The sequence below is a fragment of the Arachis hypogaea genome, chromosome 11 (assembly GCF_003086295.3).
Source record: "Arachis hypogaea cultivar Tifrunner chromosome 11, arahy.Tifrunner.gnm2.J5K5, whole genome shotgun sequence".
Lineage (NCBI taxonomy): Eukaryota > Viridiplantae > Streptophyta > Magnoliopsida > Fabales > Fabaceae > Arachis > Arachis hypogaea.
In genome coordinates, this window is record NC_092046.1 from 145,675,061 (window position 1) to 145,958,595 (window position 283,535).

At 35.3% G+C, this 283,535-nt stretch overlaps 32 protein-coding genes and 1 pseudogene across 52 annotated transcripts; 14 read left to right on the top strand and 19 right to left on the bottom strand.

Moving 5' to 3' along the window:
• Positions 1–9,876: 9,876 nt before the first annotated feature.
• LOC112723321 (probable sucrose-phosphate synthase) lies at positions 9,877–15,623 on the bottom strand. Its single transcript, XM_025774648.3, has 13 exons — positions 15,248–15,623; positions 15,078–15,167; positions 14,751–14,995; positions 14,490–14,553; positions 13,672–14,370; positions 13,063–13,179; positions 12,779–12,910; positions 12,502–12,678; positions 12,085–12,138; positions 11,940–12,002; positions 10,910–11,854; positions 10,661–10,788; positions 9,877–10,379 (listed from the first exon to the last, which is right to left on the bottom strand). Exons 1-13 carry the CDS (start codon positions 15,425–15,427, stop codon positions 10,100–10,102), a joined length of 3,174 nt encoding a protein of 1,057 aa, XP_025630433.1. The 5' UTR covers positions 15,428–15,623; the 3' UTR covers positions 9,877–10,099.
• A 20,977-nt stretch (positions 15,624–36,600) lies between these two features.
• On the top strand, positions 36,601–40,494 carry LOC112723324 (calmodulin-binding receptor-like cytoplasmic kinase 3). 6 transcript variants are annotated; one of them, XM_072207734.1, is made up of 8 exons: positions 36,756–37,648; positions 37,781–37,986; positions 38,085–38,297; positions 38,500–38,771; positions 38,934–39,099; positions 39,181–39,270; positions 39,705–40,003; positions 40,167–40,494. In XM_072207734.1, the coding sequence occupies exons 2-8, from the start codon at positions 37,971–37,973 to the stop codon at positions 40,374–40,376; spliced, it is 1,266 nt and encodes a 421-aa protein (XP_072063835.1). In that variant the 5' UTR covers positions 36,756–37,648; positions 37,781–37,970; the 3' UTR covers positions 40,377–40,494. The 6 variants fall into 6 exon arrangements, with proteins under 6 accessions (XP_025630435.1, XP_072063835.1, XP_072063837.1 ...); XM_072207736.1 differs by having other exon boundaries at positions 36,756–37,309; XM_072207735.1 differs by having other exon boundaries at positions 36,764–37,309; positions 37,789–37,986.
• An 8-nt stretch (positions 40,495–40,502) lies between these two features.
• On the bottom strand, positions 40,503–44,932 carry LOC112723323 (putative chloride channel-like protein CLC-g). Its single transcript, XM_025774649.3, has 7 exons — positions 44,708–44,932; positions 44,418–44,618; positions 44,060–44,237; positions 43,600–43,862; positions 42,858–43,127; positions 41,626–42,754; positions 40,503–41,343 (listed from the first exon to the last, which is right to left on the bottom strand). Exons 1-7 carry the CDS (start codon positions 44,857–44,859, stop codon positions 41,200–41,202), a joined length of 2,337 nt encoding a protein of 778 aa, XP_025630434.1. The 5' UTR covers positions 44,860–44,932; the 3' UTR covers positions 40,503–41,199.
• Positions 44,933–51,960: 7,028 nt separating this feature from the next.
• On the top strand, positions 51,961–56,636 carry LOC112723325 (synaptotagmin-5). Its single transcript, XM_072207738.1, has 12 exons — positions 51,961–52,321; positions 52,435–52,480; positions 52,622–52,742; positions 52,927–53,048; positions 53,359–53,460; positions 53,924–53,998; positions 54,104–54,183; positions 54,297–54,447; positions 54,560–54,790; positions 55,362–55,658; positions 55,948–56,061; positions 56,303–56,636. The coding sequence occupies exons 1-12, from the start codon at positions 52,107–52,109 to the stop codon at positions 56,447–56,449; spliced, it is 1,701 nt and encodes a 566-aa protein (XP_072063839.1). The 5' UTR covers positions 51,961–52,106; the 3' UTR covers positions 56,450–56,636.
• A 5,632-nt stretch (positions 56,637–62,268) lies between these two features.
• Positions 62,269–63,292, bottom strand: LOC140176436 (uncharacterized). Its single transcript, XM_072207739.1, has 2 exons — positions 62,902–63,292; positions 62,269–62,833 (listed from the first exon to the last, which is right to left on the bottom strand). Exons 1-2 carry the CDS (start codon positions 63,211–63,213, stop codon positions 62,738–62,740), a joined length of 408 nt encoding a protein of 135 aa, XP_072063840.1. The 5' UTR covers positions 63,214–63,292; the 3' UTR covers positions 62,269–62,737.
• A 2,407-nt stretch (positions 63,293–65,699) lies between these two features.
• LOC112723326 (bifunctional purple acid phosphatase 26) lies at positions 65,700–70,467 on the bottom strand. Its single transcript, XM_025774653.2, has 10 exons — positions 70,171–70,467; positions 69,459–69,682; positions 69,184–69,384; positions 68,876–68,987; positions 68,541–68,767; positions 67,774–67,912; positions 66,990–67,210; positions 66,646–66,767; positions 66,312–66,473; positions 65,700–66,197 (listed from the first exon to the last, which is right to left on the bottom strand). Exons 2-10 carry the CDS (start codon positions 69,621–69,623, stop codon positions 66,119–66,121), a joined length of 1,428 nt encoding a protein of 475 aa, XP_025630438.1. The 5' UTR covers positions 69,624–69,682; positions 70,171–70,467; the 3' UTR covers positions 65,700–66,118.
• Positions 70,468–82,387: 11,920 nt separating this feature from the next.
• On the top strand, positions 82,388–84,269 carry LOC112723327 (uncharacterized). The gene has a single exon (XM_025774654.3). The coding sequence runs from the start codon at positions 82,791–82,793 to the stop codon at positions 83,982–83,984; it is 1,194 nt and encodes a 397-aa protein (XP_025630439.1). The 5' UTR covers positions 82,388–82,790; the 3' UTR covers positions 83,985–84,269.
• Positions 84,270–86,186: 1,917 nt separating this feature from the next.
• LOC112723328 (translocase of chloroplast 90, chloroplastic) lies at positions 86,187–91,044 on the bottom strand. Of its 4 annotated transcripts, none has more exons than XR_003163065.3 (4): positions 90,533–91,044; positions 89,831–89,961; positions 87,028–89,468; positions 86,187–86,570 (listed from the first exon to the last, which is right to left on the bottom strand). XR_003163065.3 is itself a non-coding variant. In XM_025774655.3 (3 exons), exons 2-3 carry the CDS (start codon positions 89,955–89,957, stop codon positions 87,214–87,216), a joined length of 2,382 nt encoding a protein of 793 aa, XP_025630440.1. In that variant the 5' UTR covers positions 89,958–89,961; positions 90,533–91,044; the 3' UTR covers positions 86,763–87,213. The 4 variants fall into 4 exon arrangements, 2 of the variants coding, with proteins under 2 accessions (XP_025630440.1, XP_072063841.1); XR_003163066.3 differs by having other exon boundaries at positions 90,635–91,010; XM_025774655.3 differs by lacking the exon at positions 86,187–86,570 and having other exon boundaries at positions 86,763–89,468.
• Positions 91,045–95,094: 4,050 nt separating this feature from the next.
• On the bottom strand, positions 95,095–99,675 carry LOC112723329 (ubiquitin C-terminal hydrolase 22). The gene is made up of 3 exons (XM_025774656.3): positions 98,454–99,675; positions 98,100–98,224; positions 95,095–96,180 (listed from the first exon to the last, which is right to left on the bottom strand). The coding sequence occupies exons 1-3, from the start codon at positions 99,347–99,349 to the stop codon at positions 95,408–95,410; spliced, it is 1,794 nt and encodes a 597-aa protein (XP_025630441.1). The 5' UTR covers positions 99,350–99,675; the 3' UTR covers positions 95,095–95,407.
• Positions 99,676–106,333: 6,658 nt separating this feature from the next.
• LOC112723332 (uncharacterized) lies at positions 106,334–108,414 on the bottom strand. Its single transcript, XM_025774658.3, has 3 exons — positions 108,058–108,414; positions 106,939–106,997; positions 106,334–106,837 (listed from the first exon to the last, which is right to left on the bottom strand). Exons 1-3 carry the CDS (start codon positions 108,130–108,132, stop codon positions 106,495–106,497), a joined length of 477 nt encoding a protein of 158 aa, XP_025630443.1. The 5' UTR covers positions 108,133–108,414; the 3' UTR covers positions 106,334–106,494.
• Positions 108,415–108,823: 409 nt separating this feature from the next.
• LOC112723330 (uncharacterized) lies at positions 108,824–111,507 on the bottom strand. Of its 2 annotated transcripts, XR_011867973.1 has the most exons (4): positions 111,300–111,507; positions 110,232–110,987; positions 109,758–110,135; positions 108,824–109,659 (listed from the first exon to the last, which is right to left on the bottom strand). XR_011867973.1 is itself a non-coding variant. In XM_025774657.3 (3 exons), exons 1-3 carry the CDS (start codon positions 110,306–110,308, stop codon positions 109,323–109,325), a joined length of 792 nt encoding a protein of 263 aa, XP_025630442.1. In that variant the 5' UTR covers positions 110,309–110,780; the 3' UTR covers positions 108,824–109,322. The 2 variants fall into 2 exon arrangements, 1 of the variants encoding a protein (XP_025630442.1); XM_025774657.3 differs by lacking the exon at positions 111,300–111,507 and having other exon boundaries at positions 110,232–110,780.
• A 438-nt stretch (positions 111,508–111,945) lies between these two features.
• LOC112723334 (actin-related protein 2/3 complex subunit 3) lies at positions 111,946–114,891 on the bottom strand. Its single transcript, XM_025774660.3, has 4 exons — positions 114,687–114,891; positions 114,479–114,587; positions 114,100–114,369; positions 111,946–112,418 (listed from the first exon to the last, which is right to left on the bottom strand). The coding sequence occupies exons 1-4, from the start codon at positions 114,687–114,689 to the stop codon at positions 112,276–112,278; spliced, it is 525 nt and encodes a 174-aa protein (XP_025630445.1). The 5' UTR covers positions 114,690–114,891; the 3' UTR covers positions 111,946–112,275.
• A 2,218-nt stretch (positions 114,892–117,109) lies between these two features.
• On the bottom strand, positions 117,110–120,423 carry LOC112723333 (monogalactosyldiacylglycerol synthase 2, chloroplastic). The gene is made up of 8 exons (XM_025774659.3): positions 119,763–120,423; positions 119,076–119,248; positions 118,712–118,873; positions 118,459–118,600; positions 118,139–118,363; positions 117,960–118,022; positions 117,797–117,871; positions 117,110–117,699 (listed from the first exon to the last, which is right to left on the bottom strand). Exons 1-8 carry the CDS (start codon positions 120,018–120,020, stop codon positions 117,442–117,444), a joined length of 1,356 nt encoding a protein of 451 aa, XP_025630444.1. The 5' UTR covers positions 120,021–120,423; the 3' UTR covers positions 117,110–117,441.
• A 7,020-nt stretch (positions 120,424–127,443) lies between these two features.
• Positions 127,444–130,414, bottom strand: LOC112723335 (uncharacterized). Of its 2 annotated transcripts, XM_025774665.3 has the most exons (5): positions 130,114–130,414; positions 128,826–128,869; positions 128,642–128,685; positions 128,244–128,544; positions 127,444–128,115 (listed from the first exon to the last, which is right to left on the bottom strand). In XM_025774665.3, exons 3-5 carry the CDS (start codon positions 128,645–128,647, stop codon positions 127,817–127,819), a joined length of 606 nt encoding a protein of 201 aa, XP_025630450.1. In that variant the 5' UTR covers positions 128,648–128,685; positions 128,826–128,869; positions 130,114–130,414; the 3' UTR covers positions 127,444–127,816. The 2 variants fall into 2 exon arrangements, with proteins under 2 accessions (XP_025630450.1, XP_025630448.1); XM_025774663.3 differs by lacking the exon at positions 128,642–128,685.
• Positions 130,415–144,177: 13,763 nt separating this feature from the next.
• LOC140176279 (uncharacterized) lies at positions 144,178–146,612 on the top strand. The gene is made up of 4 exons (XM_072206223.1): positions 144,178–144,338; positions 144,381–144,574; positions 144,744–145,544; positions 146,248–146,612. The coding sequence occupies exons 1-4, from the start codon at positions 144,178–144,180 to the stop codon at positions 146,610–146,612; spliced, it is 1,521 nt and encodes a 506-aa protein (XP_072062324.1).
• A 412-nt stretch (positions 146,613–147,024) lies between these two features.
• On the top strand, positions 147,025–147,670 carry LOC140176280 (uncharacterized). Its single transcript, XM_072206224.1, has 2 exons — positions 147,025–147,130; positions 147,285–147,670. Exons 1-2 carry the CDS (start codon positions 147,025–147,027, stop codon positions 147,668–147,670), a joined length of 492 nt encoding a protein of 163 aa, XP_072062325.1.
• Positions 147,671–178,669: 30,999 nt separating this feature from the next.
• Positions 178,670–183,180, top strand: LOC112723337 (pyrophosphate-energized vacuolar membrane proton pump). The gene is made up of 8 exons (XM_025774667.3): positions 178,670–179,213; positions 180,223–180,797; positions 180,891–181,270; positions 181,356–181,442; positions 181,531–181,861; positions 181,952–182,362; positions 182,527–182,586; positions 182,686–183,180. The coding sequence occupies exons 1-8, from the start codon at positions 178,964–178,966 to the stop codon at positions 182,887–182,889; spliced, it is 2,298 nt and encodes a 765-aa protein (XP_025630452.1). The 5' UTR covers positions 178,670–178,963; the 3' UTR covers positions 182,890–183,180.
• A 2,605-nt stretch (positions 183,181–185,785) lies between these two features.
• On the top strand, positions 185,786–188,165 carry LOC112723338 (arogenate dehydrogenase 1, chloroplastic-like). 3 transcript variants are annotated; one of them, XM_072207956.1, is made up of 2 exons: positions 185,786–186,938; positions 187,193–188,165. In XM_072207956.1, exons 1-2 carry the CDS (start codon positions 186,544–186,546, stop codon positions 188,016–188,018), a joined length of 1,221 nt encoding a protein of 406 aa, XP_072064057.1. In that variant the 5' UTR covers positions 185,786–186,543; the 3' UTR covers positions 188,019–188,165. The 3 variants fall into 3 exon arrangements, with proteins under 3 accessions (XP_072064057.1, XP_072064055.1, XP_072064056.1); XM_072207954.1 differs by having other exon boundaries at positions 186,544–186,938; positions 187,145–188,165; XM_072207955.1 differs by having other exon boundaries at positions 186,544–186,938; positions 187,172–188,165.
• LOC140173006 (arogenate dehydrogenase 2, chloroplastic-like) lies at positions 185,821–187,150 on the top strand. Its single transcript, XM_072207957.1, has one exon. The coding sequence runs from the start codon at positions 185,821–185,823 to the stop codon at positions 186,469–186,471; it is 651 nt and encodes a 216-aa protein (XP_072064058.1). The 3' UTR covers positions 186,472–187,150.
• A 1,717-nt stretch (positions 188,166–189,882) lies between the features above and the next one.
• On the bottom strand, positions 189,883–191,536 carry LOC112723339 (protein LATERAL BRANCHING OXIDOREDUCTASE 1-like; annotated as a pseudogene).
• Positions 191,537–209,095: 17,559 nt separating this feature from the next.
• Positions 209,096–215,023, top strand: LOC112723340 (probable anion transporter 6, chloroplastic). 2 transcript variants are annotated; one of them, XR_003163068.3, is made up of 15 exons: positions 209,096–209,646; positions 209,847–209,992; positions 210,299–210,398; positions 210,747–210,799; positions 211,228–211,302; positions 211,383–211,463; positions 211,581–211,642; positions 211,758–211,828; positions 212,238–212,353; positions 212,786–212,822; positions 213,313–213,408; positions 213,928–213,996; positions 214,105–214,157; positions 214,501–214,587; positions 214,679–215,023. XR_003163068.3 is itself a non-coding variant. In XM_025774668.3 (15 exons), exons 1-15 carry the CDS (start codon positions 209,278–209,280, stop codon positions 214,778–214,780), a joined length of 1,590 nt encoding a protein of 529 aa, XP_025630453.1. In that variant the 5' UTR covers positions 209,096–209,277; the 3' UTR covers positions 214,781–215,023. The 2 variants fall into 2 exon arrangements, 1 of the variants encoding a protein (XP_025630453.1); XM_025774668.3 differs by having other exon boundaries at positions 213,855–213,996.
• A 236-nt stretch (positions 215,024–215,259) lies between these two features.
• Positions 215,260–219,170, bottom strand: LOC112723342 (heparanase-like protein 3). Its single transcript, XM_025774670.3, has 10 exons — positions 218,786–219,170; positions 218,320–218,660; positions 217,973–218,009; positions 217,664–217,847; positions 217,407–217,552; positions 216,965–217,195; positions 216,677–216,866; positions 216,439–216,564; positions 215,873–215,972; positions 215,260–215,781 (listed from the first exon to the last, which is right to left on the bottom strand). Exons 2-10 carry the CDS (start codon positions 218,572–218,574, stop codon positions 215,479–215,481), a joined length of 1,572 nt encoding a protein of 523 aa, XP_025630455.1. The 5' UTR covers positions 218,575–218,660; positions 218,786–219,170; the 3' UTR covers positions 215,260–215,478.
• Positions 219,171–223,627: 4,457 nt separating this feature from the next.
• Positions 223,628–225,062, bottom strand: LOC112723344 (uncharacterized). The gene is made up of 3 exons (XM_025774674.2): positions 224,724–225,062; positions 224,241–224,293; positions 223,628–224,146 (listed from the first exon to the last, which is right to left on the bottom strand). Exons 1-3 carry the CDS (start codon positions 224,862–224,864, stop codon positions 223,804–223,806), a joined length of 537 nt encoding a protein of 178 aa, XP_025630459.1. The 5' UTR covers positions 224,865–225,062; the 3' UTR covers positions 223,628–223,803.
• On the top strand, positions 225,052–226,501 carry LOC112723343 (triphosphate tunnel metalloenzyme 3). 2 transcript variants are annotated; one of them, XM_025774672.3, is made up of 2 exons: positions 225,052–226,005; positions 226,200–226,501. In XM_025774672.3, coding segments are annotated over exons 1-2 (606 nt in total). In that variant the 5' UTR covers positions 225,052–225,400; the 3' UTR covers positions 226,201–226,501. The 2 variants fall into 2 exon arrangements, with proteins under 2 accessions (XP_025630457.1, XP_025630458.1); XM_025774673.3 differs by lacking the exon at positions 226,200–226,501 and having other exon boundaries at positions 225,401–226,006.
• Positions 226,502–227,410: 909 nt separating this feature from the next.
• On the bottom strand, positions 227,411–229,566 carry LOC112723345 (uncharacterized). The gene is made up of 3 exons (XM_025774675.2): positions 229,188–229,566; positions 228,086–228,135; positions 227,411–228,002 (listed from the first exon to the last, which is right to left on the bottom strand). Exons 1-3 carry the CDS (start codon positions 229,314–229,316, stop codon positions 227,648–227,650), a joined length of 534 nt encoding a protein of 177 aa, XP_025630460.1. The 5' UTR covers positions 229,317–229,566; the 3' UTR covers positions 227,411–227,647.
• A 4,661-nt stretch (positions 229,567–234,227) lies between these two features.
• On the top strand, positions 234,228–240,137 carry LOC112723346 (protein S-acyltransferase 24). 4 transcript variants are annotated; one of them, XM_072207742.1, is made up of 14 exons: positions 234,289–234,921; positions 235,067–235,166; positions 235,241–235,381; positions 236,149–236,261; positions 236,863–236,942; positions 237,040–237,203; positions 237,472–237,610; positions 237,711–237,810; positions 238,070–238,127; positions 238,335–238,412; positions 238,535–238,633; positions 239,132–239,210; positions 239,306–239,454; positions 239,577–240,137. In XM_072207742.1, the coding sequence occupies exons 3-14, from the start codon at positions 235,367–235,369 to the stop codon at positions 240,030–240,032; spliced, it is 1,530 nt and encodes a 509-aa protein (XP_072063843.1). In that variant the 5' UTR covers positions 234,289–234,921; positions 235,067–235,166; positions 235,241–235,366; the 3' UTR covers positions 240,033–240,137. The 4 variants fall into 4 exon arrangements, with proteins under 4 accessions (XP_025630461.1, XP_025630463.1, XP_072063843.1 ...); XM_072207741.1 differs by having other exon boundaries at positions 234,340–234,907; XM_025774676.3 differs by lacking the exon at positions 235,067–235,166 and having other exon boundaries at positions 234,228–234,907.
• Positions 240,138–247,493: 7,356 nt separating this feature from the next.
• LOC112723347 (uncharacterized) lies at positions 247,494–254,291 on the top strand. 2 transcript variants are annotated; one of them, XM_025774679.3, is made up of 16 exons: positions 247,494–247,885; positions 248,461–248,752; positions 248,850–248,978; positions 249,079–249,286; positions 249,365–249,511; positions 250,093–250,167; positions 250,529–250,600; positions 250,883–250,954; positions 251,207–251,278; positions 251,402–251,473; positions 251,691–251,762; positions 251,840–251,911; positions 252,406–252,549; positions 252,924–252,995; positions 253,558–253,704; positions 253,786–254,291. In XM_025774679.3, the coding sequence occupies exons 2-16, from the start codon at positions 248,555–248,557 to the stop codon at positions 253,968–253,970; spliced, it is 1,737 nt and encodes a 578-aa protein (XP_025630464.1). In that variant the 5' UTR covers positions 247,494–247,885; positions 248,461–248,554; the 3' UTR covers positions 253,971–254,291. The 2 variants fall into 2 exon arrangements, with proteins under 2 accessions (XP_025630464.1, XP_025630466.1); XM_025774681.3 differs by lacking the exon at positions 250,529–250,600.
• Positions 254,292–254,588: 297 nt separating this feature from the next.
• LOC112723348 (protein PHOX1) lies at positions 254,589–258,633 on the bottom strand. 3 transcript variants are annotated; one of them, XR_003812447.2, is made up of 4 exons: positions 258,195–258,545; positions 255,756–257,894; positions 255,412–255,652; positions 254,589–254,943 (listed from the first exon to the last, which is right to left on the bottom strand). XR_003812447.2 is itself a non-coding variant. In XM_029290348.2 (2 exons), exons 1-2 carry the CDS (start codon positions 257,803–257,805, stop codon positions 255,504–255,506), a joined length of 2,199 nt encoding a protein of 732 aa, XP_029146181.1. In that variant the 5' UTR covers positions 257,806–258,633; the 3' UTR covers positions 255,124–255,503. The 3 variants fall into 3 exon arrangements, 1 of the variants encoding a protein (XP_029146181.1); XR_003812446.2 differs by having other exon boundaries at positions 255,756–258,633; XM_029290348.2 differs by lacking the exon at positions 254,589–254,943 and having other exon boundaries at positions 255,124–255,652; positions 255,756–258,633.
• Positions 258,634–261,080: 2,447 nt separating this feature from the next.
• Positions 261,081–264,715, bottom strand: LOC112723349 (uncharacterized). The gene is made up of 11 exons (XM_025774685.3): positions 263,945–264,715; positions 263,436–263,558; positions 263,247–263,343; positions 263,125–263,160; positions 262,777–262,964; positions 262,590–262,692; positions 262,313–262,494; positions 262,133–262,210; positions 261,959–262,061; positions 261,786–261,879; positions 261,081–261,697 (listed from the first exon to the last, which is right to left on the bottom strand). Exons 1-11 carry the CDS (start codon positions 264,247–264,249, stop codon positions 261,330–261,332), a joined length of 1,677 nt encoding a protein of 558 aa, XP_025630470.1. The 5' UTR covers positions 264,250–264,715; the 3' UTR covers positions 261,081–261,329.
• A 1,776-nt stretch (positions 264,716–266,491) lies between these two features.
• Positions 266,492–267,793, top strand: LOC112723351 (protein ALP1-like). Its single transcript, XM_025774687.2, has one exon. It carries the CDS (start codon positions 266,492–266,494, stop codon positions 267,791–267,793), a length of 1,302 nt encoding a protein of 433 aa, XP_025630472.1.
• A 373-nt stretch (positions 267,794–268,166) lies between these two features.
• On the bottom strand, positions 268,167–270,628 carry LOC112723350 (calcium uptake protein, mitochondrial). The gene is made up of 7 exons (XM_025774686.3): positions 270,142–270,628; positions 269,984–270,051; positions 269,678–269,901; positions 269,478–269,561; positions 269,128–269,335; positions 268,704–269,000; positions 268,167–268,615 (listed from the first exon to the last, which is right to left on the bottom strand). Exons 1-7 carry the CDS (start codon positions 270,425–270,427, stop codon positions 268,409–268,411), a joined length of 1,374 nt encoding a protein of 457 aa, XP_025630471.1. The 5' UTR covers positions 270,428–270,628; the 3' UTR covers positions 268,167–268,408.
• Positions 270,629–271,780: 1,152 nt separating this feature from the next.
• LOC112723353 (uncharacterized) lies at positions 271,781–272,849 on the top strand. The gene has a single exon (XM_025774689.3). The coding sequence runs from the start codon at positions 271,781–271,783 to the stop codon at positions 272,642–272,644; it is 864 nt and encodes a 287-aa protein (XP_025630474.1). The 3' UTR covers positions 272,645–272,849.
• A 104-nt stretch (positions 272,850–272,953) lies between these two features.
• On the bottom strand, positions 272,954–275,758 carry LOC112723352 (protein NUCLEAR FUSION DEFECTIVE 4). The gene is made up of 3 exons (XM_025774688.3): positions 274,872–275,758; positions 273,799–274,688; positions 272,954–273,712 (listed from the first exon to the last, which is right to left on the bottom strand). The coding sequence occupies exons 1-3, from the start codon at positions 275,193–275,195 to the stop codon at positions 273,223–273,225; spliced, it is 1,704 nt and encodes a 567-aa protein (XP_025630473.1). The 5' UTR covers positions 275,196–275,758; the 3' UTR covers positions 272,954–273,222.
• Between the last annotated feature and the right edge of the window lie 7,777 nt (positions 275,759–283,535).

A 283,535-nucleotide genomic window follows, 5' to 3' on the forward strand; every position in this document is an offset into this window, starting at 1 on the left:
ACCTCTTAACTATGCTTGCTCTCCCCATCTTTGCGGCCCCAAAATTTGCAGTGGAAGTCGGCAACGTGCTTTACTACACTGTGAAGGTGAAGTGTGCAATGTTCCAGTCACCATCCAGGGTCACACTCTCTCTATCTCAGCTTTTGTGCTGCCAATTGCTTCAAAGGAGTTGGTTTTGGGTGACAGTTGGTTGGAGACACTAGATACTTACTTGGTCAACTACAAAGATAAATTCATCACATTCTTGGCTGGGGATCGGTTAGTCACCCTACAAGGCGAGAAGTGGCAAGGTCCAACCCAGGCTCACTTTGGCCAATTCCGGTGTCTCCTCTCTGTGTCTGCTATTGGCCTATTGCTGAATTATACACTCTTCAAGCCCAGCCGCCCGAGACCCATGTTCCTTCTCCATTGGATTTTCCCTCCACCATGCCGCCTGAATTGGCCTCACTTCTAACCGACTTCGCTGCAGTGTTTCAGATCCCTCACGGCCTCCCGCCACCACGTATCCATGACCATAGTATCACCCTATTTCCCAACTCCTCCCCGGTCAAACTGCGCCCATACCGGTATCCACATAGCCAGAAAGCCGAGATTGAGCGTATTGTGGCTGAGTTGGTGTCAGAAGGCGTGGTGCAGCCCAGCACTAGCTCTTTTTCGTCCCCAGTCTTGTTAGTTAAGAAGAAAGATGGGACATGGCATTTTTGTATGGACTATTGAGCTCTCAACGCTGTGACCGTAAAAGACTCATTTCCCATGCCAACCGTCGACGAGTTATTGGACGAGCTCTTTGGAGCGCAATTCTTCTCCAAATTGGACCTCCGATCGGGCTATCACCAAATCAGGGTCCGCGAAGATGATCGTCATAAGACAACCTTCCGGACACACCAGGGATTATACGAATGGCTGGTAATTCCATTCGGGTTATCTAATGCACCGGCGACCTTCCAAAGCCTCATGAATTCCATTTTTGCGACGGTCTTAAGGAAGTTTGTGCTAGTCTTCTTTGATGATATACTCGTCTATTGTTCTGATTGGGATTCTCATTTGCAACACTTGAAGCATGTTTTGTCCATTCTTCAGGAGAACACCCTCTTTGCTAAGTTGTCAAAGTGTTCCTTTGGGCAGCAGAGCATTGATTACTTGGGACATGTAGTTTCCAGAAATGGGGTCCAGGTGGATGGTTCAAAGGTCACAGCTATCAGGGAATGGCCTGTGCCAACCTCGGTGAAGCAACTTCGTGCATTCTTGGGCCTTGCTAGTTACTATAGAAAGTTCATCCGCCAATTTGCAACCTTGGCTGTGCCACTCACAGACTTACTAAAGAAGGACGCCTTCACTTGGTCTGCGGCCACCACCGATGCCTTCATCAACCTTAAATATGCACTTACAACAGCGTCGGTGCTGGCACTACCGAATTTCTCGAAACCCTTTGTGTTGGAAACTGATGCTTCGGGGACCGGAATTGGTGCTATCCTCAGCCAAGACAACCACCCTATTGCATATTTCTCCCGAAAACTCCTTACTTCCAACCAAAACTGGTCAGCTTACGCTCAGGAGATGCATGCCATCATTTCGGCTGTGGCCAAGTTCCGCCACTACCTTCTCGGCAATAGGTTTATTATTTGAACAGATCATAAAAGCTTGCGGGAGCTGCAACAACAGACCATTCAAACTCTAGAGCAACAACGGTGGATGTCAAAGCTGTTGGTCTATAATTTTTCAATAGAATATAAGAAAGTGTCCGAGAATCAGGGTGCAGATGGCTTATCTCGTGCCTTTATGTCTTTGACTACTATGGAGAGTGAGTTGATGGCTCAAATCCGACAGGGCCTCAAGGATTTTGACCCCAAATCAGAATTATCTGAGTCAGCGGCATCCTCAGACCGGCTGCGCAACAGGCAAGGGCTCTAGTATTGGGACAACCACATTATCATCCCAGCCAATTCTCCATTGGTGAAACACATTATGCGGCATTTCCACGATTCACCGTTAGGTGGACATGCGGGTATTCAGAAAACCTTAGCTAGAATCGCAAGTCAATTCTTTTGGAAACACATGGCAACTTCTATCAAGGAATACATCTCATCTTGTGTCATTTTCCAACAGGCAAAGTACTCCATCCGCCCAACCCCAGGCCTCTTAGTGCCTCTCCCCATTCCTTCCCATGTGTGGCAAGATATCTCCATGGACTTTATTACCGGTCTTCTCCCTTCTCATGGCTTTGTGACAATCATGGTGGTGGTCGATCGTCTCTCTAAATTTACTCATTTCGTTCCCCTTCCATCAGACTTCTCAGCTTCTAAGGTCGCTGATGCTTTCATCAAGCACATCATTAGCATCCATGGGGTTCCCCAGTCCATCGTCTCCGACCGAGACAAGGTATTTACTTGAAAATTCTGGGAACACTTGTGCAATGCACAGGGCATCAAGTTGGCTCGAAGCTCTGCCTGGCATCCCCAAACTGATGGCCAGACCGAGGTCCTCAATAGATGTCTCGAGATGTATCTACGCTGCTATACTCAGCAGAACCCGAAGGCTTGGTGCAATTTACTGCCTTGGGCGGCATTTAGTTATAATACCGCAATCCACTCAGCTACAGGTATATCTCCATACAAGGCCCTAATCGAGAGAGATCCCCCTCATCTTATTCGTTACAATGTTGAGGCCACGGACCCACCAGCGGTACAAGAACTCCTCCAGCAGCGTGACCACGTGCTGACAGTCCTTCGGAGTCATTTACAACGAGCACAAGCTCGCATGAAATTGAATGCTGATAAGAAGCACAGCGAATTGGAGTTTCAAGTCAGTGATTTGGTTTATATGAAGCTCCAACTGTATCGACAACAATCGGTGGCGTTGCGCAGGAATCAAAAACTTAGCATGCGCTATTTTGTCCCATTTCCAATAATCGCAAAAATCGGAAAAGTTGCAGCTCTCGCCAACTGCTAAAATCCACCCAATCTTCCATGTGTCATTACTTAAGAAGTGTACCGGCAGAACCCCAGAATCCAGCATCGCTTCACCGTTGTTGCTGGATGGCCAGGGCCTCGAATTGCAGCCTCAACTAGTCTTAGGACATCGTATGGTCAAGAAAGATAACCGCTGGTATGAAGAGGTATTGATCAAGTGGCAAGCTTTGCCTGTGGAGGATGCCACTTGGGAAGTTTATGAAGATATGAAGCAGATGCATCCCAACTTCGACCTTGAGGGCAAGGTCAATTTGAACGGGGGACTGTTGATAGAAAGAAAGAGAAATGGGGCAGCTGGCATAACAACTCAACTAGCAAAATGGAAGCAATGAACGCCCCTGGAATGACAACAAATATATAGGAAGAAAGGCACCAAAGAAATGGCATGGAAGTTGTAAGCTCTGACCCTCTCTCCTTCTGAAATTGCTCTTCTCTTGCTAATTCTTACTCCTAGCCATTTTGACTAATTCTCCCTTCTTCTCTACTGCAGGAAGCTCTCCCTTCCTCAACTCTACTTCTCAATTCTGTTATCTGTCATGTGAATTGGTTCACTTCTCTAGTTGTTGAACCTTTATACTACCTTCATACTTTCTTTATTCAAATTAATTGCTGAATTGCCTGCATAGTTATATCAGTTCGGATTTAAATATTTAACCCTTAAGTGTCGATATTTTTAATTTGGTAAAAAATATCCTATTAATTTTAATTTTTTTTTACACAACAAAGATTTATTTATAAAATTTAAAGCTGACCCAACTGAAAATTTTTAAACTATAAAAATTTAATTACAAATTTAATAAAATTATAGGAATCATCAAAAATAATTTAACCTAAATACTTCTATTTGTCTTTGATATGTTTAAAAATTCTTAGTTACTATTATTTATTATTTTGTATTTATATATTATTTTAATTTTTAATGTATTTTAATTTTTTAACATATATTTTATATGAATATCTAATTTAATTATTGATTTTTTGTGTGTATATAAGGTGGTTATTTTTTTTAAGTTTTGCTTTTAGAATATAAAAGTGAAATATTTTTATAGATAAAGTAAGTTTTAAAGCATTTATTATAATTAAAATTTTATCATCTTAAGATTTGTTGTTTTACTTTTTTATATTTAGAATTTAAGAAGAAAAATGTAAAAACGGAAGATAAAAATAAATACAAACTAAAAATTTTTTATTTATCTTTTTAATTTTAAAATGAGAAAGTTGGTAAAGTGAGGAGTTAATTACTCTTAAACTAAAATAATAAAATATACATGTTCGGTAGGTCGGGTACAAGACGGTTCGGGTTGGTATCCTGGTTGAAGAGGGGGAGGTCTCGCCTGGTCGTACGTTACCGGGTTGGGGTAGGCGATGTCCCAAGCACTTCGCATGAGGAGGGGGGTGTCACCTGCAAAGACACTCCGACGCTCTAGTTAATGAGGTGTGCAGGCGAAAAAGGGTTAAGTGGTATGTGACGTACCTTGGAGGAAAGGTAGGACCTTCCCCATATATACCGTGTCAGAGGTGGGCCCATCGAGGACAGGCCCACCTTCCTCGAAACTTCCTTCTCACAGCTGTAGCATAGCTGTCAGGGACGCGTGTCCAGATCGGCGACTGAGCGCCTTGCTCCTGACTGTTCGGGTCGGGCCGACCCGCTAGTGGTTTGGGCCAGGCCGTAACAATACATTTTATAGAAATTATAAAATTAATGATGATTAATTCCTCACTTACAACTTTACTAACTTATTCACTTTAGAGGATCTTAAATTCTTTACTTTTTGTATTTTTTTTCTCATTCTTTTGTATCCTTAACAACTAACAAGTGTTTATACTTTTAAAAATGTTATTTGCACACCAAAATCAACCACTATATATTTATATATTTTTATACGTATATAAATATAATACAAATTAACTGCCCAACATCTCCTTCATGCTCTAAACAAAACAGCACAAAACACACCCAACCCATCCCATTCACTGCGTGACCAGTTCTTCTTGTAAACCTACCAAATTAAAAACTTTGTCAAAGGATTGCAAAGGATCCTCTTGCATTATTCGTGATCTTGTTACATGGAATCATTCATCCAAACCCATAAACAACCTCATCACTTTTTCTTTCTCCATCTTCTCCTTGCCGCAACCATGTTTGTTCTCATCAAGTGTTTTCAATTCGATTCAAAGCACACCGAATTTGATTAAATATTCCGTCACAATTCATGTTTCTTGTTTCAAGGTGTAGATTTTTCTGTATATTGATCACGAAAAAATAAAGTTCTCTCAAATCTCTCCACGCGTTAATTGCATTAGGCAAGGTTTTATTATCGGTATCCATGCACAATTTCAACATCTTTCTCAGATTCATTGAATCATTTTGTGTGGCAATTAGCTTATAGCAACAAAAATCATATTATACAAGGTAAGTAAAAATTTAAAACACAGCACTACAAAAAAAAATCTAACACTTAGATGTAATGCATGTAACTAGATTAATGATTTTCGTCTATTTAAAAGGAAGTTTGTTTAAATCTATAGCCTCCCGTATTGAAATAAACAGATTATTGAGATATACTCATTGAATATTGAAGAGTGAATATATGTCCTAAATCTTAGCCTATAAAATGTGTCACTTTTTGTTTTCTTTTAGTTTTTGTGTTGAAAAGTGAATGTGTCCTGAGTCTTAATCGTCATTTATTTTAACTATAATCCAACTTAATAAAACTTAAGAATTCAAATCAAAGTTTAAACTCATGCTTTAATTATATTATATTCAAATACGTTTTAGATCATATTACAAAATTTGATTATAATTAAACGTGTTCAAAGTAATAACCAAACTTAAGAATCGTCCAAATCAAAGTTCAAACTCATGCTATAATTAGAGTATAATCAAACACACTCCAAAATTATATTACGAAATCCAGTTATAATCAAATGCGCCCAAGATAATAATCAAACTTAACATTCAAACTAAAGTTCAAATTCATGCTATAATCAGAATATAATCAAATACGCACTAAATCATAATATAAAATCTGGTTATAATCAAACACGCTTATGGTAATAATCAAACTTAATCATCGAAATCAAAATTTAATACTAAAATCAGATTATAATCAAACATGCTCTAAATTATAGTACAAAATATTGTTACATTGAAATTGCCGCAGAAAAAATTAAATACCATAAGGGAATGAACTAACAATTCAAATAATTGATACATCACAAGAGTAGCTACAAGCCTACAAGTCTCTACAAATTCTTCGATAAACATAGGATAATTGGAGACAGGGCAACATGTGTTACACACATGATCAATTTTATATAATTCTCTTTCCTAGGTACAGGAGAATATAATATGGTAAAAGAATCGAGTATAAATAATGACGAAAACTCCCAATAAACACCTAAACTCTCTCTAATGATGTGATGTTGAACTTCTCATAATATACAACGTTTTAGATAAGATATTTTCTTGTGTGTATTTACGTTTGGAAGTTTCTGTTGTTACTGCTTTGAGTCAATGTTTTTGTAGAAGTCATTTGTAGTAGAAAAAATATCCTTTTTTTTTTCTTCTAAGCCTTGATCAACTCTCCACCACAAACTGAAGACGAGCAAAACAGAAGCAGTGGCGGCCTTAACCTCACTCATAATCAAACAAATCAAACACCCTTTAAATTATAATACAAAATCCAGTTATAATGAAACAAGTTCATAGTAATAATCAAATTTAATAATAGAAATTAAAATTCAATGCTATAACTAAACTATATTCAAATATAGTCTAAATTATAGAGTAAAATCTTGTTATGAAAAAAACTTCAGCATGACAAATCCAAAAAAGTAACTCTCAAATCAAATGAACATGTTCACAATCATTAGTTGATGATGCTTTCACAATTTATCAAGTAAAAGGACTTTAAAATTGAGACAATATCACATTGACATTTTACTAAACAGATTGTGATAAAAACAATGAACCAAGTAGAATATTACAATAATCAAATTCAAGAATCCAAATAAAAAATCAAACTTATGAAATAATCAAATTATAAAAACATAAAGAGAAAAAAGTAAAATATGCTAAAAACACATTGATCAGTTAGTTTGCAATAAGGAAAGTTTTTAACCAGCTGCTACAACATTAGCTTAAGGACTTGTATCAGTAGCTAATGCATCTTTGAATTAATGTTTGATTTTTTGAAAAACCATTCTCATTCTTGCCACTTGTATCATTAGAACTCAAATGATTGTTTTAATGCCCTTTAACATTATCCCTTTTGTTTGTACTATTTGAGCATTTTTGAGTTTTTTTTCTGATTCAAAATAGCTGAAACCCTGAACTAAGTTACAAATTAGAGAGGGAGAATCTGTGGTTTGCAGCGGCGGTGAGCAGCGAGTCAACAATAGAGACAGAGAGCACCGCGTCTGAGAGAGAGGAAGAAAAATCGCAATCGCGCCTGAGAGAGAGCAAAGGAGAATCGTGCCGCCGAAAAGAGAGCGAAGGAGAATCATTCCGCCGGATAAAGAGGGAAGGAGAATCACGCTTGAAAGCAAAAATGTGGAAGGAGAATCGCGCTTGAGAGTGATCCAGTGCATGTAAAGAGTGAGAGTGTGCTTTGTTTTTAATCTTAAAAATTTCTGTACTTATGCGTACTGCACACGGATCGGATTGGATCGGATATAGCCTAAAATTCTATCCGATCCGCACTGCACTCATCGGATCGGATACGATATCCGCATTTTTTTAGGTCAGATTCGATCCGATCCGTATACTTGCGGATCCAATCGGATTAGATATCGGGTATATCCGCATAATTAAAAAAAAAACTATTTTAAAATTCTATTTGGCTATTTTTACAAAAAAATATCCATAAAATTCGTTTTTCACCTGTTTAAGCCTATTTACTCCTAAAATATTATCAATAAAAATTTTCTTGAATAACAAAAAAAAATAATAACACAAGATTTAAGTTTAATTATTTTAAGTTAAAGTACAACATAAAAAATTAAAAATAAGATATCATAAAATTCATAAAACAACACACTAAAATTCATCACATTAGGGTTTACTTTCTTAAGCTATGCTATTTATATGAGATGTGCGGATATGCGGATCAGATCCGCGGATATCACTTCTAAATCCGCAATCCGATCCTACTATAGTGTGGATAAGATAATATCCGCAAAATTCGAGTCAGATGCGGATATTATCCGATCCATGTGCAGCCCTACTTATGCGTGTGTTTAAATACTGTGGTTAAAATGAGTGGTTAAAATGGGTGTGCATGTGACACAACTCGAATACTTTATAGTAAAATCTATTTTCATTTATGGAAATATAAGTATATAACCGTGAAAGAGAGATGAAATTAAAAAGAAAAAGTAATTGTTCACGGCCCAAGGGGCAAATTTTGTAGTAAGTATACACTCGTTTTTGTCATCGAGTGATTGTTTTCTTGGTGTGCGATAACTGTTGGGCTATTGGCTAATGGACGATACTAATCAGGACTAAAAAGTATAGCAAAAATATTTAAAAGAAAAAACAAATACAAATGTGATAGATAACCCTTAACCAAAAAAAAAAAAAATGTGATAGATAACTACAGACCAGAAAAGTATAATTTGTAGTAAGCCCTAAACACTGTTGAATTATTAAAGACCCAAAATAAAAATATCACACAGTGATATTATCATCATCATCATCATCATCTGCATTTGGAAAAGTCAAATCTCAAATTAAATATGCTTAAAACCACTAGCTACTTGCCTTAAACAATTTTTTAATCCATAAAAATATTATTGATTTTGGTTTTAACCTGCACAGATTAAAAGAAAAAGTGGTTTAGGTCCAAATATTTTCAAAAGTATTCGGTTTAAATTCAACTCATCTTTAAATCCGGATTCGAACCTTGGTATGTTGTGTGGGTGTTGTAATACATGGGATTAAAACAAAAAAACACTTCTAAGTAAGGAATGTTGCGTTCTTTAAATAAATTTTAATTATTTATTTATTATATTTAATTTATTATTTTTATTTTAATTAATTAATTATTTTTTACATCCATCTTATAAGTCTATTATTATTTTTAAATTTAAATATAAAATAGAAACTAATTTCAAATTGACTCGCATTCATAACGTAAAACAAAATAAATAACACTATATAAAATATTTATTTACTATCACACCACATGAAAATTTATTTAAGCATAATTATTTTACCGCAGTTGTATTTATTGGTAGTTGCTAGTTGGAATAGAAGTCAGCCCCACAAGTGAGGATGATGATCTGATTCTGAGCCCATGATTCATGTAGGGGATTCATGGGTGTCCTACAGGTGAGGCTCTGTACGGTGTACTATGGGACGTGTTTTGACCCTTTCATGGTGCATCAGCATCAGTCATCTTACTGGTCCTCCGAGGACATCAAAGGAAATGTCATGGATCACTCATTACGTTGGGATTTGTAAACCAAGAATACCAGAACAAGACAAAATGGATAATGTAAAAAAAAGAAATTGGCATCAGGGCAAGTGCATCAGGGCAAGTGCCGTGCTCCACGACAAACTATCCGGTATCTTTGCGGTTTATAAAGCTATGGCAGTAGCACAATCATCATCGCTCACCTGAATCTCAAGTCCTTATCCATTGTATACTCTTGGTTTTGGATCATTCTCTATCCTCGGTTCTTCATTTTCACTCTCCTGTTCTTCGCTTATAACTGATAAATATAAACGGGAAAATAAATACGATGATTTTGCAGTTATTTTTTACAGAAGAAAATCTCAACCATTAAATCAAATATATCAGTGATAAAATGTTAAAGGAAACAAGTATGATGAGATTAACTATTGTTAGCTTCCAATCATAGTGTAAACACGACAAAAAGCCTGAATAAAAGTAGGCATATATAAATTGCAATGCGAACAACCCTTTATTAAAAATGTGATGTGATGTGGTGTGTAGGTACAAAACCAACAAGCAGCATAAGTGGAACAAGAGGAAATATGCTTCATGGGGGCATTGTTGTTTGATGAAGAGAATGAGTATGGTAGTTACATATAAGGGAGTATCAAGAAAACTTTATGAACATTGTGGATCAGGAAAGGCATAACCAGGCGCAGATGAAACTATTCATGCTGCGAGATATCCTGCTTTCTCTAACAAAGCCTGGATATCAGCGCTGCTACTTCCGGTGGCGGCCTCAACGATGTTGGGGCTGTCCAGTGGCATGACATCTGAAAGAGGATAGTTTCTATTGTTGTGAACTTGACTCATTGCACTACTGCCCACCCCTTTCAATATCACACTTTTGTGTACGCCGCCAACCAGTCCTTCGTAATCGGTGTCACCGCATTCTCCAACAAATACCACCATCTTTGACAGTTCGAAACCCCATCGAACATAAAGGTATCTAAAGGAGAATCACATAAAGTTATCAGCTGTCACAAATTAAACTTTTTTAAGAAATGATATTGTCAAGACTCAGGTCATAAAAAAACTAACATACGAAACGACTTTAAAATAGTTCCCAGATACGCATGAGCACAAACAATTCTTCCGCCCTGGCATATTTGCAAAGATATTGAACAATTTCATCCAAGAATGCCAGAAGGAAATGCAGAGAAGACCAATGTATACAGCAACACCAACTATTGGCGAAATGGAACCTTTGGAAGGATAATTAAACAATACCTAAGGGCTTGGGAACGAGATGCTAATACTGGTATAACATTCAGTCTTGTCCCATTTTGGCAATATATAGGATGACAACGGAGGGCTTGGATTCTCAACAACTTACGAAGCTCCTTCACTGGGGGAGCCTGCAAAAACAAAATAGGATAAGACAATATACTCAAATTAAAGTGAATATATAAAAGACAAAACTGAACAAGATGCCTTTCATACAAAATCATCAACCAGAACAATTGAATAAACAATTACCTTCCCTGGCTTTTGCACTTTGAAAGCATAACAGTAGTCAGTAGAAAGCTGTTCCGATGGACTAACAATTTGTTCATCATTCTCCCCCTTCTTTTCAGTTATTGAAGCTGCCCAACGCACTAAAGTCTTCCTCAACCCTTCTCCTCCCCATCGGTATTCAATATGAGAGTGGTAGTACAAGTCACCCACAAATGGGCGGTCCTCAGGATTGAGTGATGGATAGTAGAGATCACTGCCACTGTTACAAATATAAGCATCAAAATCACTGGGGCTCAAGCCACCCGATACCAGAAATGATTGTATCTCTGACATGGTTGAGGATGTTGACAGTATGAACCCAACAGAGCCTTCAGCTTTCTCCTTTTTGGCAGCCTCAAATATTGTTTTAGTGGTTTCAAGAAGATCTGAAGCATTATCACAATCCACAGCAATGACAAAGAGATGCTTCCTTCTCCTCAATGGTGGAAATTTACCAGCATTTGTATTTTGATCTGATCTTTCTGTAGCCCCACCCTTGCGTACGTCCTTAGATATACCCTTTGACCATGACAAAACAGCATTCTCCAACCTTGTATTTCTATCAGCAGCATTTCCATCAGGATCTAAAGAACTATCATTTCCACTACCACCACTCTTCTCTCCATCCAATGAAAACTTCAGATTTAGAGATAAATCCTGTATATCTCTCAGGGAATCACCAGGTGACTCGGATTCCGAACTTTCTCCTCCATCCTCACTTCGCAGCCACTGTGGATGTCTTGGTTTGCAAGTGGCTATTTTAGACAAGTAGTTCTTGCAATGCTCTGGCCACGAAAATAAATGAATATTCTTCAATCCATTGTGTCTACATTTTGCCCAAAGTTGCTTGTTGCTGACAAGCTTCAAAAGAGCATCTGCAATAGACTGCTGATCATGAGGATCTACAAGCAAACCATTGTCAAGTACCTGTATAACATTAAGAATCAGTCATGGAAGTTTCCAAGGGAAGCATCTCAAATCAAAACACATAACCACCAATCAGAGGGCATACCCGATGAATATCAACAGGACCTCCATTTTTAGTTGCAACAATTGGCAAACCATAAGCAGCTGCCTGCTCAACAAATATGTAAATTGATTTGTATGTGTGAAAATAAATTAAACAAAGATAAATTATTTAAGATTCAGAATATCACCTCAATTAAGGTAAGACCAAATGGCTCGATGAAAGCTGGATTAATGAAAACACCCTGCATAAATATTGGATCTGAATGAAATGTAAATGACAAGATAGTTTGCAGGGAATGAGAATAAAGTCATGTAGGTTTATTCAAACCAGTGTAACTCAGGCAAGACTATTATTTCACGATAGGTATTTACAAGAGGATATAATCACACTAGACTATCAAATCATCAGAAATATATACAAGTGGATACACTCACATAAGACACTGTGCAGTATACTAAAAACTAGGGAAGCTAAAAAGGGGAGGGAGTTATATATGTAAGCATGCAAAAGATATTACAAGACTGTTATTTAATTTTCTTCTAATCCTCTTTAAAGCTTGTCACACATAATTGTTATATTGTTTACTGGACCCAGATATATTTACCTTTGTCTTTGCTGCTAGACGATATATGTCAGGAACTTCATATTGTTTGTGGTGTTTAGGATATGCAACTTGCCCATATAGATCATACTTGTCAATCAACTTTAGAACTGAAAGAAGAACAGATGCATTTGTGCTTGACATTTCATCAATTCCCTCTCGGTTACCCATAATTAATGTCTGAAAATACCAAAGGAGTGGCAGACAACTGGTCAGACAATCGATACAAGACAGCTTAGTCAAAAAGCAAAGAACAAAATGATAGTCAAGAGTTTCATACAAGATTAGCAAGCTCGCGAAGAGGGCGACATTCTCCAAATGCTTTCACCAAAGTTGTGATGTTCTTTTTAGGATCTGGTCTAGCCAGGGCAAGTATCATTGGTTTGCGAGGGTTGGTAAAGAAACGCATTATCTGGTAATAAAAAATGTTACAGATTTATTAATTACATTGGATTTAAAATTAGAACTGGTTAGACAAGTCACATCTAATAAATAAAACAGAAGTACAGAAATGGCTGATTATACCAGGAACACTAAAAGAAATGCAGAAAGCATATTTCGAACCTCAGACCAAATAGGTGGATCTTGGGGAGCAGGATGGTCCAAATTCCCTTCTAGTTCACCATCTAAATCACCATCTTGGGGAGCAATATGATGGAACTCCATACCAGGTGGAATAATCTGCAAGATGCAAGGAGATTATAACATTCAACTTTACATGATATAGCATTAGCGAAAAAATAATACTTAAAGAATCATGCATTGGAACAGGATGCCTACTGCTATCAAGAAGTACTAGCAAACTACAGGTTATGTCTAGTCTTTCGCACTCAATGCATTCACAAGAAAGTAATATACTCCGCATGTCCAAAGTCGTCTTCATATACACCAAATAAACTAATAAAGCTATTCATAAGAATGTCTTCCTTTCATCAATTCATTATGTTTTATTTTGGGGTTTTTGTTTTGGGGGGGGGGGTTGGAAACATTACTTGTTTGACTTTAAAAAAAGGGTAAAAAATGAATTTACAATATACATAAAAGGTATATAAACTTGAAAATATAACTCTAGCCACGAGAAATCTATAACTCAAAATCAAGACAGCCTGATTTAGACTACAAAAAAGTTCATCTAGTTGTTGCTGGAAAGTTTAACTGTGATCTAGTACTTACCGCCATGCGAGGCATGAATCTTCCATAACAGCTCACATTACGCCGGATCCTTGCTCGTAGTTTACGCTCCAGTACCGGATCAAAACCATCATACAAGCGCCATTGCTCTTCTATTTCCTGCCTGGTGCTTGTTATGACTATTTCAGAAGAATCAAGGGATAATTCTTCAGCTTCTATCCTACGCATAATCTTGTAAGTTGAGTTTATTTCATCCCTTGATAGTCGGCCTTGTTTTAAAAGCTGTTCCAACTTATCTCGACCGAGCGAGTGGCCGGTAAAAAGCATTGGAACATTTAAAGCACCAGATAGAAGAGCAGTAGAGTCACCAGCATCTGCATAATGCCCATGGATAGCAACCGGCCAGACAGCATGGCCACTACCAATTTGCTCCCCAAGAGATTTGGACATCTGTATAATGTGGTTAAGTGCTCCATCAACAAATTCCGGAATGTAAGGCCAGAGATTTTCTTTTGGAATGTATTTATCTCTTGGACCAAAGGGAATACGGATGATATAAGAACCACTGCTCTCTCCCATCTCATCTTCTAAATCATTGTTGTTTCTTGGAGACAACATTTCCGTTGGCTCCCCATAACTGCTATCCACATCGGGTGCGGACACTTGTCTAGTCAGTAAATCAACCCGGTAAACTCCTGGCATCGATCCCAAGGTCCTCGCTAGTTCCACGACATATTTAACCTGCTCAGCAGAGATAGACCAAAACAAAGAAGGTAGAATTCAAGTTTCGCGCATCAAATTTAGAGAGTGCAGAACAATACAAGTAGCAATCAAAACAGAGCAGATTCTAAAAGTATTACTTGACCACCGGTATCAGAATCACGTCCCAACTCCATATTCTCTCCTCGAATCAACCCGTGAATGCTGCATTGCATTTGTACTGGTTGTTAAAATCAAATGATAACCACAGAATGTTTCAGTTCTTTATTCGTTTAAATCCATCCACCCTGAATCTCTGAATCAAATGAGTTACACCACGCTATTTGATTTGACGGAGGTATCTTATTCAATACAAACTCAAGAAGAAACTCGTAAAAAGAAAGCATAGAAGCGAGGACAACCTTATGAGTACAATGTAGAGCTTCTTTCCCTTCTGAGAGTTGGCCCAGGCCTCCATGGCATCGGCGGAGCTGATCCTAGGCAACCTAGCCTTGTTGGATTCGCCGCCGTGAGTGGAGATGTCGCTGACCGGATCTCCCTTCTCGCCTTCAGACAAGTCCTCAGACATATCAGCAGTGGCTTCCCTGCGGCCTCTCTCGCGCTCGAGGCGGCGCTTGTTGACTCTCTGCGCAGTCTCACTCTCCAGCTGAACCGAATCAAAGCAGTCAATCAAAGAGAATAACAGAATTGAGTATAATTGAAGAGAATAGAATAGAAGCGAATCGAACCTGCTTCTTCTGGCGAGCGAGGTTCCAAATCCTCCAGCACATGTTCTCCAATCTGGTGTTGCGCTCCTGAGGGCTCCTGGTAGAAGAAGCCTAGAAGCGAAGATAGAAACACAATGAATTGAATTGAATGGAATGGAATAATGGATCGATGATAGGAGAGAATAGCATACCCGAACCCAGGAGCGGTAGAGATCGGTCTCGTCGAAGCCGATAACCTCCTCAACGAAGTAGCGAGTTGGACTAAACCTGCCTCTCTCACGGAGGAGGAGGGAGGACTTGGCATCTTCGAGACCGGGGCCAACGTCCAGTATGGCCTCTAGGTAACTGTTTAACCAATCATTCCCCGCCATCTCTTTTTCTCGCTGCTGCTACTCCTACTTGATGATGAAGCAGAAGCAGAAGCAGATGCTGTATTATTGAAGAAGACGAAGAAGAAGGAGCGAATATTCGAGGAGAGAAGTGTGGAGATGGAAGAGAGAGAGAGGAACACTGAACTGTGATTGCGGGCGTTGAGCTCTTTAAGCGGTTAAAGTTATTTTTCTTTTTTCCTTTATTTTATTTTATTCTTTTTATTCGGATTTCGATTTCGGTCCGCACAAGTCCATGTGATTGAGACTCGGAGGGTGCTCGGACGTGGGACCATCCTCTCCCACTTCTTGCTACATCACTTGTGCTACAACTTACAAGCCGTTATTAATTTTAGCTAATTCTACTCAGTGTCTAATTTTTGTCTACTTTATTTTTTGTGATAAATTTTAAATATTTAATAATAATTTATTTTTATATTTTAAAATTAAATATTAATTTTTAATTCTTCTGGATAAATTAGACAAACACTTTTAAATATTATAACAATTATCTTAATTTTATTATGAATATTTTTTGAGAAATATTCTTTATTTTTTATCACTTTTAGTCATTAATTTAATTATTTTAATTTAATAATATATTTTAATTCATATTTTTAAATATTAATAACTAATTAATAATAAAAAATAATAAATTTTAATGATTTTTTAATATTTTTTATATTTTTACATAATTAAAAATAAAATAAAAAATAGTCCAGGAGAATTAATTTATTTTTTACTTTGAACTAAAAATTTGTTGTTATTCTATATACTTAACTAAAAAATTTAGATTAATAAACATATTAATACTTACTCATATACTGGTATATATAATTACGATAGAAGGTATGAATTGAAGTCAATGTTACAGGATAGTAGATTGATAATTTTTTTTTATTTAAATTATAATTTATATAAATTATGTGCATACTATTTAAACTAACTTATGAGTTTTACTATTAGACTCAATTATTCATGCATTGAATTTAATTTTTATGAGTCAAGTTTGGCTTATCTCAACTCATGTTAGTCTGCTACCCTTATATATACAAAAAGTTTTTTTTTATTAAATATTACATTAGATTACATTAATTATTAGATTAAATATTTTTTATTCTTAAAATGTGTATTTAAATTTATTGGTTCTTTTTTTAAAATCAAAATAAGGAATTTTTTTCTCCAGAGTATTAGAAAAGGAATGTGAGTCATAAAGATTAATAAGTAATAACCATATTGTGAGATTAACTATAGGTTACGTTGATCCTATTTTAGTTTGTCCAATACTATTTTTCATCTCTAGTTAGCAAAGACTAATGTAAACTATTTTGTTTATTTTAGGTATAATTATAGGCTGATAATACCTGGTTTTGAAAGACTAAAAATTGTAGTTTAAATAAATTTTGTATTCACATTTTTATGAATATGTGATATTTCTAAGTCAAAAGAATAAATTAATTAACATATAAATTATTATATATCCATCAATGCATCAGCTACTATATAAATTATTATTTTAATAATCTAAGAAAATTTAGAAAGATGATCTAAGTTATTCATTGAATGAACGAAATTATTAGTTTTGTAATTACAAAAGATAATATAAACTATCTTTTTTTATCAAAAAAAGATAAAAAAACACTTGGGTATTTTAATCACTAAGACTATCTTTCATATGTACAAATTAATTCATTTCATTCATAAGATTCGTTGGTGTTCTAAATTTTATATGTAAAAACACTTGGAAGTTGGAACTGATAACATGTTGCAATTAGGACTGGCAATTTATATTCTACCTACGAATACCCAATTCGATCCAATCTGTTCGGGTAGAGTAGGTTACCCGACCTGCTAAAATTAGATACATAGTGAAAAAAATGAAAGTTGAACCCACAATCTCCCTTATGTAACGACTTATAATAAATGAACAACCATTAAACTAATTAGTTAATTTAATAGTTTGGAGCATTAGTTTTTTATTTTTTATATTATTAATATGTATAAAATTTGAAATGATTGAATTTTATATTTACTTAAAAAAACTTGATATTTATGTGAGTAGGGTATAATAGAGTAAGGTTTAAAACTTTAGTGTGCGGGTAGAGTTAGGGTTAAGACATTCTCAACTCGCGAGTAGAGTAGAGTAGAGTTTTAATAAAAATTTTAACTTGCGGGTAGAATTAGGGTAGAGTCCAAACTCTACCCTACTTTACCCATTACCAGCCCTAGTTGCAATAGCAGGTGAGAAATTATGTTATGGAAGGTCCATCATTGAAAGAATCGCATGGATGTGCAAGAGAAATCTGAGTTCTGGAATTAATTTCTGGCTTTCACAAGGGTTTAATTTTCTTTTATTAGACTTCAGAGTTCAGACACGGTGGAATTCTTAGCTTGTGCACTAAGAATGATCGAAGATGTCTTGAATCAGCTGCTTGCATGCATGCATGATTTGGTTTTGAAATGATTTCTAAATTTGTAGAATGAACCATATTTAAAACAATAATTATTTTTCGATACCAAGAAGAAAAGTTTCATAAGGTATGGAATAAAATTATTGTTTCGACTTTCGTGTGAATATGTGAAACAAACTTAAGGAGCGACAAAAAACGAAGTAATTGTTTTGACAAAAGCCTAATATTCATACCTACCTGTGTGTTTTGAGTGCCAAAGGATCGAACAGATGGCGAAAAATAAAATAAAATTCGAATATTTATTTCCACCGGTCACTTTCAATAGTTAAGGAATCACAAGCAACGCATTCATGCACATGAAGTATGGTATGCCATGATTATCTCCAAAAATCATTTTCTGTATGCCTACGTCTTTTATAATAAGAAAAAGTATATGGACTAACTCTTAACTAGTGAAAAATTGAACAACTTAATTAATTATAATTATTTTAACAATAATGCTAAAAAATAAGAGGGGTTCAACTAAAAATCTGCCAACTCCTGTTGGACTGGGATTCCGAAACTCACTTCACTTCAGCAACATCTAAAATTCATCCAAATAAATTAAATTAACCCTAACTAAACTCTCTCCTCTTTTTTCATCGTTTCACCGCAGCAAAACTCCAAAACCATCAACGGCAACACTACACTACCAGATTCATCGCGTGACGTTCTCCTCCACCGTCAACGGAAGCAGCGCCTCCGTCCACCGCGTGCGGGCACCAGCCGACTACCATAGCTAGGTCCAGGATGCCGCAAAGCTTTCATCCCGTCAACGTGCTAACTGGCGCGTTAATCGCAGTTTCGCCCAGCTCCGCCGCAACGACGTCGTGCTACCCAAGTGCGAGGAACAAGGGAGTTCTCCTTCTCACCAAGAGTGTGCCGCTGCTGCTGCATGTTGTTGTTGGCAGCGCCATTGAAGCCTCCCTGCTCTCATTCGACGAATATAATAAGGCGTCCCCTGCTCCAGCTTCGAAATCTCGCTTGACAAAACTAATTGGTTAGTGTTTAATAATTGGTGTTGATTGATGTAGGGTTTGAGTACAATGGATGATACTTGTTGGATGTTGCCTTTGATTTGGGTATAATTAAGGAATTGTTAGATGTTGCTTCTGATTTCGTTGCTATAACTGTTTGTTGTGAATTTTGGTATTTTTGTATCAACTAGAAAGTTGCATTGGAAGCCTACTCAAGCAGTTTTGACATCCAGTTTTCACCTTCCAATGCGTAGTTTTGTGGTTTATCTTGTGCTTAATTTAGGGGATTTTATCAACTTATCTCACATTTATTTAATGAAATAGCATGCTTTTGTAATTCTCCCTAATTTTGTACTTAAGAGTGAAAACATGCTTTTTAGGCCTTAAAATAGCTAAATTTAATTCACTTTAATTCCATTCGATATCTTGATATGTTTGTTAAGTGATTTCAGATTCATAAGACAAGTATTGGATGGAAGAAGTGAAGAGAAAAGCATGTAAAGTAGAGAATTCATGAGGAAATGAGGATTTGCTGAGTTGAAGGCCACGCGCACGCGTCATCTACACGTACGTGTGAGGAGGAGATCTGCCAGCGACGTGCACGCATCAGCCACGCGCACACATGAGGAGTAATTTTGCAATGCGACGCGCACGCGTCGACCACGCGCATGCGTGACGTTAGGCACGTGACCTCATTAAAGGCAATACGTTGGGGGCGATTTCTGAGCCAACCAGGCCCAAATCCAACTCATTTCTGAGGCTATTTCATGCATAATTCAAGATTGGACAAAGGGAGAGCAATTAGATAGTGTAGGATCATGCTTTAGGTAGTTTCTAGAGAGAGAAGCTCCCTCTTCTCTCTAAAATTAGGGTAGAATTAGGTTAGATCTCCTTTAGATTTAGGTTTAATTCTTGTTTTCATTTAATTTTCCTTGCAATTTATTGTTCCTACCACTTTGTTCTCTTAAGTTTTCTTGTTAATTTTCCTTTTATGTCATTTTTATGTTCATGCACTATTGTTGGATTTGGATTCTCTTTAATGTAATTTTGATGTTTTTATGTTATTGATGTTTAGTTATTGATGATTTCTTGCATTGGGTAGTAGTAGACTTTATTATTATTGCAATTTTACTATGCTTTCCTTTTATGTCTTCCAAGTGTTTGACAAAATGTTTGGTTGGATGTTAGAGTAGCTTTTTTAGCATTCTTGGCTTGGAAAGAGAAATTAGGCAATCTTTAGTAATTGATACCCAACTCATATTGGTGATCTAGAGTTGTTAGTTAATATTATTTTCATTGACTCTAATCTCTTGCTAATTCAATTAGTGAGTTTATTAGGACTTTTGGATTGAGATTAACTAGTCTTATTTGACTTTCTCTCAAGTGAAGATAACATTATACCTTTTTCCTATGTTGGAGATGACTAAATAGGATTAGCTCTTGTTAATCATTGTATGATAATTGATGACTAGGATAGAAAGCCTATATTCTCAATCATTGCTGTGAATATCTCTCTTTAGTAATTGCTTTCTTTAATTGCTTGCTTTACTTTTGTTGCCTTTTTAATCTTTTGTTTTATCAACCCAACCCCCTTGAACCTCATAACCAATAATTGAGCACTCAATTGTGATTTTTAGGGAGAATGACCCGGGACTAATACTCTCGGTTATTTTTATTAGGTTGGACTTGTGACAACCAAAAATTAAACTCTGATGAAGGATTGTTTGTTAGTTGGGAACTATACTATCAACGGAATTATTTTGTGAAATTCCTAACCGACGATAATCTCAACATCAAGTTTTTGGCACCGTTGCCGGGGAATTGCAATGTGTGCTTGTTATTGGTTATTGTACATATGTTAATATTGTGAATAGCTTGATTTTGGTTTGTTTGCTAGTTTTTGTTAGTTGTAGCATCTTGTTTTCTTGTTACTTGTTAGTTTTTGTCTTTATTTGCTCTTGCTACTATGAATTCTCACCACTTTGGCTATGAGTTTGGTTCTAACTATGTTGTAGGGAATGGAAATTATAATGAGAACATGCATCAAGGATGGAACAATCAAAGGTGAGAGGAGACTCAAGCATATGATCAATCTTCATGGCGACAACCTCCACCAATGTACTATGAGCAAGAGTCATTCCAAGATGCATATCAATCCAATAGATATGGTGGACTGCCTTATGATTGTCAACAACCACCACCATATGCCTATGAACCACCTCCTCAACATAGTTTTGAACCACTAAACTCACAAGCCCCCTACCACCAAACACCTCTATATGACCCTAATCCTTATCCACCATACCAACCATCTTATGAGCCATATGAACCATACATGGAACCACAACAATTCCAACACAATTACTCCTAAGAACCACCTCAATATACACCATCTCCATACCCTTACCAAGATGAACTACCTTCCAATTATGAACCCTTTCTCCCAAACAATGAACCCTCTCTTCCACCACCTTCTCCAATGGATGAAGCTCTCCAAACCTTCTTGCAAGAACAACGAAGAGATATTAGCTCTTATATCCAAAGGCAAGAAGAGAAGCAAAAGGAGCTAAAGAAGCTAGAAGTCATGGTTGCTACCATGGCGGAAGTCATTAACCACATGACATCCCACCTAAGCTCATGCATCCCAAGTACTCCTATTGACGAATTTGGATGATCAACCAAGGAGCATAGTGAGGGAGTGAACCTGAAGTTTCAAGGTGAAGAAGAGGAGTTGAAGCAAGAATTACAACAAGGGGAGGGAGTAGAGACAATTGAGCCGGAAGGAGTGGTTGAAGGTTTAGGAGATGTTGAAAGTCCATGGGAATGTAGAATTATAGAGCCCTCTTTCAAGAAGCTTGATATTGATGTTGAGGAGGGTGTACAACCTCCAAAACATATATCATGGTTGAAGACTTTGAAGATGTTGATCAGGATTCAATCACTGATGAGTTTCTATCTACAATTGAATCCTCTCCCATTGGACATAAAATTGAGATCATAGAAGAATGTGCACAACCTCCCATACCCTTGGTAAGCAATGAAAAAGAGATTGAATTGGAAGAAAGCTACCAAGAGGAAGAGGTTGAAATTGAAGAAGCTTGTAAAGAGGTGGAAGTTGTCGAGGAAGAACACAAGGGAGTAGAGCTTGGAAGGACATTGGAGACACCTCTCCCCAAGCCATCACCATTTATCCTTTCATTCAAGTGGGTAAATCTTTTATCTCTCTCTCTCTCTCTCTTTAAGCATTTTATAGGATTTTTTTAAATAAATAAAATAAATATTTTAATTACCGATACATGTAATTTGGTAAGTATTTTTTGATTTGCATCAAATTACTTATCTCGTTTACGATATAAACGAGATAAGTATGGTTGTATTTCGTTTATAGCTTAGTGTAAACGAAATAAGGCACAAACACGTGAAACGTATTACGTTTGCACACATGTTACATGTGAAATAGCGGGTTAGATGTATCTCGTTTACAGTGTAAACGAGATACGGCCATACTTATCCCGTTTACACATGCTAAGTTAAAAAGTTTACACATTAAACGAGATTTGGTACAACAAAAATCAACCATCTATAAAAGGATCAGTAAACCGTTGGTATTTCTCACCAAACTCTCAGTCTTTCTTCTCTTCCGTTTTTCTTCCAAAAACTTAGCCAAAATGTATAGTAGGAGTGGTTTTTTGTTGTGATAATGTATCCTAACTGTCAGATGAGAAACAGTGAGAATAAAATTATATTTGAATGTGAGAGTCATGCGCTGCTGCAAACTCAAAGAGCAAATTTATTGGCCGAGTTAAAGAGTATGATAATGACGCTTGGGGAGAGAAAAGAGGTCGATAGAGTTGGGTATAGGATGCTAGCACCGACGAAGAATAGTGTATTTCGATTTCGTCTGTTTTGCCTCGATGGTAATCGTCTGTTTTGCCTCGATGGTAATGAACATATGTGCCTAATATTTTTAACGTGCACAGGAAAATATTAACTAATAAAAAATTAACTAATATTAACTAACATATATTTCTTTTATGTATTTAAAAAAAATAACTAATAAAAACATTTACTTACCTAATTAAATCAAATTAATTTATTATTTAATTTTTACTATAAATAAATTATACACATAACAAATATTAATAAATAGTTAACTAACCTATTCTGTGTTATCTAAATATCTGCAAATCTATTTATGTGTTAAAACATTAATTCTATAAAAGTACCATAAATAAAAACACATACGTTTATTAATTTGAACGATAAAAAAACACTAACCTTAAAGTCGAGAGAGAGAAATGAGGGTTTAGTACGTGCACGGTGGAGCCTAGGGCGTTGTGAACAAGTTTTATTTATAGACGCTCCCTATTACTTATCTCGTTTATACTGTAAACGAGATAAAAATCATGTCATACACGTATGTAAATGTGATACGTTGACATGTGTTTATGCTTTATCTTGTTTACAGTGTAAACGATATACGTCTATATTTATCTCATTTATACTATAAACGAGATAAATAATATGATGTAAATTAGTAAATACTCACTAAATTACGTATATCAGTAATTAAAATATTTATTTTATTTATTTAAAAAAATTCGCATTTTATATGTTATTAATGTTAACAATATAATGACAATAATACACTGAAAACTCATTTTTTATAGACATTATTGTCAGACCAAATTAAAATAACTTAAATTTAAAAAGGTTAACTAAATTACCAATCAAATTTAGGAAACCAAATTAAATCTTTGATAATGATATGATTGATGCAAGGAAGAAAGTGACGAATTCCGAGGATCAGTAGCTGTTTCCTTTCATTCATAAACCGAGTACGGATATGACACGTGTACGGTTAGTATTCTGCTAATCTGAAGGTCCAATTGTAACCGGACGAAGTGGATGTCATAATGTGATCAGTTCATATTATACCAATCTTGATTGAAATTATTGCTTATATAAAAAGCTAATTATCTTTTTATCCATTCTTTTAATAAAAATATTATTTATATATTAAAATTAATCATATATATCTATACGTAAATATATATTGATTTAATTTATTTTTAATATATATTTTATATTTTAATATATATTTGCATTAGTACTTATTTGAATGGTTAATTTTAATATATATATACCTAATACAATTAATTTTTTATAAATATTTTAAAAATATTTTTTAAAATAAAAAAGTATATATTATATGGTTCTTGAATATTTTATACATTAAGTATATTTAAATCTTTATATATATATATATATATATATATATATTAACTAAGCTTTTTTTAAATTACTAAATAAAATATTAATTAAGTTAAACATTTTTCAAAACCTTGATATTGCATGTATATTTTCACTTTATTGATCAATTTTAGTCGCGTGGCTTTCCTATTTTCTTTTACATTTAATTATTATGGATTGATAATTAAAAAATATTACATTATATAATTGAGTGACGATTAGAATTTAAACTAAAAAATAAAGAGAATGAAATTTTTTAAAATAATATATATGTTTGTAAAAAAGAAAATAAAGGGAAAATAAAACAGCATATAAAAGATGAACTAATAAGGAAATAGTGGGTACATGCACTAGCGTAGAATATATTGGAGTTTTTTTTACCATTATTTTAATCATATTTCAGGATAAAATTTTAGATTGGACATCAGATCAAAGAGTATTTAATTGGAAAAAATTATAAAGCCCAAAATCGGTAGGTATATATATATATACCCGAATATTTATGAGAATATTTTTAACGGATTATATTATCATTCTCGCTGATATTTTATATTTGTGACTCGCATACGATTGTTGAACTATAGTATTTGGTTTTGTTTCCCCTTTTTTAATTAACGGGGGCATATTTGTTAGGCATATACCTAACTTCACATCGAAATGTATTATTGATGAATCACATAACATATCACCATTATTTGGTATAAGTGATAATGTTGGGAAAATATTAATACACGTGATTTAACATAACTTTAAAAACTTCCTAGTTAAGATTGAAAATGACAATAAGAAACCTATAAAATAGTAGGTGATATTGATAAAGTGAAAATTTACGTTTAGTTAATGAAATAATATGTCAAATTATTTAACAATTTTTAACTATTAATAATTTTATGAAAAAGAAAACGAAATGAAGAAATTTATAAACGAGTGTGAGTGTAAATCATCGTTAAATTATAGTTTGATTTAGTACAATTTTTTAAAGAGATATTTTATATTTTTCACAACCTTCTTATTTTGTATTATTTGATAAATAAAAAAAATTATTTGCTTGTGCTTAAAACGTTTAAAAGATAGATGTGTTTTTAAAAATATTTAAAATAAAATTTTTAAAAATAATTTATATTTATCAAAATTAAAAAATTTAATATAATCTTATATATTAATTAATTTTTAAATTTAGCTTTTATATTTATGTTTATTATATTACTTTTAAATTTTAAAAATTATTTTATTAAACATATATACTTGTTAGTTATTACTACTTATGTTGATTGAAAATTATTTTCAATTTAATTTACTAAATATAAATATTATAATTTTTAAGAAATTATCTTTTAAAAATTAAACTTTATAAATTATTTTTAAATTTTACTAAACCAAATATAAATATATTTGATTGGTATGAATTTGGCGTTTTTTTAACCCAATATATACGTAGCCATGCACAAAACCTGTGATAAGCGATAATATTGGAAAAAAACCCAGAGAGCAGTGGATAATATGAAACTGCATGTGATCTTTTTGTTTTATTTATTTAATTTTACTACTTATATTTGTGTTTCATACTATCATTATCCATTTCCCTTGGCTCTTGATAACTGATGGGATCTGATCTATTATTTATTTATACATCAATACATGGATATAAAATAATCTCGTGCAGTGTTTTATTAAAACTATCTCCTATTGGTCTACTATAAAATTATATTCGTAATTTTTGGTGTCTAAAGTTATAATTTACTGAATTAATCACCAATTTAATATTTGTGATTTACGTTAATCTTTGGACTTATTTTTATCACAAAATCATTAATGTGTATGTTGGAATAAACTAACAACTAGTTGGCTATCCCGTTAAAATTTTTAATGTTTATCTAAAGTGGCAATTGAAATTTTGTTGCACGAATTTACTTCTTATAAAGTGTTTAAAATCCTAATTCTAATTTTATTTAAGGATTTTAAAAAAATTTTAAAGATTAAATTTAGGTAAAAAATTTTAATTGTCACGTCAAATAATTATTGGGGAATCTAATGTGTTAATCATTGATCTATCTCAATATGTCGTAAATAGTTCTATGACATAAACAAAATTAAATCTCTAACAAAAATATTAGAATTAATAAATTATTTCCTTAAACATTAAACAAAATGGAATATTCAATTAAATATTAGCCATATTTATTTTGTTTAACGGAATAAGTATATTTATTTTATTTAATAGAATATTCTGATAATTGCAATATTTTTGTTACGATGGATATTTAATTACAAAATCTGATATGATATAGGGATCCAACTAAAAATAAAATAAAATATAAATACTGAATTAAAAATTCAATGAATTTATAAAGATCGACAAAATAATTAAACTAATTTTGAAAGATTATAAACATAGAAATTGTCAAGGTAATATAATTTTTGTCTTCAAATTTTTTAAAAATGTTAAAAATATTACTAATATTTAATTTATTTTAATTTTAACTTTAATATTTTAAATATATTTCATATATACTCTTAGTCATGACATATCATGACGTGAGAATTGTTCATTGTACTAATTTCTTACAATAAACTCTAAGTCATAATTTTTTACTTTGGACTCACATAGATTTTATGCCTTCGTAAGACATGCAACTCTGAAGTCTTTCTATAATCTATACCTACTAAAAAATTGATAAGAATAGGACTTCTAAATCAATTTCAATCGAATTTGGTAACTTCCTAGAAAAGATTAGAGACTATGAAATGCTTTAAAAGAGAACTTGGATGAGCTGCCGACTTTCCAATCCGTTTGATCTATTAGTCGATAAAAAATATTGTGATATTGGTCTCCTTAGACTATAGATAAGGCTGTTTTTCTTTTTCAGTCTACTTTGACTGTCCATACTAAGAACCTTTCTCTGTTCAAGAGTCTTTCAACTCGGAATGAAGCTTCTTCCTTTGATGTCGATCACTTGAAGGAGAGGTCAATAACTACGATATGAATAGTGACTTCTCCACCGGAAAGGTAGCCTCAAGCCCTTTTCCAGGGTTGATGGAAGATATGAGTTTTGGATTGGAGTTGGGGAAGTCCACTATTAGGTTAGGCGGTAGGTCGAGTAGGTCTCATTAGTAATTAGTAAGTAGGGGCTTCAAGATTGATCTTTTGTCGGGGCTTGAAGGGATATCAGATTCTCCTTCACCTTCGCTTCTGAATTCGATATAATGAGCTCTTCCAATTAATTCAGTTAACGAAAATTCGTTTTAATCTTTACTAATTATCCAATAATATGCTTTTCTTTTTCTTTTAGGACGAGTAACACTGGCATCAATCATACTTGGGTTCAACCTAACCTACTTGTTTTACCAATATAAATACTTAAATAATTTTTTTTTTTACTTTCATTTCAAGGTTCTTTTCCAATATTGGCATTAGTACTTACTTATTTTTTTTTGCCAATTACATTAATTACAAGAGTAAGAAAAATTTAGGATTGGATCTTTCAATGACAACCTTATGGCTAAGAGAAGTGAAGGTAACTCAAGTGGTACCCTACACCCTTCCCCCTTTTACCCTCTCACTCCCTAAGGAATGAAAGGTCACAGCTAACTTGGTCCAAACCACTTGAATAGGAATGAGATCTTTAATTACACCATATAATAGAATAGTACATGCTTCTCTTCCTCGAACTAATGCGGACACAACGCAGAACTCATATAAATGGACCAAAAATGAACCATGAATAGATGCACGCGAATATCCATATGATATCTTGAAAATGAATTTGAACACTATTTAGAGCTCTTTGAGAGAGAGAGAGAGAGAGAGAGAGAGAGAGAGAGAGAGAGAGAGAGAGAGAGAGAGAGAGAGAGAGAGTGTATGCTTATGGACCCTGAACATCGAGGCAAAGTCAGCTGAGTGAATATGAGAGATGATATGAAAGGTAGGTAGGGTGTGGAGTCTCGTAGAAAGACAAGAGCCTGAAAAGCGTAGATAAAGTTCTTCTTGCTTTCAAAACCACGTTTCACAATTCATTAGGAAGACTCCCAAGGTCCATAAAAGAAACGCATTATAAGACCAATTATCATCCTTAGAATATAATTATGACCTAAACGTGTGTATAGTGCTGCACGACTGGTAAGATAAAGGAGAGCCTTCCAAGTGTGCACCAGACTAGTAAATAGATTTACAACTAGCTAATAGCTAAGCTATCCACAGAATTACCTTACCATACAGTAAATGATTTACGAAAGAAATGTGCTATTCTTCTATCATCTTTCTCAAAAAGCCAACAAAGAGATCCCTTACATGGGAGGATATAGCGCAACACCTTGTTTTGGAAAGTCCAAATAAAGAAGCTGGTGTAGGTGCGACAAGAGCAGACTTCCAAGCTTTTTGAATTACACAATCCAACAAAAAGCAACTTCTATCTTCCGGTTTTACAAGCTCTCGAGAAGCATCCCCGCTAATGGGGCAATAGTTACTCTTGGACAAATTCGCCAGAACACAAGGGCTATACAATATTTTTTTTGCATCTGTCGTCATTGCAAATGGAGGTAGGAAGGGGCCCAAAACCAGACAAAAAAATGAAAAGAAAAAACGTTGATCCCATTAACTTCATCAATGAGGACTATTATCAGGAATATGGAATAAGACTAATCCCACCTTCTTCCTATTATTCCTTAAAAGCCACGTAGTGCTAATTCAATCTCTAGTATGTAATGCTTATCCTAATATCAATAGAAAATGGATTTTAATGCTCTAGTTTCAGGTATCTAACTCTAACTTCTTTCTATACGAAAATAGAAAGACAAAAGAGGGTTTCCTACGAAGGAATGAAGAAAGAATCTCAACAAGAGGAATAAGTACAGCTAGCAATATTCATTCCCCTCCCTTATGGTCAAGCGAGATCTATTCGAATTAGTTTCACTATGTTCAACTGATAACCTTTGCAATGCTGGAAGCTCGGCAAAGGGAGGCATAGGAGCGGGAAGATCTACTTATGAAAAGGAAAACCCTATATTGATTCTAAAAAAAAAAAAAAAAAAAACTGGTTGAATGGACCCTTTCCTTATGCCAGCGGGGGAGCCCACGAGATTTACTCATAAGACAAGCGACTACCAGAAGACAAAAGAGAGAGAGCTAACTCTCTGTCATTGATGTCCACTCACATGGACAATCGTACGCCATTACGACACTCCGATTGTGTGAGGGTACCAAAAACCTGGCCTTTCCATCTTTTTTATTATCTATATTGGGAATGATTCTATGGACTTTCAATGGGACCATGCCTTGGATTGGAATCCCTCGGGGTTCTTTCCTTTTCCTTGTTAGTTGATCTCTTCCATTTACTATCGCTCTTTTGCTTGATGAAAGACCTCCTAGGCCGTGTATCTTGTTAAAAAAAAGGGGACTTTCATCCACTTTTGAAATTAGATTTTTTGCAAAAATTTTCCGCTTAGGAAAATCCATTGCTGCTCAGTAGTGGCTTAAGGCTCAATGATAGATCATCCGCGCTAGGGCTAGCATCGCATTCCATCTTTTTCTACTAGAATTTCTCATCTTAAATCTTATTGCTTTGAGATCTTTCTCAAAAAGAGAAAGTGTTTCTTGTTGCTTTTGATTTTACATAAATCACTGAAAAGGAATCCTCGTCTTGTACCATTTTGACTGTAATAAGATTCAGTTTGCTAATGAATCTCTCGATTGGTTTGAGAGAAGCCTCATATGGCCTCTATTATTCCGGTAGTAATAGAGATACTCTCAGGCGCAGGTAAAAGGAGAATCTTTGCTATTTTGCTATATGTAATTATGTAAAGCAAAGATTATTGTGCCCAATTCATGTGAATGGGCTATCGAGATTTTTATCTCATATTCCTATGGATGGAACCAAGAGTCGCCTAAGAGGTTTTGCATACTAAGGATACTTCAATATGCGACTGATAGGTGGCCATTATTGATCATCTATACCGTATTTGAACTATTCTTTGGTCCAACATACGTGTCTAGTATAGTTAGGATTCGTTTTGAAACTCATTTTGTTTCAACTCACAGTTACACTCATTCCTCCTTTGGTATCAATACCTTTCTAGTTGATTATCCTATTACAACTAGAAAGTACTAGAAAATATGAGATATCATTCTTTGCTGGACAGCCTCTCGGCTACTATGACTCCTGGTCATTTTTACACCATTTTCAGGTATGGCTGGCAGCAAAAAATGCGCAGCTAAACATAAATACCCTGTTGGTGATGATGTTCTCATCACCAATAGTAAGGTTGCCTCCAAATACACAAAGTTTCTTAGTAAATTAGGTGTATCATTATCTTATAATCAATCTATCATTTTAGATAATGGTACAATCGAGTTTGCTAAGAAGTTTTGGGTCAAGAAAATGCAGGTCGATTTATCTTCTATATCTCTAAGATCCTTATTTTGTTCTAGGAGTACGATTGGCTTGTGCTAAATAGGTGTTCACTGTTAATGTACTTAAGCGCCTAGGAGGTGTAGGCTATCATGTTAGATCTCGTCTTATGTCTACTCAGAGTAAGTGCTGGGAAAGGCTTTACGCGGCCTAATAGTAGGGAATGGCAGTTACCTTTAGATTGGAAGAGGTCTCCCTCTCAATCCTTATCTAAAGAATAAGATCATTGCATGTCTCCGAAAGGAATTCAAGCCTAAGGAGTTACGGTTGCCTCCAGAGCAATTGCTTTTTGAAGGTGAACTTGAATTCAATGAGCGTACTGTGATCTACCGTTGGGTTAAACAGTGGCTTAAATGGGTTTATTAGTATCATTCTCTTGTATGAAAAGAATTTGTCTCTATCAATGATTTCACTATTAAGATGTTCATATTTGGAAAGTGTATGATATGGCTGCAAGTTGGTCGATATCAACCAATATGAGGATGAGTTCAACGAAATGAGTTTCATTATGTTATACTCATTGGAAACGAATTTCTGCCTTAGAATAAGAACTCTTTCAAGTATGTGTTGTTAGATTCAACCATTGAATTTAAATATGGAGTCATTGACTCTTCTTCTCTAATAAGGTAAGCTTCAATACGTTCTGGGTAACTATCCTAAACTGGTTCATCAACGGGATTTTTCACTCACTCCCGACTTTATTAGTTAGGCTGTGACTGGATCTTATTCAGATACATACATCTAGTCTGAGATGTATCAAAAGAAGATAAAGAAGAGCTAGTGAATCTAATGCTACCCACTAAAACTAAAAGCTAGTCGAAGAGTACTGCCCTTACTAAACTCTCTTTACCCTTAGGTCGGGGAAAACCCGAGTCATTTACGTATGCTAGTTTCCAGGAAAAATCGGGTCTAATATAGAATTACTGCCCTATATTGAAAACAACTTGATAAAGAACATGATAACGAACCTAATCGAAGTCGGAGAGATCCCCCTATCTGATTAGCCAAACGTACATAAAAAATAACTGCCAAATTCAAAAGTGACAACCCAGCTTTTGGTACCGATATCCCTTACTAGGTATTATAGGCGAAAGTAGCTAAAAGATATCTATTTTATCAAGAGCACCATACTTGCATACACAAAAATAACAGAAAGTTTCATATTATTTCGTCCCATTCATTGTGGTTCCTTGGCCCAGCTAGCCATTTCCTTGCTCAAACTGTACACATTAAAAAATGGGGCTAAAAAAGTCCAATCTTTGATGTATGGCTGTTAAAATTCTTTTATAGCCTTTCTCTCTTTGTGAGAAAAAATCGGTCATAAGAACCTCGGAATTAAGGTTGATCAATAATTACTTTTGGTGAAGTTTATGAACCGCTTTTGGAAATAAATTATCTTTTCTTATAGACTTTCTGACCCATTTTCCTTTATTCCGTCTTCTTCCTCTTATGCGTAAGGGATTCTAAGTCAATTTTATCGAGTATCCTCTCTCAGCCAAGGGAAGGCTTATTGTCTTTCTTAGGCGTTCGATGTTCAAGTTTATACTTGACTAAAGAAATAATTTTTTTTCTTATTTACACTTTTACTATGTCATGCGAAAACGAGAAAGGATGCTTTTCTCAGGACGAGCAATGTGTAACTAAAAACTAGACTAAGAACTCTAAGCCGCGTATCTCTGAACTAAATTGTAGAAGGAAAGAAACTTTTGCAATAAGAGACGTTGCTTTCGTAGATTTGTTGAATTCCAAGGGACTTGTAATTGAATAAATTAGAAGGCTTTACCAACTTGGGAGAAGATTCTAGTAGAAGATTGTGCCTATTTATAGGTGCAGAAGTTGCTGATGAAATTTCTCCTTAAGCCTATTAGACTAGACCTATAAGCATCCTTGGGAAGAGCTGATATATAGTTCTGTTGGTCTCCTTAGGCCTTTAAAAGTATCCAGTACGGCCAAGGTATTCAACCTACACTCGTTCTATCAACTAAACGTACTTTTGACTCTTACTTGGTCTAACATAAAAGCAAAAGCACTAATTCCTCACAACAAACTCTAAGGCATAATTTCTTGTTTCGGACTCAAACGAATTTTCTGCCTTTGTAAGACATGTAAACTCTAGAGTCTGTCTATACCTACTAGAAAGTTGACAAGGATAGGACCTCTAAGTCAATCTCAATCGAACTCGATAACTTCCTAAAAAAGATCAGAGACTATGAATTGTTTTAATAGAGGACTTAGATGAGCTACTAACTTTCGAATCCATTTGATCTATTAATCGATAAGAAATGTTGTGACATTGGCCTCCTTAGACTATGAATAAGGCTGCTTTTTTTTTCAGTGTATTTTGACTGTCCATACTAAGAACTCTTCTCTGTATGAAACTACCTACTAGAAGACGGTCAAAATATCTCGATTGTCAATTTGTCACATCGAATTTGAATTATAATATCATTTATATTAATGATGTTAATTTTTAAGGATATAATTAAAAAATATTTTAATGTTAATAATAAAATTAAAATAAATTAAATATTATGATTATTTTTAAGAATTTAATATTTATATACTGACAGTTTAAAGAATTTTATACGATGATTTAATTAAATTTATATATTTACATGACTTGTTAACTAATATGTTTGGAAATAATGTAATAATATATAATTAATTAATTATGTAAAATTTTGTTACATTAGCACATGAAAATTAAATTTGATTTTTAAAACTGTTTAAAATTTTCAAAACAAAAATATACTTCATCGAATTTTCTTTATTTTTTTTCTTTGGGCAGGAGAATATGAGTTTTTGGCAAAGACGGAGAATACGTTTAAACTTTGGGTTGGATTTTGCAACAAAAATAATGAGGCACAGCCCAGCGTACTTAGCTTATTAACCAGTCTAGTCGGCCCATAAACGTTTAAATTGTGTGGCTAAATTAAAGTTTGGACCTTCACATTCTCTATCATATTAAAATTAAGCTCAATGGCCAAAAAAAAAAAAAAGAAGCTCGTTATCACTCCCAGTCTCCCAAAATAAATAGTCCCCCCCCCTTCTTCCAAGTGCAGCAAATAAAAGAAATGATTATAATTAGAATTAAGAAAAAGAAATGATTTCTTTAATAATTGAGAGAATGAGAGCCAAGAGGAGTTTCGATTTCATATGATTAGTAAAAAAACATAAACTCATGTTTCATTTCCACGACCAAAAAAAAAGGACTCATGTTTCAATTTTGATTGAACATGTATTTTTAAGGGCAAAACGCGCATATAAGCCCGTGGCAAACCAAAATTTCACAATTCAGTCAAAAACAAAAACGATACATGAATTAACTAGAAGTACATTTTTATATAGTTCGAATTAGTACAATTCGAATTACACATTTAAACGCACATAAGTACTAATTCGAATCAAGGTGATTTGAATTACACATACACTATCCACACTAATTCGAATTGGGTAGCTTCGAACTACTCAAGTTTTAGTGCCCATAGTAATTCGAAACAGGGTGTTTCGAATTACTCATGTTTTGCCTATAAAAGGAGTTCGAACCAACCTCATTCGAACCACCATTCCAACACCTTACCCCACCAAATCCTAGAGAAAACGACCCAAAACGACTCCAACAAAGGCTTGAGCATAATATTTAGCCGATGGGGGATAATCTGGACAGACTTTATCGTTTGGATGGAGTAGCCTATATAGCTGGTGTCATCAACGAAGAGGTTAGTATGAACTTGTTCTTTTAAAAGTAGGATCGAGTAACTTATTTTTTTTAATATATTTTATGTTAGTGGTTTTGATAGTGAATGATGTTGGTGACATTGTTTGTGAATGATTTTAGGGTTTTTATTAGTGATTTTGATGGTGAATGATGTTAGTGGTTTTGTTAGGGATTTTGTTAGTGGTTTTGGGGGATGAATGATGTTAGTGGTTTTGTTATTGGTTTTGTTATTGGCTTTGTTAGTGAATGATGTTAGTGGTTTTGTATGTGGTTTGGTAAGTGGTTTTGTTAGTGGTGATGTTATCGGTTTTGTTAGTGGTTTTGTTGGTGGTGTCGTTAGTGGTTTACTTAGTGGTTTTGCTAGTGAGATTTTCTAGTGGTTTTGTTAGTGATATTGATAGTGGTTTTGTCTGTGGTTTTGTTGTTGGTTTTGTTGGTGGTTTTGTTGGTGGTTTTATTAGTGGTTTTGTTAGTGAATGATCTATTGTTAGTGAATGATTAAAGTTGTTTTTAATTTTCTGGTACATTATATTTGCAGCCCCAACGATGTATTTCGAGCATGCGATGGCAGCAGGGTATGCGTCTGGACGAGAGGTACGTTCCATACTTGCAGATGGCCGGCTTATACCATCTTGCGAGGCTGAACGAGAGATGGTTCAGACTGGATGAGTCCCTGGTCAGTGCTTTCGTTGAGCGCTGGCGTCCAGAGATGCACACATTTTATATGCCATTCGGGGAGTGCACTATTACACTGCAGGACGTGGCGTACCAGTTAGGACTGCCGATCGATGGACGTTATGTTAGTGGTTGCCTGACAGATTTCCAGACGTACATCCAGGGTGGCCGCTCAGCTTGGGTGTGGTTCCAGAAGTTGCTTGGTGTGTTACCTCCTGCGAACCAAATACAGAAGTTTGCAGTGAACTGCAGCTGGTTCCAGGAGACCTTCGGAGAGCTCCCTGAGGGAGCCGATGAGGCCACAGTTAGGAGGTATGCCCGGGCCTATATCATGATGCTGTTAGGGACTCAGCTATTTGCCGATAAGTCCGGCAACCGCATTCACATTAGGTGGCTCTCATACGTAGCTAGGCTTGAGGACATGGGTGGCTACAGCTGGGGATCAGCTGCTCTCTCGTGGTTATACCAGTGCATGTGCCGAGTGGCGAACAGATATGTTGTGAAGTTAGTCGGACCGTTACAGCTACTTCAGTCATGGATCTTCTGGCGCTTTCCTGGATTTAGACCTGCTGGATATGATACGTTCAGCAGGCCCTTGGCCTCGAGGTACTGTTATTTTTTTTTTTGTTGTTGTCGTCTACTATTATTTTATTCTATCTACGTTTAGAATGTTATATTAGTAGGTGTTATTTTCATTTCGTGATACCACGGGCGTGAGTTGTATGTGGTCAGGTCACAATCCTTCAACGAGCGAGAAGGGACCTCGAGTGCAGATGTGGAGGCTCAGGATAGACCTCTTAGCTGGGGATGTAAGTATATGAACCACTCCTTCATATTATATAATCTTTCACATTAGCAAGTGTTGTTGGCCTAACGCTGATGCACCATGTATTCGCAGTTTATATGGATGCAGGATGCCGTACAGTTCTCCTGACGTTCTTCAGGTTGTGCATCCGAAGATATTGGAGCCTAGGCATACGACGTTATGGAGGTGTGTCACGGCGCTGATATATTTTGCCGTCATAGAGTGGCACCAGATCAGGTGCTACTGCAGTTTGGTGGAGTACAGCCCCGACCCTAGCCCGCCCTTGACATCGATTTCTTGATGTCGGAGGATGGCAGAGGTGGTGATCGTTGGTTTCCGTACAGCTTGCAGTTTTGGCACTTTTATTGGGAGAGCCGGGCGAATTATGTTTTCCGATTTGATGTTGTGCCAAATCCAAATCCGTCACATGATTTTCTGAATTGATGGGGTCAGCATGGTAAGAGATTTAATTTATTTTTAATATATATTTATATTTTAATATGTATTTTATACTGAAAACTGACTTTAATAACTAATTTTGATAAGTTAATAATTAATATTTAAACTAAATTGAGCATAATTTTATCCCTTTTTTGTTTCTCTTACAACAACAATAATTTCATCAGCTCCATACCGAGGCTACTTAACTGAATAATCATATGATTGAGACATCTGTTTTTCATTTTTCTGTGTATATTTGCCTTTCTAGCAATTATATTCACATTTGACATTTCCAAGTTTCTATGGTAACCCTTTTCACACTTTTAAAAGATTAAATAAAGAAAAGAACATTTTCACTTTGGAATACAGAATGTCAAGCATGCCCTCCAGATAGTTTCCGGGTAATTCCACAACATTTCCACTCTTTTGTCTGCAGACTTCCAAAGTTCAATTGGTCAACCACGCCATCAAAATCAAAACGCAGCACAACACAACACAACACAATAATACCGTAATCATAATTATATTAGAATGAATAAAATAAACAGTTAAATAAATATATTAATAATATTAAATTAATATAGGACTATAAGATTGAAGAGTATATCATACTAGAGACGGCAATGAGTTATATACGTCAGAGTCCACCATTGCTTTCTTCTTTTTTTCTCTTTCTAAACTCTCTCTGTGCATCTCTCTATGCAGACTTTGCTGAATAGTAAATTCTAAAATTATTTGATTCTTCTTATCTGTTATATATATTAAACAAAAACACAATCTTCTGAATTATTTTCAAGTGTGAAACCGGATTTATGAAATTTTCCTCCATAGCCGCCTCTTATTGTGTGTGTTTGTTTCTTTTCCCTTCTTGCTATGCTTTAATCTCTAACCCCCTTTCTTCCTCATTTCCCAAATCCCAAAATCCCAGCTTTCCTTGGTTTTCAGCTCAAAGTTCTGTCCTTTTGTCCTATTATGCTGTCCACGTGTTTCGCCTATGCAAGGAATTGAGTAATCGGAGTTGTTCTAAGTTCTAACAACACTTGATAGCTTTCCATGGTCTTGGATTCCATGCCAGCTGGCTCCTTGTGATTTCTTTTTGTCGGATTCTTCGAACTGGGTGTTTGAGGTTGTTGAAGAATTTCAAGCACCCGTGATAAAAAAGGCAACTTCTCTTTTGCTTTGATCTCTCTTGCCTTTTTTTTTTCCTGCACAAATTCATCTTGGCCTTCTCATTTCATGATAGCCCAATTCAATTTTTCCAGTGAATTGGGCTAATAGATTTATCGATTGTTGCTAGGATAGTTCAGAGAAAGGGGGAGAGAAAGGGGAAAAGCTTCTCCTTTTGTTCAGTGTTTTTGAACTGTGACACCAAGAGTCATTTGGGGTTTGGTGAAGTTCCAGGTACTATTTAGGGTAAATTGTGATATGATGCTTTGATCAGGTTTCTTTTGGTTTTGTTTGGCAGAAGTTGTATACACCAGCTTCGTGCTAGCTTCTCTAGGTGTGTGTTACAGGGAAATGCTTTCATTCTATAGTAATACTGAGAACTGCAATTGGACTGCACTGTTTAGTTGAGAATGGCCATCTTTGCATTATTATTGATGCTGTTACTCCAATTGTCAATAATTTCTAGCTCAGCAGTTATCTTGAGATCAAATGATTGTGGCACTGATTGGGTAGCTCATTCATATTCTAGTGATGGTGAAGAACTGTTTTACATAAATGGGAATGTAGTTAACAAAGTTGCTTTCTGTGAGGCCCTCCAATTGTACATTGCAAATGGTTGCGATTTGAAGGACTACTTTGGAAGTAACAACTGCGTGATGGATGGCTCATTTGGTATGGATCACCGAGATGTTAGTTTATGCACAGGCTAAATTTCCAGAATTGGAAACAGCTTCTCTTTTAACCGTTGTATTACAATCTATTGTTTGCAGTTAACTTACCTTCGATGGCAGGAAGGAAACTACTTCAGAAGGATTCGAGCAGTAAATCCGAATCGCAAGGGGTTTCCAAAGATGTGTCTCCCAAAGTTGGGCTTTTCGCGGGTGGAGCATTGTTGGTATGTTGTGCTGTTCTTTGTCCATGTATTTATGGGAAGAAACGAAAAGCAACTGCTCATGCTGTTTTGACCAAGGACCCGAATTCAAGTGAGTTGATTTTAGCACTGTTGTTTATCTTGTTTTTGGACTTTCCTTTGATAACCTCTGTGGCAGGCATTTTAATGTAATAATATTATGAATTCTGGATAGGATCTTTTGCTGTATCATTTTAAATGTTCAGCTTACATTATCATATGAAATTGTGCTTCCCATCATACTTAAATGAGGAATAACGAAAATTTTGCTGTAGTATTGGACTCAGCTTCCTCCTTCGAAGCAAATTCTGTCCCGGAAAAGGTCCAAGTCCCAGCCAGTCCACTTCGAGTGCCACCTAGTCCTTCAAGATTCTCAGCGTCTCCAAAACTCAAAAGAATTGAATCATTGCATCTCAACCTCAATCAGATTGCAAGAGCTACCCGTAACTTCTCAGAAACATTGCAGATAGGAGAAGGAGGTTTTGGAACTGTCTACAAGGCTCAGTTAGAAGATGGCCACGTCGTGGCTGTAAAACGTGCAAAAAGGGTAAGAAGTTGATTGTCATATGTAGATTGAAATTCTGTATCCTACTTTTAATGCTAAAGTTCTGGATTCTGTTTCTAAGGGGATTAAGTATAAGTTGATTTTCAATCTCTTAAAAGGGTAGAAGTACTTATTTTCTCTTGCTGAAATGACTTAATTGTTTAGGAACATTTTGAGAGCTTGAGAACTGAATTCAGCAGTGAAGTTGAACTTCTGGCTAAAATTGATCATCGGAACCTAGTGAAGCTACTAGGTTATATTGAAAAAGGACATGAACGCCTTCTTATTACAGAGTATGTGCCGAATGGTACTCTTCGAGAACACTTAGATGGTAAGAGCCTGTTCTATTCTTTACAAATGGTTGTCTTCAAATAGAAAATGATTTGGAATCTCACGTTCATTTAACTCACAGGTCAGCGTGGAAAAATCCTAGACTTCAATCAGCGCCTGGAAATTGCTATTGATGTTGCTCATGGCTTGACCTATTTGCATCTGTATGCAGGTCAGTAATCTCTCCATTTTGCAACTCTCTCCCGTTCAGTCTTTTTCCATTCTCTCTTTTTATAAGCCTTATTCATTAATATTGTACACTACAGTTTAGATGATCAGAGTGTAAATAAGACTCCAAGAATCTAAAGTTAAAAGAACTTTAAATATGGTTAGTGTGTTATTTTTCATGGAAGCACACTCTATTCACATGGCATAATGCTCAAGTCATGATCATTGATACCTTTTCAACATATGCTTACTTTTTCCCGTTTTGGGACCGACTCTCTCTTTACATTGATAATGTCCAGTTATTCATGATTGATAACGTTTTTTTGGCGGGGACCAAATAAAGATAGATACTTGTTCCCTTGCACAATTGGCATCTTTGTGCAATAGTCTACTCTTTATAGATCTGCCAATTGATTCCTAGCCGTTGTCTTGGAACAGAGAAGCCAATTATCCATCGAGATGTGAAATCATCCAACATTCTTCTGACAGAAAGCATGCGAGCTAAAGTTGCTGATTTTGGATTTGCAAGGATTGGCCCTATGAACTCCGATCAAACACACATTTCTACCAAAGTGAAGGGAACAGTTGGTTATTTGGATCCTGAGTATATGAAAACATACCAACTCACTACCAAGAGTGATGTTTACTCATTTGGAATTTTGCTTTTAGAAATTTTAACAGGTCGTCGTCCTGTGGAGTTGAAGAAAACTGTTGAAGAGAGGGTTACACTCAGATGGGTAAGCTCATAATATATTCTTATTTAGGTGAATTGTGTGTTTTTTCATTAGTGTTAATTGTCCATTTATAGTTGCTTAGTACTATAATCCAAAGCTTTGTTGTCTTTCCTCGTTTCATTTTCAAGCATTTAAACTAATACAGCTTGGATTTTTTTTTTTGCAGGCTTTCAGGAAGTTCAATGAAGGAAGGGTGGTGGAGCTGGTGGATCCGTTAATGGAAGAAGCTGTAAACTCTGATGTTCTGATGAAGATGTTTGATTTGGCATTTCAGTGTGCAGCACCCGTCCGGACAGATAGACCTGACATGAAAGCAGTGGGAGAGCAATTGTGGTCAATTAGGGCAGATTACTTTAAGAATTCAAGAAGTAATTAGTGAAAACTTCTTGATGGGATTGTGAGTTCTCTTGTTTTTGGTTCTTTTTTTCTTCTCTTGTATCCTGTCTAAACATGTTTTCTTTCAGGCATTGTGAATTGAAGTTTATTTCTTTCTATTTGGGTCTTGTTCTCTTTTTTTTTTTTTTTTTTATTTCTCTAACAATAATACTGTATAAACTCGTTCTCAAAGTGGGTAAAGTGGAAGGTGAAGCAAGTAGCAAAAAACATGAAAAACTGTTACAAAACTACCTAAAGTAGAGTGAGGAGCTTCCACTTGTTTCCAATGTAATTTTTTCACTGTATAGTTGATAATGAAATTTGAAACAAAAGATTATGTTAATGAATTTATTCTGTGATTCCTGTGGACCACAACTATCCCTATAAACAAATAAAAAAGATGGCTACAAATCTGAGTAGGTATTAGATGATTATACACCACACTTCATATTTTTTTAATATGAAGAGACCAATTATTATGACATTTGAAGTATGAAGCTATAAAATATAAAAAGAAAACCTACTTCAAATTATAGCCCTACTTTTCATGGAATAGCATGACATTGCCAAAGAACAAAATTTCATGTGAACATTCCGGGGCAATCATGTTTCTTATTTGGTCTATCCACTGTACATATGCGAATCAATAATTGAAGAAAAAGTGACTTATGGGCATAGCATGGCTAGATTTTCGTAAGAACCAAATGTGATTCTCCCCATTAGCACCTTCATGAAGCTGGGTACTGTGTACTCATGAATATGTAAGCCTTGTCCAACACGAGAATATCTACCATTGTTGCAAGTTCAAGCTTTGGTAGCATTACTCAGAAGCCAGAGAAGAGATTTCCCAGACAAGGGAACCGGAACCTTAGTCTTTTCCACCTGCTACTTACCAGCAAAGGATGCACCCCCAATATATGTTCCGGCATGAAGTCGTGTCGCGTTAGTATACCCACTACAGGTGATCTCTGCAGCCAGCATGCACAAAATTTAGATAGAGAACAATAATGGTGAATTCCTGGTGTGATGATCTAAAAGAAGCTTGTGAATTGAAAGGTAGATAACACAAGACATGTGACAAACCAGTTCCACTCCACCAACCTATTACCTAATATAATTGCATTGTTATAGGGGAAATAAAACAAGGACACACTACATTTTCCAAATTAGTTTAGCACTCAGCTTTTACCAACCACAAAAGCATTTAACTTTTTCCATAAGAAATTGCAGCAAGGAGAGAAAATACTTACACCAGTGATCTTGGGTATCACTAGCAGGTGCCTTAAACCTACTTCTCGAAAAAGTGTAAGGGCCTTTCCCAGTGACATTGTCTCCACAACAGTATATGGTGATGTATTTGTAAATGGATGTAAATCTATGAACATTTCCATCTCTTCCTCTGTTAGTTGTATATCTTCTATCTTTTCACCTTTGTTTGAACCCTTCTTTGCAAAATCATCTGATGTAAACTTCTTGAAGCCATCATCCCCTATCGCCCTTGGTGTGGATGAAAAAACTTTATTCTTTAACAAAGTAACAAGATGGTCACGGAGGATTAAACCTGATAAAACTGGTGCTTCAGAAAGTGGAGGCTCATCGATAACAGGAAACCCATTGTGCCTTGTAGTTTTGAGAATGAACACTATATTGCGGACTTTCTCAATGCCGTTAAACATCTGAAGTGGCCCCGTGACAACGTCACCTACCGTTAGCTGCCTCATATACGGTTCAGCATGAGTTTCTAAATAAGGGAAACCTTTGGCTTTCATAATAAGGTCATATATATTTGCATTGAAAGCATCAGCTACAGTCTTCGATACCAAAAGCACCATCATGATCAATGGTAGCAATAACAAATTATTTGTCAATTCCAGCATAATTACACATAGCGAAACTGTTGTCCTCATCGATCCACCGAGAAAAGAAGCAGCACCAAGAACAGCATAAAGGCCGTGGTGAAGATTGGTCCTTTTACCTACCAACATGCCAACAAAGCGACCATAAGATGCACCAGTAACAATAACTGGCACAAAGAGACCAGCTGGAGCAACAACACCATAGCTAAAGATACTTAAGAAAAAGCATGTGATGAAAAAGATGAACATTGATGAATACTGAAACTCTTCATTAGTGTCCCTGCTAAATAGATTCCTAATAGCATCATCGTTTGTGTTAAAAATGAGGCTGGCAAGATCATTGTAGTGATCGGGTGGGCATTGGAATTTCTTGAAGTTGCCGGATCGGCCTATTGTTGGACAAGGCTCTGCTGCATCAAGAGGACAAGGTTGGCAAGATGCAAACCATGGCAATCCAAAAAGAAGAAAGGAGGTAAAAATGGAGATTACACAGGCAAGCACAATTTTGCATATGGTGCCTTTCCTGCAATATTAAATGATGACGAAAATTAGCTTGGAATAATACATTATACAATATTATAAAATGTCTAATTTTGTTGTAAACAATTAAGTATAGTTATGCTTACTCATTGATAAAATTGTATACACGAAGAACTTTGCTAAGCATAAAGTTATATAAGCTTCCAAGAATCCCTCCTATAACGCCAAGAATAAACACAAGAGGAACTTCCGCCAAATGATATGAAATACTTGCTGAATAAACATCAAACATTATCAGTCCCCCTTTACCAAATAACCCACATTTACCACTTAAACATACATCAATCATAGCACGAAGCACAATTGCAACTATTGCTGTTGTGAAGAAAGCTCTCCAGAGAAGTGCACTTCTCCACCTATAGAACAGAAATTAATGCTTAATTAGCTTCTTTGTGAGATACCGAGGGGAACAAAATTGACTTGTGGATTTTGAAGTTAACAAGATAAATCAATGACAATGTATTGAGCAGAATTGGAAGAAAACCAATTTGTACAAATAAAAACACAAAAGTGCAATTATGTGACTGCGATTCCAGTTTGAAGGTTGAAGAAGTTTCTCAATCAACCCTTTTTATGTAAACATTTATAAGCAGAATTCAAAGTGTCTGGATTAATGTGTATGATATCCATTGTAAGTAGGAACCATTGACTACAGAGAAATTGCACATCAAACAAAACCAACAACAAATCCTTTTCGAACTCGCCGATGAGAGAAAAAAATTGATTCGAATCCTTTAGCAAAGTAAGTAAAGTTAACAGAATTTACTAGAGTCAATAAAAATTATAATGACATATATGCATAGCAGTACAGGAGTTGGGAAAACACACCAAGATGTCATCTCTTCAAGAGCAAACAACACCCCACCAACTGGGGCACGAAAGGCAGCAGCAATTCCAGCAGCTGATCCACACATTACCAAATCTCGTCGATCTCGGTCATTCTTAAAAAAGCGTAACCACTTCCACGTTAAACCATATCTCTTCGACCCGCCCTGCCCCAACAACGATGCCACACATGCACCTGTATGGACCAAGGGCCCTGCTTTCCCAATAAGAAGAGATGATGACACTGCTGTAATGCTTCCAATAATCTGTACATAAAACCAAACAGCACAGTAAATCTCTACTTCAGTGCAAACAACAATCCTTGCTAGACTGAACAGATTGAAGAAATCCAGAGTACTAATTAGGAAACAACAATTTCAGTAAATACATTATGAAGCTGAAATCATGGAAATTTCAATCCGAATTAGAGCTCCATGAATGTGAGAGCCTGGTATTTGTGTACCTTAACAAACAGAGTCCGTACAGTAAAAATTCCAGGTGCATCCACCCCATTTAGGTAAGCCTTCACCTCCGGTATACCGGAACCAGTAGCTGCCGGTGCTATCAAAGCCGTGATTACAGCAGAAAAGATAGTGAGACCCAAATTCGAAGCGAAAAATACTGCAAATGCCAACAGAAACCTGTAAGAAATTAATACATAGACTTTATCAGCAACTTCACATTCTAAAAACAATTCAATTCATTACTGCACACCAAAAAGCACAAATTCGGAAAACAGAAACACAGTTTCACAACACTGTTTCCAATCCATCAAAACTAGAAAAGAGAGGCAAGGATGAAAAATTGAAAAGTAAAAGTACCTCCTTTCCAACATCATATTGGATGTGATAACAAACTTGATGCCAGCGAGATTCTCAACAGCGAGATTGTTGCAGAATGCGATGAGGCTAACGATCAAACCAATGAGGAAGCACAAGAGCCACTTCATGAATATGTATTGGAATATCTGAGAGGCCCCTCTGCTCCTCCAATCCTGCTTGAAGAACTCGTTCTCTATGATCCTGCACAAACCAATGGGATAAGATTGGGAAATGGATAACGGAAAAGTTTCCAACTTTGGAAGAAAGAAGGAAGAAGAAAAAGGACTGACTCGTAGTCAAGGCTCTCAATTGGGGAGACATTGGAGCCTACGATGGCAACCTGAGAAGTAGAGTTGACTAAGGATCTTTGGGAAGAAAGCAAAGGTTGGTGAAGAGACTCAGGGTCACCATTAACCGTGTCTTTCCTCAACGCCAACGGCATGGCTTCCACGACCGCCGTGCTGCTGCCGCTGCTGGTGGTGGGTGCGTTTGGTGCTCTCTCTTGTCAAGTTTTTTGGTTGCCTGTTGAGTAGTGAAGTGAAATTATATACTACTTTTTCAGCTGGAAAATATCAGTTTTTTTTATTATTATTTTAAAAATATCATTTAATTGAGTTTGAAAATTTTAAATATTTTTTATCCAACACGCTTAAAATTTTATTACATTTAATAAAGTGATAATACATAGTTAAATTATTTATATAAAATTATTTTATACTGATTAATATATAAAAATTAAAATAATTTTTTATTGTCGTGAATGTTTAGTATTCTAATTTGTGACCTGAAATATATCAATTAAGAATATAATTATGTTATATATATATTAAAATTAATTATTAATATAAAATATATATTAAAAATAAATTAAATAATATATAATATAATTAATTTTAATGTATAAATAATATTTTTTTTACTCAGCATGATGAAGGAAAAGTATGAGTCAAGCTTTAAAGTGATCCGTGAAATTACACCCGAGTCTTAAAGTGGTCCTGAAGTTAATAGTTATCCAATTTTATCATTGAACTTGGACTCCGGAACTCATACTAGTCCTTAAAACACTTTCCGATCATCAGAACATTGAAACGACGTTGTTTTGTATTATATATATATATATATATATATAAAACAACTCGAGCCTCCACCTCCTCTTCCCTTTTCCCAACGCCTATTCCTTTTTCTCTCATCTCTGGCATCCTTCTCTAGCCACCACCAATGCCCGTCTCAACTTTCTCTCCCTTTTTACCAAAATCTGCATCTTTCACCTCTTAGAATCACTTTCCACTTCTTGGGCTTCTCGCTTTCTACATCAAACACGCAAAGAAAAAGATAAAGAAAAAATAATAAGTCTTTTGGACTTGTACCATGTTTTCGCTAGAAGGAGAAAGAACAAGAGCTATCCTCTGTTCTGCTGTTTCTCTGTGTCAATGAGAGATTGGTGAGCTGGAGGGAAAAGTTGGGGGTCGTGTTCTGTGAGTGATGATGAGGTCGAAGGGAAGGAGCGAGCCAGCGGCGCAAGGTGGTGGCAGCGGTGGCTGGTCTTGCGCAAAGGGGAGGAGAAAAATAAGGAGAAGAAGAATATGAGGAGGAGGGAAGAATAAGGGGTTGTGGGGTGGTTTCTGGAGTTGCTAGTGGCTGGCAGCTTGGGAAGGAACGATAGAGGGAGACGTCGCGGCGGTCTGGGTTCGACAGCGGCACTAGGGTGGTGGCAACCGGCAGCGAGCTTGTGGAGAAAAAGGACTGGCTTCGGTGGTCCTATGGGTTGCACCGGTAGTCCGCAACAGAGAAGTCAAGGAACAAAGAATAATGGAGAAAGAAGAAAAGAAGGAAGGGGAAGAGGGAGGGTCGGAGGGGGAGGTCAGTTTTTTTTTTTTTTAAATACAAAATGACATCGTTTTAGTGTTCTGATGAACGGAAAGTGTCTTAAGGACTAATATGAATCTCGAAGTACAAATTTAAAGATAAAATTAGGTAAGTATTAAATTTAGGGACCACTTTAAGGTTCGAATATAATTTTAGAGACCACTTTGAGACTTAACTCGAAAAAATATAAAAGTAGAGATAGATAGAAGGAAAAAAGTGACTAAATCCCCATTTTGATCCCCGAGATTCATGGGATTACCCATTTTGGTCCTCAAAATTCAAAATTATCTATACTGGTCCTCCAGATTTAAGTTTGGACACCAATGTAGTCCCTCGACTTTTTTCGGCGATGACTAGGTAAATGGAATGCTGAGATGACACCTTTCCTACCACACTGATGATGAGTAAACGGCGTCATTTATCCTTGGCGCTCAAACAAGTTAGAAAAGTCGTCTAAGTAGACAACTCTTTTAAACAAGTCAGACTTTTGAGGCTCCACAGTGTTGTCTACTTGAATGACGTTTCTAACTTGTTTAGGGGCTAAGGATAAACGGCGTCGTTTACTCATCATCCAGTGTGGCAGAGAATGTGCTATGTCAGTACTCCATTTGTCTAGTTATCGTCGAAAAGAATCGAGAGACTACATTGGTATCCAGACTTAAATCTGGAGAACCATATAGATAATTTTAAATTTTAAAAACCAAAATAGATAATTACGTGAATTTCAGAAACTAAAATAAAAATTTAGTCGAAAAAAAAGGGTAAAAAACTACTACTATTTATACTCATTGGTATTATTATTAGGTTCCCCTGTTAGTATTATTATGTTATATATAGAATACTTAAAAGACATTTATAGTTAAAAGATATGTAATAAGATCAGTTTAAATAGCACATTTATAATTACTTTTATCTAATTAAATTATAACTAAATCAGTTAAGGATAAAAAAGTATATTTAAATATTTCATAAAATGATACATGTACTTTTTTTTTTAATGGCTAGAATATATACTGTCGAACATATTCGCCAACCTTTTGCTTATTTCAAAATACTTTAATTTATAATATTTTTATTATATTATATTTTTTGGCATATGGGATTGGGAAGAAAGAATAAAGTGGGCGTGACTCACTTTTTAATTGCATACTTGTATATTTCGTTTGCGAAATTGTCACCTTAGTACACATGAATTTAAAATTACAAGTGTGGACCTAATGTCTAAGGGCATCGTACATATTTATTATTTGCAAATAAAAAAATGTTTCATACTTTTGAGTGACAATAATGTGTTAGTGACTTAGTGGGACTTAGTCGATTGCGATAGAAGCAGTTCTCTCTAGCGAAAGACTTCATTTTTATATTTTTTTATTGTGAATTTCTAGGAGAATATCATTTTGATGTCAAGTTATTGGCAACTCCATGCTTAATCAAATAATCAAACTATCTGACACTTATTTGATTAATAAAATATTATATACATAAGATAAAATTAAAATTTTTAATATTTATTTAAATAGATCATAGATGAATAAATTGACTACATGACAAATTTAGGTTGAATTAATTCTGTATACTTTATTTTGATTCTTTTAAGATACTACATTGCTTATCACATTCGTCATCTATGAGTCGCTGAATTAATCCATCTGTCCAGATGAGTCACTAAATTGATCCATCAATCAAAGGTTGAAAATTATGTTTTGGTTTTTAACGATAAACTCAATAGAAGGAAGTGCTTTCTACTTTTAGCTATTAGCTTTTCGCATTTATTCTTGTGCGCGTGTACCAATTACATATTTACATTGCTACCACTGCTTCTTAATTACTATTATTTTATATAATAAATGTTTTTTAATTTTTTAGGTAATCTAGAAAGGTTATTATATTAAGAACTTGCTACTTATTATGTCAAATGTGAGCGGATTTTATAAATTGAAGTAGGAAAAAATGATATAGATCCATGTGGCAATGTATATAATAAATTTTATTTTAATATACTGATAATATAAAATATTTTATATAATTATATATCTATTTTTTTAAATAATTATTCATACGGTGAATAAAAATAATAATTTTCTTAATGATATAATATTATTGTAATAAAAATTAAATTTTATATTATACCTATTCAATTCGTATAGTCTAAATGGTTCATAACGTTTTATATCTATTCATTTATTAACGAGAATATTGAGATTTCGATTTTCAATTCATTTTGTTGGATCTTCACCAGAGAAACATGCGGTGAAAGAAGACACGCAAATAAAACAAGGGACGAAATGTTAAGGTAATTACTCGTTTATTCCTTTTTAAATTATACTACTTATATACTAAAATTAACAACTCAAATAAATTATTAATATAAAATATATATTAAAATATAAATACACATTAAAAATAAATTAAATTATATATATATTTATATATAAATACATTATTTTTTTTATTTTTTATTTTTTTTTACCAAAGATAGGAGACTCGAACCCGCAACCTCTTAATTGAGTATTGAGAGTCTATGCCATTTGAGCTATTACTCATTGGCATATATAAATACATTATTAATTGATTTTAATATACAAATAACATTTTTAATTTCATTTTGGGTCTAGCACATATATCCTGCAAAGGCAGAATTGTACTTTTAAAGAGGAAGAAAAATAATTATTTTTCATTGTTTGGTTGTGAAGAGAAATTAAAAAGGAAAGAAAAGGGAGGAAAAACTTATTTTCTCTCACCACTTTCAATATTATCCTTTCACTTTTTTCAACATATTTTATAATACAAGAATAAAATTGTCTTTTTATAACATTTTTTTTCTTCTTATTTTTTTATATTCAAACACATTTAAAGAAAATAAAAATTCACTCAATTTTTTTTATTTCTTTTCTATTTCTTTTCTTTCTATTTCTTTCCTTCCAACCAGACATAGCCTAAAGGAAATTCTTTTTTAAACTTTAAATATTATTTTATTTTAAACAAAAAAAATTTACTAGAGTTTGAAAAAAAAATATTACGTATAAATAAAATAAGTAATTATAATTAAATGAAGTAAACATTTAACATAATCTACTCTACAAGTGTCTCGGTTTTAATTAGCAATGAGCAATGAGCGAAGCTTCCTTATGCAATGGCGGCAATGCCAATGAGTATGTGTTTGGTACATTCACGAAATTGTTTCACACATGCATACGCAATAATAATTGCATTTGATTAGATAACTAACCTTCCGTTCAAAGGAAGACCATTAGACAAGCACCTAGGTGTAACCAACCAGAATTGACTCAAGTGGGGTATGTTTGAGGTTTCTGTGTCTCGTTTATATTATTGGAAGAATTTTAAGTATACCGAAAATACTAGTATTTTAGTTGTTTTAACCGTTGATTTGAATTATAAAAAATATATAAAATATATATTAATTAAAATTAACAGTTAAAACAATTGACTAGTGTTTTCAGTACACTCGAAGTTTTTCCTTATTATTATTCAAGTCAAGTTGCTTCTATCATGAAGATAAATAATGTAAATGATACATCTACTGATTGTTCCTACTGCATCGTAGTGATTCATTTCACATTCCAATATCATCATAATAATCACAACTTCCCCGAGAAGGGAATAATGTATGTAAATAGTGATCATATTATTGGGAACAGGAGCGTATATGTATATAACGTTCAACATGTATATCAATTATGATAAATTAAAGTTACTTGTTACTAGCTACTACCTTACAAATTTGATTTTTGATTTTATAGCTAGGACATGGGCATGGTAATGAGTGGTGTGGAACTGGAAACGCATTATATCATTTTTCAGTGATATCTGATAATACTGTGCTAGTGTGCTGCAACTTTTTATTTCATTGTTAGGGTGGGTATATTATTGAAGCCATTTATGAACTGACAAGGAACAATAATAACATGTATGTAACATTATTATCATTTGCTTCCTTAATTCTTTTTTTTCATATATATATATATATATATGTTATTTTTTTTTTCCTGAAAATGTCAAGAGAGAGTTGTTTTTAAAGACTTTAAACCTGCATGAATAAATTTTGTAATAAAATGTCAAGGACTAATTTTTTAGGGATGAATTCGAATCTCTGATATTTTTTTTTACTAATGAATTAATCAGATAAATTTTATTCGGGGGGGGGGGGGTCAAAGGGTTGATGTAGTGATATCTGTTATTGGGCTTGGACTATGAGGAGCCCAGTTATGTTGTGATATCTAAACCAATGAAAACCTTGTATAATGCGCTACACTTTTCATTTAGCAAATCAAGCTCAAGCCCATATAGCCCATAGTTAAAAGCCTCTTTACAAATTTCAATAATAAAAATGCCTCTCCGCACACTTGACCAAAAATATAAAATCACATCACACAGATAAAAAAACAAACATTCATCTTGTAGTATATTTTTTGGAAAAAACCCAAAACAGCCTGATAATTACCTCGAAAGACAACGAAGTCCTTGACAAAAATAATACTCAATTCGGAGCCCTTGACAATTATTTCGAAAGGTCAATAAAATTCCTGTACAAAAAAAAGTCAATATTATTTTCTTTGGCATAAAAGCTAATTAATCCAAAAAAAAAAGATCAGAAACCAAATTAAGTATTTTTTTTTTAGGGTCTCATTATCCTTTCGAAATAATTACGAGAAGTCGGGTGGTTATTCACTCTATATTTTTTGTACAGGAAGCTTATCCTTGTGATCTTGTGCTCCCAAATTACGCTTTCAAGAATAGTTCATTTTATTTAGTTTCGTATCTCCAAATGGCAATTGGCGATTGGTGCACTAAAGAGCTGGAAACCTGCTCAACAAGAAAATGTCCTTTTCACCAAACAGAAGAGTCCATTTGTCACAATTTTAGGATTTGTCATCAGGCCAATATAGTCTAGGTCAAGTACTAATCATTTCTTAAGTAATTTTTGTTCTTGTCTACATAGTATTTGTTAATTTGTATATAAGTGGGGACCTAAATTTAAACTACATGTGCCTTAAAACTTAAGACTGGACTTAGCCCGTGCTATAAAAAATATCAATTATAGATTTCTAGCCAATATTGTCATGTAGCAATCTTTTAACGCTTCCTATAAAATGCAAGGGACCAAGGGTGACCTAGTCATGCGTATCCACATATAACCATTCACGTTATCCTAAAAAATGGAGAAATTTCTTTAAAACCATATAAAATATAAAAAGATCTCAACAACATGACATGAGTAGACGGATCCCTATTCCCATTATCTTCAGCCGAAAATGGATTGACTTGAATTTATCGAATAATGAGTAATTAATTAATTAATTAATTAATTATGTTTACTAATTAAAAAAAATAAATGCTGACATGGCGATATTCCATTGGTGGGACGGCTTAAACCTTAATAAACGGAAGAAATTCAATTTAACGCAACCAAAGAGTGCGTGTGTGCGTGACTCTCTGACTTCCAATGAAAAAAGAAAAAGAACGTAGACCGAAGTCAGAGTTTTTAGTTAGTTGCAGTAATAACTAATGAGGTGGTTTCGCTGTCTGGCTCTACCTCGATTAAACCGTAATAAACTTCTAAGTTGTAAAATTAAGCTCCCGCTTAACAATAATCACTATCACTAATCAGTAATCACCGCTTCCGTACAAGTACTACTCCACTAGTTACTGTAGTAACAATTATTGTGATTCATTTCATTCTTATCACAGAGAGAGAGAGAGAGAGAGAGAAGGAGCATCGTTATCACACGTTTTTCCTCCCCGGGATCACAAACAAGCACCGAATCGGTGTGACTGTAGAAGGAAGCAAAGAAAAAGAAAAGGATGGGTTTCGTGTTTGGGTTGGTGGTGGGGGTAGTGGTGGGGCTCGCCGTCATCGTCGGATTCGTCCGCTCAGAGAATGCTCGCTCCAAGCAGCGATCTCAGCTCGCCGCCACCATCGCTGCCTTCGCCAGGATGTCCGTTGAAGATTCCAGAAAGCTCCTCCCGCCTCAGTTCTACCCTTCTTGGGTCGTCTTCTCCAACCGCCAGAAGTTATGCTCTCTCTTCTTGTTCGTATTCTTTGCATCTGGCAACTAATTAACTCATTCGTTAGACTCTCACACTGTTCATTTTCTTTTCTTGTTTTTGTGTTTGTGTTTCTTCAGTTAACGTGGCTCAACTCGCATCTTACTAAGATCTGGCCCTATGTTAATGAAGTAACTTCAACTTTACTCTCATTATGACTTCTGATTAATGAACATATCTTGGATTTTGGTTCATTAATTCGCCTAATTCATAACTGTTTTGTTTTGTTTTGGTTTCTTTCTATAATTTATTAACTGTTTTGGTACTGTTAGGCTGCTTCTGAGCTCATAAAGATGTCGGTGGAACCGATTCTAGAACAATACAGACCCATTATATTGGCTTCTCTCAAGTTTTCCAAGTTTACTCTTGGCACTGTTGCACCACAGTTTACAGGTTTGGAATTTTCTTAATTCAGTCTTTCATTTGCTTCAATTGAAATTTAGAATGGTTATTTGTTTTCTAGAATGTGGACTTCGTGTTTTGTTTGTTTTATGCAATCGTGTTATTCATCTTAGTTTCAAATGTTTCTTACTGGAGCTTCTGCTAATGGATGTCATGAAATTTCGCTGTTCTTTAGGGGTTTCTATAATTGAAGATGGAGGGGATGGTGTTACAATGGAGTTGGAAATGCAGTGGGATGGCAATCCAAGCATTATACTTGATATTAAAACTTTGCTTGGTGTTGCACTGCCAGTGCAGGTGAATGTCTTCACTTTTACTTATGGCGGTGTATCTGATTAGATCTCTTCAAATTAACCGGTTGCCTACTTATTTATTTTGACGTCCACTTCTCCAGTCCTTATATTCAGTTTCCCTGCTAATTTTGCCAATGTATAGAAATGTTTATGATTGAGGCTTTCTAAATTCAAACATCATTCGTTTACACAAGTCACGATATTAAGTTGATGTATTCATTTAATCATTTCCATCCAAAAATGAAAGAAGGATTGATGAACTCCTTGAACGGTTATAGTTGATTTTGTATTCTTGCTCCTCTCTCTCGTTTCAGGTAAAAAATATAGGATTTACAGGTGTTTTCAGATTGATTTTTAAGCCACTAGTTGATGAATTTCCTGGTTTTGGAGCCATTAGCTATTCTTTAAGACACAAGGTACGATATTTTTTTCTTGAATTTAGGCACTTTCCACGTGTTTCAGTGCATCTGCATTAGTATTAGGCTTCCAATGGTGGTATCCAATGGGGACAAATGCAATCTTGAGGTTCATTTTCAGTCAAGTTAAACTGAGGTTATATGTTTTTGCAAGATCATCCAAGTAATATATAAAAAAATTGCATTTAGGTGTTTATTAAATTTCTTACATATTAGACAAGGCTAGGCACAACAGTAAGAGTGTTAATTCTGACTTGATCTGAGGTACTTGCCATGGGAACTGTCTCTTTGCTCATAGCTCGTATATTTAGTGTTCTCAAATACACCCACACTGACCGCATGCAGTGCCTTCATCCCAACATTCTCAGTTTGTCCACTTGCCAAGCCATATTTCTACAAAGACCTGAAAAGCTCAAGAACCTATGTGTAATATATTTAATTTTTCAGAACTTTTAACTTTCAGAAAAACTTGGATTTTACGTTGAAAGTCGTTGGCGGTGACATATCAGCAATCCCTGGATTATACGATGCAATTGAGGTTTTAACTGCTACCACCATTTCCAATTCCTGCCTCTAAGATGAATTGGTTACGTGCCTAAAATCAAGGTATTTTATAATAATTAGGTCTACTATATTGTTTCAGGGGGCAATTCGGGATGCTGTTGAAGATTCTATTACATGGCCTGTGAGAAAAGTTGTAACTATCTTGCCAGGAGACTACAGGTATTCAAGTTATAGGAGTACTTTAACTACAAATCAGAAGATACTGTGGTATGATATTGGTTTGCTATATTCCAGATTTGCCATTTTGGTCCTCATTGTATTTTATGGTTCAGTGATCTGGAGTTGAAGCCTGTCGGGATATTAGAGGTAAAGCTTGTGCAAGCAAGGGAATTGACAAACAAGGATATCATTGGGAAATCAGATCCATATGCTGTCTTATACATACGGCCTTTACGTGACAGAATGAAGACTAGCAAGACAATTGTAAGTTAGATTCATCCATCCCTTTTCTGTCTCTATTATATACCATTCTTTTGCAAGCATTTAATTTATTAAATTGTGGAAGAAATAACACTCTTTTTCTTCTTCCCTGCAGAACAATGATTTGAATCCTATTTGGAACGAGCACTTTGACTTTATTGTTGAAGATCAGTCCACTCAGCACTTAGTGGTTAAAATCTTTGATTCTGAAGGTTTACAATCATCTGAATTGATTGGGTGTGCTCATGTCAAGCTTAGTGAACTTGAGCCTGGTAAAGTTAACGATAAGTGGTTGAAGCTGGTTAAGGATTTGGAGATCCAAAGAGATAACAAGAACAGAGGGCAGGTGAGAATTCCTATTTTGTTGGAAAATCTACCATCAGATGACTTTCTAAGAGCCTTAGATGATAAATAAAGTCTATTTGAGCCATCATCAACCTATCCTTCTGGGATTGTTAGTTTGTCAACTGTCTTATCTTCCTATATATTATGAGAAAAACTTAGCTTGTTGGCTCCATGTATTGGGTATATATAACAGTTATTCGAAAAATAACTTGGTTGCTTCATGTAGAAATGGGATTATGCACTTTGCAACTGAAGTCCCTTTTTTTTTTTTTTTTTTTTTTTTTTTTTTTTTTTTTGAGTGACCCTCTTTCATTCACACTGAGCACTTGTCCATTTTAAACCACAAAGATGTAATATCATTTTTGAAGTGTAGATGCTTTTGCTTTCCATAGTTCAAAAACTGAATGGTACTAATCAATAATGTTTGAAATTATATTCATTTTCTTTGTTTGAAAGCATTTGTTTATATATAAAAAAAAAAAAAAAAAACTGTTGTTAAAAACATATTTTCCACTGTTTGTCTGACATAAAAAGATTTTGTTTTTCTCTTAATTTTTGTTCTATATGCTCAGGTACATTTGGAGCTTTTGTACATTCCTTTTGGCATGGAGAATAGCTTTACCAACCCATTTGCTCCCAAGTACTCAATGACATCCTTGGAAAAGGTTCTCAAAAGTTCAACAAATGGAATAGAGTCTAATGGAAATGAAAATGAATTTACACAGAAGAGAAAGGAGGTTATTATTAGAGGAGTCCTTTCTGTTACAGTGATATCTGCTGAAGATTTGCCTGCAACCGATCTCCTGGGGAAATCTGATCCTTTTGTTGTTCTTAGTTTGAAGAAAGCAGAAACTAAAAATAAAACCAGGGTATGGTCTTCTCATTTTGATGGACCAAGTACAAAAAGTAACTTGCACTTCAGGATCATTTCGAGAATCATAGAAATGGGTCTGAAACAAATATAGTTATAGTTAACGAACTCTATTATACTTACTTTTATATCTTTTTCCTTTACTCTTGGGGTGGATTATGGGGGAATTGTGGATGATATCTAGAATGGTGCATTTCATGTTTTCCGCTGCTTTATATTATTGCAGCTTAGTTAATTATCAATACATTATAAACTTACCTGACCCAGGAAGCTTGTTAAATTCACAGGTTGTCAATGACTGCTTGAATCCTGTTTGGAATCAAACATTTGACTTCGTCGTTGAGGATGGATTACATGATATGCTAATGGTGGAAGTGTATGACCATGACACATTCGGAAAGGTAAAATATTTGCACCGTTTGTTCAATTATTTACCAAGATTGCCCCATTTTTAATGTCTCAATGAGTTTAAAGTCAATTGGCTCTAAAGTTTATATACCAATTATGTGTGGACTGACAATGTTGTATCAAGAGCATTAACAGCTGAATGGAGGTTATAAATCTATGGATGTGTCTTCTGTCCACACAAAAAAAAGATGTCAATTTATCATTTTCTGATGGTTGCGCCCTTAATTGATGCAGGATTATATGGGAAGATGCATATTGACGCTTACTAGGGTCATATTGGAGGGGGAATACAAAGAACGTTTTGAGCTTGAAGGTGCAAAATCTGGTTATTTGAATTTGCATCTAAAGTGGATGCCCCAACCAATTTACCGTGATTCTTGAGTTTCTGACACAATATGTAAGTTCATAGAGAGTACAGTTGTGCATAACGTAGACCATATTGTCACCAACATACTTCTGCTATTGTATTGTGTATTTTGAATCTTTCTACTGGTTACAATAAGCAATGTACATACTCATCAAACATGGTAAAGATATAAACATTTTTGTACCACATTATCCCTTGAAATCTTCTTGCCCTGTTAATTGCTTTGATCATTAGCTCTAACCTCTAAGCCACCGCCTCTTGTCATGCTTATATTTTATCGACCTGCTGTTTTCTGTCCAACGTCATATACACATCCAAAACAATTGTGAAACCTAAAATCGATTTCTATTTATAAAATGAATTTTTGGCACCTGTCAATATACTTTGATATCAATATAGTTAAAGGAAATAAATCTTTAAAAGGCCACGATCTCATTTAAAATTGCTATTCTATCCAGCCACCAACAAAACTGTGGTATCAGATTTGATCATTGACAATAACTAAAATTGAGAAAAACAAACATTTATATATAGGTATGACTTTTTTTTCTTTTTTGAAAGCAGGAGCTCAACACAGTAAAGTGGAGCATATAGAACTAGACAAAGATCAAAAGTCTACTTAAAAATAAAATAACGCAATACACGTAAAAGTTCCCATGTCATTTTCGGCATAGTCATCAACAATCAAAGGGATCAACACCTTTTCACTTATTAACGCTCGTTACGGTCATGTTGATCACTTCTTCAACACTTCTGTTCTAGTTCTGGAAAATCTTCTTATTCTTTTCCATCCATATGTATAACTCTTGCTGAGTACTGAAATAATAATAATAATAATAATAATAATAATAATAATAATAATAATAATAATAATAATTGTACTGTATCCCTAGTACATCGAATGAATCGAGTTATACCTCGGCACGTTAAACTACATTCAAAAATTAAAACGACTTTATCCTAACAAACCATTCCCCATGATCTCGCCCCAAAGTCAGTCACGAAGATCTCGACTCAAGCCGATGACTCATTCAGTACCAACCAGTCTATAAATCAGGAACAAGGCGGACGACGGGCACCAAATCATCCAACACACCAAACTTACTGATTATATACTTAAAGTGATCTTTTACCGACTTGAGCGTCGGAGTCCTTTTTGCAGGTACCACGCTTGGGTCCGAGTTCACGAGGATACTCCAGATCTAGATCGAGCTGTCAGGCGCTCCGGGTTAACACCAGACCGACATATAGCTCGGAAAGAGTATTTTTTCCAGAACATTTGGCGCCCACCATGGGGCTACACCTCGCCATTAGTTTTGATCTAACATTACTATATTCGACTTGTATCTTCTTTTCTTTTTAGAAGCCGAAGCATGACGGATCATTCAGTGACTCCTCAGACCAACCCAATCAATGCCGAACTCTTAGCTGTTAATGCTGCTCTACAGGCGAAAAACTAACGAATGTCCGAACTGTTAGCAGCGATGCAGAACAATGGCGAAGAAAAGAACGACAAGAAGGCCAATGCCGACCTCCATGAAGAACGCTAGTCATAATCAAACGCGAAGACAAGAGAAACACCTCTCAAAACAGAAAGACAACGGACTGTCCCTTTTTCTGAAGAAATAATAAATTTTAAAATGCCAAAAAATTTTATACTTCCAATGATTTTAACACCATACAAGGGAATCGGAGACCCTAAAGTTCATGTCACAAAATTCGAATCTATGATGTTTATCAATAGTGACTCCGATCCCATCTTGTGCCGATCTTTTCCAACTTTTTTAGATGGAGTTGTTTTATTATGGTTTTCTAACTTACCTGCCGGTTCGATATCCAGCTTCGACTAATTTGCCAAATTATTCATAAACCACTTCGCGGCGTCCAAAATCTATGTGCGAGATTTAGACTATCTCAGACAATCAAGCAAGGACAACATGAGAGTTTGAAGGACTACTGACGCGCTTCACAATAGCAGCCATGGAAATCCTAGACCTCAATCCAGAGGTACAGCTACACGCAACAAAGAGTGGCCTCCGACCTGAAAAATTTCAGGAAGCAATAGCAGTCGCAAAGCCAAAGACATTGGAAGAATTTAGGGACAAAGCGACTGGGCAAATCGAAATTGAAGAATTATGTGAAGTTTGGAGAAACGAAAGACCATTATCTTGGAAGGAAGAGGAAAAGCCTCCCAAATTTCAAAGCAAGGATCTCCTAAAGCCCAAGCACTGGTCGACTTCATCTCGGACTTTACAAATACAGAAGAAACGGTCAAGACATGGCAACTATATGTAGATGGTGCATCGAATGAAAGCGGATGTGGAGCAGCGATCCTACTAAAAGACGACACTGGCGTACAAGCCGAACAGTCAATCAAATTCCTTTTTCAAGGCACCAATAACCAAGCCAAATATGAGGTACTTCTAGCAAGCCTCAGGTTAGCAGAGAAAATAAAAGTAAAAAATATATACGTATACTGTGATTCTCTCCTCGTAGTACAACAGGTAACTGGCTATTTTCAGGTACGAGATCCACTCTTAGAAAAATATTTAACTTCGGCAAAAAACATGATACAGAATTTTCAAAATTTTGAAATATCACATGTACCCAGATAACAAAACTGTAGGGTCGATATTTTATCCAAATTAGCTACATATAAGGTAACTGATTCATCAGACAATTATATCATCTCAGACTAATAGAACCAAGTCTAGATGTCAAATCTATTCTAAGTGTGTCACAGGAAGAATATTGGCGAAGCCCATTTATTCGCTATTTGAGAACTGAAGAAATACCAGAAACAGAAAATCTGAGGTCATTTAGACACTAAGCGAGCCATTACACCATAACAAGGTATCTCCAAACCATTACTAAAATGCCTCAGCCAAGCAGATGCAGAAAATGCCATTGCCGAAGTCCACGATGGCATCTGTGGACACCACACTGGAGGTAAAAGTTTAGCCATAAAAATCCTATGGGCAGGATACTACTAGCAGACGTTACGAGAAGACTGCAGAAATAAGGTACAAAGGTGTGATGCATGCCAGAAATGCACACCACTCATTCATAGCCCACCCGAACTTACACACTTCAGATGTCAGTTGGCCTTTTCACAAATGGGGAATGGACATACTCGGACTGTTCCCGGTATCGCCAGGATAGGTAAAATTCATATTAGTAGCTATTCATTACTTTACAAAATGGATAGAAGTACAGCCACTTGCGAAAATAACGTCGGACAAGGTACAAAACTTTATTTGGAAATCCATTATATGTAGATTGGTTTACCTAGAGCAATTATTTACGATAATGGCAAGCAATTCACAGATAAGAAAATTGCTTCATTTTTAACCGATCTGCATATCAAATATCATTTTTCCTTCGTCAAGCACCCGCAAAGTAACGGACTCGCAGAGGCAGCTAACAAAGTTATTTTGCAGGCCTTAAAGAAAAAACTAACAGATGCTAAAGGACGCTGGGCCGAACTCATACCAGAAATATTGTGGAGTTATAACACAACACCACAATCCACAACAAAAGAAAGCCCATTCCAATTAGTATACGGCACAGACTGCATAATTCCCATAGAAGTCAGTTAGGGGTTGGTGCAGAATTTATAACCCACAAAATAACCGGTAAGTGTACCAGGTCGTACCAAGTAATACCTCAGGTGAGTGAGGGTCGATCCCACGGGGATTGATGGACTAAGCAACAATGATTGCGTGAATTACTTAGTTAGGCAAACAGAAAAGAGTGTTTGGGTTTCAATTGCATTAAACAGTAAATTCAGAGAATTAATAAAGCAAGCAGTAAATTGGTGTGAAGAATATATGAGTAAAACAGTTAAGGTTTTAGAGATGTTTATTTTCTGGATTAACTTTTCTTACCAACTATTTTAATCATGCAAGATTCAATTCATGGCAAACTATATGTTACTAAACCCTAATTTCTTAGACCTTTTTAATCTCCTCTAACCTTCATCAACCGCCAATTCCTTGGTCACTTGATTCCGATTAGAGGGTTAAGTTCAAAACTAGTTTATGTGCCACAAAAACCCTAATTATCCAAATATAAAAGGATCATATGTCACGTATCCCGTTAAGTCTAGATAATTAGTGATTTAGGAGAATTTGTTTTCAAGCTGTTGTTCAGGTAAATTGCTTTTTCAAGGTTTACAAGAACTCAATTTGAATAAAGGTCATACTTCCGTTTCACCCAGATTTATAAGACAAAGAACGAAAACAAATTCTTGAAATTAAAATCAATACATGAATTAAAATAGAAAAGTAATAGTATCAATTCATACAATAGACAGAGCTCCTAACCTTAACAGTAGATGCTTAGTTGCTCATGGCTCAAAGAGAAAACTAGGATTCTGAAAAACTATAAAATGCGGAATCAGGTAAGAGAGACGAAAAGAGTCTGAAGGGCTGAATCTTTTCCCTTTTATATCTAATCCTAATTAATGTAAAATATATTTTCTAAACTAAATAACATCTTTTCCTATTTTAAAATAAAATAAAGTTTAATAAGAAATTAATAAAATCTTCGCGCTAGCTCCTTGGACGAATGGGGACCACCAAATTCACTAAGGGTGGCGCCAAACTTGAGTTGAGCCAAGTTTGGCGCCATCATACCGTGTAGAATCTTGCAATTACGGTGCTTATGAAGTTAAATTTGGAAAATTCCATGTTTGACTTCACTTCAACGCCACACACTCTTTCTGATTCTTTAGCATTGGTGCCAAACTCCAAATTTCTCAAGTTTGGCTTCAATTCCACGTCATGCATTCCTGGAGGTAGGTGAGTGTGGGGCCAAACTTGGAGAATCCCAAGTTTGGCGCCACCAAGGCAGTGATTCCAGAAAAAAATATAGACTATTATATATCGTTGGAAAGCTCTAGAAGTTAGCTTTCCAATGCCGTTAGAACTGTGTCAATTGGACTTCTGTAGCTCAAGTTATGTTCATTGGAGTGCAATGAGGTCAGGATTAACAACATCATCCACTTTCTTCCTTTTCTTCTACACGAACGCTGTCAAATCTGTCCAAATATTACCTGAAATTAATCAAATTGCACACAACTCAAAGTAGCATCATAGTGGCTCAAAAATACTTAAATCTTGATTAAACTTAGTAAATTCGAATGCAAATTCACTAGGAAAAGATAGGAAAGATGCTCACGCATCAGGGGTAAACTCGAACCGAATACTTTGACAAAAGCACCAACATGGAAGCCAGATCAGCCGAGCTTGATACAATAAGCGAAGATCGATGCCTAACCGAGCTCAAACAAAGATCCATGCAATTAGCTATGCAAAGGCAGTATAACAAGAAAGTACGATCGAGAACTCTAAAACAAGGAGGCTTGGTGTTAAGGCAAATAGAAGAAGTTCGGAAACCACCAGGGCAAGGAAAATTAGCTGCGAATCGGGAGGGCCCCTTCCGATTATCCAAAGTCATTGGAAAAGGAGCTTATTGTCTCGAAATGCTAGATGGAACAGCCCTCCCCAACACTTGGAACATTTCGTCTCTGAAGATCTATTATAGCTAACTTCTCTTTGTAAACAAAGTGGGGGTGGACAGGTACTCTTTTTCCTGATCACGAGGTTTTTTCCCTAAGGAGGGTTTTACTCGGACAGGTTTTAACGAGGCCGACCACCCCACACCTTTCAAAAACTGAGAGGTCTTTGTCACATATAAATAAATCTAATCCTCTTTCTCTCTCTGATTATTATAACAAACTATACTTTGTCAGTCATTAATATCGAACCAACAAAACAAAAGTTGGAAACAACATTCATATGTATGCAACACACATCCAAAATATTCATAAAGTCAAAACCGACATCATACGTCGGACAAAGTATTCCAAAGTAAAACCGATTCAAATATCGGTACCCAAACTACAATACCAAACAAAGATAGTCATATGTTTCAAATTACAAATATCAACAATTTTTTCAAGAAGGGGGAGGAACATTCTCAGCATGGCCCTCGCCCATCTCATCTTCCACAAGCTGTCTATCAATCACGGTCTTCGTCACATCAAGTCTTCCGACATCAAACTCGGGAGAAAACAGAAGGACCTGACTAACAGCACGGTCAAACCCTACAGCAAACATTTCAAGCCCCTCTTCCTCCAGTTCATGAATTCGAGATGTCATATCACCCTTGGTCTTGTCATTTTCCTTAATCTCGGCTTGGAAGAGACAAATCTGATCCTGAAGCTTTACAATTTCCTCCTCCCCACTTTTCATCTTTGTAGTTACGTTAATAATGACGTCGTCCCTCTCCTTCACAGATCACTCTAAGCTAACCACTTTGTCCACGACAACCTGCTGCTCCGCTCCCAACAACTTGGTCGCACAACCAACACATAACAAGCGCGAAGCCACAATCTACATAACAGCTAATCAATGACGAGTACATATCAAACACAAATTTATAAAGCAAAAAATTCACTAACCTGGATGAATTTTTCCATTCCTTCTACACCAGTTCGCCAAGTCAGCCGCATATCCCCAGAATAATGGGAAACTCGGTCAGCAAGCTCACCAATAGGAAATTGGTAGCTCCAAAGGGACTGGGGATTCACTCCCTCAATAAACCTGTGAAGTCTTTTCTGCCTCTCGAATACCAATTTATCACCAACTACGACATCCATACCTTCTTTGGATATGACTTCCAAAGACTTATCCGACTCATCTCTCTTCCTCTTTAAAGATACAGAACGTTGAGCAGCAGAATGAGCAGCGTCTCCACCAGTTTCCTTCACCATTCCAGAACCACTACCAACTTTTTCCTTTTTCCGACTCAAAAAGGATTGGAGCCGAGAAGTGTTCAGGTGAGACACTCGTCCACCTACAAGAAACAACAACAATACGTCAACAATCAGAAATCATTAAAAATAAAAACACAGGTTCAGAATTACCTATATATGCTTTCAACCCTTCTTTATCATTTTCCTTCTCAAAACGTAACAAATCAGGAATAGACAAGTATTCACCAGCAGCAAAATTTTCTATTAGAAAATCTAAAAAGAGGTCTTCTTCCTCGCTCCTCTCAGTAGTCTCAAGAATCTGCATTGGCTCCGAGCACCAATACAGAGGATAATTCTCTATCAGTTCACTATCTAAATAAAAAGGGTACTCGGTCTCTAAAGATTGAACCTTTACAAACAAGGATTTAAAGTTTCTAAAGGAAGACTTATACAAAAGAAAAATGGAGCGTCCGGAAAAACTACAGAGAAAAACCCAAAGGCCCTTCCGCACTCCCTTTGATTGAAATAAAGAAAAGAAAACATTTAGAGAAGAGGAAAACTCCAGAAAATCCATCAAACATTCATACGCACGCAAAAATGTCCAGGAATTAGGGTGTAATTGCGAGGGAGCACAATTAAGTTGAGTCAAGACTTTGCATTCAAAATAAAAAAAAGGGGAATTGCACATGCAACTCAGTAAAGCAAGGAGTATACATGTAGAAATACTCCCAATTAGAGGTGTTCGCGGTGCGGTTTGGATCGATTTTGAGTGAAAAACGCATCCGACCTGAACACTAATTTTACTTGCGTTGCGGTTTGGATTGGATGTTTTTTTTTTTTTTTTTAAATATGATCCGATCCGCTCCAATTTCAAGCGGTTTGGATTGGATTGGATTTTCGGTTTTGTAAATTAAAAAAATTAAATACATATAACAAGTCTCAACATCAAATTTTAAATAATCAACAATGATATAACAAGTCTCAATAATATCTCAAAAAGCTAACAATAACATAATAATAAAAATAAAATTATAAGTTAGTTAAAATAAATAAATAAATAACATTTTGAACATAAAATATTTATTAAATAATAATAATACATGAATAATATAAAAATGTATAACGAATTGAACATGTTATAAGTATAATTGTAAATATAATAATAAAATAATAATATTATAGTACATTGTCCGGTTTGGATTGGATTAGATCGGTTATGAAAAATAGATCTGAAATCCGATCCGATCCAGCGGTTTGCAAAAAATAGAATCCAATCAAATCCAAATTAGTGCGGTTTTAATCGATTTTCGGTTTGAATTGGATTGGATGAACGGTTTAATTTGGATCGTTTTAGATTTGAACACTCCTACTCTTGATCCCCCTCCTTTCGCAGACTCTCTCCTCACTAGCACAGGAGAGAAGTTCAACGCAAATCCCTGACCCTTCCCTAGCAAGCTTCAGAGCTTCCAGCTCACGAAGCAACTCGGCATCACAGTACGATGACGCGCGAATCTTCACATCAACATGAACCGAATGGTAGAGATTTTTCTTGTTCACTTCAACTACTGTGACTTTGTCTTTTTCCTTTTCTCTAACCATTTCTTTTCGAAAAAAACTGAGACAAAGAAAGTGACAAGAAGGGGAGAAAACAAACCTTTTGAAAACATATCCTTTTCCCCACTCAAGCAAAAACGATCTGACTCGTGCATTGTATTTCTTCCCAATGAGAAAACGGCAATAAAATTTAATTGCAATCCACTAATTTAGAGGAAAGTTAAAAACTAAAACTGTCTACATACCCAATACAAACAGTCCGTATCCCAATTGGTCAAACAATTTATTACAGCCCAGTTAACAAGGTAAACCATTATTAAATCCCATTTTTTCTTTTTAAAACCGTTACATATCTAATAAAATTATGAACAAAAATAAAACCCAAGCTTGAAAAGTCAGCAACGAGCGTTGAGTTTGAGGGCTACAATACTTACTATTAAGCACCGAGGTATAACTGTACAGAGTAAACTCAACTTGTTAAACTACATTTTTCAAGTCAAGCTTGGGGCTATGTACTATATCCCTAGTACATCGGATGAACCGAGTTATATCTCGGCACGTTAAACTACATTTAAAAATTAAAACGACCCTATCCTAACAAACCACTCTCTATGATCTCGCCCCAAAATTGGTCACGAAAATCTTGGCTCAAGCTGATGGCTCATTCAGTACCAACCAATCTATAAATCAGGAATAAGGTTGACGACGAGCACTAGATCATCCAGCACACCAAACTTACTGATTATACATTCATTTTCTTAAGTGATCCTTCACTGACTTGAGCATCGGAGTCCTTTTTGCAGGTACCACGCTTGAGTCCGAATTCACGAGGATACTCCAAATCTAGATCGAGCTGTTAGGCGCTCCGGGTTAACACCAGACCAACATATAGTTTAGAAAGAGTATCCTTTCCATAATAATAATAATAATAATAATAATAATAATAATAATAATAATAAAAGCAGTTGAATTGAATTTTATATGCACGTCCCCGTTACATTACACTTGAAGTAAGGTATAATTACCTTGACGCAAAACGTTGATTATTTTCCCTCCCTCAGTCCTCATCTCCAAAAGTCCAAATAGTAACACTAATTAAAAATTTAAAACAAGTATGGACTCGTGACTGGTGACTTGATCATCCTTCTACTTAGTACACAGAATAGTAATTTGGTTTAGGCTTTTTCCTCTTCAGCTGCAATCTTGTGATCTCACAATCATTAGCGTGATAAGCAGACGCTTATTACATTTCTAAAGACCTGTATTTCACTCATCCCAAAACTATTGAGCAGAATATACTAGCGAGCGAGCGTTTTTGACTTTATTCTTCTTCACTACCCCCAACACATGCATTCTTCGAGCTACTCTCTTAGATGGTGGTAATTGTATCTGCATCAAATAGCCTCACTAGAAGATGCTTGTTCAGCTTTCTTCGCCTATGACTTCCCCTGTAAATACAACAAATGGGAATTATCATATGGCTTTCACATAAATGTAACATAATAAGCCTCATAACAAGAAGATGCATCATTCATTTACAGATTAGTGAAAAATGAACCTACCAATACTGGTTATGCAACACGAATGAGTCAGTTTTGACTTTCTTGCCATCATCATTGCGATTCCAGTGGTAGACAGCATGGGTCCTATTCATTATTTCCAAAGTGGAGTGTCCATAGCTGGCTTCTCGAAACGCAGAGTATTGAGGCTGTGGTTCCGTAAACCTTGGCCAATAAAAGGTTTGAAAATTGAAAATTACATTACATCATTGATAAACGATTACAAAGGACACGAACCTTGAAGAGATTAACTAGAAATGAAAGCAAATATTAAGTGATCTTTTTTTGAACAAGATTAGCTGCCTATACTGGACAAAGTCAAAGCATTTTAACTCACCTTGAAGCAAGACCTTCTTGATTTCCTCCATCTCCAACTGTTATGTAAATAGGTGCTGATTTGTCCGGTACGGGATACCGGTGACCGCTGGTGATGTTGTAGTCAACATTGGAGTAACGATACTGAAAATGCGGGCGAAAAAAAAAAATTGACTATTGAGTATATGGTAAGATATCACAAGGGTACAACACTTAAGTATAATTTATTTTTTTTCCGAAAATATCAATATTCTCTATGCTAGACTGCTAGTATCTCCAAAATCATGTATTCACATGCTATCTATCGTTTGGGTAGTGCAAGGACAAAAACCATATCAGGAAAAGAAAAAAGGGTAGAAACCATACTGATCTTTCATAAGCATGAACATGACCAGCAAAGATCACATCAACTTTATGATCGATGAACCAGCTCTCGAAAGCTGCTCGCATGCTTTCACCCTCCATGTAATGCGCTTCATTACTGTTGTAGAGTGGCACATGCATTAGAACAATGAGCCAAGGTGTCTTCTCCCTATCAACTCGATTGAGCTCATCTTTGAGCCAAGTCCACTGAGGTGTGTACTTCACTGTCATGACATATCAATATTGTTAGGAATATGTGTATATATATATATATATATATATATAGAGTACACTCTACAATAACATTTTGAAAAAGAACAGCAAGTACAGCAAAAGATCGCAGTTCTTTTGCAACTAGTACAGATGGGCTCTTACTATATGATACTTTTAAGGCTGAAAAAACATAAAAAAGTGGGTCACCAACATTGTTAAAGATAAACTAACAACTAATCAGGTCACTTTCTTTTTAAGTTATCAAGAGGACTTTTTTTTCGTAAATTTAGAATGAAGATAGAAGCATTTGCTCCTTATTGCTCTACATCATGCATAGTTTCACCTAACACATGCTTTTTATGGTTATGAACACTATAAAACCCAAGTTGCGAAACTATGTAGTAGAATATAACAGATAACCAGCTTTTTTTTTTTTTTGTCAAGAGTGAGAGATTAGGGATTTCGTGACATCATAGATACATAGCATTTTTCATAACAGTGTGGTTCAAGATCATAGACAGATAATCAACATGTACAGAAAATCAATAAATAGATAAAAGAGGAGATTTGTTACCAAAAGGTGAGTAGCTGGATATCACAATAATATGAGCAGATGCACGCCGGATTGCATACCAGAGGGGGCTGCTGCTTTTGGAGGCCAAATAAGGAGTAGGAAATCGGTTAAGAAAATTCCTGAAAGGAACAACTTCTCCCTGCACATGCATATGTATTGAGGAATATTAGGCCAGGTCTATAACATCCAATGCAAAGATTTTGAAATTTTGAAACATTTGCATCAAGAGAAAATGGAAGTTTTATGATTTAGAACATTTGAAACATTTGCAACAAACCTCATGAAATTTACTTTATCAACACAAAACTATTGGGTCTGAGCAACAAAACAGTCAATGGCTTTTTCTGTATAAAATAAGTATTAATCATATTAAATTTGCTACAAAACCACAGAAAATAGCAAGGGTGGCACGAAACAAAAAAGACATCTAGCTCAAACCATAGTTTGCATTTAGTAAATATGCATGCATCAATATCAGTTCAGCTTTGCGATGTAAGAGAACATCACTGGAAAATAAAATATGATTCTATGGGTAAAAATCCCACATCAGTCAAGAAAATGATCACACAGTTCCCCTGTTCCAGACATGGTAGTTTAGTTGTAGGATAGAGTGCACTTTTTCACATACCCTCCAATAGATAAAAAAGAAAAGGGCCACAGTTAGAGTTTACTATTCTATAGGTGCATAAAGTAATCACTTCATTTTACTCTACCAGTGCAGAAAAGAATAACCAATACTCATCCCAGACTCAGGTTAGTACTCTTACCATATAGGGCATGTAATCTATTTCATGATTTCCAGCAGACCAAATCCATGGTTGATATGCTGTACTTTTTTCAACAAACCGGCCCCATGTATCCCACCGCTGACCAACATCATTGTACTGATACCTATCAGCATAAGAAAGATCCCCAACAAACAGCACAGTCTCGGCTCCGCTCTCAATGTAGTGATCAAGTGTGGAAAGCGAATTAAATGTCTGGCCCAAATCACCTGCAATGTGCATACGATAATTTATTTATGAATGAATCTAAAATCCAGGATGTAAAAACCATGTTGTAGTTGAACAAAAATGGGAAAAAAAAAAAAAAGACAACTTACCAATGATTCCAAATTTGTAGGGAGCATCTGGCCCAACTTTGGGAGGTGTTTTGAACCAAAAATCTCGAGAAGAATCACCACTTCCTATTCTGTAATAGTATTTAGTGTCATACTGAAAAGGGGAGATCAATGAAAATTAAATGAACAAAAGCTACAATGTGAGATGATAATTATACAAAGATAGTGTAATCTTATGAAAGTTAAAACACATGACAAGAGCTGGATTTTCGTCCTCAAATTTTAATTTTGACACTGCAATGGAATGCCGCTGATGATAGTTCTACTTTCTAATTTGATCAAAATATTACCTCAAGATCTTCAATAAGGCACTGATGAATGAAACCAGACTTGTATTGATAGAAAGTGTAGTTTGTAAATGAGCCATCTGCAGAATCATGAAGTTTATTCTCTGATGTTCCATATTGCACTTTGCAGGATCCTGGTTCATCAGTTGTCACCCAGGAGATGATCACTGCTTTTCCATCATAGTCACCTTGGGTGATATGTACCTAAACAGATTTAATTAAGGCAGCGAGTCATTAGCTTATAACATTATCATCATTAATATTATTTCAAAACTTACTTGTTGAGGTGCATTGTAACCCTTTGGAACTGCAAATGCTTCATGGTCGAGGGGGATGTCCTTGGATGGATACTCTGAGCGAACGAAAGAGCTTGTGATCCTGGCACTCCCATCTTTGACAGAGCTGAGGAACACAAAGGAAGCTAGGAAAAAATGAAGCAACATCGTTGTAGCTGGTGAAGCAACCCTTGCCTTTAGTCCTTTACCAGCCTCGAGAGCTTAAACTACATACATTCAAAAATCAAATGAAATTCATTTTTAACTGTACAGTAATACAGTGTTAAGAGTTTGTTAAGTTCATGTTGAATTAGGTCTGGGAATGACTTGCTTTATCGAAATATAAACCTTTTCTACAGAATTCTCTCGAGACTGTAATTAGTTAGATTTGATTAGCATTTCCTTGAATCCACTAAAGAGAAGGTAGCATTTTTTTCCAACTGAGATGCAGAAAGCAATTCCTAAATCCCTAACTAATAATAATACGAATATGAGGGAGGCAAGAGAGTTAGCATTTTTTAGAAACAAAGGCGGGTGAGGTTGAATAAACATTCCATGTCGAAAACAGAGATAATCGCAATCATTGAAGAAAGAATAATTAAAAGGAATGGGAGGTATTAATGAGGATTATGACTTCATTGAAGATGCTATTCCGATCCTATAATTGCATAGCAGTGATTAGGAAAAACGCGGAGAGGGAGGGCGAGGTGGTTACCTTTGGATCAAAGAAGCATTTGCAGAGAAGATGTAGAAGAATGAAGAAGTAGAAGGAGTGTATTGAAAGGGAAGAGGAAGAATTGAGAAGCCTTCAAGCCCTCTGGTTTTGGGCTTTAGGTCGGTGTAAGGTATTGGGAACCGGAATGAGACACGACTGCACGAGCAAGTGGTTAACGTGAAACGGAGGATAGCACACGCGCCTCTTTCTCATTCGTCCAAACTTTCCGGCTTACTCTGTCACATTCCCTCTCTTAAATCTTAATCTTCTTCATCATTGCTGACGCACACTTCAAATACACAAAATACAAACATTTTAATTAATAAAATACTGACATGTAAATGACATGGTGAATTTTTAGATGAGAAATATTAGGCATCAGTAATTTTTATAATTTGTAGTCATTAAATAATCATGAATGATAGTTTTAATGGTGTGAAATTGGTTTGGGATTTCATTCAATGACTCATTTTTTTTTGCTGGTTACATACTGACCAGAATTTAACAAAATTGCTGGTCACCTAGACTTTCCCTTAATAAATAGTCATATATATTTGATTAAACGAGTTAATTGAATTTGCAATTAAACTTTGAATTCGTGTTTAAATTTAAAATTGTCTTAAATTTATTTTGAATTTAATAATTATTATTTTTGAGGTATTGTTTTGTGATAAATTGATGATGTAGTTAGACAGAAATCAGATTAAATTTGTAAATATTATTTTTTTTATCTGATCTCTAAATATAATTAAAACGATATTGTTTTAAATATGGAGAGAAATTTAATATGTTGGTATTATTGTGTCTTTGTTTTTCACAAAATTTCTTCTTTTTTTTCTCTTAATCCTTGCAGCTACTTAGCAATTGTTAGTGCTGTCACTGCAGGAGCAATTTTTCAACGTAAATTGGCTTAAATAGATATTACAATTTTCTCACATTCGAAGTTCTCATGCCCTGTCTTTCTTCTTTTTTTTCGCCTTCGATCTCCACTCCATTTATTGCCACCTAATCACTCCTAAAATCAACCCCTCTCTTTTCAACGAGAGCATTTAATCTTGCCATTAGACATACTTCCATCCCTGCTACCCCAAATTCTCTCCCATCGGCCGTTGATGCTGTGTTGTCAGGGGTGAATGCGGATCGGATCGGATATGATCAAAATCTATATCCGATCCGCACTAAAATTATCGGATCAGATCCAATATCTGCGATTTTTAAGTTTAGATCTGATCCAATCCGATCCACACATTTGCAGATCAGATCTCGAATATATCCGCAAAATATATAAATATTTTAAAAAGCTTATTTTTATTTAAAATACTATTTTTTTACTGTTTTAAACATGTTTACTCTTAAAATATTATTAAATATATTTTTCTTAAATAATAAAAATAAAATCATACAACATATATGATAATTGTTAGTTGAAATAAAATATAAAAAAATATTTACTTATTTATTTATTTATTTGTTCAAATTCACGGATATGCGGATCGGATTGATATTCGCAATTTCTAGATCAGATTCAGATAAATACCGCAAATATGCGGATCAGATTCGATCCATGAACACCCCGCTGGCCTCCTCTCCGCTGCTAAGCTACCTTTTCTCTCCCTTTCCATGACTGTTGGTTGTCTACCTTCCTTTCCTTCATATACAACATATGGGTTAGAGTGGATTTGGAATTTCCAGTGGCGACGAGAGTTATTTCAATGGAAGCTGGAACTAGTAAACTAGTTTCATGCGGTTCTGCAATCCGTGAAACTGACAACTGAGAGAGAGGACATGGTGGTCTGGAAATTTGATAAAAAGGTGTTTATTCTACTAACTCTTTTGTGCAGATATTGTAGGTAGAGGTACTTTCGGCAAATATTACAAGCTATAGCTTCACTAGTATTATTTGGAGAGGATTCGTCCGACCAAGGGTTGAGTTGTTTACTTGGTTTGCACTGGTTGGTACGGTGAATACAAGGGAAAGACGGTGTAGATTAGGTGTTATTGGCCAGAATGATAACATGTATGTTTTATGTTATAATTCTGTTGAAAACTACATTTCACTTGTTCATTGGTTGTGAGCTCACTTAACAAGGGTGGTGTGCTTGGTTGTTCGCTCTTGGAAGGATATGAACTATTCCAAGTACGCTCAAGCATCACTATGAAAGTTAAACGGATATATCAGCGAGAAAGATGGAACGGAAGTGGTGGTTGGTTGGCTTTCTTGCGGTCATCTGGACTAAAAAGAAATGATAGAATCTTCAAAAATCAAGGTTTAAGTGTGGTGGATATTATTAACAAATCCTTTACAAGTTACGATGAGTGGATTAGTGGTGAATCATGTGGTTGTTGATGACAATGCCAAAAATGGCTAGGGGTTGTTATTTTTAAGGTCATGATTTTTGTTTCTTTTCTTTTGCTCTATTTTATTGTGTTGAGTTTTTTTTACTTTAAAAAAAATTCTAATTAAACATATGAAATTATTTAATGATTTATAATGCTATTTTTATAAAAAGATGTCATCATAGAGTATTTATTTTTTAATTATTGTAATTGAATTATTATTTTTTGTCAATAAAGTTACAGTTTTATTTTTTATTTTTGGGTATTCATCAATGTTGCATTTTTTCAAGATAAAAAACTGATGGTTGATAAAATCAACTTTATATAAACATATATGAGAGTTTTTATTTTTCTGTAAACACAAGATTTGATACACGTATCTCTTCTATAGAACTTGAAAAAAGAAAAAACGGCAAAAAATAATAAAAAGTTAATATAATTGTTACGGTGGGTAACCAGAGATTAGTGGGTCGGATGACGTTGGTTGGCTCAAACGCGTGAGGGAGGTGGCTATCGAGTGCACCTGAAACTCGGTGTTCCTCCGTCCGACTTGTGCGTGTGGAAGAATGGGGGGTGGTACCTGCAATGACACTCCAATGCCTAAGTTAGCAAGAGTGTGAGCAAGTTGAGAATGTATTGGGACTTAGTGATACCTGAGGGATGTCAGGGTATTTATAGTGGTGAACCAATAACCACCGCTGAAGTAGTGCCACCTTTTTAGGTGGATAACCGTTCCCATATCTTAGGGAGGTTAAGATATGGCTCTATGAAGTGGTTAGAGAGTTTCTAGGGGCAGTTACTCATTCGAATGAGTGTTATCTGCCAGCTAACCCTCGTATCCGACTTCTTTGGAGCAGGTCGTGTTCAGTACCGACTTCTGGGGATGAAGGCTGGTACTGGGGGAGGGCCAACCCCTTTGGGTTGGGCTTCTTTGCTTGGATCCTGGGCCCTATTTATTGGGCCAGGGTATGAACAGTGCCCCTACTCGAGCCCAATTTATTTTTAAGAGTTGGGTTCGAGTATTCAACTCGGGGTCATAGCCGATTTGTGAGAGGACCGACGTGATGGTTTGAAAACCGACGTGATTTTTCGTGACCTTTTGGTTCTGACAGTTACGTCCAATCAAGCGTCGTGTCCGTTAGGGGTGTGCGTAGGGATTTAATAGCCTTGGTAACGGTGCATCTTCATTAATGATTGCCCCGATTTTACCGTTATGCCCCTAACGTTCTTATAAATATTTTCCCTCTCTTTCGTTGTTTCGTTTCTGCGATCTTTCAAATTTTCCTTGCATTCGTTCGTGCTGCGTTCTTGCGTCTTCGAAGGCTTTTTGCTTCCAACCCTTATTTCCGGATAAAGGTTAGTTCTTTAATATGCCTTTGTAGATAAATTTGATTTGTAGACTTTAGTTTCGCATCCTCCTCCCTTTAGAGACCGTGTTGGTGATTTTTCTTTTCCCCTTGTAGGTTTGTTACCCCTTTTTTATAAAAAGAAATGGCTTCTGTAGATGCTCTCTCTCACTGGGTTGATGTCACGGTCTTAGGGGAGGAGCCCTCAGTCGATTCTGAGTTCATTACCAACCTTCGCACTCATCACAGAATTTGTACTTCTGAGGATGACGAACCAAAATACGAATTGGTAGTCCCGGGTCCTGAAGACCGGGTTTGTTTTGGAAGAGTCGATGAGGCGGCCCCTCATTTTTTCTTTATGTATGAGTGCATGATCACCCGTTTGGGTGTTTTTCTTCCTTTTTCGAATTTTGAGATATCTGTTTTGCGTCACTGTCGAGTCGCTCCCACCCAGCTTCACCCCAACTCTTGGGGTTTTTTGAAAATTTATCAATTTGTCAGCCAGGCTTTAGAGTTCCCGACTTCTTTAAAGATTTTTTTCCATCTTTTCCATATGACAAAACCCTTCAGTGGGCTAAACAATAAACAACAGTGGGTGTCGTTCCGAGCCATACAAGGTCGGAGACTTTTTACCCTTTTTGACGAGTCCTTTCATGACTTCAAGAACTACTTTTTCAAAGTGCAAGCTGTAGAGGGTCACCACCCCTTTTTCCTGGATGATAATTCTTCTCCCCGATTTCCTTTATATTGGCTGGAGGCCTCCCCTTGCGAGAAATATGGTCTGGATGACTTAAATGAGGTAGAAGCAGCCATTGTGGGGTTCCTCCGAGAAGCGTGGGGGAGGGCCCCATACTTGGATACTAAAAAATTTCTCCAGGGGTCGCCGACCTTTGTCCAGTCACAATTAGGTAGCTTTTTGTGTTTCTTGCTTATTTCCGACTTGCAATTTCTTTTACCGACTTTGTCTGATTTTAGCTACCAATTTGTCTTTGCAGAGATGGCAAAGAAAAACGCTCAAGAGTCTTACCAGAGGGTTCAGGAAGCCAAGGCAAAGTCTCGAGCCAGGTCTGGAGGTGTTAGGACGGTTGTCTCTCCCCCTCCTCCTCCTCGGAACGTTGGGACTCCTTCTCAACCTATTGTAATTTCTTCCTCTGCTTCTTCTCTGCCACCCCCTCCCATCCGACCTACTCCCGAACCAGAGCCAAAGAAGCGCAAGACCTTAGAGTCTGGTGCTTCTGGTGAGGCGGACGCTCTTGCGTTCGTCCTAAAGAACATCTATCCTCATGCTCGTATGAGTATGGATGATGTTTCTGTTCGGCACTACCTCACTACTGTGGTTGAGGAGAGTCTCAAGACGGCAGGGGTTTGTGGCAAACTCTTGGATATATTTGAGAAGACTCCCATCAGCTCTTTAGGGACGACCTCGAGGGTCGAGGAGCTGGAGGGTAGGCTTCGTATATATCAGGAGCATGAGAAGGAGTTGGAGGGGAAAGTCGCCAAACTGGAGGGGGAGAGGAACAGCCTCCGAGAGAAGGGGCAGAAGTTGCAAGCCCAATGCAACATGGAGGTGGAGTTGAGGAAGGCAGCGCAAGCCAGCTACAATAGTTTATTTGCTGATCTTGTGTCTGTAAAGAACGACTTACTGAACGCTCGGAAGGCCTACACCGAGTTGGAGGACTCTATTGCGGATGGTGCTGATGAGGCCTGGAGGATTTTCAAGGAACAGGTCGGAGTTATTGCTCCTGACTTGGACCTTTCTCCTTTGGACCCTGATAAGGTTGTTATTGATGGTGCCATCGTGGATCCTCCTGCCCCCATAGTGGAATCTGAGTCTGATTTAAAGACTCGGGGGCAGAGGATCGTAGAGTCCCCTCCTCGCTCTAAGGACGCTCCGAGTTCTTCTACCGTTCCTCCGACTTCCTCTTCAACTCCTGCTCCTGGCGTTCCCCCTGACTCTGCTGGTGGTGATCTTCTAAAAAAGTGATTTTGGCTATTGGGGCCCGGCCTGTGGGCCCCTTTTTAAACTCTTTATATTTATTTGTTGGTGTTTTGAACAATTTTTGGCCTTTTAAGGTCGTAAACAAAACAGTAATGCCCTTTTTTAATAGGGGTTTAATTTAGCGTTAAATAAATGCCCTTTTTGGATAAGGGCTTTGAGTTACCTTATGCGCGCATGCTTTTCGTGGTTCCTTTGACTCTTTGATCTTTTCTGGAGAAAACCTTTTCTTTGGGACTTGCCTGCTTTTCTGAATTTCCTTGATTCTCAAGGCAGCCTTTTTCTTAGTTTTTCCTTATCTCTTTTTGTTATTCCTAGTACTCAATTTTGTTTTATTGAGTTTTTCGTGACTTAGGCTACTTTTGCGATTCATTTTAATTTTACTCGGTTTCGCATTCCGCCCTGTGAGTCGGACTGATCCCGAGTTTATCATGATCGACTTCTATAGCCTCTTTACACCGACTTGTACCTCGTCGTTTTATCCTGACGACCATCTAGGTCGGTTCATGGGATTTTTACGTTTTGTCGAGCTTAAATCGGCGCGTTTCGTAGAAAGAAAATAAAAAGGGAATTTTGAAAGAGATATTTAAAATGAAAGAGTTCTTTATTAATTGAGGAGGTACCTTATTGCTACTAAGGGCTTTTGCTAATTTGTTTCCCTTAGCCCCTACTGTGATGCCTCGTTAAAAACCCTTCTTCAGAAAAAACCCTTTGATTCTGGGAAAAAATCATGAAGCTGGGAAAAGAGTACATCAGGGAGTAGAGTTTGCTTTTAACTGTAGTACCTTTTCATATTACAAGCATGCCATGACCTCGGTAACTCGGTGCCGCCTAAGTCGGTCACCTTATAATAGCCTTTTCCTAAGACCTCCTTGATTTTGTATGGTCCTTTCCAATTGGCAGCGAGCTTTCCCTCCCCAGATTTGTTGACCCCAATGTCGTTTCTGATTAAGACTAAGTCATCTGGGGTGAAACTCCTTCGAATGACTTTTTTGTTGTACCTTGTAGTCATCCTTTGTTTCAATGCTGCTTCTCTTATCTGAGCTTCTTCTCGGACTTCAGGGAGCAAGTCGAGCTCTTCTTTATGTCCCTGTATATTCCTGATCTCGTCGTGGAAAATCACTCTTGGGCTTTGCTTATTGACCTCTATTGGGATCATGGCCTCTACGCCATAGACTAGTCGGAAGGGTGTTTCTCCAGTGGCGGATTGGGGAGTTGTTCTGTAAGCCCATAGTACTTGTTGGAGTTCTTCAGCCCAAGCCCCTTTCGCGTCTTGTAACCTTTTCTTCAGCCCTGCCAGAATGACTTTGTTGGCTGCTTCGGCTTGCCCATTGGCTTGTGGGTGTTCCACCGAGGTGAACTGGTGTTTAATTTTCATACTGGCTACCAGGCTTCTAAAGGTGGAGTCGGTGAACTGGGTTCCGTTATCTGTGGTAATGGAATAAGGTATCCCATACCTTGTGATTATATTTTTGTAGAGGAACCTCCGACTTCTCTGTGCAGTGATGGTGGCCAGTGGTTCTGCTTCTATCCACTTTGTGAAGTAATCTATTCCCACTATTAGGTATTTAACTTGTCCTGGCGCCTGGGGAAAAGGGCCTAACAAATCCATTCCCCATTTTGCAAAGGGCCATGGAGAAGTGATACTAATGAGCTCTTCTGGGGGAGCCACGTGGAAATTTGCATGCATTTGGCATGGCTGGCACTTTTTCACAAATTCTGTGGCATCTTTCTGTAAGGTTGGCCAGTAAAATCCAGCTCGGATCACTTTCCTGGCCAATGACCTGGCTCCGAGGTGGTTCCCGCAGATTCCGCTATGTACCTCCTCCAACACCTCGGTGGTTTTTAAGGTCGGTATACACTTTAACAATGGTGTTGATATCCCCCTTCTGTAGAGAACATTTTTCACCAAAGTATAGTGTTGTGCTTCCCTTCGGATTTTCTGGGCTTCTTTTTCCTCCTTAGGGAGGATGTCGAATTTTAGGTATTCGACTAAGGGGTTCATCCATCCGAGGTTTAATCCGACCACTTCAAAGACTTCTAGTGTGTCTTCTGTTTTTACCACTGAAGGTTCCTGGAGAGTCTCTTGAATCAAGCTTCTGTTATTTCCTCCTGGCTTGGTACTTGCTAGCTTGGATAGGGCGTCTGCTCTGCTGTTTAGATCCCGAGTTATGTGTTTCACCTCGGTTTCTGCAAAGCACCCCAGGAGCTCCGAGGCTTTCTCCAAGTACCTTTTCATAGTTGGGTCTTTTGCCTGGTATTCCCCACTTATTTGGGAGGTCACCACCTGGGAGTCGCTGTATACCATCACTTTCGTGGCACCGACTTCTTCAGCCAGCTTCAATCCTGCGATCAAGGCTTCGTATTCTGCCTGATTATTTGAAGCTGGGAATTCGAACTTGAGGGAAACTTCTATCTGGGTTCCCCTTTCATCTACCAATATTATGCCTGCGCCGCTTCCTGTTTTGTTGGAGGACCCATCCACGTAGAGTTCCCAGGTAGTCGGTTTGTCCTCTTGATCACCTGCATATTCAGCAATGAAGTCGGCGAGGCACTGGGCTTTAATCGCCGTCCGAGTTTCATACTTTAAGTCGAACTCGGAGAGCTCTATTGCCCATTGTACCATTCTTCCTGCAATATCCGTCTTTTGGAGGATTTGCTTCATGGGTTGGTTCGTGCGGACTCTTATTGTGTGAGCCTGAAAGTAAGGCCGTAGCCTTCGAGAGGCTATTACTAAGGAGTAGGCAAACTTTTCTAATTTGTGATACCTTAGCTCAGGGCCCTGTAGAACTTTACTGATGAAGTAGATTGGGTGTTGTCTGACCTCATCTTCTCTTATCAAGGCTGCTGAGACAGCCCTGTCTGCCACAGAGAGGTATAGGATGAGGTCTTTTCCGGCTATAGGTCGGGTCAAGATAGGAGGTTGGCTCAAAAACTTTTTGAACTCCTGGAACGCCTCCTCGCATTCGGGGGTCCACTCAAACTGGTGCCCCTTTTTTAGTAGGGAGAACAGTGGAAGGGATCTTAATGTTGATCCTGCCAAAAATCTGGAGAGAGCTGCTAGTCGGCCATTCAGCTGTTGGACTTCTCTCAAACAAGTCGGACTTTTCATCTCTAGGATAGCTCTACACTTGTCGGGATTGGCTTCGATCCCTCTTTGTGTTAGCATGAATCCTAGAAATTTTCCTGCCTCCACTGCGAAGGCGCACTTTGCAGGATTTAGTCTCATCCCGTGCGACCTTAGGGTGTCAAAGACTTGTGAGAGGTCGGATAGGAGGTCAACTTCCTCCTTGGTTTTTACCAACATATCGTCGACATATGCTTCCATTAAGCTCCCTAAGTGGGGGGCAAACACCTTATTCATCAGCCTCTGATATGTGGCCCCTGCATTTTTCAGTCCAAATGGCATGACCACGTAGCAATAGTTGGCTCTGGGCGTGATGAATGATGTTTTTTCCTGGTCTGGTTCATACATCGGGATTTGGTTATACCCTGAGTAGGCGTCCATGAATGACAGGTATTGATACCCCGAGCTAGAGTCCACTAGGGCGTCAATGCTTGGTAGTGGATAAGGGTCCTTGGGACATGCCTTATTTAAGTCGGTGTAGTCGACGCACATTCTCCATTTACCATTTTGTTTTTTGACTAGTACTACATTGGCTAGCCATGTTGGGTATTTGACTTCCCTGATGAAGCCGGCTTCTAGGAGCGCCTGCACTTGCTCTTCTACTACTAGGGCTCGCTCTGGGCCGAGCTTGCGTCTTCTTTGTTGTACAGGTCGGGCCCCTGAGTAGACCGAGAGCTTGTGAGACATGAGCTCGGGATCTATCCCAGGCATGTCGGAGGCCTTCCAGGCGAAGAGATCGGAGTTATCTCTTAGGAGCTTAGTCAACCCTTGTCTTAGGGTTTCCCCTAGGTTGGCTCCTATGTGAGTGTTTTTTCCTTCCTCTTCGCCGACCTGAATCTCCTCAGTTTTTCCCCCGGGCTGTGGTCGCAGCTCTTCTTTAACCCTTGCTCCCCCGAGTTCTATTGTGTGGACTTCTCTGCCTTTTCCTCTCAGGTTTAGGCTTTCATTGTAGCACTTCCTTGCCAGCTTCTGATCTCCCCTCACCGTTGCTATCCCCGACGAGGTCGGGAACTTCATGCAGAGGTGGGGCGTCGATACCACCGCTCCGAGTCGATTAAGGGTAGCTCTGCCTATTAAAGCATTATAAGCCGACCCCACGTCGATGACTATGAAGTCTATACTCAGAGTCTTTGATTTTTCCCCCTTTCCAAAGGTGGTGTGGAGGGGTAAAAATCCTAGTGGCTTTATCAGCGTGTCACCTAATCCGTACAAGGTGTCGGGGTAGGCTCTTAACTCTCTCTCATCTAAACCTAGTTTGTCGAAAGCGGGCTTAAAGAGGATGTCTGCTGAGCTTCCTTGGTCTACTAGTGTTCTGTGTAGATGGGCATTTGCCAGGATCATGGTAATTACCACTGGGTCATCGTGCCCAGGGATTACTCCTCGCCCGTCTTCCTTTGTGAATGAAATGGTCGGAAGATCGGAGGACCCCTCTTCGACCTGGTAGACTCTCTTGAGATGTCTTTTTCGAGAGGATTTTGTGAGTCCCCCTCCCGCAAATCCTCCTGAGATCATATGGATATGTCTCTCCGGAGTTTGTGGTGGTGGGTCTCTTCTATCCGTATCTTCTCGCTTTCTTTTCCCATGACCGTCCGACCTTTCTATGAGATATCTGTCAAGCCGACCTTCTCTGGCCAACTTTTCTATCACATTTTTAAGGTCGTAACAGTCGTTTGTGGAGTGCCCATATATCTTATGGTACTCACAGTAATCACCGCGGCTCCCCCCTTTTTTATTTTTAATAGGTCTGGGGGGAGGCAGTCTTTCAGTATTGCAGATTTCTCTGTATACATCCACTACAGGAACTTTCAATGGAGTATAAGAGTGATATTTTCTTGGCCTATCAAGGCCGAGCTCTTCCTTCTTCTTCGCTTCCCTCTCCCTTTCTTTCGTTGAGGGAGGGTGCCCGAGTCGCAAACTCGGGTCTCTTAGCCTAGCGTTTTCTTCCATATTGATGTACTTTTCAACTCTTTCCTGTACATCATTTAAAGAAGCGGGGTGTCTTTTTGATATGGACTGTGAGAAGGAACCTTCTCTAAGACCATTGACTAGCCCCATGATGACCGCTTCGGTGGGCAGGTCTTGAATCTCCAAACATGCTTTGTTGAATCTTTCCATATAGGTCCGTAAGGACTCCCCGACCTCCTGTTTTATTCCCAGGAGGCTTGGTGCATGTTTTACTTTGTCCTTCTGGATGGAGAACCTCATCAAGAATTTTCTTGAGAGGTCTTCAAAACTGGTAATTGACCTCGGAGGGAGACTGTCGAACCACTTCATCGCTGCTTTTGATAAGGTTGTCGGGAAAGCTTTGCATCGCGTAGCGTCAGAAGCGTCGGTCAGATACATCCGACTTTTGAAGTTGCTCAGATGATGCTTTGGATCGGTAGTTCCATCGTAGAGGTCCATATCGGGGCTTCTAAAGTTTCTCGGAACTTTTGCCCTCATTATGTCCTCGCTAAACGGATCTTTCTCTCCTAAGGGAGAATCTTCTCTATCGCCGTGGGAATTCCGACCTTTGAGGGAGGATTCTAACTTTAAGAGTTTTCTTTCTAACTCTTTTCGTCGCTCCATCTCCTCTTTTAGGTTCTTTTCAGCTTCCCTTTGTCGTTCCCGCTCCTGTTCTAGCTGCTTGAGGCGGCTATGGATTAATCCCATAAGCTCACTAGCGAGAGGGGGTCCTTCTTTTTCTGACTCGCGCCCCTCCGAGGAGTTTACCTTCGGATTTTTTATTCCGGAAGTGCCTTCCTTATTTTGATCATTAGCTTCCTGGTGGAGGTTCTGATCTGCTTCGTTGTTTCCAGTGTTCAAATTCTCTTGATCAGAATCTGTCTCCACATGGCCTTCTTCAGGGGATCTTTCCGCCATCACTGGTTAATCTCTCGGGTCCCCGGCAACGGCGCCAATGTTACGGTGGGTAACCAGAGATTAGTGGGCCGGATGACGTTGGTTGGCCCAAACGCGTGAGGGAGGTGGCTATCGAGTGCACCTGAAACTCGGTGTTCCTCCGTCCGACTTGTGCGTGTGGAAGAATGGGGGGTGGTACCTGCAATGACACTCCAATGCCTAAGTTAGCAAGAGTGTGAGCAAGTTGAGAATGTATTGGGACTTAGTGATACCTGAGGGATGTCAGGGTATTTATAGTGGTGAACCAATAACCACCGCTGAAGTAGTGCCACCTTTTTAGGTGGATAACCGTTCCCATATCTTAGGGAGGTTAAGATATGGCTCTATGAAGTGGTTAGAGAGTTTCTAGGGGCAGTTACTCATTCGAATGAGTGTTATCTGCCAGCTAACCCTCGTATCCGACTTCTTTGGAGCAGGTCGTGTTCAGTACCAACTTCTAGGGATGAAGGCTGGTACTGGGGGAGGGCCAACCCCTTTGGGTTGGATTTCTTTGCTTGGATCCTGGGCCCTATTTATTGGGTCAGGGTATGAACAATAATAATAATAATTTTATTAGTGAATGGCCCTTAGCCTATCAAATCTGAAAAATAATGTAATAATATGAAACTAGGAATGCAATAAGCGGTGAGGGATGATTACATGGCAATCAATTTACATGCAAAAGAAGCTCATTGATTTGAAGAGCAGCATATTCCATGTGGCAGTGGCACCTTTAAAGCCTTGTTCCACACTCAGCATTCCTCACACTTATTAAAAAAAAAAAAAAAACAAAGGAAAGAAAGAAAATTTAGTGAGACAAAAAGGTCCTTTCCCATTTCCGATTCCAAGCTGCAAATAGAATCCAAACAGCATCACGAAACTCGAAACAGTTTTCTTTTCTCTCTCTCTCTCTCCGTGTCTCTGAAAATACACCATGGAAGACACAGATAAGAACAGCACCCCGCAAGTTCTAGAAGTCCTGCAAGCACTGAAACAAGCATCACAAGAGCTTCAACACAAGCACGATAACACATCACTCGCCATTAAAGCACTCCTGGAGCTCCACACTGAGTCCGATACAATACTCTCCAACGACCCAAACCTCTCTGCTCTCTCCCACCATCTTTCCCGCCTCAAGCACCTCGTCGACCACATTAACTCCACCACTTCCCGCCACCGCCCTCACTCCCTCCGTTCCTTCCTCTCCCGACGACTCTCCACTCACTCCATCTCCAAGCTCGCCAACTCCATCGAGTCCGAAATCCAAGCATGGATCGACCGCGAGAGCATCCACTCCCTCTCCCGCCACCTAAATGACCATCTTGCCCCCGACCACTTAATCGCTCTCTTGACTCAGTTCCGTCAACGACTCTCCCAGGGTTTCAACCGCGACCTGCAGGACCTAGTTCTCAAGAATAAGATCTTCTCTTCACTCGAATCGGTTCTCTTCGACGCTAAGTGCTCCCTCAATGTTCGCGAGAACGCGGGGCTGGCTGTGGCGGCGCTGATTCGATTCAACAAGGACGTCTTCGTCGGCCAGGTTCTAATGGGCCCTACCATTCGAGCTCTGGTGGGTATGGGCTCGCTGCGTTCGATTGAGGCTCTCTGTTCTCTGATCAGGTCAATCAAGTCGCCGTTTGTGGACGAGATTGAATCGAACGGTGAGATTCCCAACATCATTGGGCTTTTGGATTGCGAGGAGTTGGAAATGAGGGTTTTGGGGATGGAATGCGTGCTTGAGATTGGGTACTTCGGGAGGAAGGAAGCGGTGGAGGCCATGCTCAAGGAGGGTTTGGTGGAGAAGCTTGTGGAGCTGCAAAGGTCGGAGCTTGGCGGGGATTTGATCGATTTAGATCACGAGAAGAAGAAAGAGGAAGAAGATGAGAATGATTGTGATGAAGATGGACAAGTTAGAGAAGGGAAGAGGCAGAAGAGGTTCTTGGAGGGACACCCTTTTGCGAGCTGCGTAGCGAGGTTTGCAGTTATGCTGGAGGTTGGAGAAGGATTGAGACAGAGAGAGAAGAGGGCATTCAAGCAGGAAATTCTCGTTAGGGTTAGGGAGGCTTCTGTTTCTGATGCAGAAGCTGCCACCATTGTTGCTGAGGTTTTGTGGGGCACTTCGCTTTAAGACTTCGTTTGGATAAACACAACCTGTTTAGAAATATTTTTCTATTTTCCTATCTCTGCATTTCACTTAAACTAGCTGCCAAACATGGCCTAAAGAGACAGGAAGAAAAGAAAAGTTCTTATTTTTGTCTATTTTCTGTACAAATTAGATGTGCCAGGAAATGTAGGAATTAGGTAATTGGATTGTTCAATTGTTAGTGTAGTTAATAATTTTGTGTTGAATTACATTTTGTATATCTTGCAATTTGGGTGAAGAATAATTCATGTCATTGAGATTGAAGACCAAGCACTTTCTTTGTTCTTGTTTGTTACTTAATGTGGTTTAAGGATTTTGGTAAAGGGGAATCAGCATAATGGGAAGAACCGGAGAAGGATTCGGATGCATAATATGGTGGGGACAAGTAAGGTGAGGTGATGGCTGCTGAGGGATCAAGATTCTGTATTAGGATCGTTTTATGGTATATGCCATTTTAGTGGTAGGGATGCCTTGGAAACAAATAAACAAACATAAGGTATACGTAGGAGAAATAATAATAATAATAAAAAAGAAAGAGAGACAATAGTTTGGGATTTGTTTTTGTTTTGTGGGCTACTTCCAATGAATGTGTTGACGATTCATAAAAAATGCAATGACATGTTTCTTATTTGGAAAAGTATATGGAACCAAAATGTGACCGGTCAAAAAGTAAACAAAACCGTTTAATTAAAATTACTCTTTGAATAATATGTTTGAAAACCGCTCCTGAGATCACGGAGCACAAACAAAAATCCGATTTTTCATGAAACTCAAACACATTTTAGCTGATTTTTGGCTGATATATTTTTGGTTCCCTAGTTGTTCTCGTGAAGTGAATGGGAATTATTATTCGTTTATGCGAGTCAAAGTTACATCCACAAACATGTTTCTATCACGTTGTGCACATTTCTTCGTTAATTGCTGATGCATATGGGCATATGGCAGACACGGTTACACAGGGAGGGTGATTTCTTCAACCTTGATCCTACAACTACCATATAAAAGCAATAAATTATAAATGTGTTGTGCACATTTGAATGGCTTATATTTATAAGCAAGCGATCGTTGCGGTAAATTATAATATCACATGGACTCGTGTTTAAAACGAAGACTTATTCCATTTATTAAGCAAGACTGACCGAATTATACAGCGTTACAGTATCATATTGTAAACTATGTTCATAAATAAACTAATTATTATGAGCTTATTAGTTTCACCTGTACGTTCATATCCCTCTACTTTTTAATTATTGTACAATTCTTGAATCATTATTCCATTGGTGGAACATATGTTGTCTTTCTTCGTTGATGGTTGACTCTTTTGTTGGTCGTATAATTTGGTCATGCTCATAATATTTTGTTTGTCCTGAAATTGCTAATTGGAGCTAATACTTTATAGCTTATATTTTCAATTTTGCAATTAGCAGAAACAATTAGTCAAAGGTTCAAAGGAGCGTGAAGGAATTGGCATCTTCATGGAAACATCAAGAGAATTGCAAATTTCAACGTCAATTACCACAAAGCACGTTTCTCGGACCACTGCTTTATGACACTGTAGAAACAAGTTTAATGACCATCAACCAAGTTGCCCCATTCACCATCCTTACTCTTTTAATCCTTATCCCTCCCTCTATCCTTCATCCCATATTTTCCACTCTTCTTAGATCCATTGAAAGAAATTACAACATTGCAGTCAAACAAATAATCATTTCTCATGAAAACAAGAATATCCATACACACAAATTGTTATAGATTTATATATAGGGAATTGCTCCAGAAATTAGAGAGTAAAATATTTTTTGTGGTATAAAATGACATGGTAGATTTATTATACATATTTTTAAAGCATAAATGATAAAATTATTATATCTGTAATCAACTTAATTTATAGTTGAAGTTTTGACAAAAGGTAAATTTTGCAATATAAATATATCAAATTCTATATTTTTAAAAGAATAAAAATGATATGCTAAATTAATTATTTAAAATTCAATTTAAAAATAATACTCCATAATTTCATAAAATACATAAAGATAATTATTTTATGTATTTGATATATACACAATTAAATTTATTTACTCTCAGAAGAGTTCCATAGAAATTGACTTTTATAGATGCAAATTTAGAAGAGCATGAAGGCTCGCGCCGCACGGCACATGGTCTTTGCATAATGGAATTCGTCATCCATGAAGTAAACCCGCACGTCAATAATCAATAATAATAATAATAACGAGTAAAGTAGACAAAATGTCAAAATCACGATCCTTAGATTTTAAAGCTCACAAGGCCAATCGGTTGAATACAAATTTCTCCTACCTTCAATTTCGTTGTATATGGAGGGAATCACGTGAGAAACTCGTCTTACAAAGAACCCTCTATAAAGATGGACGACTATATATCACGAAAACCCTCTGCACTGTGTCGTAGTATCCTCTGCGATTCTATTGCGTAAAACGATCCAAGTAGTTAAGGAGAACTAGTACAGGTAACAAAAGATGACAACACATTCTGAAAGGACCTGAATTTGAATCTTTTCTATGACTGCTTGTGGAGGTTTTTTTGGTAGGTAATCTGAAAAAAGAAAAAACAATCCAAGCATAGGAAGTAAATATCATTGAAGCCCAAGACGATAAAATAGTTGACTTTATATAATGATATTGATAAACTTTCAAAATCGTAATTTTAGATAGTTAACCCGATCTAACAATTTAGTTCAAGACGACCAGTGATGTTCTTATCATCATTCAATTAGGCAACAGAAAATAAATTTAAAACCTTAAAAGGTTTTCCATATTTCAATAAACAATAGCTCCCAATGAGCAACAGAGAAAAATCATATGCTGACTTATTTGAACAAATTACAGTTTTTTGGGTGGGAAAGAGGGGGGGGGGGGTTCTTTTTCCTCTACTTTACTGTACAATTATCGTTCATTGTACCAGAATGAATATCAAGAAGTCCTGAAGCTCTAGAACTTATTATTGAGCACCAATCTACAGAAATAAATAGGTTCAAAGATGCCAGCCTTACCTATAAGAGACTTCCAAAAACAGGCAATATGCACCTCAAGTATCAACAAAAAGAAAACTCCAGCTAAACTCTTCAAAAACATCCCATTCTAACCAACTGTCTTCTATGTGATATTTGGCATGTGGACAGCTTCAACACCTCTACTTCCATGAACACAAGAAGAGGGTACCAATAAACAAACAGAAACTAGTCTCTCACATCCTTCCCCGTGTAGTTAGCTCCCCTTTTACGTGATAGGGCCTTCAGAACTGAGAAAACAGCAACCAAAGCAATTTGTAAATTCTCAGAGCTACTTGTCTTAATGCATATTTTCCCCATTCCACGACTACTTAAATTAGCACTAACAGTTGCTCTCGTGCTTCTACTCAGCCTCAAGTCAGCTTGTAAACTTCCACTTAATACAGTCTCTTTGTTGAAGGAAAGGACAGTTGCCGTTAGACTTAAATTGTCATTTCTTACAGGATAATCTCCCCCTCGTATGGCAGCTTCAAAACTCCCACCATACGCCACCTGGCGAGAACCCTCCATTAAGCCTGCACTCATGACAAATTTTAATATATTCCCAACTAACAAAGTATCCTGAAGCTTTGCACCCACATAATACTTCTTTGCAAAGGACATCAAAGAAACACCACAGTCAGTAATATTGTGCTTTACGATTCTCAATTTTGTGTTGCTACGAACCGTACATATCAGATCTTTGCCTGCCGACTGAACATCAAGACTCGCAGAATAAGTAGGACCCATGGGATCAACATAAGCAGCAGAACACTCGGACTGAATACCAAAGTCCTGCTTATCCTTATTCATCTGTCCCACAATCATGGCATAAACATTCTTCTTTATTTCTGTGGTTGTCTCCAAGTTTATACCATCAAACCCCACATCATGATCCCATCCTTGTGGATCAAGAACAGGTCTCACAAGCCACTGGTCATCAGCAACAAAGCAACGATACCTATGTGTAGGGCAATCTGAGTCAAAACTTGGAGGAACAGCCATGTCTGGTAACAGAACAGGCTCTGGAGGAGCTTGCTGATCATCAGAATTATCACTATTCAAAAGTTGTTGCTCATTCAGGAGTAACTTCTCTTTACGCCTACGGTAGTCTTCTTTCAACTGTTTCTTTAAGTAAAGAGTCTCCCGGTAATCCATCTCATCCAGATAATCTTTTTTCTGGGACTTGGATAACTTTTCAAACTGTGATTTTGTCAATATTCGAATTGATGGAAGTGTATCATACTCATCTTCTTCTTCCATGTCTGAGAGTAATATTTCCTCAACTTCATCATCAATTCCACTTGGATTGGATACAGGACGTTGGTGCAAAAGAGTTGAAAGGAGATGGGGTAGTGAAGGAACTCGGGCACTACTTGCAGGTCCCAGTTCTACACTGTTCTGAAACTTAAGGATGGAATTGACATCACCCAAAACTTTGGTACAAATGCAAAATAACAAGAGCTGAGATCTCCAAACCAGTCCATTAGGTAGAACTCTTTCCCCCACAATATTTTTGGGGCAATGAGGATGGTTTTCAACCAAAAGTACTGGGTTTTCTAGCCTTGAATCGCACACTGCCTGATGTATATAGTGCTGCATTAAATTGGTACATTGAGAAGTATATGACTCGTAATTAACAGCATACCCATTCGGTCCTTCAGGAATAGGTGAGGAAGAATGAGTCATGACTATGATGGTGTTAAACCAGATTTCTGTACCAAATACTTCAGTCATAAGCTTCAAAAGCGGCAAGTCACTATTGGCAGAATTCATCAAATCAAGCCGCTCAAAGTACAAAACAATGTCTGGAGGGGACTTTCTTATGAATCTCTTAATAGAAAGCATGATCCTCTTATTTCTCTTCACATTACTCGTAGAGGAAGGCAGGAAACCAGGGGTATCAATAAATGTTAGGTTAAGACCATTGACAGTTCCCACAACTTCTTGGATGCAATTGGTAGCAGGTCGGAAAGCATCAGTGATGGTTTTTGCTTGACCAAATATAGAATTTATAGTAGCACTTTTACCAACTCCTGTTTTACCTACAACAAGTATTCTGCAAGAGAAATCCAATTGGGGTGTACCATTTTCCTCCTGTTGGATTGCTATTGCTCGGGCTCTACGACTACTAATGTTAACTCTTTTCAGATCTGGTTCCCCTGCACGAATTAAAGTTGCCAAGTGAATCCGGTAAAGGACCTTTGGGACCATGAGGTTTTCTTGTGATTGGCCAAGGCGCTGGAGTAGACGGAAGAACTTAATTTGGAGATGTTCAACCTTTGCCAAATTATCCTTCCGTCTTCCATTGACATTATCTTCAGATTGAAAAACTTCCGTATCTGAAACTTGCGGCAAGATAGAAATACGCTGATTGCTCTGACCATCATAAGAAAGGTCTGATGCAGAAGAAGTTGGAGATGCTACAGAGCTAGATGAGTGACCTGTATCCAACAAAAAAAAAGTATCCGTTCTATCACTGGGTTTGACATATTAGTTTTTGAGACGGAGGAGGAGAAGGAATTCATGCATTGAAAATTAGCATCGAATTTACCAAACTATTCTTAGCCATCGAATTTAGCATCGAATTTACCAAATATTAACTCATATAAGTATTAAAATTAAGAAAAATTAAATCAACATTATGCAATTCTGCAAAACACTAAGCAAAATTAATCACAATTTACTTGTTCACTGGGCAGGGCATGCAAAAGAACTCTATTGTCCACGCATGGGCTTACCTAATTCGATGTTCTGTAAGTGCATATTCAGTAAAACCACACCAACATTAAAATCAGAGTGGTACCTTGTTCATTATCTTCTTCATCCTGATTCCCTTCATCATAGAAACTGCTTGTGACAGATATCGGTGTCGATGAGACCAATGATTTGGACAGTATCTGAGAGAAAACCCAATCTCTAAAACCTTTCATCCTACTGCAATATATGAAAGGAAGAGTCCATAAAGACAATAATGGTATAAACTAAAAGGAAGGAGCAGAAAGATTGAAAATAGAACCACAAAATACATTAGAGGCATCAATCGAAAACATATATATATGGCATCCGATTTAAAAGCCAGTAGAAACAGTTATCTCTTTCTTACAGGTATAATCCGCTCCTAGTTTTGAATTTTGGAAGGATTCAATAGACATGCATTCTTAGTGAGTGTGGCCGACCAATTAATATAAGTAAATTTCAACAATGTTATTGTTTTTACATGCATCAAAATTAAACTCGTGATAAAAATGAATTGAAGCTAAAAGTACACACAACAAAGCACAAGCCATGTTTGGTAAGTGCAAACTGAAATTCCAACATGATATAGAGAAATTAAGTCAGTGAGTGGGCATGATCAGGTAGCCCTTTATTCTGACACATGAAGATTCTGAAATTGACATATGAAAAATCCGGTGCATAGAGTAAATAAATAACGACGTACAAACCAACAAGACAGAGTTTAGCAAAACGAAGAATAGCTAGTAAAAAAAAAAAAAAAAAAGCTCACCTGAAATACCAGATTCTTGGACTCCTACACCACTTCGAAATTTGAGCATGAACAACAAGGAATATTGAAAATTGTGATTGGAAAAAAGAAAGCACAGCATACCACGCTTTAGGAAGCTCAAATCCCGAGAGGCACCTTTTTATGCTGTGAGGTCGAACCTACAAGTACGAATCATAACCATAGTGTCGCGATGGTGATGAATCCGCGAATAAAAACCCTAATTTGATTATTGAAACGGAGAAGGAAAGGGCGGCAACAAAACAAGAGGCGATGAACGCGGAAAAGTGAAGAAAGTGAAAGGGAAGAGAGGGGAGGATGAGGACGAAGGTGAAACGGAAGAGTCAAAATTGCAAGAAGGAGGAAGGAGGAATGGTTGAATGGTGTAAGAACAAAAAATCGGAGAAGATGGGATAAGACAGAGAGAGATGACACCTAACCGTTTCTTCACTCGCCTCCATTGTCTCTCTCTCTCTCTCCCAATTTTGTTTTTATCTTCGCTTCTATAATTTTTTTAAAATTATTATTAAATTTAATTTTCATTTTATAATCTTCACATATGATATCGGTAAAAAATAAAAAAAAATAATTTTCATGCATTGTACATATAAAATTATTTTACATACGTATTTATCACATAATATTAATAAAAATTACTATAATTACTATAAATAGTTATCCAAAAAATTAGTTATGATTGTATCACAGTATAAAACATTGTAAGTACATTAAAATTAATTTATAAAAATAATTATTTTATAAAATTATTATTTAAAAAATTATCTAAACACATAAATGTAATTGTATACCAAGATAAACAGTTTAAAAATAAATAAATTCTTTCCGAATACATTAAAGTTAAATTTTCTAAAAAAATATTCCAAAAAAATCAAATTTTCTTGAATAACTTTTAACTATTCAAAATTTGAAATAATATAGGTATAATAATTTCACAAGTTTTTAATTATGATTTAATTAATATATGTCCTAAAAACATATATTAAAATTATTAGTTAAAAATATTTCATAAAAAATATATAATTTAAGTTTTTGTTAAAATAAAAAAATTTCTACAAAGTCGTTAATTAAACCTTTCAAATTATTATTTCCCTAAAATATAACTTCTTTTCATTAATACATGAACTGATGAAAGATGGGTTGACCAACAGGCCTACAACATCACAAAGTAGACTAAAAGAAAATAAAATAAAGAGTATATACTCATTTTGGTATAAAAAAATTTTAAATTGGATACTTTAGTCTTCAATTAAAATTAATTACTCGATTGGTCTCTAATAATTAATTCCATCAGTCACTTAGGTTCTTTACTTCGTTAACTTTAACGGAGGACAAAATAGTCCCTGACAACTCTAACAGGGGACAAAATGGTCCCTGACAACTCTAACAAGGGACAAAATGATCTCTGACCCCTTTTTTCGAAAACGACACTGTTCTTCTCCAATTTTTATCATATTTCGCATAACCTTAATATTCATACTCTCCTTCTTCACCTTCACATTCTTCTTTTCCATCTTTTCCTTCCTCCTCTTTAGCTCCAAGATTAAGCTATGGTGTAATTGTCACACGTATTGCACATACTTCAACATGTTATGGACCACACACTTCCTAAATCTTTGTTACTGGTACATCCATCTCCTCTGCACTTCACCTACCAAAAGCATCCACTTTCACATCTTTGATACATCACCTCCAACCCGGACACGTCCACGACATCCTCAAGACTAAGTTCCACAACTATTCCAAGAGCACACGTTTCTCCACTCTCCAACAAGCAATATAGATTGATTCCATTAGATACCTTGATGTGTTTGCTAAGTGATTTTAGGTAGAAAATGGTTAGGAATGGATCAAAGGAGTGAAGAGGAAAGCAGGCAAAGTGGAGAACATATAGAAAAGCCAAAGATCTGGATACATTCATCCACGCGCACGCGCACTGTACGTGCACGTGTGGATCACGAAAGCTTTAGGGACACGCACGCGTGATGTACGCGTACGCGTTGGTGGCCGCACGTGATTTTAAAGTGAAAACGTGCCCAGCGAATTTTGAGGAACTGTGGGGCCCAGTTTGCAACCAACTTTGGAGCCAAATTGTATAAAAGGACCAAGGATTGAAGGGGAATGCATCAATTCACAATCATTCACATTCATTCCATCATTAGGGACATTATGATTAGTTTTAGAGTTAGTTTTAGAGAGAAAATCTCTCACTTCTCTCTAGGATTAGGATTAGGTTTAGGTCAATAAGCTTAGATCTAGGGTTTAATTCATGTTCTCTTCTACTTCTTCTTCTCAATTCTTTGTTGTTACATTAATCATTCTTCTATTCTTTTGTTGTAATTTCTTCTATTTTGTTACTATGCTTTGTTGTAGATTCACTCTTGTCTCTTTTATTTTCTTTCAATTCAATTTGAGGTAATTCATAATAATTGTGCTCTTTTTGATTGTTGCTGTTAATTCCTTGCAATAATTGTTGTTAGATTTCACTCTTCTTGTCAATTTACTATACTTTTCTTTTGTGCCTTCCAAGTGTTTGTCAAAATGCTTGAGAAGATGTTAGAGTAGAATTTTATGCTCTTGCCTTGGAAAGGTAGTTTAGGAACGCTTGAGTTGCTAATGTCCAAGTGATTGATAGTTGGTAGCCATTGACTCTAGCTCTCATTAATTCAATTAGTCAATAGCTAGGACTTATGGACTTGGATTGATATAGCTCATTTGACTTTCCTTTACTTGTTAGAGGATGACTTAGTGAAATTCATCCTTGCAATTATCATATTGTGGTTAGTGATAAGGATAGAGATCCTTGACCACCAAACCTTGCCAAGACCTTTTTGGTCATTTGATTTTCTTTACCATTTACTTTTCTAGTTTCCTAATCAAAACCCCAAAATATACATGTCCATGGCCAATAACAAGAACACTACCCTGCAATTCCTTTGAGAGACGACCCGAGATTTAAATACTTCGGTTTATAATTTTAGGGGTTTGTACTTGTGACAAACAAATGTTTGTATGAAAGGATTATTGTTGATTTAGAGACTATACTTGTAACGAGATTTCATTAGTGAATTCTAAACCACACGAAAATTCGTTCATCAGAGATGATAGGGAAGAGAAAGAGGGAGATGGCAATGACGACGACGGGTCTTAACAAATCAGACTTGCTGTCTAGATTCATGGGATCCATCGAAGACGATAACTAGTTGAGAGACATAGGCATTAGTTTCCTGAATATGAATTGGTTGAGAACAAATTGAGGATTTTTTTTTTCTTCTGAACATTAAATTTATAGAGTGTGCATTGTGTAGTTTGAAGTTACAGTGTTAAACTGCTAGTGTTGTGCGAGATATGATGGAAATTGGGAGAGAACAATGTCGTTTTCAAACAGAGGAGATCAGTGACCAATCGAGTAATTAATTTTAGTTGGGGACTAAACTGTCCAGTTTGAAATTCTTTGAGGACCAAAATGGGTATATACTCTAAAATAAAAGATAGAGTTTTTGTTAACAAGTGTTTTATTCGATATTGTTATTTATTTACCAAAGATAAGAAAACTCGAACCCACGACCTCTTAAATGAGTATGAGGAGATTATATCATTTGATCTATAACTCATTGACTATTTGATATTGTTATTTAAGATAGATATTTTTAAATTTTAATAATACATAAACAATAAAAACATAAAAGATTTCTTTTTTTTTTTAATTTTTATCATTCATTTCAAAAATTTAAACTAATAGGAGAAGGAATCATAAATAGTTATATCTTTAACATTCTTTCTCAAGTAAAAATCTCTTTTGAATTTATTTGATTTTTGTAGAGATCTTCTTTTCTATTTTTTTTATGATTTACTTTATGCTATTTTTTTATTTTCGAAAAACTAATAGAAAAAAATATTATGAATAGTTATATCTCTAATACTCTCTCTCAAGCAATATCTCTATCATAGAGACACTTGTTGGTAATTCTACAAAAATAAATTACCTAGAGCGGTAAAAATAAATAAAATTGAACAGATCAGTAAAGAAATCTAAATTAAAGAAATCAATTCATGAGAGAGCAATGAGGCCGAAATTAAGAATTTAAGATGTCCTGAGGAGATCTAGTATATTTGTCATGTAGTCCAACATTTGATATATTCAATAATTTTGCCAATGTCTTCCACAGATCCACTCTTCCTTATGTGTGTGATGGAATGTTTTTACCGAAAAATACACTTGGGGACCATAGCACTCTTAAGATAGCAAGAAGAGTATTAATTAGGAGCAGACCCGTTATGCTTGTTATTGTTATCTTATGGTCCTCGCCACTTAGTGATTCTGTATGGCTGTATGCGTATTTGGGAGTTGGGAAATTATAGTTAACAAGATTTACGAAGGTGAACTAATTATCTCTAACAGACAAATATCCATGTATGAATAAATTATCCCGAAGGATACCTCCACGTCTAAGTCTCTCCCATTGATCAAATACTTCATCTGCTTGTTTCTAAAGTTGGGAACTTATGATTAAAGAACTTGTTGCCATGAAAAAAATACCAGGAAATGATGGAACAAAAGATAGAAAAGAAAGAACAAGAAACAACTTGGTTAATCCATACCCTCAATTTTCCAAAAAGTTGGAGTGCCTCAAAAACTCTGGCTCCTTTCTTGATCCAACTTGAAAGTATAAATTAACTCTAAACTCCTTTAGAAATCATACAGATTGCTAGATATGAAGGGAAGAAAAATTGGGTTCCATTCTTTTTTTTTTTTTTTTTTGGGTTTCCTCATGTATAGATGGAACCATGGTATATGTTGGTGATAAAACTGGTATAAACCAACGAATTCCAATGATTCTGACCCATCTCCTGTGAAAATCACAAGGCAACCTGTTTATCTGTTGCCTTATAGTAAAGCATCTTCTGTACATAGAACATCATGTAACCCTGGGCCGCCCTCACAATGTTCTCATCAACTCGAGTAATCCAAGCATCGTCGCACTTGTACCACTGATTGCTTAATCGCAGGTAAGTTACATAATGGCCAGCATCTAGCTTGCCAGAGTGAGTAACGACAGCAAACAATTCAAACTCCGAAGACAGGTCATTCGGAGCATCGGGCTCGTCTCCATCAAAAGGAAAGATTCTGTTCCCAAACCGACTCCTTAAGATTGACGAGGAAAGATAAGGAGCCATGTCCAGTGAGAAGGGGAACTGGAGATAGCGGTCCACCTTTCTCGACATCTTTCTTGTTGAAGAATGCTCAAATCTCTTTATATGGAAGCAAGAAACAAGGGGAAGCTTCCTTATGGACATTTGCTTGAGAGTTTCCTGCCTGACTTGACACTGCTGACAAAAAAATTTTTGGTCCGACCCCAATCTCTCTGCTCTTGTAAATCTCTCCAAGCAACCCACTAGGGTAGATGTCCCACAGTTTTGGCTAGAACTCATTAAATCGGACTCACCATTGCAAGAATGATTGGATGTTGCTGCGGCCTTCTTGGTAGAACCTACTTGATTTGGTTCCAAGTCCAGTGAGATGTCTATGCAAGGGTCATAAGTTGTGGATGTGAAACCACAGGCCATACACATAACATCTGATCGCAGGATACCAGAGAATACCCTATGAGCAATACAACAGTCACCACTGCCTGCACCATCAATGAAATTGAGGTCACACAAAATGTTACCTTAAAGTGATTCGTTTATGAGCAAATCTAGCATTGAAAATCTTTTTTTTTTTTTTTTCACATTTCAGCAATTTCATTAACTTTTTTCAGCACATAAATAAGGTAATATTTTAATTCCTTTGAAGTTAAATAATTAGAAAGTCAGAAACCAAGCTCACCCCAATCTTAAAGCTGAGATGCTAAAGTGAGAAGAATGAGTTTAAACCGTGGAATCAACACTCGTACATTTATCAAGTTACGCGGCCTAATTTTCACCCTTCGGGTGAGATGCTTGTGCATCGGACTATCCTTTTTAAATAGATTATTTCCTAGGCTCCCACCAAGATGCACAGGTCAGAGTCCACACTCCACAATACCATGCTTCCTAAACAGATAGCTGATAACTGGTTGTATACTACAACATAAACAACTAAACTTAAATGCTCCTCATTGACCAAAAGAAGGACACATAACTTGCATGAAAGCCAAGGAGGCATAACTGCAGGAAAACTCACAGATTCTAACACATTGATCATTGCCCGAAAACTAATGCAACCTTGTCTCCCTGACAGAGCATGCCTTGTTTAATTAGAACCTAAACATGGAAAAAGGTGGAGTTAATATTAACATCACTTGATCTGGAATCTCCTATATGATTATTGAAGAGGCTAAGGCAAAATTGACTTACTGGGACACACTGGAGTATAGCTGCTAACACCATCACACCAGAAGATTGTGGTTGAGAGAATAAGCCCTAATTGTTTGAGCAATTGTCAACTCCTAATGCAATAAGCAAGAGACCTAAACCCTCCCCTGCAGTTAAATATTGCAGTAACTCTGTTATCTTATTTGAACAATTTTTAATGCAAGAAGGAAAACTGAAATCAAGACAATGTGCCCTATTGATCATCTTCCTCAATCAGCATGGTTGTAAGTTGTAACTATGATTAAGCTGAGCTAATTCATCAATTTGTCAGCCGTTGAAATTGGTAACAGATTAGTCTCTTATAACATCTAAGGGATTTGTGTTCTTGACAATCCAATGCTACTTCAGAATACCACAGAGACAAGTCTCCTAGTGTCCAAAGTTATCAAATCCTCTCAAATATTATATTATTTAGTAAGTAATAGAATTTGATCACTGGTGAAATCTTCTCAACATGGTAATAACACCATAATCAAAGATACAAAATGAGAAGCATTGCAACAATCAATATCCTGGTTTTCTAAGGACTATGATAGGGACATGAATGCACTGAATAAACATAATACAGAGGATCTAAAAAAAAAAAAAATAAAACAATACAAAACCCTAAAGAATGGTACCAACTTCAACAAGAGTTAGACAACAGCTACAAGCCATTGCTATTTAAGGAAAAAAGAAGATTCAGTTTTATGAAGAAAAATAATTAATTGTATAAACCAGAAGAAGCCACTTTCCTAATTTTAGCAGTGAACTCAAAAACGAGTAAAGAAATTTCAACCAGCCTTAAAAGTTTAAATTTCACTTTGATTTTCGGATTGTTTGTTTACACAAAAAGCACCGAAATGAAAGTGTCATCATGCAAGAAATTTCTTTCATGCCATAAAAGTCAAACCTAGCGGCCTCTTTCCTCCCAAAAGAATGCAATGATATTTGTGCAAATAAAACTTGTCCATCAGTTACGCCACACGATCGATAACTAACTTCCGTACAAACAAAGATCATTCAAAGTTACTACGAAATGACATGGAACTCTTTTTATCATCTACAAATTCTTCATTTCCGAATTTAACAGAAAGAGAATGCTCATGCCACATGTTTTGTAAGGCATTTCATGCTAATCATCTGTACTAGATATGATCACTGACAAAGAAAAACATCATGGATCCCATCACGTGAAAAATGAAAAACTTATGACCTTCACTATCCAGCTTGCGGCGATCCTTCTCCACCTTTTCATGGATCCCATCAAGCATGGAAATGAAGAACTCATGCGCATCTTGTTGTTCATAACTGGCAAGGTTAGCTGCATGCTGCCACCAACTGAAAGATAACAAGAACAAATCAAACTGATAAGTAAACTTTCTATATTAGAGTGACCTTATCAAAACAGAACCCACCAGATTTATACATGTATAAATAATTAAATATAGAAACAACACAACAACAACATCAATCAATCTACAAACATAGAAACAAAACAAAAACTACACAGAGGAACAAACAAACCCTACATACAGTACAAAATGCAAAACCATGGCTCTATAAGCACCTGTATAAGAATTTTGCGGGGCTATAAGGAACACGATCTCCCGAAAACGCAGCTGAGAACATAGCATCCATGTCACAAGCCAAGCATACTCGCGCATTATTGCTCCCGTTAGAGCCACCACTGTTGCCTCCGCGTCTCTTCGGCCCATTGCTTCCAACACCGTCACCGGCATTGCTCTTCCTCTGACAAAAATACCGGTTGTGCCGATCGCTCAAGAAGTAGTTCCTCAAGGGCGGCGTATGAAGCAGCGCCTGCAGCACCGAGTTCATGAAGCACGTGTTCCCGAGATTGTTCAACCCGCGCAGTCCCCACGGCAACTCCGGCGAGGAATTATCGCCGGCACCAGCGATCGGGCCGGAGCAGGTCGCGATCGTAGCTCTCTCGCGCAGATCCGGCGCCCAGGGCCGGTAATCAACCCTGCGTCGCTTCCGGAGATTCTCAGGCTGTGGAGGCGGGATCGCCGGTGATCCAGCTCCGCCGAGGGTGGAAGCGGCGGTCTGCGCGATCACGACGGCGGCGTCGAAGTCGCGATCGTAGACCTGGTCACGACACGCGCAGCAGAAGAGCTCAGCGCGGTCGACGTCGACGGCGATCTGGTGGCCGTGCGGCATGGAGGCGGCGTGAGCTGCAGCGTGGGAGGAGGAGCCGGCGGCAGGGGAATGGCAGGAGACGGCGGCGCAAGTCATGCAGGAGTAGAGGCGGGAAGGAGCGGAGAGGCCGCAGGCGGCGCAGCTGGGGACCTCGTCGGGATCGCGACGTAGGGCGGCGCGGCCGCCGGGAGGCTTGATCCGGAGACAGGCATGGAGAGCGCGGAAGGGCTTGGAGGAGGTGCGGCGGAACTCGGCGAGGTGGGGACAGGGGTGGGGGACGATCTGGGTGTTGATCTTGGAGGACATGGCGGTGGAGGAGGGTGAAAATGTGGCGGCTGGTGGTAACCCTAGGATTGGAGGGCGTAAGGATCATGGACGGCTGAGATTGGAAGAATGGGAGTGAGGGCGCATTGAGTTTGATGAATGATTCGTTTCTGTTATTCTTCTTCTGTTTGGTTGTGTTTCGTTTCTATTTATTGCCTACTATTGCGGATGGCTGTGTCTTTGTGTATTCTGAATTGTGTGTTGTGGGACTGTGGGAGTGGCTCTACACTCTGCGCTTCTCTTCCCTACTTCATTTTCTTTCTCACTTACTTACTCTCTTGCTCCTCTTTCTTTCGGCCCAAATAAAGGGCCGAGTTCAACTATTAAATGTGAGGAAAAAAATTCCAACAACTGTTTTTTAACTATTTAGGATATTTTGAAAATAATACCAAAAAAAAAAAATGATATTTTGAAAAATTTTAGACTTTTTTAAAAATATATCAGTTATGTTTAATAAATCAAAATAAAAATTTTAAGAATAATATTAAAAAATTAATACTAAACAATTAATTTCAGTCAATATTATAGTAAATTATCAAACAAGTCTAATATAAAATCCACCACACATAAGTATTTTTTGATTTTGATTTTTAGATGTTTTTATTTTTAAGAGTTTTGAATTTTTTTTCCTTATGTTTAATGTTGGCTGTAATATTACCTTTGTAATGTTGGCTCCCAAATTTTTTTCAAAATTTAATAGATATAAACAAAAATGCTATGTGCATACTAAAATAAATTATTATGTATTTGTAAATAAATATATATATTATTTAATTTATTTTTAATATATATTTTATATTAATGACAGATTTAATATCCACTTAATATAGTTGAAATAACTTTAAATCTTTAATAAATATAAATGTAATAAATATATAAAATTATATTAAATTTGTTAACTTAAGAAAAAATATAAATTAGTTTTAAAAAATAGCTTTTAGAAACATTCTTAATTTTTTAAATATGATTACACAATTTTTTTTATTTACTAAATATAAAATACAGTTTTCGTACTTTACGAGTGCATGTGAAGAAGTGCTTTTAATTTCTACTTATAACGAAAAATCTTAATTTCCCCCCTTCATTTTAAAAATATTTTTATATGCATTGATTAATAAAATCTCTACATTAAATAATAAATAGACTAAACCACTAAAAATAACCATAAAAGATTGATTCGCTGACAAAAGTAACCATATAAGATCATAACTCCTCAAATGTCCATAATTAATTAGCTCCGTTTGTCAAAAATAGCTAAACTTGTGTAGCCTTAACAGAGTGGCATACATAAACTATTTTCTTCGTTCTTCTTGGTTGGAATCCAATTTTTGCAGGATAAAATCATACCCGAGCACAATCATCCATCGTTACGAACTACTCCACAGGAGAACCCTGAATTAATTTATTCTCATAAAATTCGACCAAAGTTAAGGAGAGAAGTAACTATAAGTGAAGAAAGCAAATTTTCAGGAGCTTCACATACGAAGATGAAGAAGAAGAAAATTCCGGATGAAAGATGTCATTAGGTGAGTATGTTGTCTTATTGGAATCTTTGACGGCTACTAATTCTGGAAGATGGTTTATTCGTTGTCCCTCTTCGAAGGTATGGAACATTATTTATGATAGTTAGACAAGTATGGAGTTCTTCTGCATCTGTGATATTTCAATTTTTTTGGCTTATGTAGAGTAAATTGCAATTATTTTGTTTGGCCTGATGAAATGACGGGGATAGCAAAGTTTGGCAAGGTGTTTGATTAGAATACTCAATGAGCATGAATGTGGTGTTGCTAATCAAGATGTGACGACTGAGAAGAAGATTAAAGGTGAAATCAAAACTATGAGAATATAGCTTGTGTCTGTGGTTATTTTTGTCTAACAGAACTAATCAATTGTGGATATATAAAGAGTTATGATCTTCTATGGTTATTTTTGTCAGCGAATTAATTTTTTATGGTTACTTTTGGTGGTCTAGTCTAATAAATAAAACATAACCTACAGTCAATTTTTTTTCTTTTTTTTTTTACTGTTATAGACGGATCTAGAAATAGTATCATGAGAGGCTAATAATATATATAATATTAAAAAATAATACAAAAAATTATATAATGGAAGATTTATTACAAAATATACCGATAGAGAATATGTTTTAAAGTACAAAAAATATGTGTGTACTTTTTACTAACGAAGTGGTCGATTCTTCGTATCATAAAATTCATCGACAATAAATCTGTATCAAATTTTTTAGCCAATTTTCTTTTCAATATAATTAAAAGATAATTAGCAAGAAATTCATCTTTCATTTTGTTTTTGAGTTATTCTTTATAATATTCATAAATAAAAAAAATTTCTCAGTTATAACAAAAAGGATGGTCACAAAAAGAAAAAGAATCCACTTTATGAAAATTTAAAAAATTTTATTTAATTAAAAAATATTAGTAATAATATCTTTTTCAATTATTTTTTAATATTATTACTTATTTTTTAGATATTAGAAATCATTAATATTTAGGTTGAATTAAACTTTTATTTATAATAAACTAAATATTAAATAAATTTTTTAATAAATTAAATCATATTTAATAACTTATTACTATTATTTCTTTTAAAAAATAGTTGGGGCGAGGCCTCCCTCATCGCATATTTCCGTCCCTATCTGCTGCTTTATCCTCTCATATAAAAAAATTTAATGACAAAAAAAACAGAAGAAAATAAAGATCTCCATTTTAAAAAGGATTATTAATCTATTAACAAGCTAAAAGATTTGAAAAACATAAAGATAAAAGTAGGATATGAAAAACAAACAAGCATTACAACAATATCTTTTCTGTTCCAACATTCATAAGTTTGATTAATATTTTATTCCCAACTTAGAGATTGGTATTTGTCACATACATAGTTACATACCCATCTAACATAAATATTTTAAGTTTGTTTCATTTGTTGTTCATTTGTTTGTTTGGTTTTTTAAGTTGTTGTCATCTTTGCTCAACTTTTGTGTTGAGCTATTCTTTAAAAAAATATATAGAGGTAATGACCAAATCAGTACCCGAAAGATTCAAACGCTGACATTTTGGTACCTCACTATTGTTATTGATAAAATGGTCCTTAAAAGATTTTAAAATTTGACAAGCGTATCCACGAGTTCACCGGAGCACATTTCCAGCAAGCACAGTGCTGATGTGGCCACCGTGTTTTGGTGACTTGGCAAACCACCCCCAAAGTTCCCTCCCAACGCACACTCCCTCCGCTTCCCTCTCCCTCCCTGTCGCAGCCCCCATCCCCAACGCACACTTCTCCCTAATCGCAGTCCCCGCCGCATCACAAGCCCCTCCCCAACGTACACTTTCTCTTTCTCCCTCAACACCACCATTCACAGCAACAACAACTTTAACATCAACAGCAACAACAACCTCCACCACTCTCTCTCTCTCCACCACTCCCCTTTTCCCAACGCACACTTCCCTCTCCCTCCCTTAACACCACCATTCACAGCAACAACAACCTCAACATCAACAGAGTTGCCCCAAATCATGAATTGTCCCAAATTTTTAGGTTAAATTATCATTCAAAAAGATTAATCACAATAAAACTCAGAAACAAATTCATATACAATAATCAAAATAAAATAAAATAAAATAAAATAAAACTTAATACAGACACCAAGATGGAACCCAGACAGAGGAGGCATGGCAACGACTGGGGGATAGCAGTAAGCAAATACAAGCAGTGAAGACGACAGCGGTGAAGGCGTGCAGACATCGCAATGCTACGAAAGAGACACTGGCGGACGCAGAAGACCCGACGACGAGATGGCGACAGTGCGGTGTCAATGACACTGGCTCTGTAAGACTGAGAAGGTTGAGCTCTACTGCTGTTTTGGGGGAGAGTGAGTTAAGAGTATGAGACACTGTGTTGGGAAGGGGATTAGAATTCAAAGAGGCAAGGGAAGGGGATTAGGGTTTAGAAAGGAGGATTTTGGATTGAGGAGGAGGGAAGTGCATTGGAGATGGGGAATTAGGGTTAGAGAGGGGGAAGGAAGAATTAGGGTTGGAGAGGGGGGAGAATGCATTCAGAAAGGGGAAGGGGGGAGTGCGTTGGGGAGGGGGAAGGAGAAGAATTAGGGTTGGGGGGATATTTGCCATGTCATCAAAACGCAGTGGCCATGTCAGCACTGTACTTGCCGAAAATGTGCTCCGGTGAACTCGTGGATACGCTTGTCAAATTTTAAAATCTTTTAAGGACCATTTTGTCAATAACAATAGTGAGGTACCAAAATATCAGCGTTTGAATTTTTCGGGTACTGATTTGGTCATTACCTCAAATATATATATGTAACTTACTTATAATGGTCATGAATGATGAATGATAATCATGCTTCAGGGTTTAGCATTTCCCTTTTGAAAGTCACAAATGCCTTTAAGAAATTTGAGATAGGGAATTGAAGGAAATCCCAGAAACACGAACGACCAGCAATCATCGGAAAGCGTTGTGACAGCATTGCAGCATGCTTGTGTTAAATTGCTGCTTCTTTGGAACTGAAACAGTGTCTCTGTGACTGCAGACACACACTCTGGTGTGTTGTAGAATGCTTTGAGGCACTTTCCGGGATCTGCTTGGCCCAGGCCCACATGTGAAAGCCCAATCTGAGCCCAAATCAACATGCATGCAGCTCCAACTGCCACCATTCTCGTCAAACTCAAAGCCATTGCGATTGAGAATTTGTGCAAGTTTCTGGCTAACTATATATATATAATTAATTGATGAGTTACTTAAGAGAAGTTTGGTAACGTAGGGGTAATTAATCCATCCAAATTACCGTTATTAGGGATTAAATTATTAATTATCTACGCCCCATAACGTTACTTGGTTGAATGAATCACATGCATGTAGTTATGTAGTGAAGGATTTCAGCTTTGTGCAAAATGTCACGTTTCATGATGAAGTACTTTGTGCTATGGAAGAAATCATGCATGTGTGGCACATGATGACACATGCAAACACTATGATTTTGTTCCATTTATTTATTTATTTATGGTAAACGAAGCAATATAATCTGGTTTTACATACATCACGTAAATTTATCCTATAGTAATCTATCTTTTTATGAATGATGTTATGATATCTAAGATCAGGCCACTTGATTTGGGGAACTAAATTAACATACATTAGAAGAAAAATAATATAAGACTAACTGATAACCTAGTTGCCCCGTAATCGCGGATTGATTAGTAAAATTCTCCATATCTCAAAAATAACTAAACATTAATAATTGTATCAAAGCTTAGTTGTTTCGGGAATGAAGAAGCTCATCCCTGCGTTCTCTAATTTTATCCATATCAAGATTTCTCTTACGCTTTTGTTAGATTAAAATAGGTTTAATTATTGAGTAAGCTGATTTTGGGATTCACTAAGGATTGAACTCTTGACTTTTCAGATCTAGAACTCTAATACCATGTCATGAAACCACTCATCCCAAAAGTTTAAGCTAATGAAAAAAGGCAACACTAATAGTTATATCTCTAATACTATCCTAAACCTTCATTGTACACATTGTACAACTATTCTATTGGCTCCCTATATTTCCTCTTAATTATTACATTGGTCTTTAATTTTACCAAATTTGTAATTAGATTTCTATACTTTTTTTTTCTTTTCAATTAGATCTCTACACAATGTTTTTAATTTTGTAATCAGATCTTTGTCTATGTAAAAAATGTTAGAATTGACAGAATATTTTTTTACATTGAAGGTATCCACAATTAACAACCTAATTAGATCATTGACCACAATGTTTTTAAGAAAAATATTTCGTTAATTGTAATGTTTTTTTATACGAAAATGATTGATTATAAAATTAAAAATTGTGTAGAGACCTAATTAAAAAAATAAAAGTATAAGAACCTAATTATAATTTGATAAAACTATAAAAACTAATAAAATAATTAAACTATTAAAATATGTATGGATACCAGAATCATGAGAAGGAAGAAATGAAAGATGTAAAGAGAAGCATATGAAAAAAGCAGTCATAATATTAGAAAATTTGAAGAGAAAGCTCGGCGACCTTAAATTAGCTTTGGCCACTATTCCGTATTATCCCTATCATGACAATCTCTAAACTCCAATTTTAATACTCCAATTGGGATTTATTCGGAACCCTTCCTTTTTTTTTTCTTTTTAGAATTGGTGGAAAATGCATATTTGGAACCAAATAAGAAGACTAAATACCTATTTTGGTCCCTTGAGATTCACGCGATTACTTAATTTGCTACTCGAAATTTAAAATTATCTATACTAGTCCTCCAGGTTCGAAATTTAAAATTATCTATACTAGTCCTCCAGGTTCAAGTCCGGGCACCAATATGATCCCTCGGCTTTTTTCGGCAATAACTAGGCAAACAGAGTGTTGAGATGGCACCCTCTCTGCCACGCTGGATGATGAGTAAACAACATCGTTTACCCTTGGCGCCCAAACAAGTCAGAAATGAAGAATAGCGGTGATAGAGAAGAAAAAGAATACTTTATTTTGAGTCTCCATTGTTTCTTCTCCCTTCGTATACAAAGCGACGACATTTATGACTTGTTTGAATGTCAAGGATAAACGACGTCGTTTACTCATTATCCAGCGTGGGAGAGAGGTGCCATCTCAGCATTCCGTTTGTCTAGTCATCGCCGGAAAGAATCAAGGGACTACATTAGTGTCTGGACTTAAATCTGGAAGACCAGTATAAATAGTTTTGAATTTCAAAGACCAAAATGAATAATCGGGCACAGGACCAAAATGAGGATTTAGTTCAAATAAGAGGATTTAATCCAAATCAGAAAGCATCTTGAATCTCACTAAGCTCTTCGGAATCTACATACCAAGATTCAGACAAGAGATATTCAAAAGCGCACGAGAAATCACGCGGAATGCAAGCAAATTATTCATATTAGAATCGCTAAGAACAAAAAACGAGAAGCAGATTAGAACCAATGAGAAATATTAATATAACAATAATAATCGTTCACATTTTAATAAAGCAAGATAGGTTTACTCAACAAGGTTACTAATTTCTGTCCTAATCACTAAACTCGACTCAAATCCATTCCCCGAGATACAATTTCCTACTAATACAATTCTGAATTCACTTTCTCTTCTTAGATGGTGGCTGTGGAGTCTCCTCTTCATCTTCCTCCTCCTCTTCTTCCTCATCTTCCCCCTCATCATCATCATCTTCCTCATCCCCATCATCGTCATCATCATCCTCCCCATCATCGCTGCCTCCAGCACCATTAGCCTCAGGATCATCTTCAGGATCAGCCCCTTCCTCGTCACCTTCATCACCTGAATATTCCTCTTCTCCATCATCATCCTCATCATGTGCATCCTCATCATCGTCGTCGTCATCATCCTCATCCTCATCTGTTTCACTATTCTTGTTTTCTAGGAAAGCATGTTTCCTCTCACGAAGGTCTTCTAAAGGAAACCTGACCAAGATTTAATATATGTCAAAATATTTAATTAAGTTAAACATTATTATATCAAAACAACTGCAGTATCTTCAATGTCAACATGAATTTATGCTTACCTTGCATCAGTCAAATCTGAAGATGCCGAATTACTGACACTCCTCAGCAGATATCCAATCTGAGGGGAAAAATCAGACAGAAGTAAAACAAAAGATGTTTACTGAATTCAATGCAACAGATTATAACAAGTATATTATAGTTCATACTCAACAAACACATCTAAGATAAACTGAAGCTATGGCATGCATATGTGGATGAAATTCTATGTCACAAACTTAAATCTACTAATGCAGTTTTAAGAATTGTTCATATCCAAGAAGAAATTGTTTGTCATCCGTTTTCTCTGTAATCTTCACAATGGGACTTTGGACAGACAGATCCACTTTAGTATACAACATACAAAGAAACTAATAGAAAACTTTGCATCTGCTAAGGTCATATTTGATATATAAAGAAACTAATAGAAAACTTTGCATCTGCTAAGGTCATATTTGATATATAAACTCTAAACTCTTAACCCCATAGGAAGGGAAAAGCAAAAGGAATAAGTGGAAAATTGTTCTTTCCAATTGATGCGTTGTGTATTTCCTTTATGCTGTTATGCATGAATACCTTTGTACACGTAATATAGAGAAAAATGAAGCACAAGAAGTACCCCCTTTACAAGCTATAGAATGGAAAGCCCAAACTACATCAAATTTTACAGCATAGAGGCCGAAAATGCAACAACAGGCATGCACATACGAGTGAAATGCAACATCTGAATATGCCAATAACACTTTGTATAAACTAAAAGCAACGCATCTATCTAAATCTAATAGCATATTTAGTCATGACTTACAGCAAGCACCAAAACACATCATGAATTGCCCAAAACTCAAAACCCGGTAGCTAAAAGTGGGAACAGGTAAGCAGTTCCACTTAAATTCAATCTAGTTACATGAAAGTGAAACACAACTGTAAACGGAAACACTTCTAGCATAGGTACTAAAAACAAGATAAGACACGGAAACAAATCCACCATTCCTTCTTTGTTCTTACTGAACTAAGCAAATCACATGGAAACAATGAAAAACACAAAGAACCAAAAATTGTTAGAAACAGCAATGATTGAATGAGGTTCGAAGTGACTGAAAAGTGCAAGATTCTAAAGAGAGAGAGAAAGAGGAATGAATTACGAGAGCGAGAGATTGGGCAGAAGCGAGGACAGTGTGGGCCAGAAGAGAAGGAATCTGAAGCTGAAGAACCTCCATTGGCAAAAAGAGTGTGAAGCTGAAGCTAGAAAGCAGAGAGTCAATGGGTTTCGGTCCGAATCTGGTTACAGTAAACCCCTCTTTCTCCACCGTTTTAGGGTTTTTGTGTACGCCAATCCGATTCCCTCTTTTTTGTTATTCTCACCCCCCAACTTTTCTTTCCTTCCACTCCCAACCCTATTTTATTATTTTATTATTTTGATAATTGAGATTTGAGTCTGAAGCGCGTTCTGGTCTTCTGGAAGTGCCCCTAACAATTTTCTATTTTCCCAAATTCCACTTGTGACCTTCTTTTATTTTTATCCACTAATTTTTAGAGCTGATTTCTTTCTTCTTCTACTTCTTTTTTATTTTCTTTTTTTGGGCCAACAAACTCTAAATTTTCGAGTCGTCTTTGGATCTAGTTACCCTGTGGGCTTCGGCCACTTTTTGTGACCAAAAACAATAATTTAGTAGAATTACTCTCTGAATAAAAAAATTCAAAATACACCATTTTTACTCTGATTTTTTATTTAAATAAATAAAATAAAAATAATAATTACCGAAATAAATATTTTTAAAAAATCTATCGATTTGCGTTTTCAGTCATATCTCATTTACACTGTAAACGAGATATGACACGTCAGCTGCAACGTGGCTATCTCGTTTACATTGTAATCGAGATACATGGAGTATTATCCCAACAGCTATAAAAGGATGTGTAACCCTTGATATTCTTCATAATCTTTTTCTATCCTTTTTGTGTCTCTTATTTCTCACAAATACAAGACATTAATAGCCAGTAGTCCATACATAGTTGTGCTTGTTTATCCCAACATCCATGGGAGGATCATGGTGGAGCAAGTAAGGAGCTTTCTGCAGAGGTGGGACACGCCGACACGGTGGCGGTGGTCCTTCCGTACACTCGACCTATGTGCAGGACGAGTATCCCAAGCTGGTCGAGACTGCTGCCCACCGGAACCGGATGAATGACACGCTCCTTGCCCCGAGGGAGGGGGAGGAGGTGGAGGAGTCGATCCTGTAGGTGAAGCGACACTGTGTACTGGTACGTCTCCCTCATCCTCCTGACGGTCGAACTCCGCCACCTCCTTCGACTCTGCGTCACCCCTAGCCCGTTGAGGCCTGGCCCTCTCCCTCCTGATGGGCTCACCTGGTCCACGCTCTCTCTGCCCCCGCTCCCTCCTAGCAGGTCAGTGAGTGGCCTCTCTAACCTCCCTCGCACGTCTCCTCCAATCCGGCATGCCCCTCGGAAGAGTCAGATCGTCTCTCGGCTGGCTAGCAGTGGGCTGGACGTCGGGGGGCAACTCTACCAGCCTGGGGTCCTCCAAAACCTCCTGCCCCGATAGATGCCTCACACGGCAAGCCCCATGCCACCAATCGTAGTACTTACTGGTAGGCCTAGTGTCAAACGTATGGTGGACGATAATCCTGCGACCGGGCTCGAACCTCTGCCTCCAACCGTCGTACCACTCCTGGAGTCGCTCCGGCCACCAGACATCCTCACCATGACCAGTGGTGGTCAGATACCTATTGTTAAACACATTACGTAAATAAAGTAGTATCACTATCAGAATAACAAACAACTACAAATGTATAACTTTGAAGAAATTAACCACCATTCATACCTATCAAGGTTCACCGGAATGCCTGGCACTGGCTGCTCCCTGTTGAACTGCTGATTCACCCGATCAACGTGGTGAAACCGGACAATGTTGAAGCACACCAGTGGAACAGCCGACAACCATGTACCCCACTCCTCCTCCTCACGGAACCAGTGCGGGCACAGGGCCTGCAACGCAGGGTCATCGTATACCCTCCATGCAAACTGAACAAAAATTTGGGTAACAAAATAACAAGTATTACAACACAGCAAGTATTTAAAATAACAAAAATCTTTAATTACATGACTAATCTCATCGAACCGTAACCAGTCGATCGATACCCTCCAGTACAGGACCCTGGCCTGGTGCTGATCCCTACTCTGCTGCTGCAGTCCAACTAACCTGACAGTAACAGGGATATATACAATTCATTAAGTAACAAACCATGCGAATTAACAACAATGTTTAACGCGAAATGAAAAAGTAATATTTGGATACCTTGCAGCTAGCGGATACTGGTAGACTCCTCTATCTGGTGGACACCACTGAGGAAATCTCTGGTAAATCCAACTCATCAGTAGCGGAGTGCAACCGGCGATGTCCGTGACACCCCACTGTACCGCCAAACAGAGTGACTGGTAAGTCCAGGCCAGCACAGCAGAGCCCCAAGATAACGCCCTACATTCCGCGAGGCACGAAGTCCCGGAGAAGCGGTAGCCACCGTACGTGAACCAGGTTGTTGGACTTGTCTGTCAACAAATACCCTCCGATCAGTAACATAATATAGCATCGGGCATACTGTCGGAGGGTCTCAGGATTGTCGGTCGGGGGTATCTGGCGGACACGATCACGCAACCAAACCAACTTTAGCGTGAACGACTCCTTCCTCTGCACAGCCTGCTGTGCCGCCACCGGAGGCCTGACACCAAGCAGTTGCTCAACCATGGCCCACGTCTCTGTGCCGTACCACCTACCAAAGTCATGAAGGCACCCCCCAACGGGGTTCCCGTGTGCACGTAGGCCTAGGTGATACGCCACGTCCTGCAGGGTGATAGTGACCTCACCCCACGAGAGATGAAACGTGTGTGTCTCCGGACGCCATCGCTCCACGAGTGCCGAAATCAGGGAATTGTCAAATGTGAAGTCCCTGAGGGGCACTGTGTCGCCGAATCCAGCCTCAGCCAGATACGAGACGATGGCGTCCGGTGGAGTAAGGGTATGGCTAACTCGTCGGGACAATAGAAAGCGAGACCTCTACGAAACGAAAAAAAAAAAAAAGATTTTTAACCTATAAAGAGATAATAATAAATTTTTGTAGCCTACTTAAGAACAAAGTACTACTACTATTTACGAACATACTACCATGTGTCTACTCTACAGATGTCTTTAAATTACTTATGTCGGTAAGCAAATCTTAATTAAGTCATACCAATCTTACAGAAGCAAATATTGTTCCAAATTAATCCTACAGTCCAATCCCTAAAGCATTTTACTCAGTGCTTGTCACTACCAAACTACCCTAACAATATCTACATACTTAGATTAATCAAACATAACGCAACTAACCTCGAAGTCGGCCGCCCCGGCGTAATGCGACGTCTCGTTTAGTCTGTTGATGTCCCGATCGTTCCCCGCCTGGCGTGCCATCACCGTATCGAACTCAAATATAGTAGGAAAGGGTAAAAAGAGGGGAGAAAGAGTTTGACTAAGTCAAAATGGGGTCCAGGAACAGCATGTAAACGACTTATACTTATAGGCGCCGTTCGCTCTTATCTCGTTTACAGTGTAAACAAGATAAGGGTCTATCTCGTTTACCGTGTAAACGAGATAGCCACGTTGCAGCTGACGTGTCATATCTCATTTACACTGTAAACGAGATATGACTGAGAAATATAAATCGGTAAATATTTTTAAAAACATTTATTTCAGTAATTATTACTTTTATTTTATTTATTTAAATAAAAAATCCATTTTTACTCTCTTCTATTATGCAATTATTTTTTATTTAAAAATTTTCCAATTTTAATGTCCTAATAAAAAAATTCAAGCTAGAGGCAGGTTTCCAATATAAATCGTAGTCACTTTCACACATAGATATAACAAAATGTTACTGTTATCAACCAAAACAGAAAAAAGTGAAACGAGTATAACAAGTGAGCAACCGTATATATGTAAAATGAAAAAACCCTGAAATAATTAAAACTTAAGCCAGTTAAGTGTAACTGATACAGTTTTGTATTAATGGACAAAAAGACATCACAAAAGTAAAGCATTACGACAACCACAAGCACAAGCAAAGTTGGGACCATAGCCTGATTATGATTATCAATCAGTGACTTTATAGTGGGGATGCAATTTTGCAAAGTAGATGTGACAAGGAAATGATGCTATACCTAGGTATCACTATGCATATATATTCAAAATCGAAACATACAACATTACCCCCTAAAGATTCATTATATATAATTGATCAAAAGTGTTTGTAAGTGTTAATTTCAAGGCTGAATCTATGATTCCTGCACTGCCATTGTGTCACAACCATTCAAGGAATAATTGTATTCATAAATTTCCTCTTTGCAAATGCCAACCACCATTTATTTGGTGTGCCATTAGGCCTGTACGCAACGCTCAATAACCTCCCACTTGTTTCTTCCCTTATCTGCTTCAAATAATTCCTGAACAATTCTGCATTTGAAGAAATCACAAAGCTTGGAACATAGGGATATATATAAATATGATCTATAAATAACTTATCTAAAATTGCAATTGCACCCATAAATATCTGACTAAAATCGTAATGAATGTAAAACCAGAAGCCATGGCATTCAGTTCAGTTATTATAGATGATCAGGTCTTTGAAAATACGAGCACATAGTCACAAATCCGTTTGATTAAACTCTCAAGGAAAAGGCATCATTAAAAATATACACGATATATGAGAGAATAAACCATGCATAGTGTTATAAAAGTCAAGAGTTTACAGTTTAAGTCATGGAATTTTATTAGTTAATGGAAGTATTCGCATAACCAATTTTAGAAAGCAGCATCCCCCCCCCCTCCCTCTCTTTCTTTCTTTCTTTCCCCGGTCGAAAGTTTAACCACTATAGCACGAGAATGGATCCTCTCAGTTTTTTTTCCCTCAATTGTTTTGTAAAGTGTGATCTTCACCATTCAACATCTTCTATCACATGTTTTCTCTTGGACTCACTTAAGGAGTGTAAGGTGAGAGATCACACTTTACAAAACAATTGAGAAAAAAAATGAGAGGATCCATTCCCAGTTTAGCACCACTACAAAATATGGTTTCCAACTGCCAGATTATAGACACGACTCAATTAAAATTTAGAACTATTTAAAACAAGCCTTTCTAAACCAGACGATAACAGCCTTTAGTTAACTACGGCTCATGCAGTATTCTCAAGTTATGAAATGCCTACTCGACTGTAAAGGTCCTAGTGGCTGCAACGGTGAGGCCCAATGCCCTGACACCAACACACATGAACATTGAATCTAACAAACCTGATTAACTTATGATTTAACATATGAACCCAGGAAGGAGTCTTATACAGCATTGTACTCAAGATGATGCTAGTACAATCCCTGCCGCCATGCAAAAGCAGGGACAAAGTACATATGCCAAGCTCTGTTATGGGGTTTACAGACCTTTAGGCATATTATCCTTCAAGCCTAACTATTCAACAAAATATTCCATTCTCTACCATTGTGCCTTTACAGGTACCCATGCTGCCACAACTAGCTGATGGTGCAGCTCTTGATCTCTGGCATGACCGAAACCACTGCATACCACCCTGCCCGCGGCAGGAGGAGCAACTTCTTCTGTTATTCCCAAATTGTTACTTTCATTCTCATAAGGAAAATATCTTAATACATGGCAGATACTTGTTTTTGCCCAAGACTTCAACTATAATAGTGGATCCTATTTTCGTTTTTATTATAAACCATCCAGAACTAACTTAGAAATCCAAGCTACCAAGTTGATTGTCACCTTGGCATTCCTGCTTGAATATTTACCGTAATTCCTGGATTCAAAATGATGAGGCAGTGATACAAGTTGTTTTGTAAACAATGTTACACACTAAAGCATATGCAAACACATTTCCCCATGTGAGTTGAAAATGAAGTAAGGCAGCACATGTGGAGATTCTATTCTACCAAATCATCAGCAAGCAACTGAATAGAATATATCACAAAAATAAGGCAGCACACTAATTAATTGACTTCACCCATAAATCAACATGTTCCGATATATACGCTTATACATCTGGCCATAGGAACATAAAGGTAAAGGAACAGCTCAGCTATCACACATTCACATTAATATAAGGGATGAAAACAAGAGATTGACCTGCTTCCTCATGTGATTGAGGAAGTGGAAGAAGGCCCGGAAAAGGAAATCCAGACTCTCCAGGGACGGGAACCTTCTCAAGTCCCAAATTGATGATAGCTTTTGTCCCTTCAGCTAAAGTTCTGCAACCTTCAAGCCTCTTGAGAGCAACATTGATGTAGAATGTCAAATATATGAGAAGCTTATCAGCAGGGCTCTTGATATCAAAGTTCCTGAAGAACACATTCGCTCTGAAGAAGGTTATGGCTTCATCCACTATATCAGTTCTATCTGCACCACACACACAACAACAACAACAACAACAACAACAGCATGAATCTCAGATTCTGAACAATCACAGCAATTTAATAGCACAATCAAAGAAAAGAATTGTGAAAACCTTGATCTGAAACAGGAGCAGGTCCCTTGATGTGGCTCTTGAGAGGAAGTAGAGGGCAACCACAAGCGCTATCGACTTCATCTTCATTCACAAAACTAGAGTGATAAACCTAACAACAACCACAGACTTCATTTCCAATTTGCTAATTAAAATTAAGAATTTGCATAAGCATGAGTGTAATTACAGAAACAAAATTGAATCCCCATACCATATCTCATGTGACGGTAATAGCAATAATTGCAGCGCCTGATCTAGATTACCCCCTCAGAGTTAATTCATGAACCGAACGTGAAGAGAACGAAAATTGCGAGCAACTAACTTGCGGTAATCGGAATGGATCTCTCTAGCTTTTTATATTTTTTGTTTTCTTTCGTCGAAATAAGTTTTCAACAGTTAAACACTTAAAAGGGTTTTTTTTAGTCAAATGGATTAGATAACCCATTTTAAATTTGGCCGTAACAGACTTCACGTAAAATTGATAATTCAGAGTCGTTAAATGATTTAAATGATTTTGACTAAATTTTTATTTAACAGTTTTTAGTTATCAACCTCAAATAAAATCAATTGTATCTAAATTTTTATCTTTTAAATATTACATAACACACTCACACACTTACCATATATTACAGTAACAACTAAGAGATTTTTTCAATCAATTACAACGAGTAAAATTTGAATTCGAAATTTTTAAGTGTAAAATGAGAGACTATATCATTTAAATTATAATTAATTGGCGTTAATTAAAAGCTTAAGTTAACAGAAGTGAACATGTGGGCCCAGACGTCCTATGTTAAAGCCCAATCCATCGGGCCCACAACAACTTTTGTAGCCAGTAGCCAAATCATGATTTTGACTTGCCACCTGCCACCAAATTCAGTTGGATGTTTTTTACACATTAATTGTCTTTAACCAGTTTTCTTGTGTAAATTGTGATTAGCCAATTGCTATATTTGTTGCTGTAAATTGTAGTTGAGAATTAATTAATATCAATATTGTGTATCCTCCTTGTCCAAATATCAGAGATGCGTCAAATTGATAGTGTCTCGGAGTTCATGTAGGCTGGGGCCATGTAGGTATAATATTTTTTTGATGACTGAAATAAATTAAACAAAGAAAAACAAAAGAAACAAAACAAGGAACTGCTTAAATAGAGAGACAGTCCCGTTTAAAATTACTCTTAAACTCTTTCCAAGGTGAAAGAAGTTCCACTTGCGAAAGTTGTAACTTCATCGCCATCTTTGCCATAGTATCTGCCACCGTGTTTGCATCTCTCATAATCAAACGAAAGTCAACCCGCCAATTCCAATGCATGATATCTCTTATTTTGAGCACCAGTGGATCAATAAATCCAAAACCATCTTGAGTAACAAGATTAAATGCTTCCACACAATCCGTCTCACAAATAACATCTCGTTGACCCACATCCCAAGCTAAGAGATATCCTCTCCAAATAGCAAACAATTCTCCTTGAAGAATACTATTACTCTCAATCATTCCCAAACACCCCCTTTGCCAGCTCCCATTACAATCTCTAATAACACAAGCAAAACCAACACTATCACCCGAACCAAAATAACTAGCATCACAATTAATCTTAAAAGTACCAATGGATGGGGATTCCAAAAATTATGTAGGTATAATATATTTTCTTAATCTTAGTCCTAGGACTATATTATATTATTATATTATATACACATTCTGTTGTTATCAAAACATTAATATAGTATTCACCACTTGGGCCTCATGAGGTACCCACATATTTGCACTAGGGAATATTCAAAGGGAAAATTTTTCCTTGACATCATCCTAGAGCCGTTCATTCAAATACTATACAAAAATTTGAAAATGACCTAAGTTTTCGTGCTTGCAGAAGAAAATATCCATCTTATAGTCAATGCAAATCTAGCAATCTAGTTCTTTAATCACATGAACAACCAGTAGCAACCTGGCAATGTTTTCCTGGTATATCAGTTTGATTTATCATACAATTACAATAAGAATGGTAGTTACATGTGAAGTGTCTCTATCTTATTGAATTCAATTTGGATTTAGAGATTTTTTAAAACACCCTTAACTTTTTTTTATACCTAACAATAGAAGGCACGACCAAGTATAAGCACATTTTGAAACAACATTGCATTACTTGTATGATAGTAGCATTACCCAAGAATGGCAAGTGGCAGTGATTGTTATTGGAGTTGCGTCACATGTTTTCGGCTAATAACACTCTGTCTCCAGCTGCAGCCACAGGAAACTAACTAACATAGGCATAGCCCTCATGTGTGAGGTTGGTAATGTGTTTCATGTAAATGAGAATGATGCATTTTTTTTTATGTTTCCGTCATATTCAATGCTTTAATATAAGAACACATTACACTGACTTTGTCGTATGCATTAGTATTTTCATTATTCTACTACCAGTCATTTGATCCAGTCAATACTGTGTGAAATGTGAATGCAATGTCTAACTAAGTGTCTCAACCATGTTTCTTTGATTTTGGATAAATGTATGTAATGACTTTTCAATTTTTCTTTCTTCTTTTTTTGTCACATTGCTTCTACCAAGCTTAACAGCAGCAAGATATTCAAAAACACGACATTATATGTTATTTCTTAAAAGGATAAATCAAGTAAGCATAGACAAATAATATTTCTTAGTAAAGTGACCCGTTACAAAGCAAAATCTTGGTTTATGAAATGCTAAATACAATTCCAAGGAGGAAAAGAAAAAGGGGAATTGAACAAAAACCATTAGACTGAAGTGCAGAGTACAATGTTAAACCCATTTCTTATAAACAAGAGAGATTTTTTACCAGAATTTGTAGCTCATAATGGTAAATCCAACCCACTAGGATAAAGAATGATGCAATTTGAAAAGCTAACTATACATGTCAATTCTAGTGGGGGACAAGAAAAACCCAAAAAAGAAAAGACTAGTGGGAAGTTGCAGGAGCAATCAAATTTTAGATTAGGCTAGAAAATGAAGCCGTCAATTCGTATGGAAAGTTTGACGGCTCCCTTTGCGCAGCTAGTTCATGGATGTCCCTCACAATGTCAAAGACTGCCTCTGGTTGTGCTAACTTCAATGCATTCTCTGCCATTTTTTTCCGTTCATCTTGTTTTGTGCTGAACCACTCTGCCACGATTTTCGCTGTTTCCTTAGAACTCCTGGTGAAGACACCAGCTCCATTGTCTACCACATAGGGTACATTTCCCTTTTCCTGTATTTATTATCATTGAAACTGTTAATCAATATTGGAATGAAGACAAAGACAGGAAGAGTGAAAGGCAAGGATCAGAACCCTTTTAATCATTCACCTGTCCAGGGATATAATCATTGAGAATTATGGGAAGCCCTCTGATCAATGCTTCTGAAATTGTCCCTGGTCCAGCCTGAGAATATCATGGAACCAATGAGCCTATGCTAAAATATTAACATGTGAAGTTGCAAATATTGAGTCAGCAAATTGGCTTAACTTACTTTTGTTATGATGCAATCACAGGCTCCCATCCATTTTGCCATTTGTTTCTCAAATCCTCTAATCTACACAAACCAAACAACAAAAGTTTGATTAGCGTGTCCTATTCTGTTATGCTCATCTCTAGTACTTGCAATTCATACACCATAGATTTAAGGAGTGAAGCCTGTTAAATTGGCACCTTTACTGGAACCTTCCATTCGATAGCTTCAAGGGTGGATGCTAGGTTCTTGTTACGACCGCAAATGATTACTATCTGGCCGATTGGCTTCTGAGCTTCTTTGTCATAAAGCGATTCCCCCAAGGCCTTTGCAGTTTTCTTGACAGGACCAAATCCTTCACCACCCCCCATCAGCAAAACTGCAGGCAAGACGGGATCCATCTCGAATTCTGCCCTTAGTTCATCCTATAAAATTAAAAGGAGAAAGCCAGGTCCATCACTGAAAGCAAAAGCTATATTCATAGTAGAGTTTCAGTATGCATAATGCATTTTATGCATACCTTCACTAGAACTGCGCGTGCGAACGAAGGCCTAATGGGCAAGCCACAAACTTTGATTTGTTCCTCACTAAGGCCTTCTTGTTGTGCTTTCTTAGCCACCTCTTGTGAAGGGCAGTAGCATCTATTCACCCAAGGATGAAACCTACAAACATGTTAAACATAGCACCTAAACATTAATTGATGAATGATGAACTTTTACTTCAGAACAAGGGGAACTAACATAATGAAATGTAAAAATATATAGTTAACTTACCAAGTAGGATGGCAAGTAGTAAGGTCTGTAATGACAGTGGAAAATATAACTTTTTTCTGCAGGCCTTGCCATTTTAGAACCCACAATGGAATATGCTGCATCAATGGATGCACGCTGATTATAATAGCCGGCTTCACCTCCATCAGCCCTGCTTCCACATCCCTAAAAAATTACATATTGCATTAGAAAAGTGGAAAGATTCTACAGCTACAGAATTTATTAATTGTTACCATTGTAGTTATTTTACGAATGATAATAATGATGACATAACATGTTGCAAATGAATCAATAATTTAACACTATAAAATGAAGTTAGTCATTGGATGGCAAAAACTAATGAGGAAATCTCAGGAGAGGAATGTACCTAGCATAGTAGGCGGCAATGGCAGCTAAATATGCAGAGTGTATCCATCTTGGAGAAGTACTATGAAAAGCAACATTCCAAAGTTGAACATGCTTAACCATGAATTTGTATTGTCCCTCCATATCATTCAATGGCCACCCTGTGTATTCCTTCCAAACATCCTTAATGAATACCTGCAAAATTGAGTAGGCCACCTTATCAGCATAGAGAGATTTAGGTAACAAACTAAAAGAAGAAAAACCAGCAAAAGGCAACAAATACAAAAAACTAATCCTTGTTTCACAAAGAGAAAAAGATTGAAAACAAAAGCCAGAGGGCAAAAAGCTCCAAGAAGAAAAGAAAAGTAAGCCAAGTAGCGACAAATTCTGCGTTACCACAAAGCTAGCTAGCTAGCCAAACATGAAAGACAAAAGCACATGAATGATGAATCACAGAAAAATATCCCACAACCATAAAAATTATATATTCTTGAAAAAAAAACAAAATTTTTCAAATTTAAGGCCAAAAAAAGAATCTTTTGCGGCAGAATTTGAAAATTTTTGAATGAGCTGCAGAATTTGTTACAGTAAAGATGGGACATACAGAAGCATCAAAATTGAAAAGCATCAGATCCAAATCAAACACCAAAGAAGCAATTAGAACAAAATAGTAAAAATAGAAGGTAACAATGGATGAATCATGAATTACCCTGTACTCATCACCGAATTCGATTTGGAAGGCATCACGGATGGCCTCAGCGGAAGCTCTGTGGCCACCACCGGTGTCACTCATGAGGATCAAGACATTTTTGGTCTTTTCAGCTCCAATCTCCATGAGCTCCATTCCTGCATCAGCTCCATCAGCATCCTGTTGGGACGAAGAACTCTCATTGTTGAAACTCTTCTTGCTTCCGAACACCTTCTCAGCCAACGTCTTCTTGGGCGGCGACCCTTCCACAACCTCCATGAGAGGAAGAACAACACAAACCAAAGAGGAGAAAAAAAAAGTTTCCTTTTTCTTCCTGGAGAAGAAACAAGTTTTGCAGCAGAAGCAGAAGGAAAAACGGTTACCAAACGGTCAACGGGCGTTCCCGCCAGCAGAGGCGGAGGAAAGAGTGGAAGAGAGAAAGGAGTGGAAGAAATGATTGGTTGGTAATGGTGAAATGCAAATTGGTACGTTCCTTTTCGTTCGTTAATAATGGGTCATGAGAAATTGAGATGCTAGAATTATGCTTTGGAATTTTTCGACACTGCTGTGACTTCGCTGCCTCATGACCGTTGGATCTGTTGTTCCTCGATGGAATGTTCGGCTACCAAGATTCGAATCTTTCTTTGGGTTGTCATAAAATTGTAACACTGCTTCTGCTGAGTTGTTTACATCATGCTTCTATTTAAGTATTTATAATTTACGGTCTATGGACACTCTTCTTTTTTGCTCTCTTGCCCTCTTCATTCCATGTATTTGCATTTGTCCCCCTTTTCTATCTTCCTGCGTGTAAGACAAGTAAATAGGATAACTTAAGTTATGATATTAATTAACCGGCTAAAGTATATTTTTTAGAGCTCTGCTACACATTCAAGTCTTTTTGGCTTACAAGCTATACAAATTGCTCCAAGTCCAAGAAAAAAACACGCGCCCCTTTCACAACACGTTCACTCTTTCTCTTCTTCCTCAATCAAAACGCAAACCATCAAGATTTAAGGGACATTCGAAACAAACTACTACGATTCTGCAGAAACGTTCCAACTCTTCGCGAAGAGTAGAAGAAATCAAGAAGAAAAGATACAAATCTCTATAAAAATCACCAGAAAAAAGGAAGAAACATTATTCAAGGTACTGTTTTACTGTTCTTCTAGGTTTTTCTTTTAGATTGTCTCTGTCATGTGACTCATCTTTAACCAGCAAAACATTAAAAGATTTCAAGAAGAAATATACTGTCTCCCCCTGTTTTTGGTGTATTTCTTAAATCCTTTGGGTGTATTTCTGTAACTGTTTGGATGTATTTCTGTAATCATTTGGATGTATTTATGTAATCGTTTGGGTGTATTTCTGAAATTCCATTATCTTCAAAACGATTTCAAAGCTTGATTTCAGAAATTACAAAAATCGAAAAAAAACGAAGCAAAGAGAGAACGCACGAAGGAGATCCAACAAATTTGGCAATAAACTCGAAAAAAGAAACGAAATCTTTTGAAAAATGGAAGTTATATATTTGTGCGTTAATTGATTTGAATTGATTTAAAATTCTGTTAAAAAGGCACGTAACATAAGCAACGCGTTTAATGGGTGGGTTTCGTTCAGACTTGTAAATGCAAAACACTTGTATGTAGAGATTAATCCTATTTTTTATTCATGAACTTTGTTAAAGTTTTAAAAATATTTTTAAATTTTAATTTATTTTAATTTTATTTTTAATTTTTTTAATTTGTATCAATTTTATTTTTATGTTCACATTTTTTTTTGTCAAATTGATGTAAATCGAAAATATTAAAGATAAAATTAGGGCTGACAATTTATACCCTATTTGCGGATACTTAATCCGGATCAATCCGTTCGGGTAGAGTTGTTTATCCGACCCGCTGCGCGTAGGTTAGGGTGTGGTGCGAGTTCGCCTGTGATTAGGGTAAGGTACAGGTTCAAGGTATACCCTACCCTACCCTACCCTATCCGTACTCCTAATATATTATATAATATATATGTAAAAGTTATGTATGTAGTGAAGAAAGTGAGTGTTGAACCACAATCTTTCTCTTATAAAAACTTGAAATAACTACTAAACTAGTTGATGATTATATTATTTGTAATTTTATGTTAGATTTCTTTAAAATTTTATTATTTTTAATTTTAATTTAAACTTAGTTTTTTATTTTCTATTTTATTAATATGTATGCAATTTAGAATGGTTGAATTTTATATTGAGGAATGCTAGGGGGCCAGCAATTTTTGTGTTTTGTAGCCATCAAATAGCCATCAATGATGATTTTAATGGTGTGAGATTGGTGTGAAATTTCATCCAATGGTTTACTTTTTTTGCTGGTTACATGCTGGCTAGAATTTAACAAAGTTGCTGGTCCCCTAGACTTTTCCTTTTATATTTACTTAAATTTTTTTTATTTTTCTGCAGATAAGGTCGGGTAGAGTAGGGTTTAGAATTTTAAGGTGCAGGTAGGATTAGGGTTGAAAAATTCTCAACCTGCAAATAGGATACGGTAGAATTTTAAAAAAGTTTTCAACCTGCGGGTAGGGTTAGGGTAGAGTCCAAACCCCCTACCCTACCCATTGTCAGTCATAGATAAAATTAAAATAAATTAAAATTTAAGGATATTTTTAAAATTTTTGACAAATTTCAAAAATAAAAATATATTTTATCCAAATTAATTCTACCACTTAGAGTTTCGTATTAAAATAATAATACATAATAAAAATTCACATGTAATTATTTTTATGTAAAATTAATAATAAAAAATATTAAAAAATATATTTAACTAAATTATTATCTAATAATTATCTACTATTAACTTACTACATATAAGTTTTTACCATGATGTATAGATTTCATAAAATAATTATGTTAAGTATACAATAAAATTAATTACTAATATAAATATACTTTAAAATTAAAATATATATGAAAAATAATTAAACTACATAAATATATAATGACTGATTTTGATATGTACATAGTACTTTTTATTTAAAATATATTTTTTATTTAAGGATATTGCTAATAATTATTTAAAGATATTGGTTAAGAAAGTAAATGATAAGAAAAAATAAAAATTTGCATTAATATTTTTAGAATATTTGTTAGTAAATTTTCTAAGTGCAAATTTGATTCAGTAAAAGTTGGATTGATATGTTTATCAAAGGTTAAAACAAAGAAAAAAGGTATAGATTTTGGCATCTATATAATAAATGAAAGTTAAATTTAAGGTGTTTTATTCGGTAGATGGTATTTAAAAGTTTAAACATATCCTAGTAATTCATTCTTAGTTTATTTTCTGTGTCCATCCACCATCCATTTTTTTTTTCTCCGTTTTATTCATATTGCCGACATGTCCTCATAGCATTGCATATTTGCATGGCAGGCGTGTATATTTTTTGTTGCATACGCAGATATTAATGTTTGGCTTTGGTTGTTGACAAAATTTGATTGGACTGTTTTGCCCTCGCCATCTCTTGTAAGCATTGGCTTATGGGGTTTGCTTCCAAGGAAGAAATATAATTTTTAAATTTTACTTTAAGACAAAAATGATTGAATTACATAATAACCCACTTTGGGTTGAGAAACATCTATTTAATTTCTACGATTCGTCACTTAGTGGGTTCCTCACTTCCTTGACTTAGATGTTTACTATTGGCATTCGAATATAGAAAAACGCTAAACGAATACGATTCTGCTAGGAACCAATTTGAGTATAGTATTATAGTTAATTGGTTGAAAAATATGTTAGTTGCATAAAAAAATAAAATAATTTTTTATTATTTTATTTTTTAAAATTTTAAAATTAAAAACAAAAAAATTAATTGAATTGACTTATGCTATAATTAATTTTCTAGAGCTTCTCAAACGAATATTATTTGCGACTTTTAAAAATAATAAAAAAAGAAAAAGAAAAATCGCATACAGTCTTTATGCAAAATAAATAGTCGATAAGCGTTAGATAATAATTTAGTCAAATTATTTGATAATTCTCAACTATTAACTTCACATGATATTAACTACATGTGAGTCTTCGCCTAATAAAAAAAAAAGTTTCCTTTTAATTATAAAAAATACTATTTATCCTTTAAAATTCAGTCTTTAATCAGTTATTTTAAGAATTTATTATTATTTAATTAATTTAAATACTTACTTTTGGGTTTCAATTGTTCAGAATATAAAAAAAGTTATTTATTTTTTATTATTTTTTTCTAAAAATTGAATAAACGATAATATTTAAAAGATACTTAATTATATAAAATATTATTTATCCTTTAAAATTTAGCCTCTAATCAGTCTTTTACAAAAATTTATTATAATTTAATTAATTTAAATATTTATTTTTACATACTAATTATTTAAAAAATAAAAAAATTATTTATTTTAAATAAAAATAGAGTAAAGGATAAATTTGTCCCTAACCTTTTTTTCCGCAGACATTTTCGTCCCCGAAGTTTGGAAAATATTTTAATGTCCCTGGCCCTCCGAAAAAGTGGACATATTTATCCCTCCGTTAGAGTCGCTCCGTTTGCCCTGACGGAAAACAGTGACGCGGCTCCCATAGTGCTGACCTGGCCGTTACGGGCAGCCACGTGGGATGGACTTTTGAAAAGAGGACGTATTAGTCCTTTCACACCAAAACGTGTAGCTTTTCAAAACAGGACATATTAGTCCTCTCACCCCAAAACGACGCCGTTTCTCCCCACCCCTCCAAACACACTTTAATCTCCTTCTGCATTTCCAATCAACAATACTTCACCAAATCCAGAAGCAACAAATTCAGTACTTCCAGTTCTGCAATTCCAGAATCATTAGCAATGCATCCAAAACACATAAACAAAGAATCAACAGAGTAACAAATCGCAACAACATCAGCGAAATTTCAAGAAAAATGAGAGGCAGGAGTCTAAGCAAATTCATATTCAACATGCAATTCAGCGACATATTCACCAACAACAGAGCACAAATTCAATTTCACAGGCTCAGTTCACAATTCAACCAATCCAGATTGTGCAATTTATGAAGAACATGTAAGAACTCCTTATAACTTTGGAAAAATTGCTACACTCTCAAATAGAATCAGCAACTTACCAGAAATTGCATATGGAGAAAACGGATCTGAGAGAATAAGAAAAATTATGCAAACAGCACCTGAGAGCTTGAAGGAGTGAGATCAGATAAACTCTCCGGTGCATCGATTACATGCCACCGGACACTGAAGCTCCATTTTTCGTCAGAATTTTCGTCTGGAAGCAGTCTAGAGATATGACCAACAGCAACATGAAGATTTCGGCCCACAACATAAATATGGCAATCGCAAGCATTGACAGCAAAAGGCTTGCATATTTGCTCAGGCAAAGGGGGGCCATCTATGGCATCCCAGGAGTCTGTTTTTGTGTCATAGACCTTTAGCTTCATTCTTTCGAGCTCAGAGACAACAAACAAGTGGCCATAAACAATGACACTTGAACCGGTCCAGCCTTCTCTAAGTCCAACAGCCATGTTTTTCCAATTATCTGTTCTGGGATCATAGACTTGTCCCCTTGGAGAGACATAAAAGGGTCATAACCAGCCTTCCTTGACGAGAAGCTTCCCGTTGAGAACTGCTGCATCATGAAGGGAGTGGGAGCGAGCAAGGGCTTGTGGTCGAGCGAAGACGATGCGGAGGTTGAGGAAGGAGAAGAGAGAGAGCCAGCACCGCTGCATACGGAGACGGAAACGGAGGAGAAGCTAGCGGGAGTGGTTCCGATTCCGGTGGCAGCGATGATTGAGGGCTCGGCCTGGCGGAGGAGCCACTCGATGGTCTGGCCGTCGGACTTGTGGCCGAGCTCTGTCGGATGCCATGGGTCGGAATGCTCCCTTTCTTCCTTCACCCGCTTCACCTTCACACTGCATTCAAAGGATTAGGGCTCAAGGATTTCATAGATTGGGGTGGGGGAGAAACGGCGACGTTTTGGTTCCTGAGGACTAATACGTCCTCTTTTCAAAAGTCCATCCAACGTGGCAGCCCGTAATGGCCAGGTTAGTGCCACGGGAGCCACGTCACCGTTTTCCGTCAGGACAAACGGAACGACTCTAACGGAGGGGTAAATATGTCCACTTTTTTGGAGGGTCAAGGACATTAAAATATTTTCCAAACTTCGAAGACGAAAATGTCCACAAAAAAAAAAGTTAAGGACGAATTTGTCTTTTACTCTAAAAAAAAATATTTAAAGGATATCTCCCTCATATTTTCTCATCAAAGATATGCAAAGTGGTAATAATGAGTGACTAGTGGAAGTGACATAGATTCTAAGACCCTCATCCCATTGAGAGAGTGTCCAGCTTTGGAGGGTTGAGCTGGCCAAGAACAACATGTCTAAACTGTCAGCCTGTAATTGTTATTAAGAGGCAGACAAAATAACCCAATCCCCAAAATCTTACGCCACATTCCTAATAATTAATGACACTCTAAATTCTCCATTATTGTGTCTTGTGGATTTTCTTGTATTGTTGGGTGAGGATATTAAATGCATATCCCTATCCAACAACTCTGGTTCTCTTTTTGTTTTCTTTCACTGATTTACTGTAACATACGATGTGTTTTGTTGAATTCTATGTGTTATTCTCAGTTCAGTGTATTTCACGTTTTTAAAAATTGAATATAAATTCTTGAGTTTTTTGGCATAGCTGTTTCGGGCCAACAAAATATAAATTCCATATTGCTGGTGTAGGAATAAAGACGTCAACGGGCCTTATTCATTTGGGCTAAAGGTCGAGTTTTGTTTTTGGATATGAAGCGTCCAGTGCTTTAAAAAATTTTGTCCTCAAGGTCCACTTCCAAACAGTGTTTTTAGATAACAACAGAAATTGGGCTATTTGGTTTTCCGATAGGAAAACTAAAAGCCCCGTTTGACTTTCTTTCTTTCAGTTCATCTCCACGGCCTAAAATAAAAAGAAAAAAAATAAACCAACTTGGATTGGTCACTGACCACTCAGCTCCCTCATCCACAAACATTCGAATTCCGCACTCATTGGCCAGCCCTTAGGCTATGTTTGGTTGGAAGGAAAGAAATAAAAAGGAAATAAAAGAAAGGAAAGAAATTGAGTGGATTTTTATTTTCTTTAGATGTGTTTGGATGAAAGGAAAATAAGAAGGAAAGAAATGTTATAAAAAGATAACTTTATCCTTGTATTATAAAATACATTGAAAAAAGTGAAGGGGTAATATTGAAAGTTGTGAGAGAAAATAAGTTTTCCCTCCCTTTTCTTTCCAACATTCCCACCAGTTTTTTTCCACTCCTTTTCTTTCCTCTCCAATTTCTCTTCATAACCAAACAATGGAAAATGATCATTTTCCTTCCTCTTTTCTTTCCTCCCTTTTCTTTCCTTCCATTTTCTCTTCAAACAAATATAGTGTTAAATAAAACTCAGATCCGTGACGGATTAGTCTTGACTTGTCGGGTTGAAAAATACCGTAGAAAACTAAAAAAATAAAAAAAAATTATGCATACATTAATACCAACCACCGTATATTTTTTAATATTAAATTATTAATATATTAATGACTGATTTCATATACCTCTTGATCTAATTGATAAAAGAATTAAATATCATATGACCAACAGCTTTTTCCTTATATTTATTTACCTTGCACTTAAGCCAATACTACCCCTTTTTTTTTTCTTTCCACTAAAAGGGCCAAAATTGAACACTAATTTCAATTAGTATGGTCATTTAAAATTTGAAATCATGAAACATTTACAGCTACTAGAATCTATATGTCATCCATCACTCAGATAAGTTAAGCTTTTAAGTTGTTACATACTATTATTATGATACCCTATGCATCTATTGATAAGTGATAACTATTAAGAGTATAAAATAAGTTACACAATCTCTCCCTATGCTCAAACCCTACAAGATTAACCAGAGATTCTGTTGACTGATACTAATAGTCTCCAACATATTATCCAAGCTGAGCTCATGGTCTTCCATTTTGTTATCTTCCAAAAAAACCCTTCATCATTAGTTGCACATGTTCAACTTCATGTTGTAACATTCATCCCCTTGGAAAATATTACTGTCCTTTAACCTGCAGAAGTAGACCTAAACACACAGGACATGAGGGGTCCCGTATTTCTTCAATACAAGTTCTCTGCTCCAGACAATCCGCATGATAAATGTGACCGCATACTAAAACGGCCACAACAGAGAGTTCACAGCAAGAAAGTGAACCTCCGAGAAGATTAAATTTCCGCCTCAGTGGCTTCTGACAAATCGCACAAACCGTCTTCACGGCATCGGGGGATACTGCATCCATTGCTATTGAACTTGACCGGATTCTCTCCGGTCTGGAAAATGTCTTCTCTCTGTATTCTGGGGGGAAAAAGGATGGCAGAAAACGAAGATCAACTTTTCTAGTGAATTGATCTGAATTTTGAAACACTACTATAAAATTGAAAATTTTAACTCGTGTGGCAGGAATATAAGCACTAATGACTCACCAACAAGCTGTCTCGATTGTGAGTTGGGTTGATAAGCCAACTTAAAAGGAAGTCTATCATCATACGAAGAAACACCCTTGCCACGAGAAGACGATGCATTGGCATGATTGGCAGAGTTGCGTCGTGAATACTGGTGACCATAGTAATGTCTTGAACGCTTCAAAAATATTGAACGGCCAAGACCCTGATGATGATGATGCGGCATAGTTGGATGGGTATTCAGTAGCTTCATAGATCCATCTATCATATCCAGTCCGGGTTGCATAGGGGGTGCACTAGAGTTGCCTGAATGTGAAGGTTTCTGCAAAGACGCATAGAAAGTTGACAAATGATGGAAGTCAATGTTATCGACTAAGTAATATGAAATCAAAAGAAAGCAGTGGATGCTTGTGAATTACTTTCATACTACTTCCAAAGATAAGCAGAAGTGTACATTCTGTATCTGCACAAGTTTATTCATGTATAACCATCTTCATCAACCAATGGTGTAAGGATGAAAAATGAATAAGAACGAAGAAACTAGAAGTTGCAAAAGCAAACGTTACACGAGGAAATACATTAATCAAGAGAAAAGAAGCCAACCTCATCTGACAATAGTTCCATGTTAGAAGAGTGGAGAATGGCTTCTGAAAAATTAATAAAATACCAAAACAAGCATTTAGTAACATGGCCAATCACTTACATAGATTACCAAGTACAAATAAACAAGCAAAAAACAGAAGGCCAAAAGATAAATCGGACAATTTCTGCCCATCCTAATTTCTTCTAGACAAAAATTCATGAACATGATATCGTCCGGCTTGCAATTCCACCGTAGATATCCTGCTATCATAAGAAACTGGACACAGATTGACCAACTCCCAAACCACCCAAGCCAGCAAACAAATAGCATGCTACAACAACTCACAAATTCTGAACAATTTCACTATTATCAGAGAATCCAACAAAACCACCCACACAAACTCATATATATTAATAATCTCAATGCTACTCCATCTGGAAAAAACCACAGCAAAAATTGAGGTATAAAATGCAATATGATCATGTCTAAAGATGATCGCAATTTGTTAAGCCAATAATTGCAGAAAGTGAGCACCTTTAATGGCAATGCACATAAGTATGGAGAATGAACATTGTGCAAAAGACATTTGAGATCCAACTTATGAAACTAACCCAAATTATCTCTAAAATGTGTAAGTGAAAAAAAAAAAAAAAGAAAAAAAAAAAAAAGAAGAGCACTAGTGTAATAACAAAACCATTTAAAAAGAGAACGTCATCAAACTATAGGGATAAAAGACGCTAAAACACATGAAAATGAGCTCAAATAATAAAGTAAGGCAAAAAGAGGAAACAATGTAAACTCGTTTATTTTTCCCCAATTTCAGATTGATCTTAGCTTAGGAAAGCTATCTACCTAAATAAAAACTGTCTATATCCACTAGATTTTCAAAGATGTTGATGGAGTAACAAAGACATCCAACTAGGGAAAGAAAAATAAAAACTTTTCAAGGATCACGAAACCCTCAAAACGAAATTAAAACCACATAGAACAGGGCTGAATAAGGGTAAAGCAAAGTCAAAGTAAATTGCTTTCCTTGACTTTCTCGTCTAGAAATCACAGAAGAATAAACAAGTGCAGTAATAATGCGCATAACACCCGAAATTCAAAAGAATTAAAAAAAAAGAGTTTGCAGAGTCATCACGTTTTCTCGAGTGCCCCCATCAATGGCACCTCTTTCAAAGTTATATATATATTAAAAAAAGGAATATTGTTTAATCGTTCACTTAAATTTCATGATCACATTACAGTAATAAGTAAGAAAACCCCATGAAAGAAGAGAAGAGAAAAAGGGGAAAAGCAAAAGCGTACCGGTTGAAGAAGGAGAAGGGTTGTGAGGATCGGATTGGGGGTGAGAGTGATGAGAAATTCGTTTGCGTTTTCCCATTGTTGGAATATAAAAAGCGAATGGGAAATGGGTTTGATGGTTGAGAAAGAAAGAAGCAAGAGAGGGAGGGTTTAGAGTTTGTTTTGTGAAGCCCCTCTCTGTGGCTCTGCGCTCATGAAGCACATCAAAGAGGTTTTGTGAAATTAAAAAAAGGGGAAAAAAATGAACGGTCAATATTCCATTTTCTTTATTTTTTTTTTATTTTTATCTTATTTTTTTTACACTGTCTGTGTGTGGAGCAGTTTTCCTTGTTTAGAGGTGAAGAGGAATGAACGAAAAGTCGGAAACAGAACAAACCACGTGAGTTAATGAGTTTGGTAACTTTGGTTTAGGAAGAGAAGTGTGACGTCATCATTAGGCTTAAATGGGCCAATTGTGAGTCCAAGCCCAATAACTGCTAATTTTTTGTAACACTTTTGGGTCCAAGCCCAAACAAAAACACATACAGGTCAAACTTTTGGGCTTTTAGAATACTATAAAGCTTTATAGCCCAACTTATAATTTTTATCAGAGAATAATTAAGTCTTTAGGGTTAAGCCCAATCCTGAACAAACCTAAAAGAAAAAAGCCTTAGCACCTCTTCCACTGTCCAATGAAGGCACTATCAAAATGATTAACATAAAAAAGGCATAGCACAATCACTCGGATTTGGATCCTCTAAAGTTTGAATTTCACTTTACAGAGTAAAGTGTGATCTTCTCCCCTTGAATAGTTTCTCTTTCATATTTATTATTGGTCCCACCTATGAAATCAATGGTGAGAGATCACACTTTACTCTCTAAAGTGAAATTCAAACTTTAGAGAATCCAAATTCCAATCACTCTTGGTATTGGAGTCTTTTAGTAAGATCTTTTTTTTTTGATAGTTGAGTTTCAATCTCGATCCAAAACGGAGAGTGTGTTTAAAAGATGATAATTAGAACTTGACCCAAAAAAAAAAAAAGATGATAATTAGACAATTAAATTTTTCTTTGTCATTGTCATCAAGTATAAATAATTAACTCAACTTTCATCCAAAAAAAAAAGTTACAAAGATCCCTAAACCTAAATATACCATCACAACACAAATTAACTATTATATTTAGACAAACAAAAAGACCATCTCAAGCATGTGTGACACCAAGAGTATAATCATCTTGTCATTATCTACTCATGCTAAATTTTGTCAACACATTCACTTTCTTTCAATACTTTCAATTCCTCTCCTCGTATATATCCGCAGCGGTACCATTTAAATTCCTCATGATTCTACCTAAACACCGACGAATCATCCACATCTCTTAGGTAGTCTTTGGTGGAAAGACAGAGACAAAAAATTTGAAACTGAGAGACATAGACTAAGAGACAGAGATTGAAATAAATCTCAATATTCTGTTTAGTGCGAAGTAGGAAACAGAAATTGAAACAAGAATAAAATTTTAATTTAATTTGTATAAAGAATAAAATTGGAATTAATAAATTGAAATAAAAGTATTTTAGGTATAAAATGTTATTAACATTTCAGTCTCCATCTCTAAAAATTTTAGTTCCATGTATCTCCACTTTTTAAAAGTATTAAAATACTGAAATTTTAGAGACAGAAACAAAAACTTTAATATTAGTCTTTGAATTAACAAACATAATACTGAGTTTCAATCTCTCAATCTCTGTCTCAATACCTCAAAATAAACGCTACCTTAACGAGATCTACCTGTAGAGTCATAGAAAAAGTTTCAGAACCCAAAAGAAATAACAAAGACAAGAAGTTATTTACGGATCTAAGGCGTACTGTTTAAAATTATTTCATACTTTACAACTACAGTTATTTTACATAATCTTCTAATTTCTATGTTGCCATGAAATTATACGCTGTAACTGAATTGCTCAAGTCTTATTATACACAGAATCTAAAAAAAAAAGCTAAATTTGTTTATTCCACAACATACGATTAGATATTATTAGTGTTTGTAAAATGCGTGTAGGGAATGAGAAAGGAAGGGATCAAATAGGTACGAAAGGGAATATCCAAGATTCGAAGAGCATAGTACTTTGAATGAAATTTCGCTGCGCCAGCAATAACAAGCATATGGTGTGCCAAACTTTAATCCTTTTCTAAGCATCGATTGGACAACACAACAACATCAATCTTCAATCATATAAATCCAACGTGCAAACCTGAAAGTAACGAAAGTATACGAACTTTATGCTCTTCATCATATTAATTCCACAACCAGGTCCAGCTTATTTAGACAATCAACATTATTTCCGGGCACAAATTTGTTAATGGTCAAAAGAAAAAGTATATGAAGCAAGAGGTGATGAAACAAAAAATAATTAACTTAATTAATTTATAATTATATTTAATTAATATTATTTATTTTTAATTTATAATATTTGATATTAATTGTTTTTTATTCCAAATTAAAATTCTGAATGATACGTTGAAAAAATAGGGGTGGGGATCACTGAATTTCTAACAATTTCGATTCTTAGTATATAAAAGAACATTAATTTAGTATGAAAAAAAAAACATTCTGATACTTAATAGAAAAAATATCCTAATGCCTAATATAAGCACCATCCACGTAGAGGTTTTAGATTCACTCAGAAACATTCGGCTGATTTTTTGCTGGTACCCTCTTGATTCCCTAGCATTGTTGTGGTAAAAATAATCTTAAAAGATCACGTGTACTAATTATTTTGCGATAAAATATTATCTAATTAATCAAATGATCAATTTGATTTGTTATTATATTTTTTAAATATTATTTTAAAACATATAATATTTCAAGTAACAAAATAATGCATACATAAATTTTTAAAAGACTATTTTAATCCTTAAATCCAAATTTAGATATTTTCTCGTATCGTTTGTCATAAATTTAAATCAATACTAACTAACTCTTTATATTATAGTGAAGTATAAACTTCTGTATAATTTTATTTTTTTATTATTTATCTTATGTTAAAATTTTATTTTTGGAAAACAACAAGTTTATATATATTTTTTTTTGTTGGCTGATATTTAAACCAAAAGTAGTATATGTAAAAAAAAACAATCATAATATATATTTATATGTTTTGTTGTATATTTTTAATAAATATTCTTATATTATATATAATAATTTGTTTGATAGCTGAATTTTAGTACAGCTTAATATAATAATACCTAAAAGAAAAATAAACTTTCCGTGCGTGTTAAACTTTGAGAGGTTGGAAATTCACTACAAATCCAAATGTACGGTTAAAAATGAAGATTATTATCCTCGTAATAATATCCCTTTTTTAAAATACATTGAAGAGGAAGTCTAAAACAAGTGGATGAAGAATCGTTCTACACTTGCATTATATGTATAATTTTTTTTCTTTAATTATGTTGGGAATTGTTATATATTTGCTACATGCAAAGGATGAAAATTGACGTGAAAGTGGATAAGGGTTAGATGGCCGTGTTAATCTGAAACCCTTCCCATCCAATCCAATTCCATCTATTTATTAACTCACTCCCTCATCAAACTAGGACCACATAGAACTAAAAGACTCTTTTTCATTTTGAGAACAGAATAAAATAATATTTTTTATTTAAATTTTTTTAAAAAAATATAACTATAAAAAATTAATAAAAAAAAAGTTGTATTTTTTATTAGTATTTTTGTATTTTTTTTGTCTATAAAATATACTAATTCAATATTTTTGGACACAATAGTTGTATTTGTTTCCAGAGACAGAACATTGAAATAGGAATACAGAGACACAAAATCGTGTTTGACAGAGATAATATATTCAGAGACACTGATTAATTAATATATTTTATATTCATCCTGATAGAAAAGACACAAAAATACTAATAAGAGACACACATTATTATTTCTTTTTTTATTATTCTTATTAATTTTTTATAATTATATTTTTTATTATTATATTTTTCGTCTCAAATTTTTTGAACGAAAAAAAATAAATTTTTATAATTTATTTTAGTTTATCACCAAACAAAATATAAAAATATAAAATTTTATATTTCTGTCTTTTATATTTTGTTCTCAATATATTGTCTTGTTTTATTCTTAAAAAATAAATACAGCCAATATTACCAGTGGCGGAGCTTGAAACAAAATTTTGGAGGGCCAAATAGAAAATAATTGTCAAGATACTTTTGATATGGACCACATTAGAAATAAGTTTGTCTAACTTCATCTCTCTAATTTGGGTGATATTGCCAAATTTGAAGCTGTTTTCCAGGGTCTCGTTCCTAAGAATTAAAGTCAAACTCATCGGATGCAACTCTTTAAACTTTTGAAGGTTATATATCTCATTTTTTCGTAATTCATTAAAGTAGAAGAACTATCTACATGTGTTGATATTGTAAAAGTTATATGTTCTCCTTCTTGAATATTAGTCTTCCTCTTAAAAAATACATCAATTCTTTAATTTTTCACGATTATTTTATATAAAAATTTAAATATATATCCTATAAAATATGTAGAAAAGAAGTTAGAAGTACAAATATTAAAATTAATAATATTTATTAATTTTTTTATTAATTTATATAAATACAATAATATCAATAATTATTGAATATTCTATTTTTTATCATATAAAAAATAAATTAAATAAACAGTAAAATATAAAATAATATTAAATTATATAAATAAAAAATACCTAATTTTTATATTTGAACTCGAAGGGAGAGGGAGTGTTGCTTATTGAATAGAGAGTTTTAAAATACAAATACACTCGGTTAAATCCAAATTCAACATGTTTTAAATGTTTAAAACTAAAATTTATTGTACAATAAAAATAAGAGATGAAGATTAAACTTTGATATTTTAAGTCATAATAAAACCAATTGAACTATTTTTTATTTTTTAAAAAAATACTACTAATTTTTTTAATAAAAATTTAGGGGATATGGTTCTCCTTGTCTCAACTAAGCTTCGCCACTAAATATTACTATCTATGTCTTATATGCAAAATACGATTTTATATTTCTATGTTTGTGTGTATATATCTATGAACAAACACCGTAAAAGTTTTTCAACATATTATTATTGTTATTATTATTATCCACTCACTTTGTACCATATAATGCTAAAATACAATGGACCCTTTTTCAGTATAAAAACAAAAAATGTTAAATACTACTCGTACTATTAATTTTAATTGAGCGCTATATTTTCTTTTAATTTGAGGCAGTTTTCCAACGCAAAGTTGGGTCATCCGAAAGGCAGATCTTATCTTAAAACTTCATTATGTAATAATAAAGCAAAACGTAAAGTAAAATGTTACCATAATAGTTACATGTTAATCTCATCTACAAAATAAAAAAATATCCCGCTACAACACTTACGAGGATATGACTCAACTACATGATTTCTTTTTCTATTAGAAGAAATAATAAAGAATTTTATTTTCATATAGTATTACTTTAAAATATTGTGTATTGTTATATAAATAAAAATAACTAATTTTTAAATTAAATACCTAAAAACTTATCTAAATATATAAATAAAATAGATAAAGATCGTATACACAAAATTAAATTCAATTAATAATATAATAATCCTGTATGCAATCTTGTGCAACAATATTAGTTACGTTTCTTATATATTATATATTCCCACGCCTTTTTTAAATTTATGTATCAATCAAACATATTATTATAAGCTTGCGTGAGAAATGTTTCTAAAGTTTATTAATATCCACCGTTGCTCAGCATATCTTTTTATATGATTTTCCCATTATGCCCTTGGAGATATTTTCGTTGGAATTGACTGTAAGATTTATGCTATTAATTCGAATTGACATTAAATAGTATAGTTCCCCTGGATTAGAACGCGTGGAACATTTATCACACTTTTAATTGGTACATTAATGAATTATTAATGCGTCATTAACAAAGCCATCGGTAGTCAGAAAGTGGCACTGCAATGTGCAAATTATTCTTAAACTATTTTACTCTAATTTAGTAATTTATTTATTTATTATTGTTGTGGTGGTAGGATTAGGATAATTAATTTCTAGATCAATCTATAGACTCTTTCCATTTGGTTCTTATTACTTTTCAGAACGTTCATGGATAATGACCAATTTTTAATATATATTTAATTAAGGGAATGCGTGTTATTTTGGGAAAAATTAGTTAACGGTCTAGATTGAACATAAACTTTGTAAATAACTGTTTCCTTTATCATCGTCTAATTGAAGCAAATAGCTAATAACTAATTAATTACCTCCTAGAAAATTCCACTAAACATGATGAATAAGATGATTATCATGAATAGTGGTTGTATAATTAATAAATACGGCATTATTGACATGTAATTTTAATGAAAATTCGTCTCATGTGTGAACAATTCATATTCAAACATTTAATATAGAGAAAAATTTCGAATCAGCAATTTTTATTTATATTGATTAATATTTTTAGATAATATTATATTTATATTAGTATTTTATTGGTATATTTGATTTTTTTAAATATAATTAACATAGAGTCCTGTTAGGGAGTCAATGGAATGTTTGTATGTGTACAATGAATTATTTATTTGGCTCAATATGAGTTAAAAAATGAAATCACTCATCGGATCTTAAGCTCTGATACCATGTTATGAAACCACTTATCCCAAAAACTTAAGCTGATTGGAAAAGGTAACACTAATGGTTATATCTCTAATAATGAATCGGACATCCCTAAACCTCCATTGTACACATTGTACAATTATTCTATTGGTTCCTATATTTTTTTTTAACGATAATATTAGAAAAATAAAAAAATAAATTTATTTTATTTAATATTTATTAATTTAATATTAATTAATAAATATTATATAAAATAAGTTTTAATTTTTTTGTTATTAAATATTTTTGTATAATTAATTTATTAATTAACAGCTAATAAAAATAATAAATTATGCTAATTTTAATATTTTATAAAATGCGGTTTAACATATTAATCACGAGACAAGACTCCGTACATATATATATATATATATATATATATATATATATATATATATATGACAATCTCAATTAGCGAATAACCTCTATCTATCACATAAATAACAATTATGTGTTACATATATTCAAAGGTTTCAGCTGATGTAATAAATTTATACTAGTTGAATTGAAGGAAGGACAATTTTAATTTATTCATCATGAAGAAAGGCCACCGACAAGATTGAAGGCATATTCATTGTTCTAAATACAATGTTTGAATGTTACAACTTACAACGCCTTATAGGGACTCGATGCAATAGTATAATTTTGTTAAAAAGAAAAAACACAAAAAAGAATCGTTTTCCTAGTGGTTATTACATACATATATGGTTGGCAAATTATGGATGATAGATTAATTAAGTAAACAACACTCGATTAACGAGTAACAACGAATGAATAATGGCACAGTGGTGCGGTGTGACCCGAGTCCATGGAAGGAGATTCGCACATTAATATAGTACGAGAAAGTTTAAGAATTAACATTTTTATTAAAAATTTAGTAAATATTTAATTATTAAAAAAAATATAATTGTATATTATTAAATATAATTTTATATTATTAAAAATATTAATAATAATTAATTAATGGCTATAAATTACAAAATGTATTAATTTCTTAATAATACTGATATAGCACATGTGTCATGTGTGTATGTATGAATATATGTAAGTCGATGAAGCAACTTGTGATCCGATTCCATCCTTCAAACCTTAAAATGGCGACAACAATCCCACAAATCAGGATATTTTGGAACCGCACTTTTTTCCAAAATAACATGCTCTTAGCTAGCTATCTATTTATATTTTTCTACTAGGTGTATGTAAACCTTATCTTGAGTATTTATTTGTCAGAGCTTAATTAAAAAATCAAAATTTTTCAGTTAATATCAATAAATATTTTAAAATTAATTTTTTATTATAAATTTAAATCCTAATTTTTTAAAAATAAAAATTAAAAATAATTTTAAAAATAAATTAATATTAATTAATTAAAATTTAATTCTATATACATATTTTATTAATTTGTCGAAATTAACAACTAATTTATAACTTCATTGGTAACTTTTAACTGACATATGAAAATATTAATTATAAATAATTTAATTTTAATACATTAATAATTTAAAATATTTTATACAAATAAATAATTACATTTGTTTTTTAATAATTATTCACACTATTAATATAAAAAATAGTTATTTTTACTTATGCAATATTACGCCATTAGATGCATGTGATGACTCAAATTATTCCTAAGAACAATTCTAATGGTATATTTTTGGGTATCGTTTTGACTTTACTGATTTAAAATTGAGATGTGTATTGAATATAATTTTTTAAATAATACTGATATCAATAAAAAGATATATGGTATCATTTTAAAAAATAATAATAAAATAATATTAATATCAATAAAAAAATATACCATTTCATTTGTATATTTATAAAATTCATTAAATAAATATTATAATATTATTATGTGTTTTTGTTAAATTAAAATAAAACTAAATATTAGAATGATGAATTTTTTTTTTACTAAAAATAGGAGATTTAAACTCGTAATCTCTTAATTGAGTATGAAAAGACTATACCATTTGAACTATAACTCATTCGCTAGAATGACATTTGAATTTCAAATCAAATTTATATAATATATAATCCTACAAAGTAGCTACATGTATATATTATGGTCCCATATTATAATTCGGACCCTCCACCCCCCATGGGCCATGACAGCGCACTCTTAGCTTCACTCACTCACCCAACCATATGTGCCATGTGGGTCTCTTTTCTCTGCCAGGTAATATATACCCCCTATTATTCTTCTAACAGAGTCACTTTAATTTATTTTTGTTTTAATTTGAAGCATAAATAGTTTTTAGTAAGTTTTAGACAACGTTGCGTATCATTTAGAGTAACAAATGATACTTTATTATAAGTTTGGTTAAGCTGTCTATACTTATGTTGGTTAATAAGAATAAGTGGATTGTCTTGCAGGCAAATAATATATATTATTATTAGTGAAATATTATTATGAGGGGAAATTAATTAATAAGTTAGGTGACCATGTCTCATCCCAAATAGCATGCCAGGTAGGTATTGTATAATCGATGTATATGGTAAGTGAAACTTTATATTGAAAAATAAATACATTATTGTTAAAATTAGGTCAAATAGTAACTAATAACCAACAAGAGTTATTAATTAAAACTTCACATGAATAGCTCTTTCTCTGCATGGATCTTTAAGTCAAATATTTTCACGTACAATAGTAGAGACTGAAGGTCAAGCGCATTAAGTAATTGACTGAGGATCATAAAAGGAGAATGCTTATAGAACAGATGCAGGGTGAAAGAGATAAATGGCTTGCTGCGATCAACACATCCTTTGATCATATTGAAGGTTTGCAACTGTTAACAAACTTTTTGGAAATTATATCAGATTAAGAAACAAAAAATTGGTGCTATATATCAAATCTTATTTTCATACCCTTTTTATTTTGTACGTCTTGAAATGCCAGTATTTATGATACAGGATGATTTGCCAACATACAAAAATAAAATAATTTCATGTCTTTTCAAAATTTCTTGTGATTTATAGTACCTAATTATTGCATGTAAATACGGTGATTTCCTCTTTAGCATATATTGCTTCTTATTTTGATTTTTCAAAATTAAACCGCATTTTACCATGTAAATGAAACACAATAAATGTTGGACGTTAATTTCTATCCTAATTTTGATAATTATTTTATTTTATTGATATGATTCAGATTCTTTAATCCTGAATAGTCCAAAAACTTTCCGTCTTTTTTCTTAGTTGGATTTTGATAGAAACGTCAAGATTTTTGCAATCCTTACCAATACTGGGGCTGAACTGTGCTGTGACTCTCTATAAATATAGCATGGATGATCACCATACTTACTGTTTATCTGTACTGAAATTCATAATATTTGAGTAATTTTGTTGTGGCAGGTAGCAATGGCCGTTAATTTCTATCCTAATTTTGATAATTATTTTATTTTATTGATATGATTCAAATTCTTTAATCTTGAATAGTCCAAAAATTTTCTGTCTTTTTTCTTAGTTGGATTTTGATAGAAACGTCAAAATTTTTACAATCCTTACCAATACTGGGGCTGAACAGTGTTGTGACTCTCTATAAATATAGCATGAATGATCATCATACTTACTGTTTATCTGTACTGAAATTCATAATATTTGAGTAATTTTGTTGTGGCAGGTAGCAATGGCAGCTAGGTGAATTCATGTGCCATGTGGTGAATTTCACAATATTTTTTTTTATCTTTCACTAAATATGAAGACTTTGATTTTTAGGTATGATCTCATCAAGTGTATCAATGCTGGTCCAGAGCATAAGGTGTGGAAGCTCAAAGTACATGTCATTAGACTTTGGACCGTTTCTCACTTTGCAAATTCTGGGGTGAAGGCACCTATTGAGATGGTTGTCCTTGATGAAGAGGTAAAATATTCTCTTTGCATTTGAGATTTATTTTCGTAATGACTGAGTAATAAACCTCATTTATCTATGACTCTATAAAACTAATGCATTCAGGGGATACAATTCAATGCTCTATTAAAGGCATATTTGTTCCTATCTTCGAGGGCCTACTCGCTGAGGGCAACGTGTACGTGGTCACTAATTTCACAATTTCTTTGAATACCATCAAGTTCAAGTCTACTAGACACGAATTTAGAATCAACTTCAAGAGGGACACGAATGTGCATCCGGTACAAGACTCTTCAGTTTCATTGAACGGATTCAATTTTGTTTCGTTCAAAAAAATTCATGCAGAGTCTAAAGAAGATGGTTATTTAGTTGGTAAGTACTTTGTTAGAGTAATCTATCACGCATGTGTTGTTTAATTCTTTGAAGTCTATATTTAACGCAAAATAATTTATCATAATTTTTGTATTACATAATATGTCTATATTTAATGTATGTCATTTGAATTAGCTGATGCGTCTTTTTTGTTATAGGTATAATACTAAAAAAATTGTATTATTTAGTAAAATTATTCTTCAATTCATTATTGGCTTTGTTTTCTATTATTTTGTGTTTTATTTTAATACATCTAAACATAGATTTCATATATATAACAACTAAAGAATTAGTACCTTTAAAGGAATCGTTGGTAACAAGTACTAACCTATTTATTTTTTGTTTCTTCACGAACTTCAATTTCTAGGCTCTAACTATTTATTAATAGTCTTTTATATTTTTATTTTTAAGAAAATTAAAAAAATCTGATTTCAACATGGATGAAACTTTGAAAAAGATATGTCATTTTTTGACAAAAATTTGAGCAGATAGAGTTTTGTTAATGGAAAGATTGGTGCCTTTATTTTGTAGATGTGATAGGTCAACTTGCCTCTAAGGGTAACTTGGTCGAGTTCACACGGGACGGGAAGCCGTCAAGTTATATCACGATAGAACTTGATGATCTTGAGTAATGCTTAATATCTTTTTGATAGTGGCTTTTGTTTTAAAATCTTATTTTGCAATTTTGTGCCTCTCTTTACTTTACAAGCATTGCTATTTCTTATAGGGGTGGACAGAAATTAAGGGTAACGTTGTGGCAGACTTTGGCTTTTAACTTGATCAAATATTTGGAGGAACACCCATGTCTTACCTATGTGGTTATTCTCCAAATGGGCAAGATGAAATTTTATAGTGGTTTGTTTATTTTACTGGTATTTGAATGCATGTTTTGTGTCATCATATACTTCTGATATTTTCTTTAATTTGTTATGTCTTTTTGTAGGGGTCATGGGTGTTTCCAACATAATCTACAATTCAAAACTATTTATCAATGTTGAGTTTCTAGCTGCCAGGAATTTCTTTACAAGGTACAGTGTATAGATCAGTAGTGTGGCCAGCAGAATATTTATACAAGGCTTTTGATTATTTAACTATTAACAAATTTCATAAATTTTGATTTAAAAATGTAAGGGTGAACAAATTGGATCTTGTTGACGGACAAAGCATAATGCTGCTGGTCTGTGATCAACCTGTTTCAATTGAGGAAGATTTTTTGCGTCTGTCAGTCTACAAAATAATTACCGGGATAAAGGAGCATAATCAGGTAAAATTCTTTCTTTATTAATCTTCCTTTTTTTTCAATTATTATGTCTAATGTTTGTTGGATCATAATCTCAATTGTTGTGTTGTACTCTTACATACATTGATTTTAGGATGCTGTATTTGTTACTGCTGGGACAATTAAGGAAGTTGAGACCGAGTTTGGTTGGTGGTACAAAGAATGTAAGAAGTGTCGTTGTGGCTTAAGGGAACTTGAGAAAAGATATTTCTGTCCCAATTGTGTTGAAGACTACGGGTTCTATGTATCAAGATATGACTCACGATACTTTTTTAATATTGACACACTACATACTCTGTCTAAGAAAATAATGGTATAAACCAATTATTTGTATTATTTCTTGATAAATTTTGTTGTTGAATTCTATCATTCATGATTCAGTTAGCCTAATAGGTTAAAGATAATTGATTTTAAATAAGCCTAACCATCTCTTTCAAAGCATAACATATAGCAAGAGTTAAACATAATTAACCAAATAAAAGGGTTTCATTGACTTAAAAGTGTCGAAGAACAATAATAATACAAATTTTGACGTACATAAAAATGTGCATCAGATTACTACAAGTCAAAGAACAGTGTGTCGAAAAACTGGTACCTCATCTAATATTCTCAGTTTACAATCTAGTGAAGATAAAGGTGACATTTTTCTCACTGTAATTGACTCGTATTTATCTAAATTTAATTTATATCAGTTTAATGATGAAAATTTTCTATATATTTCTCATTACTCATTCATAGGGAAGCAACTATCTATGTATGATGTACACTGTGCCTTGCATGGAATTGGACAGAAAAACACTCCTCCTAATTATGTAAGACCTTCTACATCAGAGATAAGATCTAAATCTTTAACTCTACGGACGGATCCCTCATTGACAAGAACTCCACTGTCCGTGTTAACAAATAGTACGTATAATTAATGATTGCCAAATGATTCATACACCAATATTTAACAAAAGGTATACTTCATCGAAAATCATTTATATAACATAGATTTATTACAATTCTAGCATACTCCAGTGTACAAGGACCCGCCAATAATCTAACGAAAAAATATAAGGACATTTAATTCAATGTTTTGTTTTACATCAATGGCCAGAAAAAATTGACCGAGGGGTGAACAATGGGACTGCTCCTCCAATTTTTAAGCTTGGGGGTCAAAACTACCATAGCATTGGTAGCTTACTTCCTCCTGATAGTTTGCGACTAACATTTGCCCAGCTATATATCTATGACACAGAAAATGAGATTGATAATCGAATAGGCACACTTCGGTAATTTTCATGCAACCAGTCAAATTTTTTAGTTATTTCTTATCCATGAGAGAAAATAACATAAATTTTATTATTTTTTTTGTAGCTCCAATAAAGCTATAAATGAGCGGGATAGAGAAATTGTTGCAATATTAAGAAACATGCTAGACAAATATAATAGTTTGGCAAAGAGTTTTCGCTATGCAAGAGATAGGTACCAACAGAAAAATTGCACAAACATAAAGTTTAAGTTGATTAGTAAAAGGACTAAAGATGGCAAGACATACAACTTGCCATCTGCATCTGAAGTGGCTGCATTGATTATTGGCGATGTCGAACAACTTAGCAAAGATAGAGATATTATTATAGAGAGTCAATCTAGAAAGCTCCAACGGATTGATGTTTTTCATCCATCTTATTTAGCCTTGCAATATCCATTGTTGTTTCCGTATGGGGAGGATGAATTTTGTTTAGGTATTGAAACATCAGATTCTATCTCTGCTAGGCCTACAAAGAAAAACAAAACAATCACTTTGTGACAATTCTTTGCTTTTCGATTACAAAAAAGGACGTGTGAATCTCCATTAATTCTGAGATCAAAGAGATTATTCCAACAGTTTCTGGTAGATGCCTACACAATGGTAGAATCAGAGAGGTTAAAATTCTTTAAGTGTAAACAACCACAGTTGAGGGTTGATAAATACAAATGTCTACATGAAAGTCTTATAATCGGGGATGTAGATGCTGCAAGGCTTGGCAAAAGAATCATTCTTCCCAGTACTTTTACCGGTGGACCTAGGTATATGATGAATAATTGTAAAGATGCATTTGCAATTTGCAGATATGCAGGATATCCTAGCTATTTTATCACCATGACCTGTAACTCTGAATGTGATGAGATAAAAAGAGAAGTGACTTCCATTGGATTGAAGGCAGAAGACCGTCCTGATATATTGTGTCGAGTTTTCAAGATCAAGCTTGATGGTTTGATTGATGACCTAAAAGAGGAAAAAAATTTTGGCAAAATTTTGGAATGTAAGTCTGTGTTTATGCAACGCTTTATTAAAATCTTATGTTGTAATGCTTTGCTCATTTGTCTTTTTCAATTTTTAGACGTTTGCACTGTAGGGTTTCAAAAGAGAGGGCTTCCGCATGCACATATCCTTTTATTCATGAGTAACGAGTTCAAGCCACAACACACCAGATGACATAGACAAACATATAACAGCTGAGATTCCTGATGAAAATGAAAGGCCAAATCTACATGGAGCTATTCAAAATTACATGGTACATGGTCCATGTGGTTCGTACAACAAGAATTCACCTTGCATGAAGAATGGATCCTGTTCAAAGTTCTATCCTAAAGAGTTTAGACAGCGAACACTCATTGATGAGGCCAGATTTCCCAAAAAAAGGTATACTGATAACAGTCAAACAGTGAAGAAAAGGGAATGTGTACTAGACAATAAGTTCATTGTTCCGTATAATCCAGAATTGTTGCTCAAGTTTGGGTGCCACATAAATGTGGAATACACATGTCAAACAAGTTCTATTAAGTATCTGTTTAAGTATGTACACAAGGGTAATGACTGCGTAACAGCTACTCTATACAATGCTGGTGATCTGTCAGAAGCCACACAAGTTGTTGACGAAATTAGGAATTACTACAATTGTAGGTACATTTCGGCATGTGAGGCAGTCTGGCGTCTATTTGGATACGAAATCCAAGAGAAAGAACCATTTGTGATTAGAATTCCATTCCATTTGGATGATGAGCAACCTTTGGTTTCTGGTGAAACTTCTAATGTGAATGATATCGTCGAAAGAGTAATATCTCATAAGTTCATGTTTTTGGGATGGATGGCGGCGAACATGTCATATCCCTATGCTCGAAGTCTGACTTATCTTGAGTTTCCAACCAAGTTTGTTTGGAAGGACGATTCTTCAAAGTGGTTTCCTCGAAAGAAAAGCTTCGCAATTGGAAGGTTGACTCATGTACCTGCAGGTAATGACAAGTTTATATTCAATTTTGATCTTACTTATTTAATGATTTAAATTTAAAATCTTAATAGCCTGTACCCCACGTCCATTTTATTCGATTTATCTACACTAAAAAATAAATGTTTAAATAACTTTCAACAGTTATAATCTGTAGATTATACAATTTTTTATTTTCTATATTTTTTAGGAAACTTATTCTTATGCGGATGTGTAACTACATAATAATTAAAATAGCGTAGCTTAATCCATTTAACAACTTAAAAGTGGGATTTTAACCAAGTTTTTTGCAGCAAATACTGAAGAATATTACCAACGACTTCTCTTGAATACTCAAAGAGGATGTATGAGTTTTCGAGATATAAGAACAGTAGGAGGAACAATTTATGCTATGTATAGAGATGCATGCTTCGTCCTTGAACTCTTGTAAGATGACAAAGAATTTATTGATGCAATTAAGGAAGCAATCCCATGGGCCTCAGGATCATATGTTAGGAGGTTATTTGTCATTCTATTAACATCCAACAATATCTTAAGACCAGAACATGTCTGGGATAGATGTTGGCATGAACTCTCAGATGATATTTTGTATCGACAGAGAGCCGTGATGAACATGAGGGGTGAGTTTTTATTAATTACAATGATAAAAGTTTTTCCTTATTGATCATTTTTAGTTTAATTGAATTTTTATAGTATTGTATAATATGCAGAGTTAACAATGTCAGATGATGAGATTAAGCAGTTGTGCTTAATGGATATAGACAATATCTTACATTCCTATGGTAAAACCTTGAAAGACTATCCTCCTATGCCTTTAGCAACTGAAGTTGATAGTTCTTTGTTAACTGAAAGTGTTATTAGGGAAGAGCTAAACTTTAACATGGATTATTTAAAGAAAAATGCCTCAGACATGTTAGCCATCGCAACACCTGAGCAGAGATATGCATTCGATAAAATTGTTACAGCTGTGTATTATGATGAAGGGGGGTTTTTCTTTGTATATGGTCATGGGGATACTGAAAAACATTTCTCTGGAACCCTATGTCTGCTGAGATTCGCTCAAGGGGTGATATAGTGTTAAATGTTGCTTCGAGTGGTATTGCATCTTTACTTCTTCCCAATGGAAGAACGATACACTCAAGGTTCAAAATACTGCTGAATATAACTGAGAATTCTGTATGTAACTTCAAACCTGGTTCCCCTCAAGCAATGTTGCCGTTGAAAGCCAAACTTATAATTTGGGATGAGGCTCCAATGGTTAGTAGGTACTGCTATGAAGCGCTGATAAATGCTTGGGTGATATCATGAGGTGTTCTTCAACATATAGCAAAGATTTTCCCTTTGGAGGAAAAGTGGTTGTACTAGGTGGAGACTTTAGACAAATTCTTCCTGTCATTCCACGAGGATCGAGACAAGACATCGTTCATTCAACTGTGAATTTGTCTTACCTTTGAAAGTTTTGTCTGGTGCTCAAACTAACAAAAAACATGAGACTCTCTGTAGGGACGACTGCTTCAGATCAAGATGAGACAGAGCAATTTGGTGAGTGGTTATTGAAAGTTGGTGATGGTCTAATAGGTGACAATATGGATGGTGAATCTGAGATATGTCTTCCAGGAGATATTGTTATTCCTTCTTCGGACCAGGCATTTGATGAGTTGGTTCATTTTTCTTTTCCAAATATTTTGGAAAACATGTCCTCAAAGGATTTTTTTCAAAGTAAGAACTATACTGGCTCCCACACTAGACATCGTTGAAGAGGTCAACAACCATCTGATGGCTATCATTCCTGGAGGGGAAAAATTATATCTTAGTTCGGATTCCATTTGTATGGATGAAGGGAATATGGAGAGTCAACTAGATATCTATAGTCCTGAATTACTGAATAGCATAAATTGCTCTGGTTTGCCTCCACATAAATTAATACTCAAGGTTGGTGTTCCGGTGATGTTACTGAGGAATATTGACAAATCCAGTGGTCTTTGTAATGGTACAAGGTTACAAGTTAGGAAGCTTGGAAATCATGTCATAGAATATGAAGTCTTAACGGGTAACAATGTTGGTCATATTGCTTTGATTCCAAGAATGAATATGGTACCAACAAATGAAACCGTCGCAGTTAGATTCCAATGAAGACAGTTTCCCATAATGGTATCGTTTGCCATGACAATTAATAAGTCTCAGGGACAAACTTTATCTCATGTTGGATTGTATTTATCCAAACCAGTTTTTACACATGGCCAACTATATATGGTACTTTCAAGAGTTAAGAGTAAGAGAGGTTTAAAAGTTTTACTTATGAATCACGTAAGAATGTCTGCAAATTCAACCATCAATGTTGTTTATAGAGAAGTCTTTGAAAAAATAGTATTCTAATGTAAATATTTTAATTTTATTTTAAATTCTGTATCAGTGTATAATTATTTTACTTTAAAAAATATAAAATAATTATTACTCACTTTTTTAAGTTAAACTTTGATTTTGATAATAATTTTATAAATTTCTTAAAATAATAATTATTTTGTACTTTTGTTTTAAATATCGAAGCATATAATTTTTTTTTTACTTTTATAAATTTTTCCGTGCTGAACACGGGGTCATACACTAGTTTTTATTAAAATTTGACTAACACTTAATTATTAAAAGAAAAATAAATAATCTCATACGATTAGATGTAATATCAAATTATTAAAAATATTAATGATAGTTAATTGATGATTACAAATAACAAAATCTACTGATTTTCTAACATTCCTCCACCTTAAATCTTATTACCTGACAATGGGTAACTAAATTAAATATTATAAATAACTATTCTCTTAATGGGCAATATTTTACAGGTATATACGTATATATGCATAATTATGAACAATAAACATATACAATAAAAGAACAATCTCATTAAGCAATTATTAATTAACATGGTCTAGTCAACAACTATGAAGCACGGATTCGTTCGTGGTGCCATCGTATTCGTGTCGGACGCCAATCCAATACCGACACGCGGTGGATACGTTAAACGAGTGTATCGTGTCTTCTTACGGTGCAGAATTTTAGTGAAGCGGTCACGAATTCGAACGAGTCCGACCCGATTTAGATATTTATGAGACGAATCTTTCAGCTGGACTACAAATCTGCAATTGATTTTGTGATTTTATGGCCCGATTAACCAATTTTTTCTTTTTAATTTTAAAATATTTTAAAGTAGAAACAAATCAAAATGTAAATTTAAAAATAAAATAATTAATAAATCAAAACCTAAATCTACTTACCGTTTGCCTTTAGCGGCTTATTTACTCACTAGTTTAGCCGTTCTTGGTTCTCTGCGTTATATTGAAGAAGAAGAATAGAAGATACAGAAGATGATGGATTTGAAGCTGTGGTGTTTGTAGATGATGGACTTGGAGGAGAAGAAATTGATACATTTTCTGTTAGCGAGATGACAAGAGTAGATTAAAATTTTTTATTTTTTTTAATAATTGTATAATTTTAAGACTTTTTTATGCAACTATATTTATTCTTATATTTACAATATGATACTTTATTAATTTAATATATTATTTAAATTTTAATTCACAACGTATCCTAAACGTGTCGTATCCAATTTTTTATAAAAAAAAAATGTGTCAATATATCTGTGTCGTGTCGTGTCCGTATCGTGTGTCATATCGGTACTTCCTAAGTCAACAACAAATTAAATAAACATTTTTAAATTATACTTTATACTAATTAATTGTAATTATTTAAAATTGACTAGTTAAAAGTTATTTACCTATATTTTTTCATAAAAGAATTACACGGCGACTCTTAATTACACATAATTTTTATGTTGGATTTCAAAGGTATTGTAGTATTTATTATAAGTTTGATTTAAGAGAAAAAAAAATGAAAACACATGTATTAGGAAAAACGTAATCTTATTCGTTCATAAGCTTTATTTATAATTATGTATTTTATGTAAAAGATGTTTTTTTAAGAAAAATATTATAAGAGTATTAAAATTTATTATTTTTAACTATCGGTTAGTTATTAATATTTAAAAATATGAAATAATATATATTATTGAATTATTAAATTAAAAGAATTAAGTTGATGAGTAAGTAATGACAAAAAAAAATATTCTTATGGCACTTAGCATTGTTTTTTAGAGAAAATTTCACTCCCATTTTCTACAAGATGCTAAAATGGCACTCCCCTCTTCTCTATTTTATAAATGTACATTTCTCTCTTTTCTAACTTTTAAAAAATCTCCTCTTTAATTCATTTTAAATTTTTTGTGTTAACTAATGTTAACTTTATCCATTTTTTAAGAAAAAGTAAATTATTTTTTGAAAAAATATCCATTAAAAAATTTTTTTTTATCATTAAATTTTGCTTACCAAAATATCCTTTAATAAATTATTTTTTATTAATTAAATTGTATTTTTACCAAAATATTTTTAAAAAAAATTAATAATTAAATTATTTTTTTTAAGATACCTACCTTTCAATAATTTTTTAATTATTAAATTATGATTTTACTAAAATTTTTGTTAACAATTATTTTTATATTTACTATTAATTTTTTGATATCAATATATATTATTTTAACATTAAATAAAAAAATCTTACCATTGTTAATATGTATAATAATTAATATATATTGATATTGAAAAATAATCTTACTAAAATTTTTTATTTAATGTTAAAATAATATATATAGATATCGAAAAATTAATAGTAAAATATAAAAAAATTGTTAACGAAAATTTTGGTAAAATTATAATTTAATAATTAAAAAATTATTAAAGGATATTTTTAAAAAATAATATAATTATTAATTTTTTTAAAAAATAATTTAATCAATAAAAAAATAATTTAGCAAAATTTAATGATAAAATATAAAATTTTTGTTAATAGATATTTTTTTAAAAAAATAATTTTTTTTCTTAAAAAATAGATAAAGTTAACATTAGTTAACACAAAAAATTTAAAATGAATTAAAAAAAAGATTTTTTAAAAGTTAGAAGGAAGGAGAATGTATATTTATAAAACAGAAGAGAGAGAAATGACATTTTAGCATCTCGTAAGGAGGAGAGTGAAATTTTCTCTTGTTTTTATTAACTCCTTGAAACACTCACGTCTCTGTATTTTTATTATTTATTTTTATCATTTTATGAGAAGAAATGGAAAAAATTTCTTATTTGATCTTAGAACAGTTTTAGTTGAATTGATGATAATATAAATATATGATAAATTGCAAAAAGATTGGATAAAGTTTGTTGTACTACAGAATGGCGCCTTCTTTTTCCAGAAGTTTTTGTTGAAGTTCTCAGTCGTTCCCACTCTGATCATTGTCCCCTACTTATCCGATGTCAAGGAGTTCCTATCAAGAAAGGAAACTGGCCTTTTAGATTCCAAGCGGCATGGGCAACACATCCTGATTACAAGGTCATTGTTCAAAAATCTTGGGATAGTACAGACTTTGGCATCCATAGGAAGTTGCTGGGGGTCCAATAAGCTTCGTTGGAATTCAACTCTACGGTCTTCGGCAATATTTTTATTAAAAAGAGGGAATTGGAGGGTTATTTGAATCGTATTCAACAGAAAATGGAAGCTGACGATGATCCGATTCTGAAGCACAAAGAGGAAGAATTGAGAGCTGAGTATAATATAGTTTTGGCCCAGGAAGAATTGCTTTGGTACCAGAAGTCAAGGGATCAATGGGTTCGGTATGGTGATAGAAATACTAGCTTTTTCCATATGCAAACCATCCTTAGAAGAAAATCTAACAAGGTTCATGGGTTGCTAGTCAGTGATGGGTCTTGGTCTGATGATCCGGAAGTTTTGCAAAGGGAGGTTATTCATTTCTTCAAAAATATTTTTTGTTCTACTAAGCCTGTTGAGGTTAATTACATGGGAGAAATTCTTATGCCATCTCTTAGCCAGGATGCTTGTGATAATTTGTCTAAAACAGTAACAATGTTGGAGGTTAAAGAAGCTCTGGATAATATGAGCTCGTTTAAAGCTCCTGAGTCGGATGGTTTTCAAGTTTTTTTCTTTAAGGAATATTGGGATGTGGTGGGTCATGAGGTATGGCGTACTGTTCAGAAAGCATTCTTAGGGGAGACGTTAAGCCATTCTTTGTTGGAAACTTTGATTGTTCTTATCCCTAAGTGCGACCCTCCAACTAGATTGAAGGATTTTCGGCCAATAAGTCTTTGTAATGTAATTCATAAGCTAGTGACTAAAGTGCTGGTTAATAGATTACGACCATTTTTGGATGAGATTGTTAGCCCAACTCAGGGAGGGTTTATTCATGGTAGAGGAGCACCTGATAATATTATTGTCGCCCAAGAAGTTCTTCACTTTCTTAAGCGGACAAAGTCTAGAAAATGAGCTATGGCTTTTAAGATTGATTTAGAAAAGGCTTATGATAGAGTTGATTGAAATTTTCTTGAGCACACTTTTGAATCTTTTGGCTTTCCTTCTCTAATTATTTGGCTTGTAATGAATTGTGTTCAGGTCTCAAATCTTTCCATCCTTTGGAATGGGAATAGATTGGACAGCTTCCAACCTCGCAGAGGGCTCAGGCAAGGAGATCTAATTTCTCCGTATTTATTTGTTTTGTGCATGGAGAGATTGGCGTGCTTCATTTCCAAACAAGTTGACGAGGGTATTTGGGATGGTGTGGCTGTTTCTAGAGGGGGACCTAGAGTTTCTCACTTGATGTTTGCAGATGACCTCCTTCTTTTTTGTAAAGCGAAGAAAAGTCAAGTTCAGAATGTTGTGCACACCTTGGAGTTGTTCTGTAAAGCTTCAGGTATGAAGGTTAACATTGAAAAATCTAAAGCTATTTGTTCTAGAAATATCTCTAATAGAAGGAAGAAAATGTTATCTGGTGTTTCTCATATTCCTTTTACTAGTGACCTAGGCAAATACTTGGGGGTGAACCTTAATCATCCTCGAGTTGCTAGATCTATTTTTTCGGACTCTTTAGAGAAGATAAAGAATAGGCTGGCTAGTTGGAAAGGTCGGCTCCTTAACAGAGCAGGCAGGCTTTGCTTAATTAAATCTGTTGCTTCTTCTCTTCCTATTTATCAGATGCAAGTGACTCTTTTTCCTACTTCGGTTTGTCAAAAGATTGATTCTGTGCTTAGACAATTCTTGTGGAAGGAAAAGGTGGGGGAGCGTTGCTTAAATTTGGTCAAGTGGAGTCACTCCAAGAAAATATGGAGGCTTGGGAATTAGAGATACTCAATGCATAAATTTTGCTTTACTCGGAAAGCTTGTTTGGCAATTATTGCATAATAAAGATAAGCTTTGGGTAAGAATTATGTTGGCAAAATATTTATCTGGGAGGTCTTGCTTTTCACCCAATTTTTCTAATAATGTTTCAAGCACTTGGCGAGCGATTTATAAGACAATAGAAAAGCTTCGTGATGGTTTTGATTGGTGTACAGGCAGGATGTCTCAATCCTTTTGGTATCATGCTTGGCGACCATGTGGAACGCTAGCTCCTTTGGTTCCTTTTGTGCACATTTCTGATTCTCACTTGAAGTTAGAAGATGTCTTGCACCTTAGGCATTGGCGGTGGGATATTCTTTGCACAATGATTCCGGAAGAAGTTAAACTTGATTTGATGCTCTTTGATCCTATCAAGCAGACAGGAGATAAAACAGGTTGGTTTTGGACAAACTCAAATACTCTCACCTACTCGACTAAAAGCGGGTATAAATGGCTATTGAAGAAGAAATTTGGCTGGAATGATAATGAAAATTGGCTTTGGCTTTGGCGCTTGAGAATACCGGAGAAAATAAAGTGTCTGCTCTGGCTTTGCCTCAACCACGGAGTTCTCACAGCTAGTTACCAATTTCAAAGAGGTATTTCTATTTCTGATTGTTGTCAGAGATGTTATCTTGCTCTAGAGGATATTAACCACTGTTTTAGGACTTGCCAAAAAGCTCGTCAGATTTGGATTAACTTAAATTTGGGAATGACCGCTGAGGACTCTAATTTGGATTTTGTGTCTTGGATTCGTTCTAGCCTCAACAAAAATGAGTTTCTCTTTGCATCGGCCTTTTGGTGGATTTGGAGGGATAGGAACAATGACATCTTCCACCAAGATGATCCATGGAGTAACGAGAAAATTGTTCACTTAGTTAAACATGCTGCTCGAGATTTCTCTAATGTTGTTATCAACCAAAAACATATTATTCCTTCTTCTTTGAAATATAACTGGGAACCACCTCCAATGAATGTCTGTAAAGTGAACTGCGATGCAAGCGTCTTTGAAAATGAGCAATTAGCTGGCTTTGGATGTATTATTAGAGACAGCATGGGAATTTGGATAAAAGGTTGTTCTGCCAGTATACCTCTTTCTAGTGTTCTCTGTTGTGAGCTTCATGCTATTTGGAGAGGGCTTGTTATGGCTTGGATTGCGAGTGCAAAGAGGTCATATGTGAAATTGATAATTTTGATGCGTTTCTTCTTGTTTCGCGAGGCACAACCAGCATGATTAGGAATGACTCTGATCTGCTTGACAAAATCAAAGAGATGCTCTAGTGCAATTGGACAGCTATTTTAGTGCTCATCCAGTGAACAGCAAACAGAGCGGCTGATTTAATGGCTAAGACAGCTGTTTTAAACAAACAGATGTATCTAGAGTGGTTACTGCCTCTTAATAATTTAGACATTATTATTAGAGAAAAATATTACTTTTTTTTTTAAGTTTTTTTTTTCTTTATTTTATGTTCCGTCACCAAAAAAATATATGATATATGCGAATCTATGAAAGGGTGAATGTGACAATAAAACTAGCACGGTGTTATTAGCTCCAATAATAACGAGAGAGCGAATATTATTGGTAGGCCATGTCATCTGAAATGCATGGTTGGGTTCCTTAGAACTCAATGAAGCGAAATTAATATCACTGATCTCTATGGTTTCATTATAGTAAGAAATTAAAGGGTGTTCCATCATAATCTTGCGTTGCATGCATTATTGTTATGTTTTTGCAATGACGGAATATAGGAATAAGGTTCAATAGAAATTAAAAATTAATAAAAGAAAAAAAAGGTAAGAGGTGGAAGAAGAAAAAGTGGATTCTGGGAATAAGAATAAGATGCGTTTGAAATTCGATGTACTTAGTCACAGTGATATTGAAGTTATCTGAATTCAGAATAGAATATCACACCCATGCACGACTCATCACCGATACTCTGACCCTAATTAAAGACAAACTGAAATATATCTTCAAAATATTTTTCCTTTAATATATTTATATATGGATTTTATATATATTTATTGATCAATTCACTTATATCGATCGGAACGGGTTTCAACATATTATTTATGGAATAAATTATTACAATAAAATAAAATAAAAGTTCAACGCATATCTTTTTAAAATACATTATTGTGAATTTTTATTACACTACCTAAACATATATATTAGTTGTGTTAGACATATACAATTAGAATAATTCTCCACATACAAGCATTTTTTTATACAAGTCTTTACAAGTTATTTATATCGGTTTCGCTACGTTACCAACAACATTTCTGCCAACTTCTGCCAACTTTTAGCTATAACTGTGTTTAATAAAAGTGTCTTCGTAGATGTGTCTAATAAAAATGTCTTTTTTTACGGCTGTATTTAATAGAAGTGTCTTTATAGATATATTTTTTGGATGCGTCTCTTTATATATGTGTTTAAAATATAATAATTAATTATTGTTGGTAATACCCTATACTTTTCCTATTTATATTAACGCGCTTCAAACTGTTATTGCACGTTTTCACTGCACCTTCTTCTTTTTCTTGCTGCACGTTCTTCTTCTTCCTCCTCCTCTTCTTCTTTTTTTTCTTTCGTTTCTTGCCTTTTCTTTCTCCTTCTTCATTTACGTACTTTTTTCTCTGTTTTCTTTTTTCGTTAATCTCGATTTCCATTGTTTTTTGAAATCAAGCTCTGAAATCGTTTTTGAGAAAGAAGAAACAGTAGAAGATGAGGAGGAGAAGGAGAAAGAGTTCTGAATTATGCATAAGGTGTACTTCAACGAATTTTGGGTGTATTTCTTAAATCTTTTGGGTGTAGTTTTATAATCCTTTGGGTGTATTTCTGTAATCCTTTGGGTGTATTTCTATAATCGTTTGGGTGAATTCCTATAACCATTTGGGTGTATTTCTGTAATCATTTGGATGTATTTCTGTAATTATTTGGGTGTATTTCTGAAGTTCCATTATTTTCAAATTTGGCAAGAAACTCGTTTTCATGGAGGAGGAAGAAGAAGAGTCGTTCATAATGCATGGTGAGTAGCGCATTTTGAAAACAGGAAGTGGTTGAATAACATGTATTTATTTACTCTTAAATGTGGGAATATAATGCATGTATTTTATTGAACTTGTGCCAACTTGTAAGACTTATAACCTAAATAGACTTATAGCAAGCCTCTCATCATACTATGGTTTACATGTAAAGGGACCAATTTACTTCAAAACTTGTCAGGTGTTTCTACTACAATTTATGAAAATTTTTTAGTAATATATAAAGATAATATTTATTTGTTTTTATTAAATAATTAAATTTGATTTTGTTATATTAAATTATTATAAAATTAGTTAATTATATCTTTTAATATTTCTTTTAGAAGTTAGTTTTATTCTTCTTTTTTTAACAGAATAAATATCAAAGATTTAAATTATGTATTGTATATGTAGCGAGTAATTTATTAGTCAACAATAAATTCTTAAATAGAATTTCAATTTATAATCATTAATTATCATTGACTTGCTCATAAAAAAATACTATGAATAACTATATTAGTTAAAAGAACTTTTTAACTATAAATATCATAAAAATTTAACTCTGTAATCGTATAAAAGAAAAATTTTTAAATAATTATTTAATAATATATATAAAAAAGAGACATTTATTTGTTCTGAAAGTAAAAAAATTATTTTGTTAATATAAAATTTGGCTAGAGAATATAATTCTAAAAATTATTATCATATTATATTTATAGTTGACAATCATCTTACATATATATAAAAAATTATTCACTAAATTAATTATAAATTAAAATATAAAATAAATATTTAAATTAAAATTAAAATTATATATTTATATATAAAAACATTATTAGTAATTTAATAACTAATTTTTTATATACATATAATAGTTTTTATATTTTATTTTTACCGTCAATTTTTTTTTAATTCACTGCTGTTTACATGTCCATTATATTTAGCATACAATACAATGAATTAGACAAACTACATATTCTCTTTCTTTTCTCCCTTCAGAGATGTTTTACTTTTACTTTCTCAATATATACAATATTTTTAAAAGGTGAAAACTTAGCTTTAATCGATTTCACATGAAATTATTTTTGAATGGATAACACGTATTATTATTTGGTTTAAAAAACTAGTTTATTTTATACAAATAATTTAATTAAAAAATCAATTGATATAATTATAATGTTAAATTTTTTACCGTATTTTATTTTAAAAATAAATTAACTAATTTAAATTGAAAAATTGTAGTTAATTGTTTATTATATAATTTTTTTAATCAAAATTATAATTAAAAATTATTAAAAAATAATATTATTTAGTATATTGGACTAACTCAAAGTTAGTCAGATTTTTTATTTCTATTATAAAATATGAAAAAATTTAATTCTAAAAATAAAATCATGTTATTGTTTAGGATTTAATTTTTTTTATTGTATTTTCATAAAGTTTATATAAAATTTATTTATTTCATTGACTAAACTTGTTTAGTTATGTAAAATTTGTTTATAAATTTAGCAAACTTGTATACGTTTTAATACGATTTGAATTGTATTAGTATATTTATATTTTTTAATTAATTTAATTTTATTTAAATAATTAAAATTTTAAATTATAAAATTTTTATTAATTTATAATTTAAAATTTAAATAGATATAATTTAAATTAATAATTTATAAAATTATATATATTCATATTAATATTATTATACTCATATAATTAATTATATTTATTCGATTAAAAAAAACCGTTATTAATTATATTCATATATATATATTCTTTTTCTCGCCCGCAAAAGTTCCATTTCTTATATAGGTTGAAGGGCGTCAAGGCGAATTTAATTTTTATTTAATTTTAAATAAAAAATAATATAATAATATTTTTTATTCTCTATTTGATTATAATACATAAAATAATTTGTGTCTCTCAAATTCATACTCTTATTCATTATAAATCTACATAAATTTTGCAAATAATTAAAAAAATACACAATTTATATTTTTTAATGTTATTGATTTTTTTATTTTAAAAAGATTTTATTCTCTTAATTGGCCTTAGAAAAATATTAATTATTATTACCATCAATAAATTAATAAATGAGTAATAATACTAGTTACTTAATTAGAGAACCAATACTTTTATCAACAAAATAAAAAATAAGATTAATTAATACTTATTACTTAAATTATTTTTTATTAATTTAATATTAATTATAATTAATTATAATAAAAGTACATAAAGAGTACATATAATATAATTACAAAAAAAATTAATTTAGATATTTCTTATGTACTCTATATATATTTTTACAATTTTCTCGTTTCATTAGCAATTGCAAAAGTTCTGTTTGCAGCAGCCATATCCATACGTGTGCTAGTACAATTTTTTTTTTATTTGGATTTGATGAAGTGAAAATCCTTTTCCAACTTCTATTTATAGAGTGGTAGAGTAATTTTACTATGCGTTACCGAATTATTTGAATTTGATGAAGTGAAATCCCTTTTTCAGCTTCTATTTATAGAGTGGTAGAGTAATTTTGTTATGCGTTACCGAATTGGGTGATAGGCACAATTTTGACTACTATAATCACACTATCTGTATAAACAAACAAACGATTCAATGAACTCATCGATTTTGGATAGTATAGTATAGTAAAATTATATACATTCAACTATCCAAGCATTTTTTTTTTTTTTCTAAAGTAAGGAGTGGAATTTGAACTGACATCTTTAAATGAGAATAGAGAGACTATACTATTTGAGTTATAATTTATTATCAAAGATTAATACTTATTATCTGAATTATTTTTTATTAGTTTAATTTTATTATAATTAATTATAATGAGAATACATAAAAAAATATATAAAGTGTAACACAAAAAAATTAGTTTAAGTACTCTTTATGTACTCTTACTATAATTAATTATCACCAACATTAAATTAATGAAAAATGAGTTACATGATAATACTTACTCAAATAAAAAAAATAATTCTTAAACATTTCTTGTAATGAATATCTTAAAGGATAATTAGTATGTCAAACATTTTTGAAGAAGTATCCTCGTAAGAATAATTTCTAGAAAGCTGAAAAAACCTTTTATAAAAAGAAGAATTTGAAGTAGCCTATTACATTGTCAGATTAGAACTTCATTAACTCTGATGTATAAGAGGTATGACAAAAATATATCTCAATTGTTTTTGAAAATGGAAGAGCAGAATGCCAAACCTTTTCTATATGCTTATAAAACATTAATAGACTCAGAAGGTTAGTAAAAAAAAATATTATTTATATAAAGCTAACGGTTGAGACTTGATACTATAAAAGTCTATCAAACCGGACTTAAAAATAAAGTATGTTTTAGCTGCATAGTATATTTCTACTAACCTTCAAGAGAAAAGCAAAATTTTATTGAAGAAGATTAAAAGTGACCTGAAAAAAAAATGATGGGTTAGTAGATATTTGTTATCTCTATATAAAAATCCAGGTAAGGAGTATGACGTGGCAAAGATTTGGAAAATTTGCCATAGTTATCTATGTTAGAATAAAAGAGTTTTTTTGCAGCAATGGAAATTTTTGGAAAGTTAAAAAAAAAATATCGATAAAGTACTCGGAATGATGTCAAGAAAATTGAGGATAACTTCCAAAGATTGCTTGGTTTTGCTAAAAGTTTACATAATCAATAAAATGTTGGCAAAGAGCACAAAATTCATTAAGCTAACGAGAGACTAGAGACGGTGAATAACAAATGAGCATATCGACTTTAGATAGTATGGTAAAACTATACATTCAAGTCCGGAAAGTATAAGAGATAAAAACTATTTTGTAGAAAAAAATCATGTACAACCATTTCACGTTATTTATGTCTACATATTTTGCTATTATGGTGGAGCAATGCTAGGAGGGGAGACGTTAATAATTTAGAGAAGATTATGCGCAAAATGAAACAAGGTAGTTACAAACTGTGATAGATTTTTATGGATGTGTTGGCAGATCAAGCGGTTTTCTGTAGAATAAAAGATCAGTTTATAAAAAAATATTTATTATTTTTATTTTTTAAAAAAATTAACAGTCATAACCCAAATTATTTTATATTTAGATAGACTTAAAAAAATTAAGTATTAACAATGTTTTTTGTTTTTATTTTTTTAAATAAAATATTGTTAGTTTTAGAAAATAAAAAAACAAATAATTTATCTTTTTAATAAAAATATTTTTTTTTAAAAGACGAATCTAAATAGATTTATATTATGAAAATATTATGCTTTATGAGTTAATTTTTGAGATAAATTAAACCCACTTAATTTCTTATAAAAATTATATTACATTTAACAAATATAATGTTATAATTTCTAAATGAATTTTACTTTTAAAAATGTTTTTAAAATTTAAAATATCATTTTTAATTTCACTTGTACCAAAAAAGCTATTATTATCACTATATTGTTGTGAATTTGGGGCACACCATATTTTTTAATTTAGATACGGAAACAGAAATGGTGTAGGACGCAGTTATAGAAGCTTAGGGTACTTCACGCAATTGTGGTATCAAGATCAAAGTAATCGGACAGTCCGAATTTAGGTGAAGTAATAGGACGGTTCGATTTAAAATAAACAAATCGAACCATTCGATTTGTGTTTTCCCAACCACGTGTGGCGTATGCGTTGTTTGGGTGATCCCGAAGCACCTCCTTTCATGAACCTCCACTCTCTCTCTCTCTCAAGTTCCTTTTTTCAACTCCAACCACTATTTTCTCTCTTCTTTATCATTATAACTCTTCTTTAAACCTTCACTCAAAAATAATTACAATGTCAATAAAGCAAAAATGTAAAGATATTAATTATCTTAAACTTCATATTATCAATTATTTCTATCATTTTGATTATGTAAGTTTGTATTTTAAATTTTTTTATTTAGTTGAAATATTATAAATAATATTAAAAATTAAGATTGTTAATGATAGTTAATGTAATAGTTAGAAATATATATTTAAATTTAATTAGTGAATATTTTAATCAATAATAATGTTTAGACTATATTAATGTAGTAAATTCATAAAAAATATATGTTTAAAATTTTTTGTAATAATTATAAAAATTATAATTAATTATTATTAGAGCTACGTTATTATTGTATAATTTTTGTAAAATAGATTTATAGAATATGATATTTTTACTCCGGTAATAATTATTTATTTATTATTAGACATTTAATTAACATAAATATATTATAGTTGAGGTTTTAAAGTTTGTAACATTGTTAGTTAAATTAGGTTTGTCATACGCTTTAGGGTTAATTAGTTATTATTATTAGTAAGTTAGTATTTATTATTAATGATATAAGAATTATTACTCGGTAAATTATTTATGGATAAATAAATAATTATGTAAGGAATAATTTAATAAAAATTTAGGAAACAGTTTACTAAGGCATTTAATATGAATAACAATATCATAATTTTTGAAAATTAAAAACTATTAGAAATAATTTTTAGTTTTATTAATTAAATTTAGAAGTTAAATTATTATTATTGTGGAGTTTAATAAAATAGATTTAGCAAAATCAATTTATTTTTTATATTTTAAATAATTAATGATTATTGTTAGATATTTAATTAATATGTTTTGTGTAGTTAAATTTTCAAATTTTTTAATAATGATAGTTAAATAATTAGTAAGTTAGCCGTATTTATTTATACATGCTAGTTGGTAGTTACTAAATTATCTAATTAATAGTAAATTTTAGTATTAGTTTAATAAATTAGTTACTATTATTAGAACATTATTAATTTTTAGTAGTAAATTAGTAATTATTAATTATTTAACTAATATTTTGTTATATTTTTTTAGAGTTTACGGATGTTGACATGTAACCACTTACTGCCTCTGGATCCGTACAATCTAAATGTGGGGGAGTATTTACAGTTTATTGATTTTTATCACGTTTTTCATATTGGAATAGTTTGATGTCAATCAGTAATGGTAAATGCTCTAATCGAGAGGTGGCACCCAGACACACACACATCTCACCTTCCGATTGGTGATTGTGCTGTGACATTGGAGGATGTGGCTGTTATTCTTGTTTTTTCGACAAACGGTCTTCCAGTGACAGGAGTGACTATAAGTAGTCACGAAACCTTAGAGGCAGAGTGTTTGCACCAATTTGGGAGTTGTACTGAGAAAGTCAAACTGTAGAGAAAACTTCATAAAATTGACGTGGCTTCAGAATTTAAAAGATCGTTTATAGTTGATTGATGAAAATAGCATTTAGAGGTATGTGAGTGATGCCAGGGCATTTTGGCCAGTTTCACTGACCTTTTTTTTACTGTTTTAGGGTAGTTTCATGCATTTTCTTAGTTAAAAAGCAAGTTTTTGATAGATAATCACTGACATCTTGATTCAAGCAAACATTGTGAATTTTATATGATTTTATGAGAATTATGCATGAATTGAATGATAAAATGGATGATGCATGATCTCATGAGTTATAACCTAGCTTTGATGCACTTTACTTGCTTGATTTCAGGACAAAGGAAGCAAGGAAGATGCCACGTTAATAGCCACGTTAGTCTAACTAACGTCCCCATTAACGTGGAATGGGAGCTAGCTTGCAACGTTAATGAGAAAAGTGATCGCCAATAACGCCTTCATGAGTCATCATAGCCCACGTTAGTTGCCACGTTAACTACATTAACGTGGAAGCTAATGTGGAAGAGAAGTAAAGCTCCAACGTTAGTGGTAAAAGTGAATACCACTAACGTTGAAAAAAGGGGCACACTTAGCCACGTTAAGAGTCACGTTAATTACATTAACGTGAACTCTAACGTGGAAGGAACAAAGAAGTGCCAACGTTAGTGACACCCACCTTTGTCACTAACGTTGGACCAAGCCACTATTAGCCACGTTAGTTGCCACGTTAATTGCATTAACGTAGAAGCTAACATGGAGGAAAGAAATGATGAGCCAACGTTAGTGACACTCACCTTTGTCACTAACGTTGGACATGGCAATCACCACCACGTTAGTGGCCATGTTAATACAATTAACGTGAGGCACTAACGTGAGAAGGGGCGTTTGGAGCGTTAGTGACAAAGGTAAGTGTCACTAACGCTCTCGAAGCTGAGGCATGCCCACGTTAGGGGTCACGTTAGCTACACTAACGTGGACTCTAACGTAAGGAGGAAGGGCAAAAAGCAAACGTTATTAGAAAAGGTGAATGCCAATAACGTTTGCGAAGGACCAAGAGGCAACGTTAGTGGTCACGTTAGTGCCACTAACGTTGAAGTTAACGTGGACCATCTTGGGTTAGGAACGTTAGTGAAAAAGGTGATCGTCACTAACGTTCTCGAACCCACATTTTCATTTAACGTTAACACCACTAACGTCCTAACTAACGTCCATGCCTAACTCACACTTTCTCTGCAAGCAAAGCTGAGCCCACTGAAGACTGCAACTGCTTCAACTTAAGCTCCAAAGGCCCATATCCAAGACTTGAAGAGCCAACTAGAAGATCAGAAGAGTAGTATGTATAGGAGTAGTTTTGAACTAAAGAGCAGCTTTTGGCATTGAGAGAACCACTCTATGTATAATTTTACTTTCTCTGCAACTTCTAGTTTTACTTTCAGAATGTATTTTCCATCTTTGCTTTCCATTCCCAGAGCTATGAACAACTAAACCCCTTTCATTGGGTTAGGGAGCTCTGTTGTAATTTGATGGATCAATAATTGTTTTCATTATTCTTCCTCTTTCTTTTCTCTTGATTTTACTAGAAAGCTTTCAATCTTCATCCAATTGGGTGGTTATCTTGGAAAAGAAGCTATTCATACTTGGATCTCTTTGGAACCTTGGAAGAGGAATGAAGAGATCATGCTAGAAATGCTTTCTCATGTTGGACCAAATTGGGGTTTGGACGGATATGGTGACATATAATTCTCCCAATACTTTGATTTGGAAATACATGTGGTATAATCAGTGACCATACTTCATCTCTTCTCATGAGCAATTAGACCAAGGAATTGGCTATTGATCAAGATTTGAGAGATTGAATTACCAAGGAATTGGAATTCAATCACTTAAGATTGCCAAGGAGATCAATGAATGCATTGATTGAGGAAGAGATGAAAATGAACTTGATCCGGAGAATGCAACATCTCCTGAGCCCAATGAATTCCCCATTTTTGATCTTACCCTTTCTCTTTATTTTCTGCCATTTACTTTTATGCTGAATTCCCCATCCCCCATTTAAGATTCTGCAATTTATTTTCTGTCATTTATATTCAACTCTTTATTTCCAACATTTACAATTTCTGCTATTTACTTTCCCGCCATTTAATTTTCTGCAACTCTCAAATCAACTTCTGCTTAGCTCAACTAGAACATTCCTCCAATTAAAGTTGCTTGACCAATCAATCCCTGTGGGATTCGACCTCACTCTATTGTGAGTTTTTACTTGACGACAATTCGGTATACTTGCCGAAGGAAAATTTGTTGAGAGACAAGTTTCTGTGCATCAAGTTTATGGCGCCGTTGTCGGGGATTGATTTTGTATCAACAATGATTAAATTAGTGGATAACTAGATTGAGCATTTTTTTTCTTTTGTTTGATTTAATTTCATTTGAGCGATTTACTTTCAGTTGTAGGTATTTTCTTTCCTTTACCCATTACCCGTTTGTAGTGTTCTCTTATTTGTTACAATTCAGTTCACTAACCCACTAACTGTTTGATATATTGCATCACTCACACTAACAGCATTTCTAATAAGAATACTTGCTGCATTTATCTCTTTCTTGCTTGTGCCTTGTTGGTTGTATGACAGGTAGAAGAAGCGGGGCTTCAACTTCCTTTGATTCTGAACCTGAGAGAACCTTCCTTAGACTAAGGAGGGAAGCAAGAGGAAAGAGAGTCGTTAGTGCTGAGGAAGAGGAGGAGTATTTTGAACCAGACATGGATGAGAATATGGAGAACCATCATGAAGAAGAGGCTCACAACCATGGCAGAGAAGGTCCAGTGCATCATGCTGGACAAGAGAGAAGGGTTTTGGGATCTTACATCAATCCAAGCCCAGGAAAACTGTGGAAGTAACATCCAAAATCCAACCATACATGCCAATAACTTTGAACTAAAGCCACAGCTCATCACCCTTGTTCAGAACAACTGTTCATTCGGAGGAAATGTCCAAAAAGACCCAAATCAACATCTAACCACCTTCCTGAGGATATGTGATACTGTGAAGTCTAATGGTGTTCATCCTGACACCTACAGAATGCTTCTGTTTCCCTTCTCACTCAAGGACAAAGCATCTAAATGGCTGGAATCCTTCCCGAAGGAGAGTTTAACAACCTGGAAAGATGTGGTGAACAAATTCTTGGCGAGATTCTATCATCCTCAAAGGATCAACAGGTTGAGAGCTGAGGTACAAACCTTCAGGCAACAAGACGGTGAAACTCTCTATGAAGCATGGGAGAGGTTCAAAGACTTAACAAGAAGGTGCCCGCCAGATATGTTCAATGAATGGGTGCAGTTACACATTTTCTATGAGGGTCTTTCATACGAATCAAAGAAGGCAGTAGACCACTCATCCGGGGGATCTCTGAACAAGAAGAATACCATTGAAGAAGCCATAGATGTCATTGAGACTGTAGCTGAGAATGACTACTTCTATGCTTCTGAAAGAGGCAATACTAAAGGAGTGATAGAGCTGAACAACGTGGATACATTGCTGGCTCAAAACAAGATGATCACCAAGCAGCTGGCTGACCTTACCAAGAAGATGGAAAGGAATCAAGTAGCAGCAATCACTACCTCATCAGCAGCTCAAGAAGGAGTGAATACAGAGGCAGAGGGTGATCAGGAACAAGCCAACTATCTTGGAAATTTACCTAGGCAAAACCATGATCCATACTTCAAAACTTACAATCCTGGTTGGAGAAACCACCCAAACTTTGGGTGGAGAAATCAACAAGATCAAGGCCAAGGTCAGAGATGCCACAACCCCAACAACAATGCAGCTCACCAACATTCCACACAGAGATCATATCTACACTCACCTAACAACACATCTCAACATCCATACCAAAGCCAAAATGGCCCTTCTCATCCCTCCAATCTCAACTCATCATCATCCGAAGATAGACTCTCAAGAATTGAGACTCTACTTGAAGGCATATGTAAGGAAATCCAAGATAACAAGGTGTTCAAGGGGGAGGTGCGAGCCAATATCAAGAACCAGGGAAACACCATCAAGAGGCTGAAATTTCAAGTGGGATACCTCTCTGAGAAGATTCCCAAACCTACTGATAGCTTCCCAAGTGACACAGAGAAAAACCCGAGAGGTGAAGCAAAGAAAGTCAGATGGGAAGATTGCAAGATTGTCACTATAAGTGATAAGGGGACCGAGGAAGAGCTGAACAAACCATTAGAAAAACCTGGAGATACCTCAGTAGAGAAACAAGAAGAGGATCACCGAGGAACTAAAACTACACAAAAGGAGATTCTGAAACTCTATGCACCCTTTCTCCAAAGACTCAAGGGTGGTATAGAAAAGAGAATATACTCAAAGTTCCTCGACATGTTTGCATCCCTTCATGTGAATATACCATTCATCAAGGCTCTCCAACAAATGCCCTCATACATTAAGTATATGAAAGAGCTGCTGACCAGGAAAAGCTCACTCAAAGGAGGACAAACAATAGTGATGAATAAGGAGTGCAGTGCTCTTATACAACCAGAGTTGCCTACAAAAAGGAAGGATCCAAGGAGTTTTCACATCCCTTGTGTCATAGGAGAAACAATGTTTGATAAAAGACTCTGTGACCTGGGAGCGAGCATTAATTTAATGCCTCTATCTCTCATGAAGAAGCTGCAGATCAATGAGCTAATGCCCACAGACGTAATCATCAGGCTGGCTGACAAAACTCAAAAACAAGCAGTAGGAGTAGTTGAAAACGTGTTGGTGAAGGTTGGGAACTACTTCCTTCCCACAGACTTTGTCATATTGGAAATGGAAGAGAGTCACCTTCACCCAATCATATTGGGAAGACCATTCCTAGCTACAGCCAGAGCGCTCATAGATGTGGAGCGAGGAGAGCTAATACTGAGGATACATGACGAACAACTCGCATTCAATGTCTTCAAACCCTCACAAGAAGCAGATCAGGAAAACAAGGAACCAAGGGGAGAGCACGACAAAGCACTGGTGGAAGAAACAAGCATTGAAGCACAAGCTGTACACCTGGGAATCCCTTTGGTTGATGAACAAGACAGTCGGCAGTTGTCACAGCTAAAGGAAAACCAGGAGGAACCTAAACCACCAGAGTCATATGAGACCAGCAACAAAATTTTCTTGGAAAAAGAGGCCACAAAGAGCAGGGCAACATCAAAAGGAACAAAGAAGAAGGCACCAAGGAAATGGAGGAACAAGAAGATCCCTACAGAGGACTTCTCTCCAGGGGATAAAGTGATCTCAGCTTATTTTCCAATTATCCCACCCCATCTCCCCACCATCCCATCTCAGCTACCTAAAGTTTTCACCATCAACAGAATTCTCTCCTTAGAACATGTGGAGATTCTTGATGAAGCCAATGGAGATAGATTTACTGCGAGGGAGGAAGATTTGAAGCATTACCAACCACCCTGACAAAGGCAGAACGTCAAGCTAGTGACGCTAAAGAAGCGCTTCATGGGAGGCAACCCATGTTTTATATGCTTTTAAAGTAGTTAATAATGCAAGGCTCATGAATTCCAAATCAACTTTGACACATACTTGAATGAATCTTTTTATGCAGCATATAGTGAATAACAAGTTTGGTGTTCAAGGCATACTAAGAGAGCATAAATGCAATGCATATCATGTCACTCTTAGAGCCTTGAACAAAACTTTGTACACCACACGGCCACAAACTAAGTTTAGTGTCACCAATGTTGCATACATAGACAATTAAATAGTCAGTTGGTTTGCATTCATGAATAGCACTTAGTTAGTTAGAAACAAAAAAAAAACTTTAAAAAGTAGTTATACCATTTTTTTTAATTTTGCCGCCACTATCCACAATTTCATTAATCACATTTCCTTTAGTTTGTAGGAGAATTGATGGGACAATTGAAGGAAGAGTTCGGCCACTTCAAAAGAAGAGGATTATACACATGTCTTCAAGGGAAATGCATTGGAAAATATTGCCATGCAACATTGAAAGAATGACACGCTTGAAAATTGAACCAACCCCATCATAAAGCTGATGATCCTTGTGCTCATCCCATGCTAAACCCCATCCGTTCATCATACACCCACTCCATCAATCCACACCTTTCATTCACCCACCACTTCCCTATATAAGTGATTCTTATTCCGTACCCCCTTCACATTCCAATTTCCATTCTCTATACTTAGCACTCTCACCCACTCCCTTAACTTCACCCCATCTTAATCGGTTGAAGTCCATCATTAATCAATAATTCTCAACACCTTCCTATCTCAAAAATCACTTATGGCATCATCAAGCTCCAAAAGGTGAAAGGGAAAGGAGCCTATGGAACAACGCCCTTTCGATGAGAAGAAGTTTAGAACCTTTCACCATGCATTGTAATTCAGGTGGATGGTTGATAAGGAGATCATATATGAGCTAGGTTTTTAAGTCAGAAAAATTGAGTGTCCCGAAATCACAGAGAAGGTAGAAAAGAGAAGATATGAGCTCCTTACTGACCCAGTCATAAAAGTAAATGCAACTCTTGTAAGAGAGTTTTATGCAAATCCAGTCAGGTATGATAAGGCAGATGACTCCTATATAAGCTTCGTGAGAGGGGTGACCGTGGATTTCAGTCCCATGAGCATCATGAGGGCGTTAAAGCTACGAACTATACCATTTGCAGAAGAAAGCTATCGCTCCAGAATAGATAGCAGTCCTGATCATGACCAGATTGTGTAAGATATTTGCGTCATAGGGGCTGATTGGGTACGAGACCCTCAGGGGAAGCCCAAGTTCATCAAGAGAGGGGACCTCACTCCTGAAGCAAAGGGGTGGTTCAAAATTGTAAGGAGATCTATCCTCCCCATTGGGAATAACTCAGAGGTGAATCTTAAGAGAGCAACAACGGTGCAATGTATACTTAAAGGGGGAGAGATCAAGGTTCATGAACTCATAGCCCAGGACATTAGGAAGATGGCTGAGAAAAGCGACTCTGGAGGAAGGTTAGGCTACCCCAGCACTATTTTCCGTCTGTGTGACATGGCTGGGGTGGTGTTCAAGGATGAGAACCCCGAGTAGATAAAAGTAGGCATCCCAATTACTGTTCGACGGATGCATGCTGTTGCATCTCTCCTACCTCAACGAAAGCCAAGAAAGAGGCTAGCCCAACAAGTGGTAGAAGGACAAAACCTAGAGGAGCAAGCCCCTCTGGACATGCACCAACTACAGGAAGCCATTGATGGCTTATCTAGACAATACTTGAAAAATCAAGGGGCACAGAAAGAGCTTCAACTGTAGTTGATGGACCATCAAGAAGAATCACTCTCTAGATGGATGAATCAACATGGGGAGTGGCAAAAGCAAATAATGGAGCAACAGCTAGAACAAGGGAAACAATGGAGTGAATCCTTCCACAGGTTGGAACAAAGGCAGGATCAACAACAAGAAGCCATCCAAAAGCTAATCAACATCCAAGCACATCAAGGTGCACACATACATGAAATGCATCGGAAACAATTAGAACAGGCAGAACTCTTCGACGAATACAGGGCGTTCTCAGAAGGAGTTTACATGAACGAGACTGGACATCATGTGAACACTCAAGCCAGACTCGGATACTTAGTTGGACAACTGCCTATATTGCATCCGGGAGTCACAAGATATGAAGAAGTGAAAGATGAATTAGTGCGAGAAGAAAGAGAGAGGGTAGAAAAGAGTCATGAATCAGTAAGGAAGGCACTTGAGGAGTGGAAAAAAGTCAGACTAGCACGGATACAAGGAAACACAAGTGGACACAAAGAGGACAAACAAGAGGGAGAGCATGAGCACCCCCATGAGTAAAAGGTGGTGGAGTTCCCTCATTGTCCTATCTTTTTCAAGTTTTAAATAAGAAAAATCATGTATGAAATAGAACATGTTTCCATGGTAGTTTAGGATTTTCAATTCTGCCTTTAAGTTTGCATTGCTTAGGTCTATGCTTGCTAGTCTAATGTCACTACTGCATTTTCACCTTGCTTACTTGTATGCTTGTTCTTTAAGTCAAACAAAAAGAGATGTTATGAAAAACCAGAGTGAGGTTCAAATTGTGGAGTAAGTTCTTAAGCTTGTGGTGTAGTAATTACTTAGCTAAGTTGGTTCACCAACAAGGTAGGAAGGCAACTATTTGTCCTGAATCATATGCTTGAAACACACCCCATGAGACTAGCTAAATAACAAGATCCAAGTAAGAAAAGGGGAAAGAAAAATGAAAGTTGAGAAATAAAGAAAAAGAGTAAGAAATAAGGCTAGGCACCAAGGGTTGAATCTTAAGGCATGTGTCTGTGGTGCTCCTGTGTAAAGGATATACTTAGATGAATAAGCTCTCAGGGGTGCCTTATCACTTGGTAACTTGGGTTAACTAACCCGGAATTATCAGCTGAAAGTCCACTATCAAGAGTAACCTTTGCTACAGAATACTTAGTAACCCAAAGAGGTGCTGGACACCAAGGTCTCAAGAAGAAAAATAACAAACCATGTGCCTGTGGTGTGTATGTATGGGGGAAAGAGACTTGAGGGAGTAAGTCCTTAGGGGTGTCGTAACACCCAGCACCTTGGACCAACTGGTTTGGGAGTGCTGACTGAAAGCTTATCTTAAAGAGTCGCCTTCTCACAAAGCACCTAGTCTAAGAACACAATTAAACCTTGAAAAGACAAGGGGATCAATGAATAAAAGTCTCATAGGGTGCAATCAAGTAAGTATTCCAGGGCATGATAAAGGTCTGAAAGCCAGCAAAGGAATGAACCTAAGTTGCTATGCATGAAACCCCATAAAACCAAGGATATGACTTCCACAATAATGACTCATTTCTCTTGTCATTTCATTCATCATTCTCATGTTTCAGTATTTGCTTAGGGACAAGCAGGCTTTAAGTTTGGTGTTGTGATGTCAGGGCATTTTGGCCAGTTTCACTGACCTTTTCTTTACTGTTTTAGGGTAGTTTCATGCATTTTCTTAGTTAATAAGCAAGTTTTGGGTAGATAATCACTGACATCTTGATTCAAGCAAACATTGTGAATTTTATATGATTTTATGAGAATTATACATGAATTGAATGATAAAATAGATGATGCATGATTTCATGACTTAGAACCTAGCTTTGATGCACTTTACTTGCTTGATTTCAGGACAAAGGAAGCAATAAAGATGCCACGTTAATAGCCACGTTAGTCTAACTAACGTGACCATTAACGTGGAATGGGAGCTAGCTTGCAACGTTAATGAAAAAAGTGATCACCAATAACGCCTTCGTGAGCCATCATAGCCCATGTTAGTTGCTACGTTAACTACATTAACGTGGAAGCTAACGTGGAAGATAAGTAAAGCTCCAACGTTAGTGGTAAAAGTGAATACCACTAACGTTGGAAAAAGGGGCACACTTAGCCACGTTAAGAGTCACGTTAATTACATTAACGTGAACTCTAACGTGGAAGGAACAAAGAAGTGCCAACGTTAGTGACACTCACCTTTGTCACTAACGTTGGACCAAGCCACTATTAGCCACGCTAGTTGCCACGTTAATTGCATTAACGTGGAAGCTAACATATAGGAAAGAAATGATGAGCCAACGTTAGTGACACTCACCTTTGTCACTAACGTTAGAGATGGCAATCACCACCACGTTAGTGGCCACGTTAATACAATTAATGTGAGGCACTAACGTGAGAAGGGGCATTTGGAGCGTTAGTGACAAAGGTAAGTGTCACTAACGCTCTCGAAGCTGAGGCATGCCCACGTTAGGGGTCACGTTAGCTACACTAACGTGGACTCTAACGTAAGGAGGAAGGGCAAAAAGCAAACGTTATTAGAAAAGGTGAATGCCAATAACGTTTGCGAAGGACCAAGAGGCAATGTTAGTGGTCACGTTAGTGCCACTAACGTTGAAGTTAATGTGGACCATCTTGGGTTAGGAACGTTAGTGAAAAAGGTGATCGTCACTAACGTTCTCGAACCCACATTTTCACTTAACGTTAACACCACTAACGTCCTAACTAACGTCCATGCCTAACTCACACTTTCTCTGCAAGCAAAGCTGAGCCCATTGAAGATTGCAACTGCTTCAACTTAAGATCCAAAGGCCCATATCCAAGACTTGAAGAGCCAACTAGAAGATAAGAAGAGTAGTATATATAAGAGTAGTTTTGAACTAGAGAACAGCTTTTGGCATTGAAAGAACCACTCTCTGTATAATTTTACTTTCTCTGCAACTTCTAGTTTTACTTTCAGAATGTATTTTCCATCTTTGCTTTCCATTCCCAGAGCTATGAACAACTAAACCCCTTTCATTGGGTTATGGAGCTCTGTTGTAATTTGATGGATCAATAATTATTTTCATTATTCTTCCTCTTTCTTTTCTCTTGATTTTACTAGAAAGCTTTCAATCTTCATCCAATTGGGTGGTTATCTTGGAAAAGAAGCTATTCATACTTGGATCTCTTCGGAACCTTGGAAGAGGAATGAAGAGATCATGCTAGAAATGCTTTCTCATGTTGGACCAAATTGGGGTTTGGACGGATATGGTGACATATAATTCTTCCAATACTTTGATTTAGAAATACATGTGGTATAATTAGTGACCATACTTCATCTCTTCTCATGAGCACTTAGACCAAGGAATTGGCTATTGATCAAGATTTGAGAGATTGAATTACCAAGGAATTGGAATTCAATCACTTAAGATTACCAAGGAGATCAATGAATGCATTGATTGAGGAAGAGATGAAAATGAACTTGATCCGGAGAATGCAACATCTCTTGAGCCCAATGAATTCCCCATTTCTGATCTTACCCATTCTCTTTATTTTCTGCCATTTACTTTTATGCTGAATTCTCCATTCCCCATTTAAGGTTCTGCAATTTATTTTCTGTCATTTATATTCAGCTCTTTATTTCTAGCATTTACAATTTCTGCTATTTACTTTCCCGCCATTTAATTTTCTGCAACTCTCAAATCAACTTCTGCTTAGCTCAACTAGAACATTCCTCCAATTAAAGTTGCTTGACCAATCAATCCCTGTGAGATTCGACCTTACTTTATTGTGAGTTTTTACTTGATGACAATTCGGTATACTTGCCGAAGGAAAATTTGTTGAGAGACAAGTTTCCGTGCATCAGTGAGCCAAAGAACCATTTTGTTAGGAAGTCATTGGATGATCTTCAGGAAGGCCAGGTATATTTTTATTAAAGAAATATTTGTTTCGGGTTTAGCTTATTATTATTTGGCTTGTAATCATCTATTTGTTTTATTGTGTGCAGTTTGTATGGGAGGCCTATGATCGCATTGAGCCAAATGTAATTCCTGCAGACATCTATATGAATTCAGTTGTGTGGAGCGCTACGGTGCCATTGATATCATTTGAATGCAGTGAGTGACATGCAACGGATAGGTTTAGGCGATAGTTTGGTTTCATCCAAGAAGTTTCTCATCAGAAACGGAGTCTAGACAAGGCACACGGGGAAGTCCTGACTGATTCTAAGAATCTTGACTGGTCCACAGCCACGACTCATTCATTTTGGGTGATCCAGGGCCTCGTACAGATTTACTTTTTTTGTTATTTGATTATATTGTACTCATATTTGGATGTTTTGTTGGTAGATGCGACGTTACTTTTATATTCAAGTAATTTGGTTGATATATACAGGTGAGGCACGAACTCTAAATGAGATAGGCATAGGCTACAATCTTAGAGTTGATCCACCACGTCGTAGCGCTAATCGATTCACCCCATCCGCGTTCAAAAGGGCCGCCAAGAAGAGAAAGAGTTTTGTGAAAGATGTAAAAGTGAACGATGAAAAAGTAGTTGTTGTGTACTTAACTACTCTATGTATCATTACTATGCATGTCATGGAGTACTTGGATAAAATATAAAGTTTCAAATATCATAGAGTGTTTGGATAAAATATAAAGTCGCAAATATCATAGAGTAATTTGATAAAATAGAAAGTTACAAATGTCATGGAGTACTTGGATAAAATGTAAAACTCGGATAAAATATATAACTCCACTGAGCATTATTGCCAGCACTTACACCACCCGACTGACGGAATCTACTACGGCTATGGCCCTCGACCCGACATTGCCTACATCACCTAGGACCACGTAACATTCACGTGTCCATCTCGTTCAAGAAACGCGTCATCCTTGGGCGACTTTTGGTAACTCGTCTCTAGAACAGATTTGGTACGAATCGACGCCCGTGGTAAGAAGGCCATGTAGTGGGATTCCCCAATGGCCTAAACCTAGTTCGGTAAACCTTTTGAAGTTGGTCCATCTTATAAACATCATGAACATACACTTGCCAATCTAGCCGTTGATTCGCACAAAATGCAAATACATGTCGACATGGAATTCGGTCCACCTGGAACTTGTCACAGTCACATCGTTGTCGATGACATACTCCAATCACTTGGCATCTCACGCACTTCAAATACCCCATTCTGCCTATCGAAGCAATTAACTTGGATGTTTCCTAATGCAAGTTGATTTGCATGCAAATTTTGAGGTCACAAGCTTAGAAAAAACATGTCCCGCACTAATTCAAGCCTCTGCCCCGGGTCTTTTTTGGCTGAACAACTCATTAAGCCTGTAAAATGTTTATTTTACAAGTGCAGTGACAGGGAGATTGTGTGCACCCTTCAAAACTAAGTTGATGCATTCCACTAGGTTTGTGATCATGTGATCCCATTGGTAACCGCCATCAAATAGCAACACATACTATTTGCGGGGGATTCGGTTTAACCAGTTAGTGTAAGTCTCACCCCGTTCTCGTAAACGTTAGTAAGCATGTCGTATTCGCGAAACCGTCCTCGAATATTCTGTGCAATAAAAAGAACAAAGAAAAACACTATATAAAGGTAACTCTATTAATAACAAACTTCGGCATACTCAACGTTATCTATATTGACGACAAGCTTTTGCAGGTATAGTGCCTTGAACTTTCTCAAAAAATTTGACTCTAAATGTATGATGCAAAACATGTGAAAAGCTTTAGGAGGCGACCAAGCTCCGTTACTACGGACAACAACTGCATTGATAGATTTATGTCGATCAGAGATCAGTCCGACACCATCCCGAGTCACCACATGTTGTCGCAGGTTATTAAGAAAAAAGTGTCACACATTAGAAGTCTCTCCCTCCACAATGGCAAATGCAATTGGGACGATATTGTTGTTACCATCCTGTGAAATTGTAACCAACAAACAACCCTTATACTTTCCATACAAGTGAGTCCCATATACCTGAACAACTGGTTTACAATGTCTGAATGTTCTAATGCAAGAGTAATAACTCCAAAAGATTCGATGTAATACTCGGATATCAGTTATCAAGTCATCCACTTGATATGCAGGCATAGTTTCAAAATGGACGACTACTGATTGCTCCTTATGATACATGGCCTCAAACCATATGGGCAAAGCTTCGTACAATACTTCCAACCTCCGAATATTTTTTCCACTGATTTGTGCTTAGCCAACCATGCTTTGAGATAATTGATGGTGTAATTGAACTTAGACTGTACTTCCGCAATAACTGATTTCACCTTTATAGAGGGATCAGCTTCTACTAATGGCTTTATTACTTCTGCAATTGTGTTCGAATCTAGCTTCGAATGATTCTAAGAAATGGCGACTCTGCTATAAATGTGACTACTATTATACCTCTTTATAACCCAACAATACTTTCTGCGAATCATGCTAACCTTGATCAGCTAATCACAACCTGACCCATACTGTGTACATTTGGCATAAAATGTCAACGATTCTGACTCATATCCCTGGTAGTCTACGCCTCTGCAGACAGTATAATCTTTCATCGCCATAATAACAGCTTCCTTGGAACTGAATTTCATTCCCACGGCAAATTCACCATCTGCCACAATAGAAATTTCTACTACGACGACAGTCATACGATAAATATTTAATAAGTGAAATTAAAAATAAAATCTATCTATAACTTATAAATCAATCATATCAAGAAATTAGTACTAATATAAATAAATATTCATATCAAAAATCAATATTCACAATATATATATATATATATATAAAATCAATACTCACTACATCAATATTAATATAAATAAAATTCACATAAAGTAATTATCTCAATTTTAACTAAATAAAAACATAAACACATAAATAAATACTAATTAATATTTAACTAAATCAATAACAAACTAAAAGATATTATTATCTTAAATTTAACTAAATAAAGACATAAACAAATGCTAATTAATTATATTTTCACATGTTACGTAACTAATTAATCCATTGATCAATATAAAATATAACAAAATTCTAATCCTTCGTATAAATATAGGCAATTACATACGTGTATTCATATATTCAGGAAACTCCGGAGTATACATGGCCTCCAAATCCAAAGTTCGCATGAAAGATGGCTCCTCAAACGGATGTTGGTTTGCCAATGCATTTGCCACGTCTGTCACATTTGCCTCCATAGGGAAATGGATCCTCTCCAGTTTTTTCAACACTTGACAAAATACAGTGCAATCTCTCACCTTTGATTTTAATAGTGGGACCAGAAATAAATAAGAGAGAGAATGTGGTGAATGGTTAGATTAAACACTGCACACCATCCAGTTTTTTATTCACTGGAGAGGATCCACTCCCCCTCCATAGTACTGTCACCTTGATCTTCGTCTCCATCTGGATCAACGACCTCGTAATTACTTTCAAACTCTTCATCACTATCACTATTATAATCTTTCCGTTCATTTTTTCGGTCGGCTTCTGATTGTTCGAACTTAATATACAACTCAATGAACGACATCTGAGAGTGACTTTACATTGAAAACATCTCTTGCATGCTCGCTTCATCAGTTACATATTTGGTTTGAAATTGAACGAATCCATCAAATACCGGTATAGGATACCTGTATAAAATACATGATATTCTCCTTGACATTTCAGAATCTATCTTTTCACAAATCACACATTTTAATTTTTCAAATGAGATTGTGAATGGAATAACAATATTTAACAAATTTTTACAAATAAATTTCACTCATTGAGATGTTTGTAACAAAATATGACCAAAATAATATACTTTTAATACGACTCCATCATCAATTTTTTTCCTCACATGAACATGAACTTCATTGTAATTTTTTTCAAGTACAAACGAAACGATAGTTCAGGAGGAGTCGAAGGAAGAAAAAGAAGAAGAGATCTGCCAACTCGGGACAAATTACACACACACGCATATATATAACAAACCGGTTGGTCCGATTTGTATTGTCAGTGTCACATTCAAAAAATATATATAATAATCAAATCGAACGGTTCGATTTGCTCTCTTCAAAAAAAAAAAGCTATATTCAAATCGGACAGTCCGATTAGATATACTAAAATTAAAATTTTCCTCATACACAAATCGAACTGTCCGATTTGTGTACCTACTTTCTCTAACAAAGAAATCGGACAGTTCTGATTTCTTCTTCTTATGTTTTAGAAAATATGAAAACTCAGGTGCAGTCGACTTTATATGAAGTTGATAGTTAAAAATCGTTAAATGACTTGATTGATTTGACTAAATTTTCATCTAATAATTCTCAATTATCAACTTCATATGAAATTAACTACACCTAAATTTTCACCTTTAAAAAAAGCTGCCACCATATTCAAGTCTAACACCACCAATCTCCATAACAAAACACAACACACACAATATGCATATCCTACCAAATGAGCTTGGCACCCCACTTTTGCTTTTAGTCTTAATCATAGACATTGTATTTAATTAATTTTTTTAATAATTTAATTAACATATATCTGAAAAATATATATTAAAATTATTAATTTCAAATATTTTTTTATAAAAGATTTATAAATTAAAATTTACAATATATTTTTCTATTTTTTTTAAAAAATTAATAGTTTATAACCTTCAGCACATATATTAACTATTTTCTTAAAGTACGAATCTACCTTTGGAAATATTTAATTTAACGCAATTACGCAAGCACAAAACACAATCATAGATTCATAATCAATTAATATTTACCATATATTTATCATATATTATATGATGATCACTCTTTTAAAAACCCTTTCATTTTCGAATGCTTAACCAATATTTTAAAATATTTATTAGTAAAATCCAAAAAATAAAAAATTACAAATGGTGAATTCCATTCAAAAATATATTATTATCCAATAAATTATTATATATATAAAATAAGAGGAAGTATAGAGAGTGAATGAAATATTTGTATAATGTGTACAATGGAGTGTAGGAATATTCGATTCAGTAGGATATCAGATGTTTATTATTTCTAATATTCGGATGGTTATTCTAGATAGTATGAGTATATTGTGTTTGAGAAATTAGTAGTATTTTATTCTGAATGTTCATTTTTTAACTCAAATTGAACCAAATAAATAATCTATTGTACATATTGTACAAATACTCTATTAGCGAAATTCAAAAAATAAAATTTAAATTATAAATATTTAGTTACACAGACTAATAAAAAAAACTATTAAACCCTTACAAGTTAGAGTCACAAAAAAAAAACCCTAACAAGTTAGTTAAAATTTTGACTGCTAAAAATCAGATCTGGGAAATTAGAAATGGACAAATGATATTTCTATCCTATCCATTGCATTCTCGTTACGTTAAAAAAAAAAAAAGTGAAAAAACCCTAAAAACCTTCTATTATTTTATAATATTATATGATTTATCATTGATTTATAATTAATATTCTCACAACCACACACCTTCGTCTGTCTCTCTATCATTCCTCCATCCCTATCCCTCTCTCCCTCTCTCTCTCTCTCTCTCTCTCCTCCAACCGCATCAGATATAAATCCCTCTCAGTCTCAACCCCAATACCCATTCCTTCATTCCATTTCTCTCTTGATTTCGTCTCTAACACTCACAACACACTCTATCTTCTTGTGCACTCGCAGCTATGGGTGCAGCGCTACTCCCAGATCTCGGGACTGAGATTCTCATCCCTGTGTGTGCCGTCATAGGGATAGGGTTTGCCCTCTTCCAGTGGCTTCTTGTCTCTAAGGTCAAGCTCTCCGCCGCCAGAGACGCTTCTCCCAACGCCGCCGCCAAGAATGGCTACAACGATTATCTCATCGAAGAGGAGGAAGGCATCAACGACCACAACGTCGTTATCAAATGCGCTGAAATCCAGAGCGCCATTTCCGAAGGTCCTTCTTCTCTTCTTTTCCAAAACACACTTTCTATTTTAAAAGTCTTTCAAGATTTGTTGTTAGCTACGAATCAGATCCACTCATGAGCTGTGTTCTGTCAGTTCCTCTCAGCAATTTTCAGAAATGATTTGGGAAGAGGGAGATATTTGTGTGTAGATCTCGCTGTAATTATGCTTGACTTGTTTGGATTTTGATTGTGAAAGCTCTTGATTTGAATTTATTTCCTCTGCTGCGGAGGTGTTTGTTGTGGCCTTCTTGTTCTTGTACTCCGTGTTTTTCTGTCGTGCGTATGAGCGTGTGTGTGACCGTGACAGCTTCGACTGTGATTTTCTAAAAACTTTTTCTATTTTTTTTTAGTGTGGAGATTTTTGAGCTGCAACAAGATTTTAAATAATCGAGTTTACTAGTATTTGTTTTGTAAGCACAGTAAAAATCGATGTTGATTATGGATTTTGGACCCATGTGTCCAAATCTTATGGTAATTTTAAAACAAAATTCATATCGTTAACTTTTTTGCCCTTACTGTTTTTCCTAGATAATAATAATATTAACTAGGTATGGGAAATCAAACGGAGTTGGTCCATAGCTCAAGAAAAAAATGTTACTGTCACAAAATAGTCCATTTTTACATTCCATATATGTAAACTAGATTTGATCTCGATATGAGCAGTATGTGTTTATTGATGAGCATAGAGTACATATTTTACCCGTCATCCGTAAAACGGTTTTAACATTTTCGTATTCTTAATTCCTTATTGCCGTTTGAACATGGTTCAGATGTAATTTTATTTCCATTGGCTATATCTTCACAAAAACCTTTTAGCTTTAGGTTTGTTTTAGTATAATACTACTAGAACTGATCATAGTTTCAGCTGTTGCTTGGAGTTTTATGCATGTCTGCATTTAAAAAAAAAAAAAAACTTCAATTCACATTTACGGGATATTTTCCTAACTGTTGTTGTGTATTTCTTCTTATGTTAGTATATTTCTTGTTGATCATCAACAGGAGCAACCTCTTTCCTTTTCACTGAGTACAAGTATGTGGGAATCTTCATGGTGGCTTTTGCCATCTTGATATTCCTCTTCCTTGGCTCTGTGCAAGGATTCAGCACAAGCCACCAGCCTTGCACCTATGATGAATCCAAGATGTGTAAACCAGCTCTAGCTACTGCCCTCTTTAGCACCATTTCATTCTTGCTCGGTGGCGTCACGTCGCTAGTCTCCGGTTTCCTTGGAATGAAAATTGCTACTTATGCAAATGCGAGAACCACTCTGGAGGCAAGGAAGGGTGTTGGAAAGGCTTTCATCACTGCATTTAGATCTGGTGCAGTTATGGGATTTCTCCTTGCTGCAAATGGTCTATTGGTTCTTTACATTGCCATCAACGTTTTCAAGTTCTACTATGGCGATGACTGGGAAGGTCTTTTTGAGGCCATAACTGGTTATGGTCTTGGTGGGTCTTCTATGGCTCTCTTTGGCAGAGTTGGTGGAGGTATCTACACTAAGGCTGCTGATGTTGGTGCTGATCTTGTTGGCAAGGTTGAAAGGAACATTCCCGAGGATGACCCAAGAAATCCTGCTGTAAGAGAAATCTCCCTGAGCTAGATTTTTTTTGAAGTACTTTCAATAATTTGCTTGTATATCTGACTCTTGAGTTACTCATGTTGTAACCAGGTGATTGCCGATAATGTGGGTGATAATGTTGGGGATATTGCTGGTATGGGATCTGATCTCTTCGGTTCATATGCCGAGTCATCCTGTGCTGCCCTTGTTGTTGCTTCCATCTCCTCTTTTGGGGTGAACCATGAGTTGACTGCTATGTTGTACCCTCTCATTGTCAGCTCTGTGGGTATCATAGTTTGTTTGCTTACCACCTTATTTGCAACTGACTTTTTTGAGATAAAGGCTGTGAAGGAAATTGAGCCGGCATTGAAAAAACAACTCATTATTTCCACTGCTTTAATGACCGTTGGGATTGCGATTGTTAGTTGGATTGCACTACCATCTTCCTTCACTATCTTCAATTTTGGAGTCCAGAAAGATGTCAAGAACTGGTATCTTTTATAATTCTCCATTAGCAAAATAATGAATGGTACATTGTCCTATTTTGGAACTAATGAGATTGCTTTCTGTTTGCAGGCAACTATTTTTGTGTGTTGCTGTTGGTCTTTGGGCAGGTCTTATTATTGGATTTGTAACCGAGTACTTTACCAGCAATGCATATAGGTAAGCTGTTTTAGGGCATATTTTTGCACTTTTACATGTTCTCATTTTTAGATGTTACTTTATTTTTTTCCTCTACCTGCTTTTGCAGCCCTGTGCAAGATGTTGCAGATTCCTGCAGGACTGGTGCTGCCACTAATGTTATCTTTGGGCTTGCCTTGGGATACAAGTCTGTCATTATCCCAATTTTTGCTATTGCTGTTAGTATTTTTGTTAGCTTCAGCTTTGCTGCCATGTACGGTATTGCTGTTGCAGCACTTGGGATGCTGAGTACCATAGCCACTGGATTGGCCATTGATGCTTATGGTCCAATTAGTGACAATGCTGGAGGTATTGCTGAGATGGCTGGTATGAGCCACAGAATTAGAGAGAGAACAGATGCCCTTGATGCCGCCGGAAACACAACTGCTGCTATTGGAAAGGTTTGGATTTTTCCGACAGTCTGATATCTTGATTTTATGGAAACCCCACATTTCCTGATAGGTGCCTGACAAGTTGTTATTCTTTTTCAGGGATTTGCAATTGGTTCTGCCGCGCTTGTGTCTCTGGCTCTCTTTGGTGCCTTTGTGAGCCGAGCTGCTATCACAACTGTTGATGTGTTGACTCCAAAGGTTTTCATTGGTTTGCTTGTTGGTGCAATGCTTCCATACTGGTTTTCCGCCATGACCATGAAGAGTGTGGGAAGTGCTGCACTAAAGATGGTTGAGGAAGTGCGCAGGCAATTCAATACCATTCCTGGCCTGATGGAGGGAACTGCAAAGCCTGACTATGCTACATGTGTTAAGATCTCCACTGATGCTTCCATTAAAGAAATGATCCCGCCCGGTGCCCTTGTCATGCTTACACCCCTCATTGTCGGTATCTTCTTTGGAGTAGAAACACTTTCTGGTGTCCTTGCTGGATCTCTGGTGTCTGGTGTACAGGTAATGTATTAGTTTAGCATACACACTTGTTTTATTGCATGCTCAATATTCAAGTAACCGGTGGTTTTACTTTGGCTCTATTAACAATCTTCTGGGTTTTCCTTTTTATTGGAGACATTTCTCTAGTCACTGACCGGCACATATTTGTGTACTGTGGTTTACAGATTGCTATCTCCGCATCCAACACCGGTGGTGCTTGGGACAATGCCAAGAAGTACATTGAGGTAAGGATTTTACTGTGGAGTTGGGTTATATATATAAATTGATGTGAAAGGTTTGATGAGTATGGTCTAATGTGTAAATGAATGATTTGGTTGTCATAGGCTGGTGCATCTGAGCATGCGAGAAGCCTTGGGCCAAAGGGGTCAGATTGTCACAAGGCAGCTGTGATTGGAGACACTATTGGGGACCCACTGAAGGACACATCTGGACCCTCACTCAACATCCTCATCAAACTTATGGCCGTTGAGTCCCTTGTCTTTGCTCCCTTCTTTGCTACCCATGGTGGTCTCCTCTTCAAGATCTAAACTTTGTTTTCATACACACACAAGACAATGACAAGACAAGTGCAGAGAGCATCGTCCATCAATTCCCCCCATAACAAGGAAGAAAACCCGTCCTCATTCTGCTATTTTTTCTTCTCCCCCTACCCTCCCTCCCCAATCAAAAACAATATAATTTTAGTTTCGTCGGTAGTTTTGAGATACTTAATTAGGTTGAATCTGCAGAGAAAAATTTTCCTTGTAAAGAGGAGGTTGATGATGATGCCTGTGATGGTGTTGATGATGATGATATTTTACAACAGTCTCTTCTTGATATTGTTCCGGCTTCCTTCGTTGTTTTGAGTCATTAAAGTGGCTATATGCCTACTTACCTACCCATTTTCATTTTCTGAGTGTTACATTATATATGATTTTGATTCATAGTTTTTCATACGCAAGGATCGTCAGCTCAAACTAGGATGGTATGGACCTATACCGCAATACACCCACGCGGACCAAGAGGCACGCTTTTGACTTGGTACAATTTGTGTTTAGTTTTATATTGTATGTTTGTTCTTTATTTTATCTATTTTGGAGTTAAAAAGTTGAAATTCTTAATTTTATTTAATGAGGAGAGTTAGGTGTTTAGTTTCCTAAATTAACTGGGGATCATTGGCCTTAGGGTTTTATTGTGTGAAATTTGGATGCCAGTCACAGAGAACCAAGGTGAGAAAATTCGTTATCGGAGTTAAAATACTACTTTTCAAATGGGATGGAGTGAAATTTAGAAATACCTAGCGTTGTTGTTAACGTTCCTAAGAAAATTCTACATGTATATTAAACTTGGCTTAAAATTACATGTTTAAAGGCACACCAATTGTACTCTATTTAGGATAAGATGAAGGACACTCGGTGCAATGCATGAAATAAAAATTCTTTGGTTACGGTGGTGTCATTTTAATATTTTTTGGGTTGGGTTTGTGGGTGATGGGTCGTGGTGCCGCATTGCATCGGAGCTAGTAGTTATAACTCGTAATTCATAAACATAAACACCGATTTTTTTTTTCCCAAATGTAAATATTATTACCCTTTGTGTTATCAATAGTAGAGAAGAAGTTTCGTTTCTGGGACGACAAACAAGGACCCCACAATAATGCATAGCGTTCTGCAAATCATTAGGGGTTAGGGTAGTCCGGGCAAGACATCTTCTGTTCGTTCTTTCCACATCTCATGCTTTCAATCTCAGTTTCCCCACCTAGCTTTCGTGTCAGATTCTTATTGCTATTTCTTACTTGGATTCACACGAAAATCTACTTCTATATACTTAGCGGGAATTGATAATTAGTGACGTGCATGTGCATTATTTACACACCTGTCCCATTATTGACTGATTCACAGGATTTAAAGCTTCACATGCTAATGCTACTACAAAATTAACCATTTTCAATAGACTTCAACCGTGGTTTCAAGGAAAATGTAATGTTTGGATCTTTGTGATAAAAAATCAATTTGTCATGACACTCAACGATGGTTTGAGTGAAGGCAAGAAAGACTTGCTTTTGCTATTCATATTGAGCGTCGATAGATAAGCAACTTTCTCATTCTATATACTCAGGTAAGTTTCCCATATATTATGCATTCTAAAGAATGCTAGACCATGACATTATAACATTTTTTTTTGGTGTCTAACATAACATTGATTGAGTAATAAAAAGTTTTATTTACATTGTAACGAATTTCATTTAGAGTTTCATTAGTAAACTTTTATATCAGTTATTATAAATAAATTAATTTTAAATTAAATGCACTTTTATACGCAAAAGTAGGTAATGAAATGTTACACAATGCAAAGGAAGTATATAGCACTTTCTGGACATTAACTTGGTAAAATAAAGAAGAAATAAAAAATAAAACATGTTAAATCTTAAATTTTAATTTAAATCTTAAGTTATAACTAAATTATTGATATAAAAAAATAATTGAACATTAAAGTATGTATAATTAAAATTTATTTAATTAATAAGGATAATACATAAAGAATGTTTAAGAAGGAATCCGTAGTTAAACATTAAACATATATTAAATTGCTATATATGATTTTTAATGTAAAAAAATATAGATTAAAATTAATGGCAGCATAAACACCTTTTTGGTAATAAATAAAGAATTTAATTAACATGTGTTTGGACATAAATTAAGATTACTAGTAATAGATATTTTTAAATTTTTTTTTACTTTAATAAATACATAATAAATGCATTAAAAATTTAAATTTTGTATATTTATATTTATGAAGATTTTTTTAATTGGTAATTTTACTGTATATCATGTTAATTAAATTCATAAATAAATAATAAGATAAATTTATTAAGGAAACAATTATTGCACATTTAGATTAGTGTTTGATTTATAAAGTCATTAAATTTAAAGATAACGAACATGAAAAATTAAAAATAAATTTTAGTTAATATCTGCACTAAAATTATATGATAAGATTATTAATAATTAAAAAATTTAAATATTTTTTAATGAATATAAAAAATACATTAAAAATTTTAAATTTTTAATATATTTTTTTAATTTATAATTTTAATATATTCTTAGGATACAAATTAATTAAACCCATTAAAAATATATAAAAATTACATTCAAATATATAATTTTAAATTAGGTGAACAAAGGTAAAACAGAAATTGAGATTAATTAATATTATTCTATCATTTATTATACTAGGTAATTATAAAAAGAATTTCATTTATCTAATTTTTAAAAAAATAAACATCTAAAAAATTAAATATAATTATAAATTATTATGTAGAATGTCCATACATCCAAATCCTCAAATTATACTTTAGAGAAAAAGAAAATGATAGAAAATTTGTCTTGCAAATAGCCTACTTATATATTGTACTTGTCATTCCCAAAGCCACGGCTTCAGAGTCCAGCTAACCACTCAGAACCGCCCCGGAAAGAATCATGCTCTCCATTGCAATTTTTTACCCTTCGATCTCGTTCAACCACTCCCTAGATTACATTGTCCGCCGTATCCTCAACTGTCAGTCTCTCCCCCCATCCACATTCTCACTACCATCCAAATTGAATTCCTATTCCTCTTCCTCCACCTACAGACACCTCTATATGCGCACCATCAACGCTGCTCAACTCTTCGATTACGAGTCAAAGCTTGCCAATGAGTTTATTGTCTCCCAACGCCTTAAGATTGCAATTGTCGGCTTCGGCAATTTCGGCCAGTTCCTTGCCACCACATTAGTCCGCCAGGGCCACACCGTCCTCGTCCACTCCCGCTCCGACCACTTCGCCGCAGCCAAAAAGCTTGGCGTATCGTTCTTCCAAAACCCTGACGACCTATGCGAGGAGCATCCCGAAGTGATCCTCCTCTGCTCCTCCATAATCTCAATGGAGCGTGTGCTCCTCACGCTCCCTCTTCAGCGCCTCAAACGCAACACTCTCTTTGTTGACGTCCTTTCTGTCAAAGAATTTTTCAAGAAGCTCCTCCTTGAGCTCCTCCCCTCCGATTTCGACGTTCTATGCACTCATCCGATGTTCGGACCTGAGTCCGCAAGTGATGGATGGACCGGCCTTCCATTCGTCTTCGAGAGGGTTTGAATCCTTGACGAGGAGCACCGTGTTTCTCGCTGTGAGAAGTTCCTCAATGCGTTTGCCAGAGAAGGTTGCAGGATGGTGGAGATGAGTTGTGAGGATCATGACCGTTATGCCGCCAGTTCGCAGTTCATTACTCATACCGTTGGAAGGATTCTTAAAGAGTCGATGCTGGAGTCGACGCCAATTAATACGAAAGGGTACGAGAGTTTGTTGGGGTTGGTGGAGAACACTGCTATGGATAGCTTTGATTTGTATTATGGTTTGTTCATGTTTAATAAGAATTCTTTGGAGATGCTGGAGAAGCTTGATTTGGCGTTTGAGGATCTCAGAAAGCAGCTCATTGCGTGGTTACATCGTGTAGTCAGGAATCAGTTGATAGAGAATGGTGAAAGGTTGCACCAGCTGGATGGAAGTAACAGCCATGCACTGCATCGGCGAGCTCCTAATGAGTCTGCATTGCTGCATTCCAGGTATTTGATATTTGGAACTTGAAAAAATCTCAAGGATTTTTGCTACGTTGTGTGAATATTTGTGATTGTTGTTTTAGAGAGTGTTCGTTTTGTTGAGATTGAGAGCAAGTAACTTAATCATTTTGAATTCGAAAGATGATGTTGTTGTGATGGGAAAAGGGCTATTACATAATAATGATTAATGAGTAATGATGCTAATAATGCAGTTTTAATGATGTTGCTCTGCTAAATAGTTTTGCTTCAAACAATTCTAGCCAGTCTGATGAGAACACAAAGCTCAAGATTGCAATCGTTGGTTTTGGAAACTTTGGTCAATTCCTTGCAAAAACTATAGTTAGCCAAGGTCATGAGGTTTTGGCGTATTCTAGATCAGACTACTCTGATGTGGCTCGAAAGTTGGGGGTTTTGTATTTCAGCGACGTAGATGATCTTTGTGAGCAGCATCCAGGAGTGATCTTACTTTGCACTTCCATCATTTCGACGGTTAAAGTTCTTAAATCATTACCTTTCCAAAGGTTGAAGAGAAGTACATTATTTGTTGATGTATTATCCGTCAAAGAGTTTCCTAGAAACCTCTTCCTTCAACACTTGCCTCATGATTTTGATGTTCTCTGCACTCATCCCATGTTTGGGCCGGAGAGTGGAAAGAATGGCTGGAAAAACCTTCCTTTTGTTTATGACAAAGTTAGAATTGGGAACGAAGAATCAAGAATATTGCGATGTTATCGGTTTCTTGACATTTTTGCTAGTGAAGGATGCCGGATGGTTGAAATGTCTTGTGCTGAACATGATCGGCATGCAGCTGGATCCCAGTTTGTTACACACACAACAGGAAGATTTTTAGAAAAACTGAGGTTAAAGACAACACCAATCAACACAAAGGGTTATGAAACTTTGTTGAGTTTGGTGAAAAATACTGGGAGGGATAGTTTTGATTTGTACTATAGTTTATTCTTGTATAATTTAAATGCCATGGAACAACTAGAAAGATTCGATTTGGCTTTTGAATCATTGAAGAAGCAGCTTTTCAACCGATTGCATAGTATCTACCGAAAGCAGCTATTTGAAAATGAACAATAGATCCTTGCTTTGCGAAAGAGATCTATGTTGCCAGAAAAATCTAAAGACAGTGATAGGTCATCACCTCTTTCAAAAACTGTAGACACCAAATGAATTTATGCCAAAGATTTCCATTTCATTAGTAAGCATTGCAGGCCCCAATTATTCTAATAGTAGGTTTAAATAAATCTGTTAATTCTAAAATTTCACATTCAATAATTCTCGGAGTCTAGCCGTTCTGTCCGATTGAAATTCAAAGAAAAATGTAATTCTCAATATATTTTAACTCCCTTATATTTCTTAGTTTTCATTCCATGTCTAATTTGCTGCATTGATACCAGTGGAGCTGGATGATCATGTATTTAGGTGCCAATGCAGTTATTGGCGTTAAATGTAGACTTAAGAGTTCTAAATCTTAAGTGAGATAAAGCGCAATTTAGTGGAGAAGCATCCCGTGTTAACGCAAGGTCCGGAAAAAAATCGCACCCAAAAGATATGTTGTATGCAGCCTAACCTAATAATTACATCAGTGATTGTTTTTACAGTTTTCACCTGTGACTTTGGGATCACATGGAGACAATTCAACCGTTGTTCTAAAGCTCCTCTTTTAAATATGAAGTGAGATATTCATTGAAAAGAAAAATGTAGATGCTTTAGATAAAAGTTGGATGTCTGTAGGAATTGAGTAATTTAAAATGCAAATATTCACTTGATATAATGTGAAAGCAGGAAATGATCATGAAAACTGCTATGAAGTGTGATCGTGGACAATGTTGATACAGTGATACACAGTTCCCTTCATAACCTAGTCTATTGTGTATAGCCTATTTCAGTTGAACTTAATTTACCAGTGGTTGTTTTACATCTATGTTGTGTTCATTTGATCCCATATAATCCTATGTAGTTTTCTTGACTTTTTTTTTTTGCTTCATAACCTTGATTAATGCTGTTCAATGCATGAACGTGTGCAGATTGCATTACCTGACATGTGAATGTGATTAACCACTTGATGCCCCTAAAAGATTTTGTCCCAAGAAAAATTAAACTTGTCATTATCAAGCTATTGATAGAGCGGGTGTATGTATAGTTAGTCTATACTCAAAAAAATTAGCAGAGACGTGGTGGCTATATCTTAACTTAAATGGAAGGTGAAAGAGGCAACGGACCAATATGGGTTTCACTGTCATCTTGACTTACATGTGTCTCTAAAGATGCCCCGTTGAAATGATTAGGAACAAGTTTTTCAATGTGTAGGTGGCGTAAACTAAGTATTGATTTTCAATTTATAATAAGTAAATTAATAATAAGATGGGACTCTCTTTCAACTTGTACATGTTTCAATCTTGTCATCTTCGAAATGAATCTGAATGCTGATTATGTCTTGAGTCGCATATGTTCTTTCAGAAGTTTGTAGTTGTCAAAGTTTGTAATTTAGACAACTGTTGATTCAGTAGTCCCTCTCAGTTTTGTTTTCATTACTAAGCTTCCTGTAACACTAGTACCTTTCACATACTTATAAAGGGAAAGTTTTGTGTAAATCAAATAATTGTCTCCATTAAAAGTAGTATTATAGTATATGATTCATTGATTCCTTCCTTTAATTATTTCACCTTGTTTAGTTCGTGATTCTACTACACTCTTAGTAATTACTTTACTATTATTAAGGCTAGAACAAATTTTAATAGTATAAATTATGTTTGCTTGTCCTCTTAAATTGGGAATAAATGCTTCTCTCTCTCTCTCTCTCGGTTGAAAAACATGTTAAAATAATTAATAATTAGATAAGCCTAAAAATGTTAATTGTAAAATAAATCAAGAGAAATTTGACAGCATGCATCAAAATTATAAATTAAAAATTATAAATTAAAAGAAACCAAAGAATGACTTGCACGCAAGAGAAAACTAATAGTATGCACAGTTTTGCCGGGAAATTATGGGTATAAAATGAGTCGTGGCATCACAAGGGAATAATCGTATACATTTTTTTGAGTAATTTGACTTACTAAATAGAAATATTATTTAGCTTGTTCCAAGTTCCAACAGATTTCTATTGTCACAGGGAATTCAAGTAGGAACTGTAGCCTTAATTCTGATGAGAATTGTTATGTATATTTGACCATTTCAAGTGATATCTTCCCCTCTTGATAACAGCTGTAGTTGATTTCACCATAGTTTCTAACATTCTTGTACAACCTTGGACGTGTGTCAGTTATTAAGCTTTCCACAGGTTCAATTTCATTCTCTGCTTCTGGTTCATAGGACATGGCCACTGACATCCTCATCTTTTCTTTTGTTTGTCACAACCCTGTGCATTGGACTCTTGAATATTCCATTACTCATAATCTGCATAACAATTTATTATTAAGCATTCTACTGACATGAATTTGGCAAACAAGGATTAAGCTTATACCTGCATTTGAATGATCACCAAGATTGACAACAAGAGCATTAGGTATTGTGGGGATATTGACCCATTTCTCATCTGAGAACTTGAAGGCCTTCCACTCCATTGTCTTGCAATAGAACTGTGATTACTGATCTATTTGTATGAGGCTTGAGTACCAAATTGGGTCTTGAACAACGTGGATAGAAACGGAACCTTGCTGCAAATAATGATTGTCCTCCAAACTGATCCAAGAAACTACCCTCTTCCGGATTCAGTGACCTTCCCATGCATCTCAATAGATAATCCATCCTTGACTTCACTTTAATGGAAAATTCCTCTAATATATCACTGCATAGTAGCAAGAAAATCAAACTTTACTTTGTTTTCCTGTAACATGTTAATGGACTATGAAGGGTACAAAGGAAATACCTAAAATCAATAGGATTTTGTGGCCAAAGAGAATGCCTTCTATTCTTTTCTGGAAAAACTCGAAGAATTAAGCGATAGGACCAGTCAAGGACTTGCTTCTTTGAAACTATTCTGTCATTTTCATACCCTTTTGAGTCATTAGCAGGTCGTGAATATTTTTGTTTTTCCTAAACTGGAAGTTGGAAAAATTGCTTTGAAACTTGGCGTATTTTGTGAAGTTGACATTCCATGACCAATTGCCTGTGGTCAAATTAGAAACATTTATGTATCACTTGTTTGTTACTTTTATCAGTGAATAGCACATAAGCCTAATGAAAGAAGATCAAGATCTGTGATTTAATTAAATAAATCCGCACCTGAAAGCATCCAGCTGATGTGAGAGCAGATCTAAGCTTCTCAGACTCAGGTTCTGATGATGACAGCAGACTCACATCAATTATGGGTATTGGAATCATAACTGATGATGATGATAATGAATTTTTTAACCCAATACTATTATTATTACTATTATCTCCTTTATGTGGTGGTTCATCACCATCCATTGACATTCCATAGATGCTCTTTGCCATTTATGCCTCTACCCTCTTGAGCTATGTGTGAATTTGGCACTAGAAGGAAGCTTTTTATTCTCTCCTACACCCTTTTGTTTTTATTCTATGAACTTTTTCCTAATATTAATGTGTAAAACCAAATTAAACATGCGCATTCAAAATACTAGTGTAAAACACGCGCTACGTGCAGGACAAATGTTGTTTCATTATAAAATTTGTTGGTATTATTCATTGATAGTAATAGTTGTTACTTTTAATTTGAAAAAGTCCTTGTGTATAAAAACTTTGTATAGTATATAAGACTGGTCCATCCTTACTTTCTAGAGGCCGAATAATCTTGATATTTTTTTAGTCCATATTAGCGGATTCTACTTAAATATAAAATCCATTATATTTGTATGTTTCAATAAATGTTATACTTTATTAATTGATATACAATTAAAAAAAAATTAAAATTTTAATAAAAATAGTTTATATTGTAATCACACACACAATAAATACTAACTAAGTGACGTTTAGATATATTATTAGAACCTTCAAGTATAACCTGTGAGGATTGTGTACTTAATCAACTTTATTGTATTTGTATAGTTTGTTTTCTAAAAGATTCATATATATTTATTGAAAGAATTAATTTACTTAATATACAAAAAGATTAATTATGAATCTCTTTTGTTATATTAATGTTTAATCCAAAAAATTTATATCTTTTTAAAAAATTTCTAAATGGTAACCTTTAAAGTATATTTTAACTAAAATTTAAAAAAAGTAAGATAAATTAACGAATTGGTAAGCCAAAGCAATAACCAAACTTTTCTATCACCACAGTTCTTGAAAAATGCAAAAATGTTTATAGCTTAATCCAATTATGTAGAACATACAAAAGATAGAGAGAATGGTGTCCAAGTGACTGTAGATTCTTAAAAGGAATTGTATATTTAAATATACAAGCATATATAAATTATGTTTGAATCGGTATAAAGTAAGGGAATAAAATGAAATAGAACAGGATGAATTGAAGGAAACAGGGTGAAATGATACAATTACTTGTATGGAGAAATAATATTTAAGAAAACCATAAAATATTTTAGAGAAAAAGACAAATAGGTCCCTAACCTTTTATCTCGCGGACATTTTCGTCCCTGACCATTGAAAAATACTTTTAAGTCCCTAACGTCCTTAAAAATTGGACGGATCAGTCCCTCCGTCCAAAAGCCACCGTCAGACTCAACGAAAAAGTCTGACGTGGCTCCCTGACAAACCCCAATTTGACGGTTTGTTTTGTATTGAATTTAGAGCATCTTGATAACCTTTTGTCACATTTAGCCTAGGAATTAGCATGATTTTGTTATCTCTCCCGTATTTGTGATTAAGTGTAAAAACATGCTTTTTAAGCCTTATTTTGATGAATTCTATTTCCTCTTTGATTCCATAAGATGCCTTGATGTGTTTGTTAGTAATCTCAGGATGAAATAGGCTAGGCATGGATCAAAGGAAGCAAGGAAGGAAGCATACAAGTGGAGAGAAGCATTAAAAGTCAAAGAAGCAAAATCAGAGCCATGCACGCGCACGCGCACAAGGCGCTCGCGCGCACATTGCGAAACAGGCCAAGGACGCGCACGCGTACCATGCGCGCACGCGCCGATGATGGCACATGACCTCATTAATGCAACACGTGCCTGGCGATTTGAGAGGTTTTCTGAACCCATTTTTTGCGCCAAATTGCTAAGGAAAAGAAATAAAAGGATGAAGGATTAAGGGGAAGGGGGATCATCATCACTTTTAACCAATAATCACTTTTAGTTTAGAGTTTTAGAGAGAGAAGCTCTCACTTCTCTCTAGAATTAGGATTAGGATTAGGTTTAGTTCTTAGATCTAGATTTAGATTCATGTTCTTCTACTTCTACATCTCAATTCCTTGTAATTACATTGATTCTTCTTCCATTCTTTTATTGCAATTTCCTTTATGTTGTTCTTGTATTTTGTTATAGATCTAGTATTGTTCCTTTTACTCTCTCTCAATTCAATAAAGGTAATTCATAATAAATGTGTTTCCTTTGATTGTTGTTGTTAACTCCTTTCAATAATCGTTGTTAGACTTCATTCTTGTTGTTGATTTACTATGTTTTTCTTTTATGCTTACCAAGTGTTTGATAAAATGCTTGTTTGGATTCTAGTGTAGGTTTTGTCCCTCTTGGCTTTGGTAGAGTAATTAGTGACTCTTGAGTTATCTAATTCCTTTGATTGATTGATAATTAGAAGTTGCTAATTGATTCGAATGCCTCTAAAGCTAGCCATTCCTTTAGGAGTTGATTAGGACTTGAGGAATCAAATTGATTCATCCACTTGACTTTCCTCCATGGTTAGAGGTTGACTAAGTGGGAACAATGAACAATTCTCATCACAATTGAGAAGGATAACTAGGATAGGACTTCTAGTTCTCACATCTTGCCAAGAGCCTTGTTAGTTGTTAGTTTATTTTCATTACCATTTGCTTTTCATGCCTCTTATCCAAAACCCCAAAATAACCCACAACCAATAACGAGACACTTTATTGTAATTCCTAGGGAGAACGACCCGAGGTCCAATACTTCGGTTTATAAATTTTAGGGGTTTGTACTAGTGACAAACAACTTTTTGTATGAAAGGATTATTGCTTGGTTTAGAAACTATACTTTACAACGAGATTTTATTAGTGAATTTCTAAACCGTCAAAAATCTAATCGTCAAAATGGCGCCGTTGCCGGAGAATTGCAATGGTGTTATGTTATTGGTTATTGTATATATGTGAATAGTGTGAATATGTTTGCTTTTGTTAGCTCTTGCTAGTTTTAGGATTTAATTTTCTTGCTTCTTATTTGATTTTGTTTTCATTTTCTTCTTGCTATCATGAATTCTCACCTTGGCTATGAGTTTGATTACAACTATGTTGTAGGTAATGGGGGCTACAATGAAGATGTATATCAAGAATGGGATAATCAAAGGTGGGAAGAGCCACATGCACATGATCAATCTTCATGGCAACAACCTCCACCAATACACTATGAAGAAGAGCCATTCTTTGATGCATATCAATCTAATGGCTATGGTGAACTCCCTTGTGACTTTCAAGAACCACCACCATATGCCTATGAGCCATACCCTCAACATAACCCTCAACCATACTCAAAAGCCACTTTTCACCAACCACCTTCATATGACCCTCATCCATATCCACCATTACAACAACCGTATGAGCCATATGAACCACATATAGAGCCACCCCCTCCATGTTATTACCAAGATGAATCACCTCCAATATACGAAAATTTTCAACCACAAGATGAATACTACCTTCCACCACAACCTTCCATGGAAGAATACTCATGTCCTTCAATCCAAGAGCCATATGATCCTAATCATATTATCCAAGAGGAACAAGAGTCAAGGGATCATCTCAAGGAAACATTGGATCAACTTCAAGCAACCATGGAGCGTGTTGTGCAACAAGTAAAAAGAGTGGAAATTATTGAACCACCACAACTCTACCAAGAAGAACCACCTTCCTACTATGAACCCTTCTCCCAAATTGATGAACCCTTCCATCCACCCCAACCTCCAATGGATGACATCCTTGATGTTCTTGTTCAAGGACAAGAAGAAATGAAAAGGGATGTGCAACAATTCACGGCCGCCTTGGATGAGGTGATAAACCGGTTAGCATCCCAATGCTTGAACACTCAAGGAACTCCCATGGCTACATGTGGGGAATCAAATGAAGAGCATAACATGAAAGAGAGATTGGTGGAGAATGAGGGAAGTTGCTTTGTATTGGAACAATTGGAGGAAGCTATGATTATTGAAGAAAGGGAAGAATTGGTTGAAGACTTAGGAGATGCGGAGCCTCCATGGGAATCTAGAATTGAAGAAAACCCCTCCAAGATGATTGAAATTGATGCTAGGAAGGAAAGTGCACACCTTCCAAGACATATTCCATATGAAGACTTGGATGGGATAGAGCAAGAAGTGAGTTCCCTTGGTGATGAAGATCAAGCATCAAACCTTAGTGGTGAAGAATCCTTTGAGCATGAAGAACCTTCTCCCAACAAGATGGAAAGCAATGTGGAGGTAAATTTTTCTTATCCTCCCATTTATGACTTGAGTAGGAGAAAATGTTTATATAAAATTGTTGAACAAAGGATTATAATTGAGAAGTCTTGTGAAGAGGTGGAAATCCTTAGAAAAAGGAGGATGGGAATTGAATATACTTTATCAAAACCCTTGGAGTTGTCTTTGCCTAGGTTGCCATCTACTCCTTCATTTGAGTGGGTGAAATTCATTTCTATTAGCTTTATTGTCCCACTTGAGTATGGCTTGCTTGAAACGGATGGTCAACTTAGGATCCTTTGTGGGATGAAGCGTAAGCGAAAGATGTTTCGTGGTTGGCGTTGCAAATCAAGGCTCATTATGGTTGATGCATCAAACATGAGATATAAAGGTTGGAGTAGTGCTCAAATAGATGTGTCTAGGAGGATTGTTGGCCACTATATAGAGAATTCACCTTACTCACCACCCGGTTGGACTAATAATGATGATCAACCTCAAGACGGGTGTGAAAACAAAGTGTGGGATCCCGGATTACAAGAAGAGGATCAACTTTGGGAGCCCCAAGCTTATGAAGAACTCCATCAAGACTTGGCTCAATCCATGAAGAATCTTGGGGCACAATGGAGAACCAAGCATTGGTGGGAGTTCCAAGATGAATACAAGCACAAGCCACCTTGATGAGGAGCTCCCCATAAGTCCAACTTAAGGACAATAAACAAAAGTGCTAGGTGGGAGACAACCCACCATGGTAAAATCCTTTCATTTTCTCTTTTGTACATATTGATAGAATTAGTTTAATTTCATGTTTTGTTTAGATAGTTGAGTTTAATTGGTAGTTTAGTATGTTAAATAAGGTTTTAGGGTGTTTTGGTAGATGCTTGGAGGTTTAGAATGCTGAGATTGGTGCAAAAAAAAAAAAAAAAAACGGCCATCGGCGCGCTAGCACGCTGTGCGCGCGCGCGCACATTGCACTTCCGCAACTTCTGGTACAAAAAACCAGAGAGTTGTGCGCGCGTTGTGCCAGCATTGTGCTGGGAGCACAAGCTCATCCACGCGTAAGCGCGCTGTACGCGCGCGCGCGGATCGTCCCTGCTGCATCCACGCGTGAGCGCGCTGTGCGCGCGCGCGCGGATTTGCACCCTGTTTTTCTCCTTCCTCCTTTCTCCTTCTTTCCTCTTCTCTTCTTCTTTCTTTCTCATTTTTTCTTTTCTTCTTCCTCTCTTGAAAGATTTTTTTTCTCTTTTCTCTTTTAATAAAAAAAAAAAAAATTTTTAATAATAAAAAAATATAATAATAAATAAATAAATAAATAAAATACTAAAAAAATTAAAAATATTTTGAAAAACAGAGCACCATCCACGCGTACGCGCACTGCGTGCGTACGCGTGCATCAAGCGTTTTGGACCATCCACGCGAGCGCGCCATGCATGCGTACGCGTGGATTGAGAAGTTCCACCATCCATGCATTTTTCCAGAGAGTTGTGCCTGCGCCGCGCCAACGTTGTGCCTTTGGCACAAACCTATTTGCGCGCTCGCGCACATGACGCGTACGCGTCACTTTCGAAATAAGCCATCCGCGCGCGCGCGGCATCCGCGCGCGCGCGGCATGCGCGCGTATGCGCGGATTTCCTTCCTTCACCACATTTCTTTTCTTTTCCTCTTTTTATTTCTCTCCTTCTCCTTTCTCCTATCCCTCATCCAACACTTCCAAACACCATTGATAACCATTTATTTTAGTTAGTTAATTAGTTAGTCGGTTAGTTAATTCGTTAGTTTTAGTTTAGTTTTCATTTTATTTTCTCTCTTTTCATCATAAGTGTTGGATTATTGACTTTGTTTACCATACATTGCTGCCCCTTGTTGCCTAAATGCTATTTTAGCATGAATGTTTTTAGATAATCTTTGTTGGATTCTATGATTGAGGTTATATTTTGTTACTTGGTTTTGAGTTCTTCATGCTTACCTTTTGAAAAATACCAAGTGATGAGAATTGTCTTCGAGCTTATAACTCTTTTGAATTGCATGTTGTAGCTAGCCATCATGTGATTTGGATCCTTTTCCCTCGATTAGGCAACCTCTTGATGGATGATGTTGTGCATTTACCTTAATGCATTGTGTTCATAGACTAAGAGACAGAGATTAAAATAAATCTCAGTATTCTGTTTGGTGCAAAATAGGAGACAGAAATTGAAACAAGAATGAAACTCTAATTTAATTTACACAAAGGGTGAAATTGAAATTAATTAATTGAAATGAGAGTATTTTAGGTATAAAATGTTATTAAAATTTCAGTCTCCATCTCTAAAAATTTTAGTCCCCTGTGTCCCTACTTTTTGGAGGTACTGAAATACTGAAATTTTAGAGACAGAGACAGAAATTTTAGTACCAGTCTCTGAACCAACAAACGCGATACTAAGTCTCAGTCTCTCCGTCTCTGTCTCAGTACCTCAAAACAAACGCTACCTTAAAGACGTCAGGGACTTAAAAGTATTTTTTAATGGTTAGGGACGAAAATGTCCGCGGGGTAAAAGATCAGGGACCTATTTGTCCTTTTCTCAATATTTTATCTGTGATCCTAAGTGTCAAATATTTTAATTGCACATAGTTATCTTTATTTTCACTATTAGCAAAACAAGATGGAAATTGAATTGAAGCCTTAAATAGAAAATGCTTGAAAGGAAGATCAGCTAGCATGTGAGATAATTCTACTAAGCACAAACAGAATAGCTGCAGTGCATATTTATTTATTTATCCTAACAATATAGATCAAATAAATATTAAGATTCGAATAAAGAGAAGGAACACCTATTCAAGGAGCATGTTGCAGGTACTGACACCAACTGCGGTTGCAAGATGCCATGCAGCATGAATGTGTAAATCATCAGCTACGAAGAGCATTCCACCCACCAATGATGACATCTTATGCACCCTATGAGCCATCCTCAAATCTGAATCTTTCAGTGTCTCTTTTACAAATGCAACCTGAATCAACATTTTAGTTTCTCTCATCAAAAAGACATGCTTAAATATAAATTTTAGCTCACTTTTAAAATAACTAAAATGGTTATTTTGTCAACCTTATCATCTAAATACGACAATAATTATAGCATTAAAAAGTATAAGGATCACCTTATGAACAAAATGAAATTTCAAAAACAATTTAGGTTATGTTCATTGTTCAATTTAATTATGGCATATAAATCCATCAATGAATAAATCCAAGGTTATGTTAGTTATCAACATTTATCTGATCAAATTGAACTTCAATTAAGTGTTTTGTTAACTTTAACATTCACTAACTTATTAACACCAACAAACACTATGCATAACTCCTAATAGAAATACACAAACTAATAATTTTCTTGCACCATATAACATATTTTCACACTCCTGAGGCAACAAATGATTTGTTTGAGGAATTAAATCACAGTCATCTTCCAAATCTCCATGCATGATTGCCACTTCCATGATACAAACATTTGAGTATAAACAATTTAGCTTGAAAGCAGTATAAATCTTTTTTATTTAGGGTTTCAAGTTTAGTATGATTTCTCTCAAGACTATAAAAAAAATCATTATAAATCTTAATTTATCCTCTTAATTTTTAAATAAAGAAAATTTTAAATATTTTTACTTGTAGAAGAGAGATAATTAAAAAGATGAATTATCTGTAAATCAAAAGAAGTAACTTTTCATATAATTACCACCATCCTCCATTGAATGATGTGTTGTACCTTTTAAAATGGTGAAGGCTAGGATCCATATGCATATATGACAACATTTCACTGTCAATTTTCATAGTTTAGCCAATACCTCATTAGCTCCCACAGCCATGTGCTTTGTTAATTCTAGAAAAATAAAAGCATACTCTCTACATTAAATCATAGTCATGTTCCAAATCTCCATGCATGATTGTCCACTTTCATGATACAAACATTTGAGTAAGCAGGAAAATAAGATGTAGTTTTAAAGCAGTATAAAATACAGATGTAGCCTTTTTCTACACTCTACTAATTCCATATTTTAAGGAGTCTCTACTACAATTGTATCGTATTGCAATTGCGGTTTGCAATAGCTTGTAATGGATTTCATCAAATCAATTTTAAGTAACAAATTTTGATCACAACAACCACAATTGCAATCTCCTACTCCAATTTAAAACCTTTTGCCCAAATGATGATATAGCTCAAGATCAAATAATTTGAATTAACAAAAAAAATCCGATGCTCTTCTATAAAATATATAATAGATAATAATGAATTAAAAATGTGAAACTTTGTATTTAATCACATGGCCATATATACCTTGGATCTTTCCTTTCGAGAGTATGGGGCATACTACTTTATGAGCCTCACTTTTCCTTATTGATCTATGAGAAGCACAAAGAGAACCTGATTAAAACAAATTTAAAAAAAAATCAACAAACAAAAATTAGAAAATAAAACAAATTTGGAACCCTTGCTGCCATCTTTATTATGAAGTACCAATATGGAAGGAGAACACTCCATTGACAAAAAGGCATTCATTCCACCCAGGTGGTATCACAATAGTAAAATGAAGAACAGTCAATGACTTCTATTTCGTTTACAACTCAAAAAATGTGACTACATTAACACATGTCCATTTATGATAAATAAACACAGCAGCTATAAGTCACAGGTAAAACACTACATGCTTACATATATGCACAGTGATCGAAACAAATGCAAACACCATCGGTATAAAATCGACATGAATAAATAAATGAAAACAAAGGCCAAGGTAAATTCATAAATCCTGCAATAAACAAAATACCTTTATCATGATATATACCTACATGTAACCCTATGTAGAAAAAGAATATAGTGACAAATATTCAGGGGTAGAAAATCAATTTTGTTTTGCCACAAAAATAAGGAAAAGTCTACAACAATGTAATATTTAGGTAGCTCCCTATATAGGACAAACGAATAAAAGATAGTGGTATTTCAACTAAAGAGGTGTTAAGTCCAATCATCAAAGACATAATATGCAAAGCAGAAATATCATGCTGTTAAATTTAGTTCAAAGTTCAAAAAATATTCAAATGGAGATGCAACAACTATTCTTCGTTCCACCTATTAAATTACCTCTTCTGGTTTTGGAAGTTCCTTTGTCCTACCAACCTTTTTAAATTTTATTGCAAATATAATATCAAGCAAACAGCTATATCAGTCACAGAATCCCAATTTGTCACTCAAAGAAAACTTCTTTAATACACAATGAATTCATAATTTAATTCAGTGAAAGAAGAAAACAAAAAGATACCACACCGTATCATTTCATTTTTTTAATAATAATTAAAACAAAATTTCAAAGACCAAATTATCATAAGTGATCCACTTTAACCTGCACACCACAACATGGAATCCACACAGAAATTTCGAGCAAATTATCATAAGGTCATCTAACATCTCACACACAAAATCAAAGTATTTCAACGGCTAAGGTTCCAACCTAATTCAATTAAACAACAGAATTTGAAAGTGGATCTTTCCTCCTTACCTGGATTCTGGGTGAACCCATGCTGCATCTTCAATCTTTGACAATGATAGAAGGAGGAAGGAGTTTGTGAAGTTTGTGAAGCCAGCTCCGAGCCCAACATCAGAGCCCTGGCCTCCGCCTCCTTCACTGAAACAGGTGCTTCGAGTCTCCAAGTGGCTGCCATGAGAATGTGGCCTTCTTCGTCTCTAACCACTGCACCTGCTCCACCGTCGCCTCTCTGTGAGATCGCTTGAAAACATTTTGGGGCGGAGGGAGACAACGCACGACTTTGTCGTTCTGGGCAAAGATGTCCGATTCAGTGCAGTGGGGGACTTGGGTCGTTGCTGCTACATTTTCCGCGTGCCTTGCCGTCGCGCTTTGCATCACCATTTCTTGCGTCAAGTCGTCACTGTCGAACAGTAGTTTAAATTTTGACACGTGAAATTTAAATTTTTCATATATTATATCATATTTAATCAAAGTATTGTTGTGAAATAAATAAAAATATACTAAATATAAAATAAAGATTTATAAATAGAAGACTCTAGTATTACTATAATTAGTTAAATAACAATAATTCATATATGTACAAGAGAGAAAATTGATTTGTTTTATTGCTGTATGTGTAATGTTCCTCAGATTGTTTCTCTATTTATAGGCGTATGAAGTTTGCTTTTCAATTTCATTCAGTATTGGAAATAAAAATTAACCGCCCATATTAATGGGCATCCAATTTGATCTTATCACAACACTTCCCTTGGATGCCCATTTTGCATTATGCCTCATTAAAACCTTACTAAAGAAAAAATCCAATGGAAAAAAATTTTAGTGAAGGAAAAAGAGTACAATATCTTTTGATGAGGACTGCCTCATTAAAAACCTTGTCAAGAAAAATCCAATGGAAAAAAAAAACTGAACAAGGAAAAAAGAGTACAATCTCCCCCTCTTGTCAACATCATTTAATGTCTTGAAATCGACGCATCTCAATCTTATGTACCAATCTTTCAAAGGAGGATTTTGGGAGTGACTTTGAAAATAAATCTGCGAGATTATCACTTGAGCGGATCTGTTGGATATCAATTATCCCTTGATTTTGAAGATCATGAGTGAAGAAGAATTTGGGAGAAATATGTTTTGTTCTATCACCTTTGATATATCTGCCTTTAAGTTGAGCAATGCATGTTGTATTATTTTCAAACAGGACAGTTGGAGCTATCTTATAATCAATTAGTCCATATGATGACAGAATATATTGGATCAAACTCCTGAGCTAAAAACACTCGCGGCTTGCTTCATGAATCGCTAGTATTTCAGCATGATTAGAGAATGTTGCTGCAATTGTCTGTTTCGTGGACCTCCATGATATAACTGTACCACCATATGTGAATAGGTATCCTGTTTGAGATATCCCTTTATGTGGATCAAACAAGTAGTCAGTATCTGCATAGCCAACTAGTTGTGACTTTGATCCATAGGGATAAAACAATCCCATATCAACCGTTCCATGAAGATATCGAAAGATTTGCTTGATTCCGCTCCAATGTCTTCTGGTTGGAGAGAAACTATATCTTGCTAGTAAGTTCACAGCAAATGATATATCGGGTCGTGTATTATTAGAAAGATATATTAGCGCTCCAAAAAAACTAAGATATAGTACTTCTGGACCAAGGATATCTTCATTTTCTTCTTTAGGACGGAATTGATCATTCTCCACATCCAAAGATCTTATGATCATTGGGGTACTCAAGGGATGTGACTTATCCATATAAAATCTTTTCAATATATTTTTGATGTATGTTGTTTGATGAATAAAGATCCCATTTTTTATATGCTCGATATGCAGGTCGAGACAAAATTTAGTCCTTCCAAGATCTTTCATTTTAAACTCTTCTTTTAGAGTTTTTATAATTGTTGGAATCTCTTCAGGAGTCTCAATGATATTTAAATCATCAACGTACACAGCAATTATAATGAACCCAGATGCAGATTTCTTTATGAAAACACATGGACAGATATCATCATTCTTGAATCCGTTTTTGGCCAGATACTCAGTAAGACGATTATACCACATTCATCCAGATTGCTTTAGACCATATAAAGATCTTTGCAATTTAACTGAGTATAACCCTTGAAAATATTCATTGGATGGTTTAGATATCTTTAGTCTTTCAGGGACTTTCATATAGATATCCCGATCTAATGAGCCGTATAAATAGGCTGTTACCACATCCATTAAATGCATATGCAGTTTATGATATGCAGATAAATTGACCAAATAACGCAATGTTATCGCATCCACTACAGGGGAATACGTTTCTTCATAATCTATACCAGGCCTTTGTGAAAAACCCTGTGCCATAAGTCGGGCTTTGTAGCACACAATTTCATTTTTCTCATTTCGTTTTCTCACAAATACCCATCGGTATCCAACAGGTTTTACATCTTCTGGTGTATGGACTACAGGTCCAAAGACTTCATGTTTTGCAAGTGAGTCTAAGTCAGCCTTCATGGCTTCTTTCCATTTTGGCCAATCATTCCTTTGTTGGCATTCTTCAACTGATCTTGGCTCAAGATCCTTACTTTCATACATGATATTTAATGACACGTTATATGCAAATATTTTATTGACAATTGTCTTATTTCAGTCTCATTTCTCTCCTGTAAAGACATAATTTATCGAGATCTCATCATTTTCACAATTTTCAGGTACCTGAACGTCTTCTGGCCTTAAAATTATATCAGAATTTTGGACAACTGTAGGTGTCTCTACTATATCTTTTTCGATAGGAATAGTATTTACCTCTTTTCTCTTTCGAGAATTTTTGTCTTTGGAACCGACAGGCCTGCCACGCTTCTGGCATGTATTTGCTTCGGTGGCAATTTGTCCAACTGGGACATCAATTCGAATTGGGGCATTTTTCGCTGGTATATACGACTTGGTTATCCTCTTTGTATCGAAAAATGCATCAAGCAATTCATTTGCTATTCTTTACAAATGTATAATCTTTTGAACTTCTAGTTCACATTGTCCTGATCGAGGATCTAAATGCATCAAGGATGATGCATTCCAATTAAGTTCCTTTTCAGGAAACTTATTCTCTCCCCCCTAATGGTGGAAATTTTGATTCATCAAAATGACAATCCGCAAACCGGGTTTTAAATACATCTCCAGTTTGTATCTCAAGATACATCACTATAGAGGGAGAATCATATCCAACATATATCCCAAATTTCTTTTGGGGTCCCATTTTAGTGCGATTAGGTGGTGCAATGAGAACATATATCGCACACCCGAATATTCTTAAATGGGAAACATTTGGCTGCTGGCCAAATGATAATTGCATAGGAGAGAACTGATGGTAACTCATTGGCCTCAAACGAATAAGTGTTGCGGCATGTAAAATAGCATGCCCCCAAACCGAGGTTGGGAGATTTGTTCTCATAAGTAAGGGTCTAGCAATTAATTGGAGGCGTTTAATAAGTGATTCTGCTAACCCATTTTGTGTGTGAACATAAGCTACTGGATGTTCAACACTTATTCCATTAGCCATACAATAAGCGTCAAATGCTTGGGAAGTAAATTCACCAGCATTATCAAGAAGAATTGCTTTGATTGGATTTTCTGAAAATTGTGTTTGTAATCGAGTAATTTGAGCCAGTAATCTCGCAAACGCCAGGTTGCGAGAAGATAATAAGCACACATGTGACCATCTTGAAGATGCGTCTATTAGGATTATAAAATATCTAAAAGATCTACATGGTGGATGAATAGGTCCACATATATCACCTTGAATCCTTTCTAGAAATTCAGGGGATTCAAATCCAATCTTTACTGGTGATGGATTTAAAATTAACTTTCCCTGAGAACATGTAGCACAACAAAATTCACTAGATTTAAGAATCTTCTGGTTCTTTAGTGAATGTCCATGGAATTTTTCAATAATTCTCCTCATCATGGTTGTTCCCGGATCACCTAATCTATCATGCCAAGTTATGAATTCATTTGGGTTAGTAAACTTCTGATTTACAATGATATGTGATTCAATTGCACTAATCTTGGTACAATACAACTCAGATGAAAGTGAGGATAACTTTTCTAATATAATTTTTTTATTTAAATTATGAGTTGTGATACATAAATACTCATGATTTCTCTCATTCATTGTTTCAATATGATATCTATTTCGGCGAATATCTTTGAAACTCAACAAGTTCCTCAGAGACTTGGTAGATAATAGTACATTTTTTATTATAAATTTTGTTCCTCCAGGAAATAAAATTAGAACTCTTCCGGAGCCTTCTATCACATCGCCTGAGCCAATAATAGTATTAACACATTCTTCTTTTGGCACAAGATGGGTAAAATATATATCATTTTTGAGAATGGTGTGCGAACTTGTACTATCCGTAAGGCAAATATCTTCACTATATGTCCTTACCATTATCTTCAAAGACAAATAATAATAAAATGAGTAGTAATACATGCACAATTAAATTGAATTCTTGATTAGAATTATTTTTTTAAGAAACACTGTACATAATGTCATATACTGAAATTTTATTTTAAAACTTAACACATTTAATTATTTCAAAATTCATGAATATTAATATTTCATTATTTATATACATCATATTTGAAACTCAAATAAATAGAAAATAAAACTTAACAATAAGTTTCATACATGATTTATTTACATGAATACTTAACAATCTCACATATTAAACCATTACATCATTGATCAAATGACCAATATTTTCTTCAGGATCTTCAAAGAAATCAGATACATCATAATGAATGGTGAAATTTTTAGCATCATTTGAAACGAAATTTGTTTCCTTTCTTTTGTCGTCTTTTTTCAAAGATGTTTGATAAAGATCGACTAGGTGCCTTGGGGTACGATAGGTACGTGACCAATGACCCTTTCCACCACAACGGAAGTACTTATCTTCTATTGATTTATTTTGCCCAATATTTCTTTCTTTATCCCACTTCTGGTGAGATCCTCTCTTTTGAACATAATTTCTTTTCTTTCCATAATTTTTCTTGTTGTTAAAACCTTGCCATTTACCTCTTCTGGGGTAATTTGCCGCATTTACTTCAGGAAATGGGGCGGCGCCAACTGGGCGCGTTTCGTGATTCTTTAAGAGCAACTCATTGTTGTGTTTAACAACAAGAAGGTAAGAAATTAACTCAGAATATTTTTTAAACCCTTTTTCTCGATACTGCTGCTGTAGGAGCACATTCGAGGCATGTAAGGTTGAGAAAGTTTTCTCCAACATATCATGATCAGTTATCTTTTCTCGACATAATTTCATTCGTGAGGTGATTCAAAACATTGCAGAATTATATTCATTTATTGATTTAAAATCCTGCAGACGCAAGTGCGTCCATTCATATCGGACTTGAGAAAGTACCACCGTTTTTTGATGATTGTACCTTTCTTCAAGGTCTTTCTAAAGATCTGCAGGATCTTTTAATGTGAGATATTCATTTTTTCAATCCTTCGTCAAGATGACGACGAAGAAAAATCATGAGTTTGGCTTTATCCTTCTGTGATGCATTATTTTCAGCCTTAATGGTATCTCCAAAATCCAATGAATCAAGATGGATTTCAGCATCTAATATCCATGATAAATAATTGTTTCCAGATATATCAAGAGCATTGAATTCAAGATGAGAGAGTTTTGACATAATGAAAATTTATTACCTAAGTCTTTCTAAAAATTTGATCAGAGTCTCGTACTGATAACGTATTGTGAAATAAATAAAGATATACTAAAGATAAAATAAAGATGTATAAATAGAAGACTCTAGTATTAATATAATTAGCTTAATAACAATAATTTATATATGTATTTACTAATATTATATGTTGTAATATATATATATATATATATAAAGAGAGAGAAGTATTCAGTAAAGTATTCAGTAAAGAAAGAGAATTGAAACGTAAAGTTGAAACGTAAAGAAAGAGAGAAAATTGATTTGTTTTATTGTTGTTTGTGTAATATTTTTCAGATTGTTTCTCTATTTATAGGCGTATAAAGTTTGCTTTTCAACTCTATTCAGCATTAGAAATAAAAATCAACCACCCATATTAATGGGCATCCAATTTGATCTTATCACAACTAAGTATAATATTTTTTTCAATAGTATGCTCTTGCTATGTGATGTTAACTCGTTGTAGTGTTTTTTTTCCTTTTCTATTTTTGGTCAATCATGCAGAATGCTATATGGTTTGCAGTTTGTATTTTTTTTTTCCCTTTTTTTTTAATGGTAAGGGTCAGGAGAACCCATCCCAAATACAGACAGAATAGGGGAGGGGTGTTTTTGTTTTCAAAGTTCTTTTTTTTTTTGGTCAATTTTTCAAAGTTCAAAAAGTGGTAATATGAGCTACAAAACGGAGGATTTAATGAGCCCAACAAAATTCAGGCCCAATTACGGAATTGGGCTACAGCAACGTATGAAAATCCAGAGTTCCATAACATACCAGCCTATTAATCGAGGTTAGCAGTTAGCTAGAATACGATAATAATCAAAATATTTTTATTAAATAATAATAAAAAATTAACTTTTGTATACTTGTATAAATAATTAAGTATGTATTAATATTATTATATTAATTAAAATAATTAATTTTTTAAATATATTATTTAAATATATAAATCTGATTAAATAATTATATAAAATTATTTATGCTATTATTATATTAAAACTAAACCCTAACAACATACTAAAAATGATTTACATTAATAAGTTATAATAATATGGTTTATATACAGGACGCTTTGAATTTGTTAAGTCGAATTTTGATAATTAATTTTTAATATAATTCAGTAATTAAAGAGCTCATTTTAAAAGTGAGACTAATTTTAGGGGTGAGCAAGGGTAGCGGGTACTCGATTATCTGTCCGAATCCGAACCGAACCAATTAAATTAGTTCTAAAATTAATGGATAATCGGATCCAATCCGAACCAAACCGATGTTTTTGTTAGTAATTAGTTCGGGTATCGATTTTGGGAATGTGGAACCCGAACTAACCCGCGAACCCGATCATATATTAATTAAATAAAAAAATAAAAAATATATATGACTTTTTTATTAGACAATAATTATTTATTATTAATATGTTTGGATTTTAATGAGTTTAATTTTTAATGTATTTGATGTTTAACATGTTTAGATTATTTCTATTGATGTTACATATTTATTGTACTTGTTGAATTTTTAAGATAATAATTTATTTTTTTTTTATGAATTTTAAAGTAATCGGGTACTAGGGGTGGCAAGCGGGGAAGCCCGCCCCGCCCCGCCCCGCCCCGCCCCGCCCCGCCAGAAGCCCGCCATTTGGCGGGCTGGCCCGCCCCACCCCGCCTAGTGAGGCGGTCCCAGAATCCTAGCCCGCCCCGCCTAACGACGGGCTGAGCCCGCCAAATATCCTCTTTTTTTTTTTTTTTTTACTTTTAACTATTAAATAATATATATAAATATATAAAAAAATCTCTTTTATTTTTTACTTTTAACTATTATAATTTCTAAAAGTATAAACAAATTATAATTTTTGTATTCACAAACATTAAAGTCTTTGTAATTATAAATATTGTTTCCAAAGTAAAATAAACATAATCCAAAACATAATTAACAATATTGTCTCTAAAACAAAACAAACATAATCTAAAACACCCAATTTTTATCTTCATTCTCTTGTAAGTTGGGTTGGGGAAGTTGGAATTTGGTAAAAAAAATTATAAAAATACCCCTTGCTAAAAAAATACTAAGCCCGGCGGGGAAGCCCGCCCCGCCCCGCCAAAGCCCGCCAAAACCAGCGGTTTAAGCGGTGCGGGTTAAGCGGGCTTTTACTATTTGGCGGTCCCAATTTTCCAGCCCGGCCCGCCTTTTTTGGCGGGTTACACGGGCCGGCCCGGCGGGTTTAGGCCCGTTTGCCACCCCTATCGGGTACCCAATTACCCGAACTGAACCAATTCATTCTTAATCGGTTTGGTTTGGTTCGGATACATATACAAAAAATGCAAATTCAAACCAAATCGAACTAATTACATCTTGATCGGTTCGATTCTAATTTTACCATAACTCCTAACCAAATCAACCCTTACTTACCCCTAAATTAAGAAAAAAAAATATGATTAAATGAACATGTTCCAAGAAATTGGTTACTTGAATAGTTGGTGTGATCCTTGGATGTGAGCCACAAGCAAGGTCCTTGGTGGCAAGCTGATGTTCAGTTCTCCTTCTCCAACTCACAAGTCACAATACATGGTTTCTGTGTTACGCTACTCGCTACTCTCACTCCCACGAAACCAAAAATGGAGAATTTCACCCTCAGACCACATAGCTCAACCTGCTTCCTTCCACTTCCAATCACCAGAACCTCTCATCATCTTCTGCGCTTCCAATTCTACCCCTCACCTTCAAGCCCCACTCTCAGGCTCAGGCCCAGGCCCAGGCCCAGAGTAGCAGTAGCATCATCATCCAGCTCCAAGTCCAAGGTTCTCAATGGCCTTCGAGTTGACAACGTTGAACGACGACAACAGGAACAGCAAGCTCCTCCTGTTTCGGCTTCCGAGGATGTCTCCAAAATCGTTGGAATTTGGCCACCTTGGAAGAATATTCCTCAGAGATACAAGCTCATCGGCACCACTTCCCTCGCCTTTGTTATCTGTAACATGGATAAGGTTCTTACTCTACTTTTACCAAAGTTAGCTACTTGATCATAGTTCATATTTATAGGTGTAGTTCTTTTCCTTTATTTTCTTATCAAGTTGCTGAATTTTGTAATTGCTTCCATGAACATGCCATAGTTAATAATCTTTAATCAAAAGAATCCTTTCTAAGAGTTGCATCCATGATAAGCATTTGTTTTTGGCGCGGCCAGGTGAACTTGAGCGTTGCCATAATTCCAATGTCGCATCAATTTGGGTGGAACTCATCCATGGCTGGGTTGGTTCAGTCCTCATTCTTCTGGGGTTATGCTTTGAGTCAATTGCCGGGAGGTTGGCTAGCCAAGACTTTTGGTGGCAGGTTAGTTACCTGAGGCAACATCAATTTTAAGGATACTTTTATTAGAGGCATGATCAAACCGAGATATCTAAAATGTTCTTTGTATCCTACTATATTCTTAATTAAATCATTTTCATATAATTCTTTGATCCATTGTTGGCAATTAGCTCCATCTGTAACTAGTTTTTTATGAGAATCGACTCAGTAAATCAAATGTTGAAGATTTATAGAGATGGATAATGATCAGACAATTATCTCATTTACAGTTGACACTAAAGATTTTAGTTTGGATTTTGGGCTTATGAAGTTTCCTTGTTATATTTTCAGAAAAGTTCTTGAGGTTGGAGTACTGGTATGGTCAGTGGCTACAGCTTTTGTTCCTCTTGTTGCTGGATATATGCCTGGCTTACTATTGTCAAGGGTTTTGGTCAGTAATTTTTACTTTTTCCTGTACCTTTACTTCCTAACACATACTTTATGGAGATGCGATCCATGTAGCTGACTTCACTTAGTGGGACAAGGCTTAGTTGTTGTTGCTGGCTTGCCACAATGCATCTAATTTCTTACTTAATGTCAATTATGTACATAAATCCTTGATTTGTCTCACATAGTTTCATGGCTTTATTGTATTTATCTTTACACTGGATTTTCTATCTGCCGTACCTGAAGTGTATTTAGTGTGCATGTGTAGTAACGTCTATTTTAATTACATCTTGGTTTGTATTCAGCACTCTTACCAACTGTCTTAAGCAGTTCCTTTCCATTGTATATCCAGGTTGGGATTGGTGAAGGTGTTTCACCATCTGCTGCTACTGATCTTATTGCCAGGCATGTAAATATCCAGATATTATATACAAATTTGGTTCAAATAGATGTTTTCTGTTTATATGTATTTTTCTTTTATATTTTGATTTTTATTTATTTATTATTGATCTCCTGATGACTTCTACAGTGATCACGTTGATTTTCACCCCTTTTTTTTGTTGGGGAGGGGTCTGAAGTTATTTAATATATTCAGTCTCTCACCTACAAGGAATTTCTGGTTGAAATTGTGAATTCTCTTGTTGAAGATAATAATTCAAACTTAAATAAAGATGCAGAACATTAAGAACAATTGTTTGGAGCAGCTGTCAAAATCCAAGTTCTAAGTGAAATAGATGGTTACTGCCTTAGCCAACTATTTATTTGGTTAAACTTATGCTTTGTATCTGCATTTGATTCTAAGGCTTACCCTTTTGAATGGAAGCCATGTGCAGGTTAATACCATTGGAAGAGCGCTCACGCGCAGTGGCGTTTGTGTTTGGTGGCTTGAGTGTTGGAAGTGTTATGGGGTATGCATATCTCAGGATTCTTATGTTTTCTGTTTTATTTCATTCTCTACCTTCAATTTTGACATTGTACTATCTGTCAGGCTTCTTTTGGCTCCACCTGTTATCCAAAGTCTTGGCTGGGAATCAGTGTTCTATTTATTTGGTTTTTTGGGGGTTGCATGGTAAGTAGAATAACTGAATCATGGCTTGTTTCAAAGTAGTGAAGTTCTTCCAATAAGTTTCTTGAGCTGCAAATTTAATTAAAATCATGGCTTGTTTTGTTGACTTGAAATTTGAAGGTTTTTGGGGTTTCAAGTTCTTGAAGGAGGTGAGGCGCAGTTACATGCTGGATCTCTTTCATGTGAGTAATCGTGGTTTTTTGTTTTTGTTTTCTTCATGTGATACCTTCATTACTTTTTACCCCCTTTTTCTTTTGATTTATTATTTTGAGCCTTATGGTTTAATGGGTTATTCAGTACCAGGCGTCCAACGTACCACGATACAATCACAGAAAAGTTCTCTAAAGGAATTGAACAGCTCTTTCAAGGTATGTTCAATACTTGATGACAATTTCAGAGCTTCTACTTTATCTTCTTGAAGGGAGGAGTGACTTGTCAGTTCTCTTTGGCTGGGATTATGACATTCTAATATTTAATTTTTTTAAGAACTAATTGCTGGATCTCATGTTGTTTTGCATCATGTTACCCTTCTAGCGTCTTCTTTTATTTCCTCCTCTTAAAATATCTAATTTTCTAACTTCAGACACTGCAGCATTGGGTTAGATCCTTATTCTTGAGTGGAATATCATAGGAGTTTGCACCAAGTATAACAGGCCCTAATTGTAACTGCTGAGGATGTGTGTGTGAGAGAGAATGTGACAGACGAGTTGTGATGTGTCTGCGTTGTAATGTAGTTTGGAATGGACCTCTGTTTCATGTCTTGTTTCTCAAATGCAGGATGTGCCTTGGAAGTCCTTTTTCCGAAGCCCTGCTGTATGGGCAATGATATATGCTCACTTCTGTGGTAGCTGGGGTCACTACACCTGTCTATCATGGCTCCCAACATATTTTAGGTACCCTTTGATAATTTAATTAGAATTTGGATTCTCTAAATTTTGGATTTTCACTTTAGAGGGTAAAGTGTGATCTCTTATCCTTGAATGTTTTTTCTCTCATATTTTCTCTTGGTCCCACTTATGAAATAAATGGTGAGAGATCACACTTTACCCTCCCAAGTGAAATCTAAAATTTAGAGGATCTAAATCCATTTAATTATCCACTTGTTGCTACTTTTTGCTTTTTTTCATTGCAATCCAGGTGACGAGGGAATTGGTTAACACTTTAACAATTTTTTTTCTTTCATATACTGTGTTTTTATGCATTGTTTATTGCTGACCAGAGATCGATAATCACTGACAGCCATTTGGCCATCTTTTTTAGTTTCAGAATTATTTACAGGTTTGACCCAATGGAGAATCTAATTCTTCCATCTATTTGCTATGCAGTGAGGAGCTGAACTTAAATCTGACAGAAGCAGCATGGGTAAGACTGGCTTTTCTATTTCGTCTTTTCACTTTAGCTAACCCAGTTCTTCATGCCTCGATGAAGAAAAACACACTTCATTCTTCACCTCCGACTTCGACAGATAGCATGTGAAACAGCCTTTTTTCAAAGAGAATATAAACTTCAAAATGTATTAACCTTTGTGCATGACAAATTGCTATTTTTGCATGGTATTTAGAACAGTTTAATTTTAATTTGCTAACAATATTATTGAGAAGCATTTTGCACTCTGTAAATATGAAATTGGCACATTACTGTAGGAGTTTAGGTTTGTCATGAGCATGAAAACTTTATGTAGTTGTAAACTTGAAATATGAAATGAAAGCAACTTTTTCTGGTTTTTTCTTTTCATTGTCTTTAATTGCTTTTGAATTGCACTCATGTTTAAACACTTTTCCAGTATTCTTTTGGGAGGAAAGAGGCTCAAATCACTTACATACTAATGATTGTGAGTTCTTAATCATTTCAGGTGTCTATTCTTCCACCATTGGCTTCAGTATTTATGACTAATATTGCTGCACAATTAGCCGACAACTTGATTGCAAGAGGAGTTGAAACCACTACGGTATGAGAGTCATTGGAACACCATTAATTCACTTTTTAGTTTTAGATCAAAATTGGATAGGCACAACACACGTAATGACACAACTTCACCTTGTGGGATATGTTCATACAGTGCATGAGTTGGCAACATAACGTTAAATTATGGACCTTTTGATGACGACTTACAAATTATTTTAGCACAGGGGCGGAGCCACATAGTGGCAAAGGGGGGCAAATAGTGGCAAAGGTTGCCCCCTTTAATTTTAATTTTTTACATGTAAATTATATGTAAATTTTAGTTTAGCTCTCCTTAAAATTTTATTTTAATCTTATTTTATCATGTAAATATTTTTTGCCCCCCTCTTATATTTCATCTAGCTCCGCCCCTGTTTTAGCAGCATAACTACCTTGACCTCAAATTCTTGATTCCTTTGCTGTCTGGATTTCTTAAAAAAAAAAAAAAAATAGGTTCGAAAGATCTGCCAATCAATTGCATTTTTGTCCCCTGCAATCTGCATGACTCTTTCCTCGCTGGATCTAGGGTTACCTCCTTGGGAGATTGTGAGCATTCTCACGGGTGGTTTAGCCCTCTCAAGTTTTGCCCTGTCAGGTATTAGATGGTCCTGAAATTAAACTTTATCTGATTTTGTACAAAATATATAATTCAGTCAAGTACTTTTCTTTACCTTACTATGTTCCTATTTATGTGCTTCCCCAGGACTTTATTGTACCCATCAAGATATGTCACCCGAATATGCAAGTATACTTTTGGTAGGTTGGCTTACACTTAAAACTCTTATATGACTCAATATAAGGTTAATGCCATTACAATACTGTAATTTCATTCTGTAGCTTCTGCTTATATGTCAGTATTTTTGAGTCATTGAAATATAAATAGCGTTTTCAAAAAAAAATCTCAAAGAAGGAAGCACAAATTTTCCCATCAAATAAGAAGAGGAACACAAAGTATCTCTGTATCATTGAAACTCCAATCCTAATTTTCCTGAGTAACCAATTTTCCCAAAGAAAACTACTATTTCTTTAAGTTATCTAGTACTAGGTTGAAAATGACATTTATTCCTATACTAAATCATAATCCTTTATGTATCCTCAGGGTATAACTAATACTGTTGGGGCAATACCTGGAATTGTAGGCGTAGCGCTCACGGGTTATCTTCTCGATTCAACTCATTCATGGAGTGTAAGTTGCTATTAATATTGGTTGCTTTTTCATTGTATGATGTGTATATCATTTTGTATTTTAATTTATATTCCATATCTAAACCATGTAGATATCACTATTTGCGCCATCAATCTTCTTCTATTTGACTGGCACCTTCATATGGTTGGCGTTCGCCAGCAGTAAGCCTCAGAGTTTTTCCGAGGAGAACTGATACATGTTCCAATCATTGATTATTTTGAACACAGCCTAGAAATTTAGGTAAACTTCAAAGCTAGGCAGATTTTGACAGAGATTGTATATCCGATCTTTCTATAAAAAGATCATTTTAGTCAAATAGAAAGGAAACATTAACATAGGTATTGCAGTATGTAAATTCTTTTCGCTGACTTGCTATAGCAGTTGTATCTTTTTTTACAGATATGCTGCCAAAATGAAATTATTGACTTTGTTGTAATATTGCAAGGTCAAGTGTCTGTTATAATTGTCCTACCTGCTTGTGGTGTTTTGTTCCTTTGATTTCAAGTTTCAACCATAAAACTGGTCATTCTTGTGACCATTTGGATAGTTTCAACATTTTAAGTCACTGACATCTCACCAAACTTACAATGCAATAGTTTCTTACTTTTCTTTATTTCGTTTTGGACCACTTATGTATCATTATTAGTTGTGATGCTAGCTGGTCATGAGAGATGTACAAATCCGCATTCAATTTATAAACTTTAGATACTGTCACAATAAAGCATTGGGATACAAACAAAGCCATAAAAAATCCAAGTGTTTGACCCCAAAAAAGAATGGCCAAGTAGTATATAATCAAGAAATTGAATACTTAATTCTATATTTCCATGTATTTTATTTTTTCCACTCACCATGTAAAACCAATTCTTGGTTTCACATAGAGCCAATGATCTAGGAACATGCTGGGATATCAACATCTGGTATATGTGCAAATACTATAGAGAGAGGACCAACTATGATTGGCATTGATGGATTTACATATAGAGGATTCAAAGGAGGAATATCCCCTGTAGCTGAGTTCACAGTTAGAACTTTTCCATTTAGTAATGTGGTTTGGCTATGTAAGTCCCTTTCCTGTGCAGTTAAATGGTATTCTTCTCTGGCAGTTGCACCTGTCCTTGAGTATGTGAAGTCCACTTTTGCATGAACACTGGTGCTGTTGTCCAGGTTAAGCAATAGTATTGTGATTCCTTTCTGTTTGTTACAATGGTATCAATCAGTTTCTATCATTACTATAATCTTCTAAGTTTATCATATAATCATACTGATAGAGAATTTTACTCACAGATTGCTTTGCACAGTGTGCATAAGCTCTTATCTTCTTTGTCCCATAGAAGGAAGTTGCAAGGACACGTACTCCCATAAGTCTGTGCCAAAGAAGAGCACTGCATAGAAGAAAGAGACATATAATTATAACCACATCACCGTCAAATAATCTTGTCTTTACCTAGAAAATAACACTGTTAAGCTATGTCATATGGGACCCCTTATTAAAAGCTCTCATGAATGGGTTTCCTTAATGAAGTGGCAAGCAATTAATGAAGTAAACATCTATATATGTCAGAACACAAGTTGGATACATCAGCTCACAAAGAAAAGGGATGTATAATTTGTAATCATTTTTTATTTTATATATCGAAAAAAAAAAACACATCTTTTCACCATTGGATAGAATGTGTGATCTGCATATGATAAGTCTACACCCTCAACCAATGGTAGAAAGGTATGTGCGAGTTTGTATAAATGAGCACACAATATTTTTCTGAAGATAATGACACTTGAAAGCTAAAATGAGAGAGTCCACAATAATATGCTGCTCATCCTTCAACTATGAAATTTAATATTTGGTACCTATAATAATCTGGATTTGGCACAAAAGTAGAAGTGTTTAGTAAACCATAGTTTCCTCCAACCAAACTCTGTCTGCAGTATGTTCTGGTGTCATAAACAGCTGACATTCCAAGCTGATCCAAATACCTGTGTTTTGATGTATTAACATTAGAGTAAATGCTTGTAGAATCTCCAATGACAAAAAAATAAATAAAAAATTAAGATAAAAAAAAAATCAAGGTGAGTTAGTTAAACTAACCAGAAGCTGTAGACAAATGCATCAGACACAAGATGGTGGCCACTGTTGTAAGCCCCTCCTGCCTCACCAACCCATGCTTTTGCTTTGGTTGCTGATTTTTGAAGTATATTTTTGAGGCCACTGAATGTGCTAGCCACTCCATCAAGATATGATGGATCAAGAATTCTTTCAATTAGGTGCTCATCAACTCCTGTATGTAAGATAAAGTAGTAGCTTTTGTTATAACCAAAATTCATAAACATTGGTCAAATATTATAACATTAATATTTCTTTTTTGGTGGATGATACCTGCTCCAAGGTTATATATGTGGTGAGATACCACATCAACAGATTTACCAGATTTGTTTACAAATTCCTGGAACCAGTTTGCATCATAGAAGCCACCGGGAGCAATGACCAGTGGCTTATGCCTGATCCCTCTATATACATCATGAATTATGTTTCTTAATGCAGCAATATCAGAAGCATATTGATCTGCAGAAACATTTGCTCCAACTCCACTCCCGCACAATTCATTGCCTGCACAAGCAAGAAGGAATTCATTTAAACAATTAATTCTACCGAGGGAGACATGTTATTTTTGTTTCGCAAAAAGAACTTGAAAGACTTGCAATGTTTGTGTTAGAAACTAAATGTGAAATCATCACCATTTTTAATTTTAGTCCTATTGAATCAATTACACTGATGCTTGCTACTTTGGCATATATGTAATGAGGGAGCATACACTTACCAAATTCCCAACCAGCAATGCTGTAATTCTTTCTTACAGTGTAACGGATAAAAGACTCGGCATTGGAAGAGTTCCATGGTCCAACTGCAGAACTAGATTGTATTGTTCTTCCAGCAAGAGCATTCAATCCAAAGATAACCTTAGCCCTGAAATATACCTATCATTAATGTTAAACTTGTTACTAACAAGAGAATTCTTGTTTAGTGCTAAAAAGATAGAGAGAAGGAAACAACTTAAAAGGGAAAACTAATTTTTACCCTGCTTTTTGGAAAAAGCTGTTTAGCTCATCCCATCTATGCATTGGTAAGCATCCTTCAGTGAATCCAAATATCTCAGAGGAGCTGTTAACAAAAGGAGTACATGGTTTTGGACTATCTTCAGTCCCATATATGACCTTATCTTGCAAGGTGCCACCTAACCTAATCTTCAATGGTGAAAATGCTGCAGAATATTCAGAAGTAATGATTTCCTTAATAAGCTCCCAGGAAAAAGGTGGTCCCCATAAGAATAAAAGAAAGAAAAGGTAACTTCTTGTGAATATTATAGAGATGTCTATTCTTTCTTACCTTTTACTGCATTTAACAATATTTTGTTGTTGAGGTCCTGCAAGAAATGAAAATTAAAAGGTGTAAATTCCTCTCTCACTTTTATGTTACTACATACAGATTCTAAATGTATGAATGTTAGTCTGAGAGGTCACTACAGCATCATTCTATAAATGGGAAAAAAGAATATCATCACAGAATGATATTCAGAGCTCAAGAAAAAAAGTATAACACAGCAGCAGAAACAATCTTTAGTTATCATTATGTTGGAATAATTTGCAGCAGTGAAAAATTTAAGCGGAAAAAAGAATAATAATTAGACAGATTCAAATAACACAAGTACAAAGAAAGAAAGAAAGAAAGAATACCAGGTTGAGAAGAGAAGCATGACCCCAGCTACATGTTCCATAGTCACATTTCTGAGGAGGCCACCAATCAAGAGTTGCACAGACAAAATCATCATCAATCCTTCCAATGTGAGATTTCCCATGTATCAAAATGATCCCTTTCACTGCTTCATATCCACTACTTTCCCTTCCATGCATAGCATTCACTCCAATGAAGCTAAACAAACTCACCACCAAGTAGAACAGACCCACAAGCCTTATAATCAAGGAACCCATTTTCCTGAACAATCCAAACTCAAAAGATCTCTCTGGTTCTTTCAAGAGGCCATAGAGGGTGAAGAGTAGATGCAGTGTTTTGCAGGCTACAAAGAGAAAGACAAAAACAACAGAGACAACAGTGGTTGTAAGAGAGTTGTTATGTTATAGTTGAATGACAACATAGAAAAAAACTTTTCCTTTTGTGAAGAAATGGCAAGTTGAAAGGCACCTTATTGGTTGTGTGCATTGCAAAGATTCAAAGAACAAGACACAGAGGTTTGGTACTTATAAACGTAAGAGTTAAGATGCCGCTTTATCTGCCATTCTGCAGGGTTCGGTTTTGAAGGGCTTGTTCTTTCTTCTTACTCATTATTACAATTAAATCATTGGAAAAGAACAGTTATTTAGTACTTATTACTAATATTATTATTGAAAAATGTTTTAGTCTATTCTTTTTATTTTTGTAAGAACCAATTAAAATTGATTGATTTGTTTCTACGTATTTTTCAAAAACAATAGTATTGAGGACAGTGTTTCACATAAACAAAATTTATGAAAAAATAGTTATTTCTACTGTGAAATAAATGCATATTGAAATGAGGTCATGAAAATTGAATCACTCCTTATTGTAAGGAAACATATATAGATATACACATAAGATAAGATTTACTTATTTAAGAACATACTACTATATTTGGAAGGGAAAAAATTTGTTTGTATAGTTAACATTTTAATTTTGTTTTCCATTTTGTATTTGCATATGTTAATATTGAGAAATGATGTTTATACTATTTTTTATTAAGTTTGTAACTTTACACTAGCATATAATCACGTAATATCACATCATCAAAAATAACTACTATTTTTATGAATAGTGTAAATGATTATCTAAAATAATAGATGTAATTGTAGGATTATTTAAAATATTTTATACTGTTAGTAACTTAGTATATCAAAATTAAACTCTTGTTTATTACATCTTCTTATGTATTTTTTTTTAATAGTAAATCTTTTATTTTCTGTTATTTTTTTATCAATCACTTTTAATTAAAATAATTATATACAAAAAAATTATACACAAAAAAAATATATAACATTGTTGATCGCGTTTGTTGGTGGTGGGGTAAGGGAGCATGGTCTGAATTTCTGTGGGGAAAGTACAAAAATGGGTAAAGTGGACAAATATGGTTTCACCCTTTTTCAACAAAAGGAAAACAACTTGACCACTTGCATCTTATCACAGTCTTCAAACACCGTTTTCCAACTCTAATCATCTCTACATTACAATTTTTTAATACTTACTTTATACGTTTTTCATGTTTAAGAAAATAATCATATACACAATCTATTACAAGGGGAGAATGAAAAGCATATGTCACTATTGAAATAGGCTTTTAGCATGAATTTAAAAAGAAGGTAAAATAAAGTTTACTTGAGAACTGTTAGATGATAATTTAGTCAAATATATCAAATTATTTAATGATTTTTAGCTATCAATTTTATATGGAGTTAATTGGACTGCATCTGAGTTTCCACATAAAAATAATTAATAACAAAAATACATACCAAATACGAATACGTTCCAAATAAAGTAAATTGTTTCAGAGAGAATAAAAAGTCATACATGCTAAATATAATAAGTAGATACATTTTTTGATCATTCAAAATATAAATAAATCATAACTAATTTGGATTCATGCTTTGTTGTTATTCGCTGGTAATAAATAATATGATTTGGACTGGACATGATTTAAGCCAGGAAGGCTTAACTTGGTGGGCATGCATGATGGTACTAATTTTTCTTTTTATTGTTAGTGTTGGTATTAAGGATTTGATATATTTATTGTTTTAGATTTGTTCCGAATGTAATGTAATAATGTTTGGTGGTTGCATGTTCATTTTCAATGCAAACTTAAAATATGTCAAATGACTAATTTGACCACATTTAGAAATTATATTCCTGAAAAAATAAATTGTATATATGAATATATATTAGTAAATTATTTTGTTTTAGTTAGCCTGTTGACATAGTGACATTATTGTCTATGATTGTGAAATAGACTTCTAGAGGGAGAGAGGAACACAAAATAAATAAGTAAATAAATAAAATTGAACTCCTCAAACGTGTCTAACAACTCCTTTTCAACCCTAACATATAAGAGTAACAAAGATCAACTTCTATTATTATAATATAAGCAATTATGCATGGAAAAAAGATAAAATAAATGTAGGAGACCACTTTAATAAAGACATTAAAAATGTCTTTTTTTAAAGACGTTCAAACATGTTATGTTATTATTGGACATTCTTATTAAATCGGTTAATAATTTATTTTTTATTATAAACCAGAACAAAATCGATCTATTATAGCAACAATAATAAACCTAATTGTCTGCATTATAATTATTAGACCTGATTTGATTCGATCGAATCATGTCATCTAAACCAAATATCTTTAGTATTTTTGATAAAAAGATAATTATATCCCTGATTGTTTGTTTTTGGATATTTAAATCCCTAAAAATTAAAAAATACAATTAAATTTCTAAAAAAAATTGGGTTTATTATTATTTTATAAAAAAAAATCAGTTTTATTCTAATTTGTTAAGAAATTCAAAAATAACCGGTTCATTAATATGTCCAATAATAATACGACACATAAATATCTTTACAAAAAGACCTTTTATGCATCTTTATGGGAGCATCCCCAATAATGTATTACCTAATTGTTGTTTTGCCGAATAAGTTCATAGATACATTTAATTAGGTAGAATTATATAATCCAATAAGTGTTCTACTTTATTCAATAAGAAGTAACTTAATTCTCTCTAAATTATACATGCCAAATTTGCTGTTATATCTACTCCATTACCATAAATTTGATATCTCTTAATAACTTTAATTTGTTGAGCTACTACAAAGGCAAAAAAGAATCCTTATTGTGGACCTAAGGACAATCCCTATCTATCTCCATATTAATCATCCAATCCTTATCTTATGTACCAAAAAATAAAATCTATATAGATAGATAGGATTATTGATGGAGGGACTTAGTTGGGTCCATATTGGGTGTTGCCAACTGCATTGTTTTCAATTTTTAAAGCGATCCCTCATCCTCGGATCTTGGCACTTTTGGATTAGGGGTGAATGGGAACAAGACCTAAACAATCAATAATCAAATGAAACAATAATGTTTTATTTTTATTTATTTTTTTTCATAGGTTAGATAAGGAGGTCTCATTGTTAGGTGTTGTTTTGGTTTACTCAAAGCTAACATTGAAAGCTACTACTGAAAATTTTGATTCCATTATAATTTCCTTCTTAAGCTGGCATGTCACCTACTACAAAAATATTCATATATGTCAATAAAATAAAATTAATATATAGTATGGTATATGGAACATATATTAATCCATAATACCCTTTTTAGAGAGACCCATGGTTTTATTTTCCCTAGAATTAGCTTCTTCTTTTTTTTTCAACCTTTTGACCAAACTAGGATACCTTGGGGAAACCGAGGAGTTAGCAACTTTAAATTTTCTTATAACTTGGCCTTTTATTTTTTGTATCAAAATCTTGACTTAGAAGGAAAAACTTGTGACTTGTGAGTTCAAAACAAATGTCATTGCCCTCATTGGTAATATAGGTTCATCATTTTCTAGAATTCAATGTTGAATGTAGTATCATTTATGCAACCGCAGTGGCTTAAATTTGTATTTATTAACTTACAAACGAACCAATGTACCAAAGAATAAAATAGGAGTTTACAAGTTAATGTAGAAGCTAAAGTATACCATAAGAAAAAGGGAATGAATCATATAGTCATATTCAACCTTCCTATAACATATGTTGATGCTTGTTAGTTGTTATCTAAAGTTTTTATATCATAATCCAAATGTAACAAAAGAACAAACAGAGATTGGTTGTAGTTATAAACTCAATTATTGATGGATGTATAGCATCCATAATTTGGTTAAACTGTTAAACATATTATGATAAATTGAAGCTTAATTGGATTTGGAGGACAATGTGGGCTTTGATATATATTTTTGATTTGTCTCTCAATAGGTCCAACAAAAATGGTCACTAATCAACAAAAAAATAATAATAAAAACTCATAGTTAAAAAAGAGAAACATTACAAGGAGGCAGCTTGAGAGTAAAAAACTAAAAATTTATAGTTATTACCTTACATGTTGTTATGCACTTTTATGATCCGAATTATTAGGATCTTGTCCATTAACATGAAGGCAAAATGCTGCAATAACATTTACTATCCTTGCCTGACACATGCATGTTCTTTATGCTTGTTCAAATTACTAAGACAGAGAGCAGAGAGACTCTAAAGTCTAAACATTTTCAAGGATTTAACGGCGTTCCAAACTATGATGAGTAGTCTTTTTATTTTTATTTTTTGGTGAATTTGTTGCATTACAATGTGGTGACAGAAGGAAACCATCGAAGGCCGGTTAATATGCTGGCAATTCAGTGGATTGTTCGCTTTTTTAATATGCATATTACAGTGGAATCTGGAATGTGCTTTTCATTGTAACATGTGAGTCCCAACTCTATAGTTCTTTAATGGCAAAACAACCAGTAATGAACTACACACATGCACATGCTTATACCAATGAGATTGAAAATGATGGAATGAAATTATTCAATTCTGATGTTATCATCTGCTGTCAATTTGACTATGAAAAAGTCCAATCAAAATGAAGAGATATACCATCATGAAATATGCAAAACTCCAAATTCTTCATTTTAGGATAAACCCTTAATCTTTTTTTTAGCTAAAGACAACCGGCTATTAGAATTTGATGATGACAATTTCACTTATCACTGTTCAGAAAATAGTAAAAGATTAGTCTTTTCATATAAAATCTGTGAATTAAAACATTGATAAATTCCCTTAGTTTAATGGCAAGTGATAAATTTGTTTAGAAAGAAAACAAATTTTAAGACGAGCCATTGAGAAGCAGAAAACTTTAACGATAAAGATGACTCTGATTACCTTCAAACTTGGATAAACAGGTACATTAAAGACGATGACAGGACGCAAGAAGCAGCAATAATACTAAAAACAATGACATATATTAATCATGATGTTTATAAAACACGATCTTAGACATGGGAATGATGGAGTGACATGGGCAGGGTGGTAAATCTCTAAGAACTAAGCTTGACTAGAAACTAGAAATCGGTTACAATGGCAGAAAGGAAAGATACAAGGCAACAGTACAATGTCTCACTTCCTCTTCTTTGAAGGTGGCTGCGGGGTCTCCTCATCATCTTCATCGTCCTCGTCCTCTTCATCTTCCCCGTCTTCTCCATCATCTTCGCCATCATCGTCATCCTCGTCATCCTCATCATTGTCATCACTACCCCCTGCACCATTGGCCTCATGATCATCATCAGGATCTCCATCTTCCTCACCTTCTTCGCCAGAGAAGTCCTCGTCGTCTGCATCATCATCATCATCGTTTCCGTCCTCGCCGTCTTCATCATCCTCATCGTCCTCTGTTTCACTGGTGTCCTTGTTTTCTTCAGAAGCATGGTTTGCCCTGTACAACAACTGATCTAGAGGAAACCTAACCAAGAATTTATCAAGTAAAATCAGGATAATTTGATCTTTGAACTCAAAACAACTAGAACACCAAGTAATAAAGTTAACTTCATTGTTACCTTCCATCCATTGGTGACACAGGATTATTGACATCTTTGAGAAGAGATCCAGACTGGGAGGCCAAAAAGGAAAAAAGAAACTTTACTCAATTCAATAATGAACAATAATTTGTTAACAAACCCCATAACATACACAAATCATGTAGAAACATATGCAGGCACAATTATACTCTAAGCTTATATAATTGCAGTTTGATGATATATGCATATCACCAAGCAAAGCTGCAATGTTGAAAGTTGAAACTCAAGAAAGAGTTTGCAGAGAATAAACCATTATAGCCACATAAACAGAGAAGCACAGGTTTCAATCCCAGACAAAAGAGGAAAAATATCCTCTTGAAGCTAAGGTATGCAATGGTACCAACACTGATGAATAAAAACAGCATAACAGATCCAGCAAGAACAAAAACACACCATTAATAGCTCAAAACACACAGCAAGTAAGAATCACACTAACAAAAACAACAATTGCTAAGGGAATACCGCAATGAGAAGGTAAGCGAGAGATTTGGCAGCAGCAGCAACAGCAAGGAGAGAGTCGACCACCATGGCCTCCACAAAAGACGGCACCGAAAAGGTCTTCTCGTCATTGAAGGCGAGACTCCGAACCACAGCCACCTCCATTCTACTCTACAACTACACTGGCTTGGGGAGTGGTCAAGAAATTTGAGTTTGGGTGTGAAACGTAAACCCTAGACCCTCCCGTTAGGGTTTTGCAATTCAAATTGATACCGTCACAGCGAATGGCATGCTTCCACGTAATCCAAATGGTGGATTTTTTTAAGAAATCGGGTCAGACCCGAACCGAAAGTGGCGGATGATGGATCGTAGGGTTAAGCGGATTCCAAATTCGTGCAAATGCGACATTCTCTCTCTGATTCTCAATCTGAGTCTCACTCTCTCAACAAAAATGCTGAGAAGAAAGCCAACTAATATCGAAGTCAAAATCGAAGACAAGGAAGAACTCGAGGAAGCTCGCCGCCGCATCGCCACTGCCACATCCACCACCGCCACCACAACTGGCGCCACCGCTACCGCCGCTCTCCTTCGTCAGTTCGATCGCGCCCAAGATCCCTCTTCCAAATCGCACCGCATCGGGCTTTCTCCTTAAATTCCCCTCCTCCCTCACCATTCGCTCTCTCTCACAGCTCCATTCTCCAATGGAAGTCGAAGTGAAGCTTCGCCTCCCCAACGCTGACTCGCACCGAAGAGTCACCGCCTTGCTCGCACCCTTCCATGCCGCAACTCACCGCCAGCGCAATCTCTTCTTCGACGGCGCCGATTCGGAGCTCTCGTCAAAGCGTGCAGTGCTCCGCCTCCGGTTCTACAACGACAACGAGCGTTGCGTCGTTTCGCTCAAGGCGAAGGCTGTTTTGGTCGATGGCGTGAGCCGTGTGGAGGAAGACGAGGAAGATCTTAACCCTAGGGTTGGTCTTGATTGTGTCGCGGAGCCTGGGAAGCTTGGGGCGGTGGAATCTAGGGTTTTGGAAAGGGTGAGGAATGAGTTTGGGGTGAAGGGGGAGAAAGGATTCGTGGGTTTGGGGGGTTTCCGAAACATTAGAAGCGTTTATGAGTGGAAAGGTTTGAAATTGGAGGTGGATGAGACATGCTTTGATTTTGGGACTCTTTACGAGATTGAATGCGAGAGTGCTGATCCTGATGAGGCTAAGCGGGTTCTGGAGGAGTTCTTGAAGGAGAATGGGATTGATTACTCCTACTCCTTGATGTCCAAATTTGCAATTTTTCGTTCTGGGAAACTGCCATAGTGAGTGAAGTTTCTATCTTTTTAATTGAATGCATTAGAACATTTGTTGGTTTGAATGTCGTGGTGGAATGTGGTATGCTTTAGACAATTCCCCAATTCAATTGTGGTTGGAATAACTGCCATTTTCCCCTAAAGAATCTTCAATTTTGTTGCTTAGATTTCTGACATTGTTATGATAATGTTCTGTTTTGTAGGTTACTGATGATTGAATGACGATCTAGATTGGTGACTGCACTCGCTTTGTCCTCAAGAGGACTATTTATATTTTCGATTTTTTACTGTTTATTTGGCTGATGAATAAGCGCCATTTGCATTTGTCATTCTAATAAGAAAACTATTTGTAATTATCTAATTAAAGTCTGCGAGGACAGCTTGCTGAGTGGATTTTGGATAACACTATTCAAGTATTCATGCCTTAGATCATTGCTATTCTTGCCTTGGTCAAACTGAGTATGTATCAAATTAACGTTGCTTCGTGTAACGAATTGCCAGTCTAGTGCTGCAAGTGTTTTAAGTACCGGTGACTAAATACTCTATAGTCTATCCGACTTGGGCGACAAGCTAATTTGACATGAGATTATTAGATTAAGCTATGCAACGCACAAGAAGACGTGGCCATGCTTCCGCAGTATTTATTGTGGATAATTCTGTGATGAATAAGTTTTTGCATGAAGAGAACGAAGAACTACATATAAATTGGTAAAGACTCGCGTGTAGGCATAGTTATTTTAATGTGAATTGATATTTAAGAATGTTAAATGATTTGACAAGTTTGATGAATTTAATTATGATACACTGTTGTTGGTGTAAAGTAATTTTATATGTGTATTCAATTATGTAACGCCACATCTAAATTTGCATTAAAATTAAATTCCAAGTTTGATTGAATTATTGTTATTATTATTATGTCACATTTCCTCTAGTGTCACGCCTCCTCAGCACATGAGGAAATTTTTCATTTAGCTCAATAGCATTTCCAAGAGTGTTACTAAAAAATCTTAAAATTAAAACAAAACAAACAAACAAGAAAAAAAGCTTCAACTTTTCATTTTGATGTAGATTTAGACCGTGTTTGATTAGTGAGTATGTCCATCTAATACATAAACACGGTGACACAGTGATACATGACTCCACACAATAGATGTGTATTGTGTCTCTTCAGGAAGTTGAGACACAGATTTTGTTGGACATAAATTTTTTATTTATTTTTACCTTTAATATTTTGTGAATTCCCTAAATCTATCCTCCTTCCCTCAACCGTTCCCTTCTCCTTCACTCTCACCAACATGCTGTCTTTTGCTTTTCTCCCATGACAACAAAGTTAAAATTAAAGTTTTTGATAATTTTAGGCTGAAAATTCTTGTTTTCCAAACATTTTCGTGGTCTCTATGCTAAAATCACGCCCTGAAAACAAAGCCCATGCCTATAATTATTTTTCTTAAAAGAAATTACTACAGTTTAACTATGACACATACTAAATAGCAATAATCACATTACCAAAAACTAACACCAGTAACAATAATAGCATATTTATACTATAGATCCACTTGAAAGGAAACCTTCTGTCCTAAGGACTAAGACTCACTAGGGCATTACAAAGGAGTGAACGAGAACACTGTACCCGTTACCCATTACTATACTTTCACTTCCTTTTCTTAGTAGGAGGCTGTGGAACCTCGTCATCTTCCTCTTCTTCCTCATCCTCCTCTTCATCCTCTTCCTCATCACCATCTTCCCCATCGTCGTCATCATCATCCTCATTACCATCATCATCGTCTTCCTCGCCCTCACTTCCTCCTGCACCATTAGCCTCCGGATCATCCTCAGGATCAGCTTCTTCATCACCTTCTTCGCCTGAGTAGTCCTCGTCTCCTCCCTCGTCATCCTGTTCATTTGCATCATCATCATCATCTTCCTCTTCCTCGTCATCATCCGAATCACCATCCTTACTTTTAAGATAAGTATCCTTTCCCTTACAGAGTTCATCAATAGGTAATCTAAAAAACAACAAACACAAGTCAGCGGTGTAAAACTTACCATTTCATAAATCAGATCAGAAGGAGTGTAAATTTATTCTCACCTTTGATCCATTGTCACTGAATTATTGATGTCAGCCACCAGAGATCCAGTCTGGATTTCAAACAAAAATAAAGACATAAGAATGTGAAAGATTGTGCTACTATATTGATGGTCCTAGTTTACTTAGCTTATGACATACACAAAAATCATAGCATGGGATCAAATTATATGATATGGAATTATGATTGCAATACAACAAATTGCACTTAGCTTCTAAAGCAAGCATCAATGAAACAAACTAAGCTCCACAATACTGTTTCCAACAGGAATACAGACCTTATTATTTAAAAACGATCAGAGCAGTGAAGAGGGAAAGAATCAAAGAAATTATAAATTTCGTATCTAAGATCAGAATATACAACACAATTTAAAAAAGAAACTTCAAAACCAAGCATGCAACATATGCCGACACAATCTGCAAGAGAACCCACATTAGCACACTATCCTAGGCTTCCCTTGAATCACCGGTTAAAACTTCAAAGATCAAGGCTTGTGAATTTGCACAGCACTTCAGTGAAAAAGTAAATGATGTCTGAAAACACTCTTGACTGGCAAAAATAATGACATAATATAGAAAAAATGAAGAACAAACCACTATTCTTTAGAACTCAACTAGAGACAAATTTTGCACTATAACCAAACAAGGCAACATCCCTGGTGACAAATAAAGTACACTCCAAACAAGAACAATGACAGAGAAGAGTTTCACTGCAATCTTCTAAGTACCAACCTAGAACCAAGTTGAATCCTTTACGCACTGTCACACACACACAAAAGAAATGTTGTTCACCATAAAATTTAACATTATGAGCTGCCTATTAGCTTTTGACCCAAAAGACTTGCCGGCAACGCTTTAGGAAATCAAAAACCCTAAATTCTGCTGAATAACAATGATTAAACGAACAAAAGTTAGAATTGAAAACCAATCCTGTACAAAATTATATAGCCTGAAACAATATGAGCATATAGAGCACAAGAATTAAAATTAAAAAAAAAAATTTAGGAACACCAATTACCTAAACTATTAACGATAATTGAAGAACACTTTAGAACTAACAATATTCTCAAAAACAAAAATTGAAAGAGGGTTTTTGTGAAGATACCAAAATGAGAAGACAAAGGAGAGATTTTGCCGCTGCAAGAACAGTATGCAGCGCCATGGCTTGAACGGCAGAGGGTAGCAGAAGAGTTATGTGGACCGAGCTGGGATAAGAAGGTGATAGGTCCTCCATTGCACAAAAGCAGTGATTGAAACCCTAAAAATGAGAACCGGGAAAGAGAGAAACAATTCCAATGAGAGCAGCAGAAGAAGAGAATAAGAGAACAAGAGAAACAAGGGACTAAAGAGAGTAGAAGCCTGAAAAGAAGGAAGAGGTTCGGTCGGTTATGGTGAACCCCCTTGGATTTGGTTCCATTAGTTTTTTTTTTTTTTTCTTAATTTTTTTTAAGATAATAAATTGTGTTTGTTTCACATTAAAAATCAAGTAAAAATTTGCAGATTTTTTATAATATATAAAATTGTGATGTAGTATATACAAAATAAATATAAATATATCTGCATTCAGAATATAAAAAAATTTCAATAAATTGATCTCAAATATATTCGAGATATCATTTGTTTGGTAAATTAATTGTATTTCGAATACTTTATATTTAAAATGTGTGTTAAACCATCAAAAAAAAATTAATGGTCAAATTAGTCTATAAAAAATAAGTTATTTTTTAAATTTCTCTTTAAAAAATTTTACCAATTAAATTAGTCTTTTAAAAATTACAAATTAATCATTTTTGTACTTTCATTATTTAATTAATAGTTTCTGTCAATGATTGATGATATAAAACATTAACTTATAATATACATGACACCTAACATATCTAATTAAATACTAAATAAATATGTTTATGAAAATCTATCAATTTATTATATTTTTTTCAATTATATAAACCCTAGTCCTAATATAACCTAACGATACTAAATTGATAAATTTTCATAAATATATTTGTTCAACATCTAATTAGATATACTAGATATTACGTATGATGTGAGTTAATGTTCTATATCATCAATCATTCACAAAAACTGTTAATTGAGTGACTGAAGAACAAAATAATTAATTTATAATCTTTGCATAACCAATTTGATTGATAAAATATTTCAAGGACAAATTTTAAAAATCAGTCATCTTTTAGGAACTAATTTGATTATTAACCCCATAAAAAAATTAATTATTTTTTAATAAATAGTTTAATTATTTTATTTACCAAAATATATAATTTGTAGGTAATTTACCATTTTATATATAATTGCTTTCATAATATACATTTTTAATACATAATAATGACTATGGAGGAGAAGGGGAGATAGATGATGTAAACGACCAGCTGTGTCGCATGTCAGCGGTTGAATTTAGCAGGTAGGCCTCTGAGGTTGTAATGGTAAAGGTGCCACATAAGACTGTGGTGAAAGATTCCGTGGATACAGTAGAAGTAGTGGATACAATTATGGTTGTAGTGGATATTGATAGTACTATAGATACCCAGGCGACTACTGTGAGTACTATGGATCCATCATTCAACCATAGTCCACTGAAGGTGGAATAGCATACTGTGTCCAGGCTGTGATGATTCCCAATAATGGTAGCCACTGCAGGAGGAGACACATACGTTGGTACCTACAGCTAAGTGACCCCAAGTGGTAGGGGAAGTGAAGGAGGTGGTGGTGATGGTGCCGCTGATGAGGTGTCGGTTACAACATTACGATACTGGAGATATATCAGTCTGCCAATCTTTGAACTATAGCACTATCTGTGCGAGTAATGTCTCAAATGTGATATAGCTCTCCACCTCCCTCTCCTCCTCAACGACATATGGCGTGCCAGGAATAACATACTGGACAAATTGTTAACCTGGCGGCGGTAAGTCGCCAAAGATGTCATAGAACAAGTCATCCCTGAACTCTTCATACTTATGGAACTCCGCCTCTTCTCCCGACTCCACGTCCACCCACTATCTTTACTCTCTGGTCATACGACTTTGTCTGACTATCCTTCGCACTTTAGCACCTTATCTGCTAGCCTCTCTGTGACCTGCACCCCTCGACTATCTCCCGTATGCTCCCGCCTCACCTCCCTCTACCTGGCCTGACCTCTTCGCCTTGGAGCGGGTGCATCCGCTGTGAGCTATATGTGATCATGAGGTTGTATCGCTGTTAATTGAAGATCATTAGGGAGCGGCACAATTGTAGGGTCGGCAAGCACGCTGTCCTATGATAAGAATCAAAACCTGCACTCACACATTCACCAATCTAACTACTCATGGCTGAGTCTCGTGTTTGCCTTAGGATCTGCTCTGACCATCACTTCCTCCCTAACTCGACCTCTCCACCAGTCATACTAAGTCTGCACACATTATCGCCCTTGCCAGTGTTCTTCAAGAACTTATCAACATTAATAGGAGCATCTGACACTGGCTGGACCGAGCCCACCTTTCTTTTCACTGTCTATTTGATGGACGTGCACAAAATTAAAGCACAGGATAGGAACCTAACCCCTCTTCACTCTACCTATGGTATATCCAGCTCACGATCAGAAGACAGGCATTCAGCTATGTTTGGAGTAGTCCGATCAACTACAATACTAAAGGATCTATACGTCCAAACAAGGATCGTTGATCCCCAAGATAATCTTCTGCATGTTTGAAAGTCTATAAGGAGGGAAAGTCACTAGATATGGACCTAATTGTTGGACTTGTCCGTCATCAAGTACCTGCTAATCATCATCATGATATAGCATCGGGTGTACTGTCGCAACGTGTCACGATTAGCATTAGTAGGAATCTGCTGCATCCTTTGTCTCAGCCACATCATCTTAATCGAAAAACTCTCCTTCTTGCCCTCCAGCTACTGCAGTGGCATGGCTCTCAATAGCTCTGCCACCCAATTCCATGTCAATCTTTGATGGTGCATCTAGAAATCTCGTTGAGAATCACCAACTAGACCTTCATCCGTATGCAACCCAAGATAATATGTCACATCCTAGAGGTGATGGTATACTCACCCTACAGTAGGTGGAACTTGTGGAAACAAAAATTCCTTAGCCTCGCTGCATACTCAAATCCTGCCTCCCTGATGTTCGACAACATAATATATAGAGAAGGCATGATGTGGGAACATCCGCCTAGAATGAAGCACCATCGACTGCAAACATATGAAATAACTAATAACTAATAAAAACCAATACTAACACCACTAATGAACTAACTGTGATTTTTTGGAATAAATAATATAAATATGAAATAAAATATTATAAAAAAAACCCTAACTAACAAGTTTAGTTTCTTTAAAAAATTAAAAAATACAAAAAATACTACAAAATGTCCTACTAACCATTTCGATATTTTCAAAATAATCAACATAAATTAAATAATTGTGTCTACCGGTATTTTATTATGCAACAAAAAGTTTAACTAATTCAAAGTAATTAGAATAAAATTATTAAGTAAGATATTATCATAGTCATATTTTTTAAAATCATTCTTATCTAACCTAAACTAACAAAATCAGCTTAATAATAACATGAATATATAAACTAAACAACAATTAATATTATCTAACCTAAACTAACAAAATCAGTCTAATAATAGTAATATTGAAATAATCGACTAATTCGGTTACCAACCTCTCAGTCGAGCATTGCAGCAATATATGTAGTCACATTTAACCGGTTGATATCCAGGGCATGTGTTTACATCATCACCAACGAATTAATACCCACCAAGAAGAGCATACTAAACAAAAATTATTTAAAGAAAATGAAGTGGAGAGATTTTGTAAAATATGAAAAATGAACTTGTCTTTAATATAGATGAGTTTTTTATGAATGTATCTCGTTCCTAAATATACACGAAATACGTTCATATGGATGAGTTTATAGACTAAGAGTCCGTTTGGAAAGTAGTAGAAGCTACTTTTTTTGACTTTTGGATTATGAAAAGTCGGAATCTGCATGTTTGGCACAATTTTAGAAAAAGCTTTTAACTTCCCGAAAAGTTAATTGACAGCTTTTTTTAAGAAGTAAAAATATATGACTTCTCTACTTTTCGATAAGTCATTTTACCACTTCCTTAAAAAAAATTAATTTCGAAACAAAAAAAATTACTTTTCTTATTGACTCTGTGAAAAATACTGACCCTTCACCACCATTTTCATGCAAGGTCTGCTAGAAGCACTGGCCTTCCACCATCATTCCACCATCATTCTCACTCAATGTTCCAAACCTCACCATTTTCACGTAATGATTCATGTGATAGAAGTATTGCTCCTCCACCACCATTTTCATTTTCAGACAATATTGCATCTGAACAACCTACTGCATATATTCATTCTAAGTTTTTTTTTTTATCATTTTATCACTCTATTTTTTATTATTAAATTTGTATTTAACTGTGGTATGAAATTTCAGTTTTAATTTTATTTTTTTCACATGTGATTTTATAACTTGCTATTATTTTCATAGTTAATTATAGCAAGTTCTTGACTTCAATAAAGGAGAAGGGAGTTTTAATAGGAGTAAAAAAAAAAATAAAAAACAGCAACAAAATATACATTGACACACATTTTATATTTATTTTTTATTTTCACCTACCATATCATACACAATATTAGTGATTAGATTATGTAAAATTAACATTTAATATTGGAAAGTATTTGTTATCATCATTATTTTAATATTCATTTTTTTCTGTAAAAAAAATTAATTTTTGAGTTATTTTTCTAAATACTACAACTTTAAAATAAGTACTTTTATAACTAAAAATCCAAACACAAAATAACTTATTTATAAACTGAAATTAATAAAAGTCCTTATACTTTAAGTTTTTTTTCCAAAAGAACTTATTTAAATTATTTACCCAAACTGGACCTAAATACACTACTAATCATCTAATCCTTCTTTACTTATTTCGTCTATGCTAGGATAAGATACCTTTATAAAAAACTCGTTCATGATGAGGATGGAATAGGTAATAAAATGTATAATCGTAAATCAATTCATGCGTGTATATAAGTGTAAATTTAATATTTATCTAAAAAATAAAATGATAAACTATATATTCAATAAATAGTTGAACTTAAAATATAAATTTATTTTTTGTTATGACGATATTTTGAAAGCAAAATACGGAATATAAAATTTTCCCCAACAATGCAAAGAAAAATGAAAAGAATATAAAAATAGGAAGTGGCACCACCGAGTTGTCGAAATTATATCTTCGGTATTCTATCCCTTTCTGAGTGTCTTCGCGTGTGTTGGCCTCTTTTGATTCCATTGCTCATCAGAGGGCTCCGGTCAACACCGTCGGCCAAGACCCGAACCCTCTCTCTCACTTTCTCTCTCTTCATTTCTCTCTAATATTCCCAGAAAAACCCTAAAATTTAATAATAAGAAATTTCCTCATTTTCTTCCCTAAATTCTGCAATTCCAAAGTCAACCATCCCAATCCAATTTCAAATTATCGATCTCCACGCCCCTCTTCTCTTTCACTCAACTCTTCGAGCCGCGGAGCTATGTCGTCCGAGATCGAGGTCGTCGAGGAGGTCCAATCCACCAATCATAATCAATCGCCGCCCTCAGCTTCCAGCGACGTCCCGGAAGAGAGTCTCCGCAACGACGTGTACGCCGCCGCGGCGTACGGGGATCTAGAGAAGCTGCAGAGGCTGGTGGAGCGTGAGGGATGCAGCGTGTCGGAGCCTGATGGGCTGGGCTACTATGCACTCCAGTGGGCGGCTCTCAACAACCACACTGCGGCAGCTCAGTACATCATTGAGGTTCTTTTTCATTGGTTTGTTGTTGATTTTTTATTTTTTATTTTTGCGTTTTTCTAAGCTCTAGCTCGAGCTCTTGAAGCTCTTTTTTCCCCGATTCGCTGCTGTGTCCTGCATTCCCTGAAAGCGTTGATTGTGTCAGTGTTTACCCTTGCATTGTAGGAGCTTATGCTTTTTTGTTGTTGGAGCTGTATAAGAGAAATCGATGATGATGATGGTTCTAGTTTTAGAATTTGTATGGTAGCTTGGCTCAGCTAGACAGGTAGTTGATCATGCGTGGTTGATGGAAATGGAAATTGAGTATGACTAATCATTTGTTGTTGTTTTGATTGGCAGCATGGGGGAGATGTGAATGCCACGGATCATACTGGCCAGACAGCATTACATTGGAGTGCAGTTCGAGGTGCTATTCAGGTTGCGGAGCTTTTACTCCAAGAGGGTGCCCGACTGAACGCTGCTGATATGAAGGGATATCAGGTTAGATTGATTTGGTTGTTTCTTTTTTCAGGAATATGGATATCACTGGGGTAAGGATCAAAATCATGAATTTAGAAATGTGAGCTTTTAGAGTGACATGCCATGTGCCTCCAGCCTCCTGTTGTTGCCTGCTAGTCCTTTTGGCCAACTCTATTGGAGGTTCATAAATATTGGATGTTCACACCCATGAAAATGTTGTCATCATTGCATATCTTGATTAAATTTGTTAATGAAAGTTAACATTCACTCCAGTCCAGATCATGAATGTTTGGAATCCATATTATGCAAGGAGACATTGCTTTTGCTAATTCGAATTGAAGACTGATATAAAATCAGTCTATTTCTGCTATCATATCCATAGTTAGCGCTCCCCAACCAATTCATTTTAACATGCCATAGCTTTGGCAGATTGCTTAGCCTTGTTCATCTTTGGCATAAGTGCGCTCGATTAGTGAGCTATTATGTACTCTTTCCCTAGAAACCAACCATATTTATAGCTATCCAAATTTGTCCTGCTATTGTCAATTTCAATATGGAATAAAAGTAAAAAATGAAGCCCTTCTATATTTGTCTGTAATTATGAATTGAATCAAGAGAAATCTAAAAGAAACAGATTATTTGTTCTAGCTGTCAATGTTTGTTATCTGTCCCTTGCAATTGTTCATCTGTATCTGTGGGTACTTGGACTAAGTTGGTAGTTATGAATTCTTCTTTTGCTTGAAGGCTCTGTGTAGGTATAATTGTTGACTTTATTTATTATGATGCAGACAACTCATGTTGCTTCTCAATACGGTCAGACAGCTTTCATTTACCACATTGTTTCAAAATGGAATGCTGACCCCGATGTTCTTGATAATGATGGAAGAAGCCCCTTGCATTGGTAATCAAGAATTTGCATTCAGACTTCTTTTTCTATTTGATTCACTGCTCTGCAGTCAAGCATGGCCCTTCATTGGAGCTGATAGCTTGATACACGTACAAGTGACAAGTTCATTTTTAGTATGAGTCTCTCTGATATGTATTTGCTTGGTTACGACATCGTGTTATCCTCCCCAATCAAACTTTTGCTGTAGTTGGTTTGGTTATCGAAAACAGAAATTGACCCTAGAAGTTCATTGGAAGAATATAAGTGGAATCATAATGTGGGAAGTAGATCCAAAATTTGTCCAAGCTGAGAATGAAAATTTTGAAATGGTTTTAAAATCATATGGTCCAGTCCTAATCTTCCTTTGACAATATTAAGTTTCCATTTTCCAATTACATTCGATTATTCTAATATGGAGATGCTTGGAATATATGCCGTGTAAGTTCTCTTGGTACACTACAGTCTTCATTTACTTTGTGTGCCATTCTTTTTGGTTTCATGTGTCCATTTTCTATTTAGAAAGATGTTTGAAAAGGTCATACTTCATTGAATAAAATGTGTAATTCTTCACTATGAAATGCTTGAATTGTTTCTTCTCTACTGGTTGGAATTTCAGGGCTGCTTACAAAGGTTTTGCTGATTGTATACGTCTTCTATTATTTCTTGATGCACATAGAGGACGACAAGACAAAGAGGGTATGCTAGATAGCTCTAACCTCAACTTTGTTAGCGATGATTTGATCTCAAATTTTCAAAGCATTATAGCCTTTCCTATTTCTGTTTGTTTATTCAGGTTGCACTCCTCTTCATTGGGCTGCTATTAGGGGTAACTTGGAGGCTTGTACTGTCTTGGTACAGGCTGGCAAGAAGGAAGACCTGATTGTGACTGATAATACAGGCCTTACACCAGCACAACTAGCTTCTGATAAGAATCACAGACAAGTTGCTTTTTTCCTTGTACGTGTTTTATAACCAAAATATTGTCAGTTGTTTAGAACAATGTCATCTGCTCTCCCTCCTTTCAAAATATATTTGCATCCAAACTAGAATCACATTTCTATGGGTTGTTAATTCCAAATATATGCCTTGCAAATTTTGCCAACTTATCTTGATGAATAATTCCAAATCTGCTTAGCATTTTTGTTATATTTGGTTCATGTATTGACCAGTTGCAAATACAAAGCCTTTTTTGTTTTATTTTAAATTTGATGAATCTGTTATGTAGGGAAATGCCCGGAGGCTGCTTGACAAACGCTGTGATGGGAACAGTCGTCTTGGGAAGATTTCCAAATTAGGACTTGCTCCCATACTTTGGTGTATAATTTTTCTGCTCTTGGTCACATATATTCATTCCGTCATATTGGGTATCTATCTTGACTTCTACACATGAAATAAGCTGTGTGCATGTGAACAGTTACATGTCTATTTGATGGTTTCCTTACTACGTTTCTGTCCCGTCTGCAGCAACAAATCTGCCAAAGCTGACAGCTGCAACTGGCCTTCTTGCATGGCTTGGAGTTTTACTTGCAACTGTTGGATTGGCTATGTTTTACAGGTGTAGCAGGTAAGTGATATGGACTTTAGAGTTTAGACTTTATAGCTTCTCATGATTCATGAATACGCTATAGGCTACTATATGTAAAAGAAACATAGCTTCAATGTGGCATGTGAACTGACACATAAATAGATGCATATTATGAGTTGCTGTTCTATCCATATTTGGATGGTTCTTGTTTTCAAATACCTGAGATATTACTTGAGATAGTTGTCATTTGTTTTGTTATCTTATTTTGTTAATCTTTCTATTTTTAACCTTTTTACAGCAAGGATCCAGGTTTCATCAGATTAAATAAGAGTGACACACAGAATATGAAAGATGATGTGAGTTTTGTTCTGTTCTTTGTGATCCTTGTCTATACTTTGATTCTCGCCCACACCCTCTCATCCCCAAGATTGTATAAACTCCATTTCTACCTTGGATGATTTCTTTTTTGTAATATCTCGTGAGCCCATCAATTCTCCTCGATATGTTCAATACATATAAGTGTATATGGCATTAACATCGAAAGGTTTAATGATGTATTGCAGGAGCCTCTATTGAAGATTGAGATAAATAATCCTGCTTTGCTAGCTGGAAATTGGTCCCAGCTCTGTGCAACATGCAAGGTGAACAATGCTTTCTTTTGTTCACCTGACTTATTGTTGGGATGCATTCTTTACTTAGCTCAATTTGTGTACCCTTGCTTTAAATGATTTTGTACACAATTTCATAGTACTTTTTTCCTTAGATTGTCAGGCCTCTTCGTGCAAAACACTGTTCTACTTGCGACCGTTGTGTGGAACAATTTGACCACCATTGTCCTTGGGTTTCCAACTGCATTGGGAAGGTACTTCTGGTTGATCAATGTACATGACTGTCATTTAAATGGTAGTCGAGTAAAGTAAGCTTTTTCATTTTGTCAGTGAATTCAATTGAACAGAAGGGTGTAGGTAGAAAAATAAGCCTCAGATATTTTTTTCCTGTTTCCTTCTGGGTATTTATATGGTGCAGACAATTTAAATAGGTCTATGTTGATTTTGTGGTATGTTAGTGACTATCAAGTTTTTAATTTGTGTTATACCATTCTTATGATTGATTGTTCTATTTTGTTGTTAAGATATGCCATATACATTTGTAGAATAAGTTAGGATAGACCTTCATTACTTTCCCACTTTGTTAATAGAGTGAGCCATTTTTATTCTTTTAACATAATTATGCTTTCCTTGATTAAGTATGCAACTTGCTTTGTCCAACTCATTGAATTGAAACCCCACCCCCCTCTCTTTTTTCCCCTCTTGTCTCTTTTAGATGTATTGACTTCATTTTGTTTCATTTATGTTTACAGAAGAACAAATGGGATTTCTTTGTCTTTCTTGTTCTTGAAGTTTCAGCAATGATAATAACCGGTGGAGTTACTCTTTCAAGTATGTTTGTTGTTGAGACATAATGAGTTAAATGTTACCAATGCTCTTTTTTCTGAAATACAGACTGATGATGGAAACTAATTTTCTACATACAGGGGTGTTAACCGATCCAATGGCTCCTTCCTCATTTGGAACATGGCTTCAGTATGTTGGCAAGGAACACGTTGGTGCAATATCATTTATAATTGCTGATTTTTTCCTCTTTTTTAGCGTGTTTGCTTTGACTTTTGTTCAGGCTAGTCAGGTATGATTGCCTTGGAAGCATCATTTTGTTTTCAATTCCTTTCATCTATGTATTTGGATCTGATGCAGATGTTTTCTCTCATCTGACCTAAAGTATGCCTTTCCTTTTTTCCTGTAACCCAGATTTCGCGCAATACTACAACAAATGAAATGGCAAACGCAATGCGGTATAGCTACCTCAGAGGTCCAAATGGTAGATTCAGAAACCCATATGATCATGGTTGCAAGAAGAACTGTTCTGATTTCTTGATCAATGGGTACAATGAAGATATAAGTATTGATGAATTAGGCGATTCAGAGGAGGGTATTGGAATGACGAACATCGGTAGGGGCTCGAACTTCGCAAACGGGGACTCCCATTCTCGTTCTCATTCTCATTCTGAACGCACAAATGGGCATCATGTTATTAATGTGAATTCCAGTAGTTCCAATCACAGCCACCGTCATGGACATGTTAATGGCCATGTTCATTCTGCACATTGTAGTCACAATAACCATGGCAAAGCCAGAAATGAAAGCATCCCATTGGGCTTAGGTCTTGGCCTTGGACGGAACAGCATAGTTGCACCCTCTTCATGATATTAACACGTCCGCTTGTACCCAATTGTAATGATGTATATCATAGGCACACATCCATGTTAGTTTTTACGTTAATATTCAATTTTTTATGGCTCTTTTCTACCATCACCAGAGTGCAATTCTCTGTTTTCCCTCTTCTCTTCTCTTGCCCATCATTTTAATTTTTCTTATATTCCATTTTGTAAGTAATTCAATTTGCGTTTATAGCCGATAACGAACTTGTTTCGCCTTGAAACCGAAGTTAAAAGATGCTAGTAGCTCACCCGAAAAATAAATAAATAAATAAAAAGATGCTACTACTACGTATGACTGATAAGTGATAACCTAGCTAATGTTACTCGTTCGTTAACGCGGTTGTTTTATGAATGGTATACTGATGTTTGTTCATACAAAGATAATAGTTAAGAATTAGGGGTGCATATGGGTCGGGTGAAGCCGGGTTTGATGTGACTCAGACTCGACCCGAAATATACACCGGGTCTATTTATTAGACCCGAATCCGACCCTAGACCCAATGAAATCAATACACTTTTGGGCCATAATTATACCGGGTGAAAATCGGGCCGTTAACATTACGTTACGTTGATACCTTCTTGTAAGCTAGCATGTAAAAATATCCAAATTTCCAAGACTCCAACCATTATTTAACATGGTAAAATTCACTTAGAAAAATATAACAAGAACCAACCCTTCTTCAAAATTAAAGCATAACCACAATCAATACTAAAACATAACCACAATTAATACTAATAGTCTAATAATACCAAATATTTAAATCAATACAAATAACACAATATTATGCATTGGTCTAAAGTCTTATGCATTCTAAACATAAAACATTAACTTATAGTCTTATAATGACTAATAACACAAAATATTAAGGTTTACAATACTTAAGTTTCACATATGAATAATCATGATCCATCACTAATAACACAAAATATTAATTGTGTATGATGATCGGGCCACCGGGCGACTTCGGGTGACCCGAACTATGGCCCGGACCCAACCCAAAATAATGACCGGGTCTATTTTTGAGACCCTTACTCAACCCTAAACCCGATGAAATTACACAAAGTTAGCCCCTAAAGTATTTGGAATTGAGTCGGGCCTTCGGACCAGGCCGGATCATGTGCACCCCTATTAAGAATTATCAAATAATTTAATTTATTTAATAAAATTATTATCTAACAATTTCAATTATGATTTTTATGTCAGTATTCTCCTTAAATTATTAATGTTTTTTATTCAAATCTTACTAAACGAGTAAAAGATGATGTACGTAATAGATGCTCCTTTTCGTCCTCTTTTGCATTTTTTTTGTTTTTCACTGTATTCTCCAACTCGACAGGCCAAAAACTAATTCGTCGCGATACTGAGTTCAATTTAAGGGTTTGTCGCTAGTCAATAGGTTACTGCATGCATAAGGCGGGATTCGAACCCCCGACACTTGTTTAAGCAGACTAGTGAGTTAATCACTAGAAAAAAAAATTCTAAAACGGCCATTGACAATTACCTTGAAAGACAATGAAACTCTTAACAAAAAAATCCTTTTCGGCTCCTGATCTTTATTTTTATGGGACTGATTAACCCCTGTGTCAAAAAAATCAATGTTTTTTTTTAGCACAGGAACTAATCAGTCCTATAAAAATAAAGATCAGAAATCGAAAAAAATATTTTTTTTGTTGTTAAGGACTTCATTATCCCTTCAAAATAATTGTTAGAGGTCGAGTTAGGTATTCACTCGTTATTTTTTATTTGTGGTTACTAATTTACTAGTGGACGTGAGAAAAGGTATCTATTCATAGTATGGCCCAAATAATTAAAGTCATGGTTCAAAAGAGCCAATCCATTCTCAATGGATCCAGTGAAAACTGTCCAGATCAAAGAAATCAGTCCTAGGATTATAAGGGTAACTTGTCATCCTACTATTAGGTAGCGTTTGTTAGAAAGACAGAGATATAAAGATTGAAACTGAGAGATAGAGATTAAGAGATAGAGATTGAAATAAATTTCAGTATTTTGTTTGGTACAAAGTGGGAGACAGAAATTGAAATAAGAATGAAACTCTAATTTAATTTGTACAAAGGATAAAATTGGAATTAATTAATTGAAATGGGGATATTTTAAGTATAAAATATTATTAAAGTTTCAGTTTTTATCTCCAAAAATTTTAGTTCCTGTATCCCTACTTTTTGGAGGTACTGAAATACTAAAATTTTAGGGACAGAGACAGAAATTTTAGTATCAATCTCTGAACCAACAAACATAATACTGAGTCTCAGTTTCTCAATCTCTGTCTCAGTACCTCAAAATAAACGCTACCTAGTTATCCACAACTCCTTAACTACTTCAACAATAGTTTCTTGTGAGAATATAACTATATAAGGGAAGAAACCACCTTCTATCTATAAAAAAAGTGATGACTAAATCATCATCCACTTTTATAAATATCTTATCTTAGGAATTTTTCAATTTTATTATACTAAAAACATATTTAAATTCTTGCTAACTATTTTTGCTAAATATTGGAGTTCTTTGTAGGTATTTTCACCGACTATTTTGTAGGGCCGTAAAAATGGGATAAATTTATTGGGCCAGCCTGTTTACTCATTTAAATGGACGGGTTTTGTCTCCAAAATTAAGCTCGTTTAAATTTCGGACTAAACGGGCTGAGCTCGATTAACCCGCAAAAAATGACGGGTTAAACGGGCTAGCCCGCGGGCTAAACGGGTGGCCCGTTTATTTTTTTGTTTTACATTTTTAAAAAAAAAAGTAATACTTTTAGTCAATATTTTTTCGATCCGACCCATCAACTAAAAAAATAAAAGAATAAACAGACTAACCCGTTTAATTCACGGGCTAACCATAAATAGTTCGAGTTGAAAAATTATAGTCCATGAATAAAACAGACTTAAACGATCCAGCCTATTTAACCCACAAATTTAATGGACCAAATCTAAATGGATTGGACTAGCCCATTTCACAACCTACTATTTTGGAGCTGATTTGAAGCTAACCTTTACCTCAGAACAGTATCCATTTGTTAGAGTCAAATCTATTATTTTAACGTTTGACTGATTCTTTTGAGATATAATGAGTAGTTACTTATTTATAGGGGTATGGACCATTTTCGATTAAAAATAATTGTCTAATTTAAAAAGAAAATTGTTTTTTCTTTCCATTGGAAAATTAATACATTAATACATTCTTTTCTAATTATATTTCTATTATTAATTATTCAAGAGAAAAAGTGACAAAGTAGCAGAAAAAATCAATTACATGTACCAAGGATATTTTTATAATTATATTAACTAATACAGATATTTTTAATATTTGGGACCTACACTTACATAAACTCAAAACGTCTGAGTGTTCGATAAAGAGAGTGTTTGTTTTGTTGTGTGATTGTGTCTTTTTCCCTCAAATTATTGCCGCTGTTTTGCTTTTGCTGGATGCTATTAGCAGTTGGCACGTCCCTATAGGATTTATATTTGATATATTATATGAATTAATATATGGTGAAAATTCAAGTATAGTCGACTTCACGTGAAATTGATAGTTGAGAGTCGTTAGATGAAAAATTAGTTAAATCAGTCAAATAATCTAACGGCTCTTAATTATCCACTTTATGTGAAGTCGACTACACCTGAATTTTCACCTTAATATTTACATCTAACTAAGTATTTGTATGTAATTATTTAGTCATATTTATTCTTTGTTATCAATTTACAGACGACAAAAAATAAATAAATATTAGGGGCGAATTAGTTTGGGAAATATGTATCCTTTTATATTTTAGTAATGTCTGTTTTTTTTTTTTCGTTTGGATGCAAATTATAAAAAGGTATGGAACAGAGAATAAAATAATTGTGTGTTATTTGGTATTTAAAATAATTGACACTTATATACAAGTAATATTATGGACAGCTCATCAAATCTTTGTGAAGATTTCTAAATTCTAACAGATTCTAAAATAACAGAATGTAAAACAATGCGAATGCAAAAAAGTGAGGGTGGCTCATGGCTTTTAGAAGACTGTTGAAAAGAAAAAATACATGAATAAATGATAGTGATGAAGATCAATCTGCTGAACCTATTTGGGCTTGTGTAGGTTTGTGATGGGTTATTTGCATACTATGGTCCAATAAATTGTTTCAAGCTAAATGATGCATTGACATGTGTTTTATTTATAGTAGCTATACCTTTATTTTGATAGCAATATTTATTAATAGATAGATATAATAAATAAAATTTATTTAATAAACTTGTATGAAGTATTTACTAAAAAACGACTAATTATATATCAGGAAGACAAAATGTTTATTTATATATGTTCATATCTGATCCAAAAAGATAAGTCAAATCTAAAAGTAGATAAAAGTTAAAAGGACATTTATCACATAAATATCTTTGGAAGGTGATAAAAATCTTAAAGAGGTCGGATAAAATACTATAGGGTGATAATTTTTTTTTTGCAGGTATATTACACATACAAATTTTTTTAGTTTACAAATTTTATAAGTTGGCACAAGCTCAACAAAATATACATGCATTACACTCTCATATTCAAGAGTAAATATACGTTACTGTCAACCACTTCCTGTTTTCAAAGTGCGCTACTCACCATTATGAACGACTCTTCTTCTTCTTCGATGAAAAACAAATTTGTTTCTCTTCCTCCTCCTCTTCTTCCTTCTTCTTCTCCTCATTCTTTGTGTTTCTCTTCTTTTGTCTTCGCGTGTTTCATCTTCATCTTCGTGTTTCTCCTCATTCTTCTTTTGATTTTGTAATATTATGTATTTTTTTTTCTTTGTTTGATTTTTTCTTCCAAAAAAGAATTATGAGAATATGAAATAAGAAGATAAAGAAGAAGAAGCAGCAGAAGAGAAGATAAGAAGGAGGAAGAGGAAGAGTTTTGAATTATACAGAACTCATCAGAATAAAAATACACCCAAATATCTTCGTTTTACACCCAAATAACTTCGTATTACACCCAAATATCTCGTTTTTACACTCAAATTTGCTGCAGATATAGAAATGAGTTATGTTATGTTTACACTAAAATCAGCCACCAAAATCAGCAAGGGCTACAAAATACACCCAAAATACACCATAACAATTCAACTAAAAGAATAAGACAATTCACCCTCAGTCAGATAAAAAGTCATAAACTGTAAATACACCCAAATTTTTATAAAAATATACCCAAATATTCCTGATCTACACCCGAACGTCCGATATAAAATGGACAAGATTATATTAATTCTAATCAGAATTAGTACATTAGATTCAATTCAAACAAGGAAGAATTAACAGCAAATTTCACAGGCAAGGTTTACGCACTGATTCATCTGATAATCTGAAGTTGAATTATCCATTATCTTCAAAAACAGTTTCAGAGCTTGATGTCAAAAAACAATGGAAATCGAAAATTACGAAAAGAGAGAAAAACACGTAAATGAAGAAGGAGAAAGAGAAGGCAAGAAATTCAAAAAAGGAAACGGAATCCTTTCAAAAATTAAAAATCTGTTAGAGGCGCGTGAAATATATGTGCATAACAAGCGCGTTTGAGCGTAATATCAATTAGAGGACTTGTAAGACTTGTATAGCAAAATCACTTGTAAATAGAGATTAATCCTTTTTTTTGGAGGAGTTATAACTAATCCCAAATATCCCTCATCCACTTTTAGAAGAGAGATCTTAACAACCCTTAAGTAAAGGGACGGTTATCCACCATCAAAAGTGGAACAACTCCAACGGTAGTTATTGACTCATCACCTATAAATACATTGACACCATCATGTATACTTAAGTCTCAATACTCTATAAATCTACTGACTACTAAGACCCTTGCTGATTTAAACATCACCCTTGCTGATTTAGACATCGGAGTGGCTAAGTCAGAAATCACCTCATGTACGATCCCGTTTCAGGTAACCTTCGAAACAAATAATGTGCTATCACTTCTATGATATTAAATTTTATATTTTCTTATCAAAATTGGTTTTAGTTAAAAGAATGCTTCAAATGTTTACAAATTACAACAATACGATATATTTATTAATTATTTTATTTATTTCTCCTACAATTGTGATAAAGAGAAAGGGCAGAAAAGAGGAAATTATGTGAGTAACAAATGATATACAACTCAGAAAAAATGATCCACAAGTTATAAAAGATTTGGTGGTGCAACAAGCGACCTAATGATGTTTGATTATTTTTCAACTTAAAAAATGTCTTCCACCCATTGATTTGCTGAAGAGAATATAAAAAACGACATGATTACATTCAAGAAAAACAAGGAATCTAACCATTCACGAATATAACAAATATTTTTTTAAGAGTAAACATAACTCATTCACCATCCAAAGAAAGAAAAGCAATAAAGCATAACGAGGGGTTTGAAATTTCTAAGTGTTGAAGTCATTGTTGCACTTAGCAGTGTAGATTACGCAGTCAGCTAAATTCAAAGTCGGGCGTGGATTTGGAATCATTCATTTGATTAGGACTTGGTTTAAATAATTTAATTAGCATGACTTTAAAATTTTTCAGCAATAACGCACTTCAATCTTTATTCATCTTCATATACATTATTTCATCTTCAATTTTAAAAGTAAATCATCTAATAGTGTATCAATGTCACCAAAAAAAAAAAATACTAAGAAGCAAATTACTAATCAAAGTTAATGATATTTATATCAAACTTCTATTCTTAATTGCTTAGCATAAAAAAATTTACATTTAAAAAAAAACCATATTATATATAAAACTCTTTAAACTTAATATATCAAAATTACATTTATATATTATTTTATTTTAAATAAATTAAAAAATAGGTCACATTTTAAATGAAACAAAAAAAATTTACATAAATGTTCAATTAAGGGTGGCAACGGGGCGGGTAGGAGCGGATTTATACTCTACCCGACTCCGCCTCGCTGTACTACAACTTGCATAGAATCGTCCCGCTTCTATCCGCGGGTAGTAAAACGTTGAATCCTAATCCCTCCCTGCGGGTACCCGCCCCACTCCTGCCCGTTCCTATAATTATTAAAATTCAATAAATAAAATTAAATTTCAAAATTTATATACCCATCGTCACATACATAACATAAATTAAAGTAAAAATTTAAATATGATACAATATTATTAATCATTTACTAATTATTTTACATATATTATATATATTATATATTAAAATTATATATATTATATATATGCGGAGCAGATAGAAACGGGTATTACCCGCCCCAAATGGGTAGGAGCGAGGTGGATACCCACAAATTCGAATAATATTACCATCCTACATTCAATTTAATTATACCAAATTATAACTCAAATAACATAATTTTTTTCATTCTTTATCTAAAAATTCGAATTCAAATTTCAATCTTAACTTTAAAAAACAGAAAAACAGAGGACTAATTATAAGAAAGAAATAACCCTTAGCTTATTATTAGGAGAAGGAGAGTAAGATGAGAAAGACAAGGGTAAACGACACGAATATCGGAGAAAGAGGAGCGTTTCATTCGGAAGGGGACCCACTGTTCTCTCTTATCTTGTTCTTCATTTCCTTTATCAATCAGGACACGTGTCATGCATCAGATGGCACTGTGTTCTCTTCACTCTTCTTCTTCCTCCTTCTTTCTTCTTCCTTTCACTCCACTACTATCTCACTCTTCTCTTTCTCTCTCTAAAAAACTCCTTTCCCTTTTGATCCTTCACGTAATCACGTTTCTTTCTCCACTAACTCCTGATTTTCCGTTTCGATCACACCTCATTCGGTTACCGGAATATTCCCCCTCACCTCCTCTCTCTCTCTCTCTCTTCGCTGTCGGAGAACCAAAGAGGTCTGTGACGTAACCTTAAGCAAAACAAGAAGAAGAAATATCTTTTATGTTTTCTTAATTTTTTTATATACTCTTGCTATTTTTAATGAACCTAAAAGAAGAAGAAATATCTTTGATTACTTTTAAGTGAAAGCTCAAAAATATCTTGAGCTGCTTTTTGAAGACAGGCTCTCATACTCTGTTTGCTCTTAATTATGAAAAAAAAAAATGATGAAAAACAGATAGAATGGAAAATAAAATAATCTCCACGAAGGTTACTGAAAAAAGGATCATCTAGTTAATTTTCTCGGTTCAATTAAGAGAATCATGCACATGTGGATGGTGCTTTCTTTGTTTCCCCTTGGTAATTTGTAATTAACTGAAACTGCTATAACTACAGAGTTGATCAATCAAAATGATCTTGTCTGCATTTTTTGTTTGATGATCACACTGTGGCCTAGTTTATTTGTTTGTTTGTTTGTTTGATCAATATGATTAATCTTGAAAGTAATGTGTATGTGTGAAATAAATTCACAAACTTGAGGTACAGTTTAGATGACAGGTTTGTTTGCTTGTTTATCTGTTTCTGTGTGCAGTTCACGTCAAAATCATTTTGTTCTGGAATGGGAAGTTGACTTTCTATGGTACATGCCGTACAATTGTGATTAAAAGGGTATTGGCAATTTAGCCATGGGGGGTATATGTTCTAGGAAGAGGGAACAACAAGTCATGGAAGATGATCTGCATAGAGGGGTCTTAGGAAGATACTGCAGAAGTACCAGTACTAAATGGCCAGGGGCAAAAAGTTTTCGTTCCAAGCCAAATAATTTCCCCGGAGGGGGTACATGCCCCTCACTCATGGAGTTATGCATTCATAAGATAGGCGAGGTTTGATGCTATCTTTAGCTTTGATTGCTTTTGTGTTACTTTGATTGCTTTTGTTTCTATTATGTACCTGATTACATGTTTTGTTGCATTATTATAGGACTTCCGTAAATATGATTCTTTCTCAATGCTTCCACCAGACCTAAGCCAGCAAATCTTCAATGAACTGGTGGATGCTCAGTGCCTAACAGAAGCATATATTGAAGCTTTTCGAGATTGTGCTCTTCGGGTGTGTGCAGGAGGCTTGGTGGAATCCCAAGTTTTGCTTTGATTTAAGAGTTTTCAGTTACAAGCATTAGCCAACTTATGAGATGAGTTTTGCATGGCAGGATGTTTTGTTGGGTGAATACCCTGGAGTGAATGATGGTTGGATAGATGTCATCTCTTCGCAGAGGTCATCTTTACTTTCAGTTGATCTTTCTGGTTCAACTGTGACTGATAAAGGATTGCGTCTACTGAAGGACAGCTCAAATCTCCAATCATTAACTCTCGATTACTGTGACCAGTTTTCTGAACATGGTCTCAAATACGTTAGTGGTAGATATACTATTTCTTTCTTGATGATATCTAATTGATTAGAATTAACATGTCAAGTAATGCGACTTTTCTGCATAGGTCTTTTGAACTTGACTTTCTTGAGCATCAGGAAGAGTAGCACTGTTACACCTGATGGAATGCGTGCTTTCTCAAGCTTAGTTAACTTGGAGAAATTGGACTTAGAGAGGTGTTCAGAGATTCATGGTGGATTTGTTCATCTTAAAGGTTTTTTCCTGATATTCTGCTCTATCTTTTAGATCTTGAACTTAGCTTGTTATTATTGTAAATTTGTAATGATGATAACCTCTTGTTTAAGCTCAGTTCTACATACAAATTTAGGTAAGTATGAGACAGTAATGATTAATGGGGTGGCTTGACATGAACTTCATCATGTGGGAAGATCCATATGATAATTATCGTGAATTATCTAGCCTCATTGTATTCTTTGAATACATAGCTTTAGTCGAGGCATCTATTTTATTATTGGTTATGTTGTCTGAAGGCTTCTGGTTAGTTTTCTAGCCTACAGTTAATGGCTAGGAGCCCCTTTTTCGGTACAAAAAATATTAGTGGTATGGCTGTATGGCAGGCTGGCAGGCCACTAAGTCGTGGCAATGGTATCACCATGCCCCAAGGAGTAGCAATGGCTTACAGATTAACTGCCAACCTACAAGAAATCAAGATCAATGAGTGGATGCTGTGTGATCATATCTGTTGAGCCAATCCTCATTGTCTCTTTATTTGAGGACCCTTTTTGTTCTCACAGATAGTTTCCTTTCATTTGTTTGTTTTAAAAATTAATACAGGTCTGAAAAAGCTTGAGTCTCTCAACATTGCATGCTGTAAATGTATTATGGATTCAGACATGCAAGCAATCTCAGGTATTGATCATAAGGCAGCGTGATTTGTATCATGGTTAGGATATTATTTGAAAGTTATATCCCCCTGTCATGTTTTCAATTTTCGAAAGTACAAACTTTTTTTTGTACCTGTCTCTAATCAAACACATCCTAACCACACACTACCTTATGGCCTAGGTCATATAGGTAAGGTATCAGGGATATTCAGGGGACATCCTGCTTAAATTTTTCATCCTGTATGCAACAATGCATTAACTTCCATAGCCTGTAGGCAGCAATTGTTATAATGCTTGATTAGCAGAGTTCTTTTTCTTCATGCTTTTAGATGAAAATGTTAGATATGGTCTCCGTTTTAGTTGACTGCCAATTTGTAATTGTTTAGGTCTTATAAATCTGAAGGAGTTGCAAATTTCCAATAGCAGTATTACTGATCATGGAGTTGCTTATTTAAGAGGTATATTTTCCATAGTGTTTGTCATATATCACAGATGCCAATGCAAGAATATAGTTGCTGCTGTGTGGCTGTTGTCTCTGCACTTAAGCACATCTCGTGTCAGTTAATGATCATCACCTTTAAGTGAAAGATATCATCATTTTTTACCGTGAAATAATTTTGCATGAGGAACTACTGAAACTCTCACTTGCTGTCACTACTCTTCAGTTTTACTTATTGACTAAGTATACTTTGTGTATTATGGTTTTCTGTTCTACATTACCTTCATTGCTCTGGTATCAGGTTTGCAGAAGCTTACCACATTGAATGCTGAAGGATGCAAAATTACTTCTGCATGTTTAGAGTCTATTGCTGGTAGTTTTTTCTTTTCTTTTTTCCTTCTCTCATTTTGTTCTTCAACGTCTCATTTATTTTTCTTAATATTATACAGTAATTTTCGATTCTCTTTGAAGTCATCTTGTTATGGCTTATGAATGAACTTGTGTCAAGTTTATGTGAGAAATTAAGGGTTAGACAGGTCTAGCATGCACACACAAGTGGTACTAAAGCTGCAAAGACAATTCTGAATTTTACTGACATTCAATTATATTTTTGTTTCTGCTACAGCCTTAGCAGCCCTGGAATCTTTAAATCTCAACAGGTGCTGTCTTTCTGATGATGAATTTGAGAACATCTCTAGTAAGACTGATTCTGTTTTCTAATGACCAAACTTGAGGACTTCCTCTGCCAAGTTTGTACTTGTAGCTCTAATGATGAAAATATGAATCCATGGTTTAACAGTCTGCTTACAATTTCCTGTAGGTCTTAAAACCTTGAAGAGGCTAAGTCTGGCATTTAACAGGATCACAGATGCCTGTTTAGTACATCTGAAAGGTGCTTCTAATTTCTCTGCCTTTTGTTATGAGCTTCTGAGTATATTTTTCTCACCATTATATGTCAATTGAATTTATGCTATTTCAGAATTACTGTTACAAAAATTCAGAATGTGAAGAAAAGACCATGTCCTAAATTTACACCATGCATGCTGCTAGTTTATTTTGAATTTTCCAATTATCCTTCATATCCTCATTTATTTATTTTCTTGGTCCAGGTTTAGTAAATTTGGAGTATTTAAATTTGGATTCCTGCAAAATAGGCGATGAAGGGCTTGCCAATTTGATAGGTTTACTATTAAATTTCTGGTGTTTACCAAATGTAGCTTTGGATTAACTTTATATTAACAGTTATTTGTTTATTCAGGCCTCACTCTCTTGAGAAGTCTAGTGTTGTCAGACACTGAAGTTGGTTCCAGCGGGCTGCGTCATATATCAGGTACATGGAAAAAATCATATTAAATAAAAATTCAAACCCGTTCAAATTATTGTTATTTATAAACTTGTTGGTTGTATTCTTTACGAGCAAATGCTCTATGACGACAAGGTGTTACATAAATCGTTATTGCATTGTCACCTTTTTTCTTTTCTTTTCTTTTCTTTTTCTTTATGCTCTTAAAAAAAATCCTCGATCAAGGTGTTCTATTGTTCAGGTTTTTAGTTTTGGTTTCTTGCTGATTAATTTCAGGGTGCTATTGATTTGACTGCAAGAAGTTCTGTAACTAAGTTTGCTATTTTTCAGTTGCCTGCTGTTATTAAAAAATATTTGACAATATGTACTTTATCATACAGTCATTAATTTGTTTTTCTTTTTTCTTTTTTTTTAATTTGAAAAAACATGTCATTTTAGTTTTATTTGTTTACTCTTCTTTTATCCTTGTACATTTTGATTTGATGCATTTGTTGATTATATATGTTCTGGCTTTTATACAGGTTTACACAAACTGGAAGATTTGAACCTGTCATTTACCTCAGTAAATGATGCTAGCCTGAAAAGACTATCAGGACTGACAAATCTTAAATCACTTAATCTGGACGCCCGACAGATTACTGATGTTGGACTTGCAAATCTCACAAGTAAACTTTTCCTTGTGTATATTCATTGTGTCTGCTATGCTTTTTCTCATTGTATCATTTTTAAGTTGGAGCTTTTATTACAAGAACTATGGACTCTTGCTATATAGAGGGTGCTACATAATGATGTTGAGCAAGAATCAATAACTCCTTGAATTGAATTTTCTATTTAACCTTTTTCCTTTTATTTTTTGTTCTCTTTAAATCACTTTTATCTCTATTCTCTATTACCCTACTATCCATGATCATGTTTTGACCTCCAAAATCTTTAGAGAAGGTGACAGGCTAGTCATAGAACCACTGGTACAGCGTGGTAATCAGTTTTATTTTTTGTCGGATACTCTATTCTTACTGTCTGATTGCCCTGTCTTGTATAGGTTTGAGTGGATTGATAAAATTGGATCTCTTTGGAGCTCGTATTTCAGACGCCGGAACTGTATTTTTAAAATGTATGTATGTTGAACTGTTTTAGATTTTAGACCATGGTTGATTTGCTTTTTTCTTTTCTTTATGCACTTATTATGCAACAGTATATTTCTTTTAGCATACCTGGTTGTGACCTGCAAACTTGATGTTGTAAGATAAAACTGAGTAATCTATATCTGAAATGGGAATGAATGACAATGGAGATTCTTTGTTGGGTGTTTGTCATAGGAGTATTGAGCTAAAAGTGCAGCTTTGTGATGAAAGTGTAGTAAATTGTTCAAGATAATAAATGAATCTAAGTAGATGTCTGTGCTTCTGCAGTTATTAAATATTTATTGTGTTTGAAAATGTAATGAGATTCTTTTGTACTTCTTGATGGAATAAATTCATGTCTCTTTTGTTCCCGTACTTGAGAACACTATAATAGCCCAAAACAGTAACACAATCTAAGAGTTAATACTATTGAGAGATCCCATTCAACCCCACTTTACAACTTCATATATAAAAATCATAGAACTGCACAAGTGTGTTCTTCAACATGGATTGCAAGCTGAAATGTTATTTCCTCTATGTTCTTTGCTGCAGCTTTCAAGAACCTGCAATTCCTTGAAATATGTGGTGGAGGATTAACTGATGGAGGCGTAAAACACATAAAAGAGATGACCTCCCTTACACAGCTTAACCTGTCACAGAATTGCAACTTGACGGATAAAACTTTGGAATTGCTATCTGGTATTTTCTGCATATCTTTAGGATTTAATATCTTTCAATCTATTTTGTTGACACATTTGGTATATTTTCATCTAAATACAGGGATGACTGCGTTGAGGTCACTTAATGTTTCAAATTCGCGCATAACCAACGAGGGATTGCGGTATCTGAAGCCGCTAAAGAATTTACGCACTCTTTCCTTGGAATCTTGCAAGGTTACTGCAGCTGAAATCAAGAAGCTTCAGTCCTCTGACCTCCCAAATTTGATAAGCTTTCGGCCAGAATAGACCAACAGATGATCGGAGAATTATGTTCTCAGGCTTGTCAACAATTCTCTGTATATATCCATATCTCCCTGTTCTGGATATTATAAATGATCATTACAGGGGGTGGGTAATTCTAGAAAATGTGTACATAAGCTATTATGCATGCAACAATGTAATTAAGCTTTTATTTTGCATGTTGTGGTTACCCGAGAATAATTGTACATAAATCATCATTTTCCTTTTCTCCTTTCGCAGTTCAGTTGTACACTTTGTACATGCCTATTTGGGCTGCTATCTACGTTCTAATGCATGTGATAAAATTGTTGCAGAGTTTCTGATTAAGTATACTCATCTGAGCTTTATCTCGTGTCCTTTCTGTTTTACCCTTTTCTGATTTTATATTTGCTTAGCATAATAAGCAACCATATAACAATGTGTGTATACAGTGGTTAGTGAAATGTGTAGATTTATCCCTTTTTTCCCCTTTGGTCTAGATGTGCATGTTGTGTTATTGACGAGATTATAAGAAAAAAAAAGCTCATTACATCTACAAAGTTAGGGCCGCAAATTCTAGAAAATATATAAATTCAGTGTTTTAAATCCTAAATAGTTACTTAGCACAGTAATGAAAGGAGAAGATAAGAAGTTTAAGTCTCATTTATAAAGACTAACTCAACCAAGAACATAGCACTTACAAATGTATAAAAATTACAAACCAAGGAAAAATGGTGGGGTGGGAAAAGAGGGGGGGGGGGGGGGGGACAACAATTCTCTCTGGCTGCTTTTGATACAAAAATTAAATCTAACAATAAATCGAATATGAAACTAAAGGGAAGGTAACATGAGCAGAAACCAAGCACAAGGTAAATTCCTGCAAGTCCATCTTCCCAACTTGCCAACCTTGTGTTCTTGGTAAGTGTAATATGAATGAAACCAATACTTTTTTTCTATGAATACACTGCTGAACCCAGACTTATAAATAGCAAGAAATAACCTGCAGAATAGTTGAACCAAGGATTACCATAAAGCTATTATTAAGAAAAACAAAGGTAGGGATAGAGAGGATTAATAACATAATAAGTAAGCAGTGTCACTCTTGCACATAGCTCAATGTTGCTCAGCATTCAGCTATGATATAACAAAAAAAACTTGGATTAATTAGAGGTGTAAAATGTACTAGTTTTCCCCAAAGAAGAGAGAAAAAAAATTGCTCTTAAGTTTATTGAAATTTGGAAACATTTACAGCAAAGCACATAAGGCAAATGCCAATATTCTAAAGCTACTTATGAGAGATCAAATATGCAAGATACTTTTGCACGTTGCGGCCATAAACTTTTCTGCACACTTGAAGATATGAGAAAACAAATCATGAACATCATCAAATGTTACAGACAACCAAAACAAGCAACTAGACAAAATTAATAGAATGGATTTTAATCAGCAGGGTTTTACACTCGGCTACCTTTGGATGACGATGGTGCTTTAGGTGCAGAAGCAGCCTATAAGTTACTGTCGGCATTGTTGTTGTTTGATACTTGAAGGAAAATATGCAACTCATGGAAGCTCAGATGCTTGATCAAGGTTTGAAGCTCGCCTTCTAAGCAAGGGTTCCAAACGAAATGACGGAATTACACGCTTCCACCTTTTAGTTTCATTTATATCACTCCATGCCTGTACTATTATATCAATGTTGAATCCTGGACCTGTAAGTTAGAAAAAGAGTGAACAAATATATATATATATGAACATATACCATTAAAAAGCTAGCTACAAAGTAGAAAGTATGTAGTTATCATGAAAACAAACCATCTGCTGCAGCATTATTTGAACAGTGATCCTTCAACGTCGAAGATATATCTGATGAAGAAGCTCCAGCAAGTTCAAACTTCTCAGCTGCTACTCCCAGTGTTTCATTCCATGATGGTGAACCTATTTTGAATTCCACAATGGAGCGTTCATATAGCATGGTACCCCATAGAAGATTAATTAGAGCTTTCATATTTGCCTGCTGTGTAGCAACTTCCTCTGAGGATATATTTTTGGCAAGTACATGCAACCCCATGTATTGTAGATGTCTTCTTGCATTCTTTGAACTAAAGGCTTTACTCAAGTATTTCTTCCCTCCTGATGCTTCAAATATCTGCATTCCTTTCTCTATATTATCCTCAGCATCGTTGTAAAGCTGAAGAACCTCGGTGGATGACCATGTCTGTAGATCGACATTACTACTGAGAGCATGATACCAAGAAAGTTTTGCTTGCTCAAACTGCTGCTGCCCTAGTGCTAGGAATGCTTCATAAAAATCCGGCTTGATTTTAATGGCAGCTACATATTTTTCTCCCGCATCGGAAAATTCTCCCTTTGCCCATTCATAACAGCTCAGGATTCGTTCGCATATGTTCTCTTTAGAAAAATCATCTGTTAAATATACTTTCTTCCTTGCCCTTGATGCAAGCACATTTCCCCAGTGGAACAATGCTAGAGCACTCATCTCTTGGAACTTATCTCCTGCCATGTTAAATAAGTCTTGTGCTTCATTACATGTAACAGTCTCCTCCAAAGCCTCAGAATAGAATTTCATCCCAAGGTCATGAAAATCTGGATATCTTTCAGATTCAAATCCAAGATGGTTCTTGAATAGCTTGGCAAATTGAACTATCCAATCCTCAATGCAAGATGAGCCAACAATTTTCTTTGGTTTTACCTCACAACTTTCATCAGGTACATCAACCACAACAGCCTTTTTCCCCACCTTTACTTTGAGCCTTTCAAAGAATTGATCCTGCTCAGGAGCAGCTGCTATTATATACAACCGGATAGAACTCTCGGATCCTGTTTCAGCCCATCTTAACTCATCATCACAAGTGATTGTAACCAAATCACCTTCATGGTCCCTGTATTTGACAAGAATGGGTCCTAGGCCTGGGAACCGATCATAAATAGTTTCTCTTAGCTGCAAGAAGCTGCAATGAGCAGGTAGTTGAGCGCATCTTATATCCTCGCCAAAAACAAATTTTACTGCTTTCTTGGGTAGATCATCTGTTCTATCATTACTTTTCACCTCTATAACCTCCTTAATGTCATCCTTCTTCTCCTCAACTTTGTCCTTAGCCTTCTTCTTTTTGGATTTGTTTGTCTTCTTCTCAACAACAATGTCATCAGCCTTATCCTCTGCAGATTCCTTCTTGTCTTGCTTTTCTACAATTTTGTTATCAGGAGCCTTCTCCTCCTGTTTATTGCTCTTTTTCTTGCGCCCCTTCTCTTTCACCACGTTTTCTTGCGGCACAACATTAATCGGTTCAACATAGTCTGGAGGCAATTCAATTACTGAACCATTTACTCTTAACCCTTTCTTCTCAAGTGCAATTTTCACCTTTTCCGAGATCTCCAACGCCGTGGCATTATTTGGATCCGTCTCCACAACAGCATTAACATCCTTCAGAGCTAAATCCAGCCTATTTAAAGCCTCATAACACCTTGCCCTCTTCAACAGAGCTTTGCTATATCTTGGTGTTACCTCAAGAGCCAAATCGCATTCACGAATCGCCCTCGGGTACTGGCTGCGTCCCATCTGCATGTAGCATGCAGCCATGTTACTCCTCAGATATGACACATCTGCATGATTCCTTGGTAACAATTTGAGAGCTTTCTCATATTTCACCAATGCCCCTCTAAGGTCCCTCCTTTGGAACAGTTTGTTCCCCTCATCCTTCAACTCCTGAGACATGGATATAGATGAGGCAGGATCACTCTCATATTCGTTGGTGCTGCTGCTCTCTCCCACTTGCCCTTGATCCTGACCTTGATTTCCACCATCTTCACTTGTTTCTCCTACTTGCTTCTTTTTCTTCCCCATTTTCAACCCAGCAATCCAACAGTAGAGAAACTAATCCAAGCAATCACCTTTCTTATACAGCAATACCCAAAACCTCAATCCAATCAACCCTATAAGCAAGAACAATAGCTAACTCCCTTCTCAAAAATAACTAAAACTTCATATGTTACCAACTTGGCAGAATAACCAAAAGCCAAGGAAACATTTTAAACGATACAAAAAAGGGAGAAAAAAAAAACTTTATATAACAACCAAATTAATCAACTTCATATGTATATACATAGCAATACACAAAATGGAAGGTACAATGAAGATGAATGAGAAAAAAATTAATTAAGAAAAGATATTCCCTAAATGCCAGTGGCTGGAATTGAGGAAACAACCTCAGAATCTCAAAGTTGTGCTCTTACCGTAATAGCATGAATCCTGGAATCTGAAAAAAACAAACGCATTCTTCTCTCCAAATCAGGATTTGTTTCTCCGCAAACACAAATCCCAACTTAGAGAGGAACAAGGACAAAAAAAAAAAACTGGGATTTGAAGATGAAAGAGATTGAGCTATCTTGTCTCGTAAGAAGAGGAAAAAAAAACAAGGACCCAGATTTTGCCAATGGAAAAAGCTTCAAACTTTGGAAGGGAGAGAGAAAGACAAGGACATAGGAGAATCGTAAGAGAAACCAGACATGTTGCGATGTTTTTGTTGTAAATGCAATAAGGAATGGTTTTTGTTTTGTTTTTTCACATTCTTGACGTTAACGCCACACAAAGCTGTGGAGAATAATATTTAATCATATAATTGCAATTTGTTATCTGCACTCAGATTCTGAAACTCACTCCTCAATCTTTTTCCTTTTTTTTTTTCTTTTCCTTTTTTATTCCCTATTACTACTACTTCTATTTTAAAATAATAATAATAATAAGAAAAAATATAAGGAGTACAATGTGTATAATAGAAGTTTAGGATGTCCGATTCAGTATTAGAGATATAACCACTAATATTATATTTTTCTATCAGTTTAAGCTTTTAGGATAAGTGGTTTATGACATGCTATCAGAGCTCTAGATCCAATTGTACACATTGTACAAATATTCTATTAGTTCCCTAGCAGAATTCAATAATAATGGTCGTAATCTTTTATTCTAATATTTAAGTAAAACTGTAATTATTATTATATTATCTTAAACCATATTTGTTATGAAATATAAAAGGAATAATAATAGATTAAACATGTGACAGTTGACCTTATGAAGAAAAAATCCAAAACAAAAAGATGGACAATAATGCCAAATAAATGTTATAGATATTCATATGCTTAGTTTCTCTGTTTTATTTTTGGTGATGAAAGAGACATATGGATCACTCAATCTCAATTATGGCAGTTGGTGATTCATAAAGCGAATGATTGTATTTTTCTCCTGAAATTTGTATTAATGGGCAATAATGCTTTAATAATGTATTCATTAAGTTCCAATCTAGTTCTGCTATGATTGATTTTCAGACAAAATAATATATATTTGGCTATGCACCACATATCATTTCGTTAAAGTATCAACCATCATTTGATTAATTGCGGCTTGATTTCAGCTAAATAGAATTACGTATTTAATTATTTTTTATATAGAAATATTATTTTAATAATTAAAAGCAACTTGAAATTAATAATTATTGGAAGTGGATTAAAATTAGTTCTTATATTTTATTATTAAAATAACATTTTCATTTTTATATATCATATTTTTTAAATATCTAAATTACTGTTGTATTTTTCGAGCATATATTTGTTGGGACTGATAAAACTTGAAAGATAAAAATGTAATTATTAATTGGCATTGTCAACAAAATATCCACTCTTGGATGTTTAAATGACTTGGTAAGCTCAAGCTCTTAAAATAAATTCTCGGATGAGTCAATTTAAAAACTTATGTTTAGGGTTAAAATGATTATAAATAAATAGATATTAGAAAGTTACGAAAAACACTTTTTTTTTTTTAATTTAACATTTTTTGAATATAAATTATTAGACTTTTATGTATTTATTAGAAAGATTCTCAATTAACTATAGCCATATTGTGTTGGGGAGAAAAAGGAAAAAGGAAATTCTTTTGGTGGAACCCAACCAACCACAACTTTATAAAAAGTGCAAAACCATGTGAAGACTCTGAGCAAGGAATAAAAGGCAAGTCATCTTCCGACCTCTACCAAGTAAGTTAGTTAGTTAAAAGTAGGGCTGGCAATGGGTAGGGTAGCATAGGGTTTAGACTCTACCCTAATTCTATCCGTGGGTACCCTACCCTACCTGTGGATTGAGAATCTCTCAACCCTAACCCTACTCACACTCTAAAGTTCTAAATCCTACTCTACCCTACATTACTCGCAGAAATATCAATTTTTTTCAAAGTAAATATAAAATTCAATCATTTCAAATTTTATACATATTAATAACATAAAAAATAAAAAAAGAATGCTCTAAATTACTAAATTACTAATTAGTTTAGTGGTTGTTCACTTATTGTAAGTCATTATATAAGGGAGGTTGTGAGTTTAACTCTCATTTCCTTCACTATATACTTATTTTTTAATAAAATGTGTGTTATATATGAGGTATGGGTAGCGTGGGGTAGGGTACACCCTAAACCCGTACCCTACCCTACCCACAGGCATACCCGGATCGTATCATACCCCACCCGCAACGGGTCGGGTAGCCTACCCTACCCGCAGCGGGTGGGGTAGTCTACCTTATCCGAACGGGTTGGACCGGGTTGGGTACCCGCGGGCAGTGTATAAATTGCCAGCCCTAGTTAAAAGGACGCATTTTGCCACGGCCAACTTTAAAAAGTTCAGATCTGCGACGGATTAATCCTTAGCAAAAAAAAATTGGCTCAATTGGTGCAACAATTTGACGTCTAAGGTGTATCCAAATAGTAATGTTGAAGAGAATAAACCAGTGAATTAGGATAACAAGATTATCTTTAATTAGATAAAAGTTGTGATTAAAGCTATGTTCTACTGTTTGGTTTGTTTGTTTTGTTTGTAATTGTCCTGAATTGTGTTCTTTGTAGGTGGAGTTTTTTTGAGTAAATTTCGAAAAGAAAAGAAAACATATGCCTTGCTTTGCTTCCTTATATACCTATAAGTAAAGAACAACATTTTTGTAAATTGTTAGTCCATACAAAAATATATGCACAGCTAGCAGATAGATTTGCCAAACCGTAACCCAACCTGTTTAACCGACAAATTAAATAGTACAACACATTCAAAATATGATTAAGAAATTTATAGATTTAAATAGTGTGGATTTTGATTTAAACAAGTCATCTTAGATATTGCCATATGAATAATGAATACCAAGCTGTAGATTCAATACACATTGGAACAAACCTAATTGTTATGAAAAAGGAATCATATTCATCAATTGTTTATGCTGAACAATAATATGATTAATACCCAAAACAAAAAATAACAAGAAAAAATGTATATTAACAGCATCCTGCTACTGACATAAACTGATATTGATTTATTATTGTTGTATATAATCAGTTTGTTGCTACTGAGGAGGAGCAGAGTCCAACATAGCAAGGTACTGAGTGATGGCTTCTCCTTCAATGTTGACTTCAATGTCATAGTCAGCCAATGCATCTGAGCTTGCTATGTCTGCAGATATCTCATCTTCCATCTCCACATCTCTCTCTGAATCTGATGATGATGATGATGATGCATCTTCACCTTCACCTTCACCTTCTCCTTCACCAACATCATTATTTTTATTCACATCTTGGTTCTCAACATCAGAACCAGCAACATTGTGTGATGCTGATGCTGATGCTGATGAGTTTGCTGCTGCCTCAGATTGTGGCATCATCAGTCTTTGCATGATTTCATCTGGGGTCCCACCACCCTCAACAGCAGCAACCACTGCTAACAAAAAAGTATAGTGAATTAGTGATTACATTATATTATATCAAAACTATATGACTATTCATTTAGTAAACTACTTTAGTACCTCTTGATCTCTCAAATCCCATCTGCACATATCTCTCAATTTCAGAATTGATATCCTGTTTTTGTTTTTTTCTTTTCTTTGACTCAATATAATCCTTCATGATAACAACAGTTATTACTTATTAGTAAGACTTAAGACATGATGTAGTTAGTTAGTAAGTAGTGGTAATTAACCTGTAAATTAGAATTGGTCTCAGGTTTTGTGAGATCATCTAATGCTTTGTCACTGTCATTCTCATTTCTTCTAAGTGCTTCAGCTGCAAGCTCCCTCTCAAACCTGCCACAATTGTAATTAGCAACAGTAAATTTCAAGAAAACAAAGCTGAAAATGAATGATAATTTTCTGACCCAATAGAGACTAATTCATCCAATCTTGGAATATCAACAGGCTTCTTCAGAGGAGTCACCCCATACTGCTTTTGTTCCCTGACAGATTCACCAACATAATCAGAAAGAATCGGTACAAGTTTATAGTACTAAATAATAATGATAATAATAAAGATCAAGTTAAGCGTAAGTTTAACCAACCAAATCTCGTTCCTTCTTTCAATATCTTCCATCTGCTTTTGCCTCTTCTTGGCCTTCTCCTCAAGAAGAAGATCAATGGCTCCCCCAACATCTTGATTGGTCATTCGCAATGCTCGCTTCGCATTACCCTCTCTGAAGCCCATTTGCATAACAGCTGATAAAGTTTCATCAGACACTTGTAGCTGCAAAACATAATCAAACAAGTAAGCCAATACATGTTCAAATTCTCAATTATAATTATAAATTCATCTCAAGTCCCAATAGGCCTTTTTCATACCCGAGCAAATTTTGCTTTTGCACAAGTCAATGCTACTCTTGCTTTCTCAAACTGTCCACTATGATAAGCCACCACTCCCTCAAGAAGCTCCAATCTCAAATGCCTATATATACAAAAAACTCATAAGCATTAATAGTCTTCTCTAAGCAGTAATTAAGAAGAAGGAGATCAGAGTTTAATGGCTCACAATGCAAGTTCTGGAAAGCGACCACCCTGCAAGAGCCTGAGGCGGAGCAAGTTCTTGCCATGAGCACGCTCTAGTCCATCTCTAGCCATTTCGAGTCGCTTTCCAGCTTCCGAAAGCGAACTTATGTCGCGCAACATAAAGTAACACCACACCATGTTTATTTGCAGAATGGGTACATTATCAATAAGCTGAAACCAAGAAAAACACACAAACAAGTTGAATTCATTATACATAGTGCCTCAAATAATTCTCATACATAGACCAACAAATTCAAGTCTAGAATTTAGTGTCAAAAGTGAAGAGGTTTCCAACAAGTGATAGAATAGATTAATAGAATGTATCACTGACCTCAAGGACTTTTGAATCACAGAGAGAAAATGCTTCCTGCAATAACAGTGATCAGAATTATTGATAACATGCTTTGAAAAAACACATATGAAAATGATAGATATCAAATTTCCTTAACTAACCTCTCCCATAGAGAGAACTTCAAGTGCATCTTTGTAGTTTCCTTGTCTAATAAGGCGCTTTCCATTTGCATCAAGCATTAGTCCCATCATCACAGCCCTGCCAGCCAAACCCAAAACAAGGAACTTAGAATCCAAAAAGATAACAACAGAATTGTTTCAAGTTTATTATGCATGGTTGCTTAATTATACCTCTGATCAGTCTCAGAACCAAGTTGCACTTTCTTTCCACTTTGATCTTCAACTTCAATGTTGAAGTCTTCAACAGGTAATGATCCATCAGCATGCCTTCCAGCAAGTGCAGTAGCAGCAGCCCTTGTTGCAAGTAATAAATTTTAGATAAAAGAGCAACAAAGATTCAATATATAACAAAACCAATCATACATAAAAAAACCAGTCATCAAATCAGTCACTCGTATAAAATACATGATTCAGTACATAACAAAACCAACCATACATAAAAAAAAAAAAAAGTGAAAACTCAGGTAAAGTCGACTTCACGTGAAGTTGATACCTGAGAGCCGTTGGATAAAAAAAATTTAGTCAAATCATCTAACGGCGACTCTCAATATCAACTTCACTTAAAATCGATTTCACTTGAGTTTTCACCTAAAAAAACCAGTCATCAAATCAGTAACTCTTATAAAATACATGATACAGTACAAAATATAAATTGAAAATGAGTTAAACAATACACGTACTTGAGCCTGGAAAGCCTGCGAGAGCGTTCCTCTTCGGCCATGATTTGATTCTTGATGGATTGTCCTTCTTCAACAGAGATACGAGTGGATAGAATCTTAGCATTGTTCTTGATACCCAATTGAGTCAAATTGCGGGTGGGGTCATCATGATCCTTGAGGATTCTGCCGGCGCAGATGAGGTTGATGGAGTGAGGGTTGCAGTTTGATCGCTTTGCAACTTCATCACGGAGCATGGGAATGTTCCAGTTGTCAAGTTCAACATCTAATACTCCAACCCACGTTCCACCAATTCTGAGTTTCTCCATGGCATCAAACACTGGACTACTTCGGAGACTCGTAGGTTATTATTATAAGAAGATTCTCTCCTTATCGTGTATCATGTATTTATAGGTGCACACACGTGGACCGTATCACCACAAATTCAACTTCTTCAATCTTGTTATGAAAGAAAGCTTCCTTTGCAATTAAGGTTGATTCATTGTATTTTACTAGGGTTTTAAATTTTAATTTAAATGAATTCTGTTAATTAAAAAGGTCATCAATAAGTTAATTAAAACAAACCTAAAAAAGATTTTTGAGAATATCTTCCAAAAAAAAGGGTAATAATTACACTAATATTCTAAAGTTAATTATCGAAATAATTAAACGCAATTTACATATTTTTAATTATTTATTTATTATATATTAAGTTTAAAATATAAATATCAATAAAAAATTACTCTATTTGAATTTAAATAAAATATCAAAAAAATTAAAACGAATAAGAATAGAAATCTAACTTTGATGTTTTAGTTCAAATTTCAGTAAATCTATATTTTTATAAACTTATGAATTTAAAACGGAACGGTATATAATTTTTAAAAATCATCTTTCGACTTATTGGCATCTAAAAAATTATTACTGAGACTTTTGATATTAAAAAATTATTATAAAATATAGTCCTTTAAAATGGTATAGGAGTTAAAATTTGAATTTTTTCAGAGCTAGAATAATAAATAGTTATACAATATAAAATAGTTAATTATATTTATATAATATGTAATTTAAAAAATAATTAAAATACTATATCAATCAAATTATTATTTAATTTGTAAAATTAAATACAGAACTTGTTGCTTTGATGATATTACTTCTAAACTCAAACATGGATTTTTTTTAGAGTATAACGACATCAAAATATAAGTTTTATACTTCATTTCTTAAATTAAATGAGTCAAAAAATAAATTTTAATTAATTTTTAGAAATCGTTTATTGTTTCGTTTTAAATTCATAAATTTATAAAAATATAAATTTTTTGGAATTTAAACTAAAACATAAAAGTTTGATTTCTATTCTTATTCGTTTTGAGTTTTTTAATATTTTATTTAAATCTAAATAAAAATATTTTTTATTAACATTTATGTTTTAAAATTAATAATTTGTATCAGTACTAAATCGAATCAAGTTGATTCAATTTACTGCTTCTGCAGTATATACATGTAAATCGAATCAAATTGATTCGATTTATTATGTTTTTTTATTATGTTTTACTTTGAAATTTTTTTCTACTAAATCAAATCTAACTAATTCGATTTATGAAATATAATTGATTTGATTTACATAAAGATAAAATAAAACATAAAAATTAAAATTGAACATGTATAATATTAATTCATATTTAATTTATTTGTATAATTTATCCTAATAATAATATAAGTTTTTATTAGTACTAATAAAGATAATATTTTTGTTGGTGACTACTAATAAAAATAATATGAATATTAGCATAGTAAATAATTTAACTAAATATTTTATGTTATTTAATAATTTTTAATTATTATTCTTATATAAAGATATTTTTATATGAATAATTCATATTGTTATTTTTAGAAGAGAAATTATAGCAAAGAAGATAGATGGAATTTTGAATTGAAGAATGGTGACATTTTCAAAGGCGACTAGGTAAATATCTAATTATTCAAATTATTTGATGGCTAAAAAATTTGGATATAAAAGTAAAATGAGTGTTATACTTTAATGTAATAATTTTTGGTGTTTTTAAAAATTATAGAAATTATATAAATCGGAGAGGGTTTAAAAAATTTTAAAAGTTTAGAGTACATAAATCAGATCCACCGATTTGTATTGAAAAAATTAAAAAAATTGGAGTACACAAATCGGACTGCCCAATTTGTGTACTCCAATTTTTTTTATTTTTCAACACAAATCGGACGGTCTGAGTATAAAAATCGGACGGTACGATTTGTGTACCTAAAAATCGGACGGTCCAATGTACCTCTTAACAATCGGATAATCCGATTTATACTCCGTATATTAAATCATCCCACATTTAAAAAAAATACAGTAGATCACCATTTAAAAAAACACCATTATTAATCTAATATTAAAAATAAAAAAAAAAGTGATTATTTGATATCTCTAATAATGTTTTCTTCCATGAATAATTTGAAAGTGAAATTTTTAAATTGTGTTAAAAATAGATAAGATTAAGAGAGAAAAATAAAATATTAATTGGAAACATTTTTGAGAAAGTAGAATGTGAATGAATGGCACCAAGCGGCGGCACCAAGCGGAAGGCGAAGAAGAAATCCCACCACCACCTGAACCGCCCGAACCGGCCGAACCTGGCGGCGATAATCTCGGCAGTGACAGCCACCGCGAACTCCTTCCTCTCCCAAAACGACCTGACCCTTCTTCCCTCCCAAACCCTCGCACTCGAATCCCTAATCGCATCCACATCCCACTCTCTCTCCACATTCCTTTCTCTCCTTCCCAAACCCTTCGACCCTCTCTCCCTCCCACCTTCACTACCTCCCCCGCAACCCCAATGTTGGTTCCGCCGCTTCCTTTCCGCTGCCAACACCGATTCGCGCTGGCTCCATGCATTCCGCATGTCCCAGCCTTCCTTCTCTCAACTCCTCGACCAACTCTCCCCTTCCCTCCGCTCCGCGCTTCCCCAAATCGCCCCCGATTGCGCCCTAGCCGCCGCCATTTTCCGACTGGCCCATGGCGCCTCCTACGCCGCCGTGGCGCGCCGCTTCGGGATCTCCCTCGCCGAGTCCTGCCGCGCTTTCTTCGCGGTCTGCAAGGCCGTGACTAATAAACTAGGGCACCTTTTCGAGCTACGCACTAATTCCGAGAGGGTTGTGGTGGGTTTCGGGTGGAGCTCCTCGCTCCCCAATTGTGTCGGCGTTCTGGGGTTGGATAAATTCGCGATTGAAAGCAAAATTTTGGGTGAAGATGGGTTCTTGATGGTTCAGGCATTGGTGGATTCCGAAGGTAGGTTCTTGGATGTTTCAGCTGGGTGGCCTAGTACGTTGAAACCCGAAACTGTTTTGCGTCAGAGTAAGCTCTTTCTTGAGATTGAGGAATCCAGAGAGTTGTTGCAAGGGCCATCTTATAAGTTCAGTGATGGTAGTTTGATTCCTCAGTATGTGTTGGGGGATTCGTGTTATCCCCTTTTGCCATGGCTTTTAACACCTTATAATAGGGTGAATGAGGAAGATAGTTTTGGTTCCGCTGAAAGAGCATTCAACTGTGCACACGCACGTGCAATGGGGTTGGTTGGTGATGCCTTTGGGAGGCTAAGGATTAGGTGGCAGATCCTTTCTGATTTAAGGAAGTGGAAAGGGGAGTGTGTTGAGTATTTGCCTTATGTGATTGTGACTTGCTGTTTGCTGCATAATTTCTTGATTAAGTGTAACGAGCCAATGCCGGTTAAAGAAGTGACAATTGTGGAAAAGGAAAGAGCGGATGATGTTGCTTCTGATGGAGTGGTGGATGAGAATGCAATGAGGATAAGGGATGCACTTGCCATGCATTTGAGTAGGGCGAACTTGAGAGGATGAATCAATGAATCAATGTCTGGAAAACCTTGTAGGGACTACCACTTCCGTTAAGTTTGTTGGCTTTCAATGCCCTTTTTATGTGTAACATTTTTGTCATGTATACCACGTGCAGTTTTGATGTACCAATCACAATCAACTGTGATACTGCTTTTCTAGTTAGGGTAGTTTAGCAGCACACCAAGTACAAAAAACGCTTTCTTGTTATTGAGGCTTTGTACTACCAAGAATGTAAAAGTATGAAACTCTTCTTTTCAGTAGCCAAGATGGTTGTGTCTGTCTGCAAAGCTTTTTGTTTCGAAAAGTTCAAGCAATTACATCCTTTGCAGAACAATAATATTCGTAAAAAGAGAAGGTACCGAAGTAACTGAACTTATTTTTCCAGTCAAAAACAGTATGAGAAGCAATAATATTTAAAAGTAGCTGGTTTATCAGTATGTACAAAAATGATCATATGAGGACAAATTCCCAAAGGGAAAGATCTTGGACAAAAAATGAAAATTCAACACTGTACATCTCTGAGTACACAGCAAAATCATGTGATGAATGATAAATCTTCATCCTGTGTTGCTTCATATGGTTGAATTCATTGCAATGCTTAATTAGATTAATTCATCATTAACTTTGAAGCTTAGTTGATGAACGCTTTGTTGCACAGTTCCAAAAGCAAGATAACAAACTCCCCATGCCTTCACGTGCTGCACTGCTTTCTCTTCTTTGTATAACTTTAATAAACTCATCAGCACTCAAGTTTCCATCCCGGTTAGCATCAAAAACATGAAAAATTATGTCAGCAACTGCATCTGTAATAGTGATGCCACATACCTGCATCAATTTAACATTAGCCATAAGATGTCTGTTCATTCATCATTGGAAATGCTCGATACTCAGTATAAAAGGGAGTTTTTAGTACCTGTGATGCTGCTCTCTGAAAATCAGATTTTGTCAACTCTCCACTAATTTGCCCATAGCTGAATATGGCTAGGGAGAAGAATTCCAACTGCTTGCGCAATTCTGCAAAGGCTTCAAACTCTTGAAATGTGATTTTTATGTTTCTGAGGTGCGAATCATCGTTCATTTCCTCCACCCTATCCAACAGTTTGTTTATATGATTGATATCAGCAGCTGCAACCAAGGAAAGTGCGAAATCTTTGGCTGAAATTGTTCCTTTTCTGTTGTAGTCATAGTGAGCAAACTCCAACTTCAAGATCTGCAAAGCAAAATTGTATGTTGTGAAGTGCAAGGTGTTTCTTGCTAATCATAAAAAGTTCTTAGCAGTCCAAATAAAAAAACTTTCAGAATGTGCTGTGAAATCATATTATGATCAGCATACATACCTCTACATGTAAGTCTCTTAAGAACTGAACAAATTTTCCATGTTCCAAACAAGTATTTCCATCTTTGCCAAAGAAATACTCCAATATACCGCCCTCCTCCACCGAACTTTTAATGCCGAGGCGCCGTCCATCCCTGTGGCTAGCCCCCTGTCTGTTTTGAGATCGCATCAAAGCCATCACTTTCTTGAATTCCTCTTTGTCTATTTCCCTGTTAACATGATCCTTAGAGAGCTCAGATGCACAAAGCAGGATATCATTGATAGTGGACAAAATCAATTGTTATTGTAACAATATGTGTATAATCATTATGATTGTGACATTTTTTCTTGAAGGAAGGAAGAAGATCCTACCCATTATTGTTAAGATCAAACATTTTGAAGGCGACTGTGAAGCTGGATTCTGGTATGCTGAGGAGAGTAACAAAAAAGATGTACCTGTAATTGAGGAAGAAATGGATTTGTTATCCAAATTAGCAGCACTTGAAATCTGAACAAACGAGATTGATTCATGCATAGAAGAAGATGTGATAACAACAGAACAGAATACTCACTCTGGAAAAGAAATGACTCCATCATTGTTAGTGTCAAAGAGCATAAAGAATTCAGAGGGTTGACACCGCAATGTACCAGGAACCTGCTCCCCTCTGAGAAAGCCCTCTCTAACACGGTTTGATTCCGAAGGAGGGAACACCGGAACAACAGCACGCATCAAATCTGCAGGTGTCATATAAACCTCGCCACTCGCAGTTTTGATGGATGCAAAGTACTCGAAAACCTGCGAATTAAATGAATAAGAATCAACATCACTGATCATCGAAGAAACACAATGAAAAAGACTAAAAAAGTGAAATGATTACCTTCTCTGGAGGGCTCTGTAAGCGGATACGTTTTTCATAGTTGAAGAATACTCTTCTTCTGTAGCTGTCTGTAAAAGATAAACACGAGAAATCCAAAGAACAATATCATCGAAATCTTGTGTCCCAAGAAACATGAAGAGAGTATAGGGAAAGATTACCATTGAACAAGAACTTGGATTTGTTCTCATGATTCTTCTGGAGCTGATCGTCGCGTGAATAATCGGCGAATGAGTAGAGAGAAGGAGAAGAAGAGGAATACCAATAGCCTAAGCTGGTTCCAAGAAGCACAACGCCAGAAGCTATTGATCTAAGAAAAGATTCAAACTGGTTATTGTGAGAAGCCAAGGGCCTCGAAGATGATGACGTGGAGCTCTCTGATTGGGTGCACAGAGTCCTTGTGCTGAGCCTGAGAGATAATGGCAACGTTCTGGTGCGAGAATACATGGCAATGTTGCGGGTTGAGACTCTGAAACTGAAACTGAAACTGAAACAGAAAGAGAGGCGTGTGTTTTGTGCCAAAACTTGTGGTCCCTACGAATTACGCGCCAAAACTTGTGGCCGTTGTGTTCCTTTGCAACTGCCAAAGTTGGTTAGTGGTTATCATTTCTTCAACATGATTATTTTTTTGGTCCTTTAGACTTAACTTATTTTTCTGGCTAATTATAGTCAGTTCTTTATTGGGTCTAACTTTAGCACCGGTGAAATCAGCGATAAGTTAGTTAATCTCCAACAGAAACTTACAACTAACTACAGCTGTCACTACTCTAACGAGTAACGACAATAAGCTGAAGTAAATTGCAAATTGCAGAGTAGTGTCTCCAAATGAGTGAATTAGTGACAATGACATGGATGGTGATGAATGGACCACAACATGTGCAGCCGAATTTTGATGTGAAACATATAATATATCAATTGTTTTGAATTAGGGTAGTAGTAAGTAGTAACCTGCCCCTACCAGTTCACACTTACTTCGTTCACTGCCCCTTTCCCGCAATACTCTCTCTTCTTTGACACACACTATAAAATATTTTTACGTGAGAATGTAAAAATGTTCCATGCTATATATGTTGCATATTATTTTGTTCTATTCATGTTCTCCTCTTATGAGTTGAGACAATGCTACCATTCATTATATTATGTTGTGGTGTTTGTATAAATGAAGGGAGTAGGTAAGTGGTACATTAAAGTTCTGCTTAGATCATGGGTAGTAGGTTACCAAATTGATTTGCATTAACTACTCCATTTTATTGGGCCCCTTTAGCCATGCCATTTTCTTAATCTAACTGTATCCTTTATTACCATAAAGACCCGCCCACATTTTCCACAATTCATTGCTGACCAATTCCATATTGTATGAGATAAGTCCAAGTGGGAGGAAGAGCAGAGAGCAGGATAGGAGCATCTTATCGCATTCCGTGCCCACTAACCACTTTCCTCATTCTTGTCCTCTTACAAATTTAGCCAAATTGCCACACCCCCTAGCTAGGTCTGCGTTAGTTTGTTTTTAATTATTCCCCTCTTGAGCTGTGTGCGTCATAACTACCATGTTGGTTCTAAAAATCTGCAGTAATATTCTGATTACATTACTCATAGTCATAGCAGTATCTATGCCCGTGAGCGTAAGCCTATATATCCTTACGCCATAATAAATTGTACACTCTTGTCGCTCTCACTCTCAACTACCATCCAAATTGCATTAAAATTATGAAACAAACCAATTAAGTGTATAGTGTGGTCTCATAAACCAACATAAATAAATACTCATCACAATATCCATCACATACTGAGATCATATCCATGGACTGGTTCTCCTGGCTTTCAAGAACAACCCTTGATCCTTCTCTCATCTACGACTATGGCCTCACTTTCGCCCGCAACGAGCTCCAATTGGAAGACGCCACTCACTTCAACCACGAGCTCCTCCAGAGCATGGGAATCTCCATTGCCAAGCACAGGCTCGAGATTCTCAAGCTAGTTAAGAAACAACAACAAGACCTCCTACCACCGCCGCCTCCGCCGCTCCGTCCCAACAAGAAGCTCTCCGCCGTCCTCAAGAGATGCCTCAGGAAGTGCATGAACAAGCTTGTGATTCACGGCCACGATGTCAACCTCAAGAACATGCCTCAGCCACCGCCGCAAATAGAGCACCAAGGGAAATGGAAAGGTATGGTGATGAGGAATCAAGCCAGTGAGGAGAAGGAAGAGAAGGAAAAGCCAGCACTGCCGGTGCCTCCGATTTACCGAAGCAAGACCATAGCGCTATCAGGGCCGTTGGATGGAAGAATGCACGAGAAAGTGGCGCCTGCTAACAAGGCCATCAAGCTATCTGGACCGTTGGATGGAAGGATGCACGACCGGATGATGGTGTACACTAATAGAAGCCCTTTGAGATCTTCGTCTGCGATTAGGCCTGTGCTGGATAGCAGGCTCACAAGAGGCCCAAGATTGTCTGGGCCTCTTGATGCAAGGCTCATGGCTGAGAATAGAAGCCCAAGAATGCCAATACTTAGAAACTCCGATGCAAGTAGGCTCGTTGAGCCCGATGAGAGCCCATTGGGCTTCAGTCCCGGTGACAAGCTTGATTTTGACTTTGACGTTGATGATGATGTTGATGATCATACTCTCTGGCCTACACTGTTTCAAGATCTGAAACCAACTTGATTTATTTTTGTGTTTGTTTTTTTACTTTGGTGAGTGACCGCAACACCTTTTGATTTTATATTATTCTAATTATATCATATAGTAATTATATCATATTAAATGTCGTGATTTTCTTGTATCTATTCTCTTGGTGGTTCTCAAACCACTTGTTTATATACATCCATTTAATTCCTTTAATTAATTATTAATGGGAATGCTTCAAAAATTTGTTCACTTTCTCGCAAGGTCTGACAACCTAGTACGATTCCACTATGATGCCATCTTACAAAGTTAAAGTAAAAGTTTCAGATCTCGATTCTCAATAGTCCATCGTTCAATGCATCTAATAATAGATTAAGAGAAATTCCATTCACACCTATGAGTACATATAAAGATCATCAATTTTAACTTTGTCAATTCTTAGTAATGAGACCACCTAACATGCATGCTAAAACATACACCGAAATTCATCTAAACTTTATAATAACAAAATACACTAGTGATGAAGTAGGGCCACACTTGTTGAAGCAAAAAGTAGTTTGTGTAGTAGATCAATGATGATGTCCGGGAAGCAGGAAACAGGTGTATCTTTGTTTGAATTAGTGAAGTGAAGAAGTTTGTGGTAACTTGAAAGAACCACCAGCATAAAGCATTTGGTAAACAGGCTTAATTCTTACAGCCAAGATGGTACCAGCAAAGGCACCAACAGCACAAACAGCAGAAAGTGTGAGGAATGTGATCTTAAAGCAATCAGGGCCCAAGCAAGAAGCACTTGAAGGAATGATTCCCATGCTTTGTTGCCTTGTAGCCTCATTGTCATACACAGTACCTGCTAGAAGTGCTGAGAAGAGGAATGCACCAAGTGGATTCCCCATGAATATGAAGTTGCTCAACATCCCAAAGTGCTCCAAACCGAAAAGCTCAGACACAGTTGGAATCACCACTGTGAATTGCACTCCATAGCAGATTCCAAGAAGTGCAATGGCAGGGTATAGGGCCCCATTGATAGCATATGCAAACAGGATGTATAGGATCATCATCATTACCTGAGTGCATGTCATCCAAACCGTGCGCGGAATTGTTTTCGTTCTGCACCACACCACGGATATTCAATTATGTATCGTCACATCATTAATAAGAAAAGAAAAAATAGTCAATTCCACATTTGCACTCACTTGACAAAATGTTCTGAAAGAACTCCTCCACCAAGGCGACCAACAAAGTTGAAAAAGCTGAAAAGGGACAACAAGATAGTGGTATCATCCTCACCTTGTGCAATGCCAATTTGTGCTAGATTGTTGATTACAGTGACCCCAGTTCCAACACCAACAAAGTAAATGAAAAACAGTAGCCAGAAATCAGCCTTTACTATTGCCTCTGTGAACTTAAAATCTTCCCCTCTTTTAGGCCTTCTCTTCTTCTTCACGGCTCCCTCGCCCACGGCCAGAAGCATTGCCACCTCGGCCGAGGGATCCGTGTCGTAGAAGCTTCCGAGGCCACTGGCCGAGGAAGACGCCAGCAGCGGCTCGGTGTTGTCTTCTTTGGCCAAACGTTCTGAGGAGGCATTAGGTGTTTGTGATCGGGTGGATCCTGTTTTGGGACAGAGTGTCATCTTGATAGGGATAGCAAGTGGAGCCATGAGGAGTAGAATCATGAGAGCCACCAAGAGGTAGGAAAGTGCACTACTCAAGCGGAGAATGTCACCAAATATGTTTGTGGCAAGAATGTATAAACCCAATACCACACTTGAAGCTTGGATGAACAGAAAATGCCCTTTCTCTTTGGAATCTTCAGTGGAAAGTGGAGTGCAAGGCCTAACAAGAAACATCATGCTGAAGCACACAGCAGGGATACCAATTGCAAGGAACAAGAGGAAATTGGAGGATGAATTGTGAAGAACTATCCCGTAGATTTGAGTAAAGACGGCGGCGCTGAGGCCGCCGTACCCTTTGAGGATTCCGGCCACCGTGCCTCTGCTGATAGGGAAATTCCTCATGTTGGTTACAAGAATCCCGGTGGTTAACCACGCACAACTGTTGGTTGCAACAACCAGGGAAAACCATAGCTGCAACACATGCAATAGAACAATAATAATAAAGACCTAGATCAACAGATTGAATTAATCTAAGATTACATGTTAATTAATAATGAAATCAAGAAAAATATAAAAAGATTCTCCATTTAAGATACTAAGGAATATTCTACCTAACACAAAAAAAATGTGAAAGAAAGAAAGAGAGAGAGTTACCAAGGCGTAGGGAAGAGAAGAGAGGGTGTGGCTGAGGGGGAGCCAGAGAAGGCCGTAGCCAATGAAGGAGAAGAGAGCACCGATGAAGAGGAGAAGCCATGGAGGGAAGTGGTTGGAAGCAAGGCCAGGAAGAATACCAACATTCTCGCCGATGTCGTTGGCAACACCGAGGAGAGTGAGTTGCTGCTGGTTGAAGCCCATGACAGACTTCAAAGAGTGGGAATAGAGCGGGAAAGTGTAACCATTTCCCGATGCCACCTGAACCCACACGGAAGCTCCCAGCCCCACCCATGGTGGCCTTGTTCCCCCTTTCAAGCTCACCATTGTGGTTGTTGAAGCTCAAGAGACAGACAAACGAGGAAACACACACAACACAACACAACACAACAAAGTGTTTAGTTTGGTTTGGTTGTGTGGAGTAAGGGACCGAGGGAGGGTTATGTAATAGTAATATTTTCCATTACTTTATGTGACTCTCACTCCGCCACAACGTGCAACTTAGTCTTAGTTCTTCTCTTTATTATTATTCCATTCCAGACTCCACCATAAAATCAACAAAAAAAAATTAAACAAATTAGAAAAGAGAAGAGTTAGGTAATTAAATTGCTTTCAATTTTTGCATGCTCTTAAAATACGTATTAAATATGATTTACCATTATATTAATAGTACATTTTTTCCTTTCATATAAATGCTTCTCTCAATTTAACATTCAGCTAATATATAATTCATTACTTGAAAACCATAGAATACATTTGAGAGCCACATTTTCAGCAAATAATGAGTATCACAAACACGTTTGAGTACCAAAAAATATCCCTCGCTTTCGGAGAACCTTGTTACCTCTAAACGTCGTTTTTTTAATTATATTTCAAAGTTGTTTTGTTGCGAGAAGAGAAACTCTAGGAACTAACTATAGCATAAGCCAACTCAGTTTATTTTTCTCTATTTTGAGGGAATACCCTATCTGTCCCTAATAATTATTTCGAAAGGACAACGATATCCAAAAAAAAAAATACTAAATTTGGTCTTGATCTTTTTTTTTTGATTGATTAGTCTCCGTGTAAAAAAAAAATAACATTGACTTTTTTTGGCACAGGAACCTCGTTGTCCCTTCGAGATAATTGTCATAAATCGGATTAAATTTTTTTTGTCAAGGACTTCGTTGTCTTTTAAAATAAATGTTAGGGACTATTTTAAATTTTTCTCTATTTTTTAACTAGTTGGTTATAATTTGATTCAGGCAGCATAGTCTATGTTAAATGTCATGCGTTGAAAATAATGGTGAAAACGATTGCGGTTTCGGTAGATACTTTTCAATGTGTTCTTATTTGCTGAAAACATGAGACATGGATGCGCATCATTGAATATGAAAAATGAAAAACCTCCACGGCTCCACTTTTAATTTTTGTTCAACAGTTTAAGAAAGAGACGACTCTTCCAATAGTAGCACCATGCCATTGTTATTCTATGTACAAGGAACAATTGAACTTTTTTTAACTAATTAACTTGTTCTTCAACTATTCAATTTTTTACTATCGGACTACAAATTATTACATATAAATTGAGTTTCATAGACCGATACTTAAAAAATGAGAAAAGGACAAATAAGTCCCTAACATTTTGCCTCGTCAATATTTTTGTTTTTAACTATTGAAAAATACTTTTAAGTTCCTGATTTTCACAAAATTTAGATGAATTAGTCATTTTGTCTAAATGCCTCTGTCAGGGACTGATCCGTCCAAATGTCTCCGTCAGGAACTGATCCGTCCAAATTTTGTAAAGGTTAGAGACTTAAAAGTATTTTTCAATGGTCCAAGACAAACATGTCCGCAGGGCAAACGGTCAGGGACCTATTTGTCATTTTCTCTTAAAAAATAGTCTTACATCAAAGAATTAATAGTCGAAATTTTTTTTATAAGATTTTAGATTTTTCTATTATAATATAATAATATCTGTTGTAGTAATAGTTTTTTATCATTTTTTACTCATTATATTAGTGCTTTTATTCATATATTTTTGAAATGGTATGTGGATAAGAAATAAATGAGAAAAAATAATTTTAGTTAATTGGAGTAGCAGTGTTATTGAATTTAGGAGTGTAAAAGTAAATAAATGAATGAATGGGAGATAGGGTTGTTTCAGTAGTTTGGGAAGGAATTGATTGAAGAACGAAAAAAGGAGAAATCTGCATAAACATGAAATCCATAAAAGCAAGATCCGTATACCAAGTGTTAAGTGTGTGTCCACCTTAAATTAAATGATATAGAAAGTAACATCCCACCGCTCCGACAAACACTAAGGCTCTGTTTGGTTAATGTCCATGTCCATCAAAGACATGGACATGGTGGTACGTGTACACCGTTTGTTTGCTGAGACATAAAATTTTAAAAGACACGGTTACACATAGATGCACATAAAAGACATATATTTAGTGTATCTCTTTCAAACTGTGATACTAAGACACAACCCATGAGACACAGATTTTTTCAATTCTATTCCTAATTATTTTTTAAAATTCCAACCATTGTCCTTTATCTTTAACACTTGAGTTGTTTTAGTTTGGGGATAAAATGGACTTTTAAATTAAATACATGTGTCTTGTGTACTATCACCAAACATGTTATAAAATTTGTGTATCTTTGTGTTCATGTGTATTTGTGTCTTTGTGTCTATGTCTCTATTTTTTTGAGACAACAACCAAACACTGCCTAAGGTCTAATGTGACATGTCACGGTTCCAAGCAACTTGCGACAATACGCTAAATACTTTTTGGAATTCAGTCATCAATATTATATGGAATTTGCTACTAACTTTATGAAAATAGTCAACTTTTAACAAATTGTTTAAGTCATATTTTTTTGGTCTTGAAATTTTTTTTTTCACGGTATCGTCTATCCTGATAGGTCAAAGACTAATTCGTCGTGAAACAAAGAGTTTGTTGTTGGTCAATAAATTACTACATATATAAAGTAAGATTTGAATCCTTAATACTTACTTAAACGGATGAGTGAACTGACCACTCGACCAAATTAGTTGATCATGGAATTGTTTTTTTTATTTTTTTTGGACGACGACCAGGACCAACAAAAGCCCAGGTCCAAAACAAAACCCAAAACACACCCACGTCTATCCTCATTGTGCGAAAGGCGCTGCACCTGTTAACCATAGCAGCAGCTTCAAATCCTCAGCATGGTGGCGCAGCCGTGACAACCTGAATAAATTCACCCACGACTATCGTCTGCACTAGTGACGGCATCATGGCTCTTCAGTTGTTGGTGCGACACCGCAGTCGAATCGTGTCCATTACATCAGGCAAACTGTAACCTCAAGGGTGCCGCCCACACCCTCTGCCTTCCAGCATCAGCAATCCAGTTCCGCAAAGGCACTTCATCGCTTTGATTACAACACCTCATCACAACCTTTCAGTTGCGACGATTACGTTCGGGGTAGTCGTTTGCACATCTTCACCATACAAGCCCGACCCCTGGCCACTCACCCCCATGCCTATAGACAACAACATCGCCTTCTGGTTCGGTGCAAGCTTCGCCGGAAAGTGCATTCTATCCCTACTCAAGCTCTACCGCGAAACTCCGACCATACCGTTCCGACTCCAAGGCCAACGCTAGCTCGGATTACTTTTGCTGCCTCGGAGACTATGACTCCTCTGCTGATCCGGCGAGCAGTCCACCTTAGCAAACTCCTCCGGCAATGCAGCAACCATGGTGTCCCCTCTCTACCTCAATGCCAAGCTCTGCCTCAGCTATCTGCACTGTCACCTGGAGCGTGGAGATGTCCGCTAGAGCAGCCTAATTAGATCTCTTGACCTCCCAAACATTTCCTGCCGTCACTCAGTTCATGGAATTGTTTTTTTTTTTTTTTGGACATGGCCTAAGGCCAAAAGAAACGACCCGGCCCACACAATCAGAACTTAACCCGACCCGAAGAACTAACCACACAGAGACTCACCCCAAACCGACCCCGATCCTCTCTTCTTCTCCTTCACCTTCGACCAAAGATCTTCCAAAGCTTGAGCCTATTGCTGCATGTGAATGAAACGAGCTCCCAGACCCTCATAAGTGGCTTCAGTCAGATTTTGCAGCTGCTGATTTCTCAAGGTCATCGAAGCTGTGTGTCCTCTGCTTTGAGAAGGCTGCTCCTCGTCTTCAATGGTGGCCATTTGGGCTTCCCCTGGCTTGTTGCTTCCTCGCTCCAAAGCACAAGTGGTTCTGTTCTCCCTGAGGTGCTTTGCCCATTTCTCTAAGGAAAGTCCTACTCCTGCCCTGTGGTAACTCCTATCGTCCCCTCCCGTGGCACCTCCCTAGTTGCATTGAGGCTGCCAGCGACTTCTACCAAGGGTCCTTCTCCCTGTCTCTGTTGGTTCGTTGTAGCTCCCAATTTCTGACCCAAGCATTACAAATGCTCGAGTCTGATCATCCACTCCAGCTTCTTCACTTTCCCCTGGTTCAACACCCACCCTCCCAGGTAAAATCTCTTCTCTGTGTTGTCTTTGATGGCTTGTTGAAATTGGAACCAAATTGGTATGATTCTGTATATTTTGCTCCTGCTGAAGTGTTGCGAACCCTACTTCTGTTCTGATTGTATTCTTAATTTGAGCAGGTGGATTGACGATCCACTGCCTCTGGAATCCATTCCCCGCTGCCATTGCTGCCAGTTGGTGAGCTAAGTTGTTGCCGTCTCTTGGAGTCCAGGTAACTCCCACGTCTGGAGCCTCATTCAGCAGATGGAGAATGTCTCTGATGATTGCATCTGCCTCTGCCAAAGAAGTTTTTGCCTTAATTGCTTGAACCAGAGGTAAGCAATCTGTTTCTATTATGCATTTTTCTAGCTGAATATTTTTAATAAGAATGAGTGCTTCTCTGTATGCTTGAGCTTCTGCTGCTAAACATGATGTTGACTTGAAAGTTGTTGTTAACCCTGAGACCATTTTTCCTCACTAGTCCCTGGCTACCACTGCTGAAGCTGCCATGCATGTTTTCCTGTGAAAAGCCGCATCAGTGTTCACCTTTAACCAATCCTTGGGCGAAGGCCTCCAGGTAACTCTCTTCTTCTTTGTGCTCCTGCCTGCTCCTGATATATTTTCATTGTTAATTTTCTCAATTGCATTATAAACTTCTGCTGCTAGATGTTCTGAAGTGAATATTACTTTTTCTGGTTTGACATGTGATTGCTGAAATATGTGCTAGTTTCTCCCTTTCCATATGCACCAACACACACATCCCAATTTGCATAAAATATTTTTCTGGTCCTTCCCAGTCTCCCTTTTGATCTTTTCAATTGTATCCATCACCCAACTCCCAAAAGATGTCACATTATGAACCGTAGGCAAAACTTGTAAGCTAGATCTGAACCACACAGCTCTAGTCCATGGGCATAACAATAATGCATGTTCAACAGTTTCATCCGCTTGCTAGCATATATTGCATAACAATGTTTTTGCTATTTTCCTATGATACAAGCTAGCATTTACTGGCAGAATTCCGTGTATTGCTTTCCATAAGAACATTCTTACCTTTTGTGGTACCAATAGCCTCCAAATTGTCTCCCAAACCTTTCGCAGATTCTGACTTGTTGATGCTTTGCTTAATCTGCTCTCCTCTATGGCATCTTTTTCCTCCTTCGCGTTGTGGTAGCCTGTTCTAACTGAGTATTCTCCATCGCTCCTATACGGCCAGACAAAATGATCCCTTCTATTAATTAGGCTAATTGGTGCTCCAATGAATGTTTCTTTCTTTTTCATTATTCGACCACCAAAATCTGGTTGTTGCTGCTTCGATTCTTTTGCAGAAGGATATTGAAAATTTAATGACATTAATAGCATGGATTGAAATTGCCTGTATTACTGCTTTTATCAAGACCTCCTTACCAGCTTGATTTAATAATTTTTCTTTCCATCCTGCATTTTATCTAGTATTTTCTCCTCTATCCATTCCAGTGCTTTATTTTTTTTATCTTTTCCATCTCGCTGGCAGTCCTAGATATCTTCTGGGGTCTTCCCACGACACCATGCCCGTGATCTCCTCTATGTTCACCCTACTCTGGATAGGTAACTGACTTCCAAAAATCAACCCGGACTTCTCAGTGTTGATTATTTGTCCTGATGCCTCTGTATATTTGTTTATAATCTGAATGAGTTGATAGATCTCATCTTCTTGCGCCCCTGTAAAAATGATACAATCATCAGCAAATAGAAGATGAGTGATAGGCGGCGCTGTGGGAGCTAATCTAATTCCTGAAATTAGATTATCTCTCGCAGCCTTTTCCATGAGTATAGTAAAGCTTTCAGTAGCCAAAATAAAGAGATAGGGTGATAGATGATCTCCCTATCTAAGCCCTCTTTGAGGACCGATTCTTTTGGACAACTTTCCATTTATCTTGAACCTATAACTAACACTCTTCACACAGTTCATCATCAACTTAACACACTCGTTACAAAAATCGAAGCTTCCAAGACCCTTTTCCAAAAAATTCCATTCCAATCTGTCATATGCCTTATTTATGTCTAATTTGATGGCTAAATCTTTTGCTCAATTTGTGGAAAGCTTCTTGAACTATAATTATATTATCTTGTATAAGTCTACCTTTCACAAAAGTACTTTGAACCGGAGAAATGATATCATATAACACTTTTCTTAACCTTCCTACTAAGACCCTAGTTATAATCTTGTACACAAAATTGCAATAACTTATGGGTCTAAGGTGATTTAAGCTTTCTGGTTGACTAATTTGGGGAATCAAAACAACTGTTGTCTCACTTAAATCTTCCGGTATGATACCTTCTTCAAAAAATTGTTTGACTATTCCACATACTTCTTTACTCAATATATCCCAATGTTTCTGAAAAAATAACCCATTTAAACCATCTGGGCCCGGCGCCTTTAAGCCCCCCATACTGAAGGTTGCCTCCTTTATTTCCTCATCCTTGATCTTTGCCATCAATTCTTCATTCATCTCTCTAGTGACTCTCCTAGGTATCTCTCTTATGCACTCCTCCATGTTTTTGGCCCCAATAGATGTGTACAGCTTGGTAAAATATCCTTCCACTAGTCTCATTATATTGTCCTCTCCTTGAATCTATTGTCCTGATTCATTTCTCAATTGATCAATTCTATTTCTATTTCTTCGGTGGATCGTTATAGCATGAAAGAAAGCTGTATTCCTATCTCCCCATTTTAACCATTTCAGCCTTAATCTTTGTCCCCAATACTTCTCTTCCTGCTTCCATAACTCTGAGATTTGACTTTTCAGCTCATTTGCTCTCCTCTGTTCACTTTCTGACATATCAGATTTTTGAATGTGTTGTAGTTCTATTTTCTTTCTTTCAATTTCTTTGTTTGCTCTCTTAAATTTCCTCCTACTCCATTCTGTTAACTCCCTCTTGCATCTATTTCTCTTTCTTACAAACTAATTCCAAATGCCAACTCCGCTTGATTACTTCCTTACACTCCTCATGCTCTGCCCAAAAGGCCTCAAACATGAATTCTTTCTTTATCCGGACCAGCGACTGTGTTTTCAAAATTAAAGTGCAGTGATCCGAACTTATAGCCGGTGAAGCTTTCAACATAGCATTTTGGTATATTTGCATCCATTTCCAGTTCACCATTACCCTATCCAACTTTTCCTTAGTGATGATGTTATTTCTTGGATTACTAAACCATGTAAACTTACTCCCTTTGAGGTCCACATCTATTAAGCCATTATCATCCACAAATCTTCTAAAGGTTTCTAAATAGATCCTAAGTTGCGGATGAATGCCCACCTTTTCGTCTTGACTTAGAACATCATTGAAATCGCCCAAAAAGATTTGGGGTTCTTCCCTATTCATATTGCTTTCCGTGAGTTCCTTCCAAAGTTTTCTTCTTCTTTGAAAAACTGGATTTTCATACACAAAGATACCCTGCCAACTCAAATCATTATTCATATTAATCCTAGCTTTAATAAAATTGTCACACCACTCATAAACATTAATATTGGCATTAGCTTTCCATAACAAACATAACCCACTGGACAAGCCCCGGAGTTCTACACAAAACATATTATCAAAATGAAGCCTTCTTTTTATCCTAATCATTTTATCTTGCCTAGCCCTAGTTTCCATAAGAAACACTATGAGCGGCTTTACTTTTTTACATAGATTATATAATTCGGATATTGTCGGGCCAGCCGCAATTCCCCGACAATTCCAGCTAATGATACTCATGGCTGAGGGTGGGGCATGCTAAGGCCCGCCTCCTTAGCCATTTGTAATCCCTTAAACTGACTAGAAGCATTCAGAGATAAGTCATACTCCCCTCTTTCCAGTGTATTGCTGTTGTTCTTTATCTTCTTAGGCATCCTGACCTCTTGATCCTCCTTCCATTCCTCATTAGTAAGCATTAGCACATGTTTATTCTCTCTTTTCCTTTTCAAACTCAGCTCCAGTTCCATCTTTTTTGCTAATTGTGTCTCCCATTCGGTAGGAGCTTTCTTCCCATCATTCAGTAGGAGCTTTCTTCCCATCATCTTCATCTTCATCTTCATCACTTGCTAGTTCTACATAGTAGGCGTTATCACCCCTGTTTTTTTGCTGCTCCACAAATGCCTTTTCTATCCTCTGTACTTCCATAGAAATCTTCCTAAATATTTCTTCTCCATCACCTCTTTTT

Coding starts and splice junctions, on each gene's coding strand:
- LOC112723335 (XM_025774663.3), bottom strand. CDS start 130,189: ATGGGAAAACGCAAACGAATTTCTCATCACTCTCACCCCCAATCCGAT. Junction 128,870..130,113: donor CCCTTCTCCTTCTTCAACCG/GTACGCTTTTGC, acceptor TTAATTTTTCAG/AAGCCATTCTCCACTCTTCT. Junction 128,116..128,243: donor ACAATCGAGACAGCTTGTTG/GTGAGTCATTAG, acceptor TTTTCCCCCCAG/AATACAGAGAGAAGACATTT.
- LOC112723321 (XM_025774648.3), bottom strand. CDS start 15,427: ATGGCGGGGAATGATTGGTTAAACAGTTACCTAGAGGCCATACTGGAC. Junction 14,554..14,750: donor CTCTACATTGTACTCATAAG/GTTGTCCTCGCT, acceptor AATGCAATGCAG/CATTCACGGGTTGATTCGAG. Junction 13,180..13,671: donor GATTCATGCCTCGCATGGCG/GTAAGTACTAGA, acceptor TGCATCTTGCAG/ATTATTCCACCTGGTATGGA.
- LOC112723324 (XM_025774650.3), top strand. CDS start 37,725: ATGGCCATCTTTGCATTATTATTGATGCTGTTACTCCAATTGTCAATA. Junction 37,987..38,084: donor CGTGATGGATGGCTCATTTG/GTATGGATCACC, acceptor TATTGTTTGCAG/TTAACTTACCTTCGATGGCA. Junction 39,100..39,180: donor TCTTCGAGAACACTTAGATG/GTAAGAGCCTGT, acceptor TTTAACTCACAG/GTCAGCGTGGAAAAATCCTA.
- LOC112723347 (XM_025774679.3), top strand. CDS start 248,555: ATGGGGGGTATATGTTCTAGGAAGAGGGAACAACAAGTCATGGAAGAT. Junction 248,753..248,849: donor GCATTCATAAGATAGGCGAG/GTTTGATGCTAT, acceptor GCATTATTATAG/GACTTCCGTAAATATGATTC. Junction 253,705..253,785: donor AACTTTGGAATTGCTATCTG/GTATTTTCTGCA, acceptor ATCTAAATACAG/GGATGACTGCGTTGAGGTCA.
- LOC140176279 (XM_072206223.1), top strand. CDS start 144,178: ATGGTAGAATCAGAGAGGTTAAAATTCTTTAAGTGTAAACAACCACAG. Junction 144,339..144,380: donor ACTTTTACCGGTGGACCTAG/GTATATGATGAA, acceptor TGCAATTTGCAG/ATATGCAGGATATCCTAGCT. Junction 145,545..146,247: donor GTTGACTCATGTACCTGCAG/GTAATGACAAGT, acceptor TATAATATGCAG/AGTTAACAATGTCAGATGAT.
- LOC112723329 (XM_025774656.3), bottom strand. CDS start 99,349: ATGTCCTCCAAGATCAACACCCAGATCGTCCCCCACCCCTGTCCCCAC. Junction 98,225..98,453: donor CCCGCAAAATTCTTATACAG/GTGCTTATAGAG, acceptor GTTATCTTTCAG/TTGGTGGCAGCATGCAGCTA. Junction 96,181..98,099: donor CCGCAAGCTGGATAGTGAAG/GTCATAAGTTTT, acceptor TTGATGGTGCAG/GCAGTGGTGACTGTTGTATT.
- LOC112723333 (XM_025774659.3), bottom strand. CDS start 120,020: ATGGAGGTTGTGGAAGGGTCGCCGCCCAAGAAGACGTTGGCTGAGAAG. Junction 119,249..119,762: donor AATTCGGTGATGAGTACAGG/GTAATTCATGAT, acceptor TCAATTTTGCAG/GTATTCATTAAGGATGTTTG. Junction 118,874..119,075: donor ATTGCCGCCTACTATGCTAG/GTACATTCCTCT, acceptor GTAATTTTTTAG/GGATGTGGAAGCAGGGCTGA.
- LOC112723350 (XM_025774686.3), bottom strand. CDS start 270,427: ATGTATTCTCGCACCAGAACGTTGCCATTATCTCTCAGGCTCAGCACA. Junction 270,052..270,141: donor ATCCAAGTTCTTGTTCAATG/GTAATCTTTCCC, acceptor TATCTTTTACAG/ACAGCTACAGAAGAAGAGTA. Junction 268,616..268,703: donor TTCAGAGAGCAGCATCACAG/GTACTAAAAACT, acceptor AAATTGATGCAG/GTATGTGGCATCACTATTAC.
- LOC112723330 (XM_025774657.3), bottom strand. CDS start 110,308: ATGAGTTGGATTTACCAGAGATTTCCTCAGTGGTGTCCACCAGATAGA. Junction 110,136..110,231: donor CAGTATCCGCTAGCTGCAAG/GTATCCAAATAT, acceptor TGTTACTGTCAG/GTTAGTTGGACTGCAGCAGC. Junction 109,660..109,757: donor ATTCCGGTGAACCTTGATAG/GTATGAATGGTG, acceptor GTTTAACAATAG/GTATCTGACCACCACTGGTC.
- LOC112723342 (XM_025774670.3), bottom strand. CDS start 218,574: ATGGGTTCCTTGATTATAAGGCTTGTGGGTCTGTTCTACTTGGTGGTG. Junction 216,867..216,964: donor CATATATAACCTTGGAGCAG/GTATCATCCACC, acceptor TCTTACATACAG/GAGTTGATGAGCACCTAATT. Junction 215,782..215,872: donor CACACTGTGCAAAGCAATCT/GTGAGTAAAATT, acceptor TGTAACAAACAG/AAAGGAATCACAATACTATT.
- LOC112723327 (XM_025774654.3), top strand. CDS start 82,791: ATGGAAGACACAGATAAGAACAGCACCCCGCAAGTTCTAGAAGTCCTG.
- LOC140176436 (XM_072207739.1), bottom strand. CDS start 63,213: ATGGTGAAGGAAACTGGTGGAGACGCTGCTCATTCTGCTGCTCAACGT. Junction 62,834..62,901: donor GAATGGAAAAATTCATCCAG/GTTAGTGAATTT, acceptor GCTGTTATGTAG/ATTGTGGCTTCGCGCTTGTT.
- LOC112723325 (XM_072207738.1), top strand. CDS start 52,107: ATGGGTTTCGTGTTTGGGTTGGTGGTGGGGGTAGTGGTGGGGCTCGCC. Junction 53,461..53,923: donor GCTATTCTTTAAGACACAAG/GTACGATATTTT, acceptor TTTAACTTTCAG/AAAAACTTGGATTTTACGTT. Junction 54,791..55,361: donor ATAACAAGAACAGAGGGCAG/GTGAGAATTCCT, acceptor CTATATGCTCAG/GTACATTTGGAGCTTTTGTA.
- LOC112723338 (XM_072207954.1), top strand. CDS start 186,544: ATGGTGGAGATGAGTTGTGAGGATCATGACCGTTATGCCGCCAGTTCG. Junction 186,939..187,144: donor TCTGCATTGCTGCATTCCAG/GTATTTGATATT, acceptor CTAATAATGCAG/TTTTAATGATGTTGCTCTGC.
- LOC112723348 (XM_029290348.2), bottom strand. CDS start 257,805: ATGGGGAAGAAAAAGAAGCAAGTAGGAGAAACAAGTGAAGATGGTGGA. Junction 255,653..255,755: donor AAATAATGCTGCAGCAGATG/GTTTGTTTTCAT, acceptor TCTAACTTACAG/GTCCAGGATTCAACATTGAT.
- LOC112723344 (XM_025774674.2), bottom strand. CDS start 224,864: ATGGAGGTGGCTGTGGTTCGGAGTCTCGCCTTCAATGACGAGAAGACC. Junction 224,294..224,723: donor TCGCTTACCTTCTCATTGCG/GTATTCCCTTAG, acceptor TTGGCCTCCCAG/TCTGGATCTCTTCTCAAAGA. Junction 224,147..224,240: donor GTGTCACCAATGGATGGAAG/GTAACAATGAAG, acceptor ATTCTTGGTTAG/GTTTCCTCTAGATCAGTTGT.
- LOC112723353 (XM_025774689.3), top strand. CDS start 271,781: ATGGACTGGTTCTCCTGGCTTTCAAGAACAACCCTTGATCCTTCTCTC.
- LOC112723351 (XM_025774687.2), top strand. CDS start 266,492: ATGGCACCAAGCGGCGGCACCAAGCGGAAGGCGAAGAAGAAATCCCAC.
- LOC112723332 (XM_025774658.3), bottom strand. CDS start 108,132: ATGGAGGTTCTTCAGCTTCAGATTCCTTCTCTTCTGGCCCACACTGTC. Junction 106,998..108,057: donor CTGCCCAATCTCTCGCTCTC/GTAATTCATTCC, acceptor TTTTCCCCTCAG/ATTGGATATCTGCTGAGGAG. Junction 106,838..106,938: donor TCAGATTTGACTGATGCAAG/GTAAGCATAAAT, acceptor AATCTTGGTCAG/GTTTCCTTTAGAAGACCTTC.
- LOC140176280 (XM_072206224.1), top strand. CDS start 147,025: ATGAGACTCTCTGTAGGGACGACTGCTTCAGATCAAGATGAGACAGAG. Junction 147,131..147,284: donor AATAGGTGACAATATGGATG/GTGAATCTGAGA, acceptor CTCCCACACTAG/ACATCGTTGAAGAGGTCAAC.
- LOC112723328 (XM_025774655.3), bottom strand. CDS start 89,957: ATGAAAGGTTTTAGAGATTGGGTTTTCTCTCAGATACTGTCCAAATCA. Junction 89,469..89,830: donor TGAAGAAGATAATGAACAAG/GTACCACTCTGA, acceptor TGTTGGATACAG/GTCACTCATCTAGCTCTGTA.
- LOC112723334 (XM_025774660.3), bottom strand. Junction 114,370..114,478: donor TGCTCCTGTTTCAGATCAAG/GTTTTCACAATT, acceptor TGTGTGGTGCAG/ATAGAACTGATATAGTGGAT. Junction 112,419..114,099: donor TCAATCACATGAGGAAGCAG/GTCAATCTCTTG, acceptor CTTCAAATGCAG/AATTGTTCAGGAATTATTTG.
- LOC112723326 (XM_025774653.2), bottom strand. CDS start 69,623: ATGTTGCTTCATTTTTTCCTAGCTTCCTTTGTGTTCCTCAGCTCTGTC. Junction 67,211..67,773: donor ATCCAGCTACTCACCTTTTG/GTAACAAATCTC, acceptor ATGTCATGACAG/TGAAGTACACACCTCAGTGG. Junction 66,768..66,989: donor TTCATGCTTATGAAAGATCA/GTATGGTTTCTA, acceptor CCGCATTTTCAG/TATCGTTACTCCAATGTTGA.
- LOC112723352 (XM_025774688.3), bottom strand. CDS start 275,195: ATGGTGAGCTTGAAAGGGGGAACAAGGCCACCATGGGTGGGGCTGGGA. Junction 274,689..274,871: donor CTTCTCTTCCCTACGCCTTG/GTAACTCTCTCT, acceptor CATGTGTTGCAG/CTATGGTTTTCCCTGGTTGT. Junction 273,713..273,798: donor CTTTCAGAACATTTTGTCAA/GTGAGTGCAAAT, acceptor GGTGTGGTGCAG/AACGAAAACAATTCCGCGCA.
- LOC140173006 (XM_072207957.1), top strand. CDS start 185,821: ATGCTCTCCATTGCAATTTTTTACCCTTCGATCTCGTTCAACCACTCC.
- LOC112723343 (XM_025774672.3), top strand. CDS start 225,401: ATGGAAGTCGAAGTGAAGCTTCGCCTCCCCAACGCTGACTCGCACCGA.
- LOC112723337 (XM_025774667.3), top strand. CDS start 178,964: ATGGGTGCAGCGCTACTCCCAGATCTCGGGACTGAGATTCTCATCCCT. Junction 181,271..181,355: donor CAGAAAGATGTCAAGAACTG/GTATCTTTTATA, acceptor TTCTGTTTGCAG/GCAACTATTTTTGTGTGTTG. Junction 181,443..181,530: donor TTTACCAGCAATGCATATAG/GTAAGCTGTTTT, acceptor CTGCTTTTGCAG/CCCTGTGCAAGATGTTGCAG.
- LOC112723349 (XM_025774685.3), bottom strand. CDS start 264,249: ATGGAGAAACTCAGAATTGGTGGAACGTGGGTTGGAGTATTAGATGTT. Junction 263,559..263,944: donor CGCAGGCTTTCCAGGCTCAA/GTACGTGTATTG, acceptor ACTTGCAACAAG/GGCTGCTGCTACTGCACTTG. Junction 262,693..262,776: donor CGCTTTCCAGAACTTGCATT/GTGAGCCATTAA, acceptor TTGTATATATAG/GCATTTGAGATTGGAGCTTC.
- LOC112723346 (XM_025774676.3), top strand. CDS start 234,647: ATGTCGTCCGAGATCGAGGTCGTCGAGGAGGTCCAATCCACCAATCAT. Junction 234,908..235,240: donor CAGCTCAGTACATCATTGAG/GTTCTTTTTCAT, acceptor TTTGATTGGCAG/CATGGGGGAGATGTGAATGC. Junction 236,943..237,039: donor AGGACGACAAGACAAAGAGG/GTATGCTAGATA, acceptor TTGTTTATTCAG/GTTGCACTCCTCTTCATTGG.
- LOC112723345 (XM_025774675.2), bottom strand. CDS start 229,316: ATGGAGGACCTATCACCTTCTTATCCCAGCTCGGTCCACATAACTCTT. Junction 228,136..229,187: donor TCCTTTGTCTTCTCATTTTG/GTATCTTCACAA, acceptor TTTGAAATCCAG/ACTGGATCTCTGGTGGCTGA. Junction 228,003..228,085: donor TCAGTGACAATGGATCAAAG/GTGAGAATAAAT, acceptor GTTGTTTTTTAG/ATTACCTATTGATGAACTCT.
- LOC112723340 (XM_025774668.3), top strand. CDS start 209,278: ATGGAGAATTTCACCCTCAGACCACATAGCTCAACCTGCTTCCTTCCA. Junction 211,829..212,237: donor AATTGAACAGCTCTTTCAAG/GTATGTTCAATA, acceptor TCTCAAATGCAG/GATGTGCCTTGGAAGTCCTT. Junction 214,588..214,678: donor ATTCAACTCATTCATGGAGT/GTAAGTTGCTAT, acceptor TAAACCATGTAG/ATATCACTATTTGCGCCATC.
- LOC112723323 (XM_025774649.3), bottom strand. CDS start 44,859: ATGCCGTTGGCGTTGAGGAAAGACACGGTTAATGGTGACCCTGAGTCT. Junction 44,619..44,707: donor ATTGAGAGCCTTGACTACGA/GTCAGTCCTTTT, acceptor TGGTTTGTGCAG/GATCATAGAGAACGAGTTCT. Junction 43,863..44,059: donor TACGGACTCTGTTTGTTAAG/GTACACAAATAC, acceptor TTTTATGTACAG/ATTATTGGAAGCATTACAGC.